The sequence below is a fragment of the Talpa occidentalis genome, unplaced genomic scaffold (assembly GCF_014898055.3).
Source record: "Talpa occidentalis isolate TD23 unplaced genomic scaffold, MPIMG_talOcc4v2.1, whole genome shotgun sequence".
NCBI classification, from domain to species: Eukaryota; Metazoa; Chordata; class Mammalia; order Eulipotyphla; family Talpidae; genus Talpa; species Talpa occidentalis.
In genome coordinates this window covers 102,312,712-102,601,069 of record NW_026555331.1, presented here as the reverse complement: position 1 = coordinate 102,601,069, position 288,358 = coordinate 102,312,712, and the positions used below count along the sequence as shown (strand labels likewise).

Here is a 288,358-nt window from a genome sequence, read left to right as displayed (position 1 = left end):
ATATTTTTTATATCAGTCCTTTGTCAGATATATGGTGAGCAAATATTTTCTCCCATTCAGTAGGTGTATTTTCATTTTAATTATGGCTTGTTTCAGTGTGCAGAAACTTTTTAGTTGAATGTAGTCCCAGTTGTTTATGTTCTCTTCTGTTTTCCTTGCTGTTGAAGAAAAATCCCCAAAGACATTGCTAAAGCTTATGTCATGAAGTGTTTTGCCTATGTTTTCTTCTATGTATTTTATGGATTCAGGTCTTGCATCCAAGTATTTTATCCATTTGAATTGATTTTTGTGTATGGAATGAGATAGTGGTCAACTTTCATTCTTTTGTATGTGGTTGTCTAGTTTTCCCAACACCATCTGTTGAAGAGGCTTTCTTTATTCCAGTGTATGTTCTTAGACCCAATGTCATCAATTAACTGTCCATATTAGGGTGGGTTTATTTCTGGGTTTTCCCATTCTATTCCATTGGTCAGTGTGTCTCTGTTGTAGTAGTACCAGTCTATTTTAATTATTACGGCTTTATAATATAGTTTCAAGTCTGGAAATGTGATTACTCCATTCTTTTTCTCTTTCACTAAGATTGCTTTGGTTATTCAGGGGAGAGAGTCTTTTGGGATTTCATGTGAATTTTTATAGTATTTGTTTCAGTAATTTAAAGAATACAACTTATATTTTTATTGGAATTGTATTGAATGTGCATATTGCTTTGGGTTGGGTGGCCATTTTGACAATGATGAGTCTTATAATTTATAAGCAGGAAATATTTTTCTAAGAAATGAGTGTATTCAAGCAAGCTGCTGATTTATTAGATGCAGTAAAAGAAGTGGTTAACTCAGTGGGTGAAGAAGAGGGATTTAATTCAGTGAAGAAGCCAAATTTGTGCCTCTCTTTCATTAACTGGACTTGTGTTGTAACAGTTAACACAAAAGCCATGTGGAAATGAAATACTGGCTTCAAATTCAAGATGTTAAAACAAAAAAATGGTCAATTCAATAAGAAAAAAAAGACAAAATCACTTGTCTCATTTGAATACGAAAAGCAATCAGTTTACTGTTTAAAGTTTCAAACAGAGCTGAAGAATTATCTATTTATTGAATGTAGGTGTGGCCTGTCTAATCATTTATTCACCAGAATGTACATTTCTTGTTGAATTAATAACCCCAAATATAAAGCACAGGCTCTAATGAGCTCTGTTTATTCTTGAACTTCAGGCCTATTTCCTAGAAAGTCCCATGTTAAAAAAGGGAGAAGGGGATAATAATACCTACCTGGCAGCCCTTTGGGTAAAGCTGCTTCCTTCTTTACAAAATGAGAATGATGATAGTACTCATCCTACAGTGTCTTAGGCCAGGCACTGCATTGAACACTTTATAAATATCTCATTTAATGCTCATGACAATTCCATAAGACATATGTCATTATCATTCTCATTTTACAGATGAGGAGGCTGAGACAAGGAGACAACCTGTCCAAGGTCATACACTAAGTGAGAGCCTATTCCATGTTCTCAGTTTTGCTTATAGTTAATTAATCTTTTCCCATGGGAAATTCTCTGGACATATCCTTTCTGTATGGCCTTGTGGAATTAGTTCTGCTGAGCCAGTCTAATTAATAGCGCTGAGGAGTGAAGGGGAAAAGGGGCAAAACTTCTTTGAGACCTCATGACCTCCCATCATCTTCTTCCTATCCCCATCCTCACTTTCAGCACCATCCCCTTCTTTAGACCCCCAAAGATACCTACTTTCCTCAGCCACATGCCTGTGATTTTCTGGGTGACTCCTTCACATCAAAACATATTAGTTTTCCCATTCCCAGCTAATTTGATAAAGAAATTTATTCTGCTGTGATGAAGATTTAATATGTGACATCGAACAACCTACCAAAGTCTTTCATTTTTATGATGTATTTTTTCCCTTTTATGGCCCCTGAGTGCTTAGCAATATCCCTATGTGAAAAGAAATCATGTCTTCAGCTGTTCTCATGTCCTAAAAGAGATCTCCCTAGAATCCTGATAAAAGGTTCCCAGTCCTGCACATGGGAACAAAAATTCATGTCCTGTCTTTAGCTGGCATGTGCTTGGGAACTCAGTGAAAATGGCCCCTGAAGAGCATCTACAAATGGTTTACTACATGTTTAAGTGGGACTGATAGATGAATTGTCCTTAGTCTTGGGATTTTTCTTTCTTTGCAAGAAATTCATGTCCCTATATGCTTATTTCTTCTCCTTATATAAACTCGGCACACTCATTAAAATGATGGGTTGTGTCCACACAGGCAAAGAAAAATGGTGAGTTGAGCAATTATGGAGATGACTCAGGTAAAATGGCCGTTTTATGTCACCAAGGAAATTGCATTTTTCATAAGTCTGAATTTTCCACATAGTCTGTTAATCTTGTTTTTCCATTCCTTACTTTCTGCAAATTAATTTTCAACTTGAAGTTCTTTTGTTTTCATCACCAGGACTGGGGGCATTGGGGAGGACTGGGGAGGGAAGAATGATGAAGCAACTGCATTTCATTCATGGAACTTGTACCACATCAGTTCAGGCGCCAAGGAAGCCTCATTTCTATGTTCTAAACCATTCCACATTTTCACCTTGGTCGGGAAATTAGATAAACTGAGACAAATGAGCCAACTGGCCCCAAGGCACTCTAATCATGACTGATTCCAGTACAAACACTTCCTCTCTGGATAATAACTGCATGCCACATCCAAGAGACAGCCATTACCACATGCTGGCTTTCTGGGTCTAGGTGATTGAACTCCTCTCCCATTCGCAGCTTAAATATGCTCTCTATCACCAGCCACTTCAAAACAGAAATGTTGCCTCGAATCTGGCATGACTTGGGCAAAAGCCGCCACGCATGACATGATGGCTCTGTTCACAAGCTTTACTATTGGCGTAATCACTCTTTCAAATGGATCCCTGGAGGTTTGTGCCTTCCCCAGCTGCTGTGCATTTCTTCTGATGGGTTTTAAGGATACACAACAAATAGCTTGAAGTCCAAGGAATACTTAGCGTTGGCGGCACCATTAAAATGGGCCAAGTATCTTATGGTTTCAGGTCTTATGTCTAGTTCTTTAATCCATTTTGAGTTGATTTTTGTGTATGGTGTGAGGTAGTGGTCAAGCTTCATTCTTTTGCATGTAGCAACCCAGTTTTCCCAGTACCATTTATTGAACAAACTTTCTTTCCTCAATGCATAGTCTTTGCTCCTTTGTCAAAGATTAGTTGACCATAAATCTGTGGGTTTATTTCTGGATTTTCTATTTGATTCCATTGGTCTGTGTGTCTGTTCTTGTTCCAATACCATGCAGTTTTGATGATTATGGCTTTGTAGTATAATTTGAAGTCTGGGAGTGTGATGCCTCTATTCCCTTCTTTTTTTTTCAGGAGAGCTTTGGCTATTTGGGGTTTTTGGTGATTACATATGAATTTCATCAATAATTGTTCTATTTCTTTGAAGAATGACATTGAAATTTTTATTGGAATAGCATTGAATCTGTATATTGTTTTTGGTAGGATGTATATTGCTTTTGGTAGGATGGTGGGAGTGCAAACTGGTCCAACCACTATGGAGAGCTGTGTGGAGATTTCTGGACCTACTAAACATTGAGCTTCCATATGATCCAGCAATTCCACTCCTAGGTATTTACCCAAAGGACACAGAAACATCAATTCCAAAGAGCACCTGCACCCCTATGTTTATAGCAGCACTATTTACAATAGCTAAGCTTTGGAAACAACCCAAATGCCCAAAAATAGATGACTCGATCAAGAAGATGTGGTACATATACACCATGGAATATTACTCAGCATTCAAAAAAGATAAACACATGCAATTTGCAGCAACATGGATGGTGCTGGAAGGGATCATGCTCAGCGAAATAAGCCAGAAAGAAAAAGAAAAATACCACACGGTCTCACTCATAGCAGGAATCTAGAAAACATAATAAGGGAGCAGGAAAATGAATAACTATAAGAAAGTGAAAATCAAAATCAACAAAAAACTATGAACCAGAGACACTCTATGGGGGGTAGGGGTGGGGAGGGGAGGGATTGGGATCAAAATAAGGGGGTTGCAATTGTATGGGGAATATAAAAATAAAATTTATTTTAAAAAATGGGCCAAGTATCATGGGGACTGAAAGTAGGATGGTGGCTGCAGAGGGGAAAGACTGTTTAATGGGAACAGAGTTTCAGTTGAGGAAAAAGAAAATGTTCTGGAGGAGGATGGCAATGGTGGCAGGACAACGTTAAAGTACCTTAAAAAGGGTTCAAATGGCAGAACCCAGCTCCCCTCCCCCGCCCACAGAGGCGGCACTCTCCGACCTGCAGAGAGGAGGAAACAACAAACCAAAACGGCCCACAAGAACAAACGACGCAGCAAGCGGGACTGTGAGTGGAAAGGAACTATTGCAGCCACCATACCCCGTGAACAGGAGCTGAGGCGAACCCTGCAGGATCCGCCGCGGCGGTGAGCGAAGGGCTCCGGGCGCCATTAGAGAAGAACAAAGACCCCGGGAGACGCGCACACAGCCCGGGCTGCCGGTAAGCTTGCGCGGAGAGCGGCGCGCTTGGCGCGCTTGAAAAGCAAGTGCAGACCTGGATCGCGGCTGCCCAGGTCCCCGCGCCTGCGACCTAGGCTTGCGGGGGGGAGATGACCTAGGCTTGCGGGGAGACTTGCGGAGGTCCTCACTGAGGTGAAGGTCCCTCCCTGAGTGAGCAGGAACCAGGCGCCCAGGCACGGGAGCTGTGCAAAAGGCGCCCTTCCCGCGCCACTGAACTGGGCTACAGCCCGCGTCCTGGAACTGAGGGCTTGGAACTGAGACCCGGGGCACGAAAATTCGGGGCGTGGGTTCTCCACGACGGTGGGGCACAAGGCAGACACAGCACCCCAAAGCTGTTGAGGTGTACCCTACCATTCCCGCTCTGTTCTCTGTCCCACGGGGTGGGGGGAGGCGAAAAACAGCCCCCCAAGGACAATAGGAGAGATCTCTGGCGCCACCTAGCGACCAGGAAAAAAAAAGTCACTAACACCCTATAAAACAGGACATTTCTTAAGACTACTTGAAAAGGGCAGAAGGTTTCTGGAGGACCCAGTGGCCAGCCGGGAAGTTATTCCACGCCAGGCCCCTTCCGACCAGCAGTCTGAGCCCACAGAGGGAGCAGGCACCCACGTCCGGGGCAGACCGGGTGCGCAGAAGAGTGTGCCTGAAACCGGAGGCGCAGGGACTGCATCCCGCTTCGCCATTTGAGAACAGGGACATTTCTTCAGTAAAAACTGCCTAAAACCAGCAGAAAGCTCCCCCAGAAGACAGAGATGGCTCCTGGAAGAGCCAGAGGGGAGCGGAGAAGTTCACCCAAGATGTCAGTCAGTCCGAGCAACACAGTGTCCCAACGCATACGACAAATTAGAAAACAGACAGTAGGGAGTAGAAGAACCACACGCAACCTAAAAACTCCTCAGGAAAGAAGCACGCCACAAAAAGAAAACCACTCCCCAGATTGCAACGACAGCAACTTGGAAGAACTTCTGAGCCTTCCAGAAAGAGAATTTAAAATTGCCATGATTAAAAAAGTGATAGATCAGAAGAAGGAAATTGAGTCCCTAAAGAGGGAAGTAAGAGAAATGCAGGAGATCAAAGAATTAATGGAGGAACTAAAGAACTCTGGGAAAAGCAATGAAAGCAGAATAGATGAAATGGAAGAACGAATAAGTAATCTTGAAGACACAGAAATAAAAAGAACCAAAACAGAAAAGGAAAGAGAAGTACGAAGGAAAAAGAATGAAGAAAGACTTCGGGAACTATCTGACTCCATGAGGAAAGGAAATATAAGAGTTATAGGAATTCCAGAAGGAGAGGAGAGAGATGTAGGAACAGAGAAAATATTCATGGATATAATTGAAGAGAACTTCCCAAATGAGAAGAAGGAGCTGAAAATTGATATACAAGAAGCAAGAAGAACACCAAACTTCCACGACGAAAGGAAAAACACAGCAAGACACATAATAGTAAAGCTCCCAAGAATCCAGGACAAGGAAAAAATAATGAAGCTGACAAGAGGGAAGAAACAGATAACATTCAAAGGAAAACCAATCAGGCTGACATCAGACTTCTCTGAAGAAACACTACGGGCAAGGAGAGAGTGGAGGGACATAGTCAACAGACTCCAAGAAAACAGATGCCAACCAAGAATACTCTATCCCGCAAAGCTCTCTTTCCTCCATGAAGAAAGAATATGGACCTTCCCAGACAAAGAGAAACTCTGGAATTTCATTGCGACTAAACCCCCACTCCAAAAAATACTACAAGGAATCCTAAAGCCAGAACCTCAGAGGGACGAATAACAACGAAAGAAGACCAAAAAAAAAAAAAAAGTTATTAAAAGAATAAATAAATAAAATCAAAGGAAAGACAAACATAATGGCAAATACAGATGCTAACATATCAATATTAACTCTAAATGTAAATGGACTAAACTCTTCAATAAAAAGACACAGAGTTGCAGCCTGGATTAAGAAACAAAACCCAACCTTTTGCTGTCTCCAGGAAACACATTTAGCTACAAAAGATAAAAATAGGCTCAAAGTCAAAGGATGGAAAACAATCCTACAAGCAAATGGGCCAAAAAAGAAAGCAGGAACAGCTATACTTATATCAGATAAAACAGACTTCAAACTCAAAAAAATAAAAAGAGACCCCAATGGTCACTACATTATGATCAAGGGGACAATACTTCAAGAAGAAATAACACTCATTAACATATATTCACCAAACGAAAGAGCACCAAAATATATCAGACAACTGTTGTCCTCTCTGAAAACAGACATCAGAGAAAACACATATGTAGTGGGAGACTTCAACACACCACTATCAACAATGGATAGATCAACAAGACAAAAAATAAGTAAAGAAACTAAAGCTCTAAATAAGGACCTAGAGCATTTGGGCTTAACAGACATCTATAGAACACTAAACCCAAAAAAAACGGAGTACACATTTTTCTCAAGCGCACATGGATCATTCTCCAGGATCGATCACATACTGGGGCACAAGACAAACATCAACAGATACACCAAGATTGACATCATACCAACCATCTTTTCTGACCACGAAGGCATCAAACTAGAAATAAATCATAAAAAGAAGGCAAGGAACTATCCTACCTCATGGAGATTAAAAGCCACACTACTGGAAGACCACTGGACTAACGAGGAGATCAAAGAAGAAATTAAAAAATTCTTTGAATTGAATGACAAGGAGGACACCAATATCCTAAATGTATGGGATGCAGCAAAAGCAGTAATAAGAGGAAAATATATAGCAATAGAAGCTCACATCAAAAAACAAGAAAGAACTCAAAGAAACAACCTAATCTCGAAGCTCAAAGATCTAGAAAAAGAACAACAAAAAAACCCCAGAACCAGTAGAAGAAAAGAAATAATAAAAACCAAAGCAGAAATAAATGAAATTGAAACTAAAAAAACAATCCAAAAGATCAATGAAACCAAGAGCTGGTTCTTTGAAAAAATAAATAAAATAGACAAACCCCTAGCCAGGCTCACAAAGGAAAAAAGGGAGAAAGCACAAATACACAGAATCATAAATGAAAGAGGAGAAATCACAACGGACACAGCAGAAATCAAAAGAATAATCAGTAACTACTATGAACAGTTATATGGAAACAAGTTCAACAATCTAGAGGAGATGGACAAATTCCTACAACTCTACAATCACCCAAAGCTAGATAAAGAAGAAATAGAACACCTAAACAGACCAATTACAAGCAGCGAAATTGAAATGGTAATTAAAAACCTCCCCAAAAACAAAAGCCCAGGACCTGATGGATTTACAAATGAATTCTACCAAACATTCAGAGACGAATTAGTGCCTATCCTTCACAAACTCTTCCAAAAAATTGAGAAGGAAGGGACAATACCAAACACGTTCTATGAAGCCAATATTACACTAATACCAAAACCGAATAAGGACAACACAAAAAAGGAAAACTATAGGCCAATCTCCCTAATGAACACTGATGCAAAAATCCTCAATAAAATTTTAGCTATCAGAATCCAACAATGTATCCATAAGATAATTCACCACGACCAAGTTGGATTCATTCCAGGGGCACAAGGATGGTTTAACATCCGAAAATCAATCAACGTTATCCAACACATCAACAAAAAGAAATATAAAAACCATATGATAATATCAATAGATGCTGAGAAAGCTTTCGACAAAGTGCAACACCCATTCATGATAAAAGCCCTTGAAATTCTTGGGATACAAGGAACATACCTCAACATCATAAAGGCCATCTATGACAAGCCAACAGCCAGCATCATTCTCAATGGTGAAAAGCTGAAAGCAATTCCATTAAGATCTGGAACAAGACAAGGATGTCCACTCTCACCACTGCTTTTCAATATAATACTGGAAGTCCTAGCCAGAGCAATAAGACAAGAGAAAGACATCCAAGGAATCCAAATAGGAAAAGAAGAAGTCAAACTATCACTATTTGCAGATGATATGATAATATACATAGAGAACCCCAAAATCTCCACAGAAAAACTAATTCAACTCATCAATCAATTCAGTAAAGTGGCAGGATACAAAATCAACACGCAAAAGTCAGTAGCCTTCCTATACACAAACAATAAATCTGAAGAAGAAGAAATCAAAAAAAACCACCCCTTTTATTATCGAAACAAAAAAAATCAAATATTTGGGAATAAATCTAACAAAAGAGGTAAAGGACCTATACAAAGAAAACTATAAAACACTGTTAAAAGAAATAGAAGAAGACACAAAGAAATGGAAAGACATCCCCTGCTCATGGATTGGAAGAATAAACATTATTAAAATGGCCATCCTACCAAAAGCAATATACAGATTCAATGCTATTCCAATCAAAATCTCAATGGCATTCTTCAAAGAAATAGAACAATTATTGATGAAATTCATATGGAATCACCAAAAACCCCGAATAGCCAAAGCTCTACTGAAAAAAAAAGAAGGAAATGGAGGCATCACACTCCCAGACTTCAAACTATACTACAAAGCCATAATCATCAAAACTGCATGGTATTGGAACAAGAACAGACATACAGACCAATGGAATCGAATAGAAAATCCAGAAATAAACCCACAGATTTATGGTCAACTAATCTTTGACAAAGGAGCAAAGACTATGCATTGGAGCAAAGAAAGTTTGTTCAATAAATGGTGCTGGGAAAACTGGGTCGCTACATGCAAAAGAATGAAGCTTGACCACTACCTCACACCATACACAAAAATCAACTCAAAATGGATTAAAGAACTAGACATAAGACCTGAAACCATAAAATACATAGAAGAAAATATAGGCGAAACACTACGGGATTTGCACATCAAAGACATCTTTACAGACACATCACCCAAAGCAGTGATAGTGAAGAGAAAGATAAACAGCTGGGACTACATCAAATTAAAGAGCTTCTGCACAGCAAAAGAGACAATAGCAAAAACAAAGAGAAACCCCACCAACTGGGAGAACATTTTTGCACCCAACACTAATGATAAAGGACTGATCACAAAAATCTGCAAAGAGCTGATGAGACTCAGCAACAACAAAGAAAATAATCCAGTCAAAAAATGGGCAGAAGAGCTAAAAAGAAACTTCTCTGAAGAGGAAATGCAAATGGCCAACAGACATATGAAAAAATGTTCAACATCACTTGTAATCAGGGAAATGCAAATCAAAACTACCATGAGATACCATCTCACACCAGTGAGAATGGCACATATTAAAAAAACTAGCAACAACAAATGTTGGCGAGGATGTGGAGAAAAAGGAACTCTTGTGCACTGTTGGTGGGAGTGCAAACTGGTCCAACCACTATGGAGAGCTGTGTGGAGATTTCTGGACCTACTAAACATAGAGCTTCCATATGATCCAGCAATTCCACTCCTAGGTATTTACCCAAAGGACACAGAAACATCAATTCCAAAGAGCACCTGCACTCCTATGTTTATAGCAGCACTGTTTACAATAGCTAAGCTTTGGAAACAACCCAAATGCCCAAAAATAGATGACTGGATCAAGAAGATGTGGTACATATATACCATGGAATATTACTCAGCATTCAAAAAAGATAAACACATGCAATTTGCAGCAACATGGATGGCACTGGAAGGGATCATGCTCAGTGAAATAAGCCAAAAAGAAAAAGAAAAATACCGGATGGTCTCACTCATAGCAGGAATCTAGAAAACTTAAATAAGGGACCAGGAAAATGAATATAAGAAAGTGAAAATCAAAGTCAACAAAAAACTATGAACCAGAGACACTTTTTGGGGGGCGGGGGGGGAAAGGATTTGGGTCAGAATTGGGCGTTTGCAATTGTATGGGGGAATATAAAAATAAAATTTAATATTTAAAAAAAAAAAAAAAAAGGGTTCAAATGGTAAATTTTATGTTATAAATATTTTATCACATTCAAAAGAGTCAAGATCACTTCCAGTATTGTTCAGTATTTTGTGAAATGGTTTTCATTTTCATGAAATTTTCATTGTCATGAAAATGTTCTTGAGCCCATCACCCCTTTTTGGTGCTAACTTTTCTGACCCTACTCAAGGTCAGTTGTTGCTGCCTTTGCATTTTACTCTTCAAATATCAGGTTAAAGAGAAGATGGTAGATTCTAGGCAATGTAGGGTCAAAATGAAAACAGAAATGTCTTTTCCAACTGATTGTCTACTTATAGGACAAGGGTTCTGTCTGTGGATTTAGTCATAACTCAGGACACTGGAAATCTAGAGCTGCTGTTTCTGAAATGTCATGGAGAATGGGAATTCTTCCTGGGTTTGATGTGTCTTGTAGACCTTTAGATATTCTCAGAACCCCTGTGAATATGCCTTGCCTTGAGCATTTTCTCAGACCACTTAATTACTGGTTAGTATCTAATATAGCCACTTGTTTAAGAGACATTGTTCTACATTTAAATAAAATCAAAAAGGGTTTGCCAAAGAAATGTATTTCTTCCCCGATAATTTAGGATTTTGCTTATTTTGTGTGAATGTGGTTGTTTTGTTGGGTTTTTCCTTTTAGTTATTCACACGTCAAAGCCATCCATCAGTTTATTCTAACAAAGAGATGGAACTGACAAGAGAGCAAAATAAGGGTCTCTACACAGATCTTCACAAATACCTTAGAATGTTCTTTAAAGTAAATTCTTTACTTTAAAAAATGCAATTACATTTCTGGCAATCCCTAAGGAATTCTGCCTAAGTGCAGTACAATGCTCCAAATGAAACAAAGGGAAAATCGAGTGGAGACGCTAACCCCCCAGCAGAATACCGATCAGAGCTAATACCCTCTCACACCTTCTGCTCTGCCATTATTTCCACAGTTAAGTGGTTACCCAGCAGCCGTGCCGACACTAGTACCTGTGCTCTTGCATCAGAATCTTACTTAATGAGACGAACTTGTGTGTAGCAACTGCTGTTTTGAATCATTTCTGCAGACAAGATGAAGTCATTATGTGTAGGCATTGCATCTTTTTCAAATTATTAATTTGAAAAGCTAAAGATGGCCCCCAGCCCATTGGAAGCACAAGCTCTCAGAATGATACAATGGCTGTTGGAGTTTTTGCCAAACCTTCTGAAAATAGCACTTAAGTCTGTTTCTGAAAGATTCCGGATGGGCAGGAGAAATAAAACTTTTTATTACTATGTCTTCATAAATGGATGTTTTGCTTGAAAAAAGATGTTGCACATAAGCACAAACTATACTTATGTTAGCATTTCAAACTTTTAACTTTTAAATAAATCCCTCATTCACTGAGCCACAATTGCAAGGTTTTTCCACTGTTGTTTTACTTTATCCTATTCACTTTTAGGATACTACCTTTATTCAATTCCTCTGCCTGGGCGTCTGCCCAAGATATTACATCCTTTTCTGTGCAGCATAAATATATAGCCATTTATAATTTTCCCTGATTTGAGCTTTAGAATTATGAAGCCTCCTCTACTTATACCCACAAAATAAAAGTAACAAGGAGGTAAAGAGCCCTGATGAAGAGGTGAGATGAGTTAATAGCACATTAGCTGGAACTTTAAATAAAAGAGACCCTTTTAATAACTAAAACCATCTTCCCAGAGAAGCAAAGTCTGACAGTCCTGATGAGAAAAAACATGTCATTTTGTTCATGAATGGCTTAGTATCTTAGCTGTATCTGAACACTATGTGCTCAAAAGAAATAGATGGATTCTCTTTAAAGAAAGAAATGAGATGACAGTTTAGATGGTGTCATTGACTGACTTCCAGGAGAGATCAAGAATTGATCGCCAAACATCATTTGATAGGTACATAATGCATTGCCTGGGAAGAAAGAAAATCAAATGAAATGTTCTAATCATGTCCTGAAGTGGTCAAGAATGGACTGGGGAAGAGAGAGGAGAAAGATACAACTGACCTCACATTATGGGTCTGTGTAGTCTTTTCAACTTTCATTAAACTGCTGAGGAAGATAAGAAATATCAACTCTTTAAAAACATATTTTATTTCACACCTAATAAGAGAAGCTGTAGTTATAACAGACCAATTCAACACAATAACAGTACTTCCTTTTAAAATCACTTTTGTTTAATCCCTACATGTTTCATTGTTATTTTTAATCTTATGAACACCTTTCCTTTTGATAACTTTTCTTCTTGGCTGTATTAATATCAGACCTCAATTCTGTCTCCAGTTCAGAGAATCCACTCAGGTCTTGCCACATTGTTTTTTAGCAAGCACTTTTTATCTGAAATTTCATAAAATGGAATATTCCACAGGTCCCTCAGGTATAGCCAGCTATTTACTGAACTATTTCAAATGGAAAATTGATCTAAAAGCCCCAAGGTATTTTTTCACTTTTAAATTTTTTGTTAGGAAAAGGAAAATAAAAGGAGAGCTGACAGGATTATGTGTGAGTTTGTGTAGGAATAGAGTATAACTACAAGGGGATATCAATTTTCCAAATTCAGGATAAATGTTCATCATATATTTATAAGTAGGTCTACTATTCCAAAATTATTCCTAAAAACTACGCAATAGCAAATCTACATAAAGTTTTCTAAAGTCTTTGATCTAAATCAGATCTGACTTTGGTCCTCCAAAATTGTTCTAGACAAACTGGAAAGATGATTGTTTCTAACAAAAAAAAAAGTTTAAATAAAGAAGTGCTTAAGCAAGAAGTTAGTAACTAGCATGAAACATTTCATTAACCATCAGAAGCATAAATATATCAGTCACTCCATCTTCTAGTGATAGCTAGCGCATAACTTACAGGTAACCTTTAGACTTCAGTTTCAGATTCCTAATATGCATATTGGTATTTCTCAACTGTGTCTGAATTTTAACTTCCTCAAGACTTCTCTGTTTTAAACAGTGCTATCTTTTGATACCCTCTTCTTCACTTTGTTGCTGAAGTGCATGGAGCATACTTTAGATTTTTGATGATTTGCACTGTGGTTTGGGGATGGAAAACATTAGATTCAGTGACCCTTTCAATTCTGTAGAGTGTGACAATTCAATGTAAAAGCAAACTTAACAGGTAGGGCATTTTCACCAGAACACAATGTAAAACAGCCAAAGTCGAACGCAATCCAGAATGTTCCAGTGCCTCTATGTCCTATCACATAACAGTAAATATTCTGCACAATCACAGCTCCTGTTAATTTGTTTCTGACCCATTTTAATTTCCTTCTCTTTTTGTGGCTCCTAAAGGAGAGAAAGAATTTGAAAACTGCAAATGAAGAAATGAAGTAGCTAGACCTTGGATGGTATAGTGGTTGGCATAGCTGCCCTCCAAGAAATGAAGTAAGGTGGAATTAGAAATGATTTTTTTTCCACTTTTTTGTTTCTCAAGTTCTCGCTAACTAACTTTTAATACTTTTGAAGTCAGAATAAGAATGAGAAACCAGAAAAAGAATAAGAAATTAATCAATATGCAAAGGTCAGAATTGGTCTTAATCTGGGCTTATTGTTGGGTTTCAGAAATTCAGGAATATGTTAAAAATCAAGCTTTTTTTTTTCTGAAAATGGTAGCTGAGAAAATGAAAATATACAATTCTATGAGGAAAATATTGTACTTGGTAATTTTGTCTTGTTTTGTCTTTGAGTATTTTCATTTTCTGTTCACATGGAGTATCCAAATCCACTTCACAGAATTCTTTGGTTTTATTATATTGCTCTTGTATTACCACTGGGCATATTCTCTATGTAGCTACATTTATTTGTTGGTTTCCTCCTCTTCCAGAGTAGCCCAACCATGAAGACAGGGACAACGATTTGCATACCTCATGTCTCAGAAGCCTGAATCTGTGTGTAGCATGAAGCTGGTGTTCCATGATTGTGGGAGGAATGAGTAAATGTGTGGATATACCTACTAAGTGTTGGGACTTCAATAGGTAAACAGTAAAATAGAGGGGCAAGTAGGTCGCCTGAATATGCATCCTGTTGTCTTAGATGAGTCTCCACTTGTCAGGACTGCGCTTTACTCAAAAAACCAAACAAACAAAAAAAAAACAAAACAAACAAACAAAAAAAAAAAACCAAAAACACACACAAAAAAAAAAACAGATTTTTTTCTAAATTTCCAAATATAGATCAGTTACTAGGATACAACGGAACATTAAATAAATTTATAGAAGACTAAAATATAGACCAGAATGTAAAACTTAAATGAGAAAAATGCAGAACTATTATAACTAAGCAAGCATGACTCCTGGGTTGTAAGCATCAAGTACCTTTATTTTTGTCTTTCTCTAACCACTTTAAGAGTATATTCCATGGTCTGTCTGGTTCTTCCCTTGTCCAAATTCTCTGATCATTCCTACATAATAAATAAAACTCCTAAGTTGGTTCCAAAGGAAAAACACAGTGTCAGCTTAATAATTAAAATGTCCAGGACACATTATAACTGATATTCTGAGATGTCTTCCCTCCCCCATTCTGGACCCACTTATAGGCATAAAGCCTGAAGTCAAAGGCAGAATGAATCTGTTTTTCCTCAGTTTCCTCGAGTTGCTACTCCTCCTAGTAGCAGGTTTGGTCAGAGTCAGAGAGGGAGGTAAGGAAAGCAGGCACACTCTTCTTGAAATGGTACCACAGCACTGATCTATGGCCTGATCAGTGCTTTAATTGATGGGGAAGAGCACTCCATCATCTTAGGCTATGGAGGAAGGCAGATAAGGGGCATGTCACTTTCATCTGCTTCCTCACCAGAAGACAAATACACACATGTCTCTTCTCTGCCTGCTGCTTAAGACACCTTCCTCATGGTCTAGGTATCTGATTTAGTTGAATCATATTCTCCTAAAACTAATTCATCAAATTCCTGAACCTCAGATTACCTTATTTGGAAATACTGTCACATGTAGTCACCTGCAGATGTAATTAAGTACTCAAAGAGGAGTTTGGGGGAACCTCGATGCAATATAATGGGTCCTTATAAAAAGAGAAATTTGGACATAGAGACACATGGGCGAAATGGCCATGTGCAGATGGGGGCAGAGATTAGATTGCTGCTTGTTGTTATCCAAAGTTGGAAGAGGAAAAGAAGGATCCTTCCTTAGAGGTTTCAGAAAGACATGATCCTGCCATGGCCTTGATTTCAGACTTCTAACTTCCAGAACAGTGAGAAAATAACTTTTTATTGTTTTAAGCCATTCAGCTGCTAATGGCAGCCCTAGCAAACTAATACAGCACCCATCAATCTATTTCCAGTTTCTTTTGCTTCAGCTCTCATGGCAGATCCATGCTGCCTCTCCCTTGTACTTCTGACCTGAGAAAAACTCATGCATGCTTTTCCCCAGGAATACTGGAATGGCTTTTACTTTCCAAGCTACAGCCCTTAATTCTATATCCCTTAATTCTGCATATACCTTTTCAGTTAACCTTATTATGCACATTTGATTTTTCAGGTATGATTTGGAAACCAAGTCAAAGGCCCCCAAATTGCTGAGACATAGCTCATAAACTCCAGGAATTCTCTTTAAGGTGCTTCTTATTCATCTTGGGCTTCAGAAATGCCTGTGTTCAGATGTGAAACAACTAGAAGAGACTAATGAGCTCCTTCGACTCCTAACTACAATTTGCTGTGATGGAAAATCTGATTGTCCCAGTTCTATGTCAGGTACCCACTCCCTCCAACCAACTTTGGTCTATGAGGCAAGATAGTAATCTATAACTCTACCTTCCAGAACCAATCACTGTGGGCAGAAGAGGCTCTGAGAATGGGACTGTGTACTGGACAGATACCAGAAGGGTTCAGTAGCATATATCCTTGAATGGAGCAGAGTCACCATTTTCGATTAAGTACATGGTTCTTTCTGGATAGTTTCAGCCTTTACGGCTCTTCAAATCCCACTTTTGATATTCCACATGGATTCCCCCCATTGATGTATTCTTTCTTAAATGGACTAATGCCATTGATTTGGCTATAATCTATCTCTCCCTAGATCTCTAGGTAGCCATTCTGTCTTTTAAAGGCTATTTGGCATATATTTTATTTCAAGCATTGGTGTTAATATAATTAATCAAACTAAATTCTGGGGAATGGTAAGTGCTGCCCCTTACACTCATTAAGTTGCAAAACCTCAGTAACATTTAGTTCCTTAAAATTCAGTAGCTCTTTCCTCCATTTATAAGAAAATTTTAACCCACTTAAGAATAAATTACATTACTGAGCTTGTGATTCCTATGAGAATAAATTAATCTTTAAGTTTCATAAATAAAACATGTCATCTCCTGAACAAACCAAAGAACACTTGCAGCATATTAACCTGAGCGTCCTGATTTTCCTAGCATTCCATAAATCTGAGCTGGTCAGTTCACTCCTCTGGGCCTGCATTGCCCCATTTCAAAAATGAGCATACATCACCTGGGCAAGAGTGTTAAATTTCAAATTCCTAAAACTGCCCTTAGATCTACTGAATGAGAATTCCTGGGTTGGAACCTAGGAACCTGCATTAATCACAAATTTCCCATGGACTGATTATACACAGTGAAAGGAAGAACAACTAGGAGACAATATGGTCACTGTTGTCTAAACATTCTGAGTCTATGCACCTAAATGAACAGTCATTCTAACTGAAAAGAATTGCATGTTTTCATTGGCCCTCAAAATTTCTGCCCAATTTCGCTCTAAAAAATCTCTTTGCCTTCAAAATTTATATTTTTCTAAATGTTCCAAAGTTCTATAAATATTATATACCACTCTGAGTAAAAGAAATTTGCTTCATAAAGGCAAATCAGGAAGCATTCTGGTTTGGGGTAGAAGGCTATAGTTTGAATTCTAGCCCTGGGACTTACTAATTCCCTTTATATTTTAGGTAAGTAACTTAATTTCTGTCTCAAGGAATGTTTAATCTACAGGAAAATGAAACCGAACAATCCACTTTGCAAGGCAGTTATAAGACTGAGAGGTAGACAGAACAATGGCATGGTCAAGAGCAGGTGCCCAGGAAGCAGAAGGATCCAAGTTCTCACTGTTACTTCACAATTAGGGGACCTAAAGCAGGCTCCCCACTCTCATTTGTACAAGAGCCACCAGAATCACAGAGCAGAGAGTTGGCAAGGGGATGGAGTGAGTTAATACATGTATTGCTCAGAACCAGGTCTGGCGAATAGCAAGCTCTAACTGTTGGTTAAATTAAAAACAAGAGTCTGCACATGACAGTGTTTTGTAAAGGACTAACCAAATGTAAGGAATTAAGAAAAAAAAACATGTTATTAATAATCCTGTTCAAAAGAATTCAGAAAGCCACATAGCTCTTTCAATGTCTCTGAAGTCACAATAGAAAAGAGCTTTAGAATCCATTTTCCAAGTCATCAATTATCCCTTCTGCTGTCATAATTAATTCCTATTGTTACACTTAATAATGGCCAACATCATCATCTTGGGGGTTATTGTTTTATTCTATTAAGCTATTTCATTACACTCAAACAGGCTGAGGGAATGTAATTGACTTGTGAAAATTATTCAATTTGCAAAAGAAATTCATCCAACATGTAAGAGAATTGGGTCAAAGAAAAGCCACACTAAATTATAAGGCCCTTCTATTTGCTTTCCCACTCTCATTTCTTTCTCTCTCTCTCTCTCTCTCTCTCTCTCTCTCTCTCTCTCTCTCTCTCCTCAACTGAAAAAAAAAGAAAAATATAATTGAATGTTTTTTGGAATTTTTTGGGATGCCCCAAAATGGAAGAAACCCTTACTTTTTTCCTAAAACAGAGCCATTGATTTCCAGGCCCTAGTGTCAGGTATAAGCTGGGATAGAGGGAAAAACAGCCCATTGGGTAGCTGCTGCTCAGAGTAGCTGAATACTGACTGCAAAATGACCACCTTAAATCAAAGTACAGAGTAATCTTTCATTGGTGTGATTATGTCTTCCTTTTCCCTATCTCCTTCCTTATCATCAGCAGGTACAGGGACTCATAAACAGGGGTTCTGTAAGTAATAGAGAAAAATAAAACACATTTTTGGCACATATAAGTTGTAGTAGGTAAATGCAACACTCAACAGTTTGTCATATTAATATTATTACCCATTATGATCATCATGACTAACTGTAGAATAAATATTTTTATTCTCTACTCTAAATTCTTTTTAAAATCACCATATATCCAAGAAAGGAGGTGAGAAGAACACTACAAAATTCTTGCTACCTCTAAGCACTGGTAAGTATTGATATTGTTTGGAACCATTGTCTTAGTGTTCACCTCTACAATTTTCATCTTTAAATAGATGTTTGAAGATTAAATGAGCCCACATTAAGAAAGTGGCAAGTGCAATTCTTGACGTACCGTAGATGTTCAACCTTATATTCCTCTTCATCTTTGGGGGTTGGTGACAGGAATGTGTCCTCTGCTTCCTATTTTGACAAGGATCCAAACAACCTGGTATATGATTTTGTTGAGGTCAGGTGGCTTTAAGGAGATCCTTCCAATTATTCAGTAGTTCCAACACCATTGTTCTCTTTGTTCGGGTCCTGAGGCCCATAATGCCCTTGCCAGGGGCTTAAAGTCAAAAGCAGAGACCCCGTGATCAAGCTGAGAATGACCACAGAAAGCAGGAAGCCAGGAGACTGCTGGAATGAAGGGCCTTCTGCTGTGACTCTTCATTCTTTACCCAGATGTCTTGATTCAAGGAGGTACTTAAGTATTTTCCCAATCAGGCATGATCTGAATAGATCTCTCCATCAGTTGTGTTTATAGTATTTATTGTTTTCAGTGGCTTGGTTGTGATTTTTATGCCACAACAGATTAAACACACTGTGAATCATGCTTTATTGTAAGCAAAACTGATTTCTTGTTTTGCATTGTTTGGGCAGTTATAATTTTTTTCTTCTCTGGAACATTCAAATATAACAATGTTTAGTGGATGTTCTTGGTGCACTGCCCAGATCCCATTCATGGTACACTCGTCCCCCAGCTCAGAGTGACTGCCAACAGCTCGCAGTTGCACCCATTCCCTACTTGATTTTTCAGTGACCAGCTGAAGAGCATAAGTCAGAGGTGATGGGAGATTCTGCATCCACTCCTGAGAGGGCCAACAGCCAAAGACTGACACAGTCTCATAGAAGTCTAGCCTGCTGTTCTCAAAACAACAGCCATTCACTCTCTGGAGACTTGTGGGATAAGGCTGAGGCCAAACAACACTGAATCCACATTGTTGCCTTTTTTACATCATTGCCTGCCTCCCGCTATGTTACAGGTTTCATCTGAGAGCGTAGCCCTCAATAAATCTATTACTCAAAGATCAACATCTCAGGTTTTACTTCTAGAGAAAGTGACTAAAGACATCTTGGGATTTTGTATTTTGAGAGGACATGCTGAAAGACGAGGAAAGAGCTCACAGTGATTGGTGAGAGATGGGTTTGAGTCTACACCCTGTTATTTTTGGTCAGAAATTAGACAATTTGCAGAGTTTTGGGATGGTTTCATTTCTCAGATGACATATTAAAAGCTTCCTACCCTTCCCTAGGAAGATCCAGCCCATTGAGTAAAAGTCATTGGGCTGACACATGGAGAAATAGATGTAAGGCGTAACCTCCAGTCTGCAAATTATGAGCAGTGCTTCCCTCAAATCTCCTTTCCTACTACATGGACAGCTACGATGCAAAATGGGTACCATATAGTGGTGACATGGAAGGAAAAGAGATGTTTCCATTTCTTTTGAAAAAGAGGAAAATCACCCAACATATCGCTAAGCATCCAAGTAAATATGCTTGCAACCAGGACTTATGGGGTGTGGCTTTGGTTCTTGCTTTGCTATGTGCTAGCTCTGTGACCTTGGATAAGTCACTGAACTGTTGGCAGGCTCAGTTTCCTCATTTGTGGGTGAGGTGGAGGAAAACTGTCTTTAGTAATATAAACATAACATTAGAAGTTGTGGGTGGCAAATTCCATCCCATCTCATAAATCTGGAGTAGGAGGAAAACCTTTCAACTCTCCCAAATGTAAGCCAACTAAGAAAATTATGTGAATGTGTTACATGAATTGGATAACATTAGTCATGGATCCATTTGTTCTGCAACTTTGTAAAACTGCAGATTTTTCAAATTAGAGAATAAAAGAACTACTGCTACCGCATACACATTACATGAACGCCTCCACCCTATATTACATTTCATCACACTATTTTCACAACTAATAATAGCAGAATGATGGGGCTAGAGTAGCCTTTGGATCTCCCCTGGAATCCCTGGCAAGTTACTGGTGTCTTTTCATTCAAACATATAGGTAGAAATAGAACCTGATGTGTCTCCCCTTGGCTAAGCCTACCTATTTCATTAGACAATTTTGTTAGGGTGAGAAAGAGGTCTGAAGACAGGTTAATGGTTCCCAGTTTGAAGACCGGTTAATGGTTCTCATAACGTGTACATGTGGTCAAGTGGAAGTTCCAGGCACTTTGGTCTCACTGAAATCATGCCATCGATCATCTCTTCTGTTGTCTCTAAATAACTGATTCCTATATAAGCTGGTCAATAATTCATGTTTTTAAACCTTGGTCAAGGTTGTCTGGTTTGCTTGTTTTTGTTTTTGTTTTTTTCTAAAAAGCTGGTTAGAAAGTTTACTTTTCTTATTTTCTTATTTAGAAAAGTTTACTTTTCTTACTTCTTAGCACTTTAGGCCTGCAGAATGTTTTGTACTTCTATTATGAGTCATCAGAGTTTCTGGAGCATTAGTATTAGTGTAATATTAAGAAGACATCTCATTCAGCAAACAAAGCCCATGAGCAGAGGAAATCCCTGGGCCTGAATTCAAATCAAAATTCTCTACTAACCAAATTTACTAGATCACATTTATGGCAGGACAGCTAACATGTGGATGAGTCTTCATTTGGACATGAAAATTAACTAGTCCTCTTGTAATTCATTGCACAGTTTCCTTAAATAGTGAATTACCCATTTTTATACCCATTCAATCAGTACCTTATTGATCACCCCAACATCACACTGTGCTATGAAAGGGGACAAGGGTTAAATAAGGTATGCTCTCTTCTGGGACCTGAAAGTTTCCTTGAGGGAACATATATAGATACATTAGTAGAACACAATGTGATAGGGGTTAAAGTAGGGATATATGCATAAGCCTGTGGAAACACTAATTTTGTCTGGAAATATCAAAGAAGCCTTCAAAGCAAAAGTGACATTCAAAAGGAGTCATTCAAGCTCTATAGGAGCTTTCCAGATAGAGAAAGAGTAGAGTGTCTTCCTGGCAAAGAGGAACAAAAACCAAGATAAGTGACCTGGAGGTTCATAAATATTGATGAGAGCGGGTGGAATAGTATGCCTGTTTATGGTGGGGAGGGTATGGAGTGAGCCCATGCATGCCAATTCAAGGACTTTCAATTTGATTCTATAAGTCATTAACAGCCATAAAGGTTATGGGATATGGGAAGAGTTGTTTGTTGTTGTTGTTTTTAAAGCTTAAAAGAAATGAGGTCAAATCTGAATTTTAAGCAAAAGCTTAGGAGTATACTTTTGGTTGGCAATGACATTTGATTTCTACAAATATTTATTGGGCAGTAAATGTCTTATATCATATGGGACACATAAACATATTACACACAACAAACAATTGTCCCATCTAAAGTATTAATTACACTGGTATAAATGGACCTAACCTGGAAAAAATCCCTTGTGTCTGGCTAATGCCACAGTGTAGAAAAGGTCAAGCAGATTCCAGCTCTTATTTCCTATGTCTGCCTACCTGCCTCCTTGGTCATATATTTCCCTCAGAAACAGGGAATTTTGGAGGGGAAGGACTATAACTACTGCTAAGTACAAAGTCTAGCATTACTAAATTGTGTTGAAATGTTCATTCATTTATTTAACAATAACTATTTAACAATAAAGTATTTGTTGATCAACTCCAATATGCTAGATATTATTCTAGGTCCTAGAGATGTAGTAATTAAAAACCAACAAACAAACTCTCACTTATTTATTAACTCACTGTTTTGAGGAGGATTGAGTATAAAGAACAATGGGAAAATTCCTATTTGCACCTAAATAAAGAAGCCAGGAAGTACATACTGGTGTATGTAAACGGGAGAAGTCACCTTCATTTTACAAATGGAGAAAGTGAGACCTGGAGAGGCTCAGAGTTCCATTAGGGTTACACAGTATCACAAAAGGGATCCAGGCAATAAATACAAGTTAACTTTTGTTTCTTCAGTATTTGTTGTTGTATTTGTTGTTCAGTATTTATATTTGATTTCCATCTTTACAAAGGATGGCCTTGAAAACTCAAGAATGATAATCACTCTGCCTTTGGTTCATGAAACTTAGACTCGCTTCATGAGAATCCCCCAAATTATCCTTCCCAGATGGAAAGAACAACGAATAAAACAGAAAGTGATTATAAAGCAGTCTTTTTAAAAATTTTGAATCACTCCAATTCAACAAATATTTATTGAGCAGCTACACGGTGCCAGGTACGCCACCCTGTGCTGTGGGGGATCCCAAGGATGAACAGGCTCTTTTACTACACTCAGGAAAGTCACTGTGTGATGTACTGGACAGAATATGATAAATGGCATAATAAAATTATAAAGTTCTATGGAAACTGAGAAGAACAGAATACCAGCTCTTCCATAAAATATTTCCTAATTCCCCCAAATGGAATTTGAAACGGTACTTGAAAGATGGACAGAGTGTTACAAGAGGAGAGATCTTCTTTAGCTTCTCATCCAAGGTGGTAAATTTCTGAGAGGCCAAAGAAAAAGTCTGAAAGATGACAGAAAGAAAAGCAAGGTGAATTTTTTGTCCAAAATTAGACATTTCTGGTCCTGAAAAGCCATTTGTCCACAACAGGACAAATGGTGGAGTCCTAGTTTTAACAATAAAAACAATAATTATTGCAACTGCATTTATTAAGCCTTCACTGTATGCAGGAGCTAGACTATTCACGTGATGCATTATCTCATTTAAACCTCAACGACCCTCTGAAATAGTTGCTGATATCCAGCTCCATGTTACTGGAGAAAATTGTGCCACATAGGGACATGTCTCATGCCTGAGGTCACCAATGATGTGTTAGATTTAGTCTTGAACCAGTGTTTGCTGTCTCGTGCCAACATTGACCCACAACATGGTGACATGATAAATCTTTTCTCTCAAAGTTGCATCATTTATTTTTGCCAACATTTCAGAAAATGAATACTGATAACATCTTAATTTGGCCAGCTTGGTTGGGCAAGGCCCTCCTTTGTCCCACATCCTTGGGGTCCTGTGCTATCATTACCACCCCCGAAGAGCCATTTTCAGTTGAGTCCAATTAGTCAGTAATCTTTGAGTTATATCAGATTTACTCAAACCAATCCCTAATTTTCTAAAGACCACAAAATTCACCTTGGACAGGAAAATTAGAAGATACTCTGCAAGACTTCATTTGTTCCGACTCTGCTGCTTCTTCAAGGACCCAGTCAGCTCTTAAGCCTCCATGAAGCCTCCTCTGGATGACAAAGATGACATCCAGCTTCACCTTGTTAGCTCCTCCTTCCTCTATCACTTACATGGCATTTATTCACATGCTGCCTGCTGCAGGAAGAATACTATCTCCCCACCGTCATGCTTGCTTGAATCCATTTCATTGCACAAGGGAGGAAATAAGTTCCTTCCCCAATGGAGGAAGGAAAGAGTCACCTGATTGAGGTGTGTGAATATGAAGAGAATCCAAGTGGTGTTGTCACTCTAGCACTACCTACCCCAGTATGCAGGCATGGAGAATTCATCTTCTGCCCATGTACATAAACATATTAAGCCATTTTATTTTCTGATTTACCCAGCTTCTCATCTTTGCCTGCATGGGGAGGCCAGGGATGTCTGGTAGGTGAAGTAGGTTCAGGGAGGATGAGGAGACTCTGCCACCTGTGTGAGGTCCTAGACTTTCTGCATATGGCTTCAACTGATTAGTAACGTGGAGAGATTTACCTGCCTACTGCACATTCTCAATGTTTGTATGCGTGATTGTGTGTTCCCCCACCCAGTAGAAGTTCCCTGTGCAGAGAGGCACTGTTGCCTGTTGAGAAGAGCACTAGACCAGGAGGCAGAGGACCATTCCTCTGGTTAGGAAGGTCACATTCCCTTTCTAAGGGAGTTTCTTCATCTGAAAGATAGAAAAGATAGTGCTCACACTCATATGGAGAATGGTGAGGATCAGAACAAGTAACAGATGTAAGAGTAAACTGTAGAGTGCACTACATGTATAAGGGTTTACTATTGTTACTACTATTATTGCTGTTGTCTTTTTATCATTATCATCACATTCTGTGGTTCCCAAACTTTGCTGCACACTGGAATCACCTGCTACTCTTTAAAAACTACTGATGCCTGGCTGCCACCCCAGACATTTAAAAGACCCCCATGAGCATCCTTACCAGAATTCAACAAAATGCAGGTTGCCTTTCCAAGGATGAAAATATTTGCCTCCAAATATATTCTAAAGACCTGATAAAATGATGTCAACTTGAAAGAACCTCAGGTTCCAGAACAAGATATTCACGATGAGTCGCTTCACCTACAAGGCCAGCCTCTTGCTCTGGGTTGAGGCCAACCATACCCAGGCCAACCATACCCAGGTTCCACTTTCAGAATCACCTTCTGAGACAACAGAGAGTCACATAAGACTTATAACTGCACATACTCTGTTAGACAGAAACCACGGTAACCCATTTCTGATTGTCAGCTTGTTTCTCAAACTATTTTCTGAATGACTTAAAAATGTAAAAATTGAATTAAATAACCCCAACGCAGGAACATGTCCCTACCGAAGAAAATACTCAACAATATGCTGCTGACCCAAAATTCCAGAAGAGACTCTCCAGAAATATTCCCAACAAAGGTAGCATCAGTGGAGTTACACTGTCTTCCAAGAGAACTGCATTCATTTGAAATAGATGTTTTAATGTTTGTTTGTTTGTTTTAATCAGCCTTACTACTCTATACTTGTGACTCCAGAAGAATTGCAAACTTTCCGTACCTAGAATGTTATTACCAAGATGCCTTACTTTGGAGAGAATGTCTGTTAATTTAACCAGCTCAGGCTGCCATAACAAAATACCATAAATGGAGTGGATTAAACAACAGAAATTTACTTCTCACAGTTCTGGAGGTTAGAAGTCCAGATAAGGTGATAGCTGATTCATTTTCTAGTGAGAGTTCTCTTCCTTCATGTGACAACAGAGAGACAGACAAAGAGAGAAAGAGAGAGAGAGAGAGAGAGAGAGAGAGAGAGAGGAGAGAGAGAAATCTTCCTCTTCTTAAGAGGTTAAAATCCTAAGGGATTAGGGCCCCATCTTTATGACATCATTTAATTTTACCTCTGAAGACTATTTTCAGACACAGTCATATTGGGGGTTAGGGGCTTCCATATGTGAATTTGGGGGAGGTGGGACAAAATTCAGTCTATAACAACAGGTTCCAGTATTTTAAACTACACGTTTCCTTTTAATCAGTTTTTCCAGTGGCATTTGGATTTCGGATCCTGCAAACCTATGATATTCATTCACTAAGGGTTGGACTATTTAAAGGCAAGATATTCTTTGCTGATGTTTGTTTTATGCTTTCACACTTTTCTAAAAGATATGCACCTGACAACAGACTATCAATGCCATCTTTGTATTTAAATTGAATTTATTTGCTTTCTAATGACAAAAAATTGGGGAAAAAAAGGCATTTTCTAGAGTCTTCTCTTAAGGTCAAGGAGAAGCAAAAATAGGTGAAGCACAGGCTGACAAGTTATCAGTGTTTCTTTAAGGGTTCTCTTTTAATATGAGCATTTGCTCTCTTGTACCAATCAAACAAAAGTGCTAGACTTGGGGACACCACCCCCAAACATGAAAAGCCGCAACAATGATCTGGGTCAACTAAAACTGGAGATACAAGAGTCGATTAAGATTAATTTCCTAATTTAAAAATTATTTTGGTGGGGTAAGAAAGGGCACTTCAGTCCTGTCACTGCACACACCCAGGGCCCACGCATGACCGAGCTGATTGTTGTGGGGATCCCTGCCAGTCCGAGCTTTTATCAGCTCAGGGGAGCTGGCGTGCAGCAGGGCAGAGATGGCAGCCACCATTTTCCACCCTGTGGTTGCATTTTCCTCCAAAGCCAAGATGAAAACGATCATTAAGTTTGAGTTTCCATCCCACCCCCCACTTCACTCCTTCTTTGAGATGACCTGCTTGTCCCTCTGCCCAGCAGAGCAGCAAGAAACATCTGCAGCTCAAAAGAAATACATACACGGCTGCACTCCCCAGATTAAGGGTCAATAGACTTCCTGATACAGAAGATCCTCTCCCCCTTGCAGGGTGTCTGGGTGCTTTTGCACACCACTGTTAGGAGCTCAATGCTTCTTCTCCGGCATTTGCCTTCATTTGGCCCAACTGTGCAGTGCACCAGTGAGACTCCTTACTATCTTCCCCCAGCGGGCCCTCATCGTTCCCCAACCTCCGAGGGGGCCATACTAGAAGGGCACAGCAGGCCCTTCCCTGGACTTCTCTTTGCAAAGCCCAAGAGAAGGATGCAGAGGAGGACAACAGCTGCAGTGCTGGCTTGTTCTTGACAAATGGGCCTGTCACTCTTCCTATTGATTAGCAATATTATGACATTTCCCTTCAAAAACGCAGATGTGGCAGGGCTAGTGACAAGGCCGTGGCTCTGGGTGGAAAATAAGGTTTGCCATTGTTTGCTCTTACCTCTCTACATCTGTTCACCTTCAAAGGGATTAAGAAGCTGAGATTCTGATGGTAGTCTAAAGATTTCAAGAAGTAGAAGTTCTGACACTTTCAAAAATCTTTATTAATAATAAGCCATCATTGTCAACACAGGAGAGCGTGCGGTGTTTCTGTTCGGGACACTGCAGAAAGCAAGGGGGTTTCCTATGCAATTAGAAAGTGGGGCCTCCCTCTGTCTTGGCAGAGCCACTCTTCAAATCTCCTGATAAATCAAGCCATGGAGGGATCTGTCATTTCTGTCCCTTCTCATGAAATGCATGAAAGGATCTGGTGAATTGGGGCTTCATTGTCTTCTCCCCTCCTAACGGGTCTTTAATCTTCTCATACTGGCTGTATGGTGCTGACAATGTATTAGGGGTGGAAATGCACTTAATTCCATTTTCTTTCCCTGTACAAAACATTCAGATGATAACATGTGCCTACTTTAATTTGTAAAACTTCTGCAGGGCACTCCTTGCCACCTCCCCCTCCCTTTATTCCCAACATCTATTTCCATGTCAAGGGGCGGAAAGTGTTCTGAATAGCAGTCCATTTAAGTGAAAAAAGGAAAAGTGCATATTGTAGTCCAACATATGGTACATTTTGAGGTAAATTACAGGTAATTCATGAACATTTCCAGCAGGAAGATTGCCATCATGGGACTCTTGTATATCCATTACGTTCTATTCTCATTTTTGTGGTTAAAGAAATCTCTCAAGCCTTTGAAGCACAAAAGGCAGCACTCTCTCTGCACCATTTTGTCCTGCTAAGGAAAGTTATTATCCTGCTAACACACGGGACTTGATTTAGGCAAAGCTGATGGAAAGCAGGCTGTGAGGGGGCGTGTTGAGCCCACGTTTTACAATGCGAAAGATCTGGGGGTTGGAAACTCAACAGTCAATAGGAAAATAAAATTTGAGCAAACTAGAAACAGTCAGGTTGACACTCTGGGATGAAAGAGGGAAGAGGAAATCACTTGGGGGATGGGGAGGAGAAACAAAAGGAAGAAAAATAAGGCCTGTTAGCCTGGGGGTTGGTGATGTAAATTAATATGAGCTAAATGGGATGTGACCAATTTGTAAGACGTTTGTTTCTCTCTCATGAGATGGGAGCTCTCCATCCCAAGCAATCAGAACTTGCCTTAGGCTACCTTTCACTAGTCGCTATAACCACATTGACCACCTCTTTTAATATACAGAACCTTTCCAGCCCCCATTATATCCCAAGTACATCAACCTTGTAAATTTACTCCAGTGACACTTATGTTTCTCTCCTTAGGACAAAACCTCCTTGGGCCCTGGCTTGGTGGGGTAGATGAAAGGGAGGAGGAGCAGGGAAGAAAGGAAGGACAAAACAAGCAGCGTATTTGGCCTCTCTGCATTACTTGAACAGCCTGCAAGAATTATGCAACTTCCAACGTCTCCTTCACATCAAAGAGCTTCTGGAAGAGCTCCCCAAGCTCTGAGGCTGAGCTGCCCTGTGCCTCCCCTACCCGTGTCCTAAATCAGGCTTTTATCTGCCGTCCCATCAGAACTGATGCTAAGTGTCCCTGACACACACATCCTCCAAATAATTTGAACTTGATCTGAGGCTTTGGGCCTTCTTGACTCAAAAAAATTGCTTATGATTTGCTTGGCAGCCATGCACCTCAGCATAGGCAATTGTAGGCAGTGATGTTGATGCTCATGAAGAAACAGTTGCCATGGCAACACAGAGTTCAAAGGAAGGGCCCTCAGTGGTATCAGAAGGGAGAGTGATCACGTAATGAAAGCTCTTCTCTTTGCAGGGAGGAATATGAGCTGGTCAAGCGATAGGATGTTAGTTAGTTATGACTATGCATTTGGGGATTTACTAGCTTAATGGGAGTATGATTCATAGGAATCTGAAAGACTTAGTTACCTTAACCTCAGCTCTGCAGTCAAATAGTTGAATGCCCTTGTTCGTTATCTTCCCCATCTATATAGTAGACTCATAAAATCAACATCCTTTCAATTGATAAAATGCTCTGATTCAATCACTCTAGGTATCTAGGGACTTTCTTGATTCATCAGATAGCATCATGATGCCGACTATATTCTATCTACCAAGACCTTGCAAGATGGAGAACTGTGTGGACATCTAGTGACCTGGGGTTCAACATTCATGGAATAAGTGTTTAATCGCCCAGTTGACTCTAGGCACTATTTAAGGTGCTGGGTTGATGGAAAAGACATACAGGTGTCCTAGTCTCTGCAAATACACATTCAGGCAAGAGAGACAAACATTGTCAAAATAAATACACTGAATCATTTAAGTGTGGCTGTGGAAAGGGCCACCCCATTGAATACAGCATGTAATTGGAAAACCCATTAGTGGCATAGGTAGGATGAGGGAGTGTCATGGAGGATTCTCAGAATAACTGGTCTTTGGAATAAGATCTGAAGGATGAGTAGGAGTTGTCTAGACCAAGGGAGACAGGAGACAGAGGGTATGGCATGTAAATCTTGGAAGTGGGAAGGAAATCAGAGGAGCTATGTAGGGGTGATGGGCAGGGCCACACCAACAGGTCAGCTCAGGAAAGTCACATATAGGTGTTCTGTCTTCAACCTAAGAGCAGCGAGAGGTCCTTGAGGGCATATAAACAGGCCTGGTTACTCAGATCTTCATTTTAAAAAGATGACTCTGGATACATTATAGAGAAAGGTGACAACTGGAGGGAAAGGGTGGCAGTTCATTGTCAAAGAGAATATTCACAAGGCAATTATAAATAATTCAAGAATCACATTTCATTTTGTCCAGGTTACCTATTTTGATAGTTCGAGGCGATTTAAAAAATAATTTCACAATATTTTCGCCTTTGCCTTGCCTGGGTGGACACATCCTGTAATGACTTTCCTGAACCCCAATTGGTTGAACCTGCTGAGGGAATTTGTGTGAGCAGTGGTGAATTATTATTGATCTGTTATTCTTCCATTGACCTGCAGTGTACCTCCACCGGCCTGCAGACAGTTCCTGTTCCAAACTGGGTGAGATGATGGGAGGGCCAAATGTATGAAATGTTGTAAATTCTGAAAGCTTTCTCCAAAAATTCAGACATATTCACATGGCCATCCACGAGCTGTACTCAAAAACACAGCTACTTTGAAATGGAACAAATCTCAGCTTCAAAAATGCAAAAATTATGTTCAGAAAGACTTATTTCATACCAATGTTTATTGGGGGTATGGAATGCCGGATTGCTCATTCTAGGGATAAATTTTGAGCAACCAGGTTTTCAAGGTAAGAACCACACAAAGTCAGTCAGGTGATCATTGCGGGGAATAGACAAAGAATAGCAGACAGATAGCACAGAAGACCCTTGTCACTTTGTTTAGATAAAGTATGTTGCATTTTTGCTATTTTTTATTTCCCATGTTAAATGCTTTATGCCCCTTACCTTGTTTAATCCTCAGAACAATCTCATGAGCAAATACTGTTATTACCACCATTTAACAGATGATAAAAGGGAGATTGAGGGCATTTACTTTACCTGTCCACAGCAGTCAGCTTTCAGGCCCTCACATGTACCCTCTCTGCTCTACTGTCCTACTGATCAAAAGGGAGGAAGTTATGGGGAGAAGCTCAAAGAAGGAAATCTCATGCTTCTAATCATTCTCTCCCTTCAAGACAGTCACCCTTCCCCTCTTGTTCCTGCCTCCTTCCTTCCCACTCCTAGAGGGAGGCCGCAGGGAGAGATTTATGAACAAGGAAAGGCTCTCTAACCTCTTATAAACTTTATGGGCTATGTGGACATGTACAAATCAGATATAAACATGATGTCCATGACCAGAGTTCTGTAAATAGTGATATCACTGAGGAAAATCTCCATGAGAAATCTGGTTCCCGGGAGAGAACAGACAAGGGTCCTGAAAACAGTGTGTAAAGAATGATGAAAGCTGCTTTGAAGTGAAGCCCAAGGCCTGTGGTGTTTTCAGCAGCTTTCTCCTGCGGCCCTTGGAATTTTAGCTGTAATAAAAAGATACCAAAAGAAAACAGCTGGTTTGGTTGGATTTGTTAAAGTAGAAACAATGTGCGACCCTAACGAGAGCAATGTGGTGGTGGGAAAGCAGGTGTGAGGAGGAGAGGGAACAAGGGGTGGTCTTCAGAATTAGTGTATTAGGCCCACCAAAGTTTCACCACATACATGGTGGCAGGTTACAAGGGGCTGCCACTAATTCTCTCCTTGGGTCCACACTAGCCCTGCTGGGTAACTAGGCAAGTATTAACAGATCCGTAGTATAGATAAGAAAGCTAGAGCTGACTTTGGCCAAAGGGAAGTCAGAGGTATTCTGCAACCCAGACAATGTTGCCTGGTGACAAAAATGGAAGCCTAAAGAGAAGGTGGTGGTTCTGAGGCCAGTTCTACCTCTGCCGGGGAGTTTCTTTATCTGTGTCCACCCTCAAGAAGTTCTGTGTCTGTGACACAGATGGTTGCTGGGGGCCTGACATCTGAAGAAGCATTACAGAGCATTTTTACTCATTGATTCCAGCACTATTACTGGGATCCTGAGACCCTTAGGTAAAAATCGTACTGTGATAGTGACATGAAGGTACGTGGTCGCCCGCCAGACCCAACATCCCCACCCCTTGGCATTCATACCTTTGTATAACCTCTCACATACCAGGCATATACCAGGCATGGTCTTTGTGGAAAATAAAATATAGAAAGAGGGAATGGTATGTCTCTCCTGAGACACAGAGAACTGTGGTCTCCACCTTGGGTTCTGTCTCTTGCCCTCTTGAATCACTCACTCTGGATAAAGTCATGCTGCACACAGTAAGGACAGTCAGACAGCCCTTTGAGAGGCCCGCATGGCAAGGAATGACTTCTCTAGTCAACAGCCAGTAAAAACCGGAAGCCTTCCAACAACCAACCTAATGAGTTTGGAAATGGATCTTTCCCGAGTCAAACCTTCAGATAACAGTAGCCTCAGTTGATAGCTTGATTACAACCTCAAGAGGCACTGTGAACCAGAACCACTGCTCCCAAATTTCTGACCCATTGACACTATGACCATAAATATTTGTTGTTTTAACCTTTTTGGGATGACTTGTTATAACCCAGTAGACAACTAACACATTATATTTGGTACAGTTTTCTGCTCTGAGGCAGAAGGAAAAATGGCAGAGGAAGAGAACTGTGATAGTTTCTAATACTTCACTGTTATTCATCTATGAAACTCAACAAAAGTCCTGCCTTGTAAAAAGTTCCATGAAAGAAATTCTTTCCATATATAGAGTATGACATTGTGATGAGACTAAATAGGCTTTCTGCTAAAAGTCAGGGAAACACATGTTAAAAAACAGAAGTACTATGATGGCTGACAATTCAGAGACCTCAGCTGAATCTGAAGGATGAGTAGGAGGAGAAGGCAGAGAGGGAAGTGAGCAAAGATGACAAGGAGAGAAAAAGCAGAGTACATATGAAGGAAAAGATGGACTTTGATATGACTAAAGCAAAGCAGAAAGTAACATGAAGTGAAGCAGGTTTGCCAAGGGAACACTGACCTGGACTAAAGGACACAGCAAACAAGGGTTATCCAGCTTAATTAGTTGTTGCAAGAAACCATCCAGGGCCTCCCTGGTGGCGCAAGGGGTTAAGCACAGCACTGTGAAGCTATCAGCAGCCACTGCAGCATGAGTTCAATCCTCGGCAGGCCAGGGAGCTCCCCACATGGCAAAGCAGACCTCTCCTGACTCACAAGCTGCTCCCCTCAGCAGTGTACTTCAGTCAGTCTGCCTGTTCTCCACTCTGTCTCTGGTGAATCCTCTTACCCCCGCCATGCCTAGCAAATGGCTATAGTACAGGACAGTAGAGATAGGGAAAATCTTGGTCATTGTAGAAAATACTACTGGACAGTGTTCATGTATAGTATTCAGCAGTTAATATTACAAGTATAATCAGAAATTTTTAGACAAGCTGTGTAAATGATCTAAAGCATCACATACATAATATCCAACATAACGTGGAACAGGCAATATGCTGTCTAAGCATCCCAGCTTAGTCAAACCCCTAGGATGTCACTGCAATGTGATTTTTCAGTTGTCTTGTACTGTTGGACATGTACGTTTCTTAAAGGTAGATAACTTCATAGTAATAACTATACAAATGTGGGTAAGTTTTACATATTGGTAAATTTCATCAAACAAAATATTCATATTATTTTTTTCTCTATTGAAATCCTGTTAGTACTTTACAGAGCAGTAATATCCTGGAAAAACTTTTATAAGCCATAAGGAATTTTGGAGAGTGACATAACTAACTTCACAATTTAAGTTTTTGTGAGATATTAAAGCAGGGTGTCAAAGGCAGGTGCTGTTGAGACATGGGGGTGGGGAATTAGGACATGGCAGTAACTGTCCACTAGAGAACAATGAGCTTAGATACAGGGTGTTCAGAGTGAGGTGCCAGAAATGCACAAAGATAACTTTGCTAGCTGTGTGACTTGGACAAGTCACTTAACCTCTCACTACCTCACATCCTCATCTGCAAAGCAATCTGTAAAGCTGGGCTTTACAGCTTTACAGCTTCTAAGACTGTTAGGAGGCTAAATGAGTTTTCTGCCAAGGGCTCAGAACAGTGCTTGATACATAATGATTGCTGTATAATTATATTTACCTTGATTATTACATTTTTCAGATGCCATAAGATAATAATGACCACATGTGATGTGATAGTCAACTGATCCCTAGGCCCAAGATCAATGGAGTTGAGTAGACAGGAAACAGAACGTCTAGGGAGGACATGGAGAGTCTGCGATGAACTCCTTGGCCTCAGGTGATCAGGGGGAAGTGCTGGGAGAGAGGTAAGCTTTTTAGCAAAAACAAGGCTCCTCTGTAATTTTGACTGATGCTGATGAGGGTGGCTGGGAGTTGTTAAGAGCACTGGTTTTACTGGAAAGGGCAGGTAGGGGAAGGGAACAAAAAGATTAGACAAGGATTATGGGTGCCTAGGTGGTAGGTGTGGTGTGATAACATCTGAAGAGGTGTGAGTCTGTAGTTCTCGATCATATTCAATATTGTATACCGTTGCCTCAATTAAAAAAATACAATTTTAAAAAAGAGCATTGGCTTTGGAGGTGATCCTACCCCTGCCTTTCACTGGCTGTGTGCCCACTTGAACCTCAGTTTCTTTATCAACAAAATAGAATAATACCAACACCATGAGGTTATTGGGATGATTAAACAAGATATGTGGAAAAGAATCTATATGTCGTAGGCCGTGAATAAATGGTAGTTTTTGCTACATTTTACAATATCTGAGATACAAACCAATCTCAGAAATACTAAAATATGAGAAATAAAATATAGACAGGATGGAATTGAAAGGAAGGAAACTCATATTTACTGAGTTCCTTCTAGTGACTAGGTACCACACCAAAAACATGGTATACATTATACATTTAGTTCTCTAAATGGTTCTGCACAGGATGTGTCTATATTATTTCTATCTTAAAATCAAGGAAACTGAGACCCAGAGCATGAAAAGAACCAGCTCAGTTGCACAGTGTGTACCTGCTAGCACCCAGCAGTAAATTCTTTCTCAGTCTGGGCTCCTTCCTCAGACTGGTGTGGGACTGCTGGGCAGAAGGATGCTGACCTTCACAAGGCTACCAAGGAAGTCTGATCCCAGCCAAGAGCATGAATGTGTCCCCTCCCACCAGAAGGAGGTGGGAGATAGAATGTGGACTTGTGCAGAAAGGTCTGGCTGCCTTGCTAATGGGGAGGGGTGTCCCAGGGAGGGTCAGGCAGAATAAATCTCCTCTTCCCCCCTACCGAGGCTCCCCAGTGCAGGCTTCAATTGCACCTGAAGGCCCCAAACAATGGCAGGGCCCAGAACTGGTCCCCTCTGTGCTATCAGGCTTTGCTCCACAGTGGCTCACATTGTCATACGGTGGCAAGTTGGGGGGCAATTTTGGTGTGGAAGAAAAGTAATCCTCCTTGCTTTTCCCAGCACTTGTTATGAATCCTGGAGCTCAAGGAAATCAAGAAGGATGTTCTCTCTGTTATTCAAGGAGAGAATGCTAACAGGACAGTGATGGAGAACTCGCTCGGTGCCAGTGGGCAGGAGAATAGGAACTGGGAAATGAAGAAAAGACAGCATTCTTACTGGTATCATTAATGACAGTGACTGTTGGAATTTCAACAACAAATTTAATCAGATGCTGAAAGAGAATCTACTTGGCCACCCCTAAGGGATAAACCAGTCATCAAAAAACAAAAACAAAGCCATTACAGTCACATAATACTAAAATGCTAGCTAACATATATGCATGAGGCACTGTGCTCCATGCTGAGCAATTCCCACGCACCAACCTGCCTAACTCCTGCAGCAGCCCTTCAAGGGCAGATACCATCATTCCCTCGATTATTTGGAGAAGAAAAAAATCTAAGGCTCAAGGAAATTAAGGACCATCTATGATTCACGACCTAGATAGACATATTATATACATAATCATATATGACTTAATATAATGTAATTTTATAATAGCTCAATGAAGTAGATATTATAGCTCCCCCTTTTAACAAGGAAGTAAGAGTTCTATTTCCCTAGTGGTATGGATCACTTAGGATTCACACTTAGGTGTGTCTAATTCCAATGCTCATTCTCATGCCACTTTTTAATACCACCTGACTTATATTATCTGTTAAATGGCATGGCTACTTGTGAGAATGGAGAGAAAAGAAAAAGAGAGTTTGCATCATTTGATTTTTGTTCTGTGATTTGTACATGCCAACTAAGTATTTGTCTAAAAATAATTTGCTGCAAGTATGTTGGTTTTGTGCCAATACCCACTTTGTATCTCTATGCTAAGTAAGGGTCTATTCATGGTGCACTGCCCACTTACACTCTGCTTACTCCCCACATCATATTTTACCCTAATAATTTGCTGAATGGATAAGGCCAACATGGGTTATTGGAGATAAATTGGCAATGGCCAACAATCACACTAGAAAACTGGCCTGTTCTATTTCCTGCTCAGGGCTGTCGTGGCAGACCCTAGACCTGGAGGCCACCTTTCACTGATTCTCCACATAACTTTGCATCTTTTGCTGTTCCATCCAGCTGCTGGCTGGTTGCAATTCGCCTTAGGCAGTCTGCTGCAATTTTCCATGTCCCAATCTTATCCTCCATTACAAAAAAAAGATGGGAAATATAATGGGCTGAAAGAATTCTTATAGCAGATGCCAGACATCAAATTACACAGGTAGTAATCACACAGATTAGGAAACATAATGAATACAATATTCAAGCTGAACACAGACAATGAATTTTTCAGTATGATACAAGCTTCTTGTTAATAAAATGAAATAACAATTTTCTTCTTATTAAAGCTAAAGCGAATCTCTATTTTCTAAAGGGACACATGTCACCCAGACCTCTGGGCTGAAATGATCTGAAACTCAATATACTCAGGACCAAATGGACTAATAGACATTTTGGCTGACTTACATTTCAGATTGTGCCACTATTATTGCTCATTATTTACCTAAAACCTTTCAGAAACAAATGGACACAGAGAGATTCTGATCTGGGAATTAGAAGACCTAGGCTTCATGTTTTTTAGAGGTTAATAATTTCTTTCTGTTTTCTTTCTTTTCTTTTTTTTTTTTTTTTGAGGTAACAATGTTTTACAATGCTGCCTATGATTTAGAGATATAGGGTCATGTCCTTCAGGTATATGTTACCACACCACACTCACCTCCAAGTTACCAATAATCCTCCAATAGTCTATTGTGCCTCCTTCACACTTTGCTGTCTCCTCTCTGACAGACTCATTTCTACAGTCAGATTTCTAGGGTATGCTCTTTGTTTGGATTCATCCCATCCTTGGTTTTGTTGCTCTATAATTCACATAACAGTGACATCATCCAGTATTTGTCTTTTTCCTTCTATCTTTAAATTTTATTTAGCATAATGCTCTCTAGTTTTATCCATGTTGTCTCAAATGGCAAGAGTTCCTCATTTTTTATAGCCGAGTAGTATTTCATTGTGTATATACACCACATTTCCTAATCCACTCATCTCTCCTTGGGCACTTATATTGTTTCTATAACCAACACTTTTTTTTTCCTGGTCTTTTTGACATGGGTCATTCTCATGAATGTGAGATGGTATCTCATTGTGGTTTTGATTTGATGAGCATTGTGATGATGAGCATTTTTTTTCAAGTGTCTAACTAGCCATTTGTACGTCTTCTTTGGAGAGTGCCTGTTTAGCTCTTGGCATATATTTTGATTGGGTTATTTGCTTTCTATTTGTTTAGGTTTACTAATTCTTTGTAGATCTTGGATATCAGCCTCTTGTCAGATGTATGGTGTGCAAATATTTTATCCCACTCAGGGTGTCTGTTTTGTTTTAGTGATAGTTTATTTCATTATGCAGAAGATTTTTAGTTTTATGTAGTCCCAATTGTTTATACTCACATTTTTTTTCCTTCTTGATGTTGAAGAAAAATCCACAAAGACATCTCTGAAGCCTATGTTGTAGAGTGTTTGTCTATGTTTTCTTTTATGAATTTCATAGTTTCAAGTCTTACATTCAAGTCCTTATAATCCATTTTTAGTTTTTTTTTTTTTTTTGGTATGGTATGAAATAGTGATCAAATTTCACTCTTTTGCATGGGACTGTCCAGTTTTCCCAACACCATTTATTGAAAAGAATTTCCTTATTCCGTTGTATACTCTTGGTTCCTTTGTAAAAGAGTAACTTCCCATATATGTGTGCTTATTTCTGGACTCTCAATTCTTTTCCATTGGTCTATGGTATTTGCATGTTTTTGTAATTCTGTTTTGATTATTATGGTTTTGTAGTATACATTGAAGTCTAGTAGTACAATATCACTGTTCTTCCTCTTTTTTGTCAAGATTGGTGTAGGTATTTGGGTATTTTGTGGTTCCATTCAAATTTCCACAGTGTTTGTTCTGTTTCTTTAAAGAATGCCATTGAAACTTTGATAGGGATTGCATTAAGTCTGTATATTGCTTTAGGTAAGATGGCCATTTGAACAATGTTAATTCTTCCAATCCATGAACAGAGAACATCTTTTCATTTCTTTGTTATCTTTTCCTATTTCTTTTGAAAATGAGATCTGGGTTTTAGTTCCAACTTCCATTGTTACTTTTGCCGACCTTGAGTATATAGAGGATGTGTAAGAAAGAAGTGGCAGGAGTGGTCTGCCCCCAGAGTTAAGAAAAAGGGGGGCTCACTGTTTGTAAAGAATTTCAAACAATAATAAAACTGACTAACATCAGTCTTCTGTTTATTATCATGCTCTATCCATGCTCAACAATGGCAGCAATAAAAAGTTCCTCAAATCTTTTGTCGGTCTATGTTCTAAGCAATTGATTTAAATAAATAAATAAACACACACATGCTTCAAATTAGCACATTTTTGTTACCTATCTTTTCATAAACATTGTATTCTGCATGGAAGTTAATTTTAAATACTCTTAGTTACATAGCCAGACTCCAACACATGCAGCCTCAACTACATGCCACCTATGCTTGTTCATCTAAGTTTGTAATCACTTAAAATCATTCCTGCTATGAGATCTGTTTTTTAGCACCATGATACATAGATTTCTAAACAGTGGATTTGAGATCAACAACAATAACACTTGATATAGAGGCAAAAAAAACAGAGCAAGTGTTACTCCTTTTCTGTTATTCTATGTGACCACTGGAGTTTTTACTTATTTAATACTTATAAGAGTGAAATGGTTGGTTGTAACTAGAGGGGAAGGGGGCTGAGGTGGGCAAATTGGGTAAAGGGTCAATTGTATGGTGATATATGGAAACTAGACTTTTGGTGGCAATTATAATGTAGCATATGCAGCTATCAAGCTATAATGCATAAACCTGAAACCTACATAATGTTATAAAGCAATGTTACTTCAATGAAAAATAAAATAAAATAATATTTATAAGATGAAACAGTTGGCATTGAGAAGTATAAATTTTTGTTTGGTAAGTACAAATTTTAATTAACTCATGAAATATTTAACTAAATTTGAATCATATTTTTCAATTGAAATTTATCCTTATAAAATTTTTAATTATTTTCCAACTGAAGGAAATCAACAAAAGAATCAATAAAAGAATGATTACTGATTACACGTTTATTACTGAAAATAATTTTGTTGTATAGAGGAGCAAAGTGTTAGAGTGTTCTGCTAAGGGTGTCAAGCCAAGTACACATGGAAACCCAGCTGTTTAGGGTTTGCTTCTTAAACTAAAAGCATTTGTGGAGAAGCAAAGATGTATAAATCACTACTTCCCTAGTTCTCTGAAGTAAATGTGGGAAGTTCTTCCTTCCCTGCACCCTCTTGGGAATTTTTTCAAATGTACCTTATATTCAAGGGTTTTTGAGAAGTCCTGTTAAACAAAATGAAAACATCTTTAACTTGGTTTGTTGCAAAGGTCACTGGACCTTTTTGGTTTTACCTTGGGGTGGGGATTCAGGGGAGGGCAACATTTATTACAAAAGGATGGAAATGCAGAGGCCACTTTGGGTTAAATCAGTGGCTCCCAAAGTTGGCTGCACATTAGAATTCTCTAGGGAGCTCTTTAAAGTCCTCATGCCCAGACTGTACCCAAAATCAACGAAATCAGAATCGCTGGAGGCAGAGCCAGTATCAGTGCTTTGAAATCTCCCAGATAATGCTGGCATGTAGCTAAGTCTGAGAATCTGGGGGTTCAATCACTTTAAGGTCTTTTACAGATTTTAAATGGTACAGTTCTAGGACTTTTCATCCCTCACTATATCCCATTTCTACTCACAGAATGGCAGTAGGAAGCAGGATGAAGGGGTGGTGTGACCTTTTAGCTGTAGTCAGTCAAGGGATCAGGCCATGATTCCTACCCCCCAGCCCACCTCGGTGACCTGAACTGGCAAGGCTGTCTGGAGCATGTCAAAAAGAGGATGCCATTAATAATAATAAAAAACAAATGGCTCCTTTAGCCAAAAACCCCCCAGAAGTTGAAAAATGGGATATCTGTGCACTAAGATGGTGCACAGATGCCTTGAATTGTAAGAAAAGCAGGGAAAGAGAAAAAGTACAGCTGGTTTCTCCATTTCTAGGCTGATTTGCCTATTAACCTCCTGGAATTTTGAGCAGCGGTTCGTTTAGCTTGCTTCTCTCAATAGCCCCACACAGGCCCTGCCTCTGGGACACAGTGTGCAAGGGTTTTCATTAAAAAGTTAACATTTGCCACAGAGTTCAGAGTTCCTTCAATATCTCATTGAAAATAGAGAAAAACAGCTCAGCTTCAATGAATGAGGCAAATGTCGCAGTAAGATAAATGCTAACATTTTCTTGAAAGGCACTGTAATTATTCAAAGAACACCCCCTACGCTTCCCTTCCCCCTTCCCTACTCCTGTCTTCCAGATCTTTCCTTTTTGCCTAGGATCTGATCTACTATACTTATTCATCAAAACTCCCAGGGCCATTTTTAGTTTCACAATTTCATGGGCACAGCCACCACTGTCAGTGGGTGACCCGTGAGTTTTTAATTGCAGGCAAGAAAATCCAGTCTTCTCAAGGACATACTTGCAATCAGTTCCAACTTTATAAACTGTTCCAAAGCCGAGCTGCTGTTCTTTGACAACCAGAGTTAGGGAATAGAGACCTGAATTTGGGGGTCATAGAGTCCCAGAAAGGCTTTGGTGTGCCCACATCACCTATTCCATAAGAAGGGCCATATTTCCAGAAGAGACCACGGGAGCAGACAATATGAAGTCAAATGGAGATTTGCTTTTGCCCTGAGCTAGTCTGTGGGGTGCAGAGGCAAGCACTGCCTCCTGCTCCCCTACTTCATGACACTTTCTTGCCCAAAGCCAAAGATCATGTCTCCTGGGCCCAGCTTTCAGACTACCAACTTCGCCCAATGGTAAATATTCCTATTTGTTGTTAATACCTTCTTTCAACGGATGATTAAAACTGACCAACTAGATGTGGTTGTCAACACTGTGCTGAATGCCATCTGGAGTTCTCACCAGTTATCCACTATTTTGACATTTTCTAGCCTTATGAGAAATTCTGCCGAATATCAGGAGCAGCTATAATATATAAACTGGTTTCTGTGATACATGAATTTGAGAAATGTTGGGTTTAACAGAATTAAACAAGATTGTTTTTGCAGGGATTCTCAGAACAACTAGTAAACATGGTGAATATTCACCAAGGAGCCAGAAAAAGGGGTTAGAACAAGCAGCATTCGCTTTTTCATCTAACCATGAAGTTCTTTTTATTGTAGAATATATGTTGGGGTGAAAAAAATACCTTAGAACCACAGAGTGACAATGTAATGCCCTCCTATGCTTTGGTCTCCTTATCTGTGAAATGAGAATGAAAACGTATCCCTTGGGTTCACTTGAAATGAAGACTAAGTGAGACAAATTCATGTAAATTACTGAAAATAGCATTTGGCACAAGTGTTCTCCTAATCTGATTCTAATTGTGGTCTAGCTGTGCAATATTGAACTTTACTTAGACATTCAAAATCCCATCTTATCTGTAATATAAGAATACAATTAGTTACTGGTCTTGTTTTGTTTGACCCTTTGTTTTGTTTCTCTCTTTCTACATATAAGTGGCACCATTCAGTACAATTTCTCTTTGTCCTTCTGATTTATTTTGCTTAACATTGTCCTCTCCAGCTCTATGCAGGTTGTCGAAAATGGCAAGAGTTCATCTTTGTTTTTTATACCTGAGTAGTATTCCATTTTTTTCTGATTCACTCCTCTGTCCTTGGACACCAAGGTTGTTTCCATAATTTGGCTATCCTAGGGGAGGGAGGGGACCCAGTGGAGCATGGTGGAGCATTATTGTGGCTTTAGTGGTGGGTACGGTATAAAAACTTAACATTTGTTAAGTTTTAACCTGTAACCCCTAAAATAAATACAGTGATGTAAACTAACTATCTCAATAAACATAATTGGACGGAAAATAAATAAATAAAATCATTTAAACCTAACACACTTTTTTAAAATCTTTGAAATTAAATATTAAAAGAATTTACTCTTCTAGCAAAAAAAAAAAATACAACTAGTTTCTAGCACAAAGTTGTTTAAATGACATATTGCATTTAAATAGCTGAGTAACCTTTTGGCACAAAACAAATGTTCAAAATTAGCTAGCAGGGGGGAAAAAAAAAGCAGAAAAGCTTTGCCATGTTTGGTGAAGGACAGCTTGGCTCAAGGAACAAAATTTACTTTCTAGAATCTGACCAGGAGTTGGACCCTATTTTCACATAACAATTCTGAAACCAACTACTATAATGCCACAAAGGGGTTTGTGGATATCATGTTATGTTTAGGCTGGTAAGAGAAAATAAATACAGTGCTATTATAAAATCTTAAAGAAAGACCTTATTTCGGAACTACAAAAGGATAAATTTGGAGACAATGATCAAAGCTGATCTAATTCAGATTTAAATTACAAAAGATCTTTGTAGATTTACCATATGCTATTACTCTTTTTTTTTTTTTTTTTAAAGATCTGAACACTTAGTAACAAAGGAAAAGAGATCAGGAATTTTTTTTCTAGCATTATGGACATTGTTATACAGAAAACCACACATAATTAATGTAAGCAATTTTGTGCAATTGGACATATGTATACACTCATGTTACTATCACCACCATCCAGGTAATAAACATATTAAGTGATCAGGATTTTTGAAAGCCATAGCAAACTTAAGTGGAACAAGCACCTACAAATACTGCATACATCTGATTTCATTTCAAACCTCATTCTTCTCATCCAATAATAAAGAAGTCAGTAAGTTCGAGGGGCTCATGGATGATTATTGTTTATATTTTTTGGATGCCATCCCCTTTATTTAAACCGGCCTAAATTTCAATATAGCACCACCAACGCTGACTGGAACAGGACAATTTTAAGCTAAGCCTTTTGAGTAGTCTAACATTCAGTCATTTTAAGCAAAAAAAAGTGTTAATTACATGTAGTTAGATTTTCTACTAAATTAAAATTTAAGCAATGATTTGGTAATATTTTCCTAAGCTCTTAAAAAAATATTTTTTAAGAATCAAGAGGAAAGAAACCTGTGTCCTTTTGGATTCCAGCAAAGTCAAGCAGCGTTTGAGGTAGACTGGAGTCCTGTTTCGTATTTATTTTGAACAACTTGCCGTCTGGTAACATTTTTCTGTTCTATTTTTAATGGCTATAAAGTTTCTATCACATTCAGTAATTATCTTCAATCTCAAAAGGAGAAAGGAAATTCCATAAGAACTACATGAAACATTGAGTGTACAGGTGCCAGAAAATATTGTTTTGTTCAGTGGAGATGAGATCGTAAAAATATGGCTCTTTACAATGCATGTTCTCAAGTTTATTTATAGACACTCCGACACCCACTCTCAAACTCCTTATTTAATCACTAACAGGAACATTATATCGAAAGGGAATTAGGGTGGTGAAAATATATTTTTAAATGGTATATTCTCTAGAGCAGTCTCATTTTTTCTTACTATTATCTGCCGCGAGTACTCAGGAAAAAAACAGTCAGGAGGCAATTTAAGCCATAACAAACAAAAGGGTTTTAAATTTCTCAGGGGCAAGCTGCACTCTATCTTGGAGGAAATTGGAAGAGATATCAAAGAGAATTTATTGTCTGATGACCACCCCTAGTTATTTAGTGAAAGCTGTAAGGGAAAAATACAGCAGCAGTTAAGAGATCTAATGTAAACTTTCTTTGAGGGCAAGCACAGAGAAAGAGCTTGAGATTTCACTAATGTTATACTTTGGAAATATGAATTCCATTGATAACAAGTAGTTAATTCATTGTTGCATTTTTAGATTAGTCGTATCAAGCAATTATACCAGATAACTACTATTGCTTTTGAAAGGGCAAATCAGGACCTCATTAATTGTGAGTTCCATTCAATGCAGGACAAATAAAAGAGTGCCAAAACCTAAACATTCATAGCGGAATCATTAAGAATTACTTTTTTCCACTTATAGGTAATGTATACTAGCTGGACATTAGAAAAGTAAATAGTGCTTTCTTCTGTCTACTAGAAAGTACTTCCCCCCCACAAAATATCTAGAATACAAAAATGCTGTATTTTACTTTCATCAAAGTATCTACAGATATGTATCTACTTCTTAGAGAAAACTTAATTATCAAATAGCCATCTCATTCAATTAATGCAACAGAGTAAATCATCTACATTTGCTCAACTTTCAGTGTCCTAATTTTATGTTCTCAGTGGGACGAAGGTTTACAGGGATTTTTTTTTCCTAAAAGGACATTGTAATAAGGGATCTTGATGCAGAATATTAACAGTAGAAAAGTTTTACATACTCACTGATAAATAGAAGTATTTCAGCTAGCTGATCACATTTAATGAAGGCAAGTGAGATGAAGAGAGAACGTAAAAGAGAAGGAAAGAATTTGTACACATTCCTCTCGGACACACTTTGTATTTCTCCACTTAGTTGATAAAGTGAATGAAATGGACATATCTGTATTCATGTTTTTCCCAAATATGGACAGTAAATATCAAATATCCCAGCGAGGCCACCCCCCTTTCCACTGAAAGCCTAGCAGGTCTTGAACTTCTGATTTGAACAAGAGCTAATGCAGAACCCCAGATTGGCAACTCAAAAAGGTCAATGGCCTTGTGACATTTTAATGCATTGGGTTTTCTTCTGCTGACCCACGACTTGGGTAAATAAAGATAATCTTCTGCAAGAAATACAAACCTGTCCCAGGGTGATGCTGGGGACTCCAGCAGTGAAAGCATGTGTCTGCTAGCATCGGTGCTCTCACTGTGAACGTGAAGAGAGTGTGTCAGCTAAGCGCAGTAGATGAATTCTAGAAACCTGATTGCTGATATTAGTTATCTGACAACAGCACAAGGCTAGGAAAACCCTACACAAAATCTCTTTGTTACCCAGTTCAGATGAGTGGTTTTCTCAGCTTTATTTCTCATTAAACATTTAGAAAGAGATTATCCCAAGTTTTGCCTATTTAGTTGTTTTTGTCTTCTGGCTTAATGTACAACACATTACCTAATAAAAATCACACCACATTAAACAGGCTGTGTTGAGTATGCTGCAGTTAGTATGACTTTACTGGTGTTATTTTAAGTTCTGTTCTCTGAATTCCCTTGGAATTTATGCTGTTAACTCCCACGATCACAAACAGACCTCCCAGGCCTGCAGTTACACACGCTGTATATTTATTAGGAGGCAACTTAACTTCTAGATGCTGCACAGAGGGCTGTATTTTGTCCCTGAACACTTGAGTTCCTGAATATACTTGTTTGAAAATGTCTCTTAAAATATACGGTTATCTGGACAAACTGAAAATTTTGTGTAATCAGAGACAGCATTTAGAAAGCAGTGTTTAGGAAGGGAAATAATACTTTAAAGCTACTTCCAAGAGGATAAATAATGCAAGTCCCCTTCTCCAGGGCCATGGGTCTACTAGCGTTAGCATTACTAATAAAACAAAGGAGAGACAGGGCCCTCTGAAGAGAGTGATGCAAAAACATCAAATATTTAACCATTCTGCCTGCAAACGTGTACAGGAATCAAAATCAGGTCCATTCACCAATACAACAAATACTAAAATATTCCACTTCAAAGCCTTTTCAGAGAAAAAAAAATAAGGCAAAATTAAAAGAGAAAAATCTCTCAGTGAAGTTTGTGACTATATCTCTGAGGAGGAAACTTCCATTTTTTCAAGGAAAGTTTTTATCAAATTTTACAAGTAGAATTCATTTTATACTTAGGCTGAGGTTATTAGCATTCTCCCCTCTTTAATTTGTTGGATATGTGTTTGGTTTTGCTTCTTATGTGCAACATCATATTCTATAGAGAACTCAGCTTCTAGTAAGAGAAAAATCACCCCAAACCATGATGGGTTTTTCTTTTGTAATGATTACTTAGGAGAACTTCTGAACAATTTGCTGAATGTGGTCGAAAACAAGAGTTTTAACATTTTTAACTTTCCAACTTATTCTTATTTGTATTACTTAATGAAATATATTATCAAAAAAGTCATGGACCCTGATAAAATCATCGATGAGAAAATCTGTGCATGCTAAATTCCCCTGAACTTTCATTTCATCCAACCCTATCTAAAACTTCTAGAGAACGTGGAATCACTGGTGAAGTAGCGCCACCATCTGGAAATATTCAAAACGGCAGCCATGAGTTCCTTTACCACCTAAGTATCCCAAGAAAACTCAGTGTTAACAGTTTACCCTTTTTCTGTACTGTCGCCTCTATAGAGAAAGGAGAGCTAGATGTCTAAGAGTGAATGACCCATCACAAAGTAAACAAGGGAACCTGAATTCCAAGACTGAAAACTTGCGATGTAGATACACACATGGTTAATGCATATATACGTATATGGTCAAGGATTTTAAAATTCCTCATCTGTAAAATGATCATATCTATTTCACAGGATAATTTGAGGGTACAAGGAGACAATATCCATAAAGTGCTTAGCACATTGCCTGGCATATAGTAGCAATCAATAACGTGTGGTGTTAATATAATTTATTTAATTTCTTTTCTAACATTTGCATAAACATTCAAAGGGTTGAAACACATCTTAAGGTGTTGTCAGTTTGGTTCCTGTCCCAGAAAGAAAGCTTCTACAGTTTTTGTTAAGGTCATGAGAGGAATCCATCATCCTCTTAGTGAGGTAATCTCCTTACCTTGTTCTCCATGTCTTAGGGTCTGGCCTCAGTTTCCCCCTCCAGCCTCAATGCCCTTAATCCCCAACTACTGGAGCCCCTTCTAGCCCCCAAGCAGCTTACTGCTCTCATCTCTGTATATTTCCTCATCTCCTCCCTTTGTCTGTATGTCCTACCTCTGTTTCTTTAAGTTCCACCGGCCTTAGAGGTTAAGTCTTTTCTGTAAGTTTATCTCCCTTTCTCTTCCTTTACCACCCATTTCACACCTGGAAAGTGTTAGTATTCATTTTCCCCCATTTATAAGTTGCCTTTGCCTACTTGTCAACTCCTGATGGGCAGGCACGGGAAGCTAAACATCATTGTGCCCAGAAAAGCAGCTGGATGCTTGCTATTATGATACTGATCTCCATGATAAAAATAATTTCCATACCCACAACTTCAGAAGCAAGATCTTGCCAAAAATTTGACAATATTAATCATGGAAATAAAAACGAAATCCACAAATTAGTGAAGCCAGGGCTTAGCTCCTGGGCTACACTAACAGAAAGATGATAGCAGATGTTATTTTATTATGGAGAAAATAAGATGATAGTAACATCTCATCCCTCCCCCCTACCCAACCCTGAAACAGCCTCCATGAAAGGACCTATTTGTGCATCCTTATTTATCATCCCAACATCTGTCTGAAGGTGCAGATGCCTGGAAGCAGAAGTGGAAACCCCAGCAGAGGGAAATTCTGGGCTGTGGACTGTGGACTGGACACCCTGAGCTGGAATACTGTCTCTACTACTTATGAGCTGTGTGACCTCAGCTAAGTTGTTCAACCTCTCTGACAGTGACTTTCTCCCTCTGTAAAAAGTTCATAATAATCCTGCACAGGGTGATGAGAGGAGTAAATGGTTTGCATCATGCCTTAGTACACATGTGAAGCTCCAAATGAGGGTATCGGAAGGAAACAAAGGTGTTTGAGTATTCCTCTCACTGGTCTTTGGCCATCATTTCAGAATTCTCTAGCATTCTTCTTTTATTTGGTACAAGGTTTAAACACAACTTCATACCAGATTGACCAGCAGAGGTCACTCAAGGACAGACTGAATTCTTCGTCCAGGCCTGACTTCCAAGTTGAGGACTGTCTCATTATAGTAAAAGTAGCATAACATTTCATGGTAACACTTGATTTTAACATTATTGTATTATATTGTCCATAAGATCTATGCTGCAACAATTTAATCCATGTTCTGCTTCCAGAGTTTTCTTCACGTAATTTCTGTGTGGAGAGACCCAGCTAAGCACCCTCCAGCTAGAGTGTTAGAAGGATGTGGCATGTAAAAGCGGGCTGGACAATGACATCATGTTTTCAATGACAGAAAAAAGTCTAAGATGATGCGGCACAGCAGGCACAAAGAGACCTGAACCTGCATCCGGATAGGCAGCCAAGACGCCTAATGGGAGGAAGAAGTGACAGTCTCAATTGGACACACAGGTAAAGTGGAAATAGTCTGGGTGATATGAGGAAAGAATAAAGAAAGCCCTGACTCTCAGAATGTCTGCTCTCTTTGCATTAATATACAATAAATATATGTGACAAGACTTAAGTCCACTTGAAATGAAACATAGAAATGTTATAAATGCCATACTGTGATCTAGATTTCCTTGTGACACCTTATGCAGTGCTTCACAGTTTAAAAATGTTTTGCATATCCACCATATGTCATGTTCAAAGTAATCCCAGGAGTACCCAAGATCACAATTCCTTTTTTGAGGCAGCTGCCACCAATCATGGTGTTTTGAATCTTCCCCAGGCCATTGGAGATCTTGGGCACTACATAAATATATGAATTAAATGATCAAAAAAGATACAACAATAACATCAATTACTTATTTATACTGTTTTATTATTTGTCTAATAAGTTTATTATCAACACATCTGTCCCAACATTCTAGTTGTTATAATATCTGAATGGTCTATAGAGTTTTAGATAACCATCAAAATTGGTAAAATCTAGTATGGAGTCTTGTATTACCCCCTTTTTCTGTCAGTCTTCTGGACACTAAAATCCTTCAATGGCCTAGATGGCTAGGAGGCTGAAGAATCTGTATCAGCAGATTTCAGGATTCCTACAGAACTTATCCCAGGGCACAGTTCACGGATGCCCCTCTCTACTGAGGGATGGACATGAAGGAGGGTCAGATGTCCTTTGGGGGCAGAGCACTCAACAGAATAAAATCAATACTGTGGCAACTAGGTACACTCAACACTAAAATGCATGAGTATAGAGGTAGCTCAGAGGAACTGAGCAACTAAAAATCAGGTAGTTAAAGCAAGCCTTTAAAACAGAATCTAAAAATCATGCTCAAAGGGGCAAAAACATTCTGGTGAACAGTACAGGAATGAACAGAGAGCTGAGAATATTTCAATTGCCTGCAGAGTATCCCAGCAAATTTGCTTGAGCAGTGAAGATGGAGATGACTTGTCAGACAGGTGGTAATTTAAGTATAATTATAGGGAAGCTTGGATTTAACATAAGAAAACCATAGAATTATGGATCATAGATCATCAGGATTTTATTCATCTTTATATAGTCAATGTTCAATTCATATTCATTTGAGATGAATTGGACAAACGGGCATTCTAATTGTTAGTTATGTCTTCCTTTATGGTTTCTGAAATTTTGTCTCCTTTCAGCTCTTACCCATCATGGAGCTAATCTTTCTTCTAAGTGGTGACCCTTCAAGTGCTTAAATACCAGTCTTTGCCTTCCTCATCTTGTCTCCTAAAGTATAAACTCTCGGTCCTTTGATTTGTCCATAAGTCATGCTGCCAACCTCACCTTCTGGCACTTGGCCACTGGCCCCCCTCTTGTTGGATATCTGAAACTACGGGCAAGGAAGGATGAAACAGTAAAATTGGAGAAAAACTGAAACATAAATGTGGAAAAATGAACCTGGCTGATGTTAAGAAGTGGCCAAAGAATTAACAGTATACAATCCTCCCAATTTCTTGTACTGGGGGACTTACTTTTTTCCCCTAAATGAGACCACACTGCCTATAAAGATAGTCTGGCAGTGGGAGATCAGAGGGAGAGAGTCCTCATGTTCCTGAATCCCTAGGGAGGACTTGGCCTTCCTCTTTGTGGGGGGATCTCTCCACTCACTCAGCGACAATCGAGTGCCTGCCTCCCAGCTGGGTCAGAGAGAGAACACCTCAGCGAGGGGGATCTGGCCACCAGGTGTTTCTTTTATTTGCCAATTCCCTTTCAGCACATCCAGGATATGCGCTAAGGCCTTGATGGGCATAAATGGATACAGTACATGCTATCATTTATTAGGGAAACAGGAGGCAGCTTGTGCCTTGGAAAGCATGGGGTTTTGTCCAGTGGGTGCGGGTAAAAACCGTGAGCAATGACAGGGGTCCTGACACATAGGCCAGACAGAGGCCAAACACCTGGCAGGGTTAGTCCTCTGCCAATAATTTAATTCTAACTTAGTCTATATTTTTTACATCAAAGTCAGAAGGTTGGGAAATCATTGGGTTAAGAGTCAACATAAACCCACACACACCATCATCGTTCTCTCTCTTCTTGCACACGTGCATGTACAAACTGTACACTATGAAACCTTCCTTCTAGAAGGAAGATGGTAGTTTTCAATCTCATGGCAGCCTACCATGCCACAGAATAGCACAACTTGCCATCAGAATGGGCAGATTTCTGCTGCCACCACAGTGCCGGGGTGACCGACCACTGTCCTCACAGGTCCTGGCCACCGAGTGACTGGACTGAACTGCCTCAACTACCTTTCAAGTGTCATGAGCATGGACTGCAAAGTGGTGATTTTTCTGACAGGAGCTGAGAAAGCAGAGCCGGGCTCTCAGCTGTAACTTCTCGCAAGGCCACCTCTCCCAGCCTCCCTGCTCCCCCGTCACTTTGCACATTTTCTCAGGACAGCCTGCATTTTGGCTGAATGTAACGAAAGGAAGTTGGCCCAAAAGGTGTCTCTGGGTGTCTCTGCCCAGAACTAGAGAGAAGTTTTTGGCAGAACATTCAAAGTACTAGCAAACCCCTAACGGCTTTGGCAGATCACAAACAATTAGGCAACTGCACTCCATAATCAGCCCATGGGGATGAAGAGGAATGTGCTGCCAGATTGCTGGTAAAATGTTGCTTTGGTTGGAACTAGGGTGCTTTTCCTTCCATGTCCCCAGGCCTCAAGGAGGTTGGTGAGAACACCAGGACTTCTTATGTGAGTCAAATCTGACATGTCAGCATTTACCGGGGGATTCAAGCTGACAACTCTGGTAAGGCTTTGTCTGTAGGGAGAGAGAGAGAGAGAGATTCATGCTTAGAGTACAAGAGCCCCCTTTCCATTTAGTACCAAATGTTTGGAAGCTGCGAGGCCTGGTGGCTGATCAGCTCTCCCAACATGCAGGACATGTGAGCGTGATGCTCTGCAGGCCTGGGCCTGCCTCCAAGTCCCTGGGAAGCAAGTCACAAATGGAGTGACTTCTGATTGGAGGCCATGGGAATGATCCACGGCTTCTAGGGGGCTCATTCCCACTAGGTTGGGGTGGAGGGAGGCTGTCCGCCATCTGTGAGGCAGTGGGTGTGCATCTCTAAGGGGCAGGCCCATAGAGAGCCTCAGAGACAAGGGCATGAAGACCCACCTGGGTACCCGGCACGGAGCCCGTGCTCAGCTATGCAAGCCGTGTGTGCCCACCCAGGTCTGCGACAAGCATGTGAAAGCAACTGGATTTGCCCAGAAGACACAGTGGCTACCCACACTCCCCAGACAGTGGACAACCTGGGGTCGGGTACTTCTCCATCTCTTGTGGCCAGTAGGCCTGCTGGCAGGAGGGCTGCCCCCTGGTGGAAGACCCGCACTGACCAAGATGGAAACTGCGATTCCGCTAATGGGGAAATGCTTCCGAAATGGGCTACAAGTCAGTTTACAAAAATGGAGAAGGGGAAAAAAAATCTATTAGGTTGCAATCTCTTTTTGGGGAATGTGTTTCTAAAGGGAGTTTACATAGCATGGAAACAAATCCCTGAAGCCCAGTTTCAGCTTATTAGCGCTAAATTGGCCACAGCAAATGAGCACTGCAATTGTCAGTGACCTGAGGTTTTATAAGCACACTGGGACTGTTTGCAGAGATTTTACATGCGCCCCGCAGAGCAGCTGAGGGGAGGCTGTGAACTGCTATTCCATTTCCAGAGCCCAGAATAGCAATGGAGCCGCCCCATTGTGCCCCTCCAAGCAGGGATCTCCCGGGGAGGAAGCTGCTTTGAGATCTTTGCCCTACAGCTTGGCTTTATTGAAAAGCAAGAACAGGAAGTAAGAGGCACAGTTAAACAGTTCTACTTGGGGAAGGTGGCTCTCACCTTGAAACGTTGAAAATGGATCTAGAAGGCCCTATTCTGTCAGAGAAGTGGTGACAGTGGCCCTGGAAAATCAGTGATGAGGGGAAATAGATCAGTTCTCAGCCTTGCAGAGGAACAGGCAAGGGTGACTGGTAAAGGCGCAGGAAAATATCCTCCTGCCAGCAAGCCCACTGCTCTGGGGGGACTTGGTCCAAACCTGCCTGTTGCATTACTCTTTACTGTCTCTGTCACCAGGCCTCATCTCTCTAGGAGTTCACACACGTGGGGCAGGCAGATGAAAAAATAAAATATGCGCGTGCATGAATCCCATCATTAAAAATCGGATTCTGTAATATCTGTGAAGGAAACAAGCAGGAAGCTGAAAAGGAGAGATGAGAATGCTTGTGCTGTGGGGAGGGTGAGGCAGGCCTCTGGAGAGGGGACCTTTCAGGCATAGTCCCCTCACCAAACAGGAGATGGAAATAAGGTCTCAAGAGAAGCAGGAGCAGAGTGGGTTTCCAGGGAGTGGGAGAGTGGCACCAAATTTGTAGTTGAGGCGAGAGCTCTCTTTCTCTTCTCTTCTAGAAGAGAAAGCAAGCTAGTGAAGGGGAGATAGGCACGATACTAAGTTTTAGAGGTGGGTGGGGACTCAGATGTGTTCAAATCTGTTAGGAAGTTCGGATTTTATTTTTTTAATAGCCCTTCTTGAAACTGCTTCTTCACTTCTATAAAATAACAAAATCAGGGTACTTCCCCAAGCATTCTGCCCAGGCAGTCGCTTCCTTTGTCAGCTCATCTTCTCTCTCTCTCTCTCTCTCTCTCTCTCTCTCTCTCTCTCTCTCTCTCTCACACACACACACACACACACACACACACACACAATGGAGGGTTTGTTGTGGCTGAATTCTTGGCTGTTTCCTCTTTCTTCTCTCTCCCTTTGAGTACTTTCACTGCATCTCACAGCAGAATATACCTCTGTGTTAGTGACTTTCAATTTTGTCTTCTCTCCAAACTCCTGTATTTAATTAATTGATTAATTAATTCACTAAACATTTACAAACCTCCTCTGTGTGCCAAGTATTCTGTTGACTTCTGGGAATATTAAAAAATTGAATGAAGCCTCTACCTTGCCCTCTTAGACCTCCACTTGGGGATTAGATATTAAGGGTGTCTGCAGGAGTAGAAAGTAGAGAGCAGTATGTCATCCATCATAGGGGTTTAATGAGATGACATTTGAAATAGGTCCCCAAGGAGGAACAGAAGATTTCCAGTGAAAGAGGCTGTGGGTGAAACACCAAGACAAAGACATAGTGTAAAGGAAGAGGCACAGGAGAGGAAATGGTCTTTCAGGGACTAGGAGCAGATCTTTGCATCCTCCTTACTGGGTCCCAAACCTGCTGGATGAATGCATCTCAAGATGAACCAAATACTCTTCCCATTAGGGCAAGCATTCTGTGAAGAAGGGGTTTAGACAGCGGGACAGCAGTGTCCACACAAAAGAAGGATGCGGGTGTGAGCCAGGAGGAGAACCAAGAGGATGGTGGCAGTAACCCCATGACAGTTTATCAGGATGGATAAAGCAAAAATGTACAAAGCTGGGAAAATTGAAGTCATGAATCAGATGAACTTCCTGCTCTTAGTAGTAATTGTCACTTTCCTAGAATTCCCTGGACCAAGTGTGAGATCTTCAATGAGAGAAGAGTGAAATAAGGGGAGAGGTGATTACATACTTGGAAAATAGCACCTGAGGGGAGATATTAACAATACTGAGTTTGTACAGCTTGGGAAATTTGGGCGCGATTATAACACTTCAATATATAAAGGTTTAACTATGAAAAAAGATGATCTTTCTGTTTCATTTTCACTAGGGACAAAAGGAAAATGATTTCCTTGTAACCAAATGGGTTTGAACGCTTATAAGAGTTCTCCAGACGAGGAGGTCTGTCAAAATACAGCCAATGTCTGTACCTCTGACTTAATTTATGCATAAGTTTGCCTGAAGCAAGTTGAAATAGTCCAGGGGACCCCCTCTCAAAGTAGAGTTTTGATTCCTAGGCTGAAGAGGTCAAATTGTCCATGAATAATCTGGAATTGACCACGTTACCCTGTGATAGACACTTCAGATTCTTTTGCCAGAAATAATTTTAATGTAAATCCTGCTTATATTTGCTCACACTCACTTCCTTAACCCCAGAACAGCTAAAGAGAAGGTGGAACAGCCAAATAATCCTACCTACTATATTTTAGAATGAGTGAACTGAATAGTTCATATGTTCAATTGCTGTTTTTTGCTAGTACTATCAAAGGCTTTTCTTCCATCAATTCCTAAGAAAAAATTTGGTTATTTGTGCCTTAATTACCAACTGTTATTGCCACAAGAAACCAAATTCTTGTGTAAACTGCCTTCGATGAACTTGCTCCATAAATAAAGTACAAACATTACCCTTTCTGATAAAAGCTTGAGGAAGTCCAGAAGCTGAGAGAGAAGAGGGCAAGAAAAGAATTATTTGCCTAAGGAGTCATGCAGAGCCCATGGCAGGATTAAAAATAGAACAAATCCATCCCTAGAACGTGAGGGATTTTGCATCTTAAATTTGAGGCCCTATCAGGAGCAGGCCGAAAAATATGTATCTGGGCTGCAAATAATGAGAGGTTTCTCATATATCATTCACCTCATATAACCACCCCACCCTTTCATTCTCCCTCACCTCTCACATTTCCCAGGTGGGGCGCTCTCCAGCATCTTGTCTGTTAGCAAAGGGGCAGCTTGCTTGCCTCTCTCAATCAGTGGGCAGCCCTGACCATGATCACACCACATGGTTGATGAATCTGAATCAGACTCTTCCCTGAGTCAAGCTTGTCAGAGTGCCAGGCACTGCAGGAAACACCAGATTCCAAGCACTGTCCTGTAGGACCTACTAAATAGACCTGCCACCTTGACTATCAATCAGGCAGCAAAGCTGTCTGATGCTCTGACACTCTTTGCAGGAAAGCTATGGTGCCTGAGAAGCTTCCTTGTCACCTGCCTGAATAAAGCTACTAATTTGTATCTAACATATTTTCAAGACTCCTCCAAGCTCTCCAACTTCGGTGTTGAACAATGTTAACAACTGCTGGCTTGGAAAGTCCCTATAGGATTTGTAAGAAATTAATGTTAGCTTCCTCTCAACAGAAATCCAGGGCTTCGCAAAACACACCATATGCTTGTCACTTTGCCAATGAATCAAGATGTTTTTGCAGTCTTCTGAGTCTAAATAATTAATGGTAATGTCCAAAGATTACCCCAAGGTTCAGGGAGTAAGGATTGGGTCTTTGTGGTGTCCAAAGTTACCCAACCTCAGTCAACCCAATATTTCATGTGATAAATGGTCAGGCTTCATGACTACCCCCTTCACACACACCCCACTCATCACCATTGTTCATTGCCTTTTCCTTTTCCCTTCCTCTTTCTTCTATAATTAGATTCCCTGAATTGCTGCAAGTAAGTGCTGTTGCCTCTTCCCAACCCCCAAATATGCTTCTACCCAGGTCTCTCCAGTTTCCCTTACCAGATGAAAGTGTGTACCTAATAGCCGATCCATTAACAACAGCATTGTTCTTATGAAGAGAATAATTTCCTCATACTATACTCTCACAAACCCATTAATCCAAGCCCAATTAATTTTGATGATTGTAAGCATTTTAGGCTTTACTAAAATATGTATTGAAAGAACAGATACTGGGTTCTTGCTCTATAAAATAAAAAGACACATCCACGATGACTTTTAAATACTTCCCTCTTCACCAGCAGAACCTATCTTTTATTATAGGATCCTTTAGGGGAAAAAATGAATCTACAACATTTAGTATTCTGTGTTGAGTATTAAGAGTCAAAATACAGAGTACTTAGTAGTTTTTTGTTTGTGAAAGTAAAGCTTTGTTCAGTCCTCTCCTAAATGGGTCATTGTGATATTTATATTGAGTAAACACAAAGGTCTCATTCATTGTGTGATGATAAGAAGAGGTCCTTGTAAGAGAGTATTTCCATTGTAATAGATATTGTGCTGAGTGCTTTACTATCATTATTTCATTTGATTCTCAAAGAACAACAATAACAGAAAAAAGAATCACAACTGCATTTCCAGATGAGGAAACTAGAGCTTGGAAAGGCTTCAAAGCTTTTGTCCCATACATACAATTACTAAGTGGAAGTCTCAACTGGAATGCTGTCTAGTACACGTGACTCCTTACATTGTTTCCTTACTGAAAGCTGCCGCCAAATACATCCCTCCAGGATAGAACACCATATTTGATGGGAGTGATGAAACACATATTACTAACGATAATCTTACTGCAGCCTTCATATTAGGATTCAACTGAAGCTTGGCTTGTAACGGACTGTCTTACTAATTTACTTCAAAGAACTTAGTAAGGAATTTCATGGTCAGGCATTAATTCATCAATTAAGGCTTTAATTTTTCAATTCCTATAAAAATGGGAAATACTCTTACTCTAAATACAGGGTATTTTAGTCATCAAATCATCATTATTGTTACTTATTGTATATTTCATGGTAATATATTAAAAAAAAACTAGCAACAACAAATGTTGGCGAGGATGTGGAGAAAAAGGAACTCTCCTACACTGCTGGTGGGACTGCAAACTGGCCCAAACACTATGGAGAGCTATGTGGAGATTCCTCAACCTGCTAAAGATGGAGCTTCCATATGATCCAGCAATTTCACTCCTAGGTATTTACCCAGAGGACACAGAAGCATTAATTCAAAAGGGCACCTGCACCCTATGTTTATAGCAGCAGTATTTACAATAGCTAAGCTATGGAAACAACCCAAATGCCCCAAAATACATGACTGGATCAAGAAGATGTGGTACTTATACACAATGGAATATTACTCAGCAATCAAAAAGGATAAACTCATGCAATTTGCAGTAATATGGATGGAGCTGGAAGGGATTACGCTCAGTGAAATAAGCCAGAAAGAAAAAGAAAAATACCAGATGGTCTCACTCATAGTAGGAATTTAAAAACCCTAAATAAGGGACCAGGAAAAAGACTAATTATAATCAAGTAAAAATCAAAATCAACAAGCAACTACAAAACATAGACATACTATGGGGGGTGGAAGGGTAGGGGAGGAGGGAGTAGGATCAAAACAAGGGGGGGGGAATTGTATGGGGACTATAACCAAGATGAAAATGCATGCATTGTGCTAAAATGAAAAATGATGTAAAAAATATATACAATAAAAATAATAAAAATAAAAAATAAAATTGCAACTCCTCACACCATTAAACATTATGAATGGAAAATAAATAAAAGAAGAAGGCAGTTGGAATCAATTTTTTAAATACCTGAGGCATAATAAATGCAATGCATGAACTTTGTTTAGATACAGATGTAGAGAACCCTTTAAAGACAATCATGTATTATACTATTATTCATATTGTTAATTCAGTTAGGTGCCATGATGGCTTAAACAGTTTTTCCTAAGTCCTTCCTTGTTAGATTGCAGAGAGGAATTCTGAAATATTTCTTGTTGGTTTGACGGTGTCCCTTGCTCATGGTCCTGCATTACTACCTTGTATATTTGTTTTTCTACATAACACCTCCATTAGTGTGATTATGGTGATTTTTAGATTATCTAAATTAGTATTACCCACTTTGTGTGTAGTCTGGGGTAAAATTTAATCCGAAATTGCTTTTTTTGGTCATTGAGCAAGCATGATCAGGTAATACAAGTTTATTTTTGTATTAGCCTACGAAAAATATCACATTGCATTTTAAAGGTCAAATAGCTTTATCTAACCCGTACTCCTCTCAACTTTCATAATATCTTTCCATCAGTTTCTCAGAAAATAGAGCCAGACAAAGGCTTATGTGTGTCTTTGGTGTAATCCTTGAGAGTAATAGCAAAGGAAAAGGCAAGATAAGAAGAAAGAGGGAGTGCCAATACCAGGATGCATCGCAGAGGCAACCGGTGACTTGATGGTCTAGAACCAAATAATTATCAATGGTAATTCAGAACCAGAGTTCAAGTTAATTTTTGGAAGTAGTTATTCCAAAATTCATTTTCATTTTGAAACTATATTGTGCTTACAAATTTTTTCCCATTTTCAATAATGTATAACTATTAGCTAGAATAAATATTAATTGAACAATGTTATTTTAAAAACTTACAAAAATACTATGGATTGTATTTTATGAAATTGAGTGATTATAAATTGTATTTGATTTAACTGTGTCAATAGTTATAGATGATCTTTTATGTCAGGTACTTTGTACACTTGATACAAAGATTAAAAATATTTTTCCTGCCTCAAAGGGGTCTATAATCTAGTTAGAGAAATAAACATATACACAAAGTCCTTATGATACAAAGCAGAAAATAAGTTCTTTAACTGAAGCACCAAGATCCAAAAGAGAATTAGATTTTGGAGGTGCTGTGGGAGGATAGTAGTAATGTTGATGGTTTCACTAAATCATCTTGGAGGATTAAGAGTTTAACAAAATGAAAATGGAGTCCTCTGTGGAAACCAATCAAGTATTACTCAGATACTTGGACTGAAAGCAGAATTATTTCCCCTGAGAATCCTACTGTATTTCTGTTTGATCACTTTTGTGTCTCTAAGTATCTCTCTACTACTAGTAGCATAATAGTGTTGAAGGTTCCTCTAGGGCTAGAAAACAGCCCTCAACAGAAATGTAAGATGATTCTTTTCTTCACAAGCATATTCCCAAACTAGGAGAGCTTCATGTCATCCTTAAAGAAATGTCAACACTTACATCAAGAGCACTTCTATGCTGCTGAACTAATGAGAAGGGAGCATGCTCAGTGAAATTCCATCATAACTGCATCTTCTGGATTTCGAGAGCCCAGTCTTTCAACAGGTTTTCTTCAAAGATGGTTCATAGTTCAACCACCTTTGTTAAAAATGTAGACAATTGATCTTCAATTCAAGCACACTGAATGAGATCTTTTGCCATGGAGATCAGGTAGCTGTAGAAATATGTATTTTTAATTTCCCCATATTTGTGTGCATACATAAGTTTGCAAACCTTTATTCTAGAAAGGAGTTGATCTGAACAGATAGAGAAGCAGCTGTTTCACATTACCTAATTTGACTATTCTGCTGGTGTTTTTCTCTCCAAATAGCCTTGGAAAGGTAACTGCAAAGGATACTTGGATCCTCTCTGTGAGTGTGGTTGCCAAGAAAGTTAGGCGTCTGGACAAGCTCTAAGAACTTTGGGGACCAAGGAAGGAGCCTCCTGACACATCACTGGATTTGTATTTAACTTTGGTTTTTCTCTCTTTGTTCCATGTCAGTGATCTAAGAGGTAGAAGAGAAAAAAATATGACTCTAAACAGGGAATTGTATTTATTTTTCAAATAGTAGTAAAACAAACAACTCCAGTGGACTCATGGTTTTGTTTTCCTTTTCACCCCATAAACTTCTGTGTAGGATAAAAACATTTCTAGCAGCTCAATTAGTTAGGATCCTGCATAGAAATCTATGTGCTAAAAAAATGCAAAGAAAGTCTAACCAAGGCTGTCCTGTGCCCTGGGAACCTTAGTTTCAAGAACTCTCTCCCTAATCTTTCCTGGGGAGAAAAAGAACCAAATTGTAGAGAATTTTCGGGAGAGAAAAGAAAAATATCAATATCCTATCCATAAAAAGGACACAGCTCTTCATAAATCCAGGCTGAAACTAAAATGAAGACACTTACCTCCCATCCCCCCCAATTCTATTTCATACCAATAATTTATTAGTCCATTATCAGAATTGCTTTTATATCTGATAGGGTATTTTGATTAGTCCAGTGGTCTGTGGACCTGGGAATGTTCTTCAACTTTCCATATTGAAATTTCAGTTTGGAAAAATGGCATGTTATGAATTTCTTTATGTATACTTAAAAGAATTATCATGTACTTGACATCTTTTGGGAACAACCGTAGAAGCAAGTTCGTTTGGACCAAGAAAATTTGCAGAGCTCGTAGAAATGACCACATCCATTATCTGCCCTCATGATCAATCAACTATGCAAAAATCTGAATCCCTATTCCTTCTCTGCTCCAACAACAACCAACCAATGATGGAATCTGCAAGAACTTGAAGATTTCTCAAAATTATGTCCTCCTAATGTCTCATTGATTAAGAAGCCTTAAGGATTCTGGACCTGCTCCAAATTATTATCTTTATATAAGAATTCTTAACTTTACAGAATTGGAAAGCTCACATAAAATGTAGAATACCTGTTATTTTATTTACTTGTTCAATGGCTCTTTTCAAAATCTGAGAGAAGATAAAAATTCAGATAGTTAAGTCAGCAATCAGAATCTCTTTTCCTGTGGGAATGTTTTTCAATGCAGAAAAGATGTGGCTGAGAGGTTAAGAAAATGAACCACGTTTTTGCAGTCTGGGATTGAACAGAGAAAAACTACACTCTAGCATCATCAAGTGACAGTGCTACAACACTCACCTTGCTTTGGACTGAAACCCCAGAAGACCATACAATAGAAAGTCCTTCCCATAGGCTTATATCAATCTTTGAATTGTTTTAATCTTTGAAACTAGATCAAGATGATTCTGAATTGTAGGAAACTTCAAATGTCTGGCAGAAGCATGAAAAAACCCTCAGCTGAGGAAGATAATATAATCCCAGACCTCAAATTATTGCTACATGCAATTTTTAAATTATAGTATCTGAGATATAATTGAAATTAACCAACCACTTAAAGAGATAAATCACAGTTAAAATCAGCAGAGGTAACAGATGATAGAAAAAGAACAATGGAAATCCAGGTATTGCAGTTTCCAAAGACTTCTTAAAAGTAACTATATTCTACTATGTTTGAAAAGAGATATGATTGATATATTTCAGAAGAGAGCTGGAAATTCTTTTTAGAAGATATGCTTATTTGGTGATTAATAATATTGAACATGTTTTCATGGACTTATAATTTGTCCGTTTTTATTGGGTTGTATATTTTCTCATCAGTTGAGTTATAAACACTATATATTATTGATATCAGTTCCTTATCTTCTTCAGTTTCTTTTATCAATGTATTTTTTAGTTTTCAGTGTAAAGCTCTTTCCCCTGCTTGGTTAAATTTATTACGAAGTTATTTATTGTTCTGTGAATGGGATTGCTTTCTTTGTTCCTTTTTCAGATAGCTTGTTGCTGGTGCACAGAAACACAAATGAGTCATGTATGTTGATTTTGTATCCTTCCACTTGACTGAGTTTATTTGTTCTAATAATTTTTATAGGATTTTTAATGTTTTCCATATATAAGGTTATGTCATCTGCAAACAGAAAATTTTATTACTTCCTTTTGATTTGAATCCTGTTTATTTATTTTCTTACCTAATTGCTCTAGCTAGAATTTCCAGTACTACACTGAATAAGAGTGGTGAGTGTGGGTAACCCTTTCTGATCTTGGAGAAAAAACTTTCAACCTTTCACATTTGAGTATGTTTGCTGTGGAGTTGTTATACATGGTCTTTTATTATGGTTAGATACATTCTTTCTATACTAGATTTGTTGAGAACTTAGGAGTGGATCTTTCTGACTTCCTCCCTCTCCATACATAGGGGTTAAATGTATAATAAGAATAGCATAAAAACCGAGAGGAAAAACTTAAGTATAATGATTTAAAGTTCTTATATTATACCTAAACACGTATTACTTTAAAATATCACTTTAAAGAAGACTGTAATGATGGTACTTGAATTTAAAAAAATGTAAAGTAAACTTTAAAAAAATAAAGAATACCATAATAAGTTAAAATGTGTAATATGAACCCTAAGGCAACTACTGAATGAATACAACTAAATACTAAAATAATATAACACCAGAGATAAAATAGAATAATTTTTAAAGTCTACTAATTAACCCAAAAGAAGGCAGAAAAAGAGGGATGGGTAATGGAAGAAAGATCAGATCAGACATAGTAAATTGTAGATTTAAACACAACTATATCTATAATTTCATTAAATATAAGTAATGTAGACATATCAGTTAAAAAAAAATGATTGTTAGATTGGGTAAAAAGCAAGACCTAAATATATTCTACTTCCCAGAACTGAAAATAAGAGAATGGAAAAAAGATACCATAATAATATTAAAAATAGGGGTGGGGACGATGAAATGGTTATATTAATAGCAGACAATGTATATTTCAGATCCAAGAAAACTGCCAGGTGAATAGTGATCTTTTCAAAATAATAAAAGGGTCAACCTATCAAGAGAACCTCATCGTCCTAAATATTTATACACCTAAAAACAGAAACTCAAATTCCATGATGCAATAACTGATAAAACTGCAAAAATAAACAAATTCATGCTGATAAAGATTTCCACACCTCTTTATATGGAGTGGTAATTAACTGTTTATCATAGAGAAGAGATTGTGATTTAAAAAGAAATCCTCCTCCATGAACATGCACATAATAGTAACTTTATATTCAAGTTTAGCAGATCACAAATTAAGAACACTTTAGTTAATGATAGAAAATGCTCATTGTTGTTTTTACACCTTAAGAGTAATTAATGAACAATAATTTTCTAGCCTTTGCTTCAACACCCTGATAAGGAAAGCTTACTATCAGTCAAGTCAGTCCATTTTAGCTTGGAATAGCTCTATTATCAAAAAGATTCCCTCTGTTTGATCCAAAATATATCTCTATAACTTCTTTTTATGTTTTGTTTATGTTTGATGGATATATTAAAATATAATTAAAGGATTTTTTCCTACTTGAAGATTTATAATATAATCTTGTGCTATAAAACCAACATCTGTTTCCCTGACAATACCTGTAAGAAAAGGGAGGAAAAGAAAAAAATGTATCCCATACTTAGTTTTTCAAGAACAATCCTGAATTTCCAGGTACTTAAAATTATGTTCTTTTTGAGAGGCAGAGACCAACTGGAGTAATCAGAGAACACAGATTCCTTTATATTGGGAAGAGTTGAGAAGTACTAGGAATGGACCATAGGTAAAGACTACACCTGGATAAGTTGGGGCCCAGACAGAAGCCTGCATTAGTTACTTGGGGGGAATCTGAGAGTGATAAAGTTATCTGGACTGTTCAGATCCTTCTCTTTAACTCTCCAGGAATACCAGGAAGTTCTTTAGCTTTTAACATTTTACAAGAGCTTCGCACAAGGCTTTATTCTCTACCTACCCAACACTCAGCCTGTTCATTCACAGATACACCACACAAATCCTGGAGTCAGGTCCTTATGGAACAGAGTGGCCAAGGAGCTTGATAAATCTTTCACAGACAGCAAAAGCCATTCATTCCTCCAATATACAGTCAAAGAAACGCTAACAACAAACCTCTACCAATACTCAGAGGTGTAGTGATTTCGCCAAGGCAAAAAATCCTTAACATTCTAAAAATCATTTTTTGCACTACCATTTTGTTCCCTTAAAAGCCTGTCCCTCCACAGCTCCCCCTCAGAATGGAATTAAGACTTTTCTAACTTTTCTATCTTACATTTTTCCACTCAGCTTTAAATCACGGCAGTGGATGAACTTCCAGTCTCTAACCTGGCTCCATCCCAGCACCTGGCTCTCATGCCTCTGAGTGAGGACCAGCCAAGAATGAACTCAGTTGGAGAAAATGTGCAGGGAAGGTGGGAGCCAGGAAGCCAGGGACAGAACAAACCCTCCTCCCGAGGTGATGGGCTCCACAGCTGTCCCAGGCCTCAGAACCCTGCGGTGCCAGTCAGGAGGCTGGCTCTGCCATGCTCCTTCTCTATGGTCCTGGCAAGGGGTCTTTTTGTTTTTATTCCCCCTCCTTCTCTCCTTATTCCAGGCCCAATGTTTGCTTGTGTTGTAGCCAAAGATAAACCCCAGGCATTCAGATGGCTACTCTGGAGATATCTGAATAGAGGGCTGCCTAAGGGGGAGGAACTATTTGTCTTAGAAATTGCTTTCCACTTTGCTTTTTCCTCCTTAGCTCATTTTGTCTGGGCAAAACAGAGCACATGGATTCTCAGATCTCAGGGTTGAAACTGTTATAAATGCCTCAAGGTTAACCCTACTTAATCCTTTAGCCCCACTTTCACACCAGTTCAGATCTATCTTCCCTCCATTAACACTGAATTACTGTCTCCCTAGGAAGCCCCCATATTTTCAGAAAAAGCTATTAGAATTCTCTTCTCCCACTGCATTCACTGAAGTCAAGACATTTGAAAAGAAAACTGTGAAAGTTGGTCATGCATACAGTTGAAAACCACTGTTGTGTTTTAAAGCTGCGTTCATGTGGGTGAGTCCAGCAGAGATACTGGAAGATGACAGGTTAATCACTGTTTCTGGAGAAGTTGGTTGATCCAGCAAACACCATCATCCACTCCAGCTCAGTAAGGAGCTTGTTGTGTTCAGTGGCTTATTAAATGCAAAACATGAACATTCTTTACTGACTAATAAATAGAAGCAAATGAACCCTGAAGCTGACTAGGGAGAGAGGCGGCACAGACAATGACTATTGGACACTAGCTAAAGACAAAACACAGGGCAAAGTCAGAGATGGTTGTTGATTGTCCAAACTTAGGACTTCTTATAGGGGTGCCCTCCCAACAAGTTGAGCAAAAGGGGCTCAATGCGAGCATGCCAGGGGTATACTTGGAAGGCAAACCACGCAGGCAAGGTTAGGAAATGCGTGATTTTTTCATTGTCTGCAAATAATTGCATCTCTACTACACTGCAAATGAATGTAAAATAGGGACCATCTCTGCTGCTCAGGCTTTGAGCATACCAATTAGAAAACCAAGGGCAAGGGCGACATCAGGAGGTCCTTCCTAGCTTTATGAATGTTCCCCTGTCTCTGAGCAGACACCTGTGAGCCCTGATGATGCTATAATGGATGGTGAATGCATTTCATACCCTCCTCAGCACAGGAGGTAATGCCCAGGAAGCCAGGGGCCAGAAGCACAAACGGAACTGGAGAATGGACATTTTCCTTCTGTTCTTAAACCATTCGGTAAGCAGCTGGGTACTGAGAAAATGAGCAGGTGATTTCAGATTTACGAAGCTGCATCCTGACCCCCCAGGCAGAGTCTTTGAAAACAGAAGGTAGGAGGCTGACAGAGATAGGTAGATGTGGGCTTCTGAATCCAAATCCCTAGCTCTGACTACATATGGACCCTTGAACCAGCTGCTAGAAAGGTTGCCTTGGTGCCAGGAAACTGTCCCTCTCTCAGTGTGGAGAAGCCAAGTGAAGATCACCATTTGCTGAAAATTTCTGTTGAAAAGGTAACTCTTGAATTGAGAATATAATTTAAATTTTCTGCTGCCTGGATTTTTGTTTTGGATTTGCTTCTATAAAATTCTATAATTTTCCTTTAGATATTACTGCCATTTGTTTATACAAATTCATTTCTACTTGTGTAGGGTCTCTAATTTGTCCCCCAGCCCACCATTCCCTTCCTATGGCAATGAGAACAAAGATGGGAAGAAATGAAGATAGGAGATGTACAAAATTCTCACACTAGAACCTCACAAATTAATTTCATAACAAATCCAATACTTGCAAATGGGTGTAGAATATTACATTAGCTAAATGGTAGCATAAAGTATTATTGTTCACAGTTAATTGTTGCTCCTCCCTGAAGAGGATTATACTTTCTTACCCACTCACATTAAGCTTGCCATATGACTTGTTCTCCAAAATGAAATGAAAGCAGCAATGTCACTTCCATGCAGAAGCTTAAAGACAAATGCATGATCTATCATATTCCCTTTTCTCTCTGCAAGGAAATTGTTCCTTCACATTGAGTCCTTAGAATGAAGGTGATGTGTGGGCCTCCCTGGTGGCACAGGGGTTAAGTCTCAGCACTATGAAGCTTTTGGCAGCCAGTACAGCACGAGTCGATCCCCAGTCAGGTGCTAACCCACATGGCACAGCAGACCTCTACTGTCTCACGCTCTGCTCCCCTGAGTAGTGTATTTCAGTAGATCTGCCTGTTCTGCTCCCCACTCTGTCTCTGATGAATCTTTTCATCAGAGAAGATTGCACCTCACACCTCTGGCCTATACCCCAGTTCTTGTATGCATAAATAAATAAACTAGATATTTTTTAGAAAATGAAGAAGATGTGGGGTACAGTGGGAACTGACTACATTGGACATGTAGCATGAATGAAAAATAAACTTTTGATATTAGAAGGCACTGAGCATTGAAGATCTTCTGTTACAGTAGCATAACCTGCCTAAACTCATTAATGCAAAGAAGCCTTAAAGGCTACTTCATTAACTTTGCTTTTAAAATGCAATATGTGCATATTAATTTAAAGATTGATAAGACTCTTATCATAATTCTTTTGGGGGTTGGATTTTGACTTTTTTCTACTTTATGCTTTTTGATAATTCCTAAATTGTCATAGTTAACAAATATCATATTTAATATTAAGTAAAGTATAAAGTATATTAGGTACTTCATAAGGAAATGTATTAGTCCATGTCTAGAATGGAAGTTTATTGTGAGTCTCACTGTTTGCCATTAAGTGTGGGACTTTGTGTGACAAGTTGCATCTTTCTATATGTTCCTAAGATTTGCAACATTAAAAAAAAAAAAAAAAAAGATTTGCAACATTAACCCCAGCTGGCCTTCCTTACCCTTCCCACTTTGCATTCCTTTAAACAGCAGTCTGTCTCACACTTATTCCTAAAGGTTGGGACCCCAGAGTCCAGAAGTTCCGATCTGGGGAGTAAACAAAAGTGACACCCCACAAAGTAGTACCTCGATCCTTCTCCAGAACTCTATGAATACATCCTTCTCTTGTTTCTTTTTTCTGACCATCAGAGCCAAGGGAGTTATTTTCCAAAACCAATACCTTCATGATCAAATACTAAAATGTCTACATGTGAACCTAGGAATACATAACGCAATTGCAGAATTATCTTGAAATTAGTAATGTATCCCAGAATTAAAACAGCTTAGAAACCCTGCCTGAAAAAACACTAAGAAGTAAGCCATAACCTTCTAAGTGTGGTGAGTATTCTGATTTATCCTTATTTCATTTTAAAATCTCTAAACATTGTGTTAATTATGTTGTTTAATTCCTTCATGACTCAGTCACTGCACTATATTAAACAGTGCAAAAACCTTGGTAACTTATCCTATAAAAGTTCACTTTTCACATATATCACATGGTGGAGAAGCTCTCCTGGGTGGCACTCCTTAAAGCAATGACCCAGATCCAACTCCTTTTTATCTTGAAACACTGTTTCAATGGTGATGCTATGATTGTCATTAGGAGGGGAAATGAGTGAACAGTCACATAGGGATTTTTAGGCAATAATTACAAGGGAGATACATTATTTCAGGCTACATGCCATTGTCTAGTCATCAAATAGATGCACCAACCAAACTGAAAAAAAAAAAAACCAGGAAATGGAAATTTCTCTGTGCTCCAGAAAAAAAAATAAAAAGATTAATAACTACAAGGCAGGTCGCTGCCTCCATTTTACCTTCTCGTCCCGAATATCCATTCCATTCATTCTCCAACAGAGTTCACTTACCTCTGCCAAGAGAGACTGTTCAAATTCTATCTATTGTGTGTCTAAAGCTTGAGTCCTGGATCTCTGGAAGATGTGCAGGTCCAAATAAGGCTCCTCTTGATCTGGTGACCTACAAACAAAAAGGGAAAGTTTCTACCACCATCATCACATACACCCCAACAATGGGGGAAGCACATCAAGGAGAGTTAAATTAAACCTTCCCACTTGGAAGAAGTGAAATTCCACATCAGTAACTGAATTTAAGAATTCTGAGGTCCCCCACTGACTGGGAGAACATTTTTGCACACAACACTAATGATAAAGGACTGATCACAAAAATCTACAAAGAGCTGATGAGACTCCACAAAAACAAAGAAAATAATCCAGTCAAAAAAATGGGCAGAAGAGCTAAAAAGAAATTTCTCTGAAGAGGAAATGCAAATGGCCAACAGGCATATGAAAAAATGTTCAACATCACTTGTAATCAGGGAAATGCAAATCAAAACTACAATGAGATATCATCTCACACCAGTGAGAATGGCACATATTAAAAAAACTAGCAACAACAAATGTGGCGAGGATGTGGAGAAAAAGGATCTCTCCTGCACTGTTGGTGGGAGTGCAAACTGGTCCAACCACTATGGAGAGCTGTGTGGAGATTTCTTGACCTAGTAAACATAGAGCTTCCATATGATCCAGCAATTCCACTCCTAGGTATTTACCCAAAGGACACAGAAACATCAATTCCAAAGAACACCTGCACCCCTATGTTTATAGCAGCACTGTTTACAATAGCTAAGCTTTGCAAACAACCCTAAATGCCCAAAAATAGATGACTGGATCAAGAAGATGTGGTACATATACACAATGGAATATTACTCAGCATTCAAAAAAGATAAACACATGCAATTTGCAGCAACATGGACGGCGCTGGAAGGGATCATGCTCAGCGAAATAAGCCAAAAAGAAAAAGAAAAATACCGGATGGTCTCACTCATAGCAGGAATCTAAACCTAAATAAGGGACCAGGAAAAAGAACAACTATAAGAAAGTAAAAATCAAAATCAATAAACAACTATGAAGCAGAGATACTCTATGGGGGATGGCGGGGCGGGAAGGGGAGGGATTGGGGTCAAAATAAGGGGGGTCGCAATTGTATGGGGAATATAAAAACAAAATTTATAATAATAAAAAAAAAAAGAATTCTGAGGTCCCACTGAGCAAATACTCTGAAAGACTCCAAATCCTGGGATGGGAAAAGTTCCTCAACTTAGCCTGGATTCCGTTCTCTGAAAGACACACCTCTCCCCATTGTTTCTAGGCCTCTATTTCTGTCCACAGTGGAACCTCTTGGTTTATTAGTTTCTTTGGCCATATCTGAGGATGGCCTTATGGGAATTAAAAAACACTTGAAGCTGTCTCTTCTTGCAGTTTCAGATAGCAGTTTCAAACACTTACATCCTCCCTATGCCACTTCCCTTGAAGAAATCAATTTCTGAGACTACCTGGCTTCAATTCAGAAAAAAGAAACTTCTCTTGTGTTTTAAGTAGGAAGAAGTTCAATACAGGAAATTAAATGACACATTAGTATTAGAAAGTCAAGAGAGCATAGCAGTGGGAAACTACTTCCAGGAAATCCAGAATCATTGGGAGTCACCACCAGTGGTCTTGGCTCTGCAGCACAACCATAGTTGATTCTCAGACCGACCTGAAATGCAGTTGGAAGTCACTGCCAATGATCTCAGCTCCCTATAGCACAGAGTGGATTATTCTTAGGAAGATGTTCTAAACAAAGCCACCAGCAAAGTCTTAGATCAACTATGTGCTCATGCTTTTGAGAAGATGAAAGCTTCTCTTCCCCTTCTGCTTCCCAAATCTCTAGTGAGTATCTCCATTAGTAGAATCTAACCATGACCCCCGCCCCCCACAACCAGGAAGCTTGTGAAATATAGTGTCCATGTTTTATCACTCTGCTTCAGAGAAGATTGCTTAGAAGGGTAGTAATGATATTGAAAACCAAGAATAATATTTTGCATACTGAAGTTTACAGAAAGTATTCAAATTCACCGTCATTTGGACCATTTTCCCTTTCCTGCTGGCCCTGTGTATCTTCTTTAGTATGCTGACAATGCATGTGAGCACCAAGCAAATCATTTAAGGACCAAGCCAGAAGGAAAATAAAGGCTCCTTCAGGGTCTTAATTTTTGTGACAATGAACCACAAATTTCAAATAACTGACCTTTGATAAACATTGAGTTGTGGAAAAAACTATACAATGGAGGGTGAGCGCAGTGAGTAAGAGTCTGGAGCTGGCTGCCAGTATTCTACCTGAAAGAATGGTATATGCCTCCAAACTCTTTTTTTCCCCTCATCTGGAATGAAGAGATTTATCTAGAAATGTGATTCCCAGACTTTCATAAATGTATAGAGCCATTCTTCAAATGAAATCTTACAAGGAATTCCAATAAATAAAATAGATAAGGGGAAAGCTGCTTATTTATGGTAGGATGGAGACTTGCAGTCCAGTATTTCCTGTGACAGCACCCAATAACCCTTTTTGGCTCCATGAGGCACAGTTTCAAAACTCCCAGATAAGACTATATGCAAATTAATTCACCTACTTCTACATATTTATTTTATAAGCCTTGACACTCTTGGAAGTAATGCCAAGTGTTGATTTTAAATATATGTAGATAGGTGAGAGAGAGAGAGTAGATAGATATTTAGCAAGTTCAAAGACTAATTCATATTTGTAGGTATACTCAGCATAAAGTAGAAAGAAAAGAGGGAGTTAAAGTGGAATAAAATCAATGTTTTGAAAACATTATGTTTGTGACCATCAACAATTTGATGTGCCATTATTCACGTGATAACTGAATAATTGGATAACTGGACTAATGTCACAGAAGGATGCCCACAAGTACTATAAGTGAACAGGTGCTGCTTAGGGGACAGCTATTAGACTTAACCAAAACCTGCTGACATCATATGGAAACATAAAGCCAATATTATTTCCAACTGGGGAGAAAGAATTTCACAGCATTCATCAGATTGTCTTAGCTATATTAAGTGGGAGACCAGCCAGAGTTGGAGTCTATTTGGATTAAATTAATAGACAGTAAATGAAACACATTAGAATATGGAACAAAAATTCATGATTACTAGAATTTCCTTAAAATTCTTCTTGACCATTTTTAATTGAGATCCCATGTCTTTCTTTTTCACTATTTAATGACCTTATAATTTGGGCCACTATAAAGACCAGACTATGAAGTCTGCCATAGGGTGCTAGGGTAGAAGCAGTCCATGGCAGCAGCTGTAGAAAGCCCAATAATTTCATCATTGTCTTAGTCTAGTTAGACTACTGAAAAAAAAATAAAATAAAATACCATAGACCAGGTGGCTTATAATCAACAGAATTTTATTTCTCATAGTTCTGGAGGCTGAGAAGTCCAAGCCCAAGGCTTTTGAAGGTTTAATATCTAATGAGATCCTGTTTTCTGGTCATAAATGGCCATCTTTTCTGTATTCTTATGTGCTGGAAGTGACCAGGGAGGTCTCCAGGGCCTCATTCACAAGAGTCATAATCCCATTCATAAAGGGCTCTCATGGGCTAACCACCTCCCAAAGGCCCCATGCCCAAACATCAACAAATTAGGGATCAGATTTCAAAGCAGGACTGGGGTAGTAAAGAGAGTTGGTATAAACATCCAGTCTATAGTAGCATGTCCCAAGGGCCATGACTTTCTACAGCCTATCACATGCCCACTGAAGCTCTGGAGTCTGCGATAACCCTGCATTTGTCCCCTCAAACCCCCTTAATTCATTCTGAGATGGCCATCCAGTGACAGATTTGTAAAACATCAGAAGCCATGTGCTTTTTGTTTAATCATGATTCCAGATGTGACTCTAGCTCCTGTAATTCTTCAAAGATAGAAACACCACATTTTGTTGGATTCTGTCCCTGACTACCAAAACCACTACCCTTTCTCCTCATACCTTACTGTTCTATGCCTATGAAGAGTTGCTAGTGTTAGCTCACTCTACATCTGTATTCTCTCCCATCAGCAGAATGAAATGTAGTGTTCACAGATGTTGCTATCATAGTGTATCAGGATTTGAATCCAGGCTCTACTCCTTAATAGTTGATGATCTTTGTGTCACTATGAACCTCGGTTTTCTTAAGTGTAAAAGGGTGAGGATAGTCCCAACACTTGCTGGTGCAGCTACAAAATGTTAAGCATAATGCCTAGCCTGTGGTAGCTACTCAACAAATATTACTTATCTTCCTTTCCTACCCCCTTTCTCTGACAAATTCCATATATATGTACACAGGGTGCTTTTTACCCTGTGTAGACAGTTGTTAATTCTTTGTTGTTGATCAGGACTCTGGTAAGTATAGCTGAAGCAGAGAAGAGAAAGGCTTGTGGCAATGAAATATAAATATACTATTCATCTTTTTCCTCCTCTTTTAAGACCTCACACTGGAAGGTCACATGGGCTGCCTTTCATAGGATTCCTGATTGATCATATAAAATGTGGCAGAAATCACTCATTTTCCAAGAGTTCTGTCTGACTTGGTCAACGCTTGTGAGGAACTGGTCATTACAAGGGAATACAATAAGTGTAGAGAAACCACAAGTGAGTGATATAGGTCTTCTCTTACTGATTATCCACAAAATCTATTCAGTTTTTATGTCTTTGCTCTTTTTCTATTAAATTGGTGAAGTATGAGATTTTTTTAAAATGTGAATAAGAAGCACCTAGACAAAACAAGAGCATGACTCAGAATTCCTACCACCTCAAACTTGTTTTCTCCAGAGAAAGAGCCACCAGTCCAGGAGCCTCGTGTATTGTGAATGAATAGAGATGTCTCTGTGTTTTGATAATACAGTTATCAAACAAGGTTTTTAAAAAGTAATTTTTGTGGTAGGCTTCCTCTGATTGGATTCCTGAATGAAAAATCATAGGAGACATTGGAGAACAGGAGTCACATAGTCTCCAAGACCTCTCAGACTTGGTCTATACTTACTCACAGGCTTAGAGTATTCCTCCTTAATTTAGCTTTGCAGAAAGTAATTTGTTAGGTTGGTGTTTAATTGTTTCAGAAGATCTGCTAACATATTGGAACATAATTTGAGAAAAGCTGATCTGGTCCAAACCTCCCATTTTAGAGGTGAGATCATTGAGTCTCTGAAATGTTATCTCTCTAGTGAGAGAAAATTCTCATCCCAGATCTTCAGTGACCTTCCACCTCTCCTCTCCCACTGTCTTCTTGTGTCTAGATGTACATGTCATTAGAATCTGCTTCCTTGTTACTTTTCCCTTATATATTTTATGTATATGTGTGTGCATACGTGCAACACAACAAAAGAACATCCCTTCACTGAAAAATGTTGACTCATTCTCGTTGACAATAATCTATGCATTCATTCCACTAACCAACAATACAAAACATGTGTGGGTACTGTACAGGGGTACGAAATGCCTGATTCCACTCAGGAGCCAGATGCTCTGAGCTGGATTGTGACAACTTACTCATTCGTTATTCAATCATTCCACAAAAGTTTCCTGAATGACTGCTGTGCCAGAAACTGTACTAGATGTTGAGGATACAAACATTCTAGTATGAGAAACAGGTCTGTACAGAGGAGTGTAATGAACTGCTGGTGCAGCTATGAGAGAAGTTAATTTCCACCCGACACATAGGAAATCAGAGAAGTGTATTTCAGGCAAAACCATTTTGAGAGCCTCCTAATTGTCATACATTGATTTTGTTTCCTAAAGCACTTGCAGGTCTTGTCTCAAAACTTGGAAGTGTCTCTCAAGCTTCAATTGCTCAAATTAATCAAAGCAGCAACAGAGATAATAAAAAACAAGAACTAAGAATAAAACCAAGTCTCTCCTTTAGCACTCATCATGTGAATACAGCCACCCCACCCCCAACAGCAGCTTGCCTTGCTAATTGTGTTTCTTGAGGCAAATGCTAACATGGGATTCTATCCCTTGGCAAACACCAGCTGGATAGCAGGGGAAGCCAGTTCAGCATTAAAAGTTGACCGCAGATAATTTAGAGGGCAGGCCAGCCACAGGCAGATAACAGAGTGGAATATATCCTTATTTATAACCAATGAGGAATTGTCCCAGCCCACCCTGCAGTGCCATCTCTCTGCTGAGGTTGTAGTCTTGTTACAAGTCTTAATAGACCCTTTTTATGAATATATCAGTAGGAGCATAAACAAGGTCATGGGAAATTTAGAGGACATTAATGAGACCTATGTAAATTTAAGACAGCCGACAACGCAGTTGTTAGATCATTTTCAAGTGAATAAAATCTGAAATTTGCTTTTCACTTTGCAAATCATCTCCTCACCAGCAACTGCCCATTGAAAGTATTCTCCAAAGCCCATAAAGCAATGTTTCATGGGATAACTGAATCAAATTAAACTGCTGTTTACTTTTGCCGTAGAAGCTCTGACAAATAAAACGGAAGATGCTGTTGCCATTTTCATCGACTAAAACAAATCTTTACTGGCGAGAAAAAGAGGAGAAAGAAACTAAAATGTCAGTTGCTGACACTGTCATTCCCTGCCACTCAGTAAATAAACATAACGTCTATTAGTTGTCATGGAAACGTTCCGCCTGATTCAGAGCTTCAAAACTCAACAATAAAGAGACCCTGATATTTGAGGCTGGGCACAAACAACTCTTTTGGCATTTCTCATGAGCTCACCCGCACAAGAGCTAACATTTTCCTTGTTTGTTTTCTTTCTGAGACATGAATACATTTGCTTTGGAAAGGAAACATGTATCTTAGAAACCTATCAAAAATATTTGAATACAACTACCTCACCAATCTCAGCTTTCCTCTCTCCTCCCCCACCACCTCTCTTTTAACCTTTGCCTGAGAAGAATTTAAATGGCATATTTAGTCACTACATACTGTGCTTCCTGTACCCCACACTGCCTAGAAAGGATTGATTTAAATCATTTACTGTAACGTTGTAGGGAGTGAGGGGGTATCCAGCTTTCTGCTCCAAATGATCCTGGCCCCATAATAAGCAGCCACAAATACAGACAACAAATGAGTGTGTTTGGGTAAAAAATTATTCTTCAGTAAAGAATTATTGTGCGCTTTTGGCACTGGACAAGAAAACAACTCAGAAAAGTGAGCAGCGATAAAGGGTGTTTAACCCTCCACTTTCCAGGAAACCAGCCTCAGAAATGTTGGCTGAAAGAATCTGAGAATGGTGCTATAATTTTTTTAATCATGGAATTTATAACACCTCACAAAGCAGGAATGAACCAAGTTTAAAGGTTATAGCTGAGAGTCCATAAAGCTTTGGGGGCCCAACTCTTGTTAATAATAATCAGCAGAAAAGCAGAACACAGCTCACCCTGCAGAGCTCACTCAAACATTTAGCATTTGTAAAGCTCTAGCGCACTTGACAAGCAAGGCATAAATCACGGTGGATTTCAATTCTTGATTTTCTGGCATTTTTTAAGCTATAAATCCCATACATTCCTAAAACCACATTGTCCCATAACCAGAGCTGAGGACCAGTGTGGATTATATGGCTGCAGCTCAGGTCAAACTAGAATAAAGGACTCCTGCTCCCCTCCAGTTCTTAAAAGAATTCTTTCTTGAGAACAGTTAATGATTTATTTTAGAGACTTCTGAAGTCAGATCAAGAGAGCATTACATTTACCCCACCACTCTCCCAGGTCTTTCTCATCTTTGGATGTAGCCATCTCTGGATTTTCCCAGAAGATCCAATGTGCAAAATGGTTTGGACAGTCAAAGAAAGGAATTGAAAAGGAAAAACCAAATGGTCTATAGTAAATGAAGCCCATTTGCAGTTTCTCAAGTCAACCCAGGACCACTTGCATCAGAAATTCAGAATCACCTGCCACATTGGGATGCAGCTTCTCTAGGACACCAGTGGCATACTGAGTCAGAACTCCCAGGGAGAGAAATAAATCAATTTAGCAAATGTCACAGCTGATCCTTTTTGTTTGAAAAACCATGCATGAAATCTTAGTCTCAACTAAGCAGAGCCCAGGAATCTGCATTTTAACTGCAAGGCCAGGGACATGTGGACCCATAAATGTTTGCCCTGATAAATATTTCTATCATCTATTACATTTGTTTCTCCTGAGAAAAATCTCTGTCCACACTCATGTTTCTACTTAATTTTTATTGCCTTTTCTTTCAAACTGTACCTTTCTTTCAAAAGCATACCGTAGGGGGCCTCCCCTGGTGGTGCTGTGGTTGAGCGCTGGGCTGCAAAGCTGCCCACAGCCTTTGCAGTGCCCATTCGATCCCCGGCCACCCGCGAGGGTCCCACATGGCATGCAGACCTCTCCTGCCGCGCCCGCTGCTCCCCTCAGCAGTGTATTTCATCGGTCTGCCTGCTCTGCTCCCCGCTCTGGCTCTGGTGAATTCTCTCACCCTCCCGCGCTTCTGACTGTACCCAGTGCTTGTATTAAAAAATAAATCAATCCTTCCCATTCTACATACCTTTCATAATCCTTAAAAAAAAAAAAGCATACCGTAGGGTATGCTACGGAGACTACACCTCAAGGGGCAGATCCTACACTTCCCAAATACTAACAACGATATAAACCAATGGTACCTCAATAAAAAAAGTATTAAGAAAAAAATAGGCTCTTTGCTCACATTGCCCTTTTCTCTCTCCCTTCCCAGGGAGCCAGCTTGAAGAGGCTTTTTTCTGTAGAGCTTTGCTAAAGGGTGAAGCTGCAGCAAGAGGACGGGAGGATGAGGTTGGGACTCAGCAGTCCTCTGTGGTCTTCACTCTGCCCTTCTATACCTCTCTGAGCTCCAGTTCCCTCATAATTTGAATTTCCCAAGCTCCAGTTATGCTGCATGTGGTACACTTTCTAGATTCTCTAACACTGACTAGCAAAGACGTGAGGAAGTAGAAGAGGGAGAAGAGGAAAACCGAAAATCCATAAAATATTCTTTCCCAACAGCTGGGGAAAATGGAACTCTGGAATTTTATAGAGTCTTTATTGTGAATCACTGTGGGGAGTTTCCAGAAGGGCCTGTAGTGGGAGAAAGGCAACAGGAGGCAGTGCCGAGAGTACTGAACAGATGAACTATCAAGGAACTGATTTTGATGTGTTTTTCTCTAAATGAACTACACAAACATAGTTGTGTCATTTCTTGCCTTTTTGTTCATTTTGCAGACATTATAGAAAGGCAAGATTCAGAAGGCTTAACATTCCACTTTGCTATTCCTCAATGGTTCTAAAGCCCATAAAGACAAGACATAAGGGAAGAAACCCAGACCTGGGAGGACGTTTGCACCACTGAAGGGAAGAAGGAAATAAAACCGTCAGTACATGTAGCTGGGGTGAGGGGGCAGGGTGCTGGACTGTGAGGCTGGCTACTGTATGACAGGATCAGTCTCACAGCCCTCCTTCAGCACCACCTACTTTCAGAATGGCCATTGTTGCCTCTACCATGGGGCTTCCAGTGATTGCCTGTGAGTCTTCTCAGACCTGCTAAGGTATGGGGACACTCCTGCTTCCTCTCAGTTTCAGGGAGGTTGTGTTTGAATTTTCCAAAAGCAGTTCTCCTAGCAAATTAAGGAAAAATGAAAACAGTTTTCTGTAAGCACACAGCAGCATGAGAGATCCATGAGTCTGGATAATATTAAGCTGACTTTATCTCACTGCCAGCTGAGATTGGCTTCCCTGGTACGGATCCTGCTGACCAGGCCCCAAAATCATCTCCCCACCCTTTCCTGGCTGATGTAAGTTCTAAACCAACATGCGCCATCTTTTAGCCAGAAGCTGAGCTGGCTTTCCCTATTTCTAGGCCTAATGCTTTCCTGAACATCATTCCCATGCCTTTCTGGAGAGAGATGTGGATGGAAGAGAGCTTTGGAGACAAGAGGTTGGGGTCCAAGTTTCTAGTTGTTATTGACAGATTGTGATTTTGTGCAAGTCTCTGAGACTCATTTTTCACCTGTTACAATGAGATATCAGTCAGGCTTCATGAACTACTGGCACCAAAAAAGAAACGCAAATATGTAGGACAGCTTTTTCCCTATTCTCACAGGCCCAGGCCCCCAGATGCACCTGGTTCCTCAGCCCATACTGTGCTCCATTCTCTTTCCTTTCACAGCCCTGCCCTGATCTATGACTTGAGCGTGAAGAAAACACTCAGAACAGATAAAAGAAAGAACAGAGCTGAATCATGGTACATCATTTGGAGGCAATAAGTTAAAATGTGAGGAAATGGAAAGTCAAACTAACCAATGTCATTGACAAAGTAGGGTAGATGTGGAAAATCCAGTGAGGGCAGCATCTAATTGGAAGTGCAGGATTAGAGCAAGAGACGGGAGAATGACTCCTGGCAGAAAGGGAAGAGCGCTGCATTTAAACTAAGAAGCCAGCTTCTTAGTTCTGCCACTTACTCATTTTATAAACACAGGGAAACCATTTTACATCTGAGTCTTATTTCTGTCCTCAGTAAAACAATTTGAGGAGTGCTGACAAATTTTTTAAAAAAGTGCAAAATGCTTGAAACATGATTAAATAGAGCATTATTCAGTAATGGCCGCTTTAATACTGATTGTGACCTCAAAGTTACTCCTCTTTCTTATGTCTCAGTTTCTTTTTATGTAAAGGCTGGAGGTCTCTGAGACCCTTTGAGGGATGTCATAAGGTTATAATGATTTTCACAGTAATATCATCATATTATTTACCCTTTTATTGAGTTGACATTTGCAATGATGAGACAAAAAGAAACGGCAGATAAAATTTTTGGTGCATTAGCATGAATCAAGGCTGTGGTCATTGTATTCACTGTATTCTTTACCACCATCCTCATGGTTAAACAAACACAAAGAGCAAAATCCTCCAGTTTCACTTAAGAATGCCCTTGATGAAGCAATACAAATTAATCACTTAATTAAATCTCTACTCTTGGGTACACAGCTTTTTAATATTCTGTCTGACAAAATGCTACATATCAAAATAAAATTTTGCTTGAATGACATGCTGATATAGTCTTTTTTTAATGTAAATCCTTTTTATTTGAAAAAATAACTGGTAGACAAAAGATTATTCAGAGGGATATCTTGCAGACCATTTTCTCCAAGAGGAACATTTTTTCATTTCCAAGAAACTATTTCCAAGAAAACAGATAAAACATATATAATGTCAATATTGCCTAAAAGTACACATTGCCAATGATAAAACTGAAGTATGCAGGCAAAAATTAGAATTGTGGGAAATCTGAACCTATCGCCATGAGCTTGACAGGTTCCAGGTACCTCTTTGATGAGATTAGTGGCTATATTAATGAATTTGATTTATTTTGATGTTATATAATGAAATGTGTCAACATTTGGAAGATCTGTGAGTCAATACTTTACTAATAATATATGATGTTACAAAATCATAGCAGGTAAAAGATCCATTCAAAGTGCAAGGTAGACCAATGGATTTTAATGTCACAGAGTACAAACATTCATTGACATGATTTCAGATTTCACCTTGCAATTAACCTTCAAAAAATTATGATTTGTTGAGTTGATGTCTCATCAAAGAAAAATATCAACAATTAACTGAAAAAAAAATCCTTTTATCACTCCTGCTTTTTCCAACTACATATCTGTGTGAGGCTGGATTTTCTTCAAATACTTTAAGCAGAATGACATATTGTAACAAATTGAATACATAAGCAAATATGAGAATCTGGTTGTCTTCAATTAAACCAGATAGTATAAAGATTTTCAAAACTGTCAATGCCGCTCCTCTCACCAAATTACCTTTCAGAAGATATAGTTAGTTTTAACAAAAATGTCACTTAAGTTAACATGTAATAACATTATTTTAAAATAGATTTATGAATACATATTGTTAGAATGTCTGCAGTTGAATTTTAATATTGTAAAATATCAATAAATATAACCCATATGAATAAAATGCTCTTGAGGTCCGCAATAACATTTGAGAATATGAAAGGGTTCAAAAACCAAAAAGCTTGAGAAGCTCTGATGTAGGAACCATGCAATTATCTAAGTATAGAATCTAACTTTATTTTACATATAAATGTTATATCTATATCTATATCTACCTTTAATATATATATATTGTGTATATATATATACATATGAAATATTTTTGTATTTTCCTAATTTCCAACCTCCAGGAAAGTAACTTGCACATAAATCAATGATTGAGTCCAGGTTGCTTGGTTTAAAACTTGACCAAAAACTATGACCATTTCATAAAGTCACACCACCAATACAACATTCGTCATGATTTTAGAGTTGCCAATCCAGTGCACCCATGCTTCCTGGCTTTGTAGTTGTCTGATCTCTGTGACATTTTTGATAAGGTGCAAACATCTCACCCTTATTCTAGTGCCCAAGGATTTGCATATTGAAGTGCACATTGTATTATTTATTGTCTTTCTTTATATTTTATAATACAGTTAAGATATTTTCTTTTTTAAATGATGTGTGCAGTAATTTGTATTAGCTATGAATTTCATGATAATAAAAAAGGACATTATAACATATTTGATATGAAAGGGCCATTGGATCTGACACAATTGAGTATCACTACTTTAGGAGGTAGAAACTGATGTGAGAAATTTGAGAGTTATTTATATAGAGGTGATGCCTGAAGCCATGGGAGGAGTCAGCTTATGAGTCATGCCCTTGACAATGATGGGGGACTAGCCATTGCATAGCAGATGTCCCAAAAGAATTTGGCTGATGAAACTTTGTCCAAAGTCTAGAAATGTGCTACCTTGTCAAACTCAGACTCTAACCTTGCATTTACCCACCAACTCTGGCTCATATGCTTTTCTCTCCTTGGACTTGTCTTATCTGATTGCCTGACTCAATAACGAGCTGCACTTTTTAGACATTTAACCACAGCCGACCCTGTAGGAGATCTACTACTGCTAGATTTTAACTCTAGAAAACCATTTTGCTATCTGACCACAGAATGGACTGAGATCAAAGAGGGGAAGTAAAAAAGAGGAAATGTGACAAATGAACTTGAACTTCTTTGATAAGACAAGAGGTTAAGCTCCTATTATCCAGAATTTCCCAGTCTCAGTTAAGTCTTTGTTCTCTCTCCCCATGAATTCTAAAATTCATTCAATTTCACATTTTTATAAAATGGCAAAATGTCTCACTCCCTTAGCCTATGATTAAAATCCAGTTGTTTATTTATAGAGCCATTTGTTGCTGAATCCTCTCCCTAAAAAAAAAAAAAAAAAAAAATAATTGCTTCTTCAGATGTTTTTTTTTTTTTCCTATCTGCCAGAAGATGTCATTTTGGGATGAGGCCATTCAAACTTGCTCAAATCTGAGCAATAACTCAGCTGAAATGAGGTCAATGTAAATGACTACCCACAACGGGAGAAAAACCCGTTAAATTAAATCCAGAGTAAGTACCAACATATCATGTAGTGAGAGTTACATGTGTCAAATGAAGGAGTGTTATGAGGATTAATGAGTCCGTTATTAAAAAATGCTTTGGGATTCTTCGATGAATGGCATTATTGAAGGTGGGGGTAGTGCTGGCATTTACAGATTGTTGTTATATCTATCAAGGTCTTGTAACTGACTCTGGGGAGATATAGAGAAAGCAATGGAAAAACCTAAAACATATATTTTGTATTGATTGTCATACTTTATACTACACTTAGCAATCCAAATACTTAATTCAGCAGCATGTCTAGGCAAACGCCAGAGTCTACTTTGCAGAGTTCCAAAAGAGTCACGTAAGCTCATCTAAGGATCTCCACATGGTGTCATAGTCGATGAAAAAAACACGGGGGCAATAGCAAGAACCAATTCAGTACAAATATGTTTTCACTCTCCACAGTGGCTTGTGTAATAAGCCGATGTTAAAGATGGAGAATGGCAAGGAAGTCTCTGTGGGGTGAAGTACAGATCTAGCCAGAGGCAAAGACATGATTCTAGGCTGCTTCCCTATACAGCTTAATATTGTCATAGATGGTGGAAAGTGCACTCAATTGCCTGACTGTTTCTCATGCCTGCTGATCTCAGATAGGCTTCCAGATGACTGAATTTTTCTTTTCTTTTCCACTTGGAGGTTCATACTTTGTAAAATGCACATCTGAGATCATTCTGAGCTTTGAAATCTGTCTAAAATTGTTGGAAGTATCCTTGAGGAGTCCCCCATAACTAGTACCTCTCTTGCAGATACCCTCCATAGCTTTGTGAGACTTCCCAGGGACTCACTTCTCATGGTCTCTGTGGGCCCTGAGCTACTGTTGCCACTGAATCGCCCTTCACAGCCCACTGATGCCATGTGCGCTTCCCATCATCACCCATCTTGTCATGGAGCCAGGCCTTGTGCTGACTTCCCCAAAGCATGCTGACATAAAGCATTTGGCATGGAGCAGCATATTTCACTGAACACTTGGTGAAGAAAATTATAAGTCCCAGAAACAAAGACAATTTAAAATATATTAATAGGCATACCTGTTCTCAAGAAACCCCTAATCACCCCAGCACCACATAATGTTCATTGGCCACTTTTCCCTCTTAAGTTTCATTCTCCTGCAATGGTGCTCAGCTCCAGGATTTCTCTGTCCCTCCCTACCCCCCCCCCACTCGTTTTTCCTCTACTCATCCCTTCTTTCAAATTCTCACTTATTTCCTATGCAGAGCTGTTTAGTTATTTCTTTGTCATCAGTTTTCAATCTACGCTCTCAGAGAATTTACTCTCCAACTTTGATAAAGGCTATCAAGGTATTTACCTGATTAGAACAGTTTAGTCAGGAGAGGAATAAAAATAATTCTTTTCCCAAAAAGGATCTGTTGTCTTCTATGTAGAAGCCTAGATCACACCATGATTACATAAGGCCTTTGGAGGAAGTACCAGCCATCAAACAAGCTGTCCTCCCTGCCATTGCCTGGGGAGGATCTTCCCCTTCACTAACCACTGCCCACAGGTCACTCATGGCATTCAGCAGTCTTCACACCACCCAACCTAACTCCATGCAGACTATATTGCATGAGCCCCTCCTTAGTACTGACACATGATTTTAAATGTTTCCAAGTACAAGAGATTTCTCATGGGAGGAAATGACATTTCAAGACAAAAATACCACCATACTGTCTCTGAGAAGAGATCTCCAGACTGAGAGGTCAAATAGTGGTTTATTTGGTTTTTGATTTTTTAACCAGAATATTTTACAGCTAAAATAAATGTTATTTTAAAGAGATGATACCTGCAAAATTAAAAGTGTTACTTACTCTTTTCCCCTCTCTTATCCCATAATTGCCCAGCCCTCTTTCCAGAAGCAACCACAGGTAACAGCTTCTTCTAGATCCTCCTAAATATTTTCTGTCTGTGCATTTACAAACACATTTGTTTATCTTTTTCTTAGATGGCTTGCACTTGCCTTATTCTCCTGAACTTGATTTTTATTTAGCAATAAAACTTGAAATATATATATATATATATAGCTTGGAAATCATTCTCCAAAATAAGGAGATAAAGAAACTTCCCATTCATATCAGTCCCATCATTTTATTTTATTTTTTTAAAGATTTATTTATTTATTTATTTATGCACGCACTGGGTACAGTCAGAAGCACGGGAAGGTAAGAGAATTCACCATAGCCAGAGTGGAGAGCAGAACAGGCAGACTGACGAAGTACACTGCTGAGGGGGAGCAGCGGGCGCGGCAGGAGAGGTCTGCGCACCATGTGGGACTCTCGCTGGCAGCCGGGGATCGAACTGGCACTGCAGAGGCTGTGGGCAGCTTTGTAGCCCAGCTCTCAACCACTGCGCCACCAGGGAGGCCCTTAGTTTCATCAATTTAAATTGTATGTATGTGCCGTGATTTATTCAATCACTGATGGACGTTTAGACTGTCTTCAGTATCTTCCTGATATGAACAATCCTGCAATACACATCTTTCTGGTTGTGATACTGACTATGGTATAACCATGTACAATATACATGTATATGATATATATAATATGTACTAACATATGACAACATACATTACATACAATAAATATTTTGGAAAGAAACCCTAAGTCTAAATTTAGTATGTGCCTCTTAATTTTATTAGATATTACAAACTGCCCTCCGTCAAGATTCATCAACTTTCCCTCCCAGAATTGCAGAGACAAGAATTGATCTACACTTTAAGAGACAGATAAAAATTGGAATGACATATAAAAGGGCAAGTAGGATTCTAGTAAGGAGAAATGACTTGTTCCCAGTATATATGCACTTACAGACAGCAAGTGTGTTGTTCATCATCCTATCACCCAGCCCCTAGCATGATGTCTGATGTTTGTAAATACATAGACACTTGTTGATGTTGATAAGTGAATAGCATGGTAACAATTCAGAGGTGGGAACTAAACCTAGGCTATCCAGAGGACAAAGAGTAAATCAAACTACTAGGGTATTATATAAGATGGAAACGTGACTAAGAAATGTGAATGTGTAAATTGTTTCTCTTTTGCCATTTCCTAAAAAGTAAACTGTGCTATAGCCACTGTTATAGACAGAATGAATAGAAAAAAATGTTATAGTCTTACAGGGAAAATATTGACCATATCATCCTAGAAAGAACATTAATGTGTGCTATTTTTCCAAATGCTGGTTTTTAGTTTTGTCAATATTAGTATGTTTTAAGTCTAGACTAATGTTTTTGGCTACCCTTAGGGTTACGCCAATTCCTGGAGCTGCCTCACTGGCCAGCAATCCATCCTGATCAGCATGTTGGGAGAAATCATTGGAAGAATTTTTATAAAGCCAACACACATTAAATGTGTGGAACCAACCCAAGACTATAAAGGAAATGGAAATAATGAATTTAGTTATTGGCTTAACAATCCAATAAAATCAAATTGATATAAAAATTATATATACATACAAACACATATACAGAAAGGTATAGAGACACACTTCATTTAAATGTTACTACCTGCCAGGCACTGAACCTATATTATTACTAGATTTCATAATTCTAGTTTTAAGTATTTTTGTCCCATTTTATAGACCAGGAAACTGAAGTCTCAGTAGGTGAGGTGATGAATGAGAATTTCAGCTGAAGAAGATGAGGTTCTAAACTCATATTTCTACTATTCTGTGAGACTTGAATCACAAGTATAAACTAATTCCACAGGTCATTTACCATTCACACTATTATCACACATTTCTTTCCACAGGCTGATTCACTAAGTCAGTGAGATGGTGGCATTTATAGCATGCAATTAAATCATAGTTTCACTCACAGGCAGGCCAACTTCTCCAAGAAAGCAGCCTATATCCTTACCACAAAAAAAATGATTAGGCTTCAGATCTCATGATGGCATATTTGTAGTGCATGATTTTCTTTGCAAACCACATCTGATGACCGTGGGCCTTGGGGATATTTCATAATTTAGACTCTACATTTATCAGTGTGTTGCCTGTAATGCTCTTGTTTCCTTCTTTTCTTTTTCCTTTTTTTGGTACCTGGCTCATTAGAGAGACCACTAGTCATTTTAAAACCAAATTGAGTTTAAATATATTTCCTTGACACTTCTGTTTTGTTAAATGCATCCCACGTAACCAACATTAAAAGCCAATGCCATTAAGAGGGCATAAGGTAAGCTCATTTAGTTGACCAAATTGTATAACACAATGAATTAATATGATAATATGCCTTTGGAGACCAGCAGCAGATAATAGAGGTGAACAGAGGACTCGAGCCTGGTTTTGGAAAAGCAAAAGCAATTCATCATTATGCTGTAACAATACAGGGGAACATTTCTCATTTCCCACGTGCCTCTCCCCATTCTGAAACCTTCTGGTTATACTTTGTGCAACACCAACTTTGGCCAGATTGACTTTACTCACTCAGACTGCTACATTTTTTGACTACCCAGGGCATTCTCTTACGTGTGGTTTGAATCATTGATAAATAAGTGGAGATTTCAGTTAAAAGTGAGAATTGGCGGGGTATGCAGATGCGAGAGCTGTACCCTTGTCGCCCTGCAGAACAACTTGCAAAATACTTCAAGTGAACAGAAAGAGAGAAGGTGGAAAACAGAACTGGTAGAACAGAAATATCATCCAAGATTCCAGCTGTCCTTTCCTTAGAGTTAAACATTAGAAATGATGCAATATGTAAATTGACAGTATTTTTTTGAACTCAGTCCTTCTCTCAGTGGTTTAGATTTCTGTCTCTGTTCTGCCAGAAAGAACCTAATTAAAGCTTATTGTGATTGTGCCTGGTCAGCAAGAATGGATCCCCTAGCTGCTTAGGAAAAACAAGCAATCTAAATAACATTTTCCCTCAACTATAAAATTAGATACACTCATTATAGAAAATTTTAGAAAACACAGAAAAGCATAAAGGGAAAATGCAAAATCATTTATAACCTCAACTCTCAGAGATATCCTCATAGTATTTTAGTTTATTTTCTATATCTATTTCACATGCTGCTAAATAGTCTTCAAGAATAGGATTTATTTGCTACATAAAATGATTTAAAAATACTTCTGAGACTGACCATATAGGTTTTTTTTTTTTTAATTATAAACAGAGCAATAGCAAACACTTTCTATAAGCCTTCCACCCCAGTTTTTCTTTCTTTTAGGACATATTCCTAGAATAGAATTCCTGAGCCAGAGGGTATGAATAATTTTAGAGCTAAATCCATCATTTTTCAAACCTTACCTTTCTTGACCTCTCAGCAACCAAATCCTTTCTCCTTTGCTCTGTGAAACCCAATTTTCTCAATTCCCTCTATCCCTCAGGATCCCTTTCTGGGTCCCTTCTTCTGTCAAACCATCAATACTAAAGTTCCTTAGGTCTCATCCCTCACTGCTCTCTCCTCTGTTCTATGCTCTTACTCTAAGTGATTTCCTCTCAGGGTTTCATGGAGCAGTTCTACATCTGAAGTTCTCAATATGTAAGTCTGTCCCACTTCCCCTTGCAAGCTCTAGGATAGAAATCCTAGACTGCTGGACTTCTCAGTTTCAGTGCTCACAGGCATTTCAAAGCCCTGATCTTACCACAACCATTTTACTTCCTAAACCCTGCTTTAGAAGGGTAATAGGACAGTGTGCAACATTTTCTTCTTGATTTTAATAGGAATGCCATCTCGGTGACACATTTAGCAGGGCATTGCCTGTGAGATAGAAATTCTGATTCTGTGAAACTGTACAAAGAAAGACCTTTCCCACTGGCTTGGACTCTGCCATGTGTTTGCACTGTTAATTCTACCTCACAGTTTGATGGTGTAACCTTTGTTTGCCAATGCTCTTTGCTTTTGTTGAGAAAATTACCCAACTCATAATACATACTATAAGTTGACAAAAGTCAAAACTGCTTATTAAAATAGACCAAAAATATTCAATAACAGATCATAACTTGTTAATGACCACAAAAAACTAATAATTTGAAACCAAAGGAATCTATTGAAATGTTTAAAATAAAATCAAAATCAAAAAATGGTTAAAGAGCACAAAGAAAAATAGTATGGTTTTAAGTTGATGATAGAATTAAATCTCAAAATTAGGGTTGGTAACATTTGACCCTTAAAATGAGAATTAGAAAAAAAAATAACGGCCACAAAGGAAAACTCAGAAAGGCAGAAAGTATTATCTGCAAGATTTGATCGGAGGCAAAAGGTAAGGGGTGGGTGGGGGGAACAACTAAATAATGAATTAAACCTTGTTGATTTCAATGAAAATAATTTCAGAAAAATTAAAATGGTTTAACTGAACTATAAAAAATTGATATAGGAATTAGGCCTGAACAGTGGATTCTTCATGGGACAAAATATAAACAATTTTCTCTGCAAAAGTTTCATATGCTGAGCACTGAGACTTCTCTTCCTCTCCTTCTGCACACTTTACAGAGAACAAGGCAACTAAATACACCCCACACCTTATGCTCACAGTGAGGCTGGCAACATGGCTATCCCCCCGAAGATGAGATTCCCTTTGGAGTTCCAGGAACGAAGTACAGAGTTGCTTGAACATCCTTCATGCCCTTTGCAGGTCCTTTCACTCTTGCCTTAGGATCACAGTTAAGCCTACTGTGAAGAGGATTTCAAAATTGAAGACTTTAAGTGTGGAGGAATGTTGAAAAACATCTGGTTCATTTGTTTCTAACCTGGGGCCACAGCATTCTTGAAACTGAACACAGGATGAGTAAATAATGGATGTTCTCCCATTTATTTTAAAAAGCTACTAAATTAAATCTGGTCTTTTCTCATTCTGTGTCTTTTCAATTGACAGATTCTAAAAACCCAACAATTTTCATGTGGGAGTGCATGACATCTTTTTAAGATTAAATGAAGTCTTAAAAACCAAAATTGATCCAACCTAATCCCTTCATCTTGCAGACAAAAAGATAAAATAAGTGACATGCTCAAATTCGCTTATTGGATTAAGAGCAGGGTTAGAGTTGAGCATTTGTACTCCTGACTACACAGCAAAGGTTCTTTCTACTATATTCCTTTCAAGGAAGGTCAGGCTCAAGCATAGCTTTATGACTTCAAACTTGTTTCTTCTGAGGTTATTGTTTTGCTTTATATTTAAGAATGTGTGGTAACTAACCCCAAACATCCCAGAGAAGCTGAAAAAAATAGATCAATTGCTTTTCAGAGAACAGTTACTGTAAGATAATCATTAAAAAGTTAATTGATATTTTGTCATTCATATGAGAAAATGTCACTTTTTTTTCCCAAAGCTATCTTAGATCAATGACAACAAAGTCTAAATGATTATGACCTACTGTTCTTTCTTTCTGGACATTTGTTCCCCCTGGTAGGGACTACGTTTCCCAGCCTCCTTTGCAGCCAAGTACACCTATGTGACTGATGTAACTAAGTTCACTATGTGAACAGAAGTAATGTGCATAACATATATCTCACTGCTTAGAAGAAAATTTCTTGTTTTGGAATATTTTTGTTTGTTTTTCCACCAGTAACTAGAATATGAACATGTATATAATTTGTACCTTTGATTTAGAATACAAAGGTAATGCCTTTATGTGGTGGTGGAGGGAAAATAAGGCAGGCACTGAGGTCTCTGAGTGTTTGCATGAAGGATAACTGTTCATCAGCCCAGATCATGAAAACTTCGGTCCATGTCATCCACTGTACTCCAAGGACCCTAGGTGTCAGTCACTCTGCCTTTACCATGACTTATGCAGTGAACAAAGCATTTTTGCCCTTTGGAGGCACCGAGAGAGAAAACTAAGGTCATCAGCTTGTCACATTAGCCAAGATATATTTAATTTTAGATTTGTCTGCACAATGTCTGATAGAGGAGAAAAAATGTGAACTCTGTGGTTTTGTGATCAAAAGTGAGCTCTGGTTCATGTTATAAAAGTTAGAGATGTCTGACCCATATTTTAGGGATTTCTATCACCTAACAAATAATTTTTTAAAAAATCTCCTCCTATTTTCATAATTCCTATTGAAAGAATTATGTGAGCAGGTAGAGGAGGAAAAAAAAAAAAAACATTAGAACTACACCATGCATTCCACTGAAAAGAAATTTATACTTCTGAAATCTTGATAGGAGGATGTTACTTTAAATCACATTTGTCATTATGAAAAGAGTTTCATGTTGATCTTTTTAAACCGTTCTTGCTATTCTCCCCTTTAACTAAGGGGACATTATAAAGACACTTCTGGCATATATAGGGGTAAAGGGAATTCTAAGTTCTGTTCCCATCTTACCAAGTACTTGGGCTCCCAACCTAATGTATTTGAACTAATATTCAACTGTAGCTGAATTGGGAGAGGAGAAACTCTAAGTTAGGGTATCTGGATCCTCCTGAGAAATCTATAGGCTTCCTGATGATACCTTCTTCCTAGGGACACAAGACAACGTGTCCTAACAACAGTGCTCCTACCAGGAATCCAACTGATAAGAATACCATTATTTTATTACTTTGCAATTTTAGTAATTAAGAAATCCTTATTTGTGAAGTCAACTGTGAATACTTGTGCAAGCTTTAAGTTAACCTAAAGATAGGCATTTGCTGAGTCACTGTCATAGCAGGGCTGTAAAAAGCTTTTCCCTCACTCAACTCTATCTTGAAACCATTCCTTAACTAGAGACATCTTTGGCTCACTTTAATCAGGACAATAATCATCCAAAAATTTAATTATTGTCTCTTGAATACTTCAAGGAACTAATATAATCAAAATCTCCTCCCATAGTCTAACACAGCAGGTATTCAGTAGATGAGAAATACTAGAACTTCTGGCAGGACATTGGGCTGATGCTGTCAAGAGTGACATACATACCGAGTTCCAGTTCATTTATTTTTAAGCTCATCATCTCCGCCTAATCCAGACTCCAAGTTAGTTCACAGAAACTCTTCCTTCCTATTCTGGCAAAAGCAAAAGTCAACACAGCTTCTCTCCCGCTCATAAAATAGCAGATTGAAGATCATATTCAGTGATAGTCAAATTTAGAGATAATGCTTTATAGCAACCATTGATTATAAATAGTGCAATAATTCAAGCATTTGCCTTCCTTCCATTGTTTGACCCCAAAATGTTAGGTATAAATATGTGATGCTCCTCCTGGAAAATGAGATTTCAGGAAGCAGAATTGCTTTATGATCAAGCTAAAACCTATTTAATAAAAAGCCTCTAATAGGGCTGTGGTTTAAAACCAGTACAAAGCAATGACATATGAAAAAATGTTCTTCAAATGTGCACATTATAATCAAATCATAATGATAATTCAACCCAATGCACACATTGTTCCTGTGTTCATCATTTATATGTTGAAATTCCATATTGTAACTCAGTGTTGAGGAAGAATTGACACATTTGAAAAATAGGATTGCCTTCCTAACTTCAGACTGAAAGAGGCTAACTACCTCTGTTCACATTGTCAGCACACACACAACTAAATATTTGCACTTCACAAGTGACTTTAGAAATTCATTTCATATGAAAACTATAGAAAAAATGTATTAAAGTATCCATCCATCCCTCAGGGAAAATCTCTAAACCCTCCATTTTTAATAGTTAAAAGATCCTTATTTCTGAAGTCAACTGTGAATACTTGTGCAAGCTTCTGGTCTTAAAAATAAACATTTGCTAAGTCACTGCCAGAGTGTAAGTTGGGTTCATCTCGATGATTTGCGATGACTTGAGCAATTACACCTCAAGTCCAGAGGTTGGACTAGACAGTGATTCCAAATTCATAACAGACATTAATCAGAATACAGGATATGAAATTGGAATCCTGGAAATTCTCTGTAATTCTCCAAACCACAAATTATTCTTCAAATACTTTCAATATTCCTCATACACTTTACACATTACTAAATATATCTAAAAAAATGTTTGGCCCATAAGAAATAGTAACTTTAGCAGTATTTACAAAGAACTGTATTTACAAAGTAAATATTTGTAAATATTTACAGTTTGTAAATACAAAGTATTTATAAAGCCTATAGAAAATATTCAAACACTGGTAAACATCAGAAAAAATTATTCGGTTGAATTCAAAGAATATTCAGATCCCCTAACCAGGTTAATAGCACTACATGGAACCAAAGTCTAAATTGCCAATCTAAAATCTGATTTGGCTTCTAAAACACATTATTTCCTAGAACATCACTCACAAGGTTTATATAAAGTCTGCTACACATGTAAAATTATTGATATTTATTTTTATTTGCAAGAATGATTCACCATTCACAGTAAACTGATCCATGAACACGTAAGGATTTCAGCTTCAAGCAAGGCTGGCTGATTGGATTGTGACACTTTTCTCCTCTGGGGTCCTAAGCAGGTTCCTGAAATGTCAACCTTAACGTCAGAACCCACGTGTTGATGTTTCCTGCTCTGGGATGTGATCAGTGTTTGCTCTGCAGCATTGATTATGAGACTTGCAACTCGAAGGAGAGTGATGCATTTTTCCTTTCTCCCACCTTATTGACAGGGTTTTCTGGGGATTCAAAAAAAAAGATAAGTTTCCTGGAAAATGTTGGAACAAAATTCCTGTAGGGACACAGTAAGTTTGACAGGAGAAGAGAAATAATGCGAAGTTTCTCAATAGTATTTGCTCCATTTTCAATGCTCAGCAAAAATACTAGGAATTTGGAAAATGGTTCTTCTGCCATCTTTTAAACTATACCAGCTCCTTCAGCCCCATAGCAACACCATCTGGCCTTTTAACACCAAATACCCTAGAGACTAAGTTTGGATCCAGCTCGTCTCTGGTCACAAACTGATTCTGCCAGAAAAGCCTAGAACAGGGTGTTCAAACCCTATTCCACAGGACACCTTAGGAGAACCAGGGAGGTGGTTCGTATAGCCTCTGAGCTGTGTATTTGACCACAGGAGCTCCACATCTGTCAGTTTAACATATCTGTTTTTTTCCAGAAAGAACTTTTTATTGACTTACAGGAATACTTCTGCTGCTAAAAATGAAACAGAAAAGGTTTGTCAATTGCTGATTCAGAGAGCCCCATGAGGCCTTGGGGATCCTTAGCTGGACAGATCTTTGGGAGACTGAAGTCAGTTTCAGGCAAGGGCCTAAAAATCCACTGCAGGCTAGACCACAGGAAAGGGATGTCTGGGGTTCTAGAAACCAGTCAGGGTGAACTCCTCTCTGTCTGGAAGACAGGAACAAAATGACTCAGGCTTCAGAAGCACACCGTGGACTGAGCCAGACCTTGGTTTTTCTGACCATGCAGAATCCATCTGAAGCAGTTCAGTAGACTGAGGACAAAGTCAGAAATAGAAAAGCCTGAAAATGCTCAAACTTTGTATTTTTAAGTCTCTTTCCCCTGAAGTGAGTTTCATGTGAGATTGTAGACACTTCGATGGAGATTGCAAGGTAGGCAATCTAGCCATCCTTCTCTTCCCCTCCTCCTCCCCTCTGTTCATGCCTCCTTTTCCTTCTTCCTCATTTTCCTCCTTCCTGCTTTCCTTCTGCTACGGCTGTAGTTTATTCCACTTCTGCTTCTTTTCCTAAGAACAGCATCCTTTCACTTGTCACAACTTTAGATTTCTCTCCCTTTCATTACAGCACAAACTACTTAAACTGTCATGCAGAACAGTTTCCCTTGCCTGTCAACACACACTCTCAGAGGCCCACACCCTCAGAGCCCCAGGCCTGCTGCACTAGAGACTGAACTCTAGCTGCACACTCCCTCCCCGGGGCCGCTGTTCACAATAAGTCCTCAGAATGGGGCCCATCCTCACAACATCTCTACCTGTTGAGGGCCAACTTGCCCTCAAGGCTCTGCTCACACATGCCCGAGCTGTCAGCATTTGCCAAAGTCACTGTCAATCCCCTTGAGTGGAATGATCCGTCTCAACTCATAACACTCTGCCCTGTATGTAACACATTCTCAATAAATATAAACAGAACCCCAACTCCCAAAACACATATAATGCTCTTTATGTAGCAGACTCGGAAAATAGGTTATTGACTAGTTAACAAAATAGGAAAAGAGGAAAACACCCCAGAATATGTGTGTGCCTTGGGTCTCAATTTCATGGTATGCATTTTCTCATGCAAAATAAAGAGAAACAAGAAGATCCTGGATTTTGTTCCAGTGGAAAATGTTTCCAGATTTTTTAAATAATCTCACATGTGCTCATTTTACAAATTTTTAAATGTTATGCTCAGCATTGTCAGAACAAAATATTAGCAAAAAAAAAAAAAAAATGAAAGTCACCCACCTCCCCGCTACCCCCACCAGCAGCAAATTCACTGGGTGTGTTAGCAATAAGAATTCAGAATGGGAAACACCAAGTACATCATTCAGGACTGTCTACGCTCATTACTTATCTTACCAACCTGCCTCGGTGTCTGACAATGCTGGAGCTCAAGAAAACATGTGAATGTAAGACTGACTCAAAGAAAATGAAGCAGACTGCGAGACATAAGCACTGAATAATTCAAGACAAAAACTATTTTGTTGAATAAGCTGCAACTTTGATGATAAAGAAGAATTCAATGCACCAATGTCCATCGCTGCCTCAATTTCCTCTTCTGTGAGAATAACTACTTATAGAGCTCTGTGAAGGTTGGAGGACAGATCTTGTTAGCTCTGGGAGAACAAGGATTATGTCCTGCTTACAAACCTGTCCCCACTGCCTACCAAAGAACACACAGTGCACAAAACGACATATTTCTGAGGACTCAGAGAAATATGAATGTTCTGAGAAATGTCAGGAAAGAATTCCAACATGGACACCTTAGTTTTGACAGAACAGATAAGTGAAATAATGCAGTTTCATAATAGTTTTTGGTTGGATCTTTAAATGGGACCCACAAAAGTCCTGGAAGATTGGAAATGGAAGAAAGTAAATAAACTAATAAAACCCTTAACATGATGCTTCCTATTGAAAATTTAATAGATGGACACTATAAAGCAGACTCTATAAAAAGGGTAACTCAGTCAATCAGCAGAGCATGTGCTAGGAAGCAGTGCCATCTCAGGCCACATCAGGCCAAGGCCTGTATTTATCATCTTTTGTGTGGGAGGGGAAAGGACTTGACCTTTAAAGCTCTGTGATATTGGCATCAGTATACTCCACAATGAGCTTTTACCAAACTTAGCCATTGTATTTGAAGAGTTCCAAGGACTTGTCCTTGAACCTGATGAGAAGGTGGACATTCTGAAGGGCTTGGGACCAATTTACACTTAACGCAACGTCCCAGAGGCCTATTCTGCAACTCTGTTGTCCTATGCCACCTCCTCTAGAGCCATTCATTCTCCTCCTCACAGCTACCTCCTCTGAGGGTTAGCAAGAAGACAAGGGTGTTAAATTGGGGTCAAGGGCCATCCCTTTGTTCTGAACTATCACTGGTATTTACTCTGGATTTACTGAGCACTTACTAAGTGATGGTTGTAGGATACAATGGGAAATGTGACAAAATTGCAGCCACAGGCAAGGAAGTGGTAACAGGGTTGAGGAATACTTGGGGACAGCTAAGACAGGACCAAGAAGAATGGCAGGAGAGGACAACTCTATATGGTGCTCCCAACTTGTCCTGAGGAGGATGGAGTCTGCAGCCAGTCTTTGGCATTGGCATTTGGCATACTGAGGAGTATCGGGTGTTTATCTATCCCCAAATACCCTCCTCATGGGCCTGACATCTGAACTATCGTTATTTCATTATGAAAGACCTCCAAGAAATTCTGAGATCAACAAGTCTAACCCTCCTTTAATAGATACAGCACTAAATTCCATAAGGATAAAGTGACTTATTCAACATTATGGAGCTAATTCAGGGTAACAATAAATCCATCAGGGCAAGTCCAAACCCAGATACAAATGTTGGTGGCTTCCATTCATAGCTTACTGAACAACGCAATTGTCTTCCTTTTGGATTAGAATAGTCTCCAGGAGGGAAGACACTTGGGAGGAATCCCAGTTCATTCCAGAACTGATAACACACTAATTCCAGTGTTCTCATGTGTCTTGGCCCCTGCTCCCAGCTCCCAAATGCACTCTGTGGTAGCTTCTGGACTAAGCTGTTCTCACCAGGAGCCTGGTTTTAGAGGCACAGCACTTAGTATGCCTATAGTGCTTACTATGTCCAGGTACTGATCTAGGTGCTTTTGCACTTATGAACCCATCCAATGCTCACGACAACCTAGCAGTAGTTAGGTACAAGTATTAGTTCCATTTTGCAACATGAAAACTGAGGTGCCAAGCCAGAAGGATCTTGCTCAAGGCCACAGAGCAAGTTTGTGATGAGTTAGGATTTAGATTAAGATTAAGCTTCACAGAAAGTGAAGCTCCAGAGCTCGAGCTCTGAACAACTACACTCTACTTAGTCCTCTCTATCTCTTACTGCTGCATTAAAAAAAAAAAAAAAACAACAACAAAACACTCCAAATGCAGTGACCTAAAATAATACAGATTTCTTTTGCTCACAATTTCTGTAGGTGAGGACTTCAAGCAGAAAACAGTAAGGGACAGCTCATCTCTGTTCTCCAGTTTCTGGGGCTTCAGTTGGGGTGACTCAAATGACTTCATACAAGTTACGTGTTGGAGGCCTCAGTTCCCCTTTATTATGGTCTCTCCATGAAGCTAACGGGGACTTCCTCACAGCATGGTGGCCTGACTATTCCAAGAAGAAGCTTTTTTGTGTGCAAGAGCTTATCAAGCTTATACAGGCATCAGACTTGTTAATTGGCCAAAGTAAGTCACTTGGGCAAATCCCAGAGTCTGTATGGAAAAGGGCAGCATAAGCAGCGATCACCAGGAGGCTTGGCTCATCTGGAGCCACAGAGGACAAATGAGAATAAAAGTGAAGAGAGAGAAGCAGCTCCTTCATATTCTTGTATCTCCTTTTACAAGGAAAATGTTCCCTATAGGAAGAAAGAGCTTAAAACCAGTGCATATTATATTACAGAGAGTGAAAGGGAGATTTTCTAGTCTAAAAGACAGTTGCCCTTTTGGACACAAAGGATAGTATCAATTGATCCATGAACTAAATTTGTGGTCCCTTCATTAGAGGAGACTTGAGTCACATAAACCATAGAATTTTGGATGGATTAGTGGAAAGTTTTCTTGGAAATAATGAATTTCCAGGGGGCTCTGATGTACTACATCGGTTGTGGCAGTTGCAGTTAATAAGATAAAATAGAACACAACAAATCTGTATGTTTCGCAACTATGTACTCATAAGCCTGACTGAAGAATTTATGTGTAAAGTGAAAACAGCAGACACCAAGAAATGAACAATAGATAAAATTAATGTCAGGCAGTTTAGACATCATTTTTTTTAAAAAAAATGAACTAGTTAATAATTTTCTGAGACACTAAGGTAAGGAGTTTGAAAAAACAACCCAAGTATCCCTTCTTTGTTCAGAAAACAACAGAACTGCCTAGAAATTTCAGTTCTGTGAGTTAAAATCCTAATTCTATTCCCATATGGCATTAAATGAATCATTTGTTTCTATACTGCCTTGTTTCTTCAGTTTTAAGTTTCACTGATTGAGAAAAAAAATTAATTCAAAAAGCAGTTTTTGTCCTAAATTCTCACCCAAAACTCATCAAAGTTAAGCATATTTTGTAGCAGGTAATCATAATATGTTCAGTTCTCCTCACATGGGTAAATTTTTATCACTTTAGCATATGAAACACTAACGTGTTTCTATCTATACTTTGTATTTATGAGTATGAACGTCTATCTAGTCTAGTGTGTCATGTAGCTGAAATTGCGTGAGGTAATGTGAGGCAAAAATGTAAACCAGCACACAGAATGATCTGTTTGTTTAGAAGGCACATGCCTCAGTATAATCATGCAGAGATAAAAGTACACACTTCAAAATATGGAACAGTTGAGTTCAATTATGTTTACCCTCAGCGAGTTCATTAGAACTCACTTGGTGATGTCATTAAGTCACGCTTGGGACTAAATACATGAGGGGGGATCAGACAACATGACAAAACGTGGCAGCCAGAACTTCCAGGGATGAAGAGAGATGTGATGGCATTTTTCAGAAAGCTGTTCCAGATCTGTGTGGGGAAACTCATGAGTCATTTTTAACCACTAACTCTTCTAATGTGAGAGCCTGTTGCCAGCAAGTTCATAGAAGATCGTAATTCACCAAGTGTTCCCTGCAGAGACTGGGTGATCTGTTGCGATTTAAGACTCTCAAAATACAAAAGAAACATGCAATTTTTGTAGGAGACTTGGACTCTGTACTTCTAAAAATGAGACATGTCTAAGTTCACACTGCCAACTCTGCAGAGCAAGAAAGAAAATGCTAATGGGCATGCCAAGTGAAGGACTCTTGAAGAGTTCTCTATATTCTCATATGTACTTAGGCACAACATTTAGGGAAGATTTGAATCCACTGGAGAGAGGATTTTAATTCATATTTACTGGGAAATAGGAAAACCTTATTCTACCAACGCAATCTACGTTATATCAAGTGCTTCCAGTGATCTCATCTGATCTACAGGTCTATGCTAAAAAGTGCATATTAGAGTCCCCTTTATTGAGGAGAAGAACAGAGGATGATTAAGTGACTTATCTGAGGTCAGATGTTATGAGTGGCAGCTGTACAACTGGACCCCGAGTCACCCCCCTTGCTGAACAATGCTTTTTACCCCAGACAGAGCCTCTCCCTACTGCCTCCTCTGTGTCCCTTTGATTCTTGAAAGTGTTCTCACAAGATTATCCCCTTTGATGAAAAACTCTCCACTCACATATTTAGTGACCTATTCATATCCATGGAGTAGAGATCTTTATTTTTGAAAAGATAAAGTGAAAATTTCAAAACACAATGCTTCCCTGAGGATGTTCTACAGAAATACTGAGCCAAGTTGAAATAAAGTGACTACTCCGGTCTCCTAGAGCACTGAGATTCAGAGTCCCTGATCTCTTGGGTCAAGGTTTCCTCATCGGTTCAAGTGGTCTCAGCTAGAAGTCTCTCAGGCACATAGTGAGTCTGAGATTCTATGATCATAGCTATGACCCCTAAATATTTTTGTTTTTTTTAAATCAAATTATTGATGCACCAATTGTTTACATAACCATAATTTTGGAAGAACAACTTCACATCTCCACATGTGCATGTGCTTCACTTGCCTCCACCATGTTTATTTTTGGCTTGTTTCCCTTTCCACTGGAGTTGGATCCTCAAAGACTTTTCTGAGCTTTATGTCCAGACCTGCATCACCTGTTTTCTTTAAGATATAACCCTTAAATCTTCTTTGAGTTATGACAACTAAAATCTCCACATTTTCTCTCCCAGCCAATACACTATCATATTACAACACCCCTTATGCCACCTACCTTTCCTTCTGGTAATCACTGTATTTTTCACAGAGCATGAATTGTTTTTGTTGTATTTAGCCAGCTTCTTTTGTTTGGTTATTTATATTCCACAAATGAATGAAACTATCTGGTAACTGTCTTTCACTTTCTGACTCATTTCATTTACCATAATCCCCTCAAGATCCACCCATTTTGTCCCAAAAAGCCCTTTAATCTTCATTTTGAATAGTAATGCATTGAGTATATATTCCACAATTTCTTTACCTAGTCATCTGTCAATGGGCATTTAGGTTGATGCCATGTCTTGGCTACTGTGATTAATACTACTATGAATATAAGAGTTCACAAATCTTTTCATATGAGTGTTTTCATACTTTTTAGGTAAATGCCTAGAAGTGGTATTGCTGGATCATATGGTATATCCTATTTCAGTTTTTTAAGGAATCTCCATACCATTGTCCATAGAGTCTACAGCAACTTATATTTCCAGTCACAATGAATCAATATTCCTGTTTCTCCACACTTTTCACCAACATTTGTGCTTTCCAGTCTTTGATTTAGGCTGTTCTCACAGGGATGAGGTCATATCTCATTGTGGTTTTGATGTGTATTTCTTTTATTACAAGTGAGCATTTTTTTCATGCGCCCGTGAGCCATCTGTATGTCTTCTTTGGAGAAGTGTCCATGTTGGACTTTTGCCCATTGGGTTGTTTGTTTTTATGTTGTCAGGTTGAATGAGTTCTTCATATATTTTGGAAATTAACCCTTGGTCAGATGTGTGATGTGCAAGTATCTTCTTTCAGTCCACAGGTTGTCTTTTTTTTTATTTTATTCATTTTTACATCATTTTTCATTTTTGCACAATGTATACATTTTCACCTTGGTTATCGTCCCCATGCAATTCACACATACCCCATGGGTCTTTTAATTTATTATTATTTTTTTAATTTTATATATTTTTTACATCATTTTTCATTTTTGCACAATGTATGTATGCATTTTCATCTTGGTTATAGTCCCCATACAATTCCCAACCCCCTTATTTTGACCCTAATCCCTCCTCCCCTGCCCCTTGTAGTATGTCTCTGGTTTATAGTTGTTTGTTGATTTTGATTTTTACTTTGTTATAATTAGCTTTTTTTCCTGGTCCCTTATTTAAGTTTACTAAATTCCTCCTATGAGTAAGACCATCCAGTATTTTTCTTTTTTTTTTCTGGCTTATTTTGCTGAACATGATCCCTTCTAGCTCCATCCATGTTGCTGCAAATTGCATGAGTTTATCTTTTTTGATTGCTGAGTAATATTCCATTGTGTATATATACCACATCTTCTTGATCCAGTCATCTATTTTTGGGCATTTGGATTGTTTCCATAGCTTAGCTATTGTAAATAGTGCTGCTATAAACACAGGGGTGCAGATGCCTTTTTGAATTAATGTCTTTGTGTCTTTTGGGTAAATACCTAGGAGTGGAATTGCTGGATCATATAGAAGATCCAACTTTAGCAGTTGAGGAATCTCCACACACCTCTCCATAGTGGCTGGATCAGTTTGCACTCCCACCAGCAGTGCAGGAGAGTTCCTTTTTCTCCACATTCTTGCCAACATTTGTGGTTGCTAGTTTTTTTTTTTTTTTTTTTTAATGTGTGCCATTCTCACTAGTGTAAGATGGTATCTCATTGTAGTTTCAATTTGCATTTCCCTGATTATAAGTGATGTTGAACATTTGTTCATATACCTGTTAGCCATTTGCATTTCCTCTTTGGAGAAGTTTCTTTTTAGCTCTTGTGCCCATTTTTTGACCAGATTATTTACTTTGTTTCTGTTGAGTCTCCTCAGCTCTTAGTTTATTTTTGTGATCAGTCCTTTATCATTAGTGTTGTGTGCAAAAATTTTCTCCCAATCGGTGGGGTGTCTCTTTGTTTTGGTTACTGTCTCTTTTGCTGTACAGAAGCTCTTTAATTTGATGTGGTCCCAGCTGTTTAGCACTGCTTTGGGTGATGCGTCTGCAAAAGATGTTACTGAGGTGTATGTCATGTAGTGTTTCACCTATATTTTCTTCTATATATTTTATGGTTTCGGGTCTTATGTCTAGTTCTTTAATCCATTTTGAGTTGGTTTTGTTTCTTAATCCAGCCTGTGACTCTATGTCTTTTTATTGAACAGTTTAGTCCATTTACATTTAGAGTTAATATTGATATGTTAGCATTTGTATTTACCATTTTGTTTGTCTTTTCTCTGGTTTTGTTTATTTATTTATTTTTAAAATTTTTTTGGTCTTGTTTCGTTCTTATTCATCCCTCTGTTGGTTCTGGCTTTAGGACTCCTTGTAGTATTTTTTGGAGTGGGGGTTTAGTCATAAAGAAATTCCGGAGTTTCTGTTTGTCTGGGAAGGTCCTTATTCTTTCTTCATAGAGGAAGGAAAGCTTTGTGGTAGAGTATTCTTGGTTGACACTTGTTGTCTTGGAGTTTGTTGACTATGTCCCTCCACTCTCTCCTTGCCTGTAGTGTTTCTTTGGAGAAGTCTGATGTTAGACTGATTGGTTTTCCTTTGTATGTTATCTATTTCTTCCCTCTTGTCAGTTTCATTATTTTTCCCTTGTGTTGGAGTCTTGGGAACTTTACTATTATGTGACTTGCCATATTTTTCCTTTCATCATGGAAATTTGGTGTTCTTCTTGCTTCTTGTATGTCTATTTTCAGCTCTTTCTTCATGTTTGGGAAGTTCTCTTCAATTATTTGCTTGAATATTTTCTCTGTTTCTGTGTCTCTCTCCTCTCCTTCTAGGATTCCTATAATTCTTATATTTCCTTTCCTCATGGAGTCAGATAGTTTCCGAAGTCTTCCTTCACTCTTTCTCCTTTGTACTTCTCTTTCTTTTTCTGTTTTGGTTCTTTTTATTTCTGTGTCTTCGAGAGGAATTATTCATTCTTCCATTTCATCTATTCTGCTTTTATTGCATTTCCCAGAGTTCTTTCGCTCCTCCATTAATCCTTTGATCTCCTACATTTCTTTCACTTCTCTCTTGAGGGACTCAATTTCATTCTTCTGATCATTGATTATTTTTCCCACATCATTTTTTACTTCTTTCAGCTTTTTAATCATGGCGATTTTAAATTCTCTATTGGGAAAACTGATAAGTTCCTCTAAGTCACTGGTGTTGCAGTGTGGTGTTTGATTGTCTTTTTGTGGTGTGTCTTTTCCTTGGGGACGTGCTTGATTGCTTGTAATTTTTCTTCTCCCTGCTGCTTGTTTTCTAATTTGTCCTATGCGTTGGGACACTGTGGCACTGGTACTAGCCTGCATCTCTTTGGTGTGCTCTTTCTGGGATGTCAGGAACTGGTGGTCCAATCAAGTCTAATACTGTTATGCCTGAAGTCCAGTAGGGCAGTGGTATTATGGATATGTTAATGGTCGCTGTCCCTGAAAATCTCTTCCTTCTGTTTCTGTTTAATTCCAGAGGTGGGTCTTGAAGTCCCACAGACTGCCCTGGCAGGGCTGGATCGCCCATTAGGCTCTAAATCACTGGATCCCCATCTGGGCTCTGACTCGTTTCCAGGTGGGTCCTGGCTTGTGGGGGCCTTCAGCTCACCTTTGACTGTGGGGACAGCCCTTTCTCAGTTCCACACAACAGCTTTGGTCAGGTCCGGCACAGAATTCCCTGTCTAAATATGGCGCGTCTCCCATAGGTTGTCTTTCTGCTGTGGTGGTTTCTTTCACTGTATAAAAGCTTATCAATTTGATGTAGTCTCATGTTTATTTTGGGATTTGTTTCCCTTTCCACTGGAGTTGGATCCCCAAAGACTTTTCTGAGTTTTATGCCCAAGACTGTATCACCTGTTTTCTTTGATGTGCTTTATGATAAAATCCTTAAATCTTTTTGGAGTTATGATAGCTAGAAACTCCACTTCTTCTCCCCCAGCCAGAAATAACTGCTATCAAGTTGTCTTCCTCCTTGGGAAAAGTTGTCCAGGAATAGACAGTCACAAAAGGAAAAAGAGTTAACAGTATATCTGGTCACCTGCTAGTTGCCTTATATATGGTAACCAAACTCTCGCAACTATCCCTTGTTCTTAGATAGGAGGAAAAACAGGTACAGAGATACTGACTGGTTTGCACAAGGTCACAAAGCTATTACCAGATGAGTTTGATTCAAACTATCTGCTTTCAAAGTCCTGCTCTCTTCCCATAAATCTATTTTGGGCACGTAGGCTAAAGTTCAAGAAGAAAAGCTAAAATGAAATATTAGCGCCTAAGTAACAGAAAATCAGTGTGGAAATGTGAACTCCTCAAGTAATCAGCAGCCACAAGATTGAGTGTTGACATTATGCTGCCATATTCCCCAAAGTCTGTCCAATGGAAATGGTACGGCAGGGAAAGAACACTGATCTGGGTAGCAAGAGACCAGGGTTCTGGTCCTCGTTCTTTGGATGTTTGAGGAAGTATATTATTTAATGCCCTGCTCTAAATAAGTGATAGTTCTCACCACAGGTTAGAAAATAACAATAGCAGCTAACATTCTCACAGTGCCTGCATCTTGCTGGACACTGAGGTGCATTCTACCTGACATTGCCTCATTATCATGAAAATGATAACCCTAAAGATGAATATATTAAAATCTCCATTTCACAGATGAAAAAATCAAAGCACAGAGAAGTGGCTCCCTAAGGCTGCATGGTGAGTGACAGCTGTGATGCAAAACCAAGGTGCCTGATTCCAACACCCAAGTGTGTAGCCTCCTTCTCAGAGTACAAGCACATATACACATGGCTGGACAAGCACCTGGAAATGCAAGTCCAGAAAGCTCATTAGGGGAGAAAGACTTTGATGCAACATCAGAAGCTCCACTAAGGGAAAGTCCTACACAATATCATTGTTGTGTTATTTCACTTTCTTCAAGAACTGGCTCAGCCAGAAGTTATAGTTGAGCATCTGAACATCTTGATAGAGCATCTAGAATGATTACATAAAACTGCAACAACAAAACTCAATCACAGTGGCCTAGCTGAATATCATACGATGCAGTCAGGGGCTGCACAGCTGCTACACTGACTCGGGGACCCGTCCAATGGGCTCCTCCTTCCAAGTCACAGCTGCCAATAAGAATGTTATTTTCATCCTGTCACCTGAAAAACAGATGCTGCACTTTCCTATGCTGTCCATTATGTAGCAATTAGCCACATGTAGATATTTGAATTTAAATTTCCTAAGTCAAGTTTAATCCAAAACTCTGCTCCTCAGTCACACCAGCCATGCTTCACATGCTCAGTAGTCACTGGGTTGAGCTGCTACTATGTTGGCTGGTGTAGAAACAGCACATTTTCATCATCAGAGAGAGTTTTGTTACACAGCACTGTTCTAGATGTCACATATGCAGACCTGGTGGGAAGACGGGGAAGGGGAGAAAAAAAAACTGAGTGCCAACAGAGACTGTTCCCTTTAAAGAAAAAAACAATAGCTTTCATGGAGTCCTCACTCTGGCAGAGTTTGACTTGCATGTCCATTGGTTAGAATGAAATCACTGATGATTCCTAAATGCAAGGGAGTTTTAAGTGGGCCTATTGTTGCTCTAAACTAAGACAAGAGCAGTGGGTAAAGAAGGGAAAAGAATACATAATTGACTGAGTACATAGCTATCTTTGCCAGCCTCAACATCACATGTGAATTGTGCTTTAATTTAGGCTGGATTTATCAAAACAGAATAGAAAAATCATTTAGTAAGCATCTGTCAATGCACAGACATGGGGCCATGAGCATGCAAAGGCAGTAAATTTGGTAAGTAAAACACAAAATGGAGAAAGACAGTATTAGTGTCTTTCTTATCCACAGAAAGGGCCATGGCTCCTGAGCCCTTAGATCTTCACCAGTTGGTATTTCAGGATGACAGACTGCAGAGGGTGTGATCATGCTGTGGGGGACAGGCGACATGCATTCTGCCCCGCACAACAATGAGACAAACTTATCTAATGTCCAAGTGGTTCCTGGTCAACTTGCTGAAGTGGCCAGAAGGCCTGATGTCACCTCCAAAGTGTGCCTCCTTATAGACTTTCTTAAAGAAATGGGCATTTTACCTGGATTCTGGTAGCTCATGGCATGGGAGTGTTTGCAGAAAGGTTTCACACCCATAGCTGACAAACCCCTAAACTCTTACACCAATGAATCAAGTTTTGGTGGCACAAAACTGGGGAGTAACAAATATCTGGCATCCTGTACAGGTACAAAGGAGGTGTCTCAGGATGAGAGGTAAGGGTGGTGGTTAGGAGAATGCAGATATATTTTGCTTCAACATTTTGTCTCTTGCCAGTCTTACTGGAAAATGAAAAACAATTATATATAAATATATATAAATAACTAAGGACAAAGGCTTACATCTTTCCCTATTGTTACTACTCCTTTGCCTGACTCCAATCTTTAACAAATGTTTGTATTTTATAGTTGGTTTAACAAAGGGATGACTTAGTTTGAAATGCATCAAGAGACATGGAGAAATATTTGTTTTCCCTAAGTAATTTTCCATGAGGAAAAGCAATGATGACACTTGGTTATTTCAGCCCTAACAGATGCAAATCCATTCCCTCTGCCCCCCGCAAAAAACTTGGCCGAAACACCAAAGTGTTTGCCTGAATGATATGTAGCCTGAATGATCATGCTGACGGCTATTTCGAAACGAGGAGGTAACAAAGAGATGCTTGGAAAATTAAATCTTTTGCTATCGAGAGGTTTTGGTAAATAAATACCCACTCCTGAAAGCGTGATTCAGTGTGGGGTGAAGGGTGGGGAGAGGGAAGGGAAGGGGTTTTGTCTGATATATGCTGCAAACCTCTGATACTTGAAGGACAAGTGCAAGCACTTGGAGATTCTCGAAAAAAGCCCTGATACTAATGCATATGCCCAGGGCCAGGGTTACATGTGCAGAAGAAGGTAGAGATCGAGTCTTGATCCTGAGGCAGCCATAACAAATGCCATATACTGGGTGGCTTAAGCAACAGAAACGTATTAGCTCATAGTCCTGGAGGATAGACATCCAAAAGCAAGGTGTGGGCTGAGTTAGTTCCTTCTGAAGGTTGTGAGGGACAATCTCTCCCATGCATCTCTACTGGCTTCTGATGTTCGCTGGTAATCTTTGTTGCTCTCTGCTTGCAAAGGCTTAACACTAATCTTCCTAAATTTGTCTCTGTATCCAAATTTCTTCTCACAGACACTTCTATCTATAAATCCCCTACTCATAGACTCGGTAGACAGGCATATTGAATTGGGGGCACCACCATGATCTCATCTTAAATTGCCACCTGGGAAGACCCTATTATTTCCAAATTAGGTCACATTCACAGGTACAGGTGGGGGTTATGATTCTGAGATCTTATTGGAGAGACACAATTCAATCCATAATACTAGGTAGCTCTGGTCAAAGAATTACTTCACTTCTCTACACTGTCACTGTAGGACAGACTATGTAAAAAGTAAACATGATAGTATCACTTTTGTTCCCTGAGGAATTACTAACATAGAAAAATCAGCCCCACTCAATTTCTGGATGTTTATAAAGTTAAAAACACATTGTTCCAAAATGATAATGCATACATTGTGCAAAAATGAAAAATGATGTAAGAATTATATAAAATAAAATATTTATAAAACAAGAAAAAAAAAAACACATTGTTCCAACCTAAGATTCTGTATTAGAAATTTCCAACAGATTTCCTTCTCTCTTTACCTTTCATCCCACTCCAGAGAATCAAAACCTTGAATTTGGTATATACCCCTTAGTAATATTCAAAAGTTTGATGTCTTCCTTAATCTTATTCAAAAATAGGAAAATCTGGATTTTTAATTCAATTCACGTCTTTACAGAGAAGTTTCTCTGCACCAGGCATTGTTCTGAAGTGAGAATGTAAACTCTGGGTCTTGCTGGAGGGTGAGTCTGGAATGGCTGTCCTTCCTGACATAATGGGGGGAGGCATTGTGCTCTTAAACAATTTGCTGTACTTTTAGGAAAATCAAAAGAAATTAGGTGATTTTATTTTGTGCAGTCAGAAATTCCATGATTCCCAATCCCAACTCAATTGTTCTTTTTTTTTTTTTTTTACTTGCTATTTAAGGGTTCCAGAATACAGAATGACAGAATGACACTGCTTCCCTTTACACCATTCTCTACACTTCCTACCTTCCCTAACCCCCACAGAAGTACAATACATGAGGGAAAAACACTCAAAACCAGTTCCTATAAAAAGCCAAGAGAGCATGGGTCAAATGAGTAGGTTAGGTTATTAGGAAAATAACTTCTCATCACTTCCAGACTCTCCTGACCACTACTTAGTCAGCTATCATTGTTCTCTTTTCAAAGTTAAATAGCCACAATTTCTTTAACCTTTAAAGCTCCCTGACCTTATTTTATAACCTTCTGACTTTTTTGTATTGCTCTCTTAGTCCCTGTCTGAATTCTCTTCAGTTTTAGAGGCAAAAACCAGATGTTATAATCAAATAAGCTCTGAACCTAACTGAAGGATACTGCAAAGTAAAAAAGTGGTTGTAGGGCCTCCCTGGCGGCGCAGCGGTTGAGCGCTGGGTTGCGAAGCTGCCCGCAGCCTCTGCAGCGCCGGTTCGATCCCCGGCTGCTCCCCGGCCACCAGAGGAGGGTCCCACATGGCGCGCAGACCTCTCCTGCCGCCCGCTGCTCCCCTCAGCAGTGTACTTTGGTCCTTCTGCCTGCTCTGCTCCCCGCTCTGGCTCTGGTGAATTCTCTCACCCTCCCGCGCTTCTGACTGTACCCAGTGCATGTATAAACAAACAAATAAATAAATAAAACATGCCTCTATTTAAAAAAAAAAAAAAGTGGTTGTAGCCTAAGAGTTGTGTGGATATGGGCAGGGAGGAGGGAAGGGGTATGCCATAAACACCACAGAGGATTGTGAAAGGCTTGTAAAATAACATGTGCGCCATATGTGTCAAACAGCACTGGAGCTGACTAGACAGGCACACTCTCCCACCTCCCACCCAAACACCAGCATGTGAGACAAAGCACAGAAAATGCTGAGGCTGCCAATCTCTCTTTGAGGAAGGGCCTTGTCAGCAAGATGTGAGCAACTTACCAGGAAGAAGTCTGCAGCACAACAGGTGAGCCCACAGGCCTCTACTTACAACATAACCACATTTACTCTGACAGCGATCAGGCCATTCAGTTCACAGGGACAACTGTCCATCTTGTGGAGGCCTCTCCAACAAGTCATTGGAAATGAATGGCGGTGGGGACCTGACAGTGCTGATGCTGTCTGGTAAGAAACTCATTTGACTCTGAGACACTTTCACAGCCTCAGATTATGTTCAACGTGACAAAAGTAATGTATAGCCTTCTACGGGCTACTTATAAGGAAGCTCACTACACCCCAGGTTCACCTTCCTTGTGACCGAGCCACACAGAGGCTTTTTCCCTTTCCTGTCAAGGGGATAAACCAGGCATGCTCCTCGCTACTTGCAGTCTCTACTGGTCCTGGGGGTTTCCTTCCTCAACTATTTCCCAAAGTAGCTAATCTCATTCTAATTGCCTCCCACTCTCAATACAAAAGACTTCATGTAAGTGTTGTCTTCCAATCTACGTTTTAGTCTTTGTGTTTCTTCCTCTCTTTACCCTCCACACCCTACACATACTATCCACCCATTTTACACACACACACCCCCCTCCACTCTTCATACTACCATTTAGTTCCTGATTGAGGTCCCAGATAAACTAGGTCCTCCTTGTTTTTATCTCCTATTGCAGACCTTTCAAATCCCATTCCTGAGCATCCAGTATTTATTTCTTCATTATAATCTAAACCAGAGATTTGATTATCCAAGTTCATGAATGGTCTCTTTTCAGGCTTTCATATTCACCTGCCTCCGTGAATGAAGAGGAGGTGTAATCTTGCATAATTACAGAAAATTTCATGGAAATCCCCAAGTAATAGAGGTACCTTATAAAAAAAAAATCAGAGCAACAAACACAGGTTTTACTGGGAGAACAAAGGTTATGGGAGAGTCTGTACTTATTTTTTATGATACAAACAATTCTATTGACTCTAACTTTTCATTACAAGACCTTCTAGTATCATTCGATGTTTGATGAAGATGAAATGTAACAGAGCCAGATGTCATGTCATTTATAACTAAGCATTATGGTTGGTTAGAAAATAATACTAGCATAGGAGATTCACAAATTTGCTTGCTATAAATTCGCCACACCTGTTTTAATGCACCTTTACTGAGGAAACAGCTCCAATAACATATATCGTGGTTCATGAATGCTATTAACCACCCCTTTTGCCTGTTACAAATTTAAAAGGTTTTTAACTTTACAGACAATCCATAGGTTTATGAATTGAAAGCCACTAAAATAAATCATCCTTAGTAATGAAAAGGGAAAAGGGGGCATGATATAATTCCTATTTGTCAAGGTATAATGATGTCACCATCCATTTATCCTCTGTACTTAAAGGTTGAAGCTATTCAACAAATCTCTCGTCAGCCAAATACAGCTGATGCCTTAATGGAGGCCGAGGTACAGGTTTCTGAGTAGTTCACATATCACTCACCAATTAGAATAGGAGGTAAAACTTGTTTTTTCCCTATCTTGAGCAATTCACTAGAATAATAATCTTTAATATAATGAATAGTAGCAAGACCTTAAAATATAATTTTAAAAACTGTGTGATCATTTTAAGATGATCTCCCTCAGTAGGTTATTTTTTTACTGATAATTCAGATAACCATTAAAAAGACAAAATATGGGGTAAAGGGTTGCTGGTCAAGTTTGACCTTAAAAAACAACTTATACTTACACGGCTGCCATTGCTCAAGTTGACCAAGTCGAGGCCTAGTAAGTATTAAGCTACAGCCTTCAATTCAGTCAACAATCCTCATGCCCTGGCATCAGTTGCATTTTCCAGGGGAATGGGGCACATGTCATCATCCAGATTAATGGCAGCCTTTGTACGTCTAGGGTACTAGATATCGGGCAATCTTAGGGAAAGCTGTCTTAATTCTGCTGTATGGCTGCCCATATCACGTATCATATAGACCAGCCCCTCTCATCTAGGATTTAAGACTGGTTGAGTATGACTCAAACATGCCAAAGAACTCAATAAAAGTTCTATGGGCCTCCCCGGTGGCGCAGCAGTTGAGCGCTGGGTTACAAAGCTGCCCGCAGCCTCTGCAGCACCGGTTCAACCCCTGGCTGCCGGGCCAGGGTGTACAGACCTCTCCTGCCGCCCGCTGCTCCCCTCAGCAGTGTACTTCGGTCCTTCTGCCTGTTCTGCTCCCTGCTCTGGCTCTGGTGAATTCTCTCACCCTCCCCCATGCTTCTGACTGTACCCAGTGCTTGTATAAATAAATAAATAAATCTTAAAAAAAAAAAAAAAAGGTCTAGCCTCCTTTAAATGATGTTAGGTGAGGGCCTCCCTGGTGGTGCAAGGGGTTAAACACAGCAATCAATGTGAAGCTCTTTAAAGCCTCTGCAGCAGGAGTTCGATTCCCAGCCAGCCAGGGAGCTACCCACATGGCACAGCAGACCTCTCCTGTCTTGCGCGCTGCTCCCCTCAGCAGTGTATTTCAGTCAGTCTGCCTGTTCTGTTCCCCACTCTGTCTCTGGTGAATCCTCTCACCCCCTCCCCCACACCTCTGGCCTTTACCCCAGTTCTTGTATGCATAAATAAATAAAAATCATTTATAAATAAATAAATGACGTTAGGCGAGAGAGATCATCTCTCAGCACTCTCCCAGGAGACTAAATAATTCAGTGACATTTAGTTCACTCAAAATGTTGTGCATTGCCACTATTTAAATCCAGGACATTTTCATCCACCCAATAGGAAACCCTGTATCCTTTAAACAGCCACTGTCCACACTCCCCTCCCTGATGTCCCTGTCTCTCTGGATTGCAGAGGCCTAGTCATGAATGAAGAGTAATCACTTCTTTTTCTATTCCCTAGGTTCACAGATGGCCTTGGGGTGGTCATCCCTTGGCACATTATTCATGGTACACTGAAAAGGGAGTTACTGTATATAAGTTTGTCTAAAGTTGAAACATAAACAGACATCAACCCAGGTAAAAGCTCTCCTAAGACTTTTTTTGACTTTCGAAGAAACTGGTCCTCTTATTTCCCCAGGTTCTGCTCTCTGTTCAAATCAAGTACTCTTTTATTTCAAGTTTTATTGAGAAATAACTGACATGCATCACCATATAAGTTTAAGGCATGCAACATAATAGCTTGATTTACATAGATTGTGAAATGATTATCGAAATCGGTTCAGCTAGCATCTATCTTCTCAAATAGACACATTAAAATGAAAAAAAAAAAGAAAAAAGGAACAAATTTTCTCCCTATGATGAGAACTTTTAAGATTTTCTCTCTTAATAACTGTCCTATGTATTACAGCAGTGTTAGCTCTAGTTACCATGTTGTACCTTAAACCCCTAGTATTTCTTTATGTTATAAGTGCAAGTTTGTATCTTTGACTGTCTTCCTCCAATTCTCCCTAAACTACATTCTTAGGACACAGGTTTTCAAATTCTCTGGAAGAATGCAAATCTCTCATTCCCTCATCACAGGCAAATTGCTTGGTCCCCCCCTTTCTTTGATCCCTTTGTCTGTGTCTATCTGTACCCACTTGCTGCAAATCAGCCTAAATAGTTTGCTCTTAGAAGTCAGGGACCAGATTACTGTGCCCTAAGGGTACTCGAAGTTGGGGATAAGAAAAGAAGAAATGGTTCTTCTCTGTGTCATGATTTGGAACTCAGTTCTTGCCTCTGCATAGACAGGAGAGTGAACTGGTTACCCTCCTCTGGTCCACTCCTGGTACATAGGCAGTGTCCTAGCTGGGAAGACCTGTGTGCCCAATGACAAAGTCCTTCTCCCCAACTATGCTGTGAAGTGTGCTTTGTGACCTGCCTCTTTCTCAGCACGAGCCTGGTTTGACGTTCCCGGTGTCCACTGACTCTCACATATACTCACTCCAGGGTGCAACTCACATCCCTTTCTTCCTTGAGTCCACATGCAGCTTCATCTCTGCTCCCAGTATTGTCCCCTTTTCTATATTTCTATAGCACATTTGCAGCCTGTGCCACACACAAAAAAGTATATGAATCTAATTTACAGCTATGGTTCTCAATCCTTAATTTTGGCCCATATCCCTATGGGTAACAGTGTTCATCAAAGGGAATAGCTTCTGAGGCCAGAAGATATATGTCCAAGTCTGGCCTCTGCTCATTACTAGGTGACCTTGGGCAAAATTCTATAACCTCTCTTTGAAAAATGATAATAACAATACTTGACCCACTCATTTACAGAGTTAAAAACATGCAATGAGGTCACTCATGTGAAAGTGCAAAGTATACATGAACAATAAAAATATAATGCTATTTCAAGCTTTACTGCCTTCTCCAAAGTGTATGTTTTTGGTTCCAGGAGGTACTGGCAGATGACTTTCTCAATGTCAATAAGGTATGAAAATACAGGTTTTCTCTGCATCCCCTGCCATAGGGCTTGCATCTTCCAATTAAGTCGTGATTTCTCTACCAATTATCATCATCAGTTAATTAAATTTTAAAAATAAAACAATGATATCTCCTACTAAGCTACTTTTTAGGTCAAATTACTCATTTCCTTTCTCCTTTTACTATAAATTAAATTTTAAATGTTAACTTGAGTGTGCCAAATAATTAAATACAGGCAATTATCTTTACGTTGCTGTGTCTTATTAACTTCATGCTACAAATCAAATTCTGTCTTATCTACAATACTACATGCAGAAGACAACGTCTCCCAATACAGAATTAGTGAATTTAGACAGGCATTGAGATGAAGGTATCCATTACGGGGTTAAAGCAGGCTAAAGACAGAAAAACAACTAACTATGCAAAGAGGATTATGAAAAAGATGTTTACACTGCAAAAGAGAAAAAAAACTTTTTTTATTGAGATAACATTGGTTTACATGGTTGTTTGAGTATTAGAGGCAGAAGATGCCCCCGCTCAGGTGTTGTGACCACATCATACACACCACCAAGACAACCAGAGTTTACCACCATAGACCACTTGCTCCCTCCCCATCTTTTTCACATCCTCCCTGCCTCCTCACACCAAAGGCCTCAGTTCTATAGTCAGCATTCTAGGGTTAGTTCTTAAGTTTAGCTTTATTTGACCCTTTGTTTTGTTTTTCTATATTCCATATGTAAGAGACATTATCCAGCATTTGTTTTTCTCTTTTTGACTTATTTTGTTTAGTATAACCCCCTCCAGTTCTATCCAAGTTGCCACAAATGGCAACAGTTTATCTTTTCTGATAGCTGAGTAGTATTCCATTGTATATATACCACATCTTCCTGATACACTCATCTGTATTTGAGCATTTAAGTTGTTTCCATAGCTTAGCTATTGTAAATAATATTGTAATGCAATGAACATGGGGGTGCAGGTTTTCCTTTGAATTAGTGTTTTTGCATTCTTTGGTTAGATAACTAGGAGTGGAATTACTGGGTTGTATGGCAGGTCCATTTTTAACCTTTTGAGAAACCTCCATACTGTTTTCCATCTGGAAAGAAAGGTTCCAAGGACAGTGCATGATGAGAAAATTTTTAAATGAATAGAAAAACAATGGAATAGGAAAACTGAAAAATAGGTATGAGGAAGAGGAAATGAAAGCACAATGTGTGAGGGGACGAGAAACCAGAAGTCCTCCTCCCCTTATGGAAACAAGAAGATATTTTCCATACATTATACAGTTGATTTTTTTGTTTGTGTGATTTTTTGTTTTTGTTTTTGTTTTGTTTTCCACTCTTTTAAGCTGGTGGATAAGGAAGTGAGAATATAGTTGAAAATATGCAAAGACTTCTAGGAAGCCTGTAGATTCTGGGAGATCAGGGTAGTTTGTGGGACCCTCACCTGCGGCTTGGGAACGAACCCGGAGCTGCAGCGGCTGCGGGCAGCCTCGCAGCCCAGTGCTCAACCGCTGCGCCACCAGGGGAGGCCCGAGATCAGGGTAATTTGGGTACAAGCCCAAAAGGATGACAGAAGCAAGAGAGTCAGGGAGGTGAAAATTTCCTCATCTTCCCTGTTTTGGAGGCAGTCACCCTCCTCCCAGAGCAGAAAAAAGGTGGAAATGAGAAGGAACTGGTCTGTAGAGGAGCCACAGCACTTTTGGTAAATGTCTTTCAGTTGATTAAGCTTTTTCATCTGAACAGGATCCCACAGGGCTTGCAAAAAAAGGTATCTTTGTATGTCTGGTAGAAGGAGAAAAGGTGGAGGAAGAGGGTGCTGGTTTTAATCTAACATATTCTCTTTCAATAATTCATTCTCAATATAATTGGATATTCATCAAAGTCTTTATCTGAACACTGGTGGCCTTCACATGTAAGCCCAGAAGTGGTAATTCAGAATGCCCATGCCTGGGTGAGTCTAACCTAGTGGCAGTTTATTTTTGACACTTTGATCTAAAAATGTAAGCATGAATTTAGAGGGAAAAAATGAAGAAATTAGGTACTCTCATTCCAAATTGTGTCTATTCTTTCTTGGTGCATAACATATGCCAACTTATTTTCTCTAGAACATTAACCTATTCCCCAAAGTGGCCTAATAAATGCCACAGGTTCAGGAAGGAAAGAAGCAAAAGGGAGAAGTGCTCCTCAATGTCTTTCCCTGAAATACCATCTTCCCTTTGTCAGTTTTCCCTGGGGGCCTGAAGGCCCCTCAGCAGCCCCCTCTGTGAAGTGTGTCTCTGCCACACCTCACAACAGAAGCTTCACATAAAAATATCACATCTAATGTTGAGTCAGGAGGAAGAATATCTATCAGCTGTATTTCTCAAATGAGAATTTCACAAGATTCACAAGCCAGTCCTCCACTGGTTCCTTAACTACTACCCTCAGGTAAAGAAGTATCTGAAGTTGTTGGGAACTTTTATAAAACACAGCAAAAAACATGTTAGTTCCTCATTTCTTGCTGACCCTGGTCTCATCCACCCCCAAGAAGATAAACTTTGTCCTGTTGTTACACATTCTGGAAGAAGGCTTTCAAAAAGGAATTGGATTACTCTTGATTGGCAGCTGATGAAATTTGCACTGCACATAATGGTCTGGAAAATGCTTCTTCACCACTGCTCTGTGTGACATCCTGGTCACCCATGTTCTTTCAAATGGAGGCCACATACCACAACACAGTGGCTGAGGTTTTCATCTTTTCCTATTAAGGAGGAGTTATTTCAACAAGGTCTCCTTTGAAAGAGACCATAACAAGCTAAATGACAGTCTGTCCTAAACTGTTGTGAGCCCCCAGTCACGACGACTAGAGTCTCTGATAAGCACAGATCCCTATAGATTAAAACATATATCTTAAGCACCAATGTTAAAGTTAATGCAAAAGTTCAGAGGTGCAAAATAATTTAAATGTGCCCGAGTAGTAGCAATAACATCTCTAAAATCTCAGCAGTGAATTATGGATATGTGGAATATTAAAAATGCAAAGCTAACTCAATTTGCATTTGCAATGCCCCCTAGCTGTTACTAGGGAGGAGGAAATTGCTTTCTGCTGAATTCAAGGGCACACTACTTAGTGTTGTATTTAAGTCAAGGAGGAAAATCACTCATTTTTATTCTACCACTTAACTTGTGCTTATGTAATCTGTCTGGCACTGAAGTCAGTTGTCTGATATTATTTTCAATCACAGAAAGAGAATATATAATTCCATCACTACACCTTTATTTTCACTTGCTTGGCGATCTCTCAGAGCCTTATTACCACGGGTAAATGCCAGCCTGTCATCCATCAGTACTTGGCTCCAGGACTGTCTCAGACAGACAGCACCAGACACAAGCATTATTTTTATTTTCGAGAAGAGGTATGAGGTGAGGGCTAGGTTACATCTGCCCTGTCAAATGGGCAGACAATACATCTCTTCACTAGGGCCCCCATCATTTACCCTCCTTAGGTCATCTCTCCCCCAAGCAGGTAAATTCCCCCAAAATAGGGTAGACATGCAAATTCACAGCTAACACCTTGCAAAACAAGAGCCTACTTTCAACTTTGCATCTTCTCTCACCTTGATCATCATCATCTTCTTTTTTTTTTTAAAGATTTATTTATTTTTATACAAGAACCAGGTGGTACAGGCCAGATGCACAGGAGGGTAAGGGGATTCACCAGAGACAGAGAGGGGGAACAGAACAGGCAGACTGATGAAATACACTGCTGAGGGGAGCACGGGGCGAGACAGGAGAGGTCTGTTGTGCCATGTGGGATTCTTGCAGGCTGACCGGGATCGAACCCACGCTGCAGAGGCGGCGGACAGCTTCACAGCACTGCACTCAACTGCCTGTGCCACCAGGGAGGCCCCCCCACCTTGATCTTCTTCTTTACCAATTTGTCCTCCCTCCAACTTCTCGTTTTCTTTTTCCCTGCACACTCAGCTAAGTCCCTTGACTTCTTCTCTGAGATGTCACAGGGTAAATCCAATGGGCATTCCCTCTGCTGCTGAGTGGGCCATGATGCTGGCATTGCCTGCCACTGCCCTTCCAACAAGTGGACTCAAAGAGCAGCTGTTCAGGCAGGAGAGGCAACAGGTGATATTCTTAAAATGGAGAAGCTATGGGAAGGCTGGAGTCTGTTAAAAGGGGAATCAAAGGAAGGCACAAACAATGTGGGGGTCCCCAGTTATTGGAAAATGAGACAACACAATTTGGTGGAGAACATCGGCCATGAGTCCCATTTTACAGAGGGCTACTCAGCCACAGTCCATTTCCCATTGAGCTTTGTGCTTATGTTTGATGGTCATATTGCTCATAAGTTGCTTTGCTTCCCTTTCTCCACATCTCCTCGTATTTATCAGGAGCCACAGCTTTTCTTTTTTTCACTTACCCTGGATAGATTTGATGTGAATGGTTGCAGTGGATCTTAAGCTCCAGTTTTATGAGAACTGTAGAAGCCACATACCCAGGAACACTGAGTCTGGGAGGGAGTCTAAGGATTTGCATTTTCAGTAAAACACTTCTCCCCACCCTGTGGTTCTGTACATAGCTCTTGACTATTTTGTGAAATGGCCTTTTGAAAGCCACAGAAAGAGGAAGTTACTGTTGGATAGTCTAGTTTGAATGGTCTCCCTGTTCCCATTCCACTCCTTCCCCTCCCCCCCGCCACACACACACACACACACACACACACACACACACTCACACACACACGTCTTGCTATGTGACAGAAGGGTCAAGATCATCTCTTTGTTTCTACCTTATAAAATTAAAAATCTTTTGGCAGACTGACATAATAAGATAAAAACATTGCCTTTATTTCCACAAAGATGCACAAATTACTCCTCACCATCAAAGATGAGGCACAGGGGATCCCTAGAGGGGTAGCATATGAGAAACTGAATTGGAGATCAAGACCAGCTTCTTAAAAACAATTTCCCTATGTTTCTAACAAATGAAGCATCTTTGTATCTGGTGGTTTGGGATTTGGTGGTTCTATACAGAGCACTCAGAAAGATGAATAATTGCAGTTTGGGGGAGGTAGCCACAAAATTTCCTTATATATTTATAAAGCATGTGAGTTGAAAACTAGGTGAGACAGACTAATTAGGAGACTCTTAGATAGCAGAGAACCCATTTGCTCCCTTTGAATTTCAAGCTCAGTCTCTGGTCAGATAATATTTTAAAAATTAGAATCCAGACTATTGTTTTGAAAAATACATCAGATAGAAATGAGAAGAGACAAATGAGAGATTTATAATCCCCATGGTACACAGTTCATAAATTGGCTGCCCTTTTATCTCTGGTGAAGGAGAAATGGGGAAATTCTGAAAACCCCAGAAGAAATAGGCAGGATGTCTAAGTTAAGAATGCAAGGGGAAAAGGACTCCCTATTAAAACAAAATACTGCCTCCTTTGCCCTGCAAGTATCATAACTTACCTGTTTTATTCCATTCTAGTTGGATTCTGCTAGGTGATTTATTAGTTAGTCTGAATGTAGCACTGGAAGGAAGGGCAACTAGAAGTGGCTTCCCACAGTGTATTTCATAAATATCCCCTTCCCCCTGAAATTCACAGGCTGTGATTCCCACTATTATCACCATCTTGTCCCAGATACAAGCAGCTTCATAAAATAATGTCAACTAAGTATAGATGAAAACTAATTGATTTGAGCACAATTGAAACCAAATAAAATCAGCTACCCATCCCAAATGTATGCAATAAGAAGAAACTATGTTAGTTCAAAACCATAGACACCTTTGACCATGCCTTCTCAGCTCTTCTTCTAGAGTTAATGTGCGTATTCCAAAGCCATTGACTGGGTATAATCATAGGTCTAACAGCACACCAATACCACAACAGAACAACACCATAATATCCCTACAACAGATTTTGTATACACAGAGTAACTGGACGGTCATTCCATCGCAGAAGAAAAAATTTACATCCATGACATGTTAAGATGATAAATCAGAATATTGCTAAAGATAGGGTAGAAGAATTCAGAGCCGCCCCAAGGGGACATTGTTACAACATAGATAACACCGGGTTTAAAGCTACAGAAAAATGAAAAGGGAGAAACCAAACTGTTTAAACATTAAACATTTGTTTAAATATTAAAGTAAAGTTAGCCTGACAGCAAAATCGATATTAAATCAGGCCTGGAACCTGTTTTACGATCTCAAACGCTGGGCTTCTTAACTGCCAGTATCATAAATGATGTCACTTTTCAGCATGATCGCAGCTGCCAGCAGGCAGGTCAGAAATGCCAGCTTTAATTTTAAAATGTTCATTTGTGATGTAATTTAGAGTTTACTCTCAGGGACAAATGTCGCGCTCTGGGCAAGAGCCCCTCAAAGTGCTGTTGCGAGCAAAACATGTTCCTTCTTGATTCCCTTCTGCCGTGAACAGCATGGTTTCCTAAAGCAGCCCCTGCAAGTTCTCTTGAGTTTGAACAATGTGTTCGAGAATGATAATAAATGACTGAGCTTCTTTTCCAGTCAGAGAAGACAGGGCTTTTGAGGAAGCTCTTCGAGGGTGAAAAGAAAGCAAGCTGTAGACAGCTGTATCTGCTAAGGAACAGATACTGAGCTGCTTAGGAGTCCAGGCCAGCGATGTGGGGTTTCAGAAAGGGGCACCTCAAGTTACTAACTGCACAAGGTGACTTGCTGGACATATGGGAAAGATTTCCTTTATTTTTTTTTTAAAGATTTATTTTTATTTATACAAGAACCGGGGTACAGGCCAGATGTACGGGAGGGTGAGAGGATTCACCAGAGACAGAGCGGGGAACAGAACAGGCAGACTGACTGAAATACACTGCTGCCGGGAGCAGCAGGCGAGACAGGAGAAGTCTGCTGCGCCATGTGGGCTGCTTTGCCGCCGGTGGGGATCAAACCAGCACTGCAGAGACTGCGGACAGCTCTAGAGTGCTGCGCTCAACCCACTGCACCACCAGGGAGGCCCCAGATTTTCTTTATTCCCAAACTCACCCCCTTTATTTTCAGTCCCACCCAAAACTGTGCTCCCTCTCAGAGTATCTCCCCACCAGTCTGGCACAAAACCAGGAATGCTTATATCAGATCTGCCTTGTATCAGATCTGCCTTGTATCTGCCTTTATGAGATCTACCTTGTAGAAATTGCTGGTTTCATCTTGAGGCGGGATTATCTGCTATGTATGGGGCTCTTCAGATATGGATTTCAGCACAATGTAGCATGGGATTCTTCACTTATGATAGTCCAGTCACACCTTGGAGATGTGTAGTTTAACTAAGTAGTCATCATGAAGGTCCTATAGAATGAATCTTTATTCCTAGAAAAGAAAGTCAAAGTTTGGCAAGAGAAGAGAGAGAGAGAGAGAGAGAGAGAGAGAGAGAGAGAGAGAGAGAATAGTGATGGTGAAAGAGTATATCAGTTTGCCAGGGCTGTCATGAAAAACTTCCACATACTGCATGGCTTAGTCAACAGAAATCCAGTCTGGAGGCTCTAAGTCCAGATCTAGGTGTCAACAAGGCCCTGCTCCCTCTGAAGGCTCTAGAGAAGAAACTGCTCCAAACCTTTCTCCTGATTTTTGGGGAGTTCCTAGGCTGGTAGCAGCACAACTCCAACCTTCACATAATTTTCCCTGTATCTCTGATTTCCCTTTCTTGAAGGATACCTGTCATTATTGGATTAGGGCCTATGCTACTCCAGTGTGACCTCATCTTAACTAACTACATCTGCAGCAACCCTATCTCCGAAAAAGGCCACATTTTGAAGTAATGAAGATCAAACTTCAAAATAAAAATTTGGGAGGATATAATTCAACTCATAACACTCATAACAGATAACGGCTGGAATCGGAAGGATTTAGATATGAGAGGCACAGAGATGTGCCCTGTTCAAGAAGGGAGTGATAGGTGTCCAGGAAACAGGAGAATCAAAGACCCAGGTCTTGTTCAGTAGGGAGAACTGCTTGGGCCTGAATTCAGCTGGGCCCCTCATCTGGGGCTGAAGCTGATGCACCAGAGAGCATTCATTCCTAAACAACATAGTTATTTATTTTATAATTGCAATTCTACCAAAAATGGAATGGCACTCATTTTTCTCTTCTTAAATATCAAAGGACCATGAGAAAGAAAATATTAAAATATTCAGAAAGTAGATCAGTGGTCAGCTTATATTCCCCTACAAGGATAAAAGAACCCAACCAAAAAGCACAAGTGGAACCAAGACCCACACACAATATGGCCCAACAGCCCTGCCTCTCAGTAGCACCTTGACAAGCACCTGCCAGGGTGAGAACTGAGTCAGTAGAGGCTCTGGGGATTCAGAACAAGCACAAAGAAGAATGAAAACTAAAGCAGTGGAATCTCAAGGTTACACTCAGATTTCCACTAATAGCTTTGAGTTGCTACACCATAATTTTTTTTTAATTACTAAAGTCACCTCAGTACAAAAATTCCAGTTGAAATTTCATTTTGCAATTTGCATCTGTTTGATCCTCTGCATGACTTAGAATATGACCCTCCCTTCCCCTGTACTTTTGGTCCTCTATAAACATAGATAAGATCCTTCCTATAAAAGAGATGTGTTCCTATAAATGTTGGCCATAATAAAGTCCTCTGTTTTTGTTTTTGTTTTTTGTCTGCCCCAGTTCTGTCAAATCTGTGTTCACAAAGGAAAGTAAATAAGGAAATTATCCAAGAAAGACACAATTTCTAATTAGAGTAGTATAAACAAAACAGGTTTGGTTCTGCAGATGGAAAACAATATCTTAAATTCATGTTCTAGACAATTCCCTGGAGAGACTGCCATTTTGATCCTCTCATTTATAATATGAAGATCTGAAGTTTTGCTTTGGGAGTAAGAGTTGGGGGAGGGGGAGAGATGCACAAAAGTTATAGTAAGATATAGCCTCCAAAGACCCATAAAAAGTTAAAAGTTTGGGAGGGGGTTTGAAATATCTGCTCCCTGACACAATAAAAGACTTATATATAAACAAAAGGTGATTTTTCATTCAGGCTCTCAAAAGCAAGATGCTTATAGCCAGCTCTAAGAATAGATAGTGATGGTGACCTTTTACATCACATTGCAAGCAAACTCATCCAGGTGACTCCTATGAAGGATTTAGTGTCTGCTCTGTGGATATGTTTATATGAGCAAGTGGCTTAATCACTTTTGTTAACACTTAATAAATGCTATTTTTATTTACATGGAGGTTGAAATCAAATAAAATTTACTCAATTTAGAGTCCTAATATAGCAGGCTTTGCCTTTGAGGAGATCCACAGTGTCCTTCCCAATGCAGGTATATAAATTTACCTTATTACCTCACCTGGCATTAGTGGAATAACACAAACTGTTCATTGACTAGTCAGATTGCTCTTAACTGCAAGCAACTGAAATTCCAACCAAACTTGTTCAAAGAACAAAGAAGTTGCATTGATCTGGGTAAACAGAAAGTCCAGAGAGATGGCTTCAGATGTGGTTTCCTCAGAGAGTGGTTCCTACTAAACTGAAGCCCTCCAGGTGAACATGAAGGACCCAGAAGACAGGCGCATCACCCTCATTGTTGATCTCAGGGGCGGTTTGAATTGGCAGCTATTGCCATGACACTTGCCAAAGGTCCTCCACCATTTAAGTAGAACCACAGAGAATTTCCTTAAAATAGCAGCTGGTTTGAAACAACCAAAGCAGAGTAACTGCAGAAAGTTTCTGTTGCCTGGGTCTCCCTGGTGGCGCGAGGGGTTAAGCACTGCACTATGAAGCAATCCACAGCCTCTGCAGCACAAGCTCAATCCCCAGCTGGCCAGGGAGCAAACCACATGGCATAGCAGACCCCTCCTGTCTTGCCTGTTGCTCCCCTCAGCAGTGTGTTTTCGCCAGTCTGCCTGTTCTGTTCCCTGCTCCGTCTTTGGTGAGTCCTCTCACCCTCCACATCTCTGGCCTGTACCCCAGTTCTTGTATGCATAAATAATAAATCTTTTTTATAAAAAAAAGAAAGTTTCTGTTGCCTTACCATAACCCTGGTGAATCATCATATCACTCAAGAATATTTGTTTTCAGCATTGTAGGTTTCCAGTTTTCAAAAAGTGTCCAAGAAGGTATCTGACAAAGAAGTAGCACCCATCAGGATAATAACGAACCTTCTTAAATTGTGTTGGGCTTAAAGTTACCCTTAGACTCCTAGAAAGATTCCTTCAATCTCTATTCATCCTAAAGAGCCTTAAGCCTTTCAGAAGTTCCCAGATCACTGCCCAGCAAACTGAACACAGCTCTGCTGACAATAGTAAATAATCAGTCATCTCTGATGGCCTCTTCTGTTATGACATCCATGAGTATTCTTGTTTCCAATTTCATAAATCAAAGGTTTCACGTGGCTGGGACTGGAGACTGAATGGAGATTTTTAGGAAATTAGACAAACCTGGAGCAGTTAATGCTGCTTTAGAAGAGTATGGAGGAAAAAGACCAATGCCCCAAGATATCTGGTTTCTCCATCTCCATGACCTGCTAAGAAAAAAAGAAGGGAAGACAGGAGTTCTTTTCCTCCCTTTGGCTGGGGCATGGGGTCTGAAGCCTTTGCTGTAAAGAAGGTTCATCTCCCTCGAAAGCCACCTTATGGCCCAGGTCCCCCCAGCTAAACCAAAAGAATCCCAAGGAGCTAGAAAGTACCCCTTTGCCAGAAGCACCAGGTTTGCAGTGTGCCCTCATTACAATGTACTCCTGCAGCCAGACTGTCAGTTTCAAAAGAAAACTCCTTTTAATTTTAACTAGTGCCCTGGGCATCAGAAACAGTAGAGAAGGGGAATTCATTTATGAGTTTCTATGGCAGATTATGGGTTTTCTTTGCTCCTTTACACCACTTTTCAGTCTGTCATTTTGGTAAGGTTAACCCCAGTGTAAAATGTTCCTGTAATTATGCTCGGAAACACTCCCAGCCTGCCGCGTGCCAATAAATGCCTGGAATAACTGTCAGGCTAAATGAATCCCATTTGGACAAAATGATTATTGAAAGTTATTTTAGTTCCCTATTAAGCAGTTGCAGAACAGAGCTGTAATCAAAATGTTTATTTCAATTAGAATTATTATGGTCAATAAAAAGCTCAAGTAGAAAGTAAACTACACTTTATCAAATAAAGTAAAGGCCACAGCTAGTTAAACTTCTTGTTTCATACGGCCTCTATCCTGGAGGTTGACAACAGGGAAAATTATCAGCCTTTTCCATAGTATATTAACAACGTTTATAGCCCAATTTCTATCTAGCTGATCCAGAATCGCTTGCCCTGGGTGGACAAAAATCTTTATTTTTTTCTTGATGGTTTTACCAAAGCCAGGCAATGGGCATAAGCCCCTGTTTCCCTAGCTACAGCATAGGGGAGTACTACCTCATGCTCAATGGCTGAGAAAAGGTCATGGGGGTTATAACACCAATAGCAGTATTTATTCATCACTGTGCCCCCCAGGACTCACTGCACAAACATCCCCGTTACGATAGTAGCAATTTCCTCTCTTATAGATCCCAAAAGGTAGCTGAAAAAAAAATGTTTTAGCTTATTAGGCCAATCCAGTCTTCCTCATCAGAAAACAGTTTTTTTTTCCTTTTGTTTTTAGGGGTGGATAATAAAAAGACCCATTTCTATTCACCTTCTATAATCTGCCCTTGAAATGAAACCTAAGGTATACACAATCAAATTACTTCCCCTAGCCCCAAATCATAGGAGTTTCAGTCATAACCCCATGCCTAAAAGTATGGTGTTGTTTTTATAAATTCCCATGCCAAATCATACCCAAATCCAGTTAAGCCAGTGTCTCTGGAGATGGGACCCAGGCATCAGGGCTCTTTGAAGTTCTCAGGGCATCCCAGTGTATAATTAGTGGTGGCACCCTCCTGCACAGCAATGGCTCTCAAAGTGTGGTCCCAGAACTAGCAGCACCAGCACCACCTGGAAATTGTTAGAACTGCAAATTCTTGGGCCCCATTCATAGTTACTTAATCAGAAACCGGTGTGGGGCTGAAGAATCTGCATTGTAACAAGTCTCCCATAGAGTCCCATGCATGTTCAAGTCTGAGAACTACCATTATAGGAGATACTCCCTAAAGAGAAAAGTAGGGCAAAGATGTTGATCATTAATTCACCTATTAAGAGAAGGCAGTGCTAACTCCTAAAAGATCAGACAAAAGATTAATAAACTAACATTGTTTACTGGTTTTATGATTCACTGACTGTTAATGCAAAGGAGTAAGAGATGCCAAAAGTAGCTCTTACTTCCTTCCTAGAAAATGGAAAATGGCCTCTAAGACCCATTATCATAAAAAAGCAGGAGTAGCTGAATAATGAGTTCAGAATCTAAAATCAGAACAATAGGCAGAGCCAATTGTAAGGGCAGGAATGGCCACAGTGCAGGTTCTCTGATCCCATGCAGACCGGGTAAAGGAGGAGTCAGAGTCCTTAGTGGGTTTTTGCAGGTCTTTTATTGGGGTTCACCAGGCATATGGCAGGCAGGGGTGCTGGGGGGCCAGGAAGCTGGCAGGCCTCCCAGCCCCCAGCAGGTCTTCACTCTGGGCTCTCCGGCCTTCTCTCGGCTTCTGCTTCTCTTGCTTCTCTCTCGGCTTCTGCTGGGCTTCTGCTCGGCTTCTGCTGCTGCTTTCTCGGATTCTTGCCTCCCTGTGACGCCGCCCTTAAAAGCACAGTCTTAGCGCAGGTGTACCCACTTCAGGTGCCCACCATCAGGCATGCATTCAGGATCACAGGGTTCCCTCATCTATCCTGATGGCAGGAGGGCAGAAAAGCCTGATACCTTTTACCTTACCCTACACCAACTCAAAAGCAAAACCTGAGTCAGGCAAACATTTGTTTTACTTCTCTCTTAATTGATCGGTTCTTCTGATTCATCTTATTTCTAGCTACCCAAGGCCCCATGATTCCCAGAGTCCCTCAGAACAGACAAAGGAATTAATTCATTCTAAAATCTAAATGACTGACAATCACATTGTGTATTTTTTCTCTTCCTTAGGTTATCTGTACTTTAAACAAAGTTCCAAAGACATCTATGCTAAACTTGGAGATTCACATAGCACTCCCTGTATGTCGGTTCCTTTTGCAAGTCTTTTATGTGCATTAACTCATTTAACACTCAAAAAATACTATGAAATAGGTACTAGTTTACACCATTTCTCAGGTGAGGAAACTGAGGCACAGCGAGACTAAGTAGTCCTCCCAAGGTCGTGGTTTTGCATCTGGGCAGTCTTGTTCTGAAGTGCATGTGTGCTTTTAACTACTATGCTAGGCATCCTTTCAGAAGGAGAGGATTTTCAGACACAGAACTTCTAGATTGGGAGGATTTGGGGTGCAGGAACTCACAGAGAACTGTTCAGTCCACCCCATGTAGATAATTGCTAATTCCATCCTCAAATTAAGTCAGTTTTACTCATGCACTTTTTTCATCTTGGCATATAGTACCTCTTGGGAAAATGTATAATGTCAAACTCTCTTTTTCTAAAAGGGCATAAAAATTTAATTACAGCAAAAAAAAATCTCAGCAATGATTACACTTTCTTTTCTGTATAATTTTTTGTTGTTTCAGGCTTCAATACTTCCTTATCTGGGTAGGTTGTTCTCCAATCAGCTATATAGTTGTTGTCCTATGACTTTGCTGTTGTTCTGGGAATTCTCCTGGCCCCTCTCTTATATGGAATATTTGTTCTCCTAGACCCTTTATCTTCCTCTTTCTTAAGTTTACATCTTCTTCATGGCAAAGTACATCTTCTAGTAGCTTTTCAAGAAGCTGGCAGGTAAATTTTCTGAGAAAGTGCATTCTGAAAGTGTCTTTTTTCTGCTCTCAGAATTGATTGATATCTTGGCTGGATCTAGAACTCTGAGTTGGAAATCATCACTTTTTCAGAATTTTGAGAGCATTAATCCCATTGTCATCTTGCTTCCAGTGTTGCTGCTGAAACCGTTCTGCTACCTCATTCTTTGATGATGACCTTTTTCTCTTTAGAAGTTTTTCAACTTTTTGCCCCTGTTGATTTGAAATTTCAAGATGAAATACACTGGTGTGGATTTATCTATTAATTGTTCTGTTTATATATATATTAATCGTGCTGGTAATTTGGTGGGATTTTATTATAAAAATTCCCATATCCTTTTGTTTTGGAATTTTTAAAAAAATTTTTCTTTGATCATTTTGTGGAATTCCCAACATGCAGGTGTAGGATGTCCTGGTTTAGTCTTTTGTATTCTTTGTTTTTTAATTCTCTTTTTTTTTTTTTAGTAATTTCTTCAACTTGACAAGTGATCCTATGATGATCTTATCCAGATTCATGACTTTAAATACTGTTTGCATATATGAGTGCTGCCTGAATCTCCATCGTCATACAACTCTCCTTGTTTCCCAAGACTCTTTACTCATCAACTCCAGCCTGAATCTCTCCCCTAACAGCCACATTCCTTTATTTAACTGCCTCCTCACTATCTCTACTTGCATTTCTAACAGGCATCTTGGCTTTCAACATGTCTAAAATTGAGCTCCTGATTTCTAATCCCCTGCAGATAATGGGGATGAATAATGATGTCCCAAAACATAGCCACATCCTGATCCTGGAAGCTATGGATGTGACTTTACATGACAAAAATTGGACTTGGAAGTGGGTTAGATTAAGGTTTGTTTTTTTTTTATTTATTTTTATTTTTTTTTTAGGTTAAGGTTTTTGACATGGGAGAGGATCACAGATTATCTAGGTGGGTCCCTAATGCCACAAGGACCACAAGGGCCTTTATAAAATGGCGGCAAGAAAGTCCAAAGAGGAAGTAGGATTGTGACAACAGAAGGAAGTAGTTGTAGTGATACATGGGAAGGATCATAGCCAAAGAAGGCAGGTGGCCTACAGAAGCTAGGACAGGCACCAGCCCTGCTGACACTTTGAGTTCAGACCCTGGGCTCCAGAGCAGTCGTTGCCATCTCCAGTGCTACCTCCCTGGCCAGGGTGACATTGTCCCTCATTTAGATCACTACAAAACTTTCTTGTCTTTATAAATGTCTCCCATTTTGTTATTGTCCAAAGTATTTGAGTAATCCAGACAAAACTCCTGGTTTAATTCTTTTAGAAGGATTTGCTTTTCTTACAAAAAAAAAATATGATCCAAATATAGTGCTTCCAAGACAATGTCTTCAAACTTAGGAGTATCCTGGAAAGGAGCAGGTCATGTCAGTTTCTCGGAGAACTTTTGAACAGAGCTGACTTGGCCTGAGTAGAGGAGGGATCAGAACAAGGTTTGAATTTATTTTTTTTTATCGTACATGTTTTTCCATTTCAGTTTTTGTTACAGCCTTTTTCTACATGAAATAAAGTTTTGAATTTGATGATGGCATAACTATCTGGCTAATGGAAAGTCTGTTAAAAATAATATACACATTTCATTTTCATCCCATGTGTAAATACTTCAGAACACAGCAACTTAGTGTTAACCCATAGAGTTACAGACTAAGTGTTGCACAGCCAAATGTCTTGGCAAAAGCCTTCTGGAGTTGATTGGGGAAGGGTTGTCATGGCAGCTCTGAGTAATCTTCAATTTTCATCCCTTGACACTTTAATTAAGATAATTTAACAGCCTGTTAAGCACAATATGCAGAATTTGCCACTAGAAGTTGATGAGTAAAGAGTCTTGGGAAACAAGGAGAGTTGTGTGAGGATAGAGATGTAGGCAGCAGAGCTGGGGGTAGCTGTGCTATTATCCAGTCCCAATACTGTGACTTTCCCAAGGTCACACAGTTAATTAGGGACTCCCTGGATTCCACACTGCATGAAAAACTGTGGAAATTTAAATAGGACTCTCCAGAAATAACAAATTGTGAGTACTAGAAAAGCTCAATGTCTGAGCTTCTCAGAAATTCATGGTCAGCTTAAGAAAAGCATTGGGGTGGAGGATGGGTTGAAGCAATTACCAGAAACACAAGATTGTCTGGTTTCCCAAAGAGTGAAACCCAGAGTTCTAGACCCAGTCAAGCTACCAGTCAATGATCCCTCTTCTCCTCTTCTCTTCGAGGGACATTGCATGACCTGGAGACAAGTTGCATTCTCCATGTCTTTACCTGTTAGGCTGTTAAGGAAATTGCCTTATCCTTTAGCTTATGCAATCAGAAATAAAACCATGCCATTAATTATTTAATCAAAGGCACTGTTAGCTCTGACATTCATAAGTTTAGTTTCCTGATAAGACTTTTTCCAAGACCCTAAAGAACTTTTTTTTTTTTGAGGTAGTATTGGTTTATAATGCTGTGTATAATTTAGAGGTATAAGATTATAAACTTCAGGTATGTGTTACCACATCACAGAACTTATTTTTAATTTTACCTTTTTAATTTTATTTATTTATTTTTACACAAGAGCTGGGGCACAGGCCAGAGGCGCAGGAGGGTGAGAGGATTCACCAGAGACAGCAGGGAGCAGAACAGGCAGACGACCAAAATACACTGCTGAGGGGAGCAGTGGGCGCAACAGGAGAGGTCTGCCACACCATCTGGGAATCTCCCTGGCTGGCCGAGAATTGAACCCACACTGCAGAGGCTGTGGACAGCCTCACAGTGCTGCACTCAACTTGCTGCATCACTGGGGAGACCCTTTAATTCCACCTTTTGAAAATAAGGTAGAATTATCTCATACATAGTGGATTTCATGAATTTCATCTTAAAAGTGGGTGGCATGTACCCTATCTCCAGAAATTACAACTATAGTATAGTATATTTCCTCATATGTACATTATCAGGATTTGTTTCAATTACTTCCAGAATGATTGACTAGCACATACACATATGAAAATCATGCAGCATGATGGATTTCAAATCCACTTGTGCTAGACTAAGAACTTTATAAAGCAAACTCAGATTCTGGGTATCACTAACCCCTCCTTTCATATTTTTAGGAGTCAAGAAAAAGAGAGGACAGTTTTAGGGTAAATGGTGGCTAAGTTAGGTAAAGACAAAAGGAATGAGGCAAGCAAGGGGAGGCTGGTGGAGCGGGGCAGTCTGGGGAAATGAGGCTCATGAGTTCTGGCTTATTTTAGAGGCATATGAGCCACTGTTCAAGAAACTTCATGATTCTATCATGATAAGGATTAAAAATAAAATTTGGGGAAGAATAAATGCATGTATGAGAAAAGGCACGGAACTGTAAAAGGACCAATGTGTCTTCTAGAAGCTCAGTTAGATGGTTGGAGGTGGATAGGGGGAAGGGGCAATCAGAATGTAATGAGAAATGGGGTAAAATAAATTGGGATCAGATCTTGAGAGTCCTCTTCCCTGAACCTTTCCCAGACTACACAGGCACAGAAACACAACTTCCTGTGAAACTTCCAGCCGGTATTACTCAAACCTTAAAGTTGAAAGGGAGAAAAGAAGTCACTATACTTAACCATGTGGCAGATTCCATACTGTTACTCAAGCCTGAATTGTCTTTGTTTCTCCGTGTCTATATTTCAACTACTTTAAGCACATAACCGTCAATTGCAAGACAGGAACTTTCCTTAGATAGTTGTAACTACAATAGGGACAATTACAGTGCCTTAATTAATAGTAAAAATGGTTGTTAAGGGATTTCTATGTGCCGAGAGTTGCCTGTGTATTATATCTAATTCTTAAACAAACCTAGGACAAACTATTATTATTTCCATTTTTAAAAATGGGTAAAAAAACTAGGGAGAAAAGGTTAAATAATTTGTCCAAGGTCACAGAGCTCTAAGTGTAGGAACCAGGATTTGAAACCAGGTTGTGTGCTTTTTGAGTTTGTATTTTTAAATTGCAATACTTTACCCACTTCCCTAGTGGGTGCTTAAGATGCTTTTGTTGTATGAATGAGAAGAGTATTGTCAGAAAAAATTATTTTAAAAATTGAAAGTTACTAGTTGAAATACTATTAATACATTATTTAATTCTTCAACAACTAGGAGATTTCCTTTATCAAGACACTGATGGGCTCCATACTCAAAGAAACATAAAGATCCTACCAGTATTTCTCATCACAGATCTATGAAGAAACTCTTTTTCTGTTAATTTTAAGTATAAACTGTTTCTAGGTCACCGAGTTCTATTCTCTAATACATATGAAAGCTCTCTGGATATTGAAGTTTTCCTCTTCCAAAGTCTTAGATAATCTAATATTATGTTACATCTTAGAAGCATCTCAGTCATAAAAACAAGAAATTAATTCCTTGTGAAATCAAGAGAGGTAGGACATAGAAGTGTTTCCTAGATGACAGTTGATGGTAATGAAGGATCAGTCAACAACTCGATTCATGGAACACCCTGTGTGGGACCTTCATCTTTGGCTATCAACCATAAATCACTAGGAGCCAGGAAACTCTGAGGGAGAGAAATTAGAACCCTACAATGATGGGTTGGGGGATCCTCTTAAACTGAATGGTTGCCCACTTCTATTTCACAAATGCAGGCACTTGGGAATTTGAACTCTTACTAGTTATCCTTGGCAGGGAAATAGGATGAATAAAAAGTGAAGGTGCTGACAGTTCTGTTTTTAGGCAAGTGCAAAATGTTTTCCTGTGAAAAGAATCAAAAGGGTGCAAGTAATGTGACATTCCTGCATCATTTAGACATATGAGGAGAAGTGGAGGCACCTCTCCTAAAGGAGGAAAAGCACAAGTCCTTACAACATTCTGCCAAGAAGAGATCCTTTCCCGTGCAACCCCCTTTCTGCAAAGCAGCTGTACAGGAAAAGCACCATCCTTTCCCATGATTCTCATGTGTTCTGACAAATGCTTATGGAATAGTTTAAACTCAGTAAGCCTTTCAAGAGTTGGTCAAATAAATCTTGGACAGAAATATCAGGGTTCAATAAACTATTATGCCCAATGTCTCCTTTTCAGGTCAATGTTTAGATTGGAAGGAGAGCAGAAGAATAGAATAAACCCTTCATTTGAACTTACATATATTCATGTTGGATCACCACGATGATAACCACTACTGCAGGTCACCAGTCAATATAGGTTGCAACAGAAGCATGTGGAAGGTACAACTTACAAATCAATGAGACTTTAAAAAGCAATAATAGGCATGTCATAGTTTATCATATGAATGAAAAATGTTGCCCTTTAAGATGACCAGGAGAACTGGTCACATATTCTAGTAATACGTGACCATTCATCAAAACATATAGTTTGTAAAACACACAAGAAAGTGGTTAATATAAAGCTGAAAAGTTCAAACCTACTCTGTCACTAACTAGCTGTGTGACCCTGGAAAATTTACTTAACCTCCCTGATCATCTGTGTCTTCACTGTTAAAATATGGACATTAATTCCTTTGATGTCTAAGTCCCCTTTGATGTCCCTTAATCTCTCTGATTCTCAGTGCACTCATTTAATAACTGGATATATAATACCTCACAGAGTTAGTAGTATAATAAATATGAACATATGAAGAGCATCTAGTATAGGCCAATGTACACACTAGGTGGTCAACTGTTACAACTTCTTTTCAGTGATGCTTTATACACAATGCAGTTATTTAACCTGCAAATGGGAGAAAAGCCAGAAACTACCCAGACTCAGTATAAACCCTATTATAATCAGTTTAAAATATAAAATAAAAATTAAATCCTAGTATAAATTAAATTTGTAATTAGAAAGACCACAGATATTAAAAAACACATTCCTGTGTGTTGCACTTACAATGTAAGCTAAATAAAATTCCTGTAAGTAGTAAGGTATTAGAACATAGAAACTGTTGAAATAAATTATTATCATGAGAATCTATAAAACTACATTAATACACAAATTTCTTCTTTTATTTCTGCACTGAAGCTATATAAAAGACCTCCCATCGGGGGAAAAAAAAAAAAAGAAGAAGAAGAAGAATCTAAGCTTTTGGTTAGAAAACAGGGAGGATCAGGAATTCTAGAAAGAATAAATAACTCTGTCCTCATTAATTAAACTAAACAAAATAAATTTCCTTTGTGGTTGTGACAATATCAAAAGATATTTCAAGTCATCTTCAAAAGCTTTTGACACCATGCTAGTGTGAAATTCCAAAGAGTTTTTATAGCCCTCCACCTTCTGGCATGTTTTAATTCTAAGTCCAAACTATTGATGCTTCAAAAAAAAGGTTAGAGATATTTATAGCAGCTATGAAAATGGATAAAGATTGGGGGAAAGGTGCTCAAATGAACCTATTAACCAATTAATTAAGTGATTACTTAAATGGCAGTTCTTCAAAGTTCTTTTATTTCATGTATCTAGCTATAACATAAATACCATAAAATATTTAATATACAATGACCTGTTTTATTTTATTATTTTAGGAAATCTTCACCAGTTTCTCAGTTAACTAAGTTCACTTTTAGTTCACTAAGCCCGCATATTTGGATAATTTGGGAGCTAATCCAAACTATGGAGTACAAACAGGAAGAAACAGCCTCTTAATTATTGAGTGTGTAAAGTCAAACACAAAAATTGATCATCCTCTACATCAGAGGATTGAGTAACAGCATTACATGAAGGGTTTGTTCAAATTACACACATACACAGCCCCACCCTCCAGAGATTCTGGCCACCTATGTAGATATGTGGATTTATCTGGGAAAGGGAGCACTCCTCCATCTTGCCACCTACCCATCCCTAGACACACACACACACACACACACACACACAGGAACCTGATACATTCCCTCCTCCCACTATGCTAATTGATGGCACACATCACAGTTATTTTTTTATATTTTTCCAAGGAATCAACGCATGTGCTGTTATTGTAATACTCTTATTCCAGGAAAGGCTATAAAGAACAATAGAAATGATGGTAATTGACTTAGTCAACCAAATACTCTGTCACTCTCTTAACAGAAAAAGCTCAAAACAAGTATTTCATGTTTTAGCCAGAGGCATCTGCAAAGCATGTGTTTGACTGAAAGTTGGTCATTTGAAGAAATACACTAACAACTTAAAAGTATAATTTATAGCATGTTTCTCACTACACATGGATCTGCTCTATTGTTTTTCTACCCTACACCTAAATTTATAGTCCCTAAGATACCAGAGACAGTTTAAAGAGGATCTTAACACCAAAAGCAGCAAAAAGAGTTTTGAATTTCTTTCATATCAACTATTTCAATATTTTTTAAGTATTAGGGTCTACTGTTGATTTTCATCTCTAAACCTTTTCTTTCAGTCTTGAAATGAATGTTTCAGTAAACTCTTTGATTTGATTAATTTTGTCCCCTCCCTTGCTTTATTATGTCCCCCTCTTTCCCTTTATTGTCTCCCAGCTGTCTGCTCATTCTGCCTTGATTAATTTCTTCTCGGATGCCTATATGTCTGGTTTGGGAAATGATGCTCTCATTTTGAGCTGTTAGTTTCCTGTAGTAATTTATTTAAATGAAATTAAGTAAAAAAACTACATAGCTGGAGAAACAAATGATGCCAATAACAAGAAAAGCTAGAACAAGACACTGGTAATGTATAAGTCCTACCGGAAACCAGTTGTACTTCTAAATCTTTAAAAGATCATTTACCTAAAGAATAACTATGGTCCACTCCAGCTGGGTCCATGGCTAAGACGGAGGCAAAGTCAAGCCATTCTATTTTACACACACTCTTCCTCTGCTGTACTTTCTTGTATACTTGGAGAAAATACCTTCTCTTTAGCATATTAGTAAGGGTGGAGACTTTACAAGGAGAAAGATGGAGCCATTTTGGAAGATTATTGCACTGAGTACTGTTCAGCATCTATTAATCTGGTGCCTGGTGAAAAGCTATTGCTCAACATCTTAATAAGAGCTTTGACCACTGATGTAAGAAAAATTAAAATATCAAAAGAGCTGGTTGAAGAGCTACATTTCTAGTCACCATTAACTCTTAGCTAGTCACTTTTTAAAGTTCTTTATGAGTTTTCAATGTGCTGTCCTATCTATAGTATAAGAATTATCTCAACAACGATATGTAGAAATAATTTTCAGTATGGTAAATCTCAATTACCTCTTGGCTGAAAACTGTCAACCAAATTTTCCACCTTGCAGAAGATGAAAATGTGAACATTCTCAAACCTTAGATAGTCCTATCACCAATGTCTCCAACAGAATACAGCAACATCTAAAAATCTGTTAGGGAACAAATACTGAGATAACTTTCAAATTTTTCTACAATGTTTTACATTTGCAGTGCCGAATGCAAAGTTTTCTAATTTGGAATGTTAATTTAATGTAATTCTATTAAACCTTTTAGCATGGGTGGATATGCAGGACCATCATTCAAGTGTACAACATATTAAACTTGGTTCTGTCCTTTTTTTTTTTTTAAGATTTATTTATTTATTTATACAAGCACTGGGTACAGTCAGAAGCGTGGGAGGGTGAGAGAATTCACCAGAGCCAGAGCGGGGAGCAGAACAGGCAGACTGATGAAGTACACTGCTGAGGGGAGCAGCGGGCAGCAGGAGAGGTCTGCGCATCATGTGGGACCCTCACCAAGTGGCCAGGGATTGAACCGGCGCTGCAGAGGCTGTGGGCAGTTTCAGAACCCAGTGCTCAACCACTGCACCACCGGGGAGGCCCCAGTTCTGTCCCTCTTGATCCCACAACACAATGGTGCATTCTGCAGAAACCTGGGTGGTTGAAAACCTCCTTCAACTCCTTCCTGATTTTCCCAGGTGGTTGTACCTGCAAGGTCAATTCTTCCAGGGAACACAATGTAAGGGAAAATAGTGAACAATCTTCCAAATAAACATACTCACACAGAAAGTGCAGTAAAAGAAGATGTTGTCCACAATGCTTTTACTCTTTGATGTTTAATTATGTTTATTGGAGTCTCTCCTGATTATAAAAGAATTATAGGTTCCCGGCGGGAATGTGTATTTTTCTTTGACCTCATGCATTTTTCAGATTATCTTTTAGGTGCACTTCTTTTACTCTACCTATAGCACAAAGGTTTAGGAACCTGAAATCCCTGAGGTCATGCAAAATGTTGATTAACATAAATATGAATCTTCTTTTTCCTCACCTTTATACTTTCTTTGAAGAGCAAATGCTAGCAGAATGGGTATCTTAAAACAAGGTGTGCAATAAATGCTAGTTAAGAAAAAGAAAAGAAAAAAATTTCATGTGCTTTAGCATTAGGTGCCATAACCATTGCTCATGGAAAGTTATAAAAGCTTCTGACTGTCAGCGGTGGCTAGAAACTGTGCCAGTGATTTTAATGTGAAGATGGTCTTACATATGAGGTTGATATTGTTCTTTTGCTTTAGAAAATATCAGCATGAGGGAATCTGGGAACAGGAGAGGGAAAAGGTACTACACTGTTATATTACCTGATATCCTGTCAAAGGATAGAGCTTTCGTCTTAAAACAAAATCTAAAATCTTTCTGACAATTTAAGCATACAATGAACTCCCCTCATAAACCAAGTTCCTTCTTTGACATGTCTATTATCACTAATTTTTAATAATGTACAGTAGATCTTGCTTAGCAATAATGAAACTACCCATGTTACAAGTTTAGTTTTATACAACACTCCATATGGTGGATTCATAATAAATTTCTACTGGGAATACAATCATAAACCACTATTTTCTGCTATAAAAAGCCATTAAAGCGCAGACATGCACAAACAAGGTAATCTGCAATAAATTTGGAAATGTTAAAATACTACAAATGTAAATGTATTCAGCCCCATTGCAATGCATGTAATTTCCATAGCTTTATTAGAAATCTTCCCTTTGCAGTGGTCTGTCGATAGGTTATAAATATAGTAGGAGTGAGTCAGCATGCAAATCCCTTCTGTGAAAAAACAATTTGAAAGATTTTATAGCCCAAAGCTGTTTATTATTTGTAAGAATAGCAATGCATGTTTATGTTTGGAACCTGCTGAGAGAAGAACTCTCAAAACATTCTGTTTATAAAATAGCAAGGGAAAAAAATCTTAGCAAATTAAACAAAGAAAAAAAGGAACATTTGATTTAAGTCAGATCATGGAAATAGTATTTTCCAAATAAAGCATTTAACTGATAGATTTTTCTCAGGACATACTGGTTCACACAAGAGAGAGATAATTAATAAATCCCACTGAGTAAAGGAGAGGAGCATAAGCTGGGCAAATTTGAGTCCTGGAGTTGACTAAGTAAATATCTCTGGAGGTTAGAGGCAATAAGATTTCAAAGGTGAAGAATGACAGAACTAAAGACAGAAGTGTCAGAAGCAACTACACTGGGATATGGCATGAGGAAGAGGTGTTGGCAAAGTAGGAAGAGGCCACTGAGCTACAAAGAACCTGAGGCTAGAACAACATTCCGAAGGAGAGAGCTGCAAGAAGAAAGATCTCAAATATCAAAGAAATTCAGGCAAGATGAGGATCAAGATCAGATGGTTGGATTTGGGAGCCAAAAGCTCATGATAACCTTCAGAAGACTATCAGCAGGACCTGTTGAGAAGCAGATTAAGCCAGCCAGAAAGTGAGGGGTGAGTAGATGGTGATGGTGTTGAAATTGCATTTGGAGATAACTTTTAAATGGGAAGAGTGAGCTAGATATTATCTTGACTACAGATGAATCAGGAAAAATCTCTTGAGATAGAATTCTGAAGGCCGGGAGGTTTATAGTCAGTGAACAGGTAAAACCAAAGATGTAGGGGACAAAAGCTATTCCTAATAGGATTAAGTTCAGGGGGCTTAGTGAGGAAGCAGACTCAAGATCATGGTGGAAGGATTGGTTTAAACAAGAGGTCAGGTGTTTACTTACGCAGAATGACAGACCAGTATTTTTATTTTTTTTTTTTATTTTTTTTTTTTAAATATTAAATTTTTTTTTTATATTCCCCCATACAATTGCAAACGCCCCATTCTGACCCAATCCTTCCCTCCCGCCCCACACCCCCAAAAAGTGTCTCTGGTTCATAGTTTTTGTTGATTTTGATTTTCACTTTCTTATATTCATTTTCCTGGTCCCTTATTTAAGTTTTCTAGATTCCTGCTATGAGTGAGACCATCCGGTATTTTCTTTTTCTTTTTGGCTTATTTCGCTGAGCATGATCCCTTCCAGTGCCATCCATGTTGCTGCAAATTGCATGTGTTTATCTTTTTTGAATGCTGAGTAATATTCCATGGTATATATGTACCACATCTTCTTGATCCAGTCATCTATTTTTGGGCATTTGGGTTGTTTCCAAAGCTTAGCTATTGTAAACAGTGCTGCTATAAACATAGGAGTGCAGGTGCTCTTTGGAATTGATGTTTCTGTGTCCTTTGGGTAAATACCTAGGAGTGGAATTGCTGGATCATATGGAAGCTCTATGTTTAGTAGGTCCAGAAATCTCCACACAGCTCTCCATAATGGTTGGACCAGTTTGCACTCCACCAACAGTGCACAAGAGTTCCTTTTTCTCCACATCCTCGCCAACATTTGTTGTTGCTAGTTTTTTAATATGTGCCATTCTCACTGGTGTGAGATGGTATCTCATGGTAGTTTTGATTTGCATTTCCCTGATTACAAGTGATGTTGAACATTTTTTCATATGTCTGTTGGCCATTTGCATTTCCTCTTCAGAGAAGTTTCTTTTTAGCTCTTCTGCCCATTTTTGACTGGATTATTTTCTTTGTTGTTGCTGAGTCTCATCAGCTCTTTGCAGATTTTTGTGATCAGTCCTTTATCATTAGTGTTGGGTGCAAAAATGTTCTCCCAGTTGGTGGGTTTCTCTTTGTTTTTGTTATTGTCTCTTTTGCTGTGCAGAAGCTCTTTAATTTGATGTAGTCCAGCTGTTTATCTTTCTCTTCACTATCACTGCTTTGGGTGATGTGTCTGTAAAGATGTCTTTGATGTGCAAATCCCGTAGTGTTTCGCCTATATTTCCTCAGACCAGTATTTTTAAAGATAAAGAGAAAATCTACAGGGAGTAGCAGGACAAATGTTGGTAGAATTGAGGCCCAGAGACCTTCAGTGGCTTCTGAAAATCAAGATACAAACTCAGTTTCTGACTTTCTTAAGTGTATGAGCTCATTTAAAATACGTATTATCATTTCTTTGTGAGCATACAGAGGTCCGTGTGTATACAGAGGAGCCAGACACTATCATAGTTCTCAAACTGCCTAAACACATGTGCATGCATTCTGGCACACACATGCACATAGACACACACACACAGCAGAAATGCCAGTCTATTCCAAAACTAGGCATCATTGTTTATTACATAGCTCCAGTTTCTCCTGTCCACCCAGAGGCTCTTTCTATGAAACTCCTTCCACCCATCCCAAGGCCAATGTAGCTGAGCACCCACCATACTGTTCAGAATGCATGTAATGCATAAGAAGGAGAGCAGGTCTGCATAACCAGGGCACATCAGCACAAGGACCGGAGTGACCCTTCTTGCTAAAATGAATTGTGGAATTGCAGACATTGTTTTGAAAATTAAAAAGACAATATTAAAAATATGAGGTGATGAACAGTTTATTTCCCCAAATGAAAGATCTGACACATCTTCTTGTCTGATTATATGAAGAGAGGAGTCTGTGTGAACATGGCCAGAGAGATATATGGAGATACTATTTCAGAATTCTGATTAAAAAAATGAGTAAGTCATTCTTTTATATTAAGAGGAAATTGGAGAGAATTGTAAGGAAATATATGAGCATACCAAAGCTCTTTTAAAGGGAAGAAAAAATTTAATAAGAATGAAATAAAGTAGTGACACAGATGGGCACAGAAAATTATTTAGGGAGGAAAAATCAAAAGTGAGAGCAAAGAGGTAACCAGAACTCACAGAACTATTTTGAGAGAAAAAAACCAAGTGAAAAATGTCAAGTATAAAATTATTCTTATTTGACATTTTTATACAGCAGCAACTTATAAAAACATCAAACACTGACATAATCCTTCCTTTAGCATTTTAACACATCATTATATTGTTAGCAATGTCAAATGGGTATAGCCATTCATGTGACTTTTTAATAGATTGCTTTTATCATAAAAATGTCAGTTTTAGGATAATCTGCATTCTCACATTTTTATGTTCAGCTATGGTCTTAAAATGTCAAGTGTAGGAGATATCCGTGTCTGCAATTCTTGGAGTTTGACTACAGATCTTAAGAATATCAGCATAAAATAAGTCTAATCTGATATGGGGCTGTCCTTAATGCTTTTTTTTTTTTTTACAATTTTTCCCCTCTTAAAAATAATTACAGAGTACATATATTAGGTAAAGATGAAATTGTGGGCTAAAGCCATAGCAGGCAGGAAACTCCCAGTGAAGCCTGCCTTTGCCTGCATGAAAAGCATTTTATAACATGTTCAATCACCCAGGGTCACATTCCCATAGGCATGATTATAGATGGGATATTTGACTTGCCTGCACAGTTAGCAATGATGATAACAATGTATCATTTCACTTCCAAGGGCTAACATGTGCCACATGTCCAACCAGATTTCTTTGGCCATCCCTCTTAAAAATGAGGAAACAAAAGCAATTAAATAATGTATCAAAGATCAGACAAGTCAGCTACTGAGGGGGAATTAGAACTCAACAGAGTCAATAGTCGAGGGCACAGATTGACAGCCTTTTTCTGTAAAGGGCTAAATAGTCAATATTTTAGTTTTTGCAGACCACGTGACCTCTGTCAAACCTAATCAACTCTGATGCTGCAGTGCAAAAACCAACAGAGACAGCACATAAACAAATGGGTGTGGCATGTAAAGACAAAACTTTATTTACAAAATCTGGGCTGGATTTGACCCTCTGGCTGTGTTTTGTAGACCTCTGATCAATTTACACAATCTGACAAAGATTGCAGTTCAAATCTCAGCAAACACTTACTTCATCTAGATTGAATAATAATATAACGTTAGTGAGATTTTGCCAGTTGCCAAGCACCATGGTAGGCACTTGATATAAATTAATTCTTTTTATCCAAACCAATAAATAGTGTTATTATTTTCCTTTTACAGATGGGGAAACTCAAATTCAGAGAGGTGATGAGAATCACACTGTTCACTCAGTTTAAAGGAATAGAATTTGAATGCAGGCATTAGATCAAAGCTTGTGATCTTAACTACTGTGTGATATTTGATGTTTGTAACTTATAAATACTTAAAAAAATGAAACCGGGGCCTCCCTGGAGGTGCAAGGGGTTAAGTCTCAGCACTATGAAGCTATCCATAGCCACTGAGCTAACCTACATGGCTCAGGGAACTAACCTACATGGCTCAGTAGACCTCTCCTGTTTCATCCGCTGCTCCCCTCAGCAGTGTATTTCAGTAGATCTGCCTGTTCTGTTCCCCACTTTGTCTCTGGTGAATCCTCTCACCCTCCGTACCTCTGACCTACACCCCAGTTCTTGTATGCATAAATACATAAACCTTTACCAATAAAATGAAGCCATAAAAAATAGGCATTTTCCTGAAAAGGGATTGTAAATTTAAAGTGATGTTTCTTTAAACTTACAAAGTAGAGAGGGAACATTCCTAGTTGCTAGACATCCTGAGTTGGCTCCATTCTGACCTAATTGCGAGTGTACTACTGCAAACCCACCATTACCACACTGGAGAAGGAGACCTTCTACCAAATGAATTCTCTGGCCAGACAACAACCAAGCCATGAAAGGCTCTCAGCTGCCATTAGAAAAAGACCTTGACTAAAGCAGCAAGAAGAAACATGATAGATGAGTTTAAATCACAGGCAAAACTGAGAAAGAATCTTCCCTCTTAAAGTCAGGTATAGAAGGGCTGCAGACTATTGCTCAGCCATTTCTCTGCCATTCCACAGCTCCATTGAGAGTGATTGAAAACAAACTTTCAACACAAATGGAAACTAAGATGTGATGTTTCTAGCCTCTGATGTTGTGTGGCATATTCCCAACTCCCAACATCCTCCAAAGTAGCAAGTATTTCCTCATCTGACAGGATAAGAGAGGTCCTTAAGACTCAGTGATTTGTTAAGGTTATAAAAAAAAACTTAATCCTGAGTCTTCGAGGTCAGCCTCAGAGCCTCTTTCCTTCTTACCAAGCTATCTCCTATCTTCTCAAGTGGCCCACAGAACCAGAGTTTGAAAAAGCAAGTCACATCAAAGTATCGAATAGCATTACACAAACATGGGTTTTTTGTTGTTGTTTCCCAGGAGATAGTAGGTAACCCAATAATAAATGAACTCCTTCATTGTGGTGAATTTCAGGCAGACTATTTATAATAATAAATATAGGGGAGGGACATCTTCAGTAAAATTCAGTCCCTGGGGTGCAAAACTAAAGAGACCTGCTCTCAACTTCTTCCGCCCAAAAACATCTCCTCAGGATGACTTGACTGCCTGTGGTCACATCATATCCAAGCCAATTTTTGATTTGGGGGTCACAGGAGGAAGAGGGGAGAATCTAGGCTTAATTTCTCTTGCATCCTTTCCCATCATTGCAGAACTGTTACTCTCTACCTACCTGCCCCAGCAGCTCTCCAAACATATAACAAAGAATGCAAAACATGAAAGTGATGTCTCAATTTTGTCAACTAGTTTTGATTATCTTTTCATACACTGAGTCTAAACAAAGCTGTTGGATTCTGGGTATGAATTACTGAGGACAAAAACTGTTCCTGTTCATGAGATAAACTTAAAACTCATTATCATTTTTCCTTAAAGCAGATGAGGGAGCTGTTTACAAACAGACCCACACACACACACACAACGTGTGTGTGCACTCATTACTTATCCTAGTTTCCTTGTTGAAAGAGAAAATGTCTAATTTACATGTAGAGCCCACAAATTATAGCCATACCAGACAAGGAAGCAGATGAAGATTGTGATTGATATTCCAAAATTTCCGTCCTGATTTCCCCATCCTCAGAATTAGCTACTCTATAAATCAAACCGACATAAGAACATCTGATGTAGAAACCAATAGGTCACATCTGTGAAAAGCATCAGAAACAAAGAACTGGATTCTTCTGTTTCCTCTGAAAAAAATACCCACCACCTCCTCTACTACCCCACCACCATTTCCGCCATGATGCTTTAAAATATCCTGTCTCTTCTAAGAAAATACAATTTTCCATATGTGTATTGGTATAAACAATGGGCTTTTTTTCTTGCAATTCATTGCATAGAAGACTAGGACTTGGCACTCTTTTCCAAAGTAAACCTGAACAAAACCTTGGTTGTCTCTAGGTAAACAGAGGCGGTTTCTAGGTCACAGGAAGAGGAGGGAAGCATGGAGGTTTGGTCTCTCCTGCATCCTTCCCCATCATTGCACACCCAATAATTATTGAAACACCTGTGAGTATATTATTTACCAGTAACCTAAGAAAGACGGAAACCTCTCATACTGAAAATGATCTGGGTGGATGTATCTCAGAGTTGAAGGCACAGACTATAAACTTAGGAGCTGTAAGAGTTGCCTCCTACTCTTACGCGTATTGCCAATGTAAAGTCACTTAGTGACACTAGGCCTTAGCTCTTCTCTAAGAAGAGATGACAAATGCTCATGAAGTTTCTCCTGTATGAGGGCAATACTGGTGAGCCACCATCCCTGGAACATGTGTTCTGAGGTCTTTTCTAGTTGTAGTGAAGGGTTTACAATTTTAAAATATTTATAGCTAAAGGAACCTCGGAGACCATTTCAACCAATTCCTAATTTATAGATAAGGAGTGAGTGGCAAAGAGTAAATGGCTTCTTCAAGTCCACATGGCTTGACGTTCATGTTCTGATGCCCAGCCCATTCGTCCTCTCTTTCTTGTTCCATTTTCAACTGAGTTGTCTATATGCCCACAAGGTATCTTTGATGACCCAGACATACACTTGCAGAGTAGCTAAAGAGGACAAGTGCTAGCTCTGGTATAAAAACATGTGTAAGGGGAGGACTGACACAGTGCAGTTTTTCTATGATCCAACAGACCGGGTAAAGGAGGAGTCAGAGTCCTCAGTGGCTTTTGCAGGTCTTTTATTAGGATTTACCCGGTACACAGCAGGCAGGGTGCTGGGGGGCCGGGAGGCTGGCAGGCCTCCTAGCCCCCAGCAAATCCTCACTCTATCTGGGCTCTCTGGCATTCTCTCGGCTTCTCTGCTTCTTTCTCGGCTTCTCTTTCAGCTTCTACTGGCATCCCCGTGACGTAACCCTTAAAAGCCCAGTCTTAGCCCAGGTGAATCCCATCTACCTAGGCCCACACCCTACTCCAGGTGCCCGCCGTCAGGCATGCATTCAGGACTGCAAGGATCCATCATCTATCCTGATGGCAGGAGGGCAGAAAAGCCTGACATTTTTCCTTACCCTACAACATGCTTTAGTCTTCTTGAAGCTAACCAGTCCCTGCAGGCTTGATCCATGACCTACATAGAGTGACACCGGGCCAGGTCTCCCCAGTCAACCTGGCAATCCAAAGACTGACATGTTGCACTATAGGGTAAGGTAAAAGTATCAGGCTTTTCTGCCCTCCCGCCATTAGGATAGATGAGGGAACCCTGTGGTCCTGAATGCATGCCTGATGGCGGGCACCTGAAGTGGTTACACCTGGGCTGAGAGACTGTGTTTATAAGGGCAGCATCATGGGGACATGTGCAGAAGCCAAGAACGAACAGAAGCCGAGAGAAGAAGAGAAGCAGAGAAAATGCCAGGGAGCTCAGATAGAGTGGAGATTTGCTGGGGGCTGGGAGGACTGCCAGTCTCCTGGCTCCCCAGCACCCCTGACTGTTGTGTACCTGGTAATCCCAATAAAAAGCCTGCAAAAGCCACTGAGGGCTCCAGGCCTCTCTCCTCCTTTACCGGGTCTGCTGGATCAGAACACCTGCTCAGTGGCCGTTCCTGCCCTTACATGCACCCAGATTGTTCCCATAATCCACTGGTTCTACTTGTTAGCTGAGTCTCTTAGCTTTAAAAAAAAAATAGAAAGATGAAAAAACTGTAATGAAATAATGTGAAGGGGAAATGACAACCTTCCTGAGAAAAAACAATTTTAAGACTGTGGGGTCAGCAACTGGGCTGCAATGCCAACTTTACCAGGAAATCATAAACAACAACAACAATAATAAGCAGGGTAAGGGTGATGATGACAGGTGGCTTCATTTAATGGGCATTTACTATATACCAGGCTATAATCTTAGTGCTTTGCATGTATAATCTCATTTAATGTCTCTAGCGTAAGCAAATTTGGTCAGTCTACTTTCTCTTCCTAAAGCTTTGATTTTCAAACCTGCTACACTGATAATAGTTGTGAAAGCTAGATGAGTTAATGAAGACAAATGCAATGAGTAAACTCTAAAGTGCCTTACAAATAATTTTACTGTTCTTATTAATATTTTGGAGTTTCCATTCCTTCCAAGGACTTTCAAATATAAAGTTCCCAAGACACAATGGAATCCTGATCAATTGCAGAGATCTTTTTGTCAAATTTCTCCTGGCAGTGGATCCTGCACCCTGAAACACAAAGCAAGGACCCAAATATCATTTTTAAGAAACCAGGCTTATCTGTCACAAAATTTGACAAAAGGTTCTAAAGGAAGTGAACACCAACATAAAGACTAGAGAGTCAATTTCTCCTTCCCCTTCTCAATAAGGCCATAATGTATTAAAAATAGTCTGCCTGAAGGGGGGGCGGAGCAACATGGCGGCGAGGAGACGCTGCGAGTAAGATCTCCCATTAAAAAAAGTGAATAGGGAGGAAAAGCAGCAGGTCCCAGTGAGAACTGGGACACGGAAGATAAACGGGTGACGCCAGCGAACTGCCCGAAGAAGAAAGTGGCCATAAAAGAGGACTAGAAGGGAGGGAAGCGCAGAACCCTGCTCCCCTCCCCCGCCCACAGAGGCGGCACTCTCCGAACCGCAGAGAGGAGGAAACAACAAACCAAAACGGCCCACAAGAACAAACGACGCAGCAAGCGGGACTGTGAGCGGAAAGAAACTATTGCAGCCACCACACCCCGTGAACGGGAGCTGAGGCGAACCCTGCAGGATCCGCCGCGGCGGTGAGCGAACGGCTCCGGGCGCCATTAGAGAAGAACAAAGACCCCGGGAGACGCGCACACAGCCCGGGCTGCCCGTAAGCTGGCGCGGAAACGCGGCGTGCTCGGTGCGCTTGAAAAGCAAGTGCAGACCTGGATCGCTGCTGCCCAGGTCCCCGCGCCTGCGACCTAGGCTTGCGGGGAGACGACCTAGGCTTGTGGGGAGACGCGCGGAGGTCCTCACTGAGGTGAAGGTCCCTCCCTGAGTAAGCAGGATCCAGGCGCCCAGGCACGGGAGCTGTGCAAAAGGCGCCATTCCCGCGCCACTGAACTGGGCTACAGCCCGCGTCCTGGAACTGAGGGCTTTGAACTGAGACCCGGGGCACCAAAATTCGGGGCGTGGTTTCTCCACGACGGTGGGGCACAAGGCAGACACAGCACCCCAAAGCTGTTGAGGTGTACCCTACCATTCCCGCTCTGTTCTCTGTCCCACGGGGTGGGGGGAGGCGAAAAACAGCCTCCCAAGGACAATAGGAGAGATCTCTGGCGCCACCTAGCGACCAGGAAAAAAAAAAGTCACTAACACCCTATAAAACAGGACATTTCTTAAGACTGCTTGAAAAGGGCAGAAGGTTTCTGGAGGACCCAGTGGCCAGCCGGGAAGTTATTCCACGCCAGGCCCCTTCCGACCAGCAGTCTGAGCCCACAGAGGGAGCAGGCACCCACGTCCGGGGCAGACCGGGGGCGCAGAAGAGTGTGCCTGAAACCGGAGGCGCAGGGACTGCATCCCGCTTCGCCATTTGAGAACAGGGACATTTCTTCAGTAAAAACTGCCTAAAACCAGCAGAAAGCTCCCCAGAAGACAGAGATGGCTCCTGGAAGAGCCAGAGGGGAGCGGAGAAGTTCACCCAAGATGTCAGTCAGTCCGAGCAACACAGTGTCCCAACACATACGACAAATTAGAAAACAGACAGTAGGGAGTAGAAGAACCACACGCAACCTAAAAACTCCTCAGGAAAGAAGCACACCACAAAAAGAAAACCACTCCCCAGATTGCAACGACAGCAACTTGGAAGAACTTCTGAGCCTTCCAGAAAGAGAATTTAAAATTGCCATGATTAAAAAAGTGATAGATCAGAAGAAGGAAATTGAGTCCCTAAAGAGGGAAGTAAGAGAAATGCAGGAGATCAAAGAATTAATGGAGGAACTAAAGAACTCTGGGAAAAGCAATGAAAGCAGAATAGATGAAATGGAAGAACGAATAAGTAATCTTGAAGACACAGAAATAAAAAGAACCAAAACAGAAAAGGAAAGAGAAGTACGAAGGAAAAAGAATGAAGAAAGACTTCGGAACTATCTGACTCCATGAGGAAAGGAAATATAAGAGTTATAGGAATTCCAGAAGGAGAGGAGAGAGATGTAGGAACAGAGAAAATATTCATGGATATAATTGAAGAGAACTTCCCAAATGAGAAGAAGGAGCTGAAAATTGATATACAAGAAGCAAGAAGAACACCAAACTTCCACGACGAAAGGAAAAACACAGCAAGACACATAATAGTAAAGCTCCCAAGAATCCAGGACAAGGAAAAAATAATGAAGCTGACAAGAGGGAAGAAACAGATAACATTCAAAGGAAAACCAATCAGGCTGACATCAGACTTCTCTGAAGAAACACTACGGGCAAGGAGAGAGTGGAGGGACATAGTCAACAGACTCCAAGAAAACAGATGCCAACCAAGAATACTCTATCCCGCAAAGCTCTCTTTCCTCCATGAAGAAAGAATATGGACCTTCCCAGACAAAGAGAAACTCCGGAATTTCATTACGACTAAACCCCCACTCCAAAAAATACTACAAGGAATCCTAAAGCCAGAACCTCAGAGGGACGAATAACAACGAAAGAAGACCAAAAAAAAAAAAAAGTTATTAAAAGAATAAATAAATAAAATCAAAGGAAAGACAAACATAATGGCAAATACAGATGCTAACATATCAATATTAACTCTAAATGTAAATGGACTAAACTCTTCAATAAAAAGACACAGAGTGGCAGCCTGGATTAAGAAACAAAACCCAACCTTTTGCTGTCTCCAGGAAACACATTTAGCTACAAAAGATAAAAATAGGCTCAAAGTCAAAGGATGGAAAACAATCCTACAAGCAAATGGGCCAAAAAAGAAAGCAGGAACAGCTATACTTATATCAGATAAAACAGACTTCAAACTCAAAAAAATAAAAAGAGACCCCAATGGTCACTACATTATGATTAAGGGGACAATACTTCAAGAAGAAATAACACTCATTAACATATACTCACCAAACGAAAGAGCACCAAAAATATATCAGACAACTGTTGTCCTCTCTGAAAACAGACATCAGAGAAAACACATATGTAGTGGGAGACTTCAACACACCACTATCAACAATGGATAGATCAACAAGACAAAAAATAAGTAAAGAAACTAAAGCTCTAAATAAGGACCTAGAGCATTTGGGCTTAACAGACATCTATAGAACACTAAACCCAAAAAAAACGGAGTACACATTTTTCTCAAGCGCATACGGATCATTCTCCAGGATCGATCACATACTGGGGCACAAGACAAACATCAACAGATACACCAAGATTGAAATCATACCAACCATCTTTTCTGACCACGAAGGCATCAAACTAGAAATAAATCATAAAAAGAAGGCAAGGAACTATCCTACCTCATGGAGATTAAAAGCCACACTACTGGAAGACCACTGGACTAACGAGGAGATCAAAGAAGAAATTAAAAAATTCTTTGAATTGAATGACAAGGAGGACACCAATATCCTAAATGTATGGGATGCAGCAAAAGCAGTAATAAGAGGAAAATATATAGCAATAGAAGCTCACATCAAAAAACAAGAAAGAACTCAAAGAAACAACCTAATCTCGAAGCTCAAAGATCTAGAAAAAGAACAACAAAAAAACCCCAGAACCAGTAGAAGAAAAGAAATAATAAAAACCAAAGCAGAAATAAATGAAATTGAAACTAAAAAAACAATCCAAAAGATCAATGAAACCAAGAGCTGGTTCTTTGAAAAAATAAATAAAATAGACAAACCCCTAGCCAGGCTCACAAAGGAAAAAAGGGAGAAAGCACAAATACACAGGATCATCAATGAAAGAGGAGAAATCACAACGGACACAGCAGAAATCAAAAGAATAATCAGTAACTACTATGAACAGTTATATGGAAACAAGTTCAACAATCTAGAGGAGATGGACAAATTCCTACAACTCTACAATCACCCAAAGCTAGATAAAGAAGAAATAGAACACCTAAACAGACCAATTACAAGCAGCGAAATTGAAATGGTAATTAAAAACCTCCCCAAAAACAAAAGCCCAGGACCTGATGGATTTACAAATGAATTCTACCAAACATTCAGAGACGAATTAGTGCCTATCCTTCACAAACTCTTCCAAAAAATTGAGAAGGAAGGGACAATACCAAACACGTTCTATGAAGCCAATATTACACTAATACCAAAACCGAATAAGGACAACACAAAAAGGAAAACTATAGGCCAATCTCCCTAATGAACACTGATGCAAAAATCCTCAATAAAATTTTAGCTATCAGAATCCAGCAATGTATCCATAAGATAATTCACCACGACCAAGTTGGATTCATTCCAGGGGCACAAGGATGGTTTAACATCCGAAAATCAATCAACGTTATCCAACACATCAACAAAAAGAAATATAAAAACCATATGATAATATCAATAGATGCTGAGAAAGCTTTCAACAAAGTGCAACACCCATTCATGATAAAAGCCCTTGAAATTCTTGGGATACAAGGAACATACCTCAACATCATAAAGGCCATCTATGACAAGCCAACAGCCAGTATCATTCTCAATGGTGAAAAGCTGAAAGCAATTCCATTAAGATCTGGAACAAGACAAGGATGTCCACTCTCACCACTGCTTTTCAATATAATACTGGAAGTCCTAGCCAGAGCAATAAGACAAGAGAAAGACATCCAAGGAATCCAAATAGGAAAAGAAGAAGTCAAACTATCACTATTTGCAGATGATATGATAATATACATAGAGAACCCCAAAATCTCCACAGAAAAACTAATTCAACTCATCAATCAATTCAGTAAAGTGGCAGGATACAAAATCAACACGCAAAAGTCAGTAGCCTTCCTATACACAAACAATAAATCTGAAGAAGAAGAAATCAAAAAAACCACCCCTTTTATTATCGAAACAAAAAAAATCAAATATTTGGGAATAAATCTAACAAAAGAGGTAAAGGACCTATACAAAGAAAACTATAAAACACTGTTAAAAGAAATAGAAGAAGACACAAAGAAATGGAAAGACATCCCCTGTTCATGGATTGGAAGAATAAACATTATTAAAATGGCCATCCTACCAAAAGCAATATACAGATTCAATGCTATTCCAATCAAAATCTCAATGGCATTCTTCAAAGAAATAGAACAATTATTGATGAAATTCATATGGAATCACCAAAAACCCCGAATAGCCAAAGCTCTACTGAAAAAAAAAGAAGGAAATGGAGGCATCACACTCCCAGACTTCAAACTATACTACAAAGCCATAATCATCAAAACTGCATGGTATTGGAACAAGAACAGACATACAGACCAATGGAATCGAATAGAAAATCCAGAAATAAACCCACAGATTTATGGTCAACTAATCTTTGACAAAGGAGCAAAGACTATGCATTGGAGCAAAGAAAGTTTGTTCAATAAATGGTGCTGGGAAAACTGGGTCGCTACATGCAAAAGAATGAAGCTTGACCACTACCTCACACCATACACAAAAATCAACTCAAAATGGATTAAAGAACTAGACATAAGACCTGAAACCATAAAATACATAGAAGAAAATATAGGCGAAACACTACGGGATTTGCACATCAAAGACATCTTTACAGACACATCACCCAAAGCAGTGATAGTGAAGAGAAAGATAAACAGCTGGGACTACATCAAATTAAAGAGCTTCTGCACAGCAAAAGAGACAATAACAAAAACAAAGAGAAACCCCACCAACTGGGAGAACATTTTTGCACCCAACACTAATGATAAAGGACTGATCACAAAAATCTGCAAAGAGCTGATGAGACTCAGCAACAACAAAGAAAATAATCCAGTCAAAAAATGGGCAGAAGAGCTAAAAAGAAACTTCTCTGAAGAGGAAATGCAAATGGCCAACAGACATATGAAAAAATGTTCAACATCACTTGTAATCAGGGAAATGCAAATCAAAACTACCATGAGATACCATCTCACACCAGTGAGAATGGCACATATTAAAAAACTAGCAACAACAAATGTTGGCGAGGATGTGGAGAAAAAGGAACTCTTGTGCACTGTTGGTGGGAGTGCAAACTGGTCCAACCACTATGGAGAGCTGTGTGGAGATTTCTGGACCTACTAAACATAGAGCTTCCATATGATCCAGCAATTCCACTCCTAGGTATTTACCCAAAGGACACAGAAACATCAATTCCAAAGAGCACCTGCACTCCTATGTTTATAGCAGCACTGTTTACAATAGCTAAGCTTTGGAAACAACCCAAATGCCCAAAAATAGATGACTGGATCAAGAAGATGTGGTACATATATACCATGGAATATTACTCAGCATTCAAAAAAGATAAACACATGCAATTTGCAGCAACATGGATGGCGCTGGAAGGGATCATGCTCAGCGAAATAAGCCAAAAAGAAAAAGAAAAATACCGGATGGTCTCACTCATAGCAGGAATCTAGAAAACTTAAATAAGGGACCAGGAAAATGAATATAAGAAAGTGAAAATCAAAATCAACAAAAAAACTATGAACCAGAGACACTTTTTGGGGGTGGGGGGCGGGAGGGGAAGGATTGGGGTCAGAATGGGGCGTTTGCAATTGTATGGGGGAATATAAAAATAAAATTTAAAAAAAAAAAATAGCAAAAAAAAAAAAAAAAAAATAGTCTGCCTGGACTCAGACCACTAGCCCCCACCCCTATATTCCCCCCTCCCCACACATACACCCTAGAGAGTTCCATGAAAGCAGAAAGGGTTGCCAACATTCAAGTTAAGCCTTGCTCTCTGGAAACTTTCCCAGACTGAGGAGGCCCCTGGAAATCTGCTCCCTCCCTCAGGCCGCCTTGGGCAAGGAAGGGCAACTTAAAGTGGCTTCCCACCCCTGTGCCTCTCTCTGGGCTGCTTGTCTCAGAGCTCGTTGTTCTGATAGGAGTATACAGTTTGTTTTTTGAAGTGCTTTTCTGGGATTTCCTTTCTGCTAGTTGGGCTTTAAATGCTTGCTGGTATATATTTTAAAAAATATGCCCTACTCTTCGGAGAACTGAATTGTACCTTCAAAATTTCCATTTCTCGCAGCACCTACCTACATCCCAGAATAATGCCCAAGATACTTAAGTGCTGTATGGCATTCTCAAAGGGAGCAATGCTTTTCACATCTTCTACACAGTAGAAGTATAGTTATATATAGTTATATAAAGTATAGTTATAGAACTATACAGAGTACAGTTCTCTGACTTAAATTGTCTTTTAGGTAACATTATTCACTTTAAGAAAACAAATTGTATGTTCTTCTCTGTTGGATTTTCAAGAAACCCTGCCACACAGCCTTAAAACAATGGGTATCATTGGCTATTTTGGAAATCAAGGTGCTGGTCTCACTGGCTAATGAAGAAACACCACCTAGCGACCACATCACTAACAGGGAGGAGGTCACCTTTAGAGGTTAAAAAAAATGGCACTCTGGGTTTGAATCCAGTTTTCTAATTTATTAACTGTGTGACTTCAGGCCACCTACTTAAACTCTCTGAGCCTGAGTTTTCTAACCTATAATACAGGAATAGTGATACATCCTACTTTATACCATGGCAATATTATAAACAAGAATAAAGTAATAAATGTAGATGTTATTTAGATATTCAATCAATGTGGGTGTTGTTATATACTATTGGTTTAGTATTAGTTTCCTGTGGCTGCTATTACAAATTGCTAAGGACTAGAAGGCCTTATAGGGAAGTAAAATTATTCTTTCATAGTTCTGGGAGGCCAGAAGTGTGAAACCAAGTGGTTAACATGTCGGTTCCGCTGGAGGCTCATGTCTCTCCCTGGCTTCTACTGGCAGCTGGCAAGTCTTGGGATCCTTGGCTTGTGGTTGCATCTCTCTGACCTCTGCCAAGGTCTCTAAGTGAACTTCTCCCTGTGTGTCTTTTCTCCCTTTCTTTTATAAAGACACCTGTCATTAGATTTAGGGCTTACCCTGATCCAATATGATCTTATCTCAAGGTCCCAACTTCATTACACCTGCATAGACCCTTTTTCCAAGTAAGGTCTCATCCACAGGTTCCAGGTGGCAATATTCTTTGAGTGGGCCACCAATCAACTCACTATACGCTCTCTACAACTAAAAAATGTCATCTTAGCTCATGAAAACCTTCCTGTATGAGCAAAACATGGGTCAGTGTTTTCCCACAACTTTCTTCACTTTTCCTACTCAGATCTTCAAAGCTGTGATAACCTTGGTTTTTCTCCCTGCTCACCATTGGCAGATGGGATGTGGTATAAGTGATGGAAACTGAACAGTAGAGTTTCAGATGGAAGAAACAGAAGAGGACCTAACACAATCACATGTGTCCCTGATGAGGTAAGAGATGTGAGAGGTGATGGGCCCTCTCCGGGTAGGGCAGGCAGCGTGGCAACAGGGAAAGAGAGTCTCAGCACATCTCTCATGCTCAGGCACCTGGCCCAGGCTCTGCCTCTATTCCCTGTCACTTCCCACAGTGTCACCCTGTCACCAGGCCCCACAAACATAGGTCACCCCCATCATTCTACAAAAATACATGAGGGATGGCAACATGGCTCACTCCTTACTTCATGCCCCTGGATCACACCAATTTTCATCCATAAAATTTAGATGTAAATAGCCAAAGTCAGACCTGCCAGGATGCCAATCAACTTCTTATTTGTTTTTCTACATTTTAGGATACAAAGAGACAGTTTTTGAAATGCTTCCCATGCTACATACGAACAATGGACTCTTGTAACTACACTTGAATCTTTGATACAAATAATCTTTTATACTCTGAAGATTGCCTGATAAATCAATTGTTTGGTACTCAAATACTCCTCAAGGACTGATAACCACAATGAGTAAGTTCTAAGGCTAACACCTATAATATAATGTCATACATTTACAATAAAAAAGAAATCAATATTAATATTAACAATAAAAGTAATTAGACAAAGAGAACTTAAATTGAATTAGAAAGTTAATTCTTGTATTTGTCCAGAATTTTAGCTTGAGGAAAGTAGTTTTAATAAAAGGAAAATGAGGAGGTAGAACGGAGCTTTTAGAAACAATGATGGGGGCTTCTGAGTATTTTCAAGGGTATTAAAGGTCAATTTTATTTAATCCTATTTTGAATTTATGGATTTTTTCCCCCAAATGGAGAAATATTTTATAGCTCTTTATACTATTTTAAACCGCTTTCAACATAAAGTTTTATTTGTGAGAGCAACCAGATGATGGAGATTTTTACCAGGAAACCACACCAGATGAATTCCAGCAACTGATAAATTAGCAATTGGGAAGAGGTTATTAAGGATCTCCCTTTAACCTTCTACTCAGGGTGTGGGCAGAAGCATCAACATTACCTGGGAGCTTATTAGAAATACAGAATGCCAGGAACCAGACCCTACAGGAACCAGAATCTGCATTTTAACAAGATCCTCAGGGGATTCCTATGCACATCAGCATTTTTGAAGTTGTGCTTCTGTCAGTGAACAGGGGTGTCTTCCTGAAATAAAATAAAGGGGTTAACCAAGGAGAATGCTCATAAAGAATATAAATCTGATTTTTAGTTCCAGCATCACACAAATTGAACTAATATTCTCTTTACCTCTACAAAACAGAGACTCTGGATCAACTACAATCATATTTTTAAAAGCCAAACTCAAAAGACAAAGAGGGAAATTTCCAGTTACCAAAAAGCCGCAAAGAAATTCAGGGCAGGGACTCCCCGGTTGCACAGTGGATTGAGCCCCGGCTATGAAGCTGTCCACAGCCTCCTCAACGCTGGTTCGATTCCCAGCCGGCTAGGGAGAAACTCACATGGCATGGTAGACCTCTCCTGCTGCGCCCGCTGCTCCCCTCAGCAGTATCTTTGGTCTGTCTGCCTGTTCTGCTCCCCACTCTGTCTCTGGTGAATTCTCTCACCCTCCCGCGCCTCTGACTGTACCCCAGTTCTTGTATAAATAAATAAATCTTTAAAAAAGATAAAAGAAAAAAAGAAATTCAGGGCACATGAGTCAAGGCAATTGAATCCCAGAGATGGCATATTAGGTTGCAGGGCCTGATAACGACAAGGGATTAGAGTCATGCCATTCTCATGAAAAGCAGAGATAAGATCTTGGACTTACATGAAGTGTGATTCTAGAATTTAGGCTCCTACACAAATCCTGTTCCCTTTGCCTAAGAGGAATGGGAGAACTCCCAAAGGGATTCCAGAGACAAGGCAAAGAAGTCTGATTGGTCCCCAAGAGGTTTGATGGGCCCCCAAGTCTGGGTCACTTGTAGATATGAAGTCCAAATGACTACCACTTGTTATTGGGATCTCAAACTCACAAATTACCATTAAAATTCATTGTAGGCAAGTGAAATACTTGGAAGACCTAGACATGGCAAATAGAAAACATCTCTATAAAGAGAGTCCCACAAAGCAGGGCACAGAGGACCCATAGGATCAAAAATAATCCCAGCTAAGAATGAGCTCACAAGCAAAAAACTAAGACACACGAGAAGTAGTTCACTATAAGAGAGCACTGTCAGGCACCACAGTGGATTACCACAACACAGAACAGAAGATAATAGAACCATTCTAAAGAGACTGGTTTTATTTAAGCCTCAGAACAATTTACTAGATAAGAAAACTGAGGAACGGGGCCTCCCCTGTGGCACAGCAGATTGAGCGCTGCGCTGCAGAGCTCTCAGCAGTGTCTTCAGTCCGTCTGCCTATTCTGCACCCCGCTATGTCTCTGGTGAATCATCTCACCCTCCCGTGCCTCTGGCCTGTACCCCAGTTCTTGTATAAAACTAAATAAATCTTTAAAAAAAAAGAAACTGAGGAAAATTGGTAATTTACAGATGAGGAAACTGAAGTTCAAGGAATCTAAGTGATAAGAAGGGTTGATGGTTTAAATCCAGTCCTAGTATATTTTCTACCACATTATCTCTGTTCTTAATTAATGTATGGCTTGCTTAAAAATTTTGTACAACAGAAGGGATAGAAGTAATTTTCTTAGATTGGGAAGGGGGAAGTCCCATTCAGTTAATCTGATCTTATGTAGTCTTTTTTTTTTTACACAAAGAAGTAAGGAAGAAGTATTTACATACTCAGGAATTTTCATTGAGGGCAGACAAAAGAGATGAGGTAAGAATTTTGAGGCATTTGGACAAAATGAGAAGCAATAGGCTAACATCCTTCTAGAGTGTTCAAAAGACAAGGATTTATGTTAAGGCAATTGTCTTCATTTTTCCAAGATAGGATGTCTGGTAATTATTATAAGCCAACATGAACATCTGCTTTTATTCCTGAGGCATCATCACAGTGTTCCTGAAAAGCTACATTTTACTTTTACCCACAAACCCCCATGCATAATGCTAAAGAACTGGTGTAAAGCTCAGGCATTGCAGTGAAGCCATAATTTCTCATCTCTTACCCCTTCACTAAATTATAATTTAAATTCCATCATTCAAAACTGTCTGATCTTAAGCCAGATGCATATATCAAGAGAAAGTATTAAAATCTGACCTTTTATATCCCCAATAAGAAATGTCATGAGTCCATCCATAACTCCCTCTCGCATTCAAGCCAAGAAAGATTTGAACTTCAGAGGGAACTCTTCAATTACAGGACAATTTCAGGGCTTTTCTAGTAACCTAAAATTAGAATTCTAAATTCTAAAAAAAAAAATGAGATGCCTTTTGTGTTTCAAAGTAGAAATAATAATGAATGAGTAAATTTGTGCAATGCACAAAAGGATGCCACATAGAATAAGTATAAAAGGAACACACTGATGTATCCAGTTGAAGTCAGTCCTAAGATTACTGGAAACTTGGCAATCAGTAGCATTTCAGCAGAGGCCGTAAAACCCAAAACAATTATCCATTGTCTCTTTTGCTGGCTAAAATTTACATCTAGTGGCTTCATCAGTATAGATACCGCAGAGATTCTACAAAGAAGAATGTGGGTCTAGGTGACTTCTGAGCTTGCTCTTGGAATATTTATCATTTTAGCTCAGTAAATAGGTAGTCTCTTGCCAGTGGGGAGATAAGCAGGCAGCCTTATCAGTCTTGGTACTTTCAAAGGGTTTTTGTTCCACAGCACACTGTGGAGCATCCATCTTCCCTCTGATGACCATCACACCAGCAAGCGTGGAAAGTAGGTATTTAGACCATTGTAAAGAATAGTCATTTAAATGAGAAAAAACTTAACTGAATAGTAAGAATAGGAAAAAAGAAGAGTGGGACAGGGAGCATCCAGAGACAGGGAGCATCCAGAGACATAGGTTCAAGAGCTATAGCTGCTCTATTCTATCATGGTTGGGGGAAGGGGGTAAAGTTAGGGCAATTCTAATTGAGGCCGCACATAAGCACCTCCACCTCCATCCACACAAAAGCATACTTGGCATCCAAGAAAAGACCATGAAAGTGGAATGGATTTCCCAACATCCATTCATGTCTTCATTTAATAAACATTTACTGAATTCCGTATACACGTATATCAGACCTATCATCAATATAAGAAGGAGGAAAAGAGATAATAAAGTATATATTAGGTAGAAGAAAACAAGTAACAATAAAATATGACTAATTAAAAAAAAAACAGAAAATATGCCAATTGTAGCACTATGTAACTTCATGAAGAAAATATTATCTGAACTGGACCCTAAAGAATTGGAAAATTTGGAGACATAGATATACTATTGGAAAGAATCTACCACAAATAAGAGATCATTGAATCAGTGGGTTAGATATGCTTCTCAGCCTTCCCTACATCTATAAATCACCTACAGAGAATTTTTAAACCATCAATGCTGATGACCTACCCCCAGATATTTTAATTTAATTAATCTGCAGTGAGACCCAGGCAGTGGGTGGTTTCACTGTTTGGAATGTTCTCAAGGTAACTCTAATGTACAAACAGGATTGAGAATGTTCAGCCAAAAAGTACAGACTGCTATTTGCCTTTAAAGTTTGTGCTAAAACTTTACAAAAATCCCAGCTGCCAGTGTGTAATGACTCATGAATTGACACAAAGATACAGGAAGAAAGACCAAAATAAAATGTTGACTTCATCATAGTCAAATTCCTTTGGGAACTTCCATTTTTCAGATAGAAAGTCAATAACATAGGAACTTTATGGACACTATTTGGTGCTTTGGCCAAAAACTGCCAGAATATTTCCCACCTAAAAGAACCGAGTGAAGAATTGGCCACATGGAATCACGGGGGGACAAGCTTGCAGTGTGTGCATAATGCTGCTTTTAGTTCTGGGTTTGAGAACAGAACCAGAAACATCTGGTGGTCTTACTGATGGCCTCTGTGATAATTTAATAAAACAAGCATGGGTTTTTCTCAGTGAAAAGTCACCTTTCAAATACAAGATAGGATATTGCAAGCTAAGGTGGGTCAAGTGTTTGCATTGGGCAGGGGGTCTTCCATGTGTGAGTCTTGGAATTGTGTCTGAAAGGAAAAATGGATTTGTGTAGCTCTAGAGTGACCTACTACTATAAATAAATAGAGTGACCTCTGTTTCAATTTTTGATTGTTTGTAACATAGCTCAAAAATGCAGTGGCATAAAATAATTTCTTATTTCTCATTGTTCTACTAGTTGTCTAACTCAGCTAACTGAGTTTCTCCTTGTTTCTCCTTGATTCTCTCATGCAGGTGTGGCCAGACAACAGCTGGAGTCCTCTGGACTGGATGCCCAAAATGGCATGTCTGGTTAATATCCCTACTAACTAGAAACTCAACTAGTACTGCAGATCAGAGTACCTATAGATAGCCTCTCTATGTGTCTTGAGTGCTGCGTTCCAAGAGACAGGAAGTAGAAGCTGCCAGTCTCAAAATCTGAGTTCAGAAACTGGGAAATATCCTTTCTACCATATTGTATTAATCAAATCAGTCATGAGCTTTCCATGTCTCAAGAAAAAAATATCAAAACCTTACAGTCATCTTTAATCCTCCAAAATTTGTGAATAAATTAGCCCTTCTTATTCTCAGCACTATATATATTTGAACACTAAAAAGATATTTTTACAGTTCTTTGATAACAACTCCCACTGCAAATAAAAAAAGACTAATACTATACCCAATACAAAAATAAAAGAGTTATACTGTACTATTCTTCACTGACTGTAGGCTCATCACGTGTAAGTTTGAGGTTGTTTTGTTTTCTTTTGTTTTTCCCAGCAGTCAGGATGAATTTACACTAAACATCTCTTCTCTCTTTCTTTGGTGGCTGAAAGCATGTCTGCAAATATAGATGCAAAGACAGGTGAAAAGGACAATCAGTAGATGAGGACACAGATAAGGGCCACACACAAGGACCAAATCTATAGTCTGGGTCTTACAGGCACTCCAGAAATTTTCCACAGATTGTGACTGTTGGACTTCTGCCAACATCAGCCCCAAGTTTCATAATAATCCAATGCCCAAGAGTTTCTGCATTGCTAAATGTTTGCAGGGCTCAGAAATCGATATCTAATCACACTTAGCTGGAGCCCAATATTCTGTACACTCAGCAGTGTACGTTTTTCGTCGCTGGGTATACAGATGTTAACCTGGGAAGCAGAACATTTGTTGGAATGAGCTACATTAAAAAATATAACCAGTGTGGTGCAAATCACCATTAATGACATTTATCAAAGTGCTCATTTTATGAAGATCTCACTCTACCAGGAGTTTAAAGATGATACAGAGGAAATAGAAGACACATTTTTTTGACCTGAGAAATATTACTCTTTTCCCCCAGCACTTCACTAAAAACATAACAGCTAGATTACTTCTCAAAATCTCTTTGTCAGCATTAAAATCCTATTCAGAGTAATGGGAATATCAGCTAGACATGGCTTCCTGTTAGGCAACTGCTAGTCTCACTTGAGAGACGCGCATATTGAGAAACTAACTAAATCTTTTCTTATAGCTGTTATAGGGCCCCAGATGTGGGCAAGTCCCTGCTGAACTTTCTCTGTCCCTAGACTGCATAATTCACATTGTATTCATAGCCAAATCCCTGACAAAATGTCTCATGGCAGCAGAGAAGTCCCTTCCCTTTCATATGAGCTAACTCTCATATCAACTAGGAGACAGATCTGTTAGCACTTCTTAGATGAGTGCTTATCACATATTTATGTTCATCAGAATCTCCTGGGAATCTTCTTGCAATGCAGATTTCAATTCAGTGGGTCTCAGGTGGAGTCTTAGACTCTGCATTTCTAAGGAGTTCCCAATAGTGTTTATGTCACTGCTGGTCCTCTTGCTACAGGGCAGGGTGAGGGGCACCGCAAAATCCCAAACCTGCCCACTCTAAATAGGTTACACCATCTGCCATACCTAGACAAGACATACTCTACTGTGTAAGATCTTTAATGGTAAGGAACTTCAATATAATTAGTGTGCAACAAAGACAAAATAAAGAATGTAGTTTCCAAATCGAGCACCTGAAGTTACCCATCCCCTTGTGGGTAAATGCCAAACAGGTTGGCCCACAGCAGGGCCACTGAGGCCCAAAGGCTTGCCACAAGTCCAAAGCACCATCCAGTGGGTACCCATAGAAAAGGGGCAGAAGGGGCGCAGCACATCTGGGACAAAATGAACAAAACCAAAATCAAGATAAAAGCTGCCACTGTTAACCTCCCCATAGGTCTCTCACCCACATCTGTTTCAACCAGTCCAAGACCAAGAAGTAAGCGCAACTGAGTTCCAAAGCTTTGAATTTGTCCTTATTGTCATGAATATCAAAGAATTATTTCAAATTAATTCTTTTTTGATAGCAAAAAAGAGATGCATTTCTTGCTTTCCTTATAGTCCTACAAAATTATTTCTTGGTTGGGACTACAAAATTACAAAGTTAATAACTAAACTTTTCTAAATTAGCTACATGTTAGGAGCAAAAGGGTTTGGGATTTTAAATTTTATTTGTTTGAATCATCTAGATATTCACGCTAACTCCTCAAATCATGGCAACAACTTACGTTGTTGGTTGTTTTCCCCTCACATCTTTTCTATTCGTTACTCACATTTCATCTTTACTTACCTTGCCCCTTAACATCTCTAGACGTTAAGAACTACTTGCATTCCTGGAAGAACATATGTTCTATGGTCATTTGTATTTCTGCCCAAACTCCCTGAGATTCTGGTAGGGGTCTCTCTACTAAGTCATTTTTTCTTTGGGTGAGACCAAAGAAACTGAAGTTTTCTATGGTGTGAATTTTCCCTCACTAGGATAAATAATAATAAACACACTTATTCAAGTACAGATGTGTTCCTGGGGATCTCTGACTAGAGGACATTAACAGAAAATATAGATAGATTTGGAATGAAGATTAGAACTGTAGAACCATCAGTGCCTTTCCTTGGGCAGAATGGGGTATATATAAATAAAGGTACGGTGGAATTGGGAAAGTGGTTGTATGGCCATTTCCTTCCAGACTGCCATTTTGCAGTCCATGGAAACTTGACTACTGCCACTGATACAATATAGATAAGTCTATGCAAAAATCAGTTGTGTAGATGGACTCTGCTCCCACTCCTTATTTGTCAACATTCTCTCCAGTCCAAATTGGATTTCTTCATATAATATCACCATTTTGTATGATATGATGTATCTTTATACACAAACACTTCCACATTTTCCATTTGGAATACACAATAACATCGAGATTCTTATTTGAAGATTCCTGGCAGACTAGGGTACCACCTGCTCTTGATTTTTTTCCCAACTAATTAAGCATTTAAATTATTTCTCATCTAAATTGAATATGCCTTTATGATTTTTTCTTACCCTTTGACTTTTGCATAGTCATCAACCATATCTGGTAAACAATTGTTCAATATGCTAAGAAAAGAAAAGTGGTTGTAAGGAAGTGGAAGCAAGAAGGGATAGGATAGAGTGGAGAAGGAGAACTTTTGTAACCTGGGACTTTCCTTGTGTAAGGTGACCTTGGACAGGTTACTTCACCTCTCTGGAATTTGGTTACCTCCTCCACAAAATGAAGTTAAGATGAACTCTTAACAAGGTAAAGCTGTCACCATACCCTCCTTGCCCACCTTCACTATCGTGTGACTCAGAAGGGGAACCCCTTCTCCATTCTAAGACTCTCTTTGCCATTTGAGACCCAAATTCAGAATTCTCTTGAATTCTTATCATTTTTTTCTATTACTTTCTTCTCTTTTTATACCCAAAACCCCTACCTCCCAATTTACTCTCAAGAATCATTAACTATTGGCTTGTAGGGCTTCCTTCTCCACATTTCAATTAGCAGATTTCTCACTGATTCCACACCCCTCCCTTTGCAGTTAATCCACTTTCAGCCCCCCTGATTTTCAATGTTTTAAAAAATATAGCTATTTGATGGCTCAATATAAACTCAAGGAAACATTCTGTTTTCAAAGTGGCATGTTCTGGAAATGAACGGTTAACACAGTATCACTACAAATTACAGTAACCAATACTTGTTTTAATAACTTTAATAATTTAATAACTTATTGAGAAGACCATGTTTCTATTTTTCCATGAAATTAATCAGAAACTGTCACAGAAAACTTTACTGAATACATGATTTTGTGAATGTGATTTTTTTATTTAATTGAATTTTAAGCAAATGGGTTATATATTTTTAAACCACTACCAGTTTTTTTTCCCCTGGTGATGGTTTATTAATTTATGGTTGATTTTGTTAGAGTAGAGAAATATATGAAGGAAGTCACTTCTCCTCTTAAAAAGGCTAGACTGAACTTAAAGACCTGTGCAGGTGAAAAATATCAGAAAGCAAACTTTTGCAGCTCTTTTTTGAGATAGGTAGTGCAGAGTTTAACTATCTCCAACCAAAAATAGCAGGTAAGGAAACTATAGGTTCATCTCCTCTGTCCTACAGTAAACAAACCCTTAACCTCCTCTCCTGACAAGTCTCAGACTAAGGGATAGGCATTGACAAGACTGACCAAAGGTACAATGACTTTTAAGCAGCTTTTAGCAAATAATCTCATTTTTGCTTCATTTCCTTTTGTCTCTCTATAGTTTCCTGGTATCAGATAAAAGGTCACCTTCCTCACCTTCACTTATGCATTCCAAAAAAACATTTATTATACACTTACTACATGACAGCTACTATTCTAGGTCAGTGTTTCTCAAAGTGTGGTTCCTTGACCAGCATCATCAGCAATGCCTGGGAACTTGTGAGAAACACAGATTTTCAGCCCCAACCCATGCCTATCGAGCCAGAAACTCTGGGAATGGGCCCAGCAATCTGTGACATGCTGATGCATGTCAAAGCATAAGAGCTTATTCTAGGCTTTGAGATATAAACGTATTTGTGCTTTGATCTCAAAAGGTCTCTGGCTCAGTGAAATAGACAGACAAGAAAATAAATGATTAAAACATAATGAATGACATCCAGGCTATAAGAACACAGAAGAAAAGCAAAGTAAGCCAACCAATAGCATTCAGGGAAGGCCCACTAACTCTAAAGCACTGCATTCTGAGCAATTATGAAAATATTCATAAATAAACACACAAAAAACTCTTTATCCAGGCGGGAGATCTCAGATCTCTGGGGCCCACTGTGCTCATCAATAGAACAACAACATCACAAGGGCTGAGCCAGCTCTTGTTCAAAGAGAGGAACTCTAAAATTCCCTCTGTGTTCTGACTCCCTGCTCCCACTCCTCGAGGATATTATAGTCAAGTCTGCTATCAAATACTAAGAATTCTAAAAAGGTTGAATTAAGGGGACACTTGAGTTCATTTCCATTGGAAAAGTATTGTAAGCAAACCTCTAAGTAGAAGGGAGATGAGCGCTGGCTAGGAGTCTTCTGTTCAACACCAACTTCCTCCTCATACTAACTTCCTATGGGGACAAACTCAAAGGTCATCCCATTCTCCTTGACTTGAGGAAGGGCAGTTTGGGAGTTGTCTTTTGTGTTTTTCCACACAGACCTTTTGATGGGAGCCCCATACAGATATAGAAGCATTATTTCTTAATAACAGTCACCATCTGGAAAGCACTTTCCCATTTACAAAGTGAGTCATTTTGAGCTATCCTACTTATCCTCCTTTGGTTCCAATTCTATGACCAAAGTGACTCGTTCCATTTTACGAAGAGAAAACTCAAACAAAACCCTGAAGGAGCAGTGTTATGGATTGAATTGTGACCTCCTGAAATTCACACATTCAAGTCTTAACCCCCAGTGTTTCAGAATATGAGCTTATTTGGAAATAAAGTTGGTGCCAATGTAATTAGTTAAGATGAAGTCATACTGGAATAGGGTGGGCCCTAATTCAAAATGATGGGTGTCCTTTTGTAAAGGGGGAATTTGGACACAGAAATACACATACAGGAAAAACATCATGTGAATATGAAAGGGGAGGTTGGGAGAAGTGAAGAATCTTTCTAGAAGCTAAGGATTATCAAAGATTGTCAGCAAATGAGAAGCTAGAATAGAGGTATAGAAGCAGATTCTCCCTCACAGCCCTCAGAAGGAACCAAAGGAAACAGCAGAATTGGCAGGGAAACTCTGGTGCTTGGGGGATGCAGCAGTACCCCAGAAAGAGGGAATCAGGATATAAGAAAAGAGGGAAAACTGAGCCTTCCACTTGCATGGGAAGGCATCTATAAATCCCCAACCCCACAGGACTCCCAAGAGCACAGTGGGGTCCATTACTTAGCAGGAGGCACAATTTCCCCATCAACAAGAAGAGCAAAAGTCACTGAAACAACCACTTTAATCTGATCAACATTTTCATTAAGAAAATAACCCCTAGCTTTGAGTTCTCTGCTGGGACTGCTCTGCTCATCTTGGGAAAAGCAGCAAGCTCTCACCTCCCGTATCATTAAGGTAGAGTTGCTAGCCAAAATAATTTTGTGTCTGGAGAACACAGCACAGCACAGGAAAAGACAGGAAAGCAGAGAAGATAAAAAGAAATAGGTTCAGAAAATATTAATAACCTCAGTTAGCTCTTTTGACTAACAGTCATGGACACCTATTTCAAGATGAAAAATGGGAAGTAAAATAAGGAAAGGAAGAAAGGAATGCATAAAACAAAACTGTGATGCAAAAATGTTGAGTCAGTCATTTCCAATTTCCTATGTACCCTAAATATATGTATGTTTAATTACAAGATAGGGCCTCTTTAATAATGCAAAATCTTAGTAGTTTTATTGAGTGTTAGAGCATGGTCATGGAAAGGGGTTTCAGAGACATGTAAAGAGAAGCAATGGGTTGGATAATTAACTTGTCAGTGAAAATCAACATTATGTGTATAATTTAGACTCCCCCAAATTGGTTTGTTATGAGAGTTATTATGAGATAACCTTAGGTTATCATGGAGAACCTAAGAATATTAGTTACAACAGACAGAATAATGCAAACCCTGGCAGTTTAAAAGAGTACAGTATTCATAAATAGTATTAACAGCCTATTTTGTTTTTTAACTCCTTGTTGTTAGAAAGCCCACTGAATGGACTTAGTATAGTCTCCCAGTAACTGTCACCATATCCTAGTTGGAGTTACACAGTCCTTCCACTTATCATTCTATCAGCATTTTAATTCAGCTAGAATCCTCCATCCCCCTCCACTTTCCCTTCATCTCCAAATCATCTTTTCCACGTTAAAATGTCTCAATCTTGTTATCATCACAGATGAGGCAACTGTGAGTTCTTGGACCATGATGGTGAGTTCTTACCAGAATGCTTCTATAGACCTTTGTCTCTGATTACTATGCAATGTCTGGAGTTGAGATTGGGACTCTCCTCCCTATCCCATATCCTTATTCTAGATTGTGAATGGGCAAACATTTTCTGTAAAGGTCCCAAAAGCAAATATCTTCAGCTTTATCAGCCATACAGTTTCGGTACAATTAGTACTCTGCTACTGTACAGCACAGCAGCTATCAATAGCACATCCAAGAACAGGCATGGTTATCTGCCAATAAAACATTTTAAGCACAAACAGAGGGCAAGTCGTAATTTGCTGACCTTTGATTTAGATGATGTTTTACTAAAGAAAGACCCCCACTGCTAATAGAGATTAGCAAACCTCACATTGATTACATGCAATAGAGAGGAACATGTGGGAACATGGCAAACAGATCCTTATTACCAGTCCTCAGACATATACAGCAGCTGCCAACCTACCACATATCCATTCGGCTGCCACTGTAACTGAGCTTAGCATTGGAAGAAGTTGAGGTCCCTCATCTATGAAAGTTTTCTACAGATATGCAGCAGATTTGGAGATCTCAAGTGAAGAACTTTGCCTTCATCTATTTTACATATCCTCTTGACAGATTCAGCTCACCTCTTCAACATGTTGAGTACTTTTTGGATAATCATTATCTAATGTATAGAAACCCATCTGTTCTTTCCTTTGTTTATAAATTATCTTCCCTTTTGTTCATAAGATGTTTGCATACTTAAGATATTACATGGTAGCAATTAATTAGCTGCTAATGAGGCACAGAAAGCTATACAATTGCTTTCAACAGTAGTTCATAATTCAATTCAATATTTTTTGTTTACTCAGACTCAGGAATGCCCTTAATTAAGATTTGCTGTAATTTCCTGCCTTGATGATTCAGTGTTTATAGAGTCACCATGCTATTATCAGCATAGGAGAGAAAAGAAGAGTGGATGTTGAGTCAAGATGCAAATATCAGTCCCATTCTGTTCCATTTCTTACATTCCCTTTGTCTCTACCTCTTCATGCATATAATAGAGAAAACAGAGCCTTCCCCGTCTACCTTATAATGTCAATCTAATTGCAAACATGGACATGGATTTGAAGGTTATTTTTTCTGTATATGTAATATGTTTGCTATATAGAAAGATAGTCACAGTATACTATTAGCAGAAAAAGTAGGTAACAGACAGTATTAACCTTATTATCTCAATTTTTCTGGAAGGACCTACACCAAACTATTAATGGTGATTCTCTCTACGTGGCAGCATTGTGAATCATACTTATTTTGTTCTTTTTTGCTCATATATAGTTTCTATAATAAGCAAGTATTACTTGTATAATAATTGAAGGTCAACTTTTAAAAGAATTACTGAATTATAAAGTGAATTCTAGAAATTTTGGAATATACAAAGAGTATTTTTCAAGATCACATATATTAACATGCACTTATTGGGGTAACCAGATAAAAAGTGCTATAAAAGAGGACTTGCAGTAAGCCATCTCTAAGGTGGAGCTCCTATGTTCCAGGGGTTTGGTACGTATATACGTATACAGTTATCTTAAAAAGCACCTGAATAGGGCCTCCCCAGTGGTGCAGTGGTTGAGCACTGGGCTGCAGGGCTGCCCACAGCCTCTGCAGCGCCAGTTCGATCCCTGGCCAGCTGGCGAGGGTCCCACATGGCACGCAGACCTCTCCTGCCATGCCCGCTCCTCCCCTCAGCAGTGTATTTCATTAGTCTACCTGTTCTGCTCCCTGCTCTGGCTCTGGTGAATTCTCTCACCCTCCCATGTTTCTGACTGTGCCCAGTGCTTGTATAAACAAATGAATAAATCTTTAAAAAAAAAAAAAGCACCTGAATAATTCTTCATATCAAGCAACATTTTTGGTATGTAAATCTCCATGGAGAGCTATTTTAGTTGGCATTGGTAAAACTTATGTTTTGTGATGCTATTAAAAGAGCAACAAATAAAGAGTTGTTTGTTTGAGGGGGAACCTTGATTTTAAATACTTGGAAATAAATTTTCTCTAAAGAATATCTTGAAAAAACCATGTAAGCAAGACTTTTAATTCCTTTAAAGGGAAGTATGTTTGGGTAACTTTGGAAGTATGTTTGGGTAACTTTGGAACAACTGGCATGCTTTCAAAAGCCTTTCAATCTAAAGCACTAAGTCTAATGCAAAATGTTAGTTTAGGTATGGTACAAATTTCTTTCCCCTCTTGCCTTACTGCCAAATGGGAAAAAGAATGAAATCTGTGACTGACAGCAAGTATATTTTTCATTCTTCCTAAACCTAAAGTTGAGAAGTCCCTGAATAGAACTGCATAATGATTAAAGATAGATAAATACAGCAGGGTTGTTTTGTTTGTTTGTTTATTTTTCCATTCTACTCAGAAGACTTTCTGCATAGCTAAAAGAGTTAGTAAGAATAAACCTAGAGGGAGACAATATGTACAGACTACATATCCAATAAAAAACTTGTATCTAAGATGTAAAAGAACACTTGAAAGTCAATAATAAAAGACAAATTATCCAGTTTGTAAATGGGTGAATGATCTGAACAGATATTTCTCTGAAGAAGAAATACAAATGACCAGTAAGCACACAAGATGATGCTCACTATCACTGGCCACAAGGGAAAGACAAATCAAAACCACAGTGATGTGGACTTCTAGTGAGTCCGAACCTGAATCGCGACGGTGAAGAAAATCAGACATGGGGGACTGTCATGTCCAGCATGCAGCAAATCTTTATTGTCTTAGTGCTCATTATATACTATTTTAATTGTAGCAGGTGTAACATCAAAGCATACCACATAATGATAACATGTATGAATGATTAGTCTATTTTCTTACTATTATCTATTTACTTCAGACAGTAGGGTATCAGGCGGTTAGTTCTCACTCACATAATCTTATCGCCTCCTAGCCAGAGCCTGGGAAGTTCGCTCATTATTTTGTTGTTGTCAAACTGTGGAGATGTACACAGTTCACTTCCAGGCTCTCAACACCAAGTCCTGTCACCCAGAGGTTTTCCTCCGAGAAGATGTGTTTTCACATGCCTTAGGGACTCAGGTTAAGGCCCTTCTGCTTACTGCGTAGGATCTCTCCATGTAGAAGCCCGACTCTACACAGGTCACTTTCCAGGCTCTCAACACCAAGTCCTGTCACTCAGAGGTTTTCCTCCGAGACACATGTGTTTTCACATGCCTTAGAGACTCGGGTCAAGGCCCTTTTGCTCACTACGCAGGGTGGCCGCCTCCAACACAGTGAGATGTTACTTCACACCCTCTGGGATGGATATAATAAAATATGTGAGAAACAACATGTTAGCAAGGATGTAGAGAAATTAAAAGTAGTCAGAGGCACTTACTGCTCATTGGAATATAAAATGGTGCAGCCACTTTGGAAAACAGTTTGGCAGTCCCTCAAAAATTGAAATGTATTATTATCATATGAGCCAGCATTTCCACTCCTAAATATATACCCAAAGGAAATAAAAATACACATCCCCATAAAAATTTGTATACTGGTATTAGCAGCATTGTTTATAATAGCCAGAAAGTGTAAGAAACCCAAAAAGTCCATCAAGTGATGAATGGATAAATATATATAGTAATAAATACATGTAGTAATATATAGTCACATAATAGATTATTATTTGGACTGAAAAGGGAATAAAGTGCTGATACATGCTACAACATGGATGAATCTTGGAAACCATATGCTATGTGAAAGAGCCAGTTACCAAACAACACACAAGTAGTGCACGATTCCACTAACATAAAATATTCATGGCGGTAAGCTAATCTTTGGAGACAGAAAGTAAACTCGCGGTTTCTAGACAAGATGACTGGAGAAAAATTAGGCATGACTACTAAAGGTACAGGTTTCTTTCTAAAGGTACAGTGAAAATGTTCTAAAATTGATGGTGGGAATGGTTGTATGACTCTATGGTATACAAAAAAGTTACTGATGTAGAATTTAAGTGGGTTAATTAAGTATTGCTTATGAATGATATTTCAATATAGTTGGGAGAGAGACTCACAACAGAGCTATTCAAGACTGACTTCCAGACCTGGCTGGTCTCAGAACTGGACCAGTGAAGATGCTAAACTACTCCTGAATAAGGGTGTCTTTCTCTTCCTCTGCTATCATAGATCACCCAATTGATGAAAAGTAACTTCAAAACTTCTTCCACAACTGAGATTTCTGGACCTACTAAACATAGAGCTTCCATATGATCCAGCAATTCCACTCCTAGGTATTTACCCAAAGGACACAGAAACATCAATTCCAAAGAGCACCTGCACCCCTATGTTATAGCAGCACTGTTTACAATAGCTAAGCTTTGGAAACAACCCAAATGCCCAAAAGTAGATGACTGGATCAAGAAGATGTGGTACATATATACCATGGAATATTACTCAGCATTCAAAAAAGATAAACACATGCAATTTGCAGCAACATGGATGGCACTGGAAGGGATCATGCTCAGCGAAATAAGCCAAAAAGAAAAAGAAAAACCGGATGGTCTCACTCATAGCAGGAATCTAGAAAACTTAAATAAGGGACCAGGAAAATGAATATAAGAAAGTGAAAATCAAAATCAACAAAAAACTATGAACCAGAGACACTTTTTGGGGGTGGGGCGGAGGGGAAGGATGGGGTCAGAATGGGGCGTTTGCAATTGTATGGGGAATATAAAAATAAAATTTAATATTAAAAAAAAAAAAAAACTTCTTCCACAACTTAACTCCTAGTGCCTTTACTAACGTTGATTCTCTAATTAAAATATATGTAATCATTATAATAGATATCTATTGAATACATGCTAATAGATACTGTGTAGAAATTATCTAACTCCTTTTATCAACCTTTTTCCCCACTCCCCATATTCAAAAGTTTCACCCAACTTCCAACTATGGAGTCCCTAGGCCCCATTCACTAACAGGCTGGCATCCTCTCTATCCCATTGCCACCTGGGGAATTTAAAATAACTCCATCCGTGTCCCCCAGGGGAAAGGAGACCCCTTTTTCAGAAAGGAAGGTGTCATTTGGGTTTAAAATTAAGTATGGCCCTTTCAGACACTGATATAAACCATCATCTATATTAATAAAGAAGTCATGTTTAGGATTTAGGAATCTCAACAGAGACTAAGGTTAAAGCTCCAAGTAAGATTAAATTCAACAAACACTGGGTCTGCCATATATGGCAGATTTCCTCTGCTAAATATCTATAAAGAAATTTGGATCCCCCTAATGACAAGCTATTTTACTACAGAACTTATCTTCACCTGTCTAAAATAGAAACCCTGTATTTATATGAACATGCATTATCAAGATTTGTGTCTATTGCTGTTAAGTAATGATAGCTTAGAAATTGCTGTTTGGTACCCATTTAAGGTGTTACTAAACTTACTGATCTATTAAATCATCATATCATCATCATCATCATCATTTTCTCACTCAGGGCTAATTCCATTTTCTTTTCAATCTTGTAAAAACCACAACACTTATAGATTTTGAGGTGGCTGTTTTAAAGCTGTCAATTCCATGATGAAGCATTTTGCTACAAGCTTGACTCAAAAGTGCTTCTGACATTTCTAAATTCAAAATAAAATATGGAACTTTCTCTTTTCTCCTATTTCAATGATCCTCAGACCTTCTTCACTACAGAATCTTATGTCCATGGCCACACCCTAGACTCTTTCTTATAGTTGCTAGATGTGGGCAGGAGCTGTCCATGCTATAAAGAAGATATTTGCTAAAAAATCTCTAGTCTTAGCCACCCTTCCCCAAAACACTCCCTAACCCTGAGAAATAAATGCAATGGGTTGGCCTGGAGTATAGGAAGCAGGCTTTCCCCACAATCTAGCAAGTCTCAGACCAAAGCTGTGTTTGAAACCCAAATTTGTATCTTTGATTTCTCCACACTCCACAAAGATTCAAGGAAGAAAAAAATTTCCAAGATCTGAGTCATAGTGCTTGCTTCTTTAAGCTGTGTGGACAAGGAAGACAGAAGAGGAAAATGTGCACTGTGGCCCTCAGGATAAACCCTGGTCAGCTAACCACTGAGGCCACTTGAGTGAAATAGAAAAGATAGTGCATCACATCTATGAACTGATGATAGCTTATCTCAAATTGACCTCACCATGAGTAAATGTGGCCTGATGGATATCCTAGAATCTAACAAAGGAGATTTTAGGATGTCTTCTACTTTGGGAAAAGGAAGAAACAGGGTGTAAGAGAGCCTCCCCTCTCCCAAAGTTCCATGGCTTGGAATATTCAAGTTATGAAGTTTTCAAATCCAATAAATCACAAACCTCTTTCCCCTCTGTTTTCACTTCAGTTAATCTTGGCCAGGATTCTTGCCCCCTTTTATTTCTCTCTACCTAATATACTCCGGAACCCCAACCTTTGTCTTCCTTACTCCCCAAACAGGGAGCTGAGTCATACCGTAGGAGATCACACTTACAGAAAGGCATCTCAAAAACACTGTACACCCAGTTCTTTTACATCTGCCAGATAACACTCTCTTCTTGGAAAACACAGATGTTTTTCCCAATCTCTAGTCTTCTTCTGTGCTTCTCCCTTCCGTTCTACCCTGCCCCCTTTTCCTTAGCAGATGTGTCTAATGCCCTCTATACAAGGCAGTATGTTTGTGAAGACAAAAGTCAAACTTCTTGTTTCCGAACCAATCCCATTTCCAATGCTCCACTCCCATAGAAAAAGACATCCCTTATTCTCAAATCATTAAACAATATCCATGTAGGGTCTGCTTGTGTCTTAGTAGCACTGCTAGAAACAGAGGTCCTTATTTTCGGGTATGTTTGAGTTGCATTTCTCTTAATATTTAGAAGATTGAGCAACTTTAAATTATTTTTTAGATCTTTATGTGTTTTTTCCATCAGTCATTTTTCTCTCATTCTTTTATTTTTTTTATTTTTTTATTTTTTGGTGGGACCCTCACCAGCGGCCGGGGAACAAACCAGCGTTTAGAGGCTGCGGGCAGCCTCGCAGCCCAGCGCTCAACTGCTGCGCCACCAGGGGAGGCCCTCTCTCATTCTTTTAAACATTTTATTTTTAAATTTTTTTCTTCCTTTCTTAGTTGATCCTCTATGTCCTTCGCTGTGTTTTAGCAGTATCCATTCTCACTATGTTCTTACTAATTTTATATTCATTGCTAAGATGACTACTGTTTTTTTTAAACATTCCTTCCTTAAGGTATTTCAGTTAATATGTTCTCTTCTAGATTTTACCACCTCTTCTCTAGGCTCTTACATCTCTCTCTGAAGTTCTTGTTTCATAAAAGCAATTGTTTCACTGTTTATTTTTAATTCATGCAATACATTTGGTGACAATATTCCTCTGCTCCAATATTCCTCTGAAACATTTTCCTTATGATGCTAAGGTCCTATATACACCTAATTTATTCATCAGGATTTTGACTAGGCTAACAACTCCTTATAGGCAAGGGCAGGGTCTTATCAATTTTTGTACTCCTAATGCCTTTCCAAGAACCTGGTGCTCAAATGTCTGAATAAACAAAGGAGGTAGCGAATGGATGAAGTGCAGTGAGATCACAATATATGGAACAATACACATTAGTCTGTGGGGAAAGGCATTTTATAGCCATAATGGTGTTGAAAGACAATAAATACATTCTCCTCCCTTGCAGTTAAGTGTTTCACATCAGATCCCTTCAGAAGTGTTAAAAGTCAAATCAATTTCTAGGAAAACATGACCACCGATGTAAAATATGTCCCGAGGAGAGTATTTCCCCTCTTAATACTTTCCATACACACAAGAGGGAAAAGTGCCCCCACTGCACATGTTCCATGTTGTCATCTAGAAGCTCATGCCCTTACATTTCTCCTGGCCCCTATTTGAGGGTTAGTAAATGAGCATGTTGGCCAGGGATCAGTCCCTGCACAAAATTGGCGGGTCTCCTACATTATTATGAGTCATGTCCCTGTCAGTACCTGGTTAGGCCCGGCTGTGAGAAAGAACAGGCGAGGAGAGGCCAAAAGGGACCACACCAAGCTGACCAGACATGATGAACAGTGCTCCATCCAGCAAGAGTCATTGCTGGAACAAAGATCAAGGGCAGGGCCATGTCCGCTCCAGAAAACAAACAGCAGGTTCTGGGAGTCTGCATGGCAAAGCCAAAGGGGGTATCACTCTACCACTTACGGAGTTCATGACATTAAAAAGTAGCTGTAAGATGGATATCATGTCCTGTGATGAAGCCCCATGTGAGGGCAGAGCAAATGACAAAGGCCTTGAGCAAAGGTCAAGGTATAGATTCAAACTCTAGGGAAGGAGCAGACAAAGAAGAGAAAGCAGCATCACAGTTTTTTTAAGAGACAGAATCAATACTATAAAGTAATGGCAATAATGGCATGGATCCTGAGCAGTGACATTCTTGGTGCATATAGATAAGGACTGGACGTGTTTTGGTTTAAGGTTTCCAGTGTCACTTCCCCGTATGTTTCTGGTAATAAAACCTCTCTCTCCTGAGGAAAGCCCATTCCTTATGGTTTGTGTGAAGCTAAGCTCATCCACTCCTGGCTCCAGGATAGGCACGTGACCCAGACCTGACTATACATTCTACCTCACCGCCACCCCTGGGCGCTGGGGTCCCTAAGGTGGTTGATAATAAGTCCTGGGCACCTGTCCACTATGTTATACACCTAACTGAAGGATAAATGGGCAGAAATAAGTACAACTGAGAGATACAAAGAGGATCAGAGACTCAGTAATATCACTTGGTCCCTGAAACTAGAGGTACCCTGGGAATTCCTTTTAAAAGAGATAGGAACAGGATGGCTGTCACCTGCAGCTGAACGACTCCTCCCTCTTATAGGCCAATATGCACCAGCTCCTGAGAACATGCAGGATTTGGTGCTTGGGGCTGGGTTTGCAGCATGGGCACAACACTGGAGCTTCTGAGACAATGGGAATTTATATTTTTTTTTTAAAAAAGAAACTATAAAACTATATTTTTGGTAATTGCTATTATCTTTTCTCAACCTTTTCACATTCAACCTTATAGACGAGGAGAGGAAGGTGTTGGTGGTAAAATAACTCATAAGATGCTAGAAGTTATCCTGCAGATACTCTGGGTCCTCCTGTTTAGGGGAAAGGAAGGATGCCTGAACCCAAATTACCTGTCATCTGAAAAGTTGGTATAGGCCTCACCCCCGCTTGGGGTCTAGTTCCCCGTGAAACTAAAGCAGAGATGAACTCTACTTCATCCTGCTCCCTGAGGGATCCCATAATAGTCCCGTATAATTAGCCTAAAGACATTCCCCGCTGTTTGTTTGTCATGAAAACAAGTGGAAAGTGCTAGCAAAAGAGTAGTTATTTAGACGTAAATAGCAAGGGAAGGTTGGAAATGTTTGCTCTCATATATAGATATGGCCTTCCTGTTCCCCAAATAATTGCTTCTGGTATACTTTTTCTAAAAGTGCGTTGAGATTTAAAGGTTAGTAAGAATCAACAATAAAATTAGGTACTAAAAACAAAGGAAGCTCTCAAGGGATGGAACCAAAAAAAAGAAAGCCAAAGTTTTGGTACTATGCTCAGTTACGAATAAATAAATAAATAAATAAATAAATAAAACTCATGAGTGTTTGTCAGTCCTTCTGTATCTATTAGACCTTCTCCACTAACACCAATTAACTGAGAGGGACTCTCATAATTTGAGGCCAAGCCTTCGCTTCTCATATGAGATCAAATCAGCTTTCAGAGAAAATTGCAGATGTCCTTGTATTTCTTCATTATAAATATCCTCTGTATTTCAGAAAATTTTGAATCATGTTTCTGAAAGGTACAAGTTAATAGCCCTGATGAAAACTGTGTCAGAGATTTCATTTAAAAACACTATTAAACAAAGAAGGTGGTGGCCAAATTGGAGAGGATATTTGATCGTCTCCCAATTTTCCACTGCTGCAAAGACAGAAACCAATAGTAAATCATCCTTTATAGTCAGTTCTCCTCTTTTTTAAGAACAAGAAATCATTTCAGAAAGCATTACTTTTAAAAATTTTTTTCTTGCAAAGACTTCATAACATCAGCATGCAGCCTGCAAAACAGAGAGAACAGAAAGCATGTCCGGAAACGATCATCTCCGTCACTGTAATGAATTATAAACATTAAAGGAGACGTCGACTAAATTAGTGTGATGGTGTTTCATAAAAAGTTATGTGAAGCTTAAGTGGAGGTAATGTTCTCCTCATTATACTTAGGGAGGAAGAGATGGTGGTACCCAAAACCTTATTACAAAACAGTAGCCTTACTCTATTTCTTCTTGACCCACCCACCAAATTTAACAGACAATTTGAATAAAACTGTCACCTCACAAACTCACATAAACTGAGTTTTATCGTTAACTGGGGCATATTGAAAAACATGAGACTAATGGAGCACAATTGCTCACTCCATTTGCTACCCCATTTTAAAAACTTTTTTAGAAGAGCCAAGTTGCACTTTCCTCATCCCTTAACCAGTAGACAGTGGAAAGTTCTTTTTATTCCTTTTAAACTTGCCAGTGGGATTCTTCATCTCAAAGGCCCAGTCACACTTCAAAGAGAAGATTTTTATTTTTAAGAGATTCTGATTTTAATTGACTACTTGAGAAGTTATTTTAGAAATTGTACAAACTTGCTAGAGTTAACTTGATCTATGGGTTAAAACAAGAGGGGATGGTATTCTACCAGAAAGAAAACAGCATGGATATTGGAATGCAGTTATCTGGGATAATAATAGTTAACAAGTTGGGGGTCAGAAGCAGTTCCACTTTAATATCTCAGCTCAGACTTCCCTCTGCTATCACTATGTTAGTCACATTATGTTCGGAAGCAATCAGATCAGGACTAGTTGCAGTCCTTCGGTTGTTTTCAATCATTTTCCAAATATTCTCCAATCATTCTCCAAAGTATTCTTTTAACAAAAAGGATCAGAGTTTATGGATTATTATTATCTGAAAAGCTGACATATAATTCCCATGCTCTCTATTACCTTGCATTGAAAATATAAAAGTAGCAAAGATTGAAAAGGAGTTGGAAAAATTAAGACCAGCACTTTCCAACCTTTTGAAGTGCCTAGAACAATAATGCACATTTAATGTGTATGCAATAACCCCGTAGTAAAGAGAAAGACATACAGAAAAGAGAACTCTGTGAGTTTGAGTGATCCTACATTTTAAATAGTAAGTTGAGCATTTTGTCAGTTTGAGCAGAGTCAACTTTTTCTCCTTTCACTTCACCCACATATTATGTGGACTCTACAGCTATTGAGGGATCCGATGGGCTGCGGGGAGTGAATGAAAAGGTTGACACTGAAACCTCTCTGCACTTGAGTGGATCACTTTCACCTGTAGCCTTTGCAAGTATTGCTCTTTCTCATTAGTAGAGTCTGCCCTCATGTGGCGAAAATGAGAAGCTCTTTTTACTTCCCACAATGCCTTCCTATGACCTACATGAGCGGAAGGGTACTTCTTAAAGCTGCTTTTTATTGCTTCTCTCCCATCTGTACTCCTTCCCCCTTTTATTCTTTTTCTCATTAATTTTGTATTCTTTTTTTCTTTCCCTCTACTTCTTTCCTTCCCCTTGCCTTCCACAGTATTAGTTAGTAGCACAGCACTGAAAGGTTAAAACTGATATACTGTGCCTCAGCCTGGGGAGAGGATCTGTACTCTGCTTTTATGAACTGAAACATCTAATACAGTTTCAATAAAGACTCACCTTGAGGGGTAATACTATGACATCAAACGAGCCTAAGAGATACTGAATGAGAAACAGGGAGATGTAGGTATTTCTGGCCTCTACCCTGTCCCTGGAATATGATATGGATACAACATGCATGAAAACCAAAAATCTGTACATATGCACAGCTTTATAAAAAATCAGGAGGTGGTAAGATAAGATAGGTTCCTCTTCCCTCATGAAAGAAAGGCAGAAAGAGGCCTCCCATCATGCCCATAGGGAACCTTCCGAAAGACACTTAATCTAAATAATCAAAAACAATGTGTCATGTAAATGTAGTCTCAGGATAAAGCTCCTTTTTCCCTCTCAAGGCCCTATTCCAACCAGCCTCTGCCCCTAGGACCATCTTGAGCAACCTCGAGACCTGGATATCCTTTTCATCACCTTCTCATCTTATCACTCCATACATGGAAGTCCTCAAAGGTATATCCGCAAACACACCTTCAGAGGTATATTGCCTTCAAAGCCTAAATATCTTGTGCATCTCTCTCTCTCTCTCTCTCTCTCTCTCTCTTTCACACACACACACACATACGCACACACACAAATACACACACATAGTAGGCTTAACCTGCTCAAATTTTATACTAGCTGTTTCCCTCCAGGGAGTCCTCCAGTTTCCATCTTTTCCTTGTTGTTATTTGAATTTGCTGATCCTCAACCTGAAATGATCTGGCTCAAGGTCCACAGCCTTTTGTGGAATTTATGTCAGTCTGGAAGTCCCTTGTTATTTCACGAACCTGAAACTGCATTAGTGCATAGGGCAAGACATGTCTGTCACCCAGGAAGATATAAGTTGAGGATACTTTCACACCCATATGAAAGCCTCATATTGAGAAAAAATACATATATTTTAATAGAACTATAATTTACAGCACTATTAATCTTTCAAGGCAGGAGGTGGGTGGGAGTGGGGAGGGTAATGTGTTCATAAACTAACAAGGTAGAATTCAAGTGGTGTATGCTATTGCCGGAATCCTGGGATGGAATTATGGCCTCATAACTCAGTTTGCGGGCTCCTTCCATTCTCTGATGGATGTATTGGAGACCTGGGTCCTGCTCACTTCCCTATTTACTCTCCGGCTTCCACTGCCTTCCAGTTCCACCAAAAAGCCCCGGACCTGTCTTATGATCTGCCTCAGAGGTAGCAAGAGTGACAGGTTATTTGAACTGTATCTTTGTTGAGGAAATGCAGGAGGTCCCAAAACTCTCAACCTAAGGACACAGCAAGAATTGAGATGGGGATTTTTTTTTCCAAAGCACAGATATAAATGTCATAAACCACCCTCCATTTAGCTCCAGAGCTGGTGGGCATGGCTCACCCCCCGGGGCAATATCACACTAGATACCCACAGGTAACAGAAGAACTAAGTGCCAATCCAGTATTTACATTGTTTATCTTTGGGATGAAACTCTAGGACAGAATGACTCTAAGTGTAATCCATGAGTCCCCAGCATCAGAGGCACCTGACACGACCATCTGAAAATGTAGGTTCTTGGCAGCATCTCAAATCTATATAGTCAGAACCCTGGGGGTGGAGTCCAGGTATGTGGCTCTAGAATAAGCAACTGAAGTCATTCCTATCCACAGTAACATTTGAGAACCTTCTCTTCCAAGTTTTCACTGTTATCCTTTGTTGTGCTAAATGCAGTATTTCAGAAATTTCTACCATAGACGAAAACATGGAATACCTAAATGTGTCAAAATCCCTGCTTAATGGACCCACCTCTGCCCCTCTACCTCCTGCCCCACATGGCAGTCTTCCAACCGTCAGTTCTCAAGTTGCATTAGCTCACACATCCTGCCGCTGGGTCTCCCTGGAAGTTCCAACCTGGACTTATCTTGCCCACAAGAGCGCTTTGTGAACATCGAGACCTTTCCTTCCACACTCTTGTCCAACAAATGTATCTCATCTGGGCCTGATTTCCCCTGCATTTTGTTACTCATTAGAGGACAGCTAACAATTTAATCTGGTAACTCACCCAAAGTAAAGGGTTAATGGGAAAGTATTACACTTTGGCACTGTTAAATGACATTTGGGACAGATGAAATCAGTCTGGGCCTTCTCAATCGTGTTATTATGCCTAGACTGCCATTTGTTAGCAGTTTCAACTTCTCTACAAGCTTATCTCTGAAATGAGTTAATAATCCTCCTTTATCCCCAAAGAGAAAGACTTAAAAGCACTTTAAAAACTGAAAAGTGTTACAGACAAGATCATTTTTATTATTGGATATTTGGATGAGAAAAAAATTAAATATTGAGATTAAATTTAAATTAATTTGTGATGACTTATCTCAAGACGAGCCGTGATTCAAAGACATAATGGCAGTTGTTGTCTTGTTTTCCACTCTCTTGGCAGCAAGCAATAAAATCTCATCATGGTCCTTTCAAACAAGTCTCTGTCAAACATGTCCTTTAGTTAGTAAAGGGGGTGGGGGCTCCCAGATTTGACACTGCCTGCACTTCATTTTCTTTGTCCTCCACATTCATGAAACTCTGGCTTACACCTGCCACGCCAGGTGATACAGCCTACCAAGAATCAAATAGGGAGTCCTACCCCCTTGTTTTACAAAAATTAGGCTGTTCTAGAGACATGACAAAAACTCTTCAAAGAAATGGGAAAGAACCTGAATCTTGTGACTCTTAGCCCAGTATACCACACTGCCTTGAAATCACTGCTTCCAAATGGACCTTAAGATGTCTTTGAGACATCCTGTTTATCCTTAAGGATGTGCCTAGTCCCATTCTCCTCATCTCCCTGCCTGTAGCCAAATTACCCTTGGAAAGTTCTTTCCAGAAGGCTGTTTATTTTTAATTGAAATAACATTGGTTTGTAACAGTATACAGGCTTCAGATCTACATCATTCTAAATCAACATCTGAACATAATGGTGAATATTATGTTCACCATTAAAAATCTGGTCTATGGGGCCTCCCCTGGTGGTGCAGCAGTTGAGCGCTGGGTTGGCTGCCCACAGCCTCTGCAGCGCCAGTTCGATCTCCGGCCACCAGCAAGGGTCCCACCAAAAAAAAAAAAATTCTGGTCTATGGGCTGGGATTTTTGTGTTTCAAATATCATGTAGGTGTAATATGACATATCTTGATGCCATATGAGCAAAACCCGGAACCTATGCTTTCCTGCCCCATATCCCTGAAGACTAGAGCTTTCTCTGGCCCAATACTGATATTTGGCTGCTGACTCACCACCAAAGCCCTTCATGTAGAAGAGTAAATATCACAGAGAGAGGGAGAGGTGGTGAGACTTCTTTGAACTAATCTAGGTTCTCATAAGACTATGGAAAGGATGGCAAGAGATCTAAAAAGCCATGACTGACTCCTCCAGACATATGAACAAGAATCCCAACAAGGCATACTTTCCTAAAACCTGTATTTCAAAAAACTGTGTGACTTGTTGGCACACTGGATTTCTTAGCCTCAGAACTCACTTGGATTTTGAGAAGTGCTAATTGAAATACAATGCACATATTCTTTTGCCTATGCCAGTGAGAGAAATCTAAAGGTTGGACAATGCTGTCAAATAAATATGATACACAATAACAACTGTGGCCATGTGTAACTAGGCTCCTGAATTTGAAAACCAAATCTGAGAACATTTGGTGCCTTGATTGATTTGCTTTGCCTATCTGCCATCTGTTGTTGTCTCCAGGAGCCTGGGGTGGGCAGCCCTCCTGGTTCTGCTGACTTAGGCCAGCTGGAAACGCTCCTTCTATAGGGTCTGGTAGGCGGGGTCTGCAAAAGAACAAAGGTCCCTGGCCCCAGCTCTCCCTGTGCAGCTGGGAAATCAGGCTTCCTATAATGGACTCCTCCCATATGCGTCAAAACTACTTTTTCATCATCTACCTTGTTTAAAAGTTATATAAACTCACAGGTTCACCTGTTTTATGTCTTCCCATGCTGATGACTGTGGAGAAAAGTAAGGTCACCCAGTGACAATCAAGCAATTGTTTCTTTTGAGCTGAGCTGTAGAGTGTCACATTTGAATTTGGCTCTTTTTTTTTTTTTTTAGCTGAACTAGTTGATTCTTTCACAACAAAGCTTCCATCAAATGCTTTATACAAATTTGACATGCAATGTCCTATGTAAGCTCAGTTTTGCTTTCTGAACTAGGTTAATTTAAAAATCTACCTTATTTTTACCCTTGTCCTGCTCCTCTAAACTCACACTTTTTTGTGTTTGTTCATTTGTTTGTTTTTGCTTTTGTTTTCTGTCCCTAAATGCACTGTCACTGTAGTTCCACCCTATTGTTATGGGGGCCTTTGCTGACCCCTGTGCCTAGCATCCCACCCTCTCACCCACCAAGTTGAGCTGTAGCAAGGGCTGGATGAATGCACTGCCTCTCAGCTACTAGTCAACCTTTGCATGCACTTTTCCTTCTGAGCGCTCTGCTTATGGCTTAACCAATGTTTTCAATTCAATTCAAACCAAAGCTCTACAAAAATAGCAAGGACTTTATTGATGACACCAATTGTTCATTCTGGGAATTCCTGGCTCAACAGATACAGACACATCACCTTTAAGCTGAGGGCCATGGAGATTGCTGCCATTGTCATGATATCATCCCTTCCTCTGCCCAACAAGAGGAAAGAGTGAGCAAAAATCAAACTTCTTTTGGATGACTTGTTTAGTCCTATTTTTTGTAGCTAATTCTCGAAGATTCGATTCAACTAGTGCCCATTAATTGATAGCACAGCAGGAAACTCATTCTCTACCCACACCACCCATATATGACCCTTCCCCTCACTGTTTGGACAAAAATATTCCAGATCCCAGGAATCTGTCTCATCTCTCTGAACCTGGTTCATATAACCTTTGTCCTACTTCCAGACAGTCATGTCTCTGCCAGCATCCCAGCCTTGTCACCAAAACTGTCAAAGTTACAATTTGATTTCATCCTAGTTTTACAAGCTATTAAGGTATCCCGTTACTGTTTCATGGATGCTTGCTTGGGTTAGAAACCACAGACTTGATTACTCACAGCACAGCAGGCATCACAAGCATCCACGTGTTTGCATTGGCTTCCCCTTGCACTCAAGACTCCTGAGGGCAACATGGAAGACCCAAGAGACACCTGCATATGCACTATGAGGCATCAGAGGAGAGAAATACTTTTCTCCAAAAATTTACCAATTTTATGGAAAGCCTGCTTTTTTGTCCCAGGTTGGAGACATTACCTCATCCATCAAAGTTGCTCACGGAAGATATAATCCTGGAAAGTACCCTGGTAGAGAGGTCAGAGTCTTTCATTCTCGGCATGCCCAGCAAGATGTACAGAAGCTTGAGAGCCCTATGAAGGAGTTTCTCCCAACAACAACCAGCCTTCCAAGAAAAAAGAAGTATTTTTCAAACATCTGCATGGTATCATTTGCCAACATCCTTGTTTAAGTACTCCCACCGTGGCTGACTTCAAGCTACCACTGTGGTATGAGTCACGTTAGAGTTAGGAAGAAACATCGCACACACTAGCTGAGCCATCAATTAATAAGTCTCACTTGAATCAAGTATTACTGTGATTGTTGTCCTAGTCTTTAAAATGTAAATAAGAATCTTTTCTTCGATAGATTTATGTTCTCACATACTATTATTTTCCATTTTCAAAATGTATTCCTGCATAAATTTTCAAATGTATATTATCAGATTTTTGCAGTATGTTTACATTTTAAGGACAATATATTCCCTCTTCTGAGAATTCTAAAATTTTCTGGAGAAGCCTGAAGGGGAAATCTCAGGATATGCTCATGGATATAAGAGACTGGAATGTGATCTTCTCAACCTCTGGGTGGTAGTCAATCCCCCATATTTCTTCGTGTATATTTAGTAAAACATTAAAACATGTTTATAATAACATAGAAATGATGTTAATAAATTTCCCAGTCTATGGTCATTTCCTCCAAAATTACCTAGTTTTAATTTTTTCAGAGCATTTTTTTAATTCTTAAATGTCCTGGGTTTGGTTTGGGGGTTCTATTTGTTTATTTTTCTTCACTGATTTTCTCACTCTTCAGAATGCAAAAACAAGAATTTTATCATTCTTGTTTATCACTTTATTCCCATCACCTAGAACAGTGCCTAACACGTAAAAGGTGCAATAAATACAGGGTAACTAAATTTATGCATGTGCATTCAGTCACTTTGTGGATGGTGCACATGGCAGACAGCAATCAAGATGGCAAAATGAGGCTCCAAATTTTTACTCATAATTAAATTTTGAGTTTCATGCCATCTAATATCCCAGTACTGTTACTCATACACCATGTAAAAATCAAAGTATTAAAACTTTCCATGCCTCAGCTTCCCCATCTAAGTATTCGAGGCTCTTTAAAGAACGGCTTCAGTTTTCATTTGTTTCTGAGGCCATGTGGTGCCTGGATATGTATCAATGTCAGCATTTCTCTCATTCTGATGACAGACCTCCTTGCCTCTGAAGGGTGGTGGAAAAGCAGAGATAAATGACTATATTCTTATAATCTGTCATCAATTAGAGTGATTCAGAATTTTTTTTTTTATTGAGGTAATGCTGGTTTACATTATTGTGCTGTTATTATAGCCCTCCTACCACCAAAGCACACACAGTCTACTACCATAGTCCATTGCGTGCCTCTCTCCTCTTGCCCCTATAAATGTCTCCATTCTACAGTCTGCTTTCAGGGGCAAGGCTTTGAGTTTTGTTTTATCTAATGACTTAGAAATTCTGAAGATTCTTTGAGGACAACTTCTCAGTTGCTCTTGAACCAGGATCCCAACCATTATTCTGACAAGTTTCCCAAACTCGCCATTCATCCATTTTCTTACCTATAACATGGGGCTCATACTATCACAGGGTTGTGGTGATACTTAAAGTTGATAACTGAAATCAGTGGCTATCAAAGGGAGGTCCCTGGGCCAGCAGCCTCCATGTCATCCGCCAGCTTGTTAGAAAAGCACATTTTTGGAGCCCATCCCAGACTTACTAAGAAGAAACCCTGTGGTTGCAACCCCCCACATACACACCCCATGTGTGTGTTTTAACAAGTCTTCTGGGTGATTCTAATGTACACTAAAGGACCACTGATAGAGATGAAATCACTGGACACTTGTTCAGCTCTCAAAGTCTGCTTTTCACTTATCCATTCAGATTTATTAGCCACTCAACCAGTCCCAGCTAAGCTGCAAAATTGTTTATCCTTACCCCATTTGGCAGACATGAACAACAGTGGGGAGACTTGGGAGCAAGCGCTGCTCTAAAACCCAACAGTAACTGCTTGTTCTGGCTGCTTTTCCTCTTCTCTACAACTATCAAAATTAGGCAAAATTTTACCTCCTTGTTTATATTTTTCCTTTCTCATCATTTTATTTGTCAAGGGGGTGTTTCAATAAAACATCTTATGCATATTTGAGTAGCTAGATGGTTACCTGCAATGGAAGATTCTAAGGAGCCAGTAATTCTTTGGGTGACAGAGAAGAGCATGTGCTTTAGAACTGCTCAGCCCTCAGCTCACACCATCCAGTGACACTGGGCAAGTTTGTCCCGGTGGAGCCCAAGTTCTTCAAATGGAAAATGGGGTTAACAATAAGAAAAGCCTCCATTTTTTGAGTGTCTCCTATGAACCAGGCACTACGCTAGACATTTTACCTTTGCTATATCTAATTTTTTTTAAAGATTTTTATTTATTTATACAAGAACTAGGGTACAGGCCAGATGTGTGGGAGGGTGAGAGGATTCACCAGAGACAGAGAGGGGAGCAGAACAGGCAGACCGATTGAAATACACTGCTGAGGGGAACAGCGGGCGAGAGAGGAGAGGTCTGCCACGCCATGTGAGCATCTTGCTAGCCGGCCGGGTTCGAACCTGCGCTGCAGAGGCCAAGGACAGCTTCACAGCACTGCGCTCAACCGCCTGCGCCACCAGGGGAGGCCCACATTTGCTATATCTAATTTGAATGAAACCAAAACCATAAATTACCATATACATTTTGTATTAAATATAATTTATTTAAATATTTCTGATATTGAAGGAAAAAGATAAATACTAGATGGTTTCACTCTTAGGTAAAATATAGTGAAACCAAACAAAGGATCAGAGAAAGACAAACTTTAAAACTGAACCTAGAAAGCTGACCATAGATCTGAGGTATCCAGGAGGAGATGAGGGAGGAAGGGAAGGGACAAAGGTGAGTGGATGCGCAGTACCAGGAGAGGAGAGCACAATGGACCGTGGTGAAGGGCTATGGGAGTTTTGATAGTGGGAAAGCTATAGTGACCACACCTAATCATCCTGTATTATGAAAAAAACAAACAAGAATGTAAAATAATGATACTTCATTAATAATAAAAATAATAAATACTTCCAATATTTTCTACATGATTTCGCAACATTCAAGGCCTAGCATCCATTTTCAATGTAATCAAATGATAGTAAAGACACTTGGTAGGAATATGGGACTTAATTAATAACTAGTTTTTCAGCAAACTCAGTTAGAATGCCTCAATTCCATTAAGTAAGGGATATCAGAAAAATGAGGCTAATTATGTTGCAGGTTCAAAGAAAATAGAAAATAACCTCTTAATAATGGTGTATCTGCTTTGCAGTAGAATGTTCTTAGTTCATACCTAATTGAAAAGGCAAGTCACTGTTGAATTTTGAAAATCCTAAAAGAGTTTTTTTTAAGTAATTTAATGTAGCATTTTATGGTTGCTTTTGTAGTTTAGAATTTGCGATGGATATCAAGGGATGTATATGCCTTCTGATCCCTTAGATTTAATCAGACTTCTCGCTTGCTTGCATAATGGTTTATGGTACCTTTGATGATTTGCAACCAACCTAGCACTTTTAATAATTTACTGTAAAAGCATTTAATTTTTAATGGACGAGAATGGGTTAGAGGTAACTTTTGCATTGGTAAGTGCTCTCTTGAAGACTGGGAAAAACGAACAGTATATTTAAATTCCAAACGTTATTGAAAAAATGCATCCTTTATTACCAAAATCAAATGCATAATTGAAGAACATACCTAACCCAAAATTATTGTTCATGCTTTATTTAACCAAAAGAGAGCACTGCTTTCACAATGCTATCATGTGGACATTTTATTCAAATTCTCATTTTTTGCCTTATCTTCCATTCAGTTTTCAATATTCTGTCCCACTACAAAAGTATACCTGCCACGGGCTTAGAATAGACGTCATTTTATACATCTTGCTAATCAAGAAAAGAATGGTTTGTAATGTCTGGTACATAAAAGAAATATCATTTTATATTCCTTTTCCTTAAAAGTTTTTCTAAAATCTCCAATATAATGTGTGTGCATACCTAGGAATGATTTCACAAGTAGTCTTTAAAATAGCATTTTCCATTTGGAAAGAAAAATGGGAAGATGCCAGGATAAATATTTCTTAAGACTTGATGGAGGACAAAACATATCTGGACTTCAGAGGCACATAAAACAAAAATGTTGCAATTGCGGAGTAATCCCTTTTTCAGATATGCCATATGTAAAAATAAGAATGACTTCACAGGACTGCTTTCTGGGGAATCAACTAACAGCCTACAGCCCTGGAAACTTATTCTACTCTTCTAACATTCCACAGCTGACTGTCCCCAAGCTTACCCTGAAATGGGCCACAGGTCAAGAGGCCAAGTCTGAGCTCTGTTTCTAAAGCACCTTCGGAATTCAGACAACCAAGTGGTTGCATGAGAATGTGCAACTCATTCTCTTTGTTTTGGCCTTCAGAGTCTAAACCCTGCTACAGAGACTTGGTTCCCAGGAACCCCTGGTACTTAGCCAAGGAGTTTGTGTGAAAATCACCCCATCTAAAAATGGAAGTTTGAGGATCCAATCACCATTTCCAGGCTTGGTTTCCTGGGATGAAGCTTCAGGTGCCAGACTTTTCTGGTTAAGAAGGACTCTATCTACTGCCCACCATCTTCTGGCTTCCTGGCAGGAGTTATATATAAAACAGTTCCTTTCTCTATTAGCTAGATTTCATCTGCACCCCAGCTAATGAACAGAAACTTATTCTAATCAATTGTCCCCCAGATATGAGGAAGCAGGGGCTGCCCCCGAGCAGGGGCAGCTGAGTTGGGTGACTTTCACCAATGACATACACATACCTCATTCTTTTCTTTGGTTCTCTCAAATTCTTTATCCCTCACCACTAACATAGACTTTTAGAGTAGAGACCCCTTGGAGATCCTCCAGCAATCCACAACCTCTTCATATGAAGAAACTTTGAGCTGGACAACTTGCTCAAGGTTACATAGAACCTGGAAACCAGAATTTTCTAAATCATGTGCTGTTCCCATTATATGATATAGTCTCATTCCTTCTTCCTTTTTTTTTTCTTTCTCCTTCTCCTCCCCAAATACTATCATCACCTTTACTTTTGTTTAGGCTTCTTCATGCTACCAGGAGTACTTAGGTATCACTTAGGTACAGCATCACTTAGGTACAGCATCACTTAGGTACAGCAGTAGCCTTCATTGCAAACATACACACAAATGATAGTGTGGGGGGAGAGAGTGGGAGCTCCTGATGCCAGTCTAACAATCATTCTGGCTTAACTCTTTTTTCCATCTCCTCTTCCAATTGAGCACACTGACAGTCTGACAAACACACTGCAGAAGGGGCTAACCATAGGTATTTTTTCAGCCTAGTCTCTATGACAGAAATATAATTAAGTTTCTTGGGCATATTAGCTCCTCTTAATGTCCTTACCAGGTTGGCTATTCGCAACCCACCATCAAAAGTGAACAGGGACAAAAGAATGCCTAAGTGCAGCTGTCCAACCTCTACTGGCCTTGGTCCTTGCATCCCCCCCCAACCCACTCCCAAGTGTATTCTGATTGAATGTACGAACATTGGTCACTCGTGGGTATAGAAGTGGAGTGGGGTAGAACCAAAAAGGGACATCATTATCTTTATTCTAGTAAATTCTTCAAAAGATTAAAGAAAAAAACTAAAGGAAGGAAGACATGTCTAAACCACAATAAAATTTGAAAGCCTGAAACCTACAGAAAAAACCTACAGAAAAAAAAAATGTTTTAAGTATTATCTATATATAAGGGCTAAAAACAATATAGTCTACTCTGTAATTCTTTACAATGCTAGGTTTTTAACGACAGGTAGAAAGATCTATAAATTCCATTTTACCTTAGCAGTTAAAGATAAAGGGAAATTCTAAGTTATGGATTGATGATGAGTATAGATAAGAAAAATGTCTTTACTGTGAATGGCTTCTAGAATCTTTCATATACAAGGGGGGAAAACAGACAGAATAAGAGTCAATTTTGTATCTTTGGCAGAGTAAATGATTAACCATTTCACATCAGAGTCAATCTCAATGCAATCAACTATATGGAAATTAGTCACTATAATGGAAAAAGTACTTAACTCAAAGGGTTCATTCATTAATCACATATCAACACTCTAGAAAGATAATTTTTCTGCTTAAGTTCCCAGGCTCTACATATTCATTCATTCCTTCAGCAGAAATTTGTGAACTCTTACAACAAGCCAGACACTTTGCAGGTCACTAGGATAAAATTATTCTTCTTAAAATAAAGGAGATTGTAAATTAGAAATGGGGGAAATGAAAAATAAATAAATAATTTTATGATCTAAGCATTAATATAAATGGGGGGGAAGTTCTGTGGGTAGGGGGCAAAAAGAAACAACTATATATTTTATATTCCAGGGAAAGTAGAGAAATCTTCACAGAGGAAGTGACATCTAAGCCAGGTTTAAAGGGTGAACAAGAGTTCGTAGCAAAGTCTCCAATGAAAATCTAAGCCCAAAAAATAGGAATGTCCAAGTTTATGAATACTTTCATTAGGCCAGCATTTCCCAACGCAGTTTTAGAATATGAGAGGGGGAAAGGATTCAGGGTAAAAAGAAAGTAAACACTGAATTCTACAACATTAAACTGTGTTCTTTATGGCAAGTCTTACCTTTACACCTTTAAAATGTATACCACAAAATAGATAAATCAATATACCTAAGTAAATATAGAGCTGGAGCAGGTGAGCCAGTGCACATTACCCATCTAGACAAGAGGGACAGAGCAGGCAGTGATTCCAGGGAAGAAAGTCTCTGATACTGTTTAGAACTTGAGGATCCACTTGTCTGTATTCATGGCCTGTACTCATGAATTTATTTTATTTTTTTTATTTATTTTAAGATTTATTTATTTATTTATTTATTTATCCATTCATTTATTTAATTATACAAGCACTGGGTACAGTCAGAAGCGCACAGATTTATTTATTTATTTATACAAGCACTGGGTACAGTCAGAAGCATGGGGGAGGGTGAGAGAATTCACCAGAGCCAGAGCAGGGAGCAGAGCAGGCAGAAGGACCGAAGTACACTGCTGAGGGGAGCAGCGGGCGGCAGGAGAGGTCTGCGCGCCATGTGGGACCCTCCTCCGGTGGCCAGGGAGCAGCCGGGGATCGAACCGGCGCTGCAGAGGCTGCGGGCAGCTTCGCAACCCAGCACTCAATCGCTGCGCCACTGGGGAGGCCCCAATTTATTTTATTTTTTAAAAGATTTATTTATTTATGCATACAAGAAGTAGGGTACAAGCCAGAGGTTCAGGGGTTGAGAGGATTCACCGGAGACAAAGTGGGGAACAGAACAGGCAGATTGACTGAAATACACTTCTGAGGGAAGCAGTGGGTGAGACAGGAGTGGTCTGCGGTGCATGTGGGTCAGCTCCCTGGCCAGGGATCGAACTCGTGTTGCAGTGGCTGCCAATAGCTTCACAGTGCTGCAACTTAACCCCTTGTGCCACCAGAGAGGCCCCATGGATTTATTTTTATGTGTGTTTTAGACTAAGATGAGCAAAGATGGTTATATATACCACTCATGAATATTCAAATCCTAATTGAAAAAAAGCAGAAGAGTCTTAATATTTTTTATTACTACTACGGACACTGCAATCATTCTCATTCCAGAAAGGCTGTCGTTGTTTTCTAGGATTCCAGAGAAGCATTTGGTGTCAGTGTTACCCAGGTAAAGGTGACTGAACAATGCCGAGGCTAGGGTTGGTAGCAAGGTACTAGATGACTAAACCAAATCGTAACACAGAAATCACTTTCTTCTTTGTATAATTATCAACAATTTGATTGATAATCAGCTCTTCCCTTCACACTCACTGCATGTGAGATAGTATGTGTTGAATGATGCTTTTTCTATTTGGGAAAAAATTACAAATTACATATATTTTAAGGGGCACTAAATATTAATAAAAAAGAGAGAAATGCAGATGGTCTTCATAACATCGTGAGAGATGAATGATTCTGTGGGCCATACTACTCCTGTGAACAGAACTTCAGAAACTGCAGATAAAGAAAGTCTTCGGGATATGACACTATTTAAAGCATGTACTACCTGTATAATAGGCTGGAAAGGGACTATTCAGTTGATGGAAGGAGATTTAGATCTATGACTTACATTATCATGATGAATCCTATATTAATATTAAAGTTCCATCCATCATATTGGAAATTTCCCTGGAGAGTTTTTAACATTCCCCTGGTGACTGACATGATACGTATGTCACTGCCATCCTGAGAGGCCAGCGCAGAATCTCTGCCTAGGACTTTTTCTACATTACATTTTTCCATTTTATTTCTGTGCAAATGGAGTCCTTTTAAGTTTTAGAAAGAAAGTTGCCCTCCATTCTGATCACCCAAGTTCACTGTGCTTCACAATGGCTTTGCTCAGCTGCTCTACATTATTTCCTCTTTCCCTTTCCTTTGCTGATAGTAAAATTAGCAACAATAAGAGCTCTGCTCTGTAGACTTAGGAAACTTGGCTCAAGCTGTTAGTACAAGCAATAAATGCAGGACAGCTTATATTTTGTGGCCTATAAAATGTTGGCTGGTGTTATTCAGATTCTTTGGTCAGTGGCCATAGTCTGCAAATGTCACATTTCATCAAAATCACTTCAGCAATTGTTGTTCACTGGCTTGGCCAAATAGAGAGGGTGATGCAATTGGCTCACGTGGGAAAGGCGTTAGTCTCTGGCTTCTAATTTACCGCATAGCAAGAACAGCACTGCCCCAGGTTCCCAAGCGTAAAGTGGGGATGGTCTTGACCCTACCCGCCAGGGACTCCAAATACAACTGCTTTTGAGATTTGGGGTGGGGATAAGGGAAGAGAATAACAGGTCAAGAATCATTCAGTAGGCCTGGTTCTCTCTTGTGGACCAGAAAGAAAACCTAGAAGATAAAAGTGTATCTTCTGGCAGCCTGCCAGTGGTGCTCTCCTCTCTCCCAGTCTGCATCCCACTCCCTCCTCTTCCCAGCTCACAGTTAACTCTGGAAGATAGTAAGAAGAGCAGCAGCAGCAGTAGCAGCAACCAGTAAAGTTCATTTTGGGGGAAATTTAGTAGGATGATGACTCAGGCAGCCCTGCTGATTATTTGCTCAACTTTTTCTCCAAATGGGTGGAACAGAAACTCTGGCTGAGCCACTGCACACAGAGGATGCGACAGGGAGTGGCCACCCTTCACCCCCATGGTTTTATTTTGTTCTGGAATATCACCCACCCCCACACCAACTCTTCTGACAATTTACCCTTCAGAAGGCTTTCCAGAAGGGGTGGGGAGATGTGTCCTCTGCTAAGCTCTCTCCCAAAGGAGAGGGATCAGCATAATCTGAAGCATCTGGAACTTTCTTTACTAGTGGTTAGAGGAGAGGGATGTGGAACCAAACAGCAGGCCTCTTAGATGGAGAGCACTCACTGCTAGCAATGGAAGGGAGAAAGAACCTGGCAGATTTTTCAATCGAAAAAAATCTTATAAATTTTTAAATCTTACTCTTTCAAAATGAGCCATAAATGGGTCAAATGATACAGAATAGTAAAATGGATGTGATATGAATTCTTTATAATTATGGAAATGGAAGCTTCCTTATTGGTTACATGAGTCACGTAACATGTAATTCCCTGTCTTGGGTTATTAATAATGGATACACAGTTATCAAATTGTCTTAATGAACACTTCTAAAATGCTTTCTGTCACAGAAAGCAAATATTTTATTACAGACAGATATGCTTGTAGGACTGAACTAGAATGTCCCATTATTACTACCTCTAATTTAGTGTAAATACTGTCAAAAAATTGACAGAGAACAATGAAGCTAATTACCAAAAGAATATATACTTAATTTGGAATTATACACAGGAGTCTTATTTTTACAATCTCCAAAATAAACACTTCTCACTGATCTCTACACAGTTCTTTATGGAAGGAATGAAAGGGAATCCTGGCTTGTTGCCAAGGAGGACTACCCACGTGTCAGTGGGAGAATGGCAAATCTGTCACCTTAATAGAAAAAGAAATTTTTATTCAAAAAGCAATGAACCACTTTGTTCTGGGTCATAGAACTCACTCAACCTGAGTAAACTGAGTGGGGAGAAATGAGGTAAGCAGTGTCACCACAGCAAACAAAAGGCTGTAAAACAGTTAGGAAAGTGGCTCAAGGTAAAAAGAGTTTAGGACTATTCAGGGACCAAACCACCTGGTCTTGAAACTCTCAGGACAGTGCTTTAAATCTGGTGCAAGCTGAACACTGAAAACAGGAGTCTCTCCAAATGCCAAAGAGAAACACCTGAGCCAGTGTTCTCACCTGCCAGGGGAGAAAGGAATCTTACAGACTCTCAAAGTTGGCACTGCTTTTGATAGATATATAAAGAGCTGGGAATTGTGCCCTCAGCTGCCCCTGGGGAAGGAATATCTAGAATTTGTTTTGCTTTGTTTTGTTTTTGCCATCAAAGCCCCACATGAGTCACAAAAATATCACACAAGAACACCTGCTTGCAAAAAACAAAGACCCAGATGGCACAGATGAAAGCACTGACTACTGCTATCACCAGGCTAGGATAGAGAGCTCCCCAGCTCCTTTAGAAACAGGAACACCCGCTCCAACATGAGATGGGTAAGCTGCCCTTTGAGTGCAAATCTAGAACTAAGTTTTTCACCAGCTAGGGAAGCAGTTTTCCTCTACACGGGGAATTGGATTTAAGGAGAGAGGTCCAGATACCCTCACCTCCAACCCCCATGTATCCCGTTGTGTGGGATGCCTTTCGTAGCGTCTTTTCAGTAGCTCCACCTATCCCCAACTCTTTCATACACAGGATCTGCTACCCTTGGCCACAGACAACTGGTTCGGGAGGGGGACACCTTACCTAGACTCGACCAATCAAAATCCTTCCACAGTATTTTGAATCTGAAACTGAGACTAGGCAGTTTCTCATGGGATGACTGAAATTGAGGATGTATAAACTCAGGATGTATTAACAAATGCATAGAGAAGCAGAAAAATCAACATAGCAGTAGGAGGAAATAATGACAGTGATGCATAGAGAGAAGAAATGAGAGTCCAGGAGAAGATATATTGGAAGATTATTGGAATGGTAGGCCCCAAGTGTTCTAGAGGCCCCACTCCCATTCATAAGACACCCCAGTATCTTTATAATAAATTGTCTGTTTTGCTTATATACATTACAAATGTCAGTAGCATGGAGCCAAGGACTCTGAGTAGTACACCAGCTAAAAATCCTCCTTTTGCAGATGTGCTGATATGAAAGCCTCAACTACGAAACACTTACAAGAATAGGAAACTGCACAGAGACCCAAAGTGAGCCCACAGTGATGTCTCACTTATTCAATTTCTCACCATCCTATGCTTATTGGCCTGTGTTTGCTGTCCTTAGTGGTGTCCTGGATTGAGACTTCTTCTCCTGGGATATTTTTACCCAAGTAAGATCAGGTTAAGACACACATTAAGGGAAGCTTTAAAGTGGTAAATTTAAACAAACAAATCGGCCTAATATACATGAAAACATAGCAAGGGCTATTCTACTGCCCCGACCAAGAGGTTAGGGGATGGGAGTGGACCCAGGAAGATTCACATTTATCTAATCAGATGCTTCTAAATCATGGTCACTGGCTATTCCTAACAATGAATCAGTGACACTCCACCAGGGTGAATCAGCCAACACCAACCACTCTGGGTCATTCAAGTAACAGGATGGTGAGATCATAATAGGATGATGTCCTGCAGTTAGCATGCCAGCTTATACATCTAAACATCCTCTAAAACCTTTACTAACTTTGTCTATTTTCTTTTTATTATAGTTTCACAGAAAGAAAATATCTGATTTCTTAAGCTCACATGGTCCCAAAAATTCTGTGTAGAGTTAAATCCACTTGGTATTTCATTGAATGACATGAACGTTAGTTAGCTTATTTAATCTCAATTCATAAGGAATTTTCTGTCTAGATCTCACCTCACCTTTTAGAATTGGGAAAATTTCCAGGAAATCTTCCCCTTTAATTAAATTTATACCCAATGTCACTGTAGGTTTAAAAGTGTATCTTTAAGTGATCCTCCAAAGACAACTACTTAGCTGAGGGATTTTCTGTTTGTTTGCTTGGAATTGCTTGAGTTTAATCAGCAGAACTGTCAGTGCTGTAAGTCCTAGCTACATCATGAATACATTCCCTTAGGGGTCCAGTAACCCCTCCTCAGTAACGAAGTCCAGCCACTGTGATCCCAGTGACAGAGGAATCAAAGGGTAAGAGACACACTCAGAAGCCCAGACCTAGAGGAGGAAGCAAGTAGTATGGCCAAAGTCAAAGGACTGGAAACAAAGATGAAGGTCAAAGTGCCAGCATGTCAATTCAAGGATGGTTAGAGGTGCAGGGCTACTGTGGACTCAGAGCATAGAAAGCATGTGATATCTGATCAAAAGGAAAAAAACAGGCAATGCACCAGATATGGGTGTTTCGAATCACCCCCTTTTCATTTCTTTTCTTAGGTCTGAAAGAGCATCTAGGGGAATCCACATTAGGAATGATGCTCATTTTTATTAGATGGAATGTGGTAGAGGATTGCTGGGGCACTGGTGGTGGGCAGGGTAAGAAAGTACACATTTGCAGCATCTGAATCTATAACCCCAGGAGCAGAAACAAAGATGAAAATAGTTGTCTTTGTGAACCCACATTTGTGTCGGTTTAAGTGGGAGATCTCCTTCCCAATGAAGGGGTGGCCAGACTTGTGGAAAAAAGCTACCTAAGGATTAGGCTATTCAGTCTCCCATTTTCCTTTTTAGTAAAACAACTTATTATGTGAAGGACACATTCCACGTGTTAGAACAAAATTCTTCAAAACAAATACAAAACAAAACAAAAATTCAAGATACTGAAAAGCATACACCTTATAAGAAATTACATTATTTGGCTTAGGTTGGGATTACAAAGTGGGGGCTTGCTTATTTTTAAACTATTAAAAGTAAGACTGGCCCAAAAGAGAGAAAAATTCCAGTAAAGGTCTTAGTTTCCATGGCCTATATTTGTATAAAAACTATGTGTTGTTTTAACTAAACATCTGGTCTTTGTCCCTCATGTAGAGAATTCTGAGTTTTCTTGACACTTTGGCTGGAGGTACCACAGCTCCCTGCCAGGTCAGTAAAAATCACACATTTTTCCTGCAAAGGAAAAAATGCCAATAAAAATGAAACATTAAAAAGCATAAAGGCCTGAATTGGAAAGCTATGGTGCAGAAAGGCTGCTTCCTGATCAGTCTTGCATAACTGCTTTTAAATTTTTTTAAGCATTATCACTCCATATCATTTGAAAAACCTAATACTTTTATTGAAAGTTTATTCAATAATTTGTTCTAAAATTCATCTTTTAGATACAAGGACCTTGGCATTTAATGGACCTTCTAGAATAAATCATGTGAATTAATTTTAATAAATACTTAATGTTTATTCTTGTATTGTACAAATTGATTCTCTAAGTTACTTCAACTAGAATTGAATTTCAACTGCTTTTACTACACAGAGAAATAATCTTTGTCTCATGTTCATGTCAGCACCTTCTAAGGCCTCTGGCATTGTAATCTGTCATTGTAAAAAGCAGAGAAGTAAATACAATCCTGCTATCAAAATATGACAGGCTCATTATAACAAGTCACTCGTAAATCTTGAAACACAGGCACCACCACACATTTTTAAAATAATAATTTTATACAATTTACACAGGATGACTTTATTTGGAAGCTAGGCAGGTATTTCTTTCTCTTTGCACATATAATACTGAAATGAATTATAGCACAATATCACCATCCACCTCCAGAGAGGGCCTGAAATTAGTTAACAAATGATTGCAAAATTCTTTGCAAACAGGAAATGCAAACAAGCACTATAATATCCATAAATTCTTCTGCACAGCACAACAATTGGATTACACTTAGAAGGAAAGGAAGAAATAAACATTATAAAAAGGCAAGTGTCCTGGGAGTAAACTGTTGACTTGAGAAGGAGCAGGGCTCTGTGATGAGGCTCGTCTGGATATTAAAATTAACCACCTCTTTGGTAGAATTCACAGTGGCTTCACAGGGCATGGATCATTGTGTGGAGTGAACTGGCCTTTTCTATGTAAAATTTATATAAAATGTGCAGCCTGTGGCATAAAAAACTCTTACTTTAAATGTTTAACCAGAAGTACAGCTATACCGAGGTCCTACAAAGTCCTAAGCCCAACTCAAATCAGCTCAGTTTCTGGTGGGTAGAAATGATTTGTCCCTCACTCTAACTACTTGCCAGAGGTTAGGGTGCATCCAGTGAGCATGAAAGAATAATAATGAGGGCCTCCCTGCTGGCGCAGGCGGTTGAGCGCAGTGCTGTGAAGCTGTCCGCAGCCTCTGCAGTGCCGTCCTGATCCCTGCCGGCTGCGGAGCAACCCACTTGGTGCCGCAGACCTCTCCTCACCCGCTGCTCCCCTCAGCAGTGTATTTCAGTCAGTCTGCCTGTTCTGTTCCCTGCTCTGTCTCTGGTGAATCCTCTCACCCTCCCGCACCTCTGGCCTGTAGCCCAGTTCTTGTATAAATAAAACAATCTAAAAAAGAACAATAATGAGAGAACCCTATTCTGCCCTCAGTCAGAGGAACCAATAGGGCTATGAAGTTCGCCCCTTGAGAGAACCTGAAGAATCATCAGAAAGCCCTCCTGGGTCGTGTAGTTACTTTTCACACCTTTCCTGGTATTTTGAGCCCATCTACCTGGCAAGATCCATCTGAACTTACCAAGTCATGCATAGTACTATGACAGAATAAACCTACTCTCACATTCCATCTACTCATACCTGACTATGCTTGTATCGGTCACAGCTTGGAAAGCCCTACAGCTGAATCCTCGACAGGAGAATATTAAGATGTTATGATTTTGTTATAGGGCAGTCCCAATATTGAACGGGTTGCCTGGCTGTGGGTCCTCACCCGCGCGCTTAAAAGGGACTTATTAATAGTCCACTACAGGCACACACAAAAGGTTAATAAAAGGTTTATTTACAAGGGAAAAGGAAATAAGGAAAATGTACAACTCAGGGAGAAAATAGGGAAATAAAGTCTTTAATGCGTCCTACCTGATCCGCCGACCTGGAAACCCAAAGTCACTCTCAGAGGTGGCCGGACACTGCCAGCTGGCGGAGAGCCAAAATGGGGGACCCCTCCAAAGCCCACGTGCCTGGCTTTATAAAAACCTGGCTGCTTAACCCCACCCTCAGGTCCCAGCGACCTTCCTTTGGTGGTGATGGGATTTGGAGTTCCCAGTGTCTTTGGCTTTGGCCTAGGGTGGGGGTGGAGTCCACAAAGCCTGTATGGAATTAGCTTTAGGACATCCTTTTTCCCCTAACAATTCCCCCCTTTCACTTTTTGCCACCATTTCCATGGTGATGAAGATCGAATATATGGATATTGGGATGCAGTCTCAGATGAACATTTTTTACCAGGTTCCAGTGTGAAAGAAAACCAGTCCCTCCAGGTATTTGTCCATTGTGGAAAACAAAAGTCCTCTATTCCTGTAAAAACCGTTTGCTACCTGGGAGGCTGAGGCAGGAGGATCGCTTGATCGGCAGTTCTGGGCCACAGTGCGCTGCACCCATGTGTCCGCATGTTCACCTCCTCAGACATGGTGACCTCTCCGCGGGTGAAGACCCATAGCCAGGCAACCCGTTCAATATCGGGACTGTCCTATAACAATTTCAGGATAAGTCACAAATTTAAGCTCTAATAATGTGTAAGTCCCAGCAAGGAGAAAACACTGTTCAACAGTTAGGAAGACTGGGAAAAATAGTTAACAAGCAACTTTATTTTGAACCCCTATTTCCAATACTAATTAAAAAAAAATGCGTTCATTTAGAAATAAAATTTCCTGAGTAGCTGTGAGATAGACAATGGAAATACCACTGTGATCTGCACCAGCAAGGTCCTGCCCTCACATACTTGCAGAGCATTGGAGGGGGCAGACCAGGAAATGAGACAAGTCGGAGTGAAAAGAGCCATGATTAGGGGAGAACAAAGAGCTATTTCTTAGAGCTGGAAGTCAAGAGAGACTTTTTGCACTATGTAATGCCTCAAGCGAGACCCAAACAATTAATAGGTGGGAGAAGGAAAGAAGAGATCAGATGAATATTCCATGCAAGGAAAATCATGGGCAGAAGCCTGGAGCCAAGAGAAAATACATCCATTGGAAAGAACAGAAAGAAGTTTGTCATCAAGCAGATGATGCAGACAGTGGCAAGAGATAACGCTAGAGAAATAAACAGAATACAAGTCATCAGGAGCTGGCCAAATGACTCAGAGGATATGGAAAACCATCAAAAGTTATTAAGGAAGAAAGTCGTAAATATAACGGTTTATAAAATTTTTCAAAGTGGACTATGGACAAAGAACCGAAGAGGACTAAGAAAAGATCTAGGCAGGGAAATGATGAACTGATAATGGCAATGGGGATGAAGAGGTATGAACAGATGTAAGAGCTATTTAGAAGTTAGAAGAAACCAGACTTGGTTGACTGGGCTGGCACAGTGCATGTGTGTTTAGACTGTTGGGGCTCAAATCTGACTCTGCCATTGGTGAGGAAAGCTACTTAATCCTTCTATAGAGTAGAAACAAAAATAGTAGCTGCTCACAGGGTTATTGTGAAAGATAAGTAAGTTAATTCACAAAGTACTTTGAACAGTCCCTGGCACTTGATTCATGCACAAAAAGTACTGGTTATTATGAAGTATAATAGCACAAAACTAGAAACAATACAATTGTTCACTAATTGTGGAATGGGGTGTGGAAGAAAAAGGGGAGGAAATCATGAAGAATATCACAAAGAATTCTGACTTATACAAATGGGTGGCCGTTAGTAACTGCCCATTATCTGTTTATTGCCTCTTAGCTCAAAATCCACCTTCATTACAAGCTTTGAGATAATATAGACAGGCCCAGGAAACATTTTTCCACTGCAACTGGCAGAGCTTTAAGCTTTGTCAGTAGAAGGCACTGGAGGGGAACTGAAGAAGAAAGGGATTTCTCTTTCCGGCTCAAGTGTGCCTCCATTTGCTTTGTGTTTCTACCCACTGCTACAAATGGGGGACATCTAGTTGCCCTCACCCCCACCAAGTTTCAGTGGCAGATTTCAAGTGAATCTCAGAGATACCTAGAGACCCAGAAGTTGTCTTCCCAGACTTGGCCCATCTGCACCCCAGAAGGGTGTCTTCTGCTTGTGATTGCAGATAGCCCTGGTGACTGCTGGCCCTGGGTAACCCAGCAATCTTCTCTGCCATCCAAACCTTCTCCATTATGGTGAGTTCCCTTTTCTTCTCTCCTTGGATACTTCCCCTTGGCCCTAGTATCCCTTTGGATACTTCCCCTTTACCCCTTTGTAGAGAATCTCCTGTCATAATGAATAATTATTCATATTAATCATTTCCTGTGTTTTCTATCTCTTGATTAGACCCTGACTGATACAGTATTAGTCACTGAAATGGGAAATCTAGGAGTAGAAACAGTTACTGAAAAAGATAAATTCTACTTTGGACATTCTGGAATTGAGATGATTGTGGGACATCCAACAGCACTGTCTGTTAGGAAGCTGAATAGCTGCAGAGTCTAATGCTCAGGAGTAGTGCCCAACCTGGAAAGACAGGTTCAGAAGTAACCTTGAGGTCTCTAAAATCTTAATAAATTAAGCATGTATTTGTAAAGGCCACACATCAGGAAGGTAGAATTTCTACTTAATTTTTGTATGCTCATATGTCTAATCAAGAATTCCTAAATGTGCTATGTATGTGGCAGATATTTCATTACAAGATTTAAGGTGGTTATATACTGTGTATGTTAGGTAATGTTGTTTTATATCTGTTAATGTTTTCACTGCTAATTGAAGAGATGGTTGAAAAGAGCCAAGCTCTATATTAATAAGATAACTCTAATTACACTGCAAACTTGGAAGCTTAAATCCGGTGGAGGCAGGGGAGTAATTAGTCATATCAACTGTTCAGGATGCTGATTGCAGTCAGAAAACCTCATCAATGTGCCAAAACCCCAAGTAGCAGCCCTGAAAAAGGGTGAACTGCTAATGTTTGAAACAACCGGACACAAACATATTTTGAAAGAGATCCAGGATGATCCTTCCACATTTTCCAGGTTGTAAACTTGGTCAATAAAATTTGCTTCACCCATTTCTCAAAAGTTTGGATCTACTGACCACAAAATAGGGAAGTTCCATCAGCAGTTTGCGAAGGAACAAATTGGAAGAGAGACGTATTAAATCCTCAGGGAAATTAAACCCAAATAATCCAATAACAGTGCTACAAAATTAACACCAGAGTATGAATTGAATTAATTGCCTCCTACTGTGGGGATGCTTGGCTACCGCAAACCAAAACAAACGAGGCCAATGATGTCAATTTTTTCACCAGAGGCCAAGTGGGTACCCAAGTGTTTGCCCACTATTGTTTTTCAACTTTTTGATTTACTCTGGAGATCTGTAATACAAGGAAAGGTCTTCACTTCTGCCCAACACGTATCTCATATCTAATGCTCATATTCTATGGCAGGTTGGTAAGAGAGGCTACAAGAGGTACTGTTCTTAACACCAAAAGTACAATTTTATGACTTGCTCTTCTGTCAATTCACTTCTAAGTGTCTGTGTCTAGAGGTAACTAGTGTTGAAAACAATTAATGTAAGGTCTTTTTCTCCTGAGAGGGCCGAATGGACAAGTGAGAACAAGTCATGATTTCTCTAGAACTTAGGCAGTCCAGTGATAAGGGAGGTCTTTAAGAATACTAGTCAGCTACTCCAAAAGAGACCTGCTTTGGCATTTCAGTAAATAAGCATTTATTTCTGTACATTCTTTTCTTATACCATGATGTTAGTATGCCTATGGCAATTGGAGATTACCTAAATAATATGGGCCAGGGGAGCAACAAAATTTGCATATGTGTCACTTTCCAAGCCTCTGTGAGGGCTTTGAAGGGTCCTGAGGAGAAAGGTAGGAGGCAGCATCATGGCAGAAGTAAAATCCTGATGATTTATACAGTTTTGCCAAATAAGGCCCACAGGGCTAATACAAAAGGGCTTGCACTGTCTCCAGCTTCTCCTGAGACAGCCAGTTTGTCAAAATGCCTATTGCATCGTCTTATGTACAGCCTTCACGTTACCGCTGACATTTATTTCTGAAGCCTTTTAATAACGAAATAGCACTTACAAAAAGTTAATTAATGACATTTTACTTGGGTATTATGTGACTTGGAATTCTGTTTCACATTCTTACTTTTGTATGACATTTTGAAAATATTATGCTTAACTCTTTTGTATGGATTAAAAAAATTAACATAGATAGCATGCATTGAATATTTTTCCCTTCTCCCAAGAAATGACACAAACACTGAAAAGAAAATATTTTTTTGTTTGCACTTGGAGAAAAGAAGCATTCTGTTTGTTTGGAATCTTAATTGCTGTGACCTCAAACTTACCTAATTAGAAGCTCCTTCATAATAAGAAAAAATATTTTCAAAGTGAATGAATTTGCAAACAGAAACAATTGCTGTCCTCTCAGAATGAATTACCCACATTCCTTACATACATATTTTAGCTGAAACCTCTAATTACTATTGGTACTTACAACATGTGGGATTGATTTCACCGTTAAGTCAAACTTTCCTTTCATTTTAGACAGTATAAAAAGATCATGCTAATCCTCCATGTACACATCACGTTAAACATATAAACTTAATTCTAGCTTTTGGACAAAATGGAAGTTATTTCATCAAAACGATTCATTTTATTGACTTTAGCCACTTCAACCTTGTTAACATCAAACATCTTTTGTGCGGATGAATTAATGGTGTCCAATTTTCACAGCAAAGAAAATTATGACAAGTATTCTGAGGTAAGTGTTTTAACTCTATTTAACGTGACTAGTCTTAACCATAGAATATTTGTCCTGAGTCAAATACTTTTGTAAAGAGTAAGGAATAAGATCATTTGTGTTGTTTTTGTCAAGCTTCAGCCTTCCCATGACAATGTGATGCTGTAACTTATACTTTTTAGCAAATACCTGGCTTTTAATGAAAATTTTACAACAGAGTATGATACTTAGCAAATATAAGGTACATTAATAAATCTCAACTGACTCAGAAGCGCACAACTGTAATAAGTAGCTGCAGAAATAAGATCTGGATATATTGCAGCTGGACATTTGAATTGGCTTCAACTATAAACAAATAATGCAATGTTTACATGATTTTTCTTTGCTATAATAAGGTAGTAAATTTGTGGTAAATCTATATCAAAATTAAATTTTTATCCCTAGTTAGTGTGACTGCAAGTTATTTTTATTTTCCTCTTTGTACTTTTATATACTTTCCAACTGTGCTGAAAAGCGTAGATATTGTTTTTTACAACCTGAAAAGTTTAAAAATCTTCATATGAACAAAACACATGGTAAACTAAATCTAATTAAATACTTGTTTTATTTTAAATGGTTCTTTAAAAGTTGATCTACTCAGTAAACTGCAAATCAATTGGAGCTTTACTAAAAATGTCATTTATTCACTAATAAAAAGACAGTGTCTTGAGAAGTATTCTGAGAATGGAGTCTGAATATCGTGGATAGGAAAGAAATTCCTTGGAACTTCCTACCCAAAATCTGGCTAGCATCTCTGTTTCCAAGTATCTATGACTTTGACCATAGTTTAAAGAGGGGGAACATATTAGACTTGAAGAGTTAGTGGGAAGTTTTTCGAAAATCAAGATTTAAAAATATATGAACTATTTCCTAACAATGTGCATCAAAAACTGAAAGAGAAAAACTGCAGTAAAATAACCTTCTGCTTTGTTTCAGTACTTCATTACATTCCTGCCACTTGAACCCCTTGCTGTATTCACTATACATATTTTATTAATATTTTATAGTTTTCTTACAATAGCCCTGGGATGGAGAAACTAGATTGCTTTAAGAAGCTTAATACAAATAATTTATTAAAAAATTCTGCACATGTGAACACGAAGTTTGCTTATAGCTTTAACAATTCTGCAGACTGAAGTCTGGATTTAAGTTAATTTGGGGTGCAACTTTATTGCTTAGAACAAAGATAAGTTACTTTCAAGGTCACTTCTAATTATAGCTAACAGGAGACCCTAAAGGGAAAAAGGAAAGAAGTCTCAATTTTGAAGAATTAAAAGATTGGGGACCAGGAAACATCATTAAGATGAGTGCATCTGCAGTCAACAAAATGCCACACTCAGCAGCCAACCTGCCATTGAGATTTGGGAGGACCATGCGACAAGGAAGCACTGGGGAAACAGCCAACCTGCCTCTGAGATTTGGGAGATACATGAAGGAAAGCATCTTGAGACGTGTTCCTAATCTGCCCCAAAGGTTTGGTAGAACAGCAAGGGTCACCAAGACACTGAGTGATCTGCTCCAACAACCCATGCATTCACCACCTGCCCCTGAGTTACTTTCCCCAATGACCTGCCAGCCCCAAGAAATCCAGACTCCTCATCAGAAACACCCAAGGTAAATATCTAGAGACCTATTAAAATGCATGGCAAGATATATAGAGTTGAGGTAGAAAACTTTCAAAGAATTACATCTTTTCAAAATCAGTTTTTAAGTAGTATCATTTCTTAAAGGAAAAAAGGCAAAGACACAGGAAGAGAAATATCTGTAAACCGAGGCCACAGAAAGTCAGGTGTAAACATTACTATAGGTAATGTGTGTGCTCTTAACCACACACAGAGTAGGACATATGAGGACACAATTAGGGACTTAAGACTGATTTAGCATCCACCCTTTGACCTCCCATAGGTGAGAGGTTTCTTCAGGTACAAAGGACAGTAAAACAGGTCTCTAATTCAGAAGGGTACCGTCCTTGACTTATATTTTTTTTTCTTTTACTGGATGCTATTTTATAGACAAGTCCATTTATAATCATTCTTTGTATTAATTATTATCTATTATATACAAATTAGAATAAAATAAGAGGTTCAAAATTAAAAACTACCTACCTATTATTTTCTAGTAGAGCTTAATGTAAAAAAAAATTTTTAATATAATGTAGCCCAGGATACTTTAATTAAGACCTGAAGGAATGAAGGTGGCAAGCTGTGACACCTTATCAGTGAGATCTTCTCAAAACGCTCCAGGCTTCTTTTTTCACCATGGCATGTAACCACATCTGACATGTTACAGAGTTAGGGCCCATCCCATTTACGAGGCTTTCAGTCCCACACATCCCATAATTTGTGAACACTGATAGATCTCCAGTGCCTAGTACTGTGTCTGGTATGTAGTAAGCCCTCAATATTTCACAGGATGAATGAAATAATAGGTGGCACTAATAGGGTCCTACGGAGGGTCAAGGACAAAAACTGTTTCTTCATGTGGGAATCCAGGGATGTTTCACAAGTTTGACTTGGAAAGTTGACTCTACTTTGAACATTCAGCAAGTGATGAGAGGAGAGGGGGAGCAGAGCAAGGTGAGTCAAGAACAGAAGCAGTTCGGTTTGGTGAAAGCAAAGGGCACATCAAGAGGAGAGGACAGAAAGCCAAAAGATGGGGAGGAGTAGAGAGGGCACTTGGGACTGCATAAAGGACTGGGGGTTATTTATCAGGAAAAGAAGAATCACTGGTGTTTCTGCTGAGGTCCTGAGATATCATTCTGAGCTAGAACTTGTCAATCAGACAATAGCAGTAGGACAGGAGTGAGGGAGAGAGATGAACCAGTGGGAAGTTTGCGAGTCTAAATGTCTATTACAAATTCAGGATCCCATCAACATCTCATTTGTTCCCAGTGCAACAAAATTCTAGTAAATAATAATAGGCAATTAGGATCATAGCTTGCATTTTCATATGCTCTCCTATTGCTCAGGTGGGTGAGGACATTTTTGTCCTGCTTATATTTTAGGAGACTCATATTCAAGAAGATGGATGGTGCGGAATTGAAACTGAAAAAATCTGGAGCTAATCCCTAAAGAAGACACAAAGCTGTGCATACAATCTGCAAGGAACTCTGTAATGAAGACAGCAAGGAAGGAAGGTCACTACGCTCTTTTGATTGGTTAGAAAAAACAATTTAAAGAATGATGTAAAGATAAAATAATTTTTGTCCAAATAAAAAGAGCATTGGGCCTCCCCGGTGGTGCAGTGGTTGAGTGCTGGGTTGTGAAGCTGCCCGCAGCCTCTGCAGCGCCAGTTCAATCCCCGGCTGCCGGGCGAGGGTCCCACATGGCGCGCAGACCTCTCCTGCCGCCCGCTGCTCCCCTCAGCAGTGTACTTCGTCAGTCTGCCTGTTCTGTTCCCCACTCTGGCTCTGGTGAATTCTGACACCCTCCCGCGCTTCTGACTGTACCCACTGCTTGTATGAATAAATAAATAAATCTTAAAAAAAAAAAAGAGCATTGCAAATACTGAAGAAGCCTGTGGTAAAGGGAAAGGAGGGAGGGAGGAAGAAAGGAAGAAGAAAGGTAGACTGAAGTCATATGACTATCCTATGTAAAAATCATAGAGTTACATTTAAGGACAAAATCCAACAGAAGAGTAGCCCATCAAATACTGTGATGAAACAGAATAACATCACTGACACACATAACTAACAAATGACTGACAAACATGATTTTTGTACCTTTGTTTTAATGCATCAACAGTGACCCTCTGATAGGCTGAAATTTTTAGAAAAAAGATAGTGATAAAAAAAAAGTAACTATTAGATACCACTTTAAGTGTCTCCTCCATATTTGGAAATTTGCCTTCTAGTGTGTCTTTTCTCCTCATATAAATAAATTTCAAGTTTTTGATTTACAGGAAAATCCCATCACTCTTAAATTAAGAATTTATAAACATAGTACACCACAACACAAATGTACAGGAACTCAACTTTAGTCGTAAGAATATGAAGTTCTTTTTTTTTTTTTTAAATAATAGATTTTATTTTTATATTCCCCATACAATTGCAACCCCCCATTTTGACCCCAATCCCTCCCCTCCCACCCCCACCCCCAAAAAGTGTCTCTGGTTCATAGTTTTTTGTTGATTTTGATTTTCACTAAGAATATGAAGTTCTTAATCAAATATAACTGGCTTATTGAGCAGTCTCAATTCCATGGAGTATAAGCCAGAAGTGGTGTTATTTTTCTCCCATCCTGCCCCAGCTAGGCAGCGTTGAGTCTCCTTTCCCTGCTGGGTTGAGATCCCTTAATGATACCCTGGACAGACTCTATAACTTCCTCGGTCACTTCTTGATATTAAAAAACTTAGTCAAGCCCAGTTGAAGATGCTAGCCTCATATCTAAAGCAAAATTTTCCCCTCCCCCACTCCTGCTGGGCTGGTAGCTGGAAGGACCTGAAGTGAATGCGGGACAAGGTCTGCTCTTTCTTGAATCCTCCTCTTCTCACCTCAGAGCATGGTGGTGGGAGGGGATGTGGTGGACCTCTAGGTCACTCCTGTCCTGTCTTTTCCAGGATGTGAAAGTAGGGGAGGGAGAGGTCGGTGGGGGAGCAAGAGCAGCAGTCTTGCCCTCTCTGTCTAAAGCTGCATCTTCTGCAAGTGAGTTCTTCAGGAAGTGCAACGCCAACCTTCACACTCCCGGGGACACTGACCTACCATGCTCTTTGATCTTTTCCAACTACCCTCATTCAACAGTACTCCCCCTATCCTCTCATTGTCAGAAAGTAAAGCTCAGGCCAGCTACTTTCTCAGCATCCACACAATCCTAAGAAAAAGCAGACATCCTTGCCAAGGCCAACTGCATATGCCCCCCTGCTGCACCCATTTGCTTCCCATCCTCTTTGCCCTGCTTAAATGGGGCGACGCCTAGGCAAACTAGCAGTCAGAAATGAACTGCCACCTCTCTTCATGACCTAATTCTCTCTGAGTGATTGTCTAGGAACCCCTTGCTTGGCTTCTGGATGAGGGGCAACTGCAGCAGGCCCCTCCAAGCTAACTTCTCATGTACAGCTGGGAGGGACACAAACAAAGGCAGGCAGGGGTTGGTGTGGCTCTGCCCTGCCCCCTGTAAATCCTGAAGGGGTACCTGGCCCTTCCCACTCCTGATTTTCATAATGTCAGGCACTCAGTGCCTCCATACCGCCAGGTTTGGTCCTGTCACCAATTCTTAGCACTAGAGAAAATATGCACCATTCTGCCAGGCTAATAAATGAACCAAAGGCCACTTGGTCCCTTGATGCTCCATGGGGCGCTCACAGCACAGTAACAATGCTCTCCAAATAAATCTCTTCACAAAACCCAATCCTGTTTTTTAAAAGTCTCCAAGTAGGTAAGGGAATTGAGGACTAGGGAAACACATTCCAAACACTACCTTCAAAAAGTCTGCAAATGGTGATGTCACTTTGGAATTTTATGTCTACCAGATGTTGGCCTTTGAGTTAAAAACTTCACTTTTGATACCCTTTGCAACAAAGGTGGACTCTCCTTATAAGGAATGCTTACTGTTGCTGAAAATGATGTTTTCTCTGAATCATTACATATATGTGTGTATTCTGGGGAGAGTTCAGTGTTCTTGGGTAAATTCTCAGTGGGGTTTGTGATCCCACAACATTTAAGAATCACTGTAATAGAAATTTTTGATTTGGGGTCTCCCTGGTGGCACAAGGGGTTAATACACAGCACTATGAAGCTATCCGCAGCCACTGCAGCATGAGTTTGATTCCCGGCCAAGCTGGTGATCCTCATGGCGCAACAGACCTCTCCTGTCTCGCCCACTGCTCCCTTCAGCAGTGTATTTCAGTCAGTCTGCCTGTTCTGTTCCCCACCCTGTTTCTGGTGAATCCTCTCACCACCTCTGGCCTGTACCCCAGTTCTTGAATGCATAATTAAATAAATCTTTTTTAAAAAAAGAAATTTTTGATTTATTGAATTATTTTAAACTAATATCTAATTCAATTTCTAAATGAAGACTGTTATCTGACTGGTCATTTAAGTGTTGAGAACATAACTCAAAAACAATCAGAATCACTCAAGAGGATTAGCCCCACCGTCCTCTAAACACTCGCTTGTTGCAGAAACATAGAATAAGGAGATTGGTAATGATGTTGTGCTCCTCAACGAGTTCTCCTGGGGGCATGCCCCAACATATCCCATACACCCCTCTTCCTCTCTTCCAACACTTTCCTTCCCCAAGAAAATTCCATTTGGATTTGTCCTAACCTAAACCTCAGCCAGTCTACAAAGGTGAATGATGTGTGGGGGCTTCAGAGGAAAGCTGGGAACCCGACCAATGTTCTACTCAACAGTTGCCATGGAGAGGGGACGTCCACGCCATTTCAGATCCACATTTTTTTTAAAGATTTATTTATTTATAAAAGCACTGGGTACAGTCAGAGCGTGGGAGGGTGAGAGAATTCACCAAAGTCAGAGGGGAGAGCAGAGCAGGCAGACTGACGAAGTACACTGCTGAGGGGAGCAGCGGGCAGCAGGGGAGGTCTGCAAGCTCTGTGGGACTCTCACCGGCGGCCGGGGACAAACTGGTGCTGCAGAGGCTGCAGGCAGCTTCGCAACCCAGCGCTCAACCGCTGCGCCACCAGGGGAGGCCTTCAAATCCACATTTCTTACAACACACTATGACAGTGACCTTGAGAAATACAAAAAGGGGGGAAATGTACTGATTCTGGGACCAATTTTTAGTGAGAAAAATGAAAGGTCAGTGTTCACCTAAGTGTGACCAACAAAATGAAATAGGAAGAAGGTGAGAGCACTGGCCTCCACTTTTTCATGGGTGGCTTTCTCTTTTCCCTGTAAATATCTTCCTGCAAACATTATATGACACTTGTCCTTTGGAAAACATATTATTTAATGAACATGCCAAATTGTATGATGTTCCCTGAAAACACACACTTTCACATTTCCATACCTTTGTTCATGCTATTTCTTTTAGTTCATGGATAGAAAAAGGCCATTTTTCTACCCACCAAAATCCTTCAAGACCCAAGTCAAATTAGGATGCAGTTGCAAATAACATTATTTTAGCCAAGAGAAGTGGTTTTTTTTTTTCAACTTCACATAAGAATGTTTAGAAGGAAGTAGCTCTGGGCTACTGTGGGAATTCTAGCCATCAAGGATTCAGACCTCTGCCATCTTTCTGCTCCACTCTCCTAAGCCCAAGACCCCCACCAGGTCATCACAACCCTTCCAGAGCAAAGTGGCAAGGCAAAAAGGTGCCGTTTTTCTGAAGGGCCCCTTTAAATGTCGCCATCCAACACCTTCCTTTTTCATGTCATTGGCCACCCCAACCCGTAAGGGAAGCTGGGAAATTCAGTTTCTTCTTTGGACACATTGCTCCAGCCATTATTACCAAGGGAAGGAAAAAAAGAGCATGAACTAGACAGATCTCTACAAGCCCAGGATCTACAAGCTCACTTCCTTGTTTCATAAGCTAAGTAGCATTTTAATATTTTTTTCATTTTAATATTTTTTTTGGCCAGATCAGAATTTCTTTTTTTATTGAGATACATTGTATATGACATTGCATTAGTTTTAGATGTGGAACATAATGATTTGATATCTGTAATGATTTGATATCTTGCAACAGTAAGTTTAGCTAACATCACCATACACAGTTATAAAGTATATATGTGATGAAAGCTTTTAAAATGTATCCTCCTAGCATCTTTCAAATATAAGATACTGTTAACTATAGTCACCAAGTGTATATCACATCTCTAGTAATTATTTATCTTGTAATTGGAAACTTTATCTTTTCACCTTCATTCATTTTGCTCATCCCCAAGATCTTATCTCCGGCAACCACCAATCTTTTCCCTGTCTCTAGGAATTTGATTGTTGGTTGGTTTGTTTAATTCTACATAATGGAATACATAATAATACTACGTATATAACTTAGGAAATGTAAAGTATTATCACACATTATCTCTACCTAAATAGGAATTAAAGTCTGAAAGGAACCAAACAGGAAAATCACTATTACTACAGAAAGTAGAATTAAATTATTAATTTGACAAAGTTGTATTAATTAATACTGTCTTTATGGAGGAATATAATTTCTAACCTGAAGAAAAACTATCTAAAAAGGAGTATTTTACTTTTTGTCTGATTTCCAGGTATTGGTGTGTTGTGATTAGCAGGAAACTTAAAAAATGCTGTTTCTCCTTCTTAAAATATGCAACAATATTAATTAGCTCAGCAATGCAGCCACATAATTTTCAAACCGCTTTTAAAATATCACGGAGCTTTTCCTTATAACGTTAAAGCACTGAAGTGTTACCAATACTGCAAAAATATTTTGAACCACTAGAGGGCAGAAATTGCTCAACATTTGTACATAATTTAAAATTTCTTAGATCAAAATAACAATAACAATAATTAATATAAAAATAATAAAATGTTGTTAAAAAAACAAAAAATTATCATTACCACCATCACAACAAAAATATTTACAATCCTCTTGTTTTATACTTTACAACACACTGTACACTTAAGACCCAGTTAACTAAACTTGAAATTTTTAAAATAATGTAACTAAAAATGAATATTAAGTAAAAGTAAATATTTTTGCAAATCTAGCCTAGCTGTGAGTTACATAAATTAACATCAGGGAATCAGTACATCCTTAAGGAAAAGCATATACTTAAAACAAATTACCTATCGAAAATCAGCAAGATCTTTTTTACAGAGATCAAAGTGTGGACCACGGTGGACTATGGGTGCCTTGGTGGTGAGTGTGATGTGTTGACATACATCTGAAGAGGTGTGATCCTGTACCCCTGAATCATATACAGTGCTGTAAGCCAGTGTTGCTTCAATAAAAAGATCTTTTTTACATTAAAATATCTGCAGTCAAAAGCAAAGATTGTATTTACTTTAAAATTGAAATAGTCACTGAGATCACAAAGTAATAAAATGCTAATATTTAAAAGAGTCTTCATTTTCTATGTGTATTTCCTTTTATACAAACCAAAAGTAGATCTAATTTTGGTAAAGATGTCTTTAGTTTCCTCTTAATATATCTTTCTGGGGGGCCTCCCTGGTGGTGCAAGGGGTTAGATTTTAGCACTGTGAAGCTATCCACTAACCCACATGTCCTGCAGCAGACCGCTCCTGTCTCACCCGCTGCTCCCTTCAGCAGTGTAGTTCAGTCGATTCACCTGTTCTGCTCCCCACTCTGTCTCTGGTGAATCCTCTAACCACCCACCCCGTATGCATAAATAAATAAATCTTTTAAAAATATATATCTTTTTGACCTAATTCACTTTTGTTTCCCGCCCAATTAACCCATTAGCTTTTTAATAAGTAAAGCTTTACTTTCTTTGATTAGAAATCACAACCTCTTTTTCATTTCATTAATTAAAATGCATCATGGTAAATTACGCTGTTTGGACTTCAGTCTGGATGGTGACATTTTAACAACTGTACCTTAAACCTTCTCTCCCTGTCAATCTTGGCTATGTCCTACATCATAGGTCAGCAAGAGGGCAATGTTGGCAGCCTGATGGAGGAGTACAGCTGGCATGCAGCCAAGGGTGATACATCACTACAGTGAATGATTTCTCTGATACATGAGCCTTTCACTTGCCAATCAAATCTGACAAGACTGTACATTGTAGTCATGCATGACCCTACTCAGGATACTGAATCACTTCTGAGGCCTTGTTTGTTACCCTACTCAAACCTACTCTCCCTCTTTTCAGGTGTGCAGGCACTGTTTAATACTAATAAACACAGCATAAAAAAAATACTAATAAACACAGCATAGCTATACAGAAAAGCTGGGAAATGAGACAGAGCAGAAGGATCACCTCTTTGGGACTAATGAAAATCCTGAACTTTAAAATCAGGACTAGTCACAGGCGAGAGGGCTTCTGTATTATTGCCTATTGGTGAAAGATACAGATTGGCAAGTTTGAAGAAAAAAAACTTCTAACAATTAGATCGGCCGAGATCTGACAAATTTGAGCCTTGTAAAGGTGTTTCAATAAAGACTTGATAGTTACACATCAGGAATATTGCAGACATCATTTCTGCATGGACAGTAAAGTTGTACTAATTGACTTCTCAAACCTTAGCACTCTTCTTGTGGAATTTATTTTATGTTTAGCAAAAAAATACATAGACATAGACAAAGTCTAAAAAGATTTCTACGAGGCTTATTATTGGGGTGGCATCCCAGTTTCCCGGGACAGTTCCAATTTTTTGTTTATTATCCCAGTGCAATTATATTTTTGTTAGTTGGTTAAAATTTATTTTGGTGAAATTTTTTTCTACTTTATTTTATTCCCCCACCACCATATCTTGCATCTCCTTGTCCCTTTCCCTTCCTCCTCCTTCTTAACCACAGAGCCCTCAGGATGTTTCCTGATATCCAAAGGCTTTTAAAGTATTTTCTGTTGTCAAATTGCCTGGTACATGAATCAAATTGATTTTTGTATATTAAACCATCCACTGAATCAGGACTCCTTCAGGGATTTTTGGTTCTGACTTTTGTGCTGGGTTCTTCTCTCTCTAAATTTTTTACTTTTTTAATGTGCTTCAGTAAGGATGGTTTTCGGGTGTTGCTTATATTCTTATTGGGATAGTCAAGGGGCTGGTACCAATGAGGGGTAATAAGCACAAAAGAGGACCTGTACAATAGGCATGAAAAGATCACCTCCAGGAGACTCGAATATGAATTTCTGTTGTAAAGAATTCCTTTACGGGAGGTAGCAAGTGTCTTAGATGCCTCAGCCCAGAATAGGAGATGGCAGGGGTTTGGGATGTGTCCCCGGGGGCTGGAGGTAGCAGGTATTTCAGATGTCTCTTTCATTGCCCCGGATGTGATAAAAGTACTAATTTAAATAAACTGTAATAAAGTTAGAAAGCATTTTGCAATTTCTTGAGTAACCAATAAAGGTTATTATCAAAAAGGTTAATGGAGGAGATGAATAATAAATTCTTGATTAATACAAAAGGGAGGAAAGGAGTAAGGAACAAGAATAGATGAAGTAGAAAACTAATGGCAAGATAATAGACCTAAAATTGTTCCTTTGGCCTCTGGATGGAGCACAGGTTATAGATGACAAGAAAGGAAACTGGATTAGTTAGGAGACTTTAAATAATGCAGAGAATAGATAATAGGGCAATGAACCGGAGTAGGAGAGGAAGAGATTGTGTGAAGTAGCCAGATTCCAAGTATATTCTGAAAGTAGAGCTGATGAATATGTTAAAAATTGAATAAGGAATATGAGTAAAAGAGAGGTACCAGGGTGACGGCAAAGTTTCTTGCTTGAAAAACTGGCAGCGGTATCTGCAACCCCAAGAACAGAACTCAAGGGGATTACGCTAAGTAAAATAAGTCAGGACAAATACGGAATGATTTCACTCATATGTAGTATATAAAGAAACAAAGTAAAGATACAGACAAAACTAAATCAAAACAAACTCTAGAAGAATCTGACTGCAGAACTGAGGCCACTAGAGAGGCAGGGTGGGGGGGATGGGGAGCAAAGGGGGCTGAATGGACTATGGTGAAAGATGATGGTGCTGTGGTGGTGGGTGTGGTGTGGTGATATACATCTGAAGAGGTATGAACCTATATCTCTAAATTTTATACAGTTACCACAATAAAAAAATACAATTTTAAAAAGAAAAACTAGCATCAGTAGAATGTGAACCTAAGGGAAATTTATAGATAAGATCAGAATCTATCATGAGGATGAATTAACTCTGTACTATTATACTAGGTGTTAAGCACTTTTTGGGGATCAAAGCTTTCTTAGACACAAAAACATATCAAGGCGATTTAAAATTGATAGTTTCCCAGCATGTTATACTAGTAAATAAAACTATGAAATAAAAAAAATTAAAAATAAAAGGAATCTCTGGCTTTCCCTATTCCAAGACTCAACACGACTGGACTAGCTTAATCCAATGGCAAATATTCAAACCAGTTCCACAGATTTACTCAGCACCTACATTATGTGATTCTATTGGTTGGCAAGATAATAGTGTGGTTGCACTGGTTTCAAGGGTGGAACAACTAAACATTTATTCTTTTGGCAAACATTTAAGTGTCTATTAGGTACCAAATATTAAAGATGAATGTTAGAAACCCTAAATGAATAGAAAAACAAAGAAAGTTATTGCTTTCCAGGGATACATATGTTACCGAGGGAGGTAGACTTACCAGCCTATAGGTACTGCAATATAAGCACTATGATACAGGGCATACACATGTCACCAAGGAGAAGATAAGATGGCACATTTACCTTTCTACAGAGAAGAATGGAAAATCAGGATAACAGAGAGGATAAGACTCTTAGCCAGACAAACCCGGATCATTTCTCATATGTCAAATGGGCATAATATGTATCTCATAGGATTTCAAATCACACACACGCGCGCACACGCGCGCGCACGCGCGCACACACACACACACACACACGACTGTATCACAGCATGTGGTATATAGTATATGTTGAATAATAATAATTATTATTACTAAGCTGTACAGGTTACCAATTTATTAGCTCTTCTTTCCAAGTTTTGTAACACTGAGTTGGACCCTGCAAATCTTTCCCCATTGGTCAGCTGATGAAATTTAAAACTTCATCAATAGAAGGCACCAGAGTGACTCTATAAGACAGCAGTGACAGGAAGACACTTCAGATTCAGCTGCTGGTCTTCTATTACTATTATTCAGCACAAAAGCACAGCAGCCACATAGAGAGTTCCAGACTGTCTTTCCACCAGCAGCCACATGCATGCTACTCTCTCCAGTGATGGCAGGCAACTCTACAGGCAGTTCTGACCAGCGACACACTCTCCAACAATAGCAGAGCATTTCTAGATAGCACTACCATCCAGCACCTCTGGCAAGTTTCTCCTCTTTCTGAAGACTGTGTGTAACCATGACAGCCATACTCTCTTCCAAGAAGTTCATATCTCCCTCATTTAGCACTTAATCATACTCTACTTGTTAATAATCCTGGCATTAAATTTGGGTGTGTTCAAATAATGTTCAAATAATGGGTATGGTTTCTGTTTCCTTATTGAACCTTGACTGATACACAAAGCTTACCAAAAAAGAACAAAACTTGATATGGGGAAATTAGGTAGAAAGGTATAGGAACCAGAAATAGCAAAGTTGGGAGACTGCAAGTAATTCGAGAGTGAGCTGACTGTAGGACAGGATTAAGAAAGATCAGATTCTGAAGGGAATTTTCTTTTTTTTTTTTTTAAGATTTATTTATTTATTTATACAAGCACTGGGCACAGTCAGAAGCGCGGGAGGGTAAGAGAATTCACCAGAGCCAGAGCAGGGAGCAGAACAGACAGACTGATGAAGTACACTGCTGAGGGGAGCAGCGGGAGGCAGGAGAGGTTTGAGCGCCATATGGGACCCTCGCCCGGTGGCCGGGGATAGAACTGGTGCTGCAGAGGCTGTGGGCAGCTTCGCAACCCAGAGCTCAACCACTGTGCCACCGGGGAGGCCCTGAAGGGAATTTTCAAAGTAAGAATTTGGAACAAGGATACATGGTGGATTTCAAGGAAGACTCATGTCATATTCGTATTTTACAAAAATCTGCTGTGTGGCTGTGTAAGAGACTGGCAAATTGAAGGTAAAATTTAGAGATAGGTGAAATTATAAAAGAATACGATGAATGACATCCCTAGAACTCACAAATATTTCCAGTGCCCTTTTTATCTAGACACACAGAAACATTACACATCCCCATCATTGACATTAGGTCTGACCCTGTAATTTTCTTTGGCCACAAAAATGTGAAGAAATTGATGAAAATCACTGTTAATGGAAGCAATCAAGAGATGCTGCTTAATTATCTATGGTCCCTTTTTCTGCTGATGCAAACCTTGAAGAGGTTTCCCAATATACCTTCTAGACAAGGACTAAGACTGATTTTTCTCCATTTAAAAATAGTCACATCTGCCAAGAAGTACCGAATGCTTCAAATCTGATTTCACTCATTATCAAATACCACTTGGTTAATAGTCTCTACAACAAACTTAAAGTTATAGACTTTAACTTATGTTTTATACAATTGTAAAATTCCTGCATTTTTTAAATATTTATTTATTTATGCATACAAGAGCTGGGGTACAGGCTAGATATGCGGGGTGGGGGTGGGAGTGAGAGGATCCATCAGAGACAGAGTGGGGAACAGAACAGGCAGACCGACTGAAATAAACTGAGAAGGGGAGCAGTGGGCGAGATAGGAGAGGTCTGCCTCGCCATGTGGGTTTCTCCCTGACCGGCCGGGGATTGAATTCATGCTGCAGAGGCCATGGATTTCTTCATAGTGTGGTGCTTATCCCCTTGCGCCACCAGGGAGGCCCAATTCCTGCATGTTTTTCCCTTCAAAGTTAAAAATCTAGCTTTAGTAGTCTGGAACTTCTGTCAACCCAGACACAATATTCTAGGCAAACATTTTTTTTCTTTTCCAAATTTCTCCTTCCCTGCTAGAAGGACTGAGTACTTGGTGATGCAGAAAGTAAGGAATATATTAAGGTAAATGAGGTCGTGAAAGAGAAATCAACATGTGGGAAGTAGAAAGGTTTTCTGGGGCTACAGCTCCCACAGGTGGAGGTGTTATATCGGAGACATCAGTCATGTCAAGCAGCCCTGCTAGGAGGTTACTTTGTGTTGTTGGGGTCACATACAATTCACCTGATGACTAACACACATCAGTTAAATCAGGGGCCTAGAAAATAGAATGTGGGTCACCCAAATAGACCCAATCCTGACATGCCCTAAGAACTTTGAGGTGGTGAAGCACTTCCAAAGAGAACGATTGTTTTACAAAGATCTGACAAAGAATTTTTCTCTCTGTATTTTGGTTTTGGAAATAATAAAGGTAAATATACATTCCCTGACCCTTTACACTTATTTGGCCTAAAATAAAATTTATACACCTAAAATAAAGGTGTATAAAGGGGTCAGATTTCACCAAGTTCACAACTATCTCTTAACAGAATCTACTTCCAGGCGTGTGGGCTGGACAGTAAGAGGTGGGGAAGAGGTGTAGGGACTGAGAAACAGACTGAAAATACCACCTTGTCTGCTCGTGCACCTTTCTTTCCTTCTTATCAGCTCTCACCTAAAAGACTCAGCACAAAATGAATACCCACTGCTGGTTTGATTAAAAATTTCTAAAACATAGAACACATTGCTACACCCCCTTTCCGAGAGGGGGATCACTCTTTAGCCCACGCTCTTACGTGTTCCTGCTGGCTTAATGAGAGCCTCGCCCAAAATAACCTTTCAGTATCTCCCCTCCTCAGGGGCTCGGTTCTCAGTCATCACAGAAATTCATGGCCCTGCTAGCGCAGAAACTTATTTCATATTCATTTCTTGATAACTGAGGTAAAGGAAGTGGAACTAGGTCCTTGGGCACTGAGCAGGGCATCGGCAAGACGAGCCACCAATTAACTTTGTCCACACCTGCTCGGGCTGGGTCTGGGCCCGTTCAACTAGTCGCGCTGCCCCCCATTCCAGCGCGGGGGCACGCCAGGAAGAGGAGGGGTCTGCAGCTCTGGCCTCTCCAGGGTCTCCCCGGCCTCCCTCTTGACGCTGCCCTCTTCCTCGCCCCAGCGCACCCCGGGAATACCCCGCCCAGCAGGGAGGAGCAGCGCCTCCGCCAGGGGCGTCCGAGGGCCAGGTGGGGGAGATGGAAGGAACCAGGCGAGGAGGGGCCGGGCCGAGGTCCGCGGACAAGCGCCTCTCGCCCCGGGACTGGCTGCTCGGTCCTCTCCCCTGCTTTCGCCCGGTTCCGTCTCGAGGGCCCGGCGGCGCCCCGGCTGGCTTCCCCCGAAACTTCCGCGGGCCGTGGTCGCCCCCCGGCGGGCGCGTTACCTAGTGCCACGGCCACGGTCACGCCGCCGTCACAGGCGCCCTCAACCCCGCCCCTCGCCTCCCGCCGTCTCTCTCTCCTTCACCCGCACCTGCCCGCAGCTCCCGGGGCCGCAGGTGCGGACGACAGCCGAATTCCACGCCCCGCGGAGACCCGCCGGCTCTGGGAGGTGAAGGGAACGTGCGGTCTCGTGCCGCTGCCGGGCCGGCGCCCCAGGTGCGCCCGAACCCCGCGGCTCCGCTCGGCGGGGCGCTGGTGATCGGGGAGGCTGGGGCTCTAACCCCCGGCCCGCGCGCGGTCCAAGCCCCCGCCCCTCCTCTCCCGCCCACCCCCAAAATCCAAGGGAAGGATGAGGTGCTCGCGCCTTCAGGGTTCATTTCAAGCTGCTCTGCTAATTCTCCATCTTCTCTACAAAGGGCTTTTCTGCTGGGATCCCAGAAACCTGGAGCCTGTTGGATGAGTCTCCTTACTTTTTAGAAAGAACTTTGGGGTGGACCTTGGCGCGGGGGGGGGGGGGGGACGGGGGGGGTGGATGGGTGGGGGGTAGATGTTCCCTTGAATCACTGAGGTTAAAGGTGAGGCAAGAACTGATTTTCAGTGGATGTCTGCGAGGTAGCAGTTTTATATAGAACTACATACAGGTCGTCCACGCAGTGTTCTAAGAAACATCTTCCACTATATGAATTTGTTTCAGTTGAAATTCATTCCACAGGACTTAAGTTATTACTGATGTGACATCTCAGAACAGTCACACACACCCACACCCACACACCCAGCCACCCACCCACACACACACACAGAGGCCTGCGGCTTTCAGCAAGGAAGAAAGCCCCTGATTTCCATGGAGTGTTGCTCTGAACAATGAAGTTGTGCAAAGTATGTTTCCTGCCTGTTGAGGAAGGGTCAGCGTGATTGTGGTCAAGTGTGTCCTCTTCTTTTTCAGATTGAGCTTTATTAACCAAGAAGCATGGAGGTCATTCACGGCAGGCCCTACTGTTGCAGGGAGCTTGATGGATCTGATACACTGTCAGACACCTTTTACTCTAATGAAGTACACACTCCACTAGAAACAACTACTCGCCCAACTGCCTCCCGAGACAGGTAAAAAGAAGAGAAAGCACTCGAGGAAAAAGTTATAGTGTATTTTTGTATGTGAGGAAAACATACATCAACGTAGGGGTCTTCTGTTGAACACATCATAGGGAAGGCATACCATGGTATAACAGTTAACTTTTACTCCTTCCAGGATAGCAACTCAGTCTAGTTCCACTGATAACTCAGCTTTGGTGTTCAGAGTACATGAAAATTGCCTGAGGAGCCTTCTAAAATACAGATTTCCAGGCTCTTATCTGCATATATTCTAGCATACTAGCTTTGAGGTGAGTCTGGGGAGTCTGCATTTCCAGAAGTCTTTTAGCTTGTTTTGAGAACTACTGAGCTAGTAGAAAGCACTAAAAACAGTAAGAAAACCAGGATTATGGCTTTGGCTTACTCATTGGTCAAGAGCAAATTAATTTTTATATTTCAGTTACTTTCTCCGCCCTTATGTTTTGGAGCAATTTAGTAGTCACTATTATATATACTCTGACTTGATCCTCTATAAAAATATTAATAAGCACATGATATTCTTTTGTACATTTTTGAAAGTTTTAAAATGGTAGTTACAGCTACTCAAATAACCACAGATTCCTATCCCTTTTTCCTATTTATTCAGTTGACATTGCCTTATGTCTAGCAAGTTCTCTAGCTCATCAGGCAAACATATCAATTAAGGATGCGTTTGAGAATTGCTTAAGATTTCATTATAGGTTTCCATTTTGTTTCTGCATTCATTCCATTGCTTTCTGACTCCTGAATTTTTATTTATTTTTTTACTATTAGCTCCCAGCCAACTGAAAAATGACAGTATCTTTGTTCTCAGCTTTCCTTTATCATGCCTTCCAGTAACTACTGGCTAAATTTAACCCCCAGAATTTGGAATGTAATGCTCAAAATTCTGTAAAATTACTCTAATTTGAGAGATTATTCCATCCATAGGAACGTATCTTTGTCCAACACAAGTAAACTTTAATTTTATGTAGGTATACTTTGTATCACAATAATTTTGTTATTTTCCTTTTTCTGGACTCATGTATTATTCAAGCTTTAAAATTATTTAATCCCATCATTTCAATATTTATTATAATTACTTTCTTCTCTAAAATTCTAGTAACATTAAAGCTAAGGGAGGGAAATAAGAAACCCTAAAATAAAACAGAAATATGACTTATTTTTGCTTTGCCCTTTTTAAATGGTTTCCTGCAACTTTCTGGCTCTAAATGGTTAATCAACCCCAGTGATTGATTAGCATTTTTTACTGGCTCATCTTTCTGAAACAGTATAATATATGGGGGTTAGATGTTGAGAAATTGACTCATCTAATTTAAATGTAACTTTTTAAAACTCAAATATTATAGCTTAGGTTGTCATTAATCAAATGTGTTTGAATATTTTTCACTTGTCATGCCCCTCAAACTGTGTCTGTTGATTATAGCCATAGAGTGGGTAAAGGCCCTGGAGCTGAGTGCCTCCACCCCTTCCTTCTATAGCTATCTAAATCTGGCCACCCAGATTCTCTTTGACTGATTGGCAAGCTTCTTCTATAAAAGACCAGATAGTGGACATTTTAAACTTTACAATCTTTGTCAACTATTCACTTCTGCTATTGTAGGATAAAAACAGCCACAGACAATAGACAGTATAAGATGACTGATTGTGGCTGCATTCCAATAAAGTTGTACTTACAAAAAACAAGTAATAGTTCCTCGAAAAATTAAACATAGAATTATTATATGACCCACCCCATTCCCCTTCTAGATATATACCCAAAATAACTGGAAACAAGTACTCAAACAAAACCTAGTTCATACATGTTCAAAGCATTTTTCACCATAGCCAAAAAGTAGAAAAACCCAGACATCAATCAGCTGATGAATGAAGAAAACATGTTATATTCATACAGTGGAAAGTTATTCAGCCATAAAAAAAATGAACAGCTGATATGTGGTATAGTCACAAAAGCACCCACAGATGATTTCATGTATATGAAACATTCAGAACAGGCAAGTCTAGAGACAGAAAGTGGATTAGTGGTTGCTTAGGGCTAAAGTAGGGGACCATAGCTGAGGGGTTGTTTTTGAGATGAAGACGTTTAAAATTATCATAGTGGGCCTCCCTGGTGGTGCAGGCAGTTGAGCGCAGCGCTGTGAAGCTGTCTGTAGCCTCTGCAGCACGGGTTTGATCCCAGCCAGCCAAGAAGATACCCACATGGCATGGCAGACCTCTCCTGTCTCGCCCGCTGCTCCCCTCAGCAGTGTATTTCCGTCAGTCTGCCTGTTCTGCTCCCCACTCTGTCTCTGGTGAATCCTCTCACCCTCCCACACATCTGGCCTGTACCCCGGTTCTTCCATGCATGAATAAATAAATCTTTAAAAAAATAAAAATAAAATAAAATTATCATAGTTATGGTTGTACAGATTTGTGACTATACTAAAAACCACTTAATTGTATGCTTTTTTATTGAGGTAACTTTATATGAGTTTCAAGTGTACAGTAATTGTACACTTTAAATGGATGAATTGTCTGGCATGTGAATTATATCTTAATAAAGATGTTTAAAAGAAATGAGTACATGTGCTACAACTGTAAAAACAAAAGAAAAATATTCTGCAGTCCCTCAGGAATTTAATCTCACTGCCTCAGCAGACGAAGATGTCTAAATAAACAACATGTATTATTATTTACCTAGCACTGAGAATTCTTTGTTCTGAAAGCATAATCTAAAAATAATTTTGAAGCTCAGGAATTTTAGTTGTTTTTCTTAATCTGTTTGGGAGCTCTAACAACATACCGCAGACCAGATAGCTTTTAAACAACACGTGTTTATTTCTCACATTTTTGGAGGTCACCACCATGACGTGTTCTAATGAAAGACTTCTTCCTGGTTCATAGCTGGCATTTCTCACTATATCCTCACGTGGTGGAGGAAGCTAGCAATCTTGCCCTGTCTTTTTGATAAGAGCAATAGTCCCATTCGTAAGGGCTACATCATCATTACCTACTTCCCACCTAAAGACCCCACCTTACTCCATCACACTAAGCATTAGTATTTCAACAGATGAATTTGGGGAGAACAGAAATATTCAGATCATAACATACTATGCAGAAGCTATTTCAAGTCTCTCTTTTTTCACAGATATCGTGAATTAAGGGAGTCTCTCAAACGATGTAGGCTTTCTTGGGGCACCGAAAGGGAATATGGCAGGATGATGCCTATTTCACTCCCTGAAGAGCACAGACCAAAATGTGAACCTCCTCCTGCCATGAGCAAAGGACATCAGCATTACGGATTTGGTGGAGAAAACTGGCCGAGGTAAATATGCTTTCTCCCCTCACATAGAAGTCTTCTTTTTTTTTTTAAAAAGATTTATTTTTATTTATTTATACAAGCACTGGGTACAGTCAGAAGCACGGGAGGGTGAGAGAATTCACCAGAGCCAGAGCAGGGAGCAGAGCAGGCAGAAGGACCGAAGTACACTGCTGAGGGGAGCAGCGGGCAGCAAAAGAGGTCTGCGCGCCACATGGGACCCTCCTCCGGTGGCTGGGGAGCAGCCGGGGATCGAACCAGCGCTGCAGAGGCTGTGGGCAGCTTTGCAACCCAGCGCTCAACCGCTGCGCCACTGAGGAGGCCCAACATAGAAGTCTTCATTCATTTTTCTTTATTTCTATTTGACTCTTTTGTTAAATCTACTTTCATATATATTTCTTTTGCTATTTATGAAAAGACACAGATGGAAAAACTAATTATATGACTTCTAATTGCAAAGTTAGTTAGAAATGTTTGTTTATGGATGTCTTTGCTGTCCTTAGATGTGTTCAAGTATTGTGATCAGAAATTTTGATCAGTTTAACTCTTTTGATGATCATGTTTTTATCCAAAACTAAATGGGAATATTCCTGAGAGAGGCTAAATTAATTTTTTTTTTCTTGAGCAAACAGCTGAACTCATTTGTACAGATGTTCTTGATTTTTGGAACTTTTGATTTCTAATTTGTTCATCAATCTCTTAGAATCTATTGAGTATTGTTTTCAGTGTTAAAATATTCAATAATCATATAAATCTTAAAGCACACTTGTATCTTTATTCAAAACAGTTTAAAACTAAAGAGAAAGCAAAAAACTGAGCAACAAATGAAATGGCACATAAATTATTAAAAATTATAAAATTTACTCAAAAGCATTGTTCAGAAACTAGGGGTATAGCTCATTAGGTAATTTACAGCTATTGTTTCCCAAATTTGTATATTAATAATGTCACAGTGTTCTAAAAGAATTGGAAGCACACTCACAGTTACAGTTTGTTTATTTTTTAAAAAAGGCAAAAGACTAGCTTCTAAAGGAAAACTCAGTCTGAAGTGAGAGGTTTGTGTGTGGTATTTATTTGAATGTAGCCCAAGGACACTGGAAGAGGAAATATTTATTCTGATTAGAAAGCAGGGGCCTCTCTGGTGGCACAGGGTTGAAGTCTCAGCACTATCAAGCTATCGCCAGCCACTTGGGCATGAGTTCGATCCCCGACAAGGGAGCTGACCCACATGGCGCAGCAGACCTCTCCTGTTTCACCTGCTGCTCCCCTCAGCAGTGTATTTCAGTAGATCCACCTGTCCTGCTCCCCACTCTGTCTCTAGTGAATCCTCTCACCTCCCACACCTCTGTCCTACACCCCAGTTCTTGTATGCATAAATTAAAAAAAAAATCTTTAAAAAAAAATTTACCCAAGGAGATTGCAGTAAAATAGTCAATCAAGCATAAAGGCACAGGCAAGCATTTGAAGCATGTGGGAATGTACAGTACGTAGCACCCAATAATGTTTTTTTAAAAAACCTAAAATATGAGATTTAAAAGCAAAATGAAGAATCAGAATCATAACTCAAGAACAGAGACACTAATAAAAAAGGTTGATGGTGAACACTGAATCCATTCAAATATGAAATCACTGAGCATTAAATGGTGAGCACTGAATCATTCACATGATTGAGAAAATTACTGTGGATCCAGGTAAAGTTAGAAGCTTTGGCAAAGTACAGCTTATCTACACAACCAAAATGTAGTAATGAGAAGAAGTGAATCAGAGATTATTGTTTTCTCTTTCATGCCTTATTTTAGACATTATTTATCTAATTTATTTATATATACTTAAGATATTATTATCTCAAAATAATAATGCCCGTAATATCTTAACTGTTCCAAAAACATGTTCTTAATTTTACACAGATATTTTATAAATGTATATTTATGTAGTGGAGATTTACCTTTAATTTTACTTTTTCATGTTAAATGCTAATTAAATTTTAAATGTTCTTTTATAAATTGCATGAATCTTTATTTCTTATGAGAGCTGCCGATCTCTCCATTCTTAACCTCCTTACATCTAGTTTTTAGCAAGCAAGATCTAGAATCTACTACATGGTGGTATTTCTATATACTTTTTGTAATTACTCAAACTTTTATAATGGGAATGTGCCGTTTCCATAAAAATAAGGAAACAATCTTTTTTAAACAACAGCATTAATCAAATACTTCTTCTGGCCACACATTATCCTGAGTGTTTTACAGACATTATCTCATTTAAATTAAATTACATTTGCCTTTTTTAAAGTTCATTTTTCTATAAAACTACTTTTGTCCTTTTTTAATTAAATTTTAATTTCACAATGTATTCATTGGTATGCCTTAGGATTTTTCATTGCAAATAAAACAATCTAACTTGGCTACTTTAAGAAGAGGATTTATGAGAGAATATTAAGTTAACTCACAAAACTATGGGAGGCTAGAGAAATAGGCTAATTCCTAAGCTTCAAGGAATAGTAGCCAAATTTATTCTCAGGACTGGGTCTCAGCAGGGGAAGTGTCTTTGCTAAAATTTACACCTCTGCTGCTACTTTATTAGTGCTATCAGACCCCACCTGAAGGCTATATTCTCAGCTTACTCAAGTTCAAGTCAAAGTCTACTGCAGATGTGGCTGACTGGCAGAACTTAGGGCACACATAGGAACCCAGTTATTAGGAAAGCCAGAGTGGATTTTCTGGGGCCCAAAAGTGGGCTATTCACAATGTAGGTAACTAGCAAAATGTAGAGAGGGTACTATAAAAACTCTAGCACATGCTCAGTGTCCGTCAACTGTCACTACAAGCAACAGCAGCAATAGCAACAACATGCTTTCCTATCCAATATGTGGCTCATGGACCAGCAGCAACATGGACCAACATGTGGTCCATGGGTCATCATCAAATAATGAATGCAAAATCTTAGACCCCATTCCAGCTTTACTAAAACAGAATCTGTGTTTGAGTCAAATCCAGATAATTATGCAGCAAAGTTTGATAACTGTTGTTCCAATGTAAGAAAATGCAACACTTTAGAAACTAACAAGAATTTACTTACCCCAAGGGACCACCCTTCAGTTCCTGCATAGAACTTCAAGCCAGGATCTCCGGGTGATATGCACTTCTCTCTAGTTCAAGCATAGTCTTGTCCTGATAGTCCACATCTCTAAACTTGACTAAGTAAACCATCATGTTCATACCCTATAGGAAATAATAAGGAAAAGGAAAAAAAATCTCTATATGAAAGTATACAAGAAAAAGAAAATGTGGGATGTGACCACAGTCCTCACTTCCACAGCTTGATATAAGGATATTGTTGGCATTAAGATGTTCTTCCTCCACTACCCACTCCAAGATCTCTCGTCTTCAGCTAGTACCTGAGCTGGTTAAAAGTGCATTACCTGGTGGAGCAGCCCCAGATTCTGCTCTCCAGAGATCCTTTATGTTCCTGGCTGTGTGAAGCTATTACAGTATTCCATTAACTTTATCCCTTTAGGAATAATACTAGAATAGATTCTTCAAGCTCTAGTACTACTCCTTTCCCCTATCATTGTATAACAACAATCTTCTTGTCCTTGACATTCAGGATTAATCATCCCAGTCTACTTGGTAAAGTCCTTCCTTGCCTGTTTTCTCCAGAGTCATATGGAGCCCCAAAATGCCACATCATAAGTTCTGCCTCCAATTCAACAGCACCATTGTTGCATCCTCTAATGGAGGCATTTCTTCCTTTACCTATAAACAGGGATGGGAAAGCAAGTTTATGAAATCTACTCTGGGTCAAATGTATATAGGGTGAGTTTTCAAAAGATACTGGACAGCCACAAGGGACTGCTGAGCATGGCATTGTATAACAAAACTTTGCAAGTACCCAGAGGAATGTAAATTATGGACTTTAGGGGATAATGATGTGTCAGTGCAGGTCATCAGTTGTAACAGATATGGCACTCTGGTGGGGGAGGTTGATAATGGGGAAGGCTAAGCATGTCAGCAGTAAAAAATACCTGGGAATTCCACCTTCCTTTCAACTTTGCTGTGAACCTAAAACTGCTCTAAAATGACAGTCTATTTTAAAGCAATAAAAAATCAGGTCCAGTTTACTTTGATTACCACCATACCAATCCCAGTTACCTACCTAAAGGGACCTGTTGTCACCACTTTGGTGTGTCTCCTATCATACCTTTTGTTATAATCATACCCACATCCATTTGGCATTATTTTGTTTATGTGCAGAATCATTTGATACATAGTATTAGATGACTTCTTTTTCCTCTCTACAACCTAGAAATGGTGAACACAGATCTATCTCATTCTTTTCCACTTCTCATAGTGTTTCACCATATGGATGCATCATAGATTATATTTCCTTTTTTTTTTGCATTAACTACATGTAATGAATACCCATGTATAGGCATACTTGAGCTCATACATCCATGCCTAAATATCTCTTTAGACAAAATTTTAAGTGGAGGTCATGGATCACTATAAGTGAATATTTTTAATTTTAGGAGATATTGCCCAAATGCTTTATATTCTCATAGTAGTATCTAAAAACAGTATCTACTCATTTCCCCATAGTTTTGACCAACTGAAGTATAGTGTCAAACTGTATAAATTTTGCCTGTCTAATGATTAAAGGCTAGCTTAGTGATCAGAATACATTTCTCTAAATAGACTGAGTTTTCCTTATGCTTGTTTTTTTCTTTTTTTTTATACAGAATTTATTTATTTATTTATTATTTTTGCAGTACCATTGTTAGTGTTTTTGACAATATAGGATTACTCTCCCACTAAAGTGCAGTCACTGATAGTCCTACACCATAGTCCCCCAAAACATACACACATCTATGACCAGCTTTCAAAGGTTATTTTTAAAGTTTACCTTTGTCTAACCCTTTATTTGGTTTTTCTGTATTCCACCTATAAGTGACACCATCCAGTATTTATTTTCTCCTTCTGGTTTATTTTGCTTTTTTTCTTATATATGACTACTTACATATCTTTATCTGTTCTTATTCTTTGTCCAATTTTATTCTTTGTCTTTTAGCTATAGATTCTTCTTAAATCTTTATAGTCTGGATATTAATTAATCCTTTATATATCTTTATTGCAAATATTTCTTCCAATCTTTGTTTTAATTGTGCTTTTCTATGCTCCTAGCTTCAAAAGTTTTGCATTTGACGTTATCAAATTTCCCTTTGGTTTTTTTTTTTTTTTTTTTTTATAGAGGCATGTTTATTTATTTATCTGTTTGTTTGTTTGTTTTTTTTTGTTTATACATGCACTGGGTACAGTCAGAAGCGCGGGAGGGTGAGAGAATTCACCAGAGCCAGAGCGGGGAGCAGAGCAGGCAGAAGGACCGAAGTACACTGCTGAGGGGAGCAGCGGGCGGCAGGAGAGGTCTGCGCGCCATGCGGGACCCTCCTCCGTTGCCGGGGGAGCAGCCGGGGATCGAACCGGCGCCGCAGAGGCCGCGGGCAGGTTCGCAATCCAGCGCTCAACCGCTGCGCCACCGGGGAGGCCCTCCCTTTGGTTTTTGACCTTATTAAACAAATCTCATTTTGAATGTTTTCCCTACACAAGAAAAAAAAAAAACGCTTAATCTTGTATTTTTCTTGTAATATTTATGTTTTCCAGTTCCTTCAATTTTAATCCACCTGAAATATCTTTGTGAATAGACATAGAAATCTATTTTTTCTAAATGGCTAGTAAATTTTTCCTGTAGTGTTTATTGAAATTTTTTTTCTACTGATTTAAAAAGCCACCTTTTCATATACCGAATTTCCATATATCATATATACATGGTTTTTAGTCTATTTATCTTTAAATGCTTCACCATTATACTATGTAAAAAAATCTTCAATTTAATTTTTTTTCTTTTTAGAAAGCTTCCTGTTGAACAATTTTATTATTTGACACAGAACAAAAAAAGTGGCCTCTATGGAAATGATTCTTTGTAAGTTTTAGGTTTCTTTTCTTTATATCATTTTCCAGTAGAAATTAGTTATATGAGTAAATTTTTAAAACCCAAAATTGGAGCTTTTAGAAAAATAAAGTATCCCTTGTTTAAAACATAGATCATTAATAATAGAAACCAACATGACTAAAGAAACAACAGAAATAAAACAAATAAACCAAAACCCAATTATACAAGTGAAAACTGCGAAATGTGGAATAGTAATGTGTGAAGGAATTCATACAGGTCATTTGATCCATTTCTCTGCCTTTGACCTACTGAATCTAGGAATAACCTATAACATTTATTTACAGGTTCATAGAAAATGTTCCTGTACCATATACAAAAATTTTTAATCCAAATTTTATGAGAACAGTCCCTTTTTTAGATTAAAAATACTTGTTAATTTACCCTTTGTTAGAGGAATTATTTTGCTATTTATTAAATTATATTTTATTATTTCTAATATGTACTGTGAACATATTACAAAAGTTTACTTTTAAATTTTCAAATAAAAATAAAACAGCCTAAAAAAATGAAAATGTCACCTTTTTACTCTTATGATTAGTCTTAGGAATCCATTTATAGGTAAGACTTGAATATAGAGTTCAGCCACAAGAGGGAGCCAAAAAAACATGAAATTTGTGGTTGCTAGGTCCTATTTACCACTTTGGGATTAGTAAAGTTTGAAAAGTAAAGAGTGGTAGTAAAATAATGGACTGATCCAGGTCAAGGAATTAATGCTTCTGAACATTTTTTATTTTCACTTATATTTTTCAAACTCTGAATTTCTTAGAAATCTTTTCTTTTTTAAAAAAGTGTTTCTTTCCATTTTGAATCAAATCAATTTTAGGCATATACATGTCAGTTTCATAGCTAATTGTATTGATGTATGAGAAGTTGTTTAGATGCTGATTTTGTTTCATAAACAATAACCAATCTAGTAACTTTATATTCCTTTGATTCTTATACTAGTTGCCCACCCTCCCCAACTCAAGCAGAAATAGAGCTGGAAGACAATTCATGCTGTGTTCTAGTTCCAATCCCACAAACTTAAAGTCCAAATAAAGAAAGACATAAACCCTTTATAGTCCATATGAATTATGTGTTTGTAATTCACTATAGACTATTAAGATTATCGGGGTTATATACAACTTTCTGAATAGAAGAACAAAAATTAAACTGTGCTCACGCTCAATTTTATTGATCTTTACTATCAACAAGTAACATTCTTTTCATTTTTCATGCCTGAAATTATTCAGAAATATTTTCATATGCTGAAACTGGTTGTTGAAAATCAGTGTAAGTAGATGATAATCCCTCTCTAATGTGGATTTTATTCCTGGACTGCAGTATTATTTCCTGGCATGCAGAGCCCAGAAAAATTAATTAGCAAATTAACAATCTCAAAATGAATGGATTTAAAAAAGGAATGCCTCCAGGAATTTGTTCTGTTTTGTTCTAGCTTCTTCGTCAACTGTGCAACATTTACTATTATGAGAAAGATCAGCAATTCTGGGCAAAGGGACAAAGAACACACAGTTCTTATATATCTCCCAACCAGGCTACACTCAGGTCACTTTAGGTCATGTAATTGCACCACATGCATGTGTGACAAACTGCTCAGGGCCTTTTGGCTCCTACTTCACTATTAGGGCGGATGTCAGTGAGAAGCAGAGCTCCTATCTTTACAAGCACCAGTGCTATACCTGCACTGTGAATAAAACATGCAAAATGGGTGGTAAATGGCACTGAAGTCAATTGAATAAGCAGAATGGGAAATAATGATCAGTAGACAACTGAAATGTGATGGCATCTCTCTGTCTCATCAATATTCAATATCTCAGAAAGTAAATCAAGGATATCTTAAAGGGAAAAAAGTTTGGAAATGGGATACATTCTTAAGCAAGTGTTTAATAGGAGTGTAAGCTTTTAAAATTTCCTAATATAAATTGGGATTTGTTTCCTGTTTTTGTTCTAGGCTGCCCAAACCACCTAATTCAACAGTAGAGTAAGTATGCAACTTATATTTTCCTTCCCTGTTACAATGAAGGAAAAAAAATGCATTCCGTCTGCTGTAGATAGTGTGAGGACAAATGAGAATTTTCATTTAAAAAAAAATTGTTTAACAAGTAAAAGGAGAGACTGGCAGAAGTTCAAGGTAATGGTATTACTGATTTCCCCCCAAATATATCCCCTGCTGATCTTTTATAAAGTAAACTTTAATTACTGGGGAAATGGTACAGAATTCCTACAGATGCCACACCCAGTTTCCCCTATTAATATCTTACATGAGTATGGTTCATTTATCACAATTAATGAGTCAGTGTTGATATACTACACTTAACAAAAGATCATATTTTACTCAGATTTCCTCAGTTTTTCCTAATGTCCTTTTCCTGTTCCAGGATCCCATCCAGGATACATTACATTTGGTGGTCCTGTCTCCTTAGATTGCCTTTGGCTGTGACACTTTTTCAGTCTTTTTGTTTGTTTGTTTGTTTTTAATGATCTACACAGTTTTGAGAACTACTGGCCAGGTATTTTGTAAAATATCTCTGAATTGGGTTGTCTGTTATTTTTCTTATCATTACTGGGGCAATATGTCTCAATGAGGTAAACCACAAAGGTAAATTTCCATTTTCATCACATCCTGTCAAGAGTCCACATTACCAATATAACTTATCACTGTTGACTTTAGCCTTGATTACCTACTTGAGGTAGTGTTTATCAGGTTTAAACACTGCACGGTTAACCTTTTGTCTCTCCTTTCTATATTATATTCTTTAGGGGAAAGTAACTTGAACAGTTTACACTTAAGAAGTCTGGAATTATGTTCCACCTCCTTGAGGACAGAGTACCCACATAAATTATTGGGCATTCCTCTGCACGGGAGATTTGTCTATTCTCCAGCATTTATTTATTTCTTTATTCAATCAGTTATTTATAGCATATGAATTCAAGGATATTTATTTTGTACTTTGGAACATGATGAATAGCAGTAATCATGTGCTACATATTTTTGTTATTCAAATTGGTCATGGGGCATTCTTTTAATTGGCTCCTAAGTCCATACATCTATCATGTATGTAAGGCAATTTTCTCAAACTATGCAGGCTTACTTATTTTTTTAAAGATTAATTTATTCATGCATACAAGAACTGGGGTACAGGCCATAGGTGCAGGGGGTGAGAGGACTCACCAGAGACAGAGTGGGGAACAGAACAGGCAGATTGACTGAAATACACTGCTGAGGGGAGCAGCAGACGAGACAGGAGAGGTCAGCTGCACCATGTGGGTTGCTCCCTGGCCAGCCAGGGATGGAACTCGTGCTGCAGTGGCTATGGACAGCTTCACAGTGCTGTGCTTAACCCCTTGCGCCACCAGGGAGGGCCAGGCTTACTTATTTTTAAGCAGATTTGCAAGGGGAAATTAGTTCAAGGGGGTCAGTCTACTATAGAATCCACAGAATTGGACACTGAAATATTTTTTAGAGCAAATGAAATTCAGTGTGTAGTATATAAAATAAAGTACAGACAGTATTACACTTCATTGCAAGAGCAGTTACTACACTAATCTTTTCATAACTATAAGGGACTGGGTGAGTCAGGACACTCAGGAATACCCCAATTCTGGGTCTTCACATCATCACAGAATTGATAGATATCTTGCACCTGTACCATGCTGTGCACTGAATGATATGGCACTTTTTTAAGGAAAGTAAATAAATTTGAGAAGCAATTAGTAATAGCAATTAAAAAAAAGTTATATACCCAGTTCAGAAATGTGTTAGGTAAGAGTTTGTGACAAGGCAAGGAATAGGAATACCTTTACACAAAGAGCTGGCTTCATAAATGACTTTTCCCCAGGTTTTTCTCTTGCAAATCAATCTTAATTAATTATAATATCTACAGGAGATAACTAGGAATTTGCTGAGAATTTTGAACCTCTAGGTGTCTCAGAGAGCCCACAGATGCCAAAGCTGCTGAATTCAGTGCAAGTTTGCATCAGCATGCTGTGTACACAATAGGGGCCTAGATCTGGGGCTGGGCCCCCCAAGCATGTTAGTCACCAATTGGATGACACATTGAGATCTGGGTTTGAAATTAAAGCTTCATGATATAATTTAAGATACCTTAATAAAGTTGCCATTTTAGCTATTGATCCATGAAGCTATCTCTTCCTGATACCTTGATTTAGATGATACTGAGAATTTGTGGCAAAATGAACCAAAAATGCTAGGAATTGAAAAAGCCATAAAATGGAAAAGCAATGAGATATCTAAAAATATGTTCCTTATCCAAATTATCCTCACTATTTCATAGTCATACCATCCATAGTTACTAATAGAAATTATTATATAAAGTCTACAATATCTGGATAGAAAATAGTGAAAGGGAAAATTCTCTTAACAAGACCCTAACACTAAGCAGATACAAGACACTTTTCCAGTAGCTTCTGTAGATTACAATTTTTCGCACCATGAATGCAGCTCATCTTTTAAACTCTTTTGCTAATCTCCTGTAACAACAGCCCAGTGCCCCCATACTTGTGCACATTAGCATCTCACTGCTCAAATGTGCTCTATTAGATGGCTGAATCCTCCCTCGTTATATTTGCTGGGATGAGGGGTTGGGTGGGATTATTGTCTCACAGTTCTGGAGGCTAGAAGTGTTAGATCAAGGTTTTAGCAGAGTTGATTCCTTCTTAGAGAATCTCTTTGATGCCTCTTAACGTCTAGCAGTTTGCTGATAAACTTGGTGTTCCTTGGTTTGTAGATGCATCACCCATCCTCTGCCTTTATCATCGCATGGTATTCTTCCTGTGCGTGGCTGTATCTAAATATCTCTTTTTTATAAGGATACCAGTCACAATGGATTAGGGGGCCACCCTACTCCAGTGTGACCTCATCTTATGCAATTACATCTTCAACAACCCTGTTTGCAAATAATCACATTCTGAGGTTCTGTGTGTGTTAGGATTTCAACATGGGGTGGGAGAACATAATTCAACCATAACACTGGTCTTGCTTTTTTCTATGTAATTTTCTAATTATATATAACATTTACTGAGCCCATGAACTGCCTAATCTCAATTTTCTTCTAATTTAGATAGCTTTCACGGTTTTTTAAAAACCTCTGCCAGTTATTTAAATGATAGGATAATTATCTCTGTAGTATTTTTAACATGTCTTCTTTTACCTTCTGTATGCTAGCTGTTTTTGGCTTTTGAATTTCTAAACAGTATTATGTATATAAACAGGCAGTATACTTTGTTGAGTGATTGCTTAAAGAAACAGAGCCTGAGTTGAAAGTCCAATCCAAGATGGTTAGAGATCACAGCATACAGAAGCTGAATGCCCAAAATTATGCCAAAAAATAAAGTACTGGAGTCCACTTAAAACAGGAGGCAGGAATAGAAAGCAACTAGAAATTCTTCCAGTAGCATTCAAAAACTATGAAACTCATATATCTTCTGTTTCATATTGTATCAGTTAAGAAATTTATCCACTGTTAAGGATTTGGTGGGATTCACTTTTAAAAATTAACGTATTTGTATTTATTTAGCAAAATGAAGAAAATACCATTTTGGGGTTTTTTTGGGGGGGAGGGCATATGTTTCACCCAAATACTAACTCCAAGAACACAGAAATTTTGGTTCACTGTCATATCCCCAGGGAGTAGAACAGTACCTGCCACAAAAAAGGGTCCCAATAAATATTTGATGGTTGATGTTTTTAATTGTACTTCCTTCTATTCTCTTTTGCTTTGTGTTGTGTGTGTGTTTCGTTTTGTTTGCTCAACTAACAGAGAAATATGTTCCCTGTATCCAATTGAACACCCCTATCACACACACATCTCCCGTGGTGCCATGTTCCCGACCTTCACATCACCTAAGGAGCTGTACACTGGCATTAAAGCCCGAAGCCATCAGCCATTTCCTCCCACTGTGCCAACAAAGGCTTATGATACAACGGTTTTGAAGACAAGAGGTAAACCATGATTTGAAATCAGAACAGTATTAATTCTTCTATTTGGGGCTTATTTGATAATAAAGTAGTGCAAAGGATTCAGGTCACAAAAATGTGACCCATCAGTGGATTAGGAAAGTTATTCTCAGCTCTGGGTTGCACTTTGAAGCCACCTGGGACCCCACCCCAGACCCAGTGAGTCAGAGTTTCTTCACAATTCAGGCAGATGCGCTTAACTTTTATTCTTTATACAGAACCCCCACAATAGAATCAGAAACCTAGCATTATGGAAGTGTTTTCAGTCTATTTGTATTTTCTATTTGTATTTTCTACTAGTATTTTCTATTTTAACTGCCCTCCTGCTCCCTCTTATGGTTAGCTTTTGAAAATTCCATCCTAGCTTAGGCGATCAGCGTAAGGGACAATGCTGGGTTCAGAGCATCAGAGTCTGGGTGTGGGTTAGCAGTTGTGATGAAACTAGAAGATTATCATTGAAGTAAGACTCAGAAATAATGGGAGCCATTTGTTCAGGTCCTCCTAACACCTTGGAGCACCATCTCAAAGATGTAAACCTTGGGATCTTCCCAGTTGTGTTTTATTAGAGAGGATGGTAAGCCCATAAGCTAGTCATCAAGTTTCTCCCACTCTAGACACCTCAAAACAGAGACGAAACCCATAAATATTGAAGTTACTAGACATAAGGTAACCTAAGGTGACAGATAAGGTACAAGGTAGGCAGAGATAAATACTTGTTGCATGAATTTAGGCTGAATTAAGACCCAAGAACTGTCCCACAATGCAGTTCCTCTGTACATGAATATTTGCACCCAAATGTAACAGTGGAATACTGCCATCATTAATATCCACCTAAGTATATAGACAGTAAAGTGAACTTATCATAGGTCCACAGGAAGCCACGGTGTGTTTGATAAAGCTTATCAAACTTCCACAATACCTAAGAACTTGTATTCTTTAAAATGTTCTCTTTTTATTACCTCTTTGGTAAGCAAGTACTAACTCCATTTCCTGGCCCTAGGAAGGGAAACCCAAAACAGGTAGTAGAGAAATGCATTTGCTGAGCCTTCAGAAACCATAGAGAGAATCGAGGAAGATTTCTAATTTACCTAAAAATTCCTTTCATTAGCAAGAAAGGTGCAGTACTAATGCCTTCTTCTACAGCTGCTATTAGGGGTAGAGACTAGACACATTCTCACTCTGTGTGGCCCACATGCTGCTCGTTTATGGGACAAGAATTCAAACAAAGCTAAAACTATATAACTAAAATGTGTACATGCATTATTTGCTACCTCCTATTATCTTGGTTCTACTTATTGTACTGATAAAATGAAATAATTAGGAGACTATTGTTGCATATCCAGGATCACAGTGTTTTTCCTGAAATTTTCAGGTAACCCTTACAGATATGAACTGCTTGATTTTCCCATGGACTCAAAGAAGAGAGCCTTGACTTGGCCAGGTCAGGGTGTCTATTATGACGTAAGTATCTCTGAAAATGTATGTTTAAAACAAAGTAAAAACATTTTGATTCTGTAATTTATAAAAGTCTAAATATGGATTGCTTTTATTTTATATCTGGATGAAACTTTTGAAATTTTGACCATGATTCACATTTTCTGTTTTCTTAGCTGATTTTATATACACTTGGCAATTATGTAACATTTCCAATAAGGCAACCCCCGCAAAAAGGTGAAGAACTGTATCCCAACTTTTTTTATTGGTGAATTTTTATTGAGATAAAATTGGTATACAACATATAAGTTTCACGTGTATAGAATTATAATTTGTCATCCCTGTATACATTATGCTTGCCATCAAAAAATCTAGTTTTCACCCCCCACCATATAGTTGACCCATTTACCCATTTTCCCCCAACTCCCTTGCCTTCTGGTAACCTCTAGTCTGTCCTCTGTATCTAAGATTTTGTTTGTTCATTTGCTTTGTTTCTTTATCTTACACATGTGAGTGAAATTATACAGTGTTTGTCTTTCTCCTTCTGACATATTTCACTGAGCCCAACTCTTATTCCTTTGACTCATTATATATCCATCAACTCCAAATATGCATAATCAATGGGAGATTTTCAGAAAGATTTGCAATTTATTATCTCCACTATTATATCTGTGTACAATCAAAAATAAAATCAAGCAGTAGCCACCATTTATTGACAAGTTGCTACACTCTAACCACTTTGGAAATAATATGTCATTTGCCTGCTACAGCTATCTCAAAAGGCTAGTATCATCATTCACATTTTAAAGATAAGAAAACTGAGGCTCAAAGAGTTAGTGACTGACTCATAATCAGAGAATTCAGGCTTGTGTGACTCCAATCTCTGCTCCTAACCACATACTAGGACTTCACATGGGAAAAAGGAAAAATTCTAAGTCATGAAGGAAAATACCTAGACATTTGAAAATAATAATATTTGGCTTTAATTGGCCAATCAGTTTCTGAGAAGTACTGCCAAGAGATTATGGAAATATGATGTTTATTATAGAATAAACAGTATTCTCTCCTTGCCTTTATCAGTCTCTGAAGTAGGCAAGAAATAATTATGGAAGATTGGAAATATCTGAATTTTGCTGGGGAGGAACCACTGTGGTAGACCAGAGTTTAGACATTGCAATGAGCTAGGCAATTTCCTGTTTTTTCTTTGTAAAGTTATTTCAAGAAAAAGCCTTGGCCTAATCACCATCTCTCTCCTCCTGCTGTACCTGATGCCCATAGGAGGAAGAGAGGGGACACAATAACTTGAAAAAGTAGTTCCAAAAATGTGTCTCCTAGCTATACAAGAGAAATCTCCAGGCACCACATTTTATTATCTTCCATTCATTTTTTTATACATAGAAGTATGTTAAAGATATCGGTAAAGAGTGTAAATTTATTTTAAAGTGGTTCAGCTCCTGGCTCTAAACATATCAGCTTTCTGACCCTAGTAATACACTTAACCTTTCAGTAAGTACCTCAATTTCCTCATAGATAAAACAGGAATAAAAATAATACAACGCAATAGAGTTGTACTGTGACTGAAATGCATATAAAAGCACTCAGCACCATGGTGGCAAACAACAGGCTCCTAATAAATGTTCACTTGTGTCAATATTATTATTCCAATGATGAAAGCACTTTGCTGACATAGCAATAAGAAATGGGTAGACTTATTCAAACTATACTACAAAGCCATAATCATCAAAGCTGCATGGTACTGGAACAAGAACAGACACCCAGACCAATGGAATAGAATAGAAAATCCAGAAATAAACCCACAGATTTATGGTCAACTAATCTTTGACAAAGGAGCAAAGACTATGCATTGGAGCAAAGAAAGTTTGTTCAATAAATGGTGCTGGGAAAACTGGGTCGCTACATGCAAAAGAATGAAGCTTGACCACTATCTCACACCATACACAAAAATCAACTCAAAATGGATTAAAGAACTAGACATAAGACCTGAAACCATAAAATGCATAGAAGGAAATATAGGCAAAACACTAGGTGATATGCACATCAAAGACATCTTTACAGACACATCACCCAAAGCAGTGATAGTGAAGGCAAAGATAAACAGCTGGGACTACATCAAATTAAAGAGCTTCTGCACAGCAAAAGAGACAATAACAAAAACAAAGAGTAACCCCACCAACTGGGAGAACATTTTTGCACCCAACACTAATGATAAAGGATTGATCACAAAAATCTGCAAAGAGCTGAGGAGACTCAACAAGAAAATAATCCTGTCAAAAAATGGGCAGAAGAGCTAAAAAGAAACTTCTCTGAAGAGGAAATGCAAATGGCCAACAGGCATATGAAAAAATGTTCAACATCACTTGTCATCAGGGAAATGCAAATCAAAACTACCATGAGGTACCATCTGACACCAGTGAGAATGGCACATATTAAAAAAACTAGCAACAACAAATGTTGTTGAGGATGTGGAGAAAAAGGAACTCTCCTGCACTGTTGGTGGGAGTGCAAACTGGTCTAACCACTATGGAGAGCTGTGTGGAGATTTCTGGACCTTCTAAACATAGAGCTTCCATATGATCCAGCAATTCCACTCCTAGGTATTTACCCAAAGGACACAGAAACATCAATTCCAAAGAGCACCTGCACCCCTGTGTTTATAGCAGCACTGTTTACAATAGCTAAGCTTTGTAAACAACCCAAATGCCCAAAAATAGATGACTGGATCAGAAGATGTGGTACATATACACCATGGAATATTACTCAGCATTCAAAAAAGATAAACACATGCAATTTGCAGCAACATGGATGGTGCTGGAAGGGATCATGCTCAGCGAAATAAGCCAGAAAGAAAAAGAAAAATACCGGATGGTCTCACTCATAGCAGGAATCTAGAAAACTTAAATAAGGGACCAGGAAAATGAATAACTATATGAAAGTGAAAATCAAAATCAACAAAAAACTATGACCCAGAGACACTCTATGGGGGCGGGGGGCAGAGAGGGGAGGGATTGGGGTCAAAATAAGGGGGTTGCAATTGTATGGGGAATATAAAAATAAAATTTATTTTTAAAAAAATGGGTAGTCTTGGATAGGAGAATATTCTATAAAAAGGGTTTATGACCTTTTATAAATTAAGATTGGGACTTAACAGTCTTTCAAATGTCATTTTGCCTTTGTCCTTTCACATCACATGTACTGAAAACCTGTGCCTTCAAGACCCATAGAAATAGGGACCTATTGGGCCTCCCCTGGTGGTACAGCAGTTGAGCGCTGGGTTGCAAGGCTGCCTGCAGCTTCTGCAGCACCAGTTCTATCCCCGGCCACCGGTGAGGGTCCCACAAAAAAAAAAAAAAAATGAAATAGGGACCTCTCTTCCATTCAGGCCCCTATCTTTTGTTTCCTTGGCCTGGCCCAGTTTTCCCACCAGAGTTTGCTCTTGACAAGGGCTCTCCCGCTGCTACTCTCTTCTGTTGCCATTGCTATTCACCAATTACTTCCAGCCATTGCCCAGTCAGTTTAGATCATTCTTTTTCCTTTTATAACTTACAAAGTAAAAAGGTTCTATTATTTGACTCTTATGGGGTTATTTTTGTCATTCCTTGCTCAGGTAGCCAAAAACTTTTGTCCTTTGTGTTTCTCAAGAATTCAAGCATCTCGTCTTACCTTCTGCAATATAAAAACACTTTTTAGGATACAATCTACTTTGTAATCATCTTTTGAGTAAGATAAGATAGAATCATAGCAGTCAAGTGCCACAAACCTCCCTAGTCTTGGACTATTTGAAATATTTGAACAAATTACTTTTAAATCCTAACTGAGCCTACCACCAAAGTTTCCTTCTCTCTCAATGTTTGGAAAGACACTAGGCTTCCCTGGAAAGAGCACTCACTTATATCATCCATACAAGGAAATGCAGTTTTCCTTCTAGAACTATCTGGCATCTTTCCAGTCCAGTGTGCCCATGCTTCTCCTAGAGACATTCCTCACTCCTAGGACAGTTCTGCCTCTCCACAATAGATCCTATAATCCACACACATCCTCAGATAACAGTAATGAATTGGGTGAGTGCCAAGCACCTCCTTTAGAAATGTGTCATCTTATCAAATAACCAGCTGCACACAGCACTGTCCATCACCACCGCCACCCTGAGCCACACCCCCACCTGCCCATCCCCAGCAACAACAAGGGTGTTCAGAATGAGAACTGGCACGCACTCTTTCCTGCCACATTGGCTCCCCACTTACTGTCTTGCCATCTCTACTTTTCTGCCCTCTGTCCCCGGATGCCCTTTTTCCCCCCTATTGTGTATCTCTTCTCCCTTCTGCTCTGTTCCAAAGTCCTAACTAGATACCAAACAAAAAAATAAAAAACCCTTATAGCAGTTAAGTGCCACAAACATCCCTAGTCTTGGACTATTTGAAATATTTGAACAAATATTTAATCTCTGTTAATCCCTTATTTGTTCACAAATTCAAAACAACTAACATCATTCCTTTGTAGACTAGAGTGTCTGCCTAGATACAAACATCTCAGCAACTGAAATTCCTTCCTATTTTATACTTACCTCCACATCCAATATAGAATTTGCCCTGTGAATAGTATACGTAAGCCATAAGCACCTATTAAGTGAATGAGCTCCAGAAGCCCTCTCTCATTATCCTCAGAATAACATCACCTTAAGTAATTGCTGAAAACTTGCCCAATCTCCATTGGCAAATGTTTCCTGATTTTTAATTCTTCCCAAGATACCACAGGCTACAGCAAAATTTCACATTCCCTATTTTGTGTGCTTTTGACTGCAGTTTAGTAGATCATTCTGTTGGCTAAACCAGAGTAAAGCACAAGACTAATCCCGCCCCTCAGAACAATATTTGTAAAAAGTCCTTGTTTTCTAAATAAGCTGGCTTTGTAAATCATAACAGAGAAGAACCAAAAAACAGCTTTCTTTACCCTGAATAAACAAGCCACATATTTATTAAAGATTTATAGAGGTGGTTATTTTAGACTTCCTGAGACAGTTATTTTCCCAAGCATCTTTTACTGTGGCTATTCTATAGATGTAAAATGGGGCTTACTCCAACCCCACAGGCTTGCCTTGAGCAGCAACTTTAGAAGACCCAACTTAACAGAGCCAGCTCTGGTCTTCCTCTGACTGTGCCAGGAAGTTTACAGGGACTTCACTGGAGCCCATGTTCCCCAGTCTTCCTGCCCCAGACTGATACTGGGCTGCAGAATTCCCTGACAAAATAGCTTTGAACCCAGTTCCAAGGCTTTCGTGGAGTCTCTCCCTCAGGTCCTTCCTCTCAGGGGTTGACAGTGCTGACAAGCTCATAGAAAATTCTAGGCCAGAGAAGTGGCCAATAGATGACTATTTGCCCAAAGTAGAGGTAATATGTAATAGAGTCTTGAATTTCAGGATTAGGTTACCCTCACAGGCAAGGCACCTCAGAGTTTGAGGTGGAACTGGGGTTAAGAAAAGAGCAGTAAGGGGTGCTGAAGACAGGGGCCAGTGGCTGCCTCTTTCTGAACCCCATGCCCCAGAGCAGAACTTGGGATAGTCTAAAAAGTCTAAATTGGATCTGGTCCTCCAGATTGTTGTGAATGCATTTTGTTAAGGTAAGAGAATGGAACATATTTTATTTATTTAAGTTTATTTGCTTGGTTTACAAATCAAACTAGTTAATTAATAGAATGTGGGCTCTCATCATCCTCTAGACCGGGTCCTAGAGACATTAAGGGTAAGTCTGACTAAGAGAGCAACAAGTGCATGTTCAAGAAATATTAATTCCATATTTTCTACCACTATCCATGTCTTTGCTACTGTTGTTCCTTTGCCCACCCCCCATCGATGCATCTCATTCAAGCCCTACTTTCTCTTCTCTGCTCCTGGCCCCACTCCCTTGCTCAACTAGAATCAATCTCTGCCTCCTCTGAGCTTTGTCTTAACTCCTTTTATAGCAAAGAGTGACTTCTCATCTTATAATCATTTGTGTTCATTCACTCCTTATTTCCCCTTCTAACCAACACACTTCTGGATGGCAAGATTTGTTTGTGATCCATCACTGTTTCTTGCTACTACCTTCACATATGGTGCTCAGAAAATATTTATTCAATGTTATCACTCTGAGAAAAAAAATGAAATATAAAGATAAAGACTACAATGAAATACATCCACTCAATCACTTTTACATGTATACTTCTTTAAGCAGTGATGGCTACTATGAAAAATTTTATTTGAATATGAATGACTTAACTATCATCAGAAATTCATAAAATGGCGTCATTTTAGGTAGGGAAGACAAAGTGGGAGGCACACAGTTTTGTCTAAACTTAGTCAAAGGAGCACTTAAAGTTATTTGTATTTCTAACAAAATGTCTCTGGAGGTAAAGAGTATAGCCAGGAACAGCGTTCCAATGGACATTATCAGAGTCTTTGCTCAAGCTAAAGACTTTTAGAAGAGATCTCACCATTCCTTTTAAAATATTATGTTTAACTCCAAATACAGTAACAGTTATAGAATATTAGCAATTAATGAAGGAAAAAACAGTATCTGACTTCAGCCAGAATTTCCTTTGCCCTGCTTCCTGCTGAGTGAATTAACCCTTATTCTACTATATGACATTAATATCAATTTTTTATATTTATATTCTAGTTCCCTAAATATGTTGGGAAAAACAAGCCAGTTTTCTACCCCAAGCCTCCTAAAACCTTCGCGCCTAACACTTCTTTAAATTCGTGGGACCCTGTTAACTCTCTAAAAGAAGCCAACATACAAAGAAATCTTGAGAGGTCCCACTGGATCACTTCATACAATAATGACTTTACAGGTATGAGTGCATTTTATGCAATTAAAAAAAATTGGAATATTTGCAAGTGCTATTGTTAACTTTCATCTTCTAATATTTTCCCTGTTTCTTAATGAAAGTACAAATAGAAATTAAGGTGAGTAGTTAAGTTTCTCTAAGCAAGTATCTGAGAAGTGAAGTTGGCTTTCATTTTATTGGTTCTAACTAAATTATAAAGGTTAGTTTTTCTAACCTTTAAATGGTTAAGTTTTTCTATACAAAGTCATTTAAGTACCATTCTTCATTTACTCTAACAAATAATATGCTGTTATGTTTCTGTTAAGGTCACGGGCCCATGAATCCTCTTGAACTGGATGATTACCATGAAAAGGAGGTAGCAGAGCTAACTGGACAGATAGGATTTGACCCAGAGCCTGTGAGTAGTTACAGTCAGCTCTCAGTTATTTAGGAACACAGTATCCAGGTGTTGACCTCCTTGCTTTGCCCACTTTTTATTTGCTTCATGAATACTGATGACCAACAAGCAAAAGGAAAATTTAACTCATTTTAAAAAGTTAATTATGAATTGATTTGACCTGGTTTGAATATGTTTATCCATTATTTGGGGAGAAAAAAAAAAAGCAAGGTTTTTCTCTACACAGTGCTAGAGTTTTTTTTAAATGGATTTTCTATTATGCTGCTGTTGCTAAAATTTAGGAAGGTATTGGTTTACAAATGCATTAAGAATCTCATTAAGTTAATGAATCTCATTAATGAGATTCCTAATTAATTCTGTGAATTTTTTTGCATAATTGTATATCCTGTACATTTTCACTACTTTTTGAAAAGAAAAAAAGCCTCTTCCTGATATCCACAATAATTGAGAATTGGCCAAATTATAATCAAAAGCCAATAAATTCTCTGCAAATATCAAGAATTTTTTTTCTCATCACCATCCATTATACTCCTTTAACACTTTTGCCCTTCCCCCTCCCTCAATAGAGATTTCTTAACTAATTATATTAAATGGCCTTTTAAATAATTAAGCCATGTGGTAATAAAAATCATAATCTGCAGCCTTAATTATGTAATGATCTAGCAGTAGTAAAATTATGAAAAACAACCTAGTAGTATACATTTACATTGTTTCATTTGGGACCTAAATTTTGTCCTCTAAAATTGCAAAGTTGGTAAGACAACATTAATTTTTTCAAAATGCAAACTGTGGAAACACATAAAAACTGTAAGATATTTTAATTTAAATTCTTTAAACTAAACACATTTATTTTATAGTAGTTGCAGTATTTCCCAAAGCAACAGAAAATTGTAACACAAATAGTTCCAGAGACTGCTTTATCACTTAGAGGGGTTTTTAGTTTTATTTTTCACTGCAGCAAGCATTCTCTAAAGCCAGACAGGACTATCCACTACTCCAACACTGTCAGGTGCTTCAGCAACTATCAGGATTTTCACATATTTGATCCTGTAGAGTCTGGCTCTCAGGAAGCAGCTTGATCTTTCTTACAAATTAATACATGTACAGTTATACAAAGGATGCTTGTCAAGTATATTATATGTAAAACTATGATTCAAGTAAATCAACACCTAAATTTTTATTAATAATGGAATAATATGCCTAAAGCAGTTGAGACTTCTTTTAAAAAGTTTAAATGAATCTTGCTCTTTCTAACTCAAATAATGAACTCTGGGAAGGCATATAAAATATTTTATAGTAGTAAAATAAAATAGCTACAAAAAGCTGCTGCTTGTATAAGGGCAGGATAGAGAATACAGTACACCCTATCTTTTTTGTATGTGACAAATTTAACAAAGCAGTTCAAGGAGCTGGGGGTGGTTTCATAGCATTTACCCAAACCTGATTAGTTAAGGGTTTAACTAAGTTAAACACATTTTCTAAAGCAATATGGAAATTCCTACGACTATGAGCCATTAGCTTCTAAAAGGATGTTCCTAAATCCATTTTGTTTTGTAAGTCTATAGTTATTATTTCTCACCATTCTCATTTTTATAATCTCTGCTATCAATTCCATCACTCTTTTTTAGTTTTTTTCTTCAACGTATTAGTATAAAAATTTTCAAACATACAGAGAAGTTAACACCTATGCAGTTCTCACCTAGATTCTACCATTAGCATTTTACAGTACTTATTTTATCCCATGAAATATCCATCTTTCCACCCTCCAACCATCCATCAATACGCTTTATTATTTTTATGCATTTTGAAGTAAATTTCAAGCATTCGTATACTCCTCCCCTAAACACTCAGTATGGGTATCATTAACCAAAGTTCAATTTAACTGCAGTTTTTTCTTTTAAGGTAAAATATACATTCAGTGACATTGCACAAATCATAAGTGAGTTTTGACAAACACATACACCTTTGAAATCCAAATATTCAAATCCCTATCAACATATGGAACATTGCCATCATCTCAAAAAGTTCCCTCACTCCGCTTGCCAGTCAACTCCTTCCTACACATATAATGTATATGTTATATATGTAAATTTATATAATATATAATATATAAATAACCCTTTGACTAAACTCACTATTTTTGTAGTTACCAGACATTATTGAGTCCACAATATTTACAAAATATCTCAAAAAGCAGCACAACCCATGCCAGACTGCCCTCAAACCAATGCTTCTCTAAGCACAGAACATCACTGGCCTCAGCATCACTCAAGATGTTTTTTAAAAAGCGAATTCCTGAGTCCCCCACAGATCTTCTGCATCACAACCTCTAGAATCAAGCTTAGGAATCTTATTTTCTGCCAGCTCCAACGCTGATGATGGTCAATCAGAGTTTAAGAACACTTGCCTTGGTATAATAAAGACTTTGGCTGAGATTTAAATAACTGCACATAACTGTTAGTATCATCTGTTGGTGGTGGGCAGCATTTTTGTTCCAATGATTCTTTTACATATATGAAAGTTAGATAGCAATGAGTTCCTACATAGAGGAATTTCTCTACAGCCAAATGAAAATATGTCCTTTCCATATCAGCGGAAAGCAGTGGGGGGTAAAAAATCATGTGTTTGGTATGACCCATATTTCAAGATCTTTAAATAAGCATCAACAAGTATTGCAATGTGCACTCCTATATGCATCCTCTGTCTATTCAAACAGTGAAAATAAGTCTGACTTTTGACCTACCATCTGTGGCAATACCCTGACAATGCTAGATGTACTAACTAATTGATTTTCTCCTTTTTATCTCCTGGCTACAGCAAGAAAAATTCCATCCTATCTTAAAACCACCCAGACCCTTGGAAGGACGAATTGCCCGATTAATTCAGAACCGACGTCCTCTGCAGGCTACTCTCCAGCAAAAAACACCTTCTTGTCCAGATTGTACCCCTAGAGTTTTGTGTAATTTTCATACCTTTTTACCCAGTTCTACAGAAATGATGGCACTTAAAGATAACACACTGGCGGGTGTGATCGATAAAAACCAGGCAATGGAAGACAAGATTAAGGAAGACCAACACTTGCTGTCTACCTATGCACTCCCATCTTCTTATGAAACAAAAGATCTGACTAACACTTATGATATAAAATCATTTCCAAAAATCACAGACACTAAAAAGACAGAAGATTTGTACTGGAGACAGCTGTCACCAAAATCCCAACCTATAACGTACTGTAACCTAAACCATTACCTCCATTATGACCAACTTAAAACTAGCGCACATGATCCGTATGCTATATGTCAAAACCCTGTTAGACTTAGTAAGCCTAGTATTTTACAAAATAAACCAGTCTCAGAAGCTTTGGACTTAGAACACTTTTTAAATGAACCAGAAGAACGACTGACCTTGAACATGGAAAACAATGAAGAAACAAGATCTATTCTGGATTGGATTCCTAGAGGTGGAGTGACCAAGCCACAGACTGACCTACTGGAGCTTAAGAACTCTTTTTCAAAAACCGGTGCACAAAAGCAGTTCTACAAATCAATTCTAGAAGACCATAAAGATCTCAGGGATAAGGATGATTCAGGGATGAAACACCAATTCTATGGCTATAATTCCTATTATTTCTATCACTGAGACAATCATCCTTCCCTTCAAAACCCAGCCTCTTGCAAGAAAAAATATAACAGAATTTCTTCCTTGTTGCTGGATTCTCTTTTCTAGTATGACCTTGTTTCTACAATGGCCTTGTTAATGAGGTTTATGTTTTTGGGAATTTAAGTTAAGATATGCTCAGTCAGAGAAATCAGAAAAGGTGGTGATCTGACTTCTGGAAAAGATTAACAATTTGGCAATAAAATACTAGTACCAGAAAAATGTATAGTCTTTAATCCCATTGTCTAGTTATACGCTAAGTAAATTTTCTGAAATCATGAGAAACAAAATGTAAGACAAATTTTAAATCACTGAGGAAAGGTTGAAAACACTCTGCATGTATGCGGACCCATGCAGTTAAAAATCATGTGTTGTTCAAGGGTCAAATTGGGGTAAAAAAACAATAATTGGTGAATGTCTATCCAAACTACTAAATAAAAATACATATGTGAACACTGTCATTTTATATAAATGTATGTACAAAATAGTTTCAGGTACAAAAGACAAAACTCAAAAGTCCAGTTAATTAAGGGGTGGACAGCTCTATGAGCTATTTCCCTTCATAAAGTAATATGTGGGCCCTGTTCCTTTATGTAAATATGTAGACAAATCACTAAAAAGACTAAAATCCAAAATGTTCTACATGCAAGCATTCTACACTGTAACCAAGCAAAAAAAATGAAAGTCTTTTTTTATGCAGATATTTCTTGCAATGACTTTAATTAGTAACTGGTGAGTTCTGATTGTGGCAAGAAAGGATGGTGTCTTCATCCATCTGGGCTTCTATAACAACAACAACAAAAACAAAACACTTATTTCTCCCAGTTTTGAGGCTGGAAAATCCAAGGTCCTGGTGCCTACAGATTTGGTGTCTGGTAGGTTATGCTACCTACACACAGCCCCTTCTCACTGTGACCGCTCATGAGGAAGAGGCAAGAGTTCTCTCTAGGACCTCTTTTATCAGGGCGTGAATCCCATTCATGAGGGCTCTGCCTTCATGTCTTAATCACCTCCCAAAGGCCCACCTCTTAGTAACTTTGGGTGTTAGGATTTTAACACATCAAATTAATGAGACTAAAGCAGGTATCTTGGTATCAATTATTCTAAAGCCCAATACAGTTTTTTGCAAATGCCACAAAGAGTTTAGTCAAATATGAAAAGCAAGACTACTCAATTAATGTACCAAGAGGTACATTTATACATAGTTTACCAAGGGAAATTCATGAAGAATTGCTATGAGTGTTGAGATTTCTTTTAATTTTTGTTCCATAACATGTCATTTGGGCACATCCTCTTTTAAAACTACTCTGGACAAAAATTAGGGAAAGTTTTTCCAAACTCTATTCTGGAACACTAGTTACAATAGGTCTTACAGGAGGCAAAAAGTTACATGGAAAAATACATTGAAGAAAACTGAGGGCAATAGTCAATCACCTGACTTAATCACAGCATTCATAATAACCTTTAATATGTAACATATTTGAAAGTGTCACTAAAAAGCACATCATCAGCCTAGAATTCCACAGTACAAACTTAGGAAGATGCAGTCCTCTAGTATAGGAATTTGGGGTTTTACTCCTGCAATTTCTTCTGGGTTGCAGAGCACAAAACTATATTCTGATTATGGGAATTCACTCCACCCACATATTGCTGAGTGGGTACCTTCTAAAACAGGGGAACTCAATATTTGTATCAATTAGGGTCCCATGAGGAAACAGATGTGCAGCCAATGTCACTGAAGGGAGTTCAGGAATGGACTGTTTTAAAAAGACACAGGCAGTGTTAAGGGAAGCTCCAATAGTGAGGCACCCAGGGAACTAGCAATGGCAAGAAGCCTTACCACTTGCAACCCTAAGGAAAGGGAAGGACCAGCTTTCTATGGCCTCCACAGGAAAGCCAACCAGAAGCCAGAGAGCAAGAGGGCACAAGTGATAAGGCAAAGACAAATGGAAAATGAATGTAGACAGGCAAGAAGGGCATAAGGTGAGATCTTATAAATACCTGTTTCTCAGTCTGAGAGGAAGAGCTTTCTTCCCCACCAGGCTACCAGCAAACTGACAGACATCAACTGTCCAGGAGAGAGAGTTTCCCTACTAAGCTTGAACCAGGGCAAACTCTCCCTCTTTCAGCTCTGATAATGTTAAACAGAGTCCTTTCTTTCTCTACTCAGGTCACATTTTTTCACATTTTTGTCTCTTTTGTTGGTGATTTTGCTGTTTAAAATGGCTCCGAAGCGTAGAGCTGATGTGCTGTCTACTGTGTTCCTAAGTGCAAGAGGGCTGTGACGTGCTACAGAGAAAATGTTTGTTAGATGTGCTTCATTCAGGCATGATCTCATAGACTTGACACTAAAAAATATGATTCATAGTAGAAAAAATGATAAATTGAAACCATCAGAATTACAAACTTTTGCCATGTGAAAGAACCTACTAGGAGGATGAGAGCTACACTGTAAACTGGTAGGAAATGTTTCACAGACCACATACTTAACAAGGTCTAATATCTAAACTATATAAACAACTTTAAAAATTCAACAGTAAAGTAATAATCCAATTAGAAATGGGCACAAGACATTAAAAAAAATTCTCCAAAGAGAATATGCAGATGGCAGCACAAAAGATGATGTTCAAAAGATTGGCATTGTAAAGCCACAATGAGTTATCATTTCACACCTATCAGACTGGTTAAAATAAATAGTGAAAACAACAGATGCTGTGGCAATGTGGAGGAACTACGTCACTCACATATTGCTAGCACACTCTGGAAAAGTTTGGCAGTTTCCTAAAAACTAAGCATGCAACTTACATATAATCAAAAATGGCACTCCTGAACAGTTACACCAAAGAAATGAAAGACATATGTTCACACTAAAACCGTTACATGAACATTTATAGTAGCTTTATGTGTAATTGTCCCAAACTGTCCTAAAATTGACAATTCTAACAGTACACATATCTGTGACTATAATAGAAATTACTTAATTACACCCATTAAATGGGCAAATTGTATGGTGTGTGAGTTAGAGTTCAATAAAGGGGATTTAAAAATTGTGAAAGGAATACAAACTTCTTTGTAACGCACTGAACTGTTCTTTGGGGGAAGATATGGCAATGGAATGGGTGTCCTAATTTTAAAAGGGACAAGAGAATCCCATTTGGCAAAGGTCAAGCTCACTATTAATTTGTCAGAAGCCAGTGGGAATGGCTATTATTATTAGGGCAGTACAACAAGAGGTAATCAGAGCAGCTTGATTCAGAGGGTTACCTACCAAGTGGTTAATTGAACTTTGGATATTTAGGAATGAAACAGACAAGCAGCACACTAAGGCCTATATAATCGGTAAAACAACAACGAAAAAAAACCTTATAGCTAAAAAGGTTCATAATCCTGTCCCAAAACTCAGGCCAGATTTAGGTCACAAATCTTGAGTACAGCTATGAGGATGAAACTGATTAATGACGTAGGAAAGACCCTGCAAATAGCAAGTATCTATTCTATCTTTCACCTAGCCTTTCACAAACAGATCCAAGGGATAACTATGCATGCAGAAAAGGAAACACCTATTTACTTTAAGGTGAAGCATTGGTTCTTAGCTAATACTAATCCGCTGGGACCAGAAGACCTCTGTGACGCACCAGTCTGTGGAGGGAGACTTAGAGGGTTTTATTCAGGTTTCCTCTTGGTGCTGCCAACAGAAATATAGACAAAGCTGTGGTGTTACTCCACCTGCTCGGTGTGTCTTTGGTGTAGACAAACTTCATAAATGGCAGAATCCTGCTTTGGCTCCCTAACTAATAAAGTAAGAAAGGGTCCAGTAAAAGTTTTTGAACTTGTCCCACTACCACCATCCCAAATAAAGTCAACTCCACATCTCAGGGAAGGGGATGAAGAGAGCATTCAGGTATTAGTGCCAGCATCAAAGACTGAAAATGGCAGGGTGCCTATTCCTGTCACATCCTATTTAAATCACCTATTGAGTCTAGTCACAAAATAAGGTGGTTTTGGGAACATAAGAGCATATTTGAAATTTAGCAGTAACAATATACTCTATAATTTCTGCAAGAATGTATTGAAGTTACTGGGATTATTTCTTCCTTATTTGATGTTCTTCACCATTTGGAGCCATTCGGGCTTAGTTTCCTTTGTGGGAAGGCTTCAAATTATGAATTGATTTTCTCTAACAGTTCTACTACTATTCAGTTTTGCCCTTTATTCCTGGATCAGTTTTGATCAGTTGTATTTTTTAAGGAATTTTTCATTTGATCTAAACTTTCAATAAAATTTTCAGTGTCTACAAGATTTGTTATTTTTCAAATGAAATTTTAGTGCTTTTCTTAACATTTTTGCAGGTGCTTTCTGCTGTATTAGTCCACTTTTTAAAAGCTTTTGCATTCTTATATTTTAGATGTATCTTTTGAACAGATTGAAAAAGGTTGAAATCTAACCTGGAGGTATTTCTTATAATTAGATTTAATTACATTTAATTAATTTGATTACTTATTTACACTTGAGGTAAAGTAGATCTATTTGGCTCTTAATTTTATCATGTTAAAGTGTACTTTTTATTTTTCCTGCCTAAATTATTTTGCTTCTTTTTTTCTTGCCTTTAGTGAAATTAATTACCATTCCAATTATTCTGTTACTTTTGAATATATACTTTTTTAAAGTTTTTTAAATTATTCTATTAATTTCCCTAGAAACTAAGATATACCTTCTCCCTGGATAGTGCAAGCATCTTAGACTGTTGAAACTCTATTTTCCTTTCTATGACATATACTGTTGTTGTCACTACGTACTTCAACTACAAAAGACATTACTATCAGAAGTGTTCATTTAGATTCAGCCTCTTGTTGTTCTTGACTTCTTCCTTCATCTCTAATATCTCAACTTGTAATCATTCTCCATTTGTCTAAAGTACGGCCTTTAAATTTTTTTCAATGTGTATATACTGTCTTTTATTAGAGCATAAGCAAATATTTCAGTCTGATACAGAATTTGGAGTTCCTATGATCTTTCTTGTTCCTGCTGCTTCTCACTCATATGTATCTAAGTGAACACTTTATTTGAAAGCCTTACTTGTAGAAACAATTGAGGCCTATGCTGATATTTTCTTCTTTTAGAGAGCATTTACATTTGTTTCTGCCTGGTGCCTGGAGGCACTCTCACTCCTTAGATGCTATTGCTGAACATTTTAATCACCCTGATTTTCACTTTCCAAATTAGACATTTTTATTGTTTATATAATTAATGTTTTATTAGATTTATCCATTTATTTATATTTTTCAAATTTCATTCTTTTATTTCAGATATTTCTTCTAAGGTAATTTTCCACCTTCTTGAGGTACACTCTTTACACTTTTCTCCAGTGACAATCTCTTGGTGATAAATCTTTTTATTTCCTAGAAATATTTTTTGTTCTTTCTTTAAAGTTTATCTGGACATAAAATTCTGGTCTAATAATAACATCTTCAACTAGCTGAGGATGCTAATGACTTCTGTTTTTACTCTACTGCTTTACTATAGTCTGTTTCCTTACTCTACTGACTTCTGGTTTTCATTGTTGTTGAAGAATCTGCAGTAACTGCTGTGTAATTTTTTTTTAGCATACAATCTGTCTTTTATATCTGGTTTTTTAAATGCTTCTCTGTCTTAAGGGTTCTTAATGTGTCTAAATGTCGATTTTTAAATCTTGCTTGGCACTGTTTCTGAGATTTATGTTTTAAAACAGTTCTGGGAAATTCTCAGTCATATTTTCAAACCAAGGGCTCTCCCTAATTTTCTGTTTTATCCTTCTGGAATTCTAAATAGGCTTATGCTAGACCTCCTTATTCTATCTTCCCTACATCTTAACTTCCCTTTATATGTTCTGTTTGTTCTCTACATTACACTGAATAATTTCCTTATGTGTTTACCTTCCCATTCATTACTTCTTTTTTCATTACTCATGCATGGGGGTAGGGTTCAGTCCTTCCTGGGGATTGCATTCCTCATGGCAGCCAGGACTTTGCCTAGCTCTTCTCTCTTCCTCCCAGCACAGATGTGTGTCCCCACCCTACTCTTGATGAACTTGAAGACCTGCTTGTCCTTGGAGACCTTGAGCTGCTGCTCCATGGCCTGCCCTCTCACAGGAGGCAAAGCAGCACACCTCCTGGATCATGTCCCGCAGGAACTAGGTGTGCTTGGTGAGGCACCAGAGGCTCCTGTGCTTCAGCTTGCTCGTGTTCTTGGTCACCTTGTGGCCCTTATTGATGCCCACAGTCATGGGGCAGGGGAGGGCTGCTGAGGCAGAAGTCAACTCCTTAGTTCTTTCAGTTGTGTCTTGTTAAAATCCTTTTTAAGGACTGCTTGGTGGTCCCTTCTCTTGATTGTTTAGTATGAGACAACTGGTCACATTGTATTTTCTTGTATATATTTTAAAGAAAAATTAATCCACAATCCAATCACAATTATCAAAACTTTTTATCTACCTATATACTCTCCATTCCATTCCCCTGTCTGTCCTCTTATATTTACCATATGCATTTTTATTTATCACTTCATATATATCTACATATACACACGTAGATATAGATATATAGTTAACTATAGACATATCTATATATATCTATATATATATATGTATAGCTATAGCTGGGGCATAGATACCATAGACGTGTGTACACACATTTGCGCGCGCGGCTGGCTTTTGTTTTCAGGAACCGAGCAAGGACAAGGAACTTATGGTTACCAGGCCAGCGAGAAGAGCTGCTGCAGGGCGGCAGAGACTGAATTACAGCACCTTCCTTAATCTCGGGGTGTTCATCAAGCGGAGATTTTTTTAAAGGTGAATTAAAGGAACAGGTTGGAGGCAGAACAAGTTCAGCTCACTGGCAATTGCCAAGAAGTCTGCTTCTACGCTGCACCTTGGAGTCCCGTGGCGCCTGCCGTGCAAGTTCGACCAAGTCTGGGCAAAGGTCGCCAGCTGAAGCAACGGTAGCCAGGAAACCTCTAGGTGCGTGGAAATCAGGGTGTCCACCTCCAGCAAGGCAAAAAACGCCCTGCTCAAAGTGCCTTAAGCAAACGAGCGCGAGAGGCGTAGCCTTAGCAAGACAGCGCCCTGGATCCACTACCGGACTCCGCCCCACTGTCCCAGCCGGCCCGCGCATGCGCAAAAAGACCAGCGGTGACGTCAGCCCCCTCCTGGCGCCGCTAGACGTAGCACGCCCAAAGGCCTGTCGTAACTGCCGGGCAAGAGAGGCCTAGAGAGGAAGGGCACCCACCAGCACACCCTACCCTGCTAGCTGGTATGCGCGCGCAGGTGGCTGATGCCGGCGCTGAGCCAATGAGGGGCAGAGACGTCACCGCGTAGCCTCCCGCCTGGACCCACGTCCTACCGCGAGGAGGCGGAGCGAGTTCGGTTGCACCAACACCGGTACATAGTCGCGGACCGGCGTGTCCTTGGACTTAAGGAGCGGGACGTCCGGCTTGGGAGCGCTAACCTTCGTGTCGCCCGCGACAAAAGCAGTGAGTGCGGGACACGAAGGCCGTCGAGGGTGGGAGGCCAAGTCGTAGGGGGCCTTCTGCTTAGGGGTGCACGGGCGGACAGAGGCCCACACCCAGGAAATCCTAGTGGAGCCTGCCTAGGGCCGGCAGGATAGGCAGCGACCATCCTGGGCTGGGGCCGGCCAGAACCCGGTGGGCTGCGGCTTGCGAGGAGGCTGAACTTGTCTAACTAGAGGCCTGGGTTCAGTCAAGGCCCTGATAGCCCAAAAACGGCTTGGGTGCAGATCTGACCCGTACGCGGGCCTTCCTGTAAGCGGGGCTAAGAAACTGGAAATGCTAGACGAGACTTCCTCCTCCCGTGTGGGCGGGCGTCGGGGGGAATGGGCGCAGCGTGGCTTAGCCTGCAGAGAAGGCGAAAGCTGCTCCAATAAGGGGTCGTTTCTTTACCACCTGTCGCTCTAGCCGTCAGCTTTCATAAGCATCTCTGAAAGGTTGCTTTCATCAGAGTTTCTCCAACAACTGCGTTAGAAGAGTATCCTCGTGGTCGCCCCCAGGGATCCCAGAGCTTGAGGATCCAGCTCCTCCAGGGGTCCCTGAGTGGGTGAGCCAGTCCCGCTCACCCACACCAAGGCAGTTTAGAGTGACCCGAGTAGGCTGAACCGACTCTCTTTTTTTAAATGTATTTTACTTTATTTCCTGAGAGATACCCTCAAATTATAGCATGAATAATTGGGTATTCTTACAAATTGGAATTTGGGTGGTTTTATCTTAATGCAGTTGTAGTTCTACCTAATCAGATTTGTGACTTTGTGTGACCTTGACCTCATCTTTTGAAATGGTTTTGAGCTGGGTCCACACTTGACTTACTTGGGCTTTAACCTTATGTCATTGACACACATGCACATGTGCAGACAGGTGTTTATAAGGAAGTTTCCCTTCCAAATATGTTTGATATTGAAGAGTCTGTTCCAGTATTACAATAAAACTATATATTTTGGTTATTAATGTCGATTTTGCAGTGGATTAATAATTAACTGGAACGATCATTGGTTCTCACTGAAGAGAACAAGAATAATTGTTTCTTTTTGTTTTTTTAGATTTAAAAATGAGTGACATTGAGAAGGGCAAGAAGATTTTTGTTCAAAAGTGTGCCCAGTGCCATACTGTGGAAAAGGGAGGCAAGCACAAAACTGGGCCAAATCTCCATGGTCTCTTTGGGCGAAAGACAGGTCAGGCCCCTGGATTTTCTTACACAGATGCCAACAAGAACAAAGGTAAGGGGGATGGGGGCAGGTGTTAAATAACCATAACTGAATCATGTATTATGTGAACTTAACCTGTGGTAAATGCTTTTGTCAGGAGTGTGAAATACTGAAAACATCCCTTCTTGTTTAGGCATCACCTGGAAAGAGGACACACTGATGGAGTATTTGGAGAATCCCAAGAAGTACATCCCTGGAACAAAAATGATCTTCGCTGGCATTAAGAAGAAGTCAGAAAGGGCAGAGTTGATAGCTTATCTCAAGAAAGCTACTAATGAGTAATAGTTGGCACTGCCTTATTTATTATAAAGGAAAAATGTCTCATGACTTTTTTGTGTGTACCATATTTAAATTGAGTTCATACACCAGAATTCAGATCATGAATGGCTGATAGAATTTTTTTTTGTTTGACAGTCCTGATTTAAATAAGATTGACTTGTGGTTAAATGAATAAGATGTGGTGTTTTGAATTTTGATAGCAGTTACGGTTCGTCAAGTACAGTGATTGTTTCCCTTTCTAAGATCTAATTGTACTTAATTAGTGACTTTTAACTGAGATGGTGAATGCCATCTCCAAATCTGTAGGAAACTGGTTTTATATTTAGATTTTATATAACTGGTTATATTAATATATTTAAATACTGAGAAATTCCCTTTGCTTCTCACATACAGACCAAGACTCATCTGTGTTTCAAGTTGTGTTATTAGCCTAGTAAAGACAAGGGCAGAAGATAAGCTGGCAGTGCCCATTTTATCTTTTTGGTCTTAAGATGCCCATTTGATTAAAATTTCCTGTACCTAAAATGTTGCCTTTTATTTAATGAAAGGCATTTTAGTTTAATAACATTAAAAAAAAAAGAAAATGCTTCTCACATAGGTAATCTATAAGTTCAAATACTTTTAAAACTCATGCTTGACAAGAGATAGTAGACTTGTAGAATTCTTTACTAAGATACAGTTCAGGATTGTCTCTTAAACAGCTATTCAAAGGTAGATACACTTACAGCACTACCATATATGTGTGATTGGTAATGGTGCTTTTGCCAGCTCATTAACATAGATGTACCATCAGCACAAATGTGTAAGTCATGTGACCATAAGGCTTAAGATAATTAAAACAATCACAGATCATGATTTTTTTATGTGCTTGATTTGATGCCCAATAACATTTTAATGGTTGAAAAGTACAATAGTGTGTTAATGCAGTACAATAGTGTGTTAATGTTGAACTGAAACAACACTTCAGCAATTCAGCCTTAGTTTTTCTTTGACCAGAATGAACACTTTGGCATTTATACCAAATGTGGGTAGAAGAGTGTGCCTCTAGTCGTGGTTACCTGGCAGATAACAATGTATAATTTGTGTACTAAATTATTTCATACACAGTCTGTGCCATACATGTTTGGAGTAGACCCTGGAATTTTCATGGAGAGCGTGGGCATGAACTAAGCCACAAAGAATGATGAGAGAAATTCTTACTGAAGGAAATAAATCTGTTGGTGATGAGGGCACCTCTGTGGACAGTGAGATTGGGAAGTTCCTCATCAATGCTTTCAAAGGTAATGGAGATGATTAGATAGGCCTTCAAGGCCTGACAAAGCCATTAGTAACTTGTGAATCTTATTTTGAATCATTGGAGATAAGGTGAGAGCAAAAAAGTCAGTCTGGAAGCTTGCAGAAATAATTTTGGGAAACAAAAGAGTCTGCTATAATTGAGGTTAAGTTCTAGTCTGAGTGTTAATGGTGGAGAATTAAAAAAAATCTATCCTGAAACCCTTCAGAGATTACGCCCAAGTTAATACTATTTAGAAATGGTGCAGCAATTAGCTTATAAGCAATAATTCTGGACCTATATGGAAAGATATGGAGTCCAGGGAGTTGATTTTTTGTGTGTGTGCCTATGTTGGTCTAAATAATCATCACGTACTTGCTGTATTCTAGCCCAGATATACTCAATAAGTGGCGTCGGTGATTTATAATATAAGTAACCCTATAGGTAATTCAAAAGAGGGGACATGCCTAGGTGTATGTGATATATGTTTTCAGAAATAAACGAGGGGAAAAAGCTAGCAAGCACTATAATCCACATATCTTCATTTCTAGTGCTTTGTGGTAGGTGACTTATTGAGTGTTAACAAAAGCAAGAGTAAAGTATATTTAAGGAGTGTTTCTTCCCAATGCTGCCTACATTCAAATTTTTCTAGAACAGCACTGTCCAGTAACAATTTTCTATGATGATGCATGTCTTCTAGACTGTGCTGTCCGATACGTTAGCCACTAACTGCATGTGACTTTTGAACCCTTAACATAGGCCTAGTATGACTCATAGCTGCAGTATAAATTTTATTTTACTTGTAATTTACATGGCCTAATGGTTATTATATGGAGAGCACAGATCTAGAACCAGAATCTGTAACAATATGTTTCCCTCACTCTTAATCTAGGATTCTAACAAATACACTAAAGTGCCCTTGAGAATATGGATTCCAATTCATGTTTCTAAATCTGATGTGCTCACCTCTATAACTTCACCTCTTCCATTCATAAGTTGACGCAGTGTATTTTACATAGGTGGTATTGTGGTAGTAGGTAGAAATGTATCTTGTCCTTTCCCATCATTTTCCTCTAGCCTCCCTATAGATGTTCATTCTCACTTTAGTCACTGAAGATTATAAATTGAAAAGGTTGTGATGATGGAGGCTTTACCAGAGGCTGGTCTTCCCCGGTTATCTAGACTCAGGTTGTTTGATAGAAGTCTAGCTCTCATGAGAGAGTAAACCAAAACTAAGTTTCTTAAATTGATGGGCTCTTAACTCTCCTTCATTGGATCAGAGTACTTGAAAGCCCAGTGTGATGCTCAGCATAGAATGAGTAGCATAGTTCTATTCATTAGAAATGTGACTACGTTCCACACAGGGATCACTAATTATGAGTCCAAAGCTTGAACAGTGTACTTCAAAAAAGGAACATTGAACTACTTAATAGTATTACCTGTGTTGTTAGGAGGGGGGATGTAGTGTTTAGGATTAGAAAAAGTGGAGTAGGGGGTCAATAAACAACAGCCGATGAGCTCGACCTGGTTTAGACACCTGGTTCTGTAAATACAGCTTTATTGGGACACAGCCACATGCATTCATTTATGGTATGTCTTAGACTGCTGTGCTTGCTATAATATCAAAGTAGAGTAGTAACAGACAGGAACATCCACAAAGTTTAAAGTACTGACTGAGACCTTACAGGAGACATTTCTTGACCTCTGATGTAGAGCTTGCACAACCTAGTTTTTGCCATCTGGAGAACAGGGATAATTACCTCAGGAGGTTGCTGTTGATTATTCATTAAGTGACATCTGTGAAAGCTCTTGGCTGTGGTAAGCCCTGGAATATTTGTTTTCTTCATTTTAATATCCACATCAAATTTCTTCAAAGTCGGTAAAAAATTACTGCTTCCAAGGTTAGCCATTAACCTAATTGTCAGGTCTGTTCTAGTCTCAGTTGACTCATTATCTCCAAGACATTTGACACCCTAGGCTGTTCTCATTTTTTACCTCCCTTGGGAGAACTTAGTTTCACATTCAGAATAAAAACCATAGGCATCATAAAATCTTTATGCATATGTAGTTATAATCATTTATTGGTAACCCAGACACTTGAGCATGACATTTATTGGTAACCCAAACACTTAAGCATAACCCAATCTAGTCCCATATCAAATAGTTATTAGTTGCATTCACATCTCAATTCATCCTCATGACCTTGGATGTATGGAACAGGTATTGTCCCTGTTTTATAGCTAAGTAAACAGACTCAGAGAGCTACATTGCCTTGGTGGTAGTATTGCATGTCCTGACACTGCTTTTCCATGGTGCCTGCTAACACTCCATATAAACTAGTCTTCAGAACTGCACAATTCTTACCTTAACTAAAGACAAAACTTTTCCCTTGCCTCTTCAGCCTTCATAAGTGGGGCTTGCTTGTTCTTCCACAATAGAGAACCTTGTGTTCTTGGCTTCGTCCAGATCATTACTCGTACAAACAGACTTAATTCTGAGATGCCAGATAGCTTCATGGACCCTTTGCTGTTGTCCACTTGTGCATCTTCGTCACATTAACCAAGAAGTTAAGCACCTAGCTTATATACTTCTTTATTTCAACTCTGATTTGTTTTTCCAATTACACCAGTAATAGCTACATGTGAGTACATTACCCACCCTTAATATGCCACTTGTTCTCAACACTTTTTTTACTTGATTTTTGCTCCTCAGCTCTTTCCATGGTTCCAGTTTAGACTTGTCATTTCTCCTGAACTACTCCACCTCTGAAATTAGACATCTTAGAAGAAAACATTGGCAGTACATTTCATAGTGATAAGCTCGGCTCCTATAGCAAGGAAAATAGAACAAAAAATATACGATTGGGATTACCTCAAATTTAACTTGTACACAAAGGAGAATAGATTTAAAAGATATCCTGCTAAATGAGAAAATTTACACATTACACAACCACCAAGGGAATAATACCTAAAACATAAAAAATAGTTACAATTTAACAAAAAAATAGGCAGCAGATCAACAGAATTCACCAGAGATATCCAGAAGGCCAATAGATACATGGGAAAATGTTCATCACTTTTAATAGGGGGATGAAGGTCAAAACCACAGTGAGACACTATCTCACACCGGTGAGAATAGCATGTATTAAAATGACCCCCGAAACAAATGTTAAGGAGGATGCAGAGAAAAAGGAGCCTTGTAACACTGTTGGTGGGAATGAGAACTAGTAACAGCCATTTTGGAAAACAATCTGGATTTACCCTAAAAATATAAACGTGGAAATACCATATGACCCAGCAATTCCATTCTATCCATAGTACGAAATCAAATCAAAAAAATAGATGTTCTACAATGTTCCTAGCAGCATTATTTACAATAACTAGGACTTGGAAACAACCTAGGTGTCCACTGATAGAGGATTATATCAATGTGATATAGCCACACAATGAAATATTTAGCCATGAGGTAAGATGTTGACATAAATAGCAAAATGTAAGGAGTTCAGTGGGATTATGTGTAGTAAAGCAAAGGTATCTAGATTCAACTGAACTATCCATGCTCTCCCAGTTTTCCTTGTGGTTAATTTAGAAGTACATCATGCTCTTCAAGCGCCTTTTCTCACCCCTGTCCCCATTCTCACAGCAGATGACCTTGCCTCCCATTTCAGATATGAATTCTCTACTTCTTGACTACAAGGAAGGTTTTTGTATCCCATCCCCCACCTTCAACAATATTGTTCTTAATTCAGATATGGTTCAGAATATTCATGATATCAGAAAGTTCCAGCATGATCACTCTACCATCATTCCCATCCCCCTTGTGCTCTGCCTTCCTCGCATAGATTTGGAAGGACTAAATGTTTTCATTTCGATGTGGGAACTTCACATTAGGAGCCACACTCCAACAGAACAAATAGACTAAATTCTGGAAAATACAGCTTTTATTATTCATTGGAAGTTTTAATGAAATTGTAGCTTTCCTACTTGCATAAAGCAGAGGTAATATATCAAGACCAAGAAAAGACAAATCTCTGTGGTTTTGGGTAAAAAAGCTGTAGATTTCCAAATCACCTGTCCTGAATTGGGGCATATGATATTGGCAAGTAAGGCAAAAACTTTATACTTTTTTGTAGTAAATGTTGAAGAAAGACAGCCTATGGGTCTGAGCCCCCTGCTGACTCCGCTTGGTGGAATCAGGCACACTAAGCCTTTGGTGCCTAAAGCTTCCTCATCTGTAAACAGACAGTGATTATATTAACACTTAGGGTTATTGTGAGGATTAAACGAAAGTTTTTTTGTTTTTTTTTTATAATAAATTTTATTTTTATATTCCCCCATACAATTGCAAACGCCCCATTCTGACCCCAATCCTTCCCCTCCCGCCTCCCACCCCCCAAAAAGTGTCTCTGGTTCATAGTTTTTTGTTGATTTTGATTTTCACTTTCTTATATTCATTTTCCTGGTCCCTTATTTAAGTTTTCTAGATTCCTGCTATGAGTGAGACCATCCGGTATTTTTCTTTTTCTTTTTGGCTTATTTCGCTGAGCATGATCCCTTCCAGCGCCATCCATGTTGCTGCAAATTGCATGTGTTTATCTTTTTTGAATGCTGAGTAATATTCCATGGTATATATGTACCACATCTTCTTGATCCAAACGAAAGTGTTTAACACATTGCCTGGCATTCGGTAAACACTGAAATATTGACTTTTAACTGGATGGGCAGGAAAAATTAATTGAATGCTGACACGGAGTATGAACAATTATAGTAAGTCTAGGTTGATAAATTCCTCTAGAGAAAGTTCACCCTTTCTTTTGCTTGGTAGGTAGAATGGAGGCTGAATATCTTAACTCATTTAGAGGCTGAACTTATGAGTTGGATTGAAACTTTTGGAAAGGCTTTTTCCAGGTCTGGGTCAATTGTGCTCTTTAAAACAGCCTTAAGAGCTAAGAGAGTTGACTGGGATCATCCCAAAGTGAACCTTGAACTCTGACCTTGTCTCCTCAGTGTTACAAGGCTGACACAAACTCAGCTCTCTTTTTCTGAGCTGAAAGGATAGGGTGTTGGGCACATCTTCTGTCTCTTCCTTCTCAGTGAGACACTCACCCTTCATTTTTCTAGTTTTTGTTTCACTATTACAGAAAGAAAGTAGAGGTCCTTCCCTTCATGTCCATTCCCTGGATTCTTTGGCCTTCGCTCCATACCCAGAATGGCTAATGGCTTTGAAGCAAAATGCAATCACAGAATGTCAGTTCACTTTTTTCTGCCACTCTTTCCAAGATTTTATCTTTTGAAGTTGTGATTGCTTTTCCATTATCTTCAAACAGTAGCTGAAAGCGATTGCATTTTAGCCCCACACATGAGAAAGAAGTGGATATCAGACCTTGAGACCTCCTCCACCCGCTTTATCCTGGACCTGCAGGTTCACTTACAAATGGCCTGCCCCTGTAAAGATCTTGCCTCTTGGGTTCACTTTGTTTATCAGGAAATAAAGCTGAGCGATGTTTAAATTGCTTGCTACTAAGCCCAGCTTTAATGACAGAAGGATAGCATTCTTCCCCAACAATCTAAGAGCATCTCAGACATATTTATGTCCCAAGCCCCAAATGAACCTCACTCTGCATCCCAGGCTAGAGTTAATAACTTTTTAACTTTCTTTGGTTTTCTGAAAAATAGAATTGCCTGCTTTCTAAATCCTACGATTTCATTTTGTAGCACTCTTAACTCCTCCCTTGTTGACAATTCTAGAGCAAGTGCTGTGTTGGTTCCAAATTTGTCAAGGCTCATTTTGATATTCACAGATATATTACATTCCATTTTTCAATTTATTCCCTAAATAAAAGTTTTGATAATGCTCTTGTGGGCTGCATTCAGTTCTTTGAATTTTAAATGAGTCTATTTGTGACTATTTTGGCAAGCAGGGTCAAAATCCTTATTGAAAGCAATGATGGCAGCTATTTTATAGCTCTGATTTTTTTAATGTTCCAATTGCATGGCTACCAGGTGTTTTCTATGCTTGGTCTAATTTAACAAAACAGCCGTGTGCATGTGTGTGTGTTGGGGTGGAGTGGCAGTAATTATTAGCTTCACTTTATCAGAAAATAAAGCTGAGCAATGTTTAAATTGCTCATTACTAAGTGGTGGAACTAAGATTCAAACTCAGGTATCTCTAACTCAGAAGACCTTGCTCTTTCTAATACAATTCTGTCACCTGGCCCTTATTTCTCAGTGTCTGAGGCTATAGCCAGTTTCTAACCTCAACCCTGCCTATTCATTATGACCACCTGTAACTCCTTGGTGGATGACTCAGAACAGTTCATCACCATTACAGTTAAGCTGTAATGACACACCAGGACACTTTTATAAGCTCATAATAAAATTTAAGCATATTATACCTGAGGACAAGTTCTTGGCTAGAAACTCACAAAGAAGATTGGAGGCCTTAAAGAACCAAGTTTTCACTGGAAAGAAAAAATTACAGGTTCTTGGCACAACCATTAGTAACTTGCTGGTGGCATGTAAAGGAACTACTGGCCTCAGTTGGGTTGCACAAATCTGAGGAAAAAAGGATATGCATGAAGAATTGGAATCATGGCCCAAGCAAATATCAAGGCAGTCCTCCATGAGGTAGACTCCTGGGCTCAGTTCTGGGTATGTCTGTGGGTGCTGTAGTTCTCAACCCAAGTTAACCTTTATGTCATTCTTATAGCTGGAACTACCTTTTTGTCCCAGAATGATCTGCTTTAAATATGTTCTGGTCAATGCTCCGACCAAAGAGATTGGTTAGACAAGAGAAGCATGGAATAGAGCAGTGAGGGCTGGTAATGGCATTGTGACTGGAACCAGGGATACCACTCATGTATGCATTAGTCAAGGAGCTTGTAGGAGAGGTGCAGGATCTCTTATTCAAGTGGCCTTCTGAGCTCAGAATTGACACCTCTCTCCAGAGACCCAGGATCAAGCACAAAAGAACCAGGAACTTAAATGACCACCGTGGACATCTCACACTGCTGTCACAGCACCTTCATTTGTTTTCCTGCCCAATATTTCAGCAAATATTTGGTCCTCTTCCTCCACAGCCCTTTTCTTCCTCTCTCTGAGAACACTCGGTATAGTCTCCTTTGCCCATGGACTTTGGGGTGCTACTTGATAGTGAGGACAAGTGTTGAGCAGATTATCTGCTTTGGTAGTGGAGAAGAGTCAATTTGCTAACAGGATGTCACTGGGTTGCTCACCATTCTGGAATTACAGCAAATAGCACAGTCTTTTGATAACCATTCAGTACAATGTGGGAAGTAGTCTTGGTAATGGACATCGGGCCTAATGAATTGGACACAGTCTTCAAGGTGTTTTTATAAACCCACTTGATAAAGTTCCACAATCCTGGGGGAAGACCTCAGAGGGTGGAAGATGCGTTGCATGAGAGGGAAGAAGGCCATGGACCCAGGGCACTGGCGGCCAGGCACTCCAGTGTGGAGCAGTGCTGTGCAGGGCTGTGCACAGAGGGTCCTTTGAGGAGGATTGTCACAGACTCAACCTGGGACAAGGTGGGAGGTGTCCGTTTACTGTATGTTCTAATCAGAGAGGAGAAAGCGCAGGGTTCAGAGCTCGAAGTCCCCACCAAGCCAGGAAGCCCCCAAAGCCAGCCAGGCCTGGGCCCCATTGGCCAGCATCATGACCTGCAGCCCCCCACTCCAACACCCGCCCCAACCCCCATCACTGACACTGTTGCCACCATCGTTGCCTCCTTCAGTCACTGCAGCTGCTGGAGACATCTGAAATTGCCTGTTTGTGAAAACATGTCCTAAATGATTTTGAGAGAGCAAAGAACATATTTGTAAGTGATTACTTAAAAATAAAATGTTACAGCTCTATACAACACTGGTAAAGACATTTAACTCAGAAATGAGTTGGGTTTTTAGTTAAAGGCATGAAACTGTGAAGAGGGGGACAGATTCACAACTCTTCTAGAATCTCAAAATGGCAATTACAGCTACAAATCAAAGAACAGGACTTTTATACCTTAGCTCAATGTTAAGACCCAAGCAAGTATCCAGGGCTTAAAATACAGGATTAAATCAAACATTGTCATAAATTCTTCTGACTCTCCCTTCAGATAACTTAAATAAATATTTATTTCAAACAACGTGTAAGGTCCTTATCAGACCTGATATTCACCGGGCCTTGTCAGGTCCCCCAACTATTTCCTCCCTGAAAACCTTAAGCTGATTGAAGTGGACCTTCCTAGGTTGTTTGTAGAGTAAGAGAAAGAAACCTATGAGGACAGAGTGGGAACTTTGAAGTTGCTTTGTTTAAAGAACTCTGCCCATCAGGGATAAGTAATGAGACCTTATTATCTTCCTTCTTCGTCAATCAAACAACGACTCTAGCCACTAGCGCGAGTGCCCCTCTCTTCAGTGGCCATGCCAGAGTCATATCAACAGTAGTTTCCATGACCACAGCTAGCAGATTCTGCTCTGGAATCCATGTTTGGCTTTGCTGTGAGCACAGTGACCAGCACCATGAGCAGTGTGACCAGCACCACCTCTACTTCCCAGTCTTTCCTCTTTGACACGCCCCTTGACTCTGGCACCAGCTTTACTCCAGTCCTGGGCTCCCTATTCCAATTTGGCAAGCCTTCTGCCATGCCTGTTTCAACAACAGTCATCACTTTGGCCAGTCCCTTCCTCGTGCCATTCAGACAACTGACAGCAGCAGCACTGCCATCTCCAGTGCCTTTGGCAGTACCTGGGAAACCTCTGATACTATCACCAATGCTGGCCTATGGTGACATTCAGTAGCACTACCACCCCAGCACTCCACATTCTTCTTGGCTCAAGCACTAGGCTTCCCCACCCCCATATCATATCCAGGACTCAAGCCCCAGTCCACATTTTGGGCCACTGATTCACAGCAGCAGGGAGTAGCCAAGCCAGCCCCAACCCTGAGCTTTAGTAGCCCTTTCACATTTGGAAACTCAGCCCAGCCCCAATTGCTACTCCAGCCCCAGCCCCAGCCCAGTTAGCTGTTGTCAGCACTACACAGTCTCTCTGTGGGTTTTAAACCCACAGCCTCTGCCTTCAGCACCCCTGCCAGCACTCAGTCCCTCTTTAGCAGTACCACAGCGATTTTCTGCTTTGGCGCAGCCATCACCACTGGCTTTAGAGCTAGCTACGTCCCAAACTACCTGCAGTGGGGCCAGAAGCTCTCTGTGTGGTAGCACAAAGCCATCACCCTTCCCATTTGGGGGTTTCACAACCCAGATGCCAGCAGGTGCTTTGGGATCAAGGTGGTCACCCAGCTTCACCTCTGGAGCTTTCAGCTTTGGAACAGGACAGAATGGGGCCGCTGAAAATACGATTGCTTTTCAGGGAGGCTTGGATCATACCACCAGGGGCACACATAACCAGAGCACACCCGTGACTTTCAATGTGGCCAGCACAACTGAGGGCAAACCTGTGTTGGTGACACCTCCAAATCCACCTTTGAAAAGAATACTCTGGCCTCTGGGGTGGGCACTTCTGGCAGTAACCTCTCCTTTGGGTCATCCTCAATACCTGCCCAAGATTTTATTGGAAAGTCAGAGCGCCCATTATTTTCCATGGGTGCAGGATCCAAGACCCCAGGAGCTTCACAGCAACTGCAGGCCTGAAGGCAGCACACTCACAAACTATAGCCTTTGTCCCTAGCCTTTGTCCTCCCAACCTTGTGCACAGATCTGGACCTCAGCACCTGCCAGGAAGAACCTGTGACCATTCTAGTTCTCTAAGGCAAACTCCTTCATCAGCTATCTGGGAGGTAAAGACCACTCTGGGGACCTTTTCTGCTTCTCCGGGGAGAAGTCCCAGGCTTCTTCAGCGCTGTAGAGCAGGATGTGGCAGGGAAGAAACCTGACTCGAACAATTCCACTGGTGAGACTGGAGAGAACCAAAGAAACATCTGGACCTGTTGTCCACTTACTCCCCTGACTCAGCCCTCACCCACTTGCATCTCTGGTGTGCTCTTGATGTGATTGGAAGGGAAGGAGAGCCCTAAAACATTTCCTTGTCAGGCTTGGGTATAAAACGTGGTTTCCCCGTTTGGTCTTTTAGCAGGACCGCTTCCCCATCTCTCGCTGCTTTTTCCCTTCACTGGTTGCATAGGATTTATCCCTTTTAAAATAACTTTTGAGTCTAGCTTGCCTTGGAGACCCCAGTTGGTGCTGCTCCTGCTGGTCCCTGCCAAGACTGAGTCAGAATATTATCTGTAAGCCCCTCTGCTGGTTTGGCCCCTAAAAACTTAGAGGCTGAAAGGTTTAGCCTGCCAGATCCTGGGGTGACACTTCACTCTAGGAGAGGGAATTTCTTGGAGCAGATGGGATGCCAGACACTGCTTTCAATGCTTCCTTGCCCATCTTCCCTTTTGGCCTCATTGGGTTCATTTGGTCTCAGCTCGTTCGTCTAAAGCCTTGTCCTGTGTTACTCTGCCTGGGGCAGACATCTGTTGCTCTTTGAATTGAATTTGAAGAAGTGAATTTTATGGGTGGTGGTGTGTTGGTAGCTCCAGACATAGTGACTTTTAAGTTTCTGGGGCCCAGTTAATTGAATGTGAAAAGTCCCAGCACTTCGTGACCACAAGGGACAACTCCTAGATTTTGAAACGGTGTTTTGGCTTTCCAGGCTGGCAGCCCAATCGGACAGACCAGGGCGGGAGCAAAGACCTTGTTCCTCGGCTATTTCTTTCTCATTTACTGAGCTAACTGGAGGGCATATAACCCTATATATTATAAAAACTAATGAACCACACTTTTAAGTTCTTAGTGGCTTTTTCCCAACAAAGCCTCCATTTCTTCCCCTTTTCTTCCTTTGTTCCAAAACCTTGTACGCCAGGCCCAAGCGCCTTGCGGCCACAGACAGCCCCTTTGGGAGAAGTATGAATGCATGTATCTAAATTAAAAAAAAAAAAGAAAAGAAAGAAACTATTTAAACATTTTTTAACAAAATTAAAAATTGATTTTTCTTTAAAATCAAAGCAATTTCATACAGTTCCTAGTTGGTGTTTTAGTATATTTGTCTCATGTTTCAATTTAACATGAATTTTAAAATATATGTATTTTGCATACTATTAATATGTTGAATACATTGTCTTATTTAGTCCTTCTAAAAGCCTTGCGAGGTAGGTATTATTACTGTATTATAAATTCTAATTCAAGAAGGTTAAATAACTTGTCCAAGTTTGCCCAACTGGTAAGAAAGGAATGGAGATTTAAAGACCACAGCTGTCAAAGTCCATTATTATTCCATCACCTCAGGTAAGTCATTTTCCAGACTCCCCAAAACACAGGGCATTATTTAGAGGGTCACAGAAAAATGGAACTTCCAGTTTCCACTTCATCCCACCCCTATGTCCCCTGGTGCCTCTATTACCTGATGCAACTGGTTAAGTTCTCTGTGGTTCCATCTACACATCTAAACAACATGTGGTGGTGTATATGAAAGTATTTCTTGGGAGCATAACAAATTACAAAATTATAAATTTAGATATAGTAACAAGTTAGAGGATCAAAAATGCTATGGGATCTTTGGAGTCAATAAATGCTGAAAGTGTTAGAGAATAGGGTGAAAGGGAAAAGGATTTTTATGTTCTAAAGAATTTTTATGCACTAAAGAATTTTATGTTCTTCTCTGTTTTTCCTAGAGCTGCGTGTACATGTGATTCCCAGAGTGACAGATCCTTTCAAAAACAAAAACTGGCAGACAAATTCAGACACATGCCATAAAATAACAGGTACTTTTAGAGTGGTCAGTTAGCTCAGTTAGTAAAAGGCTTGGCAGATCACGGCGAACTGCTGTGCCTGACTAGTAGTGGACACAAGAGGGCGCTAAGCCATAGGGACGCACAGGCCACCGTCGCCGCGTCTTGCATTACAGCACATGTACTAGTAGTTATTTTTCAAGTGACATTTCTTAAAGGTTATCCCGAGTATTAAACAGAGACACATAACGCTCTCCTAACTAGAGCTACATCTTGTTCAACAGACACCTCTCTCAGTTAATTTTGTGATTTATGTGCCTGCAAAGTTTGCCAGTCTCCAGATTGAATTTATTAAAATTTCTAAGCAAATTGCAAGAAGGTTCATCAGGCATGGGAGCATAGAAAGAAAGGCTGAAGAAACATTGGCAGGCACCATGTAAGCTTTCTTAGTGAACAGGGAATCTTAGCAAAAATTCAGTGTTGTTATTCCATGGAAGACTCCCATTCTGTCTGAGCGGGAGACCACGCAACTGGGCTCTAGATCTGATGGTTACTTGGCTCAGCGTGGGGGTCTGTGTTCATAAAGGGAGCACTCAAGGATAAAACCTTTTTAAAATCTTTATTTCTTGTGACAGAAAAAAAGGGAAAATATTATGAATAAGTATTCGGTGGCAATCAGGTCTTATTTTAGGAGGATCGCAGAACAAGATAAATTTAAGATAGCATCCAGAGTTTGAATATGAGTGTTCGAGAGAAAAAGGGAAGAGTTAGAAGCCAATGGAGGGCCTCCCTGGTGGTGCAAGGGATTAAGCACCGCACTATGAAGCTATCCGCAGCCTCTGCAGCCAAGTTCTATCCCATGGCTGGCCAGGGAGCAACGTACATGGCGCCGCAGACCTCTCCTGGCTTGCCCGCTGCAGTGAATTTCAGTCAATCTGCCTGTTCTGTTCCCCGCTCTGTCTGTGGTGGATCCTCCCCCGCCAACCCTGCATCTCTGGCCTGTGCCCTATCTCTTGTATGCATAAATAAATAAATCTTTAAAAAAAAGAAGCAGCAGCCAATGGAAGTGAAGTTTTGCCATGAACTTGAGGGTCAGGCTGTTTGTACAGGTGGCAACTAACAGCGAGCAGTTGGATGAGTCCCTGAGGTGACCTCAGTAAAGATGAAGGAGAGAGAGGCAGGTGTAGGAACTACTGGCATGCGGGGATTCTTGTATAGACAGGATAAATGAGGAATTGTAGAGAAAGAAGAAATAAAGTCTGAGGACAGCCTTAGGAGGTTGGGAAGTAGACCCTAGAGGGGCAATGGAATAGGGTTCTATGGTGATGTCATGGGGGAGGATGGATGTCTTTTTAATTTTTTTAAGATTTATTTATTTATGCCTACAAGAACTGGGGTACAGGCCAGGGGTGCAGGAGGTGAGAAGATTCACCAGATAGAGTGGGGAACAGAACAGGCAAATTGAAATACACTGCTGAGGGGAGCAGCAGGCGAGTCGGGAGAGGTCTGCTGCGACATGTGGGTAGCTCCCTGGCAAGCCGGAGATCGAACTCGTGCTGCAGAGGCTGCAGACAGCTTCCCAGGGCTGTGCTTAACCCCTTGCAGCACTAGGGAGACCAAAGGTGGATGTCTTTTGAAAATGGAAGGAATGGTGTCAGATGCTGTAGATAAGACAAAAATGATAAGAACTTTTTTTTTCAATTAAAAATCATTAGTGATATTCAAGAGAACAAGAGAAGTTGAGATAGAAGTCAGATTCTAAGAGTTTACCAGTAGTAGATGGGCCTGGGACATCTTGTCATACCAGGAAGCAAACACTCTCAAGGACTTGGAAGTCAATTTGAAAGGGATAACACTAACCACAAGGCAAGACGGGTCAATATGAAATCAATAAGGATGATAATATTTGTTTTTAATTGCTGCTGTAACAAATTACCACAATTTAGTGATTTGAAACAATGCAAAACATAGTACTATAAGTCAGAAGTACAATATCCACAGCACTCAGTTAAAATCAAAATGTATGTCTGCATTCTTTTTTGGAAGTTTTAGAGGAAAATCTGTTTCTTTGCCCTTCTTAACTTCTGGCAGCTGCTTGCATCCCTTGACTCATGACCACTTTCCTCTATCTTCAAAGCAGCAGTGGTAAAGTCATCACATAGAAAGATTCTTTTGCCTGCCACTTCTACATTTAAGAATCCTTATGAGTACATTGGTTCCAGCCAGGTATCTCTCTACTGTAAGGTCGTCTGTCAGCAACCCAAATTCTATCTGCAGTCTTAACACCTCTTTAACATGTAATATAACACAGTCACAGGCTGAATCGAATTTGATGTGATTGAAATACATCAGATGTGTTTAAATGCCTGTGTTCAAAATGAAATTAAGACCAACAGACTCGGACCTCCCTGGTGGGGCAAGGGGTTAAGACGCAACCTATGAAACTATCCACAGCCACTGCAGCACAAGTTTGATCCCCAGCCAGGGAGCTGCCGACATGGCACAGCAGACCTCTCCTGACTTGCCCGCTGCTTCCCTCAGTAGTGTATTTCAGTTAATCTGCCTATTCTGTGTGCAACTCTATCTCTGGTGAAATCCTCTAACCCCTCACCCCCCCACACCTGTGGCCAGTTCTTGCACAAATAAATAAATAAATAAATAAATCTTTAAAAAAAAAAGACCAACAAACTCATTGCAACACTATTTACAATAGCAAAGATACGGAAACAATCTAAATGTCCCCAAATGGATGGATCAAGAAGATGTGATATATATATACACAATAGAATACTACTGAGTGATCAAAAAGGATAACCTCATGCTATTTGCAGCGACATGGATGGAACTGGAGGGGATTATGCTAGCCGAAATAAGCCAGAAGGAAAAAGATAAATATTGAGTGGTTTCACTTATATGTGGAATATAGGGAAAGCAAACAAAGGGTCAGAATAAAGAAAATGGCAAGCTGACCACAGATCTGAGGCATACCGCAAGGTAGGAGTAGGTAGAGGAGTCAAAACAGGGGAGGGAAGAGCACAAGGGACTGTAGTGATCGGTCACAGATACTACTATGGCGGTGGAAGAATTACAGGGACTACACCTGGGGGGAGAAATCAAATACTGTCCAAAAATGTACAACAATGTAAGAAAATAAATAAATTTAAATAAAAGAAAATCTGTTAAAACAAAAGGACAAACTCACTGCCACCGTTTTCTGAAAACTGTTAAATCAGGGAAATTATCAAGTGTTCGTCCTACGCTTCCTGCACACACTGTACCTCAGGAACCACAAGTTGATGATAAAGTTTTTCTTCATGATCATATTCCAACTCATAGATGAAAAGGAAATGTCATTTCCCAATCCTTAGTAAATTAATGGAATTTGGACAATAATTGTCAATGGCAGCTAATATCCCAACAGAGGAAACAGAAATCTGGGTACTCTGTGCCTCCCCATGGGAATACAGAGCACTCCTATGACTTCTTGCCAAAACTATAGATGTTGACACTGGTGACACCTCCAAATTTAACCACCAGTTTGCAGGAAATACAGGCGACAAAGCAACATAGGCAATGATTCTGCAGGCTGCACAGGACAAATGACACATATCATGTGAGAACATCAACAAAATAAGATGGACAGGGAACTTATTGCTGCAAATCTTAGAAGTATATCAACCAACCGCAATGTGTGGACTTTATTTGGGTCCTAAACACACTTAAACATTTATAAGGCAATTGGAAAAATGTGAACAGTAGCTGAATACTTAGATAGTAAGAAATTGTTGGATTTTTTTTGTGTAATTCAGTGGTGGGATATCTTTTAAATTATTTTAGAGCTATATACTGATATATTTACATACACTAAGATAGTTGCAGATTAAATGACATGACATGGGAGATTTGCATTAAAATACCCCAGGGGCATGGCAGGAGGGCAGGGAGTAGTTTCTGGAACAGATGAAACAAACATTCTTTTATTTTTTTGTAGATAAATTTTTATTGCAACGTAGTCATGCTTGTTCATTTATATGTTGTCTAAGTCTGCTTTCTAGTTACTATGGCAACTTGAGTTGTTGTGGCCTGAAAAGTTTGTGATATTTACTATTCGGCCTTTTCCAGAAAGCATTTGTCCATTCCTGGTCTAGGAAGGATGGTCAAGGACTGAATTGACATGACAGGAACATGACAGGCAGGTATAATTGTTGAAGCCAGGTGATGTGTAGTTGGAGTGTCATACTGCTATATATTTTAAAAATATGGACAAAAAACCTGGGGTCTGTAGTCAGATCGCCTTGGTTCAAACCCATTATTAGTCATAGCCCATCTTACAGGATTTTTAGGAGGTTTGAATGAGAATGTTTTTGTAGTTAAACATAAAAATTTTATATTTAACATAACATTTATCACTAACCATTTTTTTTTTTAATATTTTTTTTAAGAGGCATGTATTTTTTTATTTATTTATTTGTTTTGTTTTGTTTATACATGCACTGGGTACAGTCAGAAGTGCGGGAGGGTGAGAGAATTCACCAGAGCCAGAGCGGGGAGCAGAACAGGCAGAAGGACCGAAGTACACTGCTGAGGGGAGCAGCGGGCGGCAGGAGAGGTCTGCGCGCCATGTGGGACCCTCCTCCGGTGGCCGGGGAGCAGCCGGGGATCGAACCGGCACCGCAGAGGCCGTGGGCAGCTTCGCAACCCAGCGCTCAACCGCTGCGCCACCCGGGAGGCCCTATCACTAACCATTTTTAAGGGCACTATTCGGTGCCATAAGTACATTCCCAGCATCTGTGCTCTCTTCATCTTCCAAACAGAAACTTCAAACTAATTTAACAATAGCTTCTTCTCCCCACTTTCCACCAGTCCCTGGCAATCTCTATTCTATTTTCTGTCTCTATGAATTTGCCTCTTTTAGGTATATCATAAACTGAATCATTCAATGTGTCCCTTGTGTCTGTTTTTTTTTTTTTTAACTTAGCAGAATGTTTTCAAGTTTCATTTGTGTTTTAATATGTATTAGAATTTGGGCCTTCCTGGTGGAGCAAGGGGTTAAGCACTGCCACTATGAAGCAATCCACAGCACCAGTTCCATCCCAACCCACCAGGGAGCAACCCACATGGCTAAGCAGACCTCTCCTGTCTCATCTGCTCCCCTCAGGAGTGTCTCAGTAGATCCTCCTATTCTGTTCCTTACTCTGTCTTTGGTGAGGCATCCCGCCCCCACATCTCTGGCCTGTACCCCAGCTCTTGTATACATAAATAAATAAATCTTTAAAAATATATATGTATCAGAATTTCCTTCCTTTTTAAGGCCAGTTAACATTCCATTGTGAGTATAGACACATTTCGTTTATTCATTCATTCACTGAGAGAATATTTTAGTATGTAGAAAAGTGTTTGGCATGCTTAATCTTTGCTAACTGTAAATATTAATTATTACTGTTATTACAGGGAAAACACTAGAAGAAAATGCACTGACATTTTAGTATTAGGTTGGAGGGATTGTGTTCTTTCTTTTGTTTACTCTCTTTGTATTTTTTGGCAATGTGGTTTGATAATTGAAAGTAATTTTAGACATGCATACAGGAATTTTAGCTACTCTCCCTTTCATCTTCTTTTTTAGCAGACTATTTTTAAAAAGCAGTATACGTGCAGCCACGATCACCTTTTTTTAATCTTACTTGAATCCCAGAAAATTGCCGTTTCTCTAGGTGCTGCATTACTCTCTGTGCCCAGCTGGTGGCGATATCGACATTCGTACTGCCTGCCACTAAAGGCCTCACAGCTTCAGGTCAACATTCTCGGATTGATTATAGTTTTAGAAGTGTAGGCTGTAGCTATCTATTTTTTACAGACAATATTCTATATATTGCCATCATCAAAGACACCAGTGCCAGAGTACATCTGCACCTTTGAAGTTCCACCTTTCGTGGTTCTAATCAGTTGTTTACTACTGGACCTGAACCCTGTCAACTGTGGAGTCACCAGTTATTCTGGTGACCCGGGGGGAGAAGCAGCAGGCACAGGCAAGAAGCAAGAGAAGCTGATCGTCTCCACTTTCCTCAAGTTAGTGTTAAGTAAAATTGAGCATTCTGACTATTATACGAGATAACAGGAGTTGGCACTAGATATAACCAGGTTTTTTTCCTCAAAGATTTATTTATGCATACAAGAACTGGGGTACAGGTCCAAGATGTGGGTGGAGTGAGAGGATCACCAGTGACAGAGTGGGGAGCAGAACAGGCAGACTGACTGGCATACACTGCTGAGGGAAGCAGCAGGCAAGTCAGGAGAGGTCTGCTGTGCCATATGGGTTGCTCCCTGGCCGGCTGGGGCTTGAACTCATGCTGCAGTGGCTGTGGGTAGCTTCATAGCTTGCGTCTTAACCTCTTGTGCCACCAGGGAGGCCCAGAAACAGTGGATTTTTAAGAGTAAGGCTGACCCTGAGCCAATCCACATCAGTCTGACTGGAGCAATCACCAAAATAAGTCAAAGTGCATATTTTGCAAATCTCATGTCCCATGGTAAACAGCCTTAGTCTGAGCTATACGCACAGCTGCCATGAGCCTTCCTGGCTGCAAGATGCAAAAATTCCCAAACTAATATCTCCCCTGTGTCGGCACTTGGGGATCTGTGGGTTCTGATGATTGGGGGCCCAGCGAGAACAATTGTTTAGGACTTAGAACATCACTCCCACCTGAGATGGACCAAAGGAATCATGGGGGCTGCCACAGACTTGGTCCAGGGCCAGGGATGCAACTAGTCCCAAGGAGCCTGGTTGAACAGGTAGAGTGGGAAAAAATAAAATTGTTTTCTGATGGTACCTGGTTTTGGTTAATATAGCTGTTACATTGTTTCTCCTGTTCTTGAGCGAGTCAATAAACACAGCAAAAGGAAGGAAATGAAAAAGTCAGAGTTGCAGAAGATTAAACAAACCCACATCAATCAATCGTATTTCTATACCAGCTACAATTTGTAATGACAAAAAATTCCACTCATAAGAAAATTTGAAAAACATTGATAACTCAAGATAGGAGATTTTGTCAAGGATTTAATTTTTAAATCCTGGCAGACATAAAAAATAAAGCAAGGCACATCAGCATGAATAGAAAGTTTATGTCCTATTTAAGAAAACTAAAAATAAAAGATGATAGTAACTGGTTCTCGAAGTGTGTTCCTCAAACCAGCTACTCTACTAAGAATTTGAATAGTGTGTCTCTTTCACTCTTCATAGCTGACTGTTATCACCCACATTGGCCAAAGGATTTAGAGGAGTCAAGTGTTCAGTTCCTGAGATCCCACACTTGCTGAACAGTTCCTGACTTAAGACACTGCTCTGCTTTACGCCAAGCTATATCTTTCCCACCAAACAAGGCTGCCTCCCAATTAATATAATGTTGGTAAAAATAATTTTGTATATGTGCTGCCAAAGCAAGCACCAAAAAAAATGTTTATTTCAGTTATATAACCTGATAATTATATTATTATATAGCATTGTATATATAACATATTATATCACCCATCATGTAATACACATATTATACATAACTGATTATTAAGTACAGCATGGCCTATTTCCCAGCTTCTGAATGCCAGGAAGTCCTGGAAGCTTCCACATGTCAAATGTGTCTCACTTTCTTGCATGTGCTATTAGCACAACAACCTTAGATCATGATTTTTAGAGCAGGTAAGTGGACTAATTTGCTTGCATTTGCACTTTAAATGCAGAATGAGAGCCTTGTGGTCAAATGGATTTTATTGCAAAAGGGAAAACCAAATTGCATCACTGGATGGTCTGGAGCCAGAGAAGGAAGACAACCCTAATAATGCATACGGGGTTTCTGTGGGAGCTCAGGTGCTGGCTCCCTTTCATGTTTAGCTCCAGCCTCCACTCTCCTGAAACTCTTATTGGGCCTTCGCTACCTTTGGTGAAGCACACAGACAATACACATTTCACTTTGACTGCTACATCCGTTGACAGTAAGAATTTAATCCCCTGAGAAAAATTCTCAAGACTAATGTGTCTGGTTGGGTGACAGTACTGAATTAACTCACCTCTGATTTCTGTCACTGATCAGGCATTTACAAGCTTGATACAGACAAGTGATAAGTGTGACTCTGGTAATTTTCAGGAAAAAAGTGCATTCCTATCAAAACTACATAACTTCTCTTTAAAGAAATTTGTCTTTATGCATTTGTTTTAAAAATTATCTTACATAGGACTATATGAGTTCAACAACTAATATGTGACATACTGCATTCCAACTTTTAAAAATCCTTGATCTTAACTTTTGCAAAATTTATCATGATTTGACACTCATGCCTTTGTTCAGAATAGACATTCCCCGAAGCTCCTGGTTTCACGGACATTACCTATAAATGGGTTTTTGATGAGTTCACTCTTTCCCACGGTGTGAAGATAGAAAAGGCTTCTATGTAGAAAGCAAATTTTCTCTGATTCTTTGTCCTTTTATCCTTTCCCTTTTCTTGTAAGTATTTCTGTGTGGCATCTCAAGAGTTAGACATTCACAGCCAAGTAGAAAAAGGAATCCCTACCACCAGCTTAACAATGAATCCAGAACCACCCCCCTGGGTGAATTCCAGATCTCTATCAGTTTGTCCAACACTATAGGGGACTTTACCTCTGACTTTCTTTTTCCAGGTGAATATTTTATCATGTATAACTGCAGGAATCATTACCTGAAATCATGCGCTGATATCTTGCCAACTGCCATGGTTTTCACTTATGAAAAAGTCAAGCCTGGTGCTTTTCGGGGCTTGTACACATATCTGACCTCATACCTCTGACGTTAGCTAATGACTGGAAGGAACTGCAGGAACAGAATTAAGAAAGGAAAGGAAGTTTTCTTTGTGAGGCCTGACAAGATCAATGCATCCTTAAAATCACACATTCAAAACAATATTTCAAGAGAAAAGTGTTTATCATTCTTCTCTTACAATTTCGAGATTTTCAGTCTTTGACTTCTATTTTTCTCCTTTTGCATCTGAAACTCCACACATTCATCTAGAGAAGACTCACAGGTGGGTCAAAGGCTCGTGGTTACTCCCGGGATGTTAAACATCAGCTCAGGGTCAGATATGTCACAGCAGTTGCGGCTTCATCTTGAATTAGAGAGGCATCTTGTAAATCAGTACTCCCCTAGGGCACACGGAGAAGGCAGGGAAGGGGAGCCCACCACACAGAGCCTCTTTCTGAGCATATTAGGAGTGTTTAAAATGGACTCAGCTACATTAGGTTTAAGGCTTGTGTGCCAGCTCCAGTCTCAAGGGGACCCTTAAAAATAGGCCATTAGTGGAGAGCACTGGCAGGTCTCCAGGGGAAAAAGGTACTCAGAGTAAAAAGGATTATGATACTTAATAGGCACATTTTTCACATGCCAAGAGATTGGGGGTGAGGAGGGACACATTCCTAAGTGCATCGGCGTGCATACATTATGGCAGATAAAGACTGTCATTGTAGTCAGTCGGGGTTTGGTAGGCAAAGCCTGAATTAGACCTATATATATGTATTAGCTATTGGAAATATTTGGAGTCTCTTGACAGAAAATAAAGCACTGCTGTGCTGATGGAAGTTGGTAGCAGTGATGGGTGAAATCTGTTGAAGTCTGGGGGTTGGTGGGTAAGGAGAGCCCCTAAACACTAAGACTGATGTAGTTAGCTTGCAGATGGCACACTTGGGAGGGTGTATATCCCACCCCATGGGGAAAAAAGGGCTGTTGTATCTGTAGCACGCAATAGCTTTGGGGAGTTGTCTTATCACTGCAATTTTCTGTATGAGATCTCTGGGGAGTTAGACTGTGTATTCTGATTTAGTTTCACCATTACAGCATTTCATTTCTTTCAACAATAATGAAACAATCTAGGTTCTTCGTGCTACTTTGAAAAGGTGTTATTTGAACTTGCTTTGGCCTGATTCAGAGAATGAAGCTTGCTGGCTGTCCTCTAGCAAACACAAATGCAGCACTCACCTTAATACCTTTGCCAAAGACTTGATCAAAAGAGACAGGAAGATCTGTGACCTTGGCAAGTCATTGAACTCCAGTTTCCTTATAAGAACCATATTATTAATATCTACTTCCTCTGGTGGTTGTGAGTGAAGGAGCATATTCTCACCTTCATCTGTCTTTATTTCAAAAGGCTGAAATGGAGCATGATAGAAGGAGCATGTGCTGTGGAGAGTGGCTGAGCAACAACATGAAAAGCACCTCGGTCCCCGACACAATCAAACTACCATACCAGTCCTGGATCACCCACCCCAGTTTTATTTTATTTTATATTTTTAAAGATTTATTTATTTGTGCATACAAGAACTGGGGTACAGGCCAGAGGTGTGGGGGCGGTGAGAGGATTCACCAGAGACAGAGTGGGGAACAGAACAGGAAGATTGACTGAAAGACACTGCTGAGTGGAATAGCGGGCGAGTTGGGAGAGGTCTGCTGTGCCAAGTGGGTAGCTCCCTGGCTGGCTGGGGATCGAACTCGTGCTGCAGAGGCTGCGGACAGCTTCACAGTGCTGTGCTTAACCCCTTGCATCACCAGGGAGACCCCACCCCAGTTTTACATGTGGGATACTGTATTAGTCTGCATTCATCAGATTCAGAATCAACAGGAGAAACAGGAGGGAGAGAAATTTATTATAGAGATTGGCTCATGCGGTTATGGAGGTTGAGAGGTCCCATCATCTGCAGGTTGGAGAACCTGCAAGTGAGTGGTGTCATTCAGTCTGAGTCCAAAGCCTGAGAAGCAGGGACACTGATGTCCAGAAAAGAGGAGATGGATGTTCCTACCTTTAGCTAAGAAACAGATTTTGACTTTCCTCCACCTTTTTGATCTACTTGGGCCCTCAATAACTGGAAGATACCCTCCCAAATGGAGAAGGACCATCTGCTTTATTCAGTTCACCAATTCAAATGCTAATCTAGTCCATGAAAACCCTCACTGACACATCCAGAATTAATGTTCTGCTAGCCATATAGGCATCCCTTAACTCAGTGCAATTAACACATAAACTCAATCATCACAGATATATAAGCTACTGATTCATTTAAGTTTCTGTATTTTGATATATTGTCTTTTTTCCTCAATTTTTAAAATTTTATGTATTTTTCACATCATTTTTCATTTTTGCACAATATATGCATTTTCATCTTGGTTATAGTCCCCATACAATTCCCACCCCCCTTGTTTTGATCCTACTCCCTTCTCCCCACTCCCTGTAGTGTGTCTCTGGTTTATAGTTGCTTGTTGATTTTGATTTTTACTTTATTATAATTAGTCTTTTTCCTTGTCCCTTATTTAGGTTTTCTAAATTCCTGCTATGAGTGAGACCATCTGGAATTTTTCTTTTTCTTTCTGGCTTATTTCTCTGAGCCCATGGATGATGCTGGAAGGGATCATGCTCAGCAAAATATATTGTCTTTTTTTATAGCAACCAAATTTACATCATAACAAATACATCCATTGACTTGGACATATATTATTAAGGCAAAATATATATAACATTATATATATAAAACACTAAGATACAAAATAGCCTACACATATTTGTGTATATTTATATAAAGTTAGACATTAAGTAGTAGCTTTGGTTACCTCAGGTGTAAAGAATAGAGAAAAGTTGGAGAAGGCTAATAATTGATTTTATAAGTTTGGTTTGTTTTACTTATAATGAGTAAATATTATCTTTTGTAATTAAATTAAATTCAAAAATTTTATAGTTGATTATACATTAGTAATCATCAATTACTCTTTATAATTATTAATTATTATTTTATTATTAAAGCACATTAATTTTTTTTAAGTCTTGGTGTGCTCTGCAAGGGAGATTCTCTATGAAGGTCATGGGTAATTAAGAGATGATATCGATTCTCAAAAGGACCTGGGAGCACGAAAAAGGTTGAAGTGTTTCTTGGAGCCACTAATTCAAGTTCTCAGGCCCCAAATTACTGGGTCAGGAGGAAATGCTGGTCAGTTTCTTCTTGATCTATATTACCCCAACGCCAGAGCCATTGTCGGTGTTAAGTCCAATAGAGAACAACAAGCCTGGAGAGTGGAAAATCACAAGCTAGTACTTTGAAGAAGAGAGGAGATTCAATGTGGCTGTAGCGGGCAGTTGTGGTGTAACAGAATCATCTCTAAGCTTGCAGTCAAAAGATCTAGCACCAAAACCCAGCTTCTGCTTACTAGCTCTACAACCGCGGATATCTTCCTATCCGAATCTTGGCTTTTTTTTCAATCAACGGGCATAATTATACTCACCACATATAGCAGTGGAAATGAAGTGAGATAAGACACGAGCACCCTATGCTATTGAGTCATTTATTAAGTGATGACTCTCTATTCTTAAAGCCTTGCATTTAAATTAGTGAGTTTTAATGAGATTGTTCCATTTCCTGTTTGATGATAATCCAACTGACTTCATGGTCATAGATTTAATTTTAATGAGTTTTAATTTGAAGTTTCATGGGCATTTTAAACATTATTTACTTTTTATGCATCAGCTATGAAGACAATTGAACAAATGTAATCTTGGACAAATGTAACCTAGGACAAATGTAATACTGAAAAATTCATTGATAATTCATCGATATTTCCTACCCTACTTATTATGCATTTCTCAAAAATTCATCAATATTTCCTACCCTACTTATTATACATTTCTCAATATGATATATAATTTATGAAAAAGCACTGTAAAATTAAAACACTAAGCAAAGATGTTATTTTTATAAGTAACTTTTTTTTTGTCACAAAGGAAACAGGAAAATAAAAATAGAAGGGTAAAAAAATCACTTAAATTTCCAAGAAACTTAACTCCTGTTACATCTAATTGAATCCTCATATTATTTTTCAATTTATAATCTCATTTAAAAAATAATTTTAATCACACCTCATACTTTTATATTCTATTTTATAAGCATTTTCTGGACATTATAGATAGTTGTAAAAATTCCTAATAGCCAATATTACCTTAAATAGACAAATGCTACTTTTTACTTAGGCTACATTAATTTTCTTTCACCAATGTGGATGATAATGTATAGGACATCTTAATGCATAAATTTTTCCATTTTTAAAATTACTTCTATCCTACAGTGATAAAATTGAATCGCTAAAAAATGTAATAGGAATGGATAAAATTGACTCTAAAATTTTGGCACATGCAGGAAAATTTTATAAAATTTCTGTGTTCTAGTTGTTTTAAAGATATCTTTAAATCTTGGCTCCTATTTCCAGAAAGAAACTAGAAATCACGACGAATGCATGCTAGTGGTGATTTATGGAAGAAAGATGGCAATGCACTGTTGATTGAAATCAACGATTACAATCAAGGTGAAGTCTTGACTCTAAATCAAAAGATTGGCCAAGCAAACATGCATTTATACATTAGACGTTAAATAAAATGTTGAAGATATGTATATATTCATTTGTAATGAAGTTTTCACTACTCCAGCTGAAATTTTTTATTAGCTGGCCAACTATTAGCCCTGTTTGTTATATTGATATGCTTATTAATATAATATGTATTACTATAATTATTTATAATTATAATGTAAATAAAATATTTATGTTAATGTATGTAAATATAATTAACTAGATTGATATAAATGTTTAAATGATATGTATATATTATCATGCAGTTTCTCAAGGGAAGCATTGTCAGCATCTGTGTTTACTTTCTTAGAACACAGACTAAATGTTTGTTACATTGTAGAGTACTTGTAATGCTTGCAATTTTTGTGTGAAAAAAGTCACTGCTTCAAATGTTTTTACTGCAGAAAAAATATCTCACACATTATTGTCCCCAAGAGTTAAAATGGATGTCTCTTCAAGCCCACATTTTCTGCCCTGTGGAAAACAAAAGCAGTCAGAATACCTCCCCTTTATGAAACTGCTTGCCCACCTGGCAGAGACTTGGTGGTCTGGACAGCCCTCAACCTCCTCACCTGCTCCCCTAGACCCTCTCTGGTTCTCTGAAATATTTGGTGATTTACACTTGTTCCTTGAGACAGAGGTAGGAACAATACAGATGATGTCCGTAATGTCTGAATAAATGCTTGTCCCTGCGTGTGTCAGGAAGAAAGAGGTGGTAGCATTCTTTTGTCTGTCCTCTGTCTCAGAGTGTCCTGACACCTCAAGTCTCTTTTAATTTATAATAATGACAATGATGAAAGGTCTGTCCTAGGAGTGAAGGCATCTCTAATTTTGACAGACCATAAAACAGTCCCAGGGTCATATGGCTCTTTTGGTTTTCTGTTTCATTTTATTTGCCAGTGTTGTACTCACCTCTAAGGAAAGATTATGATAAAAATAATAACAACAACAAACATGGTTTTCACAGTTGGCTCTTGACAAGTGGGATTTTTATTCATTTATAATTTTTAAACGGAGAGAAATTTTGGTTTGTAGGTTTCATTTTGTAAAGTAGCCATGGAATTCTCCTCTGTGATCTGCAAATCTTTGATCTAGTAAACATAGGAGACACTCTATTATAGCTTTCTGCAAAATGTTTTGTTTTCACAAAGCATCATATATTGTACAAAATATTGTGAAAGATTTAGCAGAGGGAGATCAAAGTCACCTTAAAAATAGCACCTCCTGCAACTGCTTCCTCAAATCAAATTTTTCTTCTCTTCTTGTGACCTTGGCTTCTGTTTTTCTTTTGCTTCTCTTATAGTCCCAGGATTCTGAGATTTCCTGCACAGAACCTTCTCCTTTCTCTCAATCCCTAGCCTGAACTTTAGGCCCTTGGAATATGCTACCTGATAAGTGTGGCTTTGTTTCCCTGGGGGTCTTGGGCCATACCAGTCTAACATTGTGATTTGTGATAGGGCTTTTGGCCATGCAGTATCTATATGTTCTAGCTCTTTGGGGCTGGAGACTAAGGGTCAGCATTCTGAGTGGTTAACCTTGTCTCTGTGGTCAATTAATAAAATTCCAATTAAAAATCTGGCCACCAAGGGTCAGGTGAGCTTCCCTGGTTGCCAACCCTATGCACATATTGTCACACATTATTGCCAAAAATGTGTTGGAATGTTTGCATTGAAAATCTTTTTGGTAAAGTTTGGGCTGTCCATGACTCTACTGAGAGAGGACACTTTTTCTAGATTCAGCCCTGCTTCTCTTCCCTTTGCTATTTTAACCTGTATCCTTTCTCTTCAACAAACCAAAACCATGACTACAGAGCATTCAGAAAGTTCTGTGGGTCTTTCTAGTGAATTACTGAACCTGAGGGTAGCCTTGTGGACCCCTCAAAATTGTAATGGGTGTCAGAACTCAAAACGATTTTGTGGATTATTTCCTAACTTTATATCTGACAGTGTTGTGCATTCTGTGTTTCTTCCAGCTAGATTTCACCAGAATAATCAGAAATCAAGGAAACAATTTTGTCCATGATTGGGAAAGTGCATTACAGATAGATGAGGGATGTCTTCTAGCCAGCGTGGAGTGGAACTGGGAATCTCTAAAGGGGAAGGTGCTTTAGGGGGTAAGTGGGCAAAATGGGGGTTCTAAAATGTTGACACTTTGCTTCACATGGAAATTGTCCCTCATTAATCAAACCTGGAGAAACCAAATTATAAGCTAATAGGCTTCATTGTTGAACTCACCTTGGTCAAGGATACTTGGATACTTCTGCATCCATCATAGCAGCAAGCAGACTGTAAAATACAGAGTAAGTGCACAGTAGTAGTCCAGCATATCACATAGCACAAGGAAAAGGAGGACTTTTGAAGGACTAAGCTGAAAAGATGTTATGAAGTGTTCCTTTAAGTTCACTTCGTTGTAACTTATTTTAATTTTACTATTTTGATTGGAAAAGAACATTTTGATGAAAAATACCCATAATTATGTCATCATCATGAAGATTTTTCTATATTATTATACATCATATCATTACCACACTCTGCTAAATATTCTGGGAAGTATAGTTTGTTAGCAAGGTTGATAATCAAAGTAGGGAGGAACGGGGAGAAGGAGGGAGGGGGAGAGGAAGGAAGATATGTTTAGAGCGATTGGTTGTTCACCAGGACCAGGTGGTTGAGCAGCAGATGGAAGACCAAGTCCTTGAGTCACCACAGGAAGCACACCATCACCCGGTAACACCATTCGTTCTCAACCTATCTTGAACTGTTCCATCTTGGTTCTATTTTTTCCTACATGGTGGAAAAAATCGATACATGAAGAAGTATGTACTGCCATAAGAAAGACCAAAACTGAGCCTCCCTGGTGGTGCAAGGGGTTAAGTCTCAGCGCTATGAAGCTGTTGGCAGCCACTGCTGCAGCATGATTTCGAGCCCCATTCAGAGAGCTAACCCACATGGCACTTCAGGCCTCTCCTGTCTCACCCGCTGCTCCCTTCAGCAGTGTATTTCATTCAATCTGCCTGTTCTGCTCCCCACTCTGCCTCTGGTGAATCCTCTCTCTGTCCACACCACCTCTGGTCTACAACACAGCTCTTGTATGCATAAACAAATAAATCTTTAAAAAAAAGAAAAAAAAAAGACCAAAATTATGGGGCATTGGCTTGGCAATTGAATAGAAGGAAGGAAGAATCTTAGAGTGCAAATCTGGACACTTTAGGGGCTGTTCTCTCATATACCATACCATGCTGTTCTCCTATATACAGTGTCCAAGGTAGTGAAGCCCCTAGGCTGGCCTCCAGCCAAATGCAGGCTTGTGTTAACCTTCAGTGGGCCATTTAAATATTAAATGAAAGACAAGAAATTTTTCCTTCATTGTTCTTGAATGAAAAAGGAAGCAACCTCTCTACATTCTTATATTGAACGACTCAGTCTTATTTCTGCCTTGAACTACATGGATGATTACAAATCCTGACCAATTTCAAACTATTCTCCCTCCTATCTTCAATTCCATGAGGCAAATGCTATCAAGTCAGCATATCTCACAAGTCCCTGTGTTAAGTTGATGACAGTTACAGTGATGATTTTTCTTCCCCGCTTAACTATAGTCACAGATAGCATGATAACTACAAGCAATTTCATTACTGAGTTCCCTTTTCAAAAATGCATTTAGATGAATGATTTGTGACAGGGAATGGGTAGCATAGTAGGGGTTAACCCAAGCTCTCCACAGAAGTGTAACATGTTATTAATGCACTTTATTCTAAATTGTAAAAATGGACCAGCTGGTGGAGAACCCCAATGGAAATTAATGCCCAGTGAGTTAAATTCTGAACTTGGGACATGGCTAAGACATTGCTTTCTCCCAGGTCAACTGTATTTTCCTAGGGCATTTTCATATTATACCCTACTTTTTAAAAAGCCTATGTCTCTAACAATGATTAAGTTGATAAATTTTATGTTCTATATTTTATCACAATGAAAAAATTTATTAGATAAAAATTTTGACTTCTGAACTTTCGGTTCCCACATGCATAGAATATTAAAGAAAGAACTTAGAGGTCACTTAGATATTTTGAATAGGCACTTGCTATTTATTCATTTCTACTGTAACTTATTTCAGAAAGAATTTAAGGCAACTTAATAACTATTTATAATATAATAACTATTTATATTATAAATAACTATTTATAATATAACTATTATAATAGAAATAGTAGGTAAGAACTTTTTCAAAAAGACAGAAACTGATCATTTTCAAAGCAGGGTTGAGTCATACTTAAAGATAGAAAAGTAGAAATGGGTTAAATGTATTAATGAGGAAATCGTTAAGGGTCTGACATCCAGTTTAAGTAAGAAGTTGAAAAACAAATATTCATAGATCAGGAATACTGAAATAAATGTACAAATAGAGGTAAAAATGTCCCCTTTCACTGTTGAAGGAGGAAGTCAACTGAACCTCTACTAAACAGAATAGAATTTGCATGTCTATAGACATGCATAGTTAAATTTACAACTTAACAGAGTTACAAAATGGCTTCTCTGTAATCATAATCATATAACCCCCAGAGGGATTATATGTCTAGAATATTGTCTATTATATGTCTATTGTCTGTTATGTCTATTATATTGTCTAGAATCTAGACAATGCAGTTTCCAACAAAGCAATAATTTCCCTACCCATTAAACAAAGCCAAAAGTGAAGGGAATATGAAAAGACACACCAGGCTGGAATGAGGATGGAAAGAACTGTTTTCACAAGAACTTGAAAATCAAACTACTGCCAATCCAGAGAGCTACCAACACTTGACTTCTTGTTTTATTTGCCTCAGAATCCAACTGGGAAGTTGATTTTCAAGTCATACCCATGAATTTTATTTATCTTCTAATCCCTGCAATATTCCCCCATGTGTGATGACCTTTGGTGAGATTATTATGGTAACTACTTCAGGGTGGAAACATTTTTTCAGCTGTGTTCATTTCTTCCTGTATCAATGGGATGTTTTCATCTCTTTGCACAGTTTATTCTTTTGACATAAATACTGAGAATATGATGTGCCCATGACACTAATGTGGTTGTGTGAGTTGTCCCATCTGGGGAATTATAGATTCTTGAGACCTTCTGTAGCAGGAAGCTATTAGCAGAAAAAGCTGAAATTTAAAGCTGTCTTTAAAATTGACTGTGGTGCTCCTTTAGGAGTACTGAGAGAAACCATAAATTAAGAACCAAACCAAATTCATTGGATATGAACACCTGCTACTGCCCTTATGCTGTTGTTGACAGTCATAAGGTGAGAGGCTAGGTTGGAGTCCTTTCTGACCTTCCAAGCTGCTCCTCAGAAAACCCAAATTACCAGGAGATAGTTCGGTTAAGAGCAGAAGATAAATAGCTTAGCACCTTATTTATTTATTTATTTTTTAAGATTTATTTATTCAAGCATTGGGTACAGTCAGAAGCGTGGGAGGGTGAGAGAATTCACCAGAGCCAGAGCGGGGAGCAGGGGCCGGGGATCGAACCGGCGCTGCAGAGGCTGCGGGCGGCTTCGCAAACCCAGCGCTCAACCTCTGCGCCACCGGGGAGGCCCTACCCTTGTTATTTAAATCAAACAATGACACTGGTTCCCTGCCCTACTCACGAAGAAAATGATTTTTTCCCTTCTCTCAGGATCTCCCTCCTCAGATGACTGTAAAAATCTTTGGGGATATTTACTTAACATAACAAGCCAATCTTTGATATCGCCACTTGAGGGGAGAGAAAAAAATTTAGCAGTCAGTTCAATTCTGCTCTGCTAGTGCTACTCACTGCCACTAGGTGTCACTATTGAAACCTGAACTATCCACCCAGCTCTGCTCCAGTTCAGTCCTTTGCCTGTTGTTTTAAAGGTATTTATTTTAACAAATGAATTGAAGAATGTAAACAAAAATTAAATCTAAAATCCTGTTGATAATCTCATAATTAATTTGCAAGAGAAACTTGGACTTTGAGTACATTTATTTCATACTGTTGCCACCTAAATCTGGGACCCTTACCAATTTATACTCCAGGTATGAGCGAAGCAGATGGGGGAGGATGGAGAACACACATCCGGGAATCCAAGGGCTTTGAGAAACTTCGTTATTTGTTTTGGGATTTGCTTGAACTCATTTGCATTACCACCTTGTTGTGTTTGTGTGTGCTTTTTTTTTTTTTTTTTTTTTTTAAATACAAGCACTGGGTACAGTCAGAAGCGTGGGAGAGTGAGAGAATTCACCAGAGCCAGAGCGGGGAGCAGAGCAGGCAGAAGGACCGAAGTACACTGCTGAGGGGAGCAGCG

The 288,358-nt window shown here is 39.3% G+C and overlaps 3 protein-coding genes, 1 long non-coding RNA gene and 1 pseudogene across 5 annotated transcripts; 3 read left to right on the top strand and 2 right to left on the bottom strand.

Moving 5' to 3' along the window:
- Nucleotides 1-67,841: 67,841 nt before the first annotated feature.
- LOC129145326 (uncharacterized) lies at nt 67,842-253,735 on the bottom strand. Its single transcript, XR_008550772.1, has 3 exons — nt 253,300-253,735; nt 225,400-225,542; nt 67,842-67,944 (listed from the first exon to the last, which is right to left on the bottom strand). It is a non-coding gene; the product is annotated as an uncharacterized LOC129145326 (long non-coding RNA).
- NPVF (neuropeptide VF precursor) lies at nt 201,846-205,206 on the top strand. The gene is made up of 3 exons (XM_037515755.2): nt 201,846-201,983; nt 203,221-203,615; nt 205,006-205,206. Exons 1-3 carry the CDS (start codon nt 201,846-201,848, stop codon nt 205,070-205,072), a joined length of 600 nt encoding a protein of 199 aa, XP_037371652.1. The 3' UTR covers nt 205,073-205,206.
- On the top strand, nt 217,995-247,078 carry CUNH7orf31 (chromosome unknown C7orf31 homolog). 2 transcript variants are annotated; one of them, XM_037509429.2, is made up of 10 exons: nt 217,995-218,085; nt 218,860-219,017; nt 222,151-222,327; nt 228,226-228,297; nt 230,279-230,308; nt 234,108-234,289; nt 235,677-235,765; nt 242,410-242,584; nt 242,887-242,978; nt 245,796-247,078. In XM_037509429.2, exons 2-10 carry the CDS (start codon nt 218,884-218,886, stop codon nt 246,615-246,617), a joined length of 1,773 nt encoding a protein of 590 aa, XP_037365326.1. In that variant the 5' UTR covers nt 217,995-218,085; nt 218,860-218,883; the 3' UTR covers nt 246,618-247,078. The 2 variants fall into 2 exon arrangements, with proteins under 2 accessions (XP_037365326.1, XP_037365321.1); XM_037509424.2 differs by having other exon boundaries at nt 217,995-218,132.
- On the bottom strand, nt 252,576-252,932 carry LOC119243533 (60S ribosomal protein L36-like; annotated as a pseudogene).
- Nucleotides 253,736-254,003: 268 nt separating the features above from the next.
- On the top strand, nt 254,004-261,214 carry LOC119243508 (cytochrome c). Its single transcript, XM_037509416.2, has 3 exons — nt 254,004-254,138; nt 255,215-255,391; nt 255,513-261,214. Exons 2-3 carry the CDS (start codon nt 255,223-255,225, stop codon nt 255,659-255,661), a joined length of 318 nt encoding a protein of 105 aa, XP_037365313.1. The 5' UTR covers nt 254,004-254,138; nt 255,215-255,222; the 3' UTR covers nt 255,662-261,214.
- The last annotated feature ends 27,144 nt before the right edge of the window (nt 261,215-288,358 follow it).

Bases quoted from the DNA above. Each gene is read 5' to 3' on its own strand.
- NPVF (XM_037515755.2), top strand. From the start codon at position 201,846: ATGGAAGTTATTTCATCAAAACGATTCATTTTATTGACTTTAGCCACT. The intron at 201,984-203,220 runs GTAAGTGTTTTA...TTCTAATTATAG, and splicing joins ATTATGACAAGTATTCTGAG to CTAACAGGAGACCCTAAAGG. The intron at 203,616-205,005 runs GTAAATATCTAG...CTTATATTTTAG, and splicing joins CCTCATCAGAAACACCCAAG to GAGACTCATATTCAAGAAGA.
- LOC119243508 (XM_037509416.2), top strand. From the start codon at position 255,223: ATGAGTGACATTGAGAAGGGCAAGAAGATTTTTGTTCAAAAGTGTGCC. The intron at 255,392-255,512 runs GTAAGGGGGATG...CTTCTTGTTTAG, and splicing joins AGATGCCAACAAGAACAAAG to GCATCACCTGGAAAGAGGAC.
- CUNH7orf31 (XM_037509429.2), top strand. From the start codon at position 218,884: ATGGAGGTCATTCACGGCAGGCCCTACTGTTGCAGGGAGCTTGATGGA. The intron at 228,298-230,278 runs GTAAGTTTTAGG...TTTTTGTTCTAG, and splicing joins CTCTATGGAAATGATTCTTT to GCTGCCCAAACCACCTAATT. The intron at 230,309-234,107 runs GTAAGTATGCAA...CTCAACTAACAG, and splicing joins CCACCTAATTCAACAGTAGA to AGAAATATGTTCCCTGTATC.